The sequence below is a fragment of the Ursus arctos genome, unplaced genomic scaffold (genome assembly GCF_023065955.2).
Source record: "Ursus arctos isolate Adak ecotype North America unplaced genomic scaffold, UrsArc2.0 scaffold_8, whole genome shotgun sequence".
In the NCBI taxonomy this organism is placed as follows: Eukaryota; Metazoa; Chordata; class Mammalia; order Carnivora; family Ursidae; genus Ursus; species Ursus arctos.
Genome location: NW_026623100.1, coordinates 57,139,270 through 57,427,627, shown reverse-complemented (window position 1 = coordinate 57,427,627; position 288,358 = coordinate 57,139,270). Strand labels below are relative to the sequence as shown.

Genomic DNA, 288,358 nt, shown 5'->3' with positions numbered 1-288,358 from the left:
TGAAAGACTCAGATACAGAAAAGGAATGTTGCACTAGGAAGACATGGCAATAGTAAACTCCAAGGGATTATAGTACAGTAAACCAGAGAGTGAGCTAAGTCAACAGGTCCTAGAGGGGTGTCTTAGTGGACGGTTGGGACAAGACAGCCCCATCTCAGAGTTGGAAAATTGATTTCAGGAGCCTGAGAGCTGGATGATAGAAGGAAAATATCTAAGAAAATAGCCTGAGTCACAGAGTAGCTATTATGCTATTAGGAAGTTTGCAAATGCTATGCCCTTGAAATAGAGTTGCCAGGCTTAGCAAATAAAAATTCAGGGTACACAGGCACTCCAATAAATTTGAATTTCAGATCAGCAACAAATAATTTTTTAATATAATTTTGTCCCATGCAATATTTAGGACATATGTACATTAAAAAATTATTTGTAATCTGAAATTCAAATTCTACTGAGCATTCTGTATTTTATCTGGTGACCCCTCCCTCCTTTAAATAACAGATGTTTCTGCCTGAATTATATCTGTAGGCCTGTGTCTACCAGAGCAGCAGTTCTCAAAGGATGGTCCCTGGATCAGGGCACCGGGGAAGTTGTGGAAGTTGTTAGAAATGCAAATCCTCATTCCCAGTGCAGACCTAACCCCTGCCTGGGGCCCAGCAATTATACCAAGGCCTCTGGGAGATTCTGCCACACACTCGAGGTGGAGAACCGTTTCCTAGAGCACCTGAAGGCTGAGGGACTGTAGAGGCTTGAAGGGATCCCAGATACATCGACTGCATTGAAAACCTGAGATTCCCAACCCCCTTGCGAGGTGACTCTGTTCATTTGGTTTGGTTTCTGCCATCTCCTACTTCCCCTGAGCAATTATTAACAAAAACAGTTACAGTGAAGAGTTGGTATGCTTATCTCCAGGGACACTGAAGATGGAAACACCCGCCATTTTTGAAGGGAGAGTCCTATAACAAAGAACAAATGAAGCCTTGGGCTCTGGGGCTTCTAAGAAATGGCCTCCAAGTCCTGGAAAATGAGGCGTGCGGTGTTCTAAGCAAGAAGATCCTTGTGTTTCCTGATAGGAGTGTGATGCTGAGTGTGGAAGATGTGTCCTTCAGCTCACAGTCATGCTTATGGACTCAACATGGCGCAGACCTGGCGCTCTGTGATTCCCACAACGTGCCAGCACGTTACAGTAGCTGGGAGAGAGCCTCTCACGACCATCCCATCCACACCACCCGACGACGCTGCTCCAGGATGCACTTGCTGTTTGCCAGCCTTCCCTTCCCCACCCCCATCATCCCAGAAGTGCATGTGTACTGAAGCGCGAGCACCCCCTCACTTCGGATGTGCAGGATAAAGGGGCTGGTTGTTTCTAGTCCACTCTGACTCATCTTCTCTTTCATTAACCAGAGAAATGCGAGGTAGCCTAGTGATTAAGGGCAAGGGCTCCCAGGTGTCCTCTGCACTTAACATCTGTGCCTGAGTTTTCCTTCCTATAAAATGTAGGTAATGACAACACCTATCTTTGAGTATTGCTATAGGATTGAAGAGTCTATAAATATTAGCTATAATTGCTATTACTACTACCACCACTAGCACTAGAAACCATATTCCCTGGGCTCTGTGTTCAGACTGGAAAGAAGGAAAGAGTGATGTAACATCAGGAAGATGAAATACTGTGGACTGGGTGGTGCTTACCCAAAGTTAGTTTATGATGGAAAGCTTCCCTGGGCTTCCCAAAAACCAACGCAGGAACTTCTTGTAAATACAGATTCTGGTTCTCCAACCTCAAAGGTCTGATTCGGCAAATGCCGAGTGGAGCCCCAGAATCTGGGTGTAGACAAGCATCCCAGGAGTCACTGGTGGTTTCTGAGGTTTAGGAACCACGGTTCTGGAAGACAACATCCCTCAAGGCACAGGTGCCCACAGCCTCAGGGAAGACCTTTCCAAGGTGACATGTCCTTCCGTGCGGTCACTTGCTTCCTTTTCCTTCAAGAAACACCCTGAGAAGTTAATTGATGGAAAATGGCCGATGTTTTATTATAAGACTCTCAGCTCTGTAGGCGTCAGAAGAGGCTCTTTCACTCCGGCAACACGCAGGTGACAACAGTAGCTGTTACATGTGAAGTGTTCACAATGTGCCAGGTGCTATACCAGGCAGTGGTTGTCCATGACCTCTAGCCTTTCCAGGAAAATAGTATCTTTCTCACTTTCCAGGTGAGAAAGCTGGAACACCAAGGAGTTCAGCGCTTGCCCAAGGCCGCACTACTACAAAATGACAGACGGTAGAGCTTAGGCCTTTTTTCTCTACTCCAGTAGCTCCCAAGCAGCGGGGGGGGGAACTCATCTGAACATTTTTCTAAGAATTCAGCTTCCTGGGTCCCAAACACAAAGCTTCTTGTTCAATAGGCCTCGTTGGGTTATAGCAACCTGCATGGTGGAGAAGCAGCCTGTGCCATTCTGATGCAGGTGTTCTTGGCCCACCCTTGGGGAAGCACTACTCAGTACACTCTGTCTCCTCCTGATTTTTTTTAAGACTTGATTTTTTTTGAGTGGTTTTAGGTTCACAACAAAGTTGAGAGGAAGGTACAGAGAGTTTCCGTATATCCCCTATCCCTACCCAAGCACGGCACCAGAGTGGTACATTTGTCACAATCGGTGAACTTCGTTCACACATCATAATCACCCAGAGGCCGTACATCGGGGTTCACCCGTGGTGTCGTGCATTCTGCGGGTGGGACAAGCGTATAAGGACGTGTCTTCAGCATAGCATCACGCAGAGTATTCGCACTGCCCGAAAAATTCTCTGTGCTCCACCACCTTGATTTTGAATCTCCTCACCCCAGTGAATATAAAGAGGTTTAAAATTAGTCCCAAAATTTTCCTAAAGCAATAGTTTGCTGTTGATTTTTAAATGTTTAAATAAAAGTTGTGTGATTAGCACTTGCTCCAAGGAAATGTTAACTCTAGTTATCACCTCAAATGGCAGCAGATAACTAACCAAGGTTCCTTTTGGATTAAGTCTTCAATGGAGACACTACTCTGAAATTAATTGTTTTAAAGGGACTGTTGTGTTGCTTTTTGTTTCCTAGCCATGCTGCCTAGATAAAATATACTTCCTTTTACATTATCTTGAAGTTGGAAATTATATTCAGGTTCATGAATGGAAGACACAGATTTTCTCATTTTTCTTTATTCTTTTTTTTTTTTTAAAGATTTTATTTATTTATTTGACAGAGATAGAGACAGCCAGTGAGAGAGGGAACATAAGCAGGGGGAGTAGGAGAGGAAGAAGCAGGCTTATAGTGGAGGAGCCTGATGTGGGGCTCGATCCCATAACGCCGGGATCACGCCCTGAGCCGAAGGCAGACGCTTAACCGCTGTGCCACCCAGGCGCCCCCATTTTTCTTTATTCTTAACCACAAAAATCCTCTAAGTATCTGCAGTGCAGACAGATAAAAAAAAAATCACTAACATCAATGAGCTAGCATACAATACCGTGGCAGGATTTGTTTGCTTTGGTGCCCGAGGTTCTGGGTCACGCCCCTTCCAAGAATGAAGAGGTAGACCATGCGGAGAGTGGTGGGCAGCAAAGCAAAGTTTACTGAGCGATAACTGAGCGACAGTACAAAGCCCCCAAAGAGGGAGGGCACCTGAGAGGTTGCGAATTTGGCGTTTAGATCTAGGGGTTTTATGGGCTTGTTGGTGGGCTGTTTTAATATGATTAACCGTCCCTGCACCTGTCACCCAATCAGGTTTTTGTCATCTGCCTACCAGGTGGGGAAGGGTGGAGGGCTCCTTCCAGGGTGGGTGTAAACTCCTTTTAAGGGTGGTTTCCTCTTAGGGTGGGGACCCCTTGTCCCTGCCTGCCTTTCTTCCAACTACCCTCCCTGAATAATATTAATAAAGAAAGGTATGCATGGAACCAGAAAAACAGGGACTTTGTTTCACATCACAATTCAGATCTGATCTTGCTATCACTCCTGTGTACATGGTGATAGTGGGCATTTGCTGCAGGGCACTGAACAGTACTTCTCTTCCTTGAAAATGCAGGCCACGTGTCTGACCCACCCCACCCCAGGGAGGCAGAGGAGGTCCCGATCACAAACAGCTGAAAGGCTAAAGAACCTGAGGTATGTAACAGTCAAAGCGGAAGAAGGTCAAAATATCCCCACCCTGAGGTAAGCTCCAAGAGCTGGCCCCTCCTATACGGGACACCCCCCCCCCCCCCCCCCCCCGTGAGTTGTAAAGCACCACAGTGGGTAGGCAGGACAGACTTGGGAAGAGGCAGGACTGGAGTCAAATCTCTTAAGCTTTCTGAGCCTCAGCTTCCTCACCTATGAGTCGGGGGTGGGGAAGTGAGAGGAATTTCTTTCCTCACAGAGTTGTGATAAGACTTAAATGCAATTATTTTTATGCAGCCCTTCACGCAGGGCCTGGCACAATGGCACGTAGAAAATACTAGAAAAAGTTGCCATGTCATTCCTCTAACAATAAATTAGAAACACTGCAAAGGCTGCCAGGCATAGCACAGAGGAAAGGGAAATTGTTAAATAGTGTTCTCCAGAGCCTTTTCACAGCCATGACACTGAGGCCCACATTATCAAGTGCCTGGGTTTAAAATAAATGGATGCACAATCTGATCACAGAGAAATACTAAGGTCATTTACAGAGAAGACAACCTGGTGAGTACACCTTTCATTAATGTTTCGGGCAACAAATTTTACCCAGATACAGATGAGTTCACATCAGGCTCTTCCAAGACGTCAACTGCAGTAAAGTTAAGGAAATCTGTTTATGTTCTTTTTGTAACAAACACCCGCTAATCGGAAGTAAAAGACTCTCTGTGGCCCTGCTTCCCAGGTACAAAGCACTATTTCTCTGATTAATGATCCAGGTCTCTGCAGTAAGTGCTATGCCAACATTCTCTGGTTCTAACGGAGTCAGCTACCTCTGCCCAGGTGTGAAACCGATGCCCTCGTCCTGGGGGGCGTCTGGTAATTAGCAGTGCCGGCAGGTGTTTGCACTTGCTGCCGTTCCTGGTAGTCGAGCAGATGTGTCAGGTCCCTGTTGGGGGGAAGAAAGGGGGTGCAATAAATGATTCACCTTAGCTCTAGCAAGGTCAGCTCCTTAAAGAAAGAAAAAGCAAACTTTCTGCTTCTGCATCTCCTGTCCTTGTTCATTCTCTAAAACCCACAGCTAATTTGGAAGTTGGCTTTGGCACTTTGTCCAGCTCCCATTTGGCAATGCCTCCTCATGTGGGCACTCTCCAAATATCTCCCTTGGAATTTGCTGTGCTCTGGACCTTTAGGACTTCATTTTTTTTGCAGATGAAACCTGCCTGTCTTGAATCTTACCACATTCTCCCAGACTCGACTCCCTGACTTTCCAGGGAATGCTTAGCTAGGCCGATAACTCTGCTGAGGTATGGCGAGTGCCAAGGAAAGGGTCTTATCTCACACTGACTCTCTTCCCACAGAATATATTGAGACGTCTGCTGATAAACTAGCTCACCAGCTGAGGGATGGGGCGAGAGAGCCCAGGTTTGTGGCATTTGCCATTTTGTACAGTGCAGACACTCCAGCATGGCCAGTTTCAAGCCTCTGATATGGCAGACTGGTAAAGAGATGCGTAGAATCTGCTGAGTGAACTCCAGCAGATCCCTGAATGTTACGTGATTCACAATGGTTTCTAAAGAAAATGTCATTACTCCCAGGGAATGAGGATAGCATAGCTGGATTGGGTTGGTTTAAGAAATATTTTAGAGCAAAAGGGTGTCTCATGGAATTCTTCCAATTGCATTGAGGACTTCTGCAAGTTGGCAAAATAAACTTGCATGCTTAATTTCTCTCCCTCCAGAGAGATTCTTTAAAAAAAAAAAAAAGCTGAAAAATTTTTTAAGTGTAAACATACAGCAAGAAACAAGGGGATGAAAGTCATCAGAGGCTAGCTTTGAACAAATTTCTATGAGACAGAAAGCAAACACAGTAGTGACTGATCGATAGCCCAGAGCAGAGGAAGCTGCCCCAGGAACAGTCGTAGAAGGGACAAGGATGAAAGCCTGACCTGCCCCACCCAGGACAGCCCTTGAAAGGCTCAGCACTTTGAAAAGACTAGAATGGGAGTGTGTGAGGGAAGGGGCTGAAAGTTACAAGGAGTAGTGGAGAAGTCAAGTGTTTCCTGTTAGTAGAAATGCTTGGCTCCTGCTAGCTGATGAGTAACTGAGTGAAGACAGCATAGAGGGAATCAGGAGAAGTTTGGACTAAGTGACCCTTAAAGAATTCGAATTCCAACCAAATCAAAGGTCTCAGAGATCCTACCCTGGGGATTCAGATTAATCACAGAGCGTCAGGGTATCTATTTATATACAGCCTTGGGAGTTCTCCCAAATGGATACGTATCTGTCAGTGAGCACCTATGTCAGCGTGCACTTGGGGCAAGAGTAGCTCAACTCTCTGTACTACACGAGCATGGCCCGTATTCAACAGAAGAGACTCTTGGAGCGGGAGATTGGGGCACGTAGGAGCCCACTGAGTGTTCTAGGAAACACGGCTTTAGGTGGCGGAGAATTCTGACTTCAGTAAAAGCCTGTGGCCTTAAAGAACTTGCCTCAGAGTCCATATAAACACCCTGTGGATCCAAGTAAATAAAGTAGTAAACCTACTAAGAGCCAGTTCTCGGCTCCATGGTGCAGAGATACAGAGACAAATCAGGGAAGGCTTGACGTCAGTGTGCTGAGTGGAGAGGAGAGGAGGTGATAAAATCTGTCTCCACATAAATGTGACACCGCAGGGGACACTGGTGCCTTAAGAGGAGAAGAGAGTGGCGTGGCGGTTCATAGGAGAGATGGAATATTCCCCGCCCCGGGGAAGCATGGGGTACTAAGGTAGCCAGATAAAAAACAGGGCATCAAGTTAAACTGGAATTCCAGATAACTATTACTTACTTTTTTTTTTAGCATGAGTATAAATATGACAACTGTTGGGGCTGGGTTTCATAAGGCAGGTAGGGTATGAATTGCCGTGGAGATTGGGCACAATGTTTTCCAAGCAGAATGGAAAATAGTTATTCAATTTTTGAGCTTAAAAATCACCTTCCCCTATCTTTTTGTTTAAAATTGCAATCCATGGGTCCTGGGTGGCTCAGTCAGTTAAGTGTCTGCCTTCAGCTCAGGTCATGATCTCAAGGTCCTGGGATCAACCCCTGTGTCAGGCTCCCTGCTCCGAGGAGAGTCTGCTGCTTCTTCTCCCTCTGCCCCTCCCCCTGCTCATGTGCTCTCTCACAGTCTCTCTTTTCTCTCTCATGTTTGTGCACACTCTCTATCAAATGAAAAAATAAAAATATAAAAAATAAAATTGCAACCACCCATTCCTGCAGGATTTTTCTCCATAGCACCTACCACAATATGACATACCATGTGCTTATTACCATGTGTAATATTCTAGAATATTACAGCAGGAAATATTGTCTGTCTAGCCCCAAGACTGCAACAATGGGTGGCATAAAGTAGGTGCTCAATACATACTTGTTGACTGCATGAAAGACAAATGAACACCTAAATTAATGAGGAAAAGAGGCAGGAGCTGATTCGTTTTCTTTCTCTTGTGACTGACGCTTAACCCTACTCAGTTCCTATTTGTTGAAATGTGAAAACACTAAGACAGTTCCAACCCTAAAGTAGTATTCAAACTAAATGGGGACAGAAAGACATTAGCAAAAGGAACACATGGTCATCAAGAAATACAAACTCAACCAAGAATCACAAATCATGTCCGCAAAACTTCTGTCACTTCAGCCAAGCCAGTGGCCGCTGCCGACATTGAGAGACTCGGGTCAGCGGTGGCAACAGCACGGGAGGGGCGGATTGGGGCGGATTGTCACTGGTCTCGCAGGCAGAGGAGGAGGCAGGGCCGCGGCGCCCGCGGGGCCTCCAGAGCAGCCATCCTTCAGCCCGCTTTCCTCCACAGGCCACATTTCCCCAGGAGGCAAACCCACAGCCCAGCCTCCTGCGGCTTCTCTTCCTCCAAAGCAGTTTCCAGCTCTGCAGAGACACTTCAGAGACAGTGAAAGGACCAAGTGGCAAGGAGAGGGTGCGTTCTGAGAAGAAAGGTACGGGGCATGGGAACCAGGTATCAGAGAACGTATTTTGCATTATACCACCTGAGGTAGTCAGAGATGGCCTGGGGGTTTCTCAGAATCCAATTGTGACAGCGCCCCTCCCCTCCACCTCAGGAGAGGCCGACACAAAAGCAAGACGTCCTACAAATAAAGTCAGGCCTGACTGCTGTCAGTCGTCTCCCCGAATAACAAGCCCTCCGTCAAGGAAGAAGCATGTGTCTGGAGATGCTAATGGCTGGGCAGATTCGAGACAGGAGAATCTCAGGAAGGAAGAGTCAGATGGCCCTTCCACTCAGCAGCCCCTGCATCACTAAGACCATTTATCACTTAGCTAATACAGTGAGTGTATCCTTCATTCTTCCCCAAGGTGAGGTCGCCAAACGGCTAACATACATACATATATACATAAAGTAGGCAGAGCTCTGGGGCTTTCTTATTTTATTTTTTTAAAGATTTTATTTATTTGTCAGAGCGAGAGAGCGAGCATACAAGCAGGGGGAGCTGCAGGCAGTAAGAGAAGCAGGCTCCCTGCTGAGCAAGGAGCCCAAGGTGGGACTCAATCCCAAGACCCTGGGATCGTGACCTGAGCCGAAGACAGGCACTTAACCTACTGAGCCACCCACGCGTCCCTGAGAGCTCTGTTTTTTAGATTGCCGTGCATTTGTGACTTCAGCTTCCTGTTTTTCTACTTTCTACTGACATCTCAAGGCCTTCATTCTCTGTTATTAAATTGTCAGTCACTCTCTTGTACATGCCTGTGACACTTAGACTAACATGGCCAGAAAGCAAAAGAAAAAAGAAAGGAGGAAGGAAGGGAGGAGGGAGGAAGGAAAAAAATAAAAGAAAGCCAAAGCAAAGAAAGGAAGAGAAAAGGGCAAAACCAAAGAGGTAGTTGAGTCCATATTTCTACAGGAACAGTAAACAAGAAGAAAACAAAGCCAAAACCCCACTACGACATCAAGAGCTATCTTCAAGCCTACATACCTCTAAAATAGGGGAAATTTAACTTTGCTGGAATAAGCCTGAACTATTACTTAAAGATAAGTTCACTGGCATATTCCCAGGGCCTAGAAGGGGATCTGGTACATAGTAGGCGCCCAGTAAATATGCACTGACTGGATAAATGCATTAATTGGATTAATTTACATATTTTGACGAAGAAAAGTATCACATGATGGTATTCTTCCTTGAAATGTTTTATGTAAATAGAACTTAAAGTGGAATAGGGAACTTTCCATTTAATTAAATTAAAACATCATGACACTGAGGGTAAGGAAAAAGTCAATCTTTGTCCAAGCCTTTGCTGAGAGTGGAGTGTGACACTCATAGCTTGGGATGGCACCACTGCCTGTGCGCTAACATCACTGGGAAGAGAATAAGATTGGAGCACTGAGTCCCAGCTGACCCTTAATGGTATGTTCCTTCTGGAAGGACTGCTTGTGTGTACTCCATTTCTATGGAGCCTACAGCCCAGATGGTCCTTCCCATTGACCCACCATCTTGGTAGCATGATGCCATTACAATTTGGGGTGGAGATAGACACATTTCTTGTTCTGATACTATAAGCTTAACTAGGCCAATGAAACCTAAGGGTTTTGCATCATTATTTCAGTCCTTACTCTGTCCAGCAACCACTGTCTTAATTACAGAAAGCCATGACAGCATCCATTAGAATCAGGCCATCTGTGGTGTTCCAAATACTTGGTGTTTCTCAGAAAAGAATCGAGTTAGCAGGAGAGTAGGCTGGGATGATGTTGTTGAGTGAGGATGGGCAGGATGTACTGGTTAGATGTTGTCCCTGCCTCCTAGCCAGGGAGTTCAGCTTACAAATCTCAGTGAACTTGTCCCACACAATTCAATTTCTTAGTACGAGGAATGACACTTACAGGAAAAAGACACTGAACACATTTCAGAGTGTTCCCTGCCCTGGCTACATTACCTGCCCTCATGAACCCAGCTGACAGGTAGCATGGTGTCTTCAAGGCTACAGGTGGGAGCAGGTCAGAGCAGCAGCTGTTAGAGTGGAGAGAACAGAGAGGTAGGAAAATGGATTAAGGGCAAAAAAAGGATTCAGAAACCTTGCTTTATAGAATCTGTTGAGATCCTCACTTCCTTTTCCTTTCCCTTTTTCCGTGAAAATAATAATTTTCTTTGAAGAATCAACTCCATGTACTCTGCCTTGTCAGGGTTATAAAGTTAAATAAAACATTGTTCAACAAATATTTCCTGAGCATCTCCTCTGGGCCAGACGTGGTGCTAGGTCGTGAGGACCCAGAAGTGTTTAAGATACAAACCCTGCCCTCCTGGAACTTCCCAGTGAGGATGGCAGTTCACACCCAGAATTTTCGGTCTCCTTGAATTTGACTGTCCTATCAGAACATCCACATGATGACTAAGGCGTGGATTTGCTGTGATTCATGGCATCTCCAACCCAGAATTTCTGTCAGACCAGAAGCTTGAAAGACAATTAGATACAGTGAAATATGTCAGTTGGCCATAGTAACTAAAGATTGTCAACCAAGGAACTAGCAAGGTATAAAAAAAATTCCTGACAGAACTATACCCTAAGCTGCCTCATGCCTCTTGAACCAGGAGTATAGATGACAACGTAGAATCAGAAATAATACACGTCTCATCAGCTCTTAGCCCCATCAACTTAAAAAGGGTCAAATTCTCCCCTACATGTACCTGGGAATGCTCAAAGGTGTCTCTTGGGATCAGGAACCAGTCTGTGAAATATACATTCTGCCACAGTCTCCTTTTCCTCTGCCCTCCATCTGATGTCCACTTTATTGACTGCATCTCCTCTAGCACTGGTACTACTCCTCTCATGAGAATATTCATGTCTGTGACACCTGTATGCCCCCAAAGAGGCGAACCCTTGAGGTGTGAGAATGATCCTGGGAGCAATGGGGTGATTGTCTCTCACCCACTTACATCATACACCATATCTCGCAGAGCCCTCATGGAAACCAGTCCTTCAGCTCCTGCCCCCCTTTCATCGTGGTGCTCCACACAGGAAGCTTTGGGGCCATATTTTCACTCCTCTTCCTCCCACGTACATGAATTTAATGAACTAGATACAGATTCCTGGGTGCCCCCCTCTCTCCAAAGGGATGAACCCAGATGCATCTGAATCCAGTCGCCGTCATAGCTCAGGTTCAAACTGGAGCCCTTGATGAAAGTGAATTCTGGACTTCTGTGGAAAAATCAGTAAATGAAATTTGGTTCATTTATTCTTCAAAGAATATAAAACACATAATAAGTGTTAGAGATACAGGGAACACGCTGATCGTTTAAAAAAAAAAATACATAGTTCCAGTGCTTAGAAAATCATTCAACAAACAAATGTACAATTACTTCTTAAGACAAAGTGTTATGAAGGAAATGACTAGCGACGGAGAGGAGGTTTTCACAGGCCTGCTGACACACACAGCCAGCATCCTGGAGCCAGTGTGAGAGTTTTTGACAGCGCTTTATTGTATATTATGTGTTGCCTAGTGCAAAGCTATTAAGTTGGAACAAAACGTCATCCAGGTAATTCTTACAACTCAATGGGCCCTACAGAAGGTAGCACCCTGTACTTTCTCATTTTAATGATAAGCCACAGACTACTGTCAGGTCATTGAAGAGGATTTGGAACAGCTCTCAAGCTTCTTGACTCAAAAGATTACACTGTGCTCTTTGTGTGTGATCTTTGAGGTGTTAAGCCCTTCCATCTTGGTGCTGTCTGAAAACTTGATAATGCTCATAATTGCCCTATCCAGGTTAGTGATAAAAATATAAAATACTAATCCAGTGTCATCCCCTGACAACGTCAATGCCGGTGGATAGATATTAAGTATTGCTATAGTATTGCTATAACAACCACTTCTTGTTGATGTTAATGCCACAAGGAATGAAATACAACCCATCGAGATCCAAATATGTTGTCTGCTTTGCTTTCTCCCTGGGCACACGCCCCGAAGGAGGCTAAAGCCTTCTGACATGATCAGCGCTTCATGGCATGACTGGGATGACCGTGAACGATCCTCACGTCTTAACTGTATTTGCCAATTAAAGTGTTGATTGAATTACGATCCCACATCACAGACATAACAGTTTTACTGCTGACTTTTTTGTGTCAAACTTTATGTGAATTGAGTTACCCAAAACTGGTTAGGTTACCAGCCCCCCAGCTATCTGAAAGTAGGGGGTTCATCTGAAACCTTTCATACACCGAAATGGCATAAAGCAAAGAACCAATTCCTAATTCCCAATTAGCAATTAATTTATACAGAAAACTTTTGAGCATTCCCAAACCCCAAAATCACCTTTCTTAGGCTTTTTTGACCACTTGGGGGACATCTTGCTAAGGGATGCACGAAATAAATCAAAATAAAGCAGAGCTGCTCACAGACACAATCCGAAGCTGTGAGGCGGGAGGCGAAGTCTCTGAGTGCAGTTCCTGGGAAGGAGCTTGGTGGCGTCACTCCCGCGGCTCGGGGCACCATGCTGTCTCTGCTAGGGCTCCATGCGAAACAAACACTGAAAGCTATTTTTGCTTTTAGTCTTTTTTAGTTAAAGCACAAATCCTCTTTGGAATTTTTTCGGTTAGTGAAAACAGGTACTGTTGTAATAGAGGTTCTTCATGAAAGCAAAGTGGCATAAACGAACTTACAAAAAGCGGGAGCTACCTGTTCACACTGAGCTTTACTGTGGCTTTTGCATTAGGCATTCCGTATTTTCTTGAGACTTTATGTAAATCAATTACTTTAAAAACTAATAACATCCTAACGACTTCAATTACCATTTCAGAGAAGGGTTCCTACTGGGGCTATATTGGCCACAACACATGGAACCTCCACATTTAGAAAGCACCCTGTCTTTCCCAAGGCAGGATCTATATGAAGTTGTTGCCTGCTTTTTAATGTGTTGAGCAAATGGACACATCAATTCACATGCTCTTTAGCCACCAATTGTTAATGCATTTATTGAAATAGATCACAGTAAGTCAGTATTGCATTGGATGCTCTCACTGATCTGGAAAGCCTGAGTGTTGAAGAATTCACAAAGTTCATGCTGCTGTTCTAGGTATTTAATACCACCCCACAGCTTTCTTGTTTAAATACATGTTCTTTCAAGCGATGTTCAGATTATGCAAAAAGATTTTACTGAGCATTTCAATGCAATTATTTTTGAACTGTTAAATATTAATTGACCTTTTAGTTACTGATTAGCGAACTCCACAACCAAATTAAAATTTCTAATAAAGTGTATTGATGGTATATATTTCCATCTGGAAATAACAACTGTTTAACAACAGTTGCACAAAAAAATAAAGAATGCATTTTCAAGGAACACACAGCTGGTATGAAAGTTAAACATATAAGCAAAGATATCTATAAGTCATGCGCATAATGTGATAATTACTAATGAAATACTCATTAATAGTGGGAAGAAAACAAGAAATATAATTGGGGCCTTATCAGATTGTATATTCTCACGATGGCTGCTGTACTCACTCTTCCAATAGCAGACGGAAGAAAAGCCCAAAAAGACAGTCCATACATGTACACCCCTGTATGTGAAGAGCTACATATGGTAAGTTCAAGACAGTAAATGTCATAGTAGGAGAGTTAGAATAAGCACCTTCCATTGCTACTCAACTCCTGCTTCTAGGATTCATTCCAAGAAAATAATGGATTCGCGTGCTAGTAGAAGAACTGGCTCTGAGAATTCCAAACTCCCTCTTCACATGGATTCTTGAAAGAGACAGCACAGGCAGTGATCTTTTTCATGCTAATAATACCTCCTTGCCCACCTCACAAATTCCTTCTCCTCCCTAACATCCCAGCCCAATCACGTCTTCTGTGATAACTTCTGCATCCTCAAGTCACTCCCCCAGCAAAAACAAACATTTATTCACACTTAAGTTCCTGTCGCACCCTGTAAGTACCCTACCTCCCTCAGTGCCCCTATGGAGACTGTATTATAAATCTGTCTCCCCGCTGGCTTAAGAGCCCATTAGGACTATGAATTGTATCCATGTATTTTTAACTTCTATCTGCAGTGTCTAATACAATACTTGGCATGGAGTAGACAAGCATTCAATAAGTATTTGTTGAATTTGTTAAATAACTAAATTAAATTAAAATTGATGAGAGCCTCATTTCTCACCTCTGCCAGAGAGAATTGAATGGAATTGATCTGACACTTTCACTCCTGACTTCCCTGAGTTCCTCTATGCTTCTGTTTTATAATTCTCACTTATTTTTGAGTACTTCCCTTGCTATTACTTTGACCTAATCAAGTATATTTTTTATGAAAGTATGGATGAATGGACTGAAAGGAAAACTATCATGTGGCAAAAAGAGTGCAAACTGTAGCCCAAAAACATGGTTCAAACCCTGGCTCCTGGATATTCACAGGCAGGTCATTTCAGTTCTGTGAGCCCTGATTTTTGATTTGTAAATTCAAGATGAGAATGCCTGCCTCTGTGTGTGATCGTGGGAATCAGCCCGGACCAGACACCTGGTCCACAGTAGGTGCTCCGTCAATTATAGCACTATAATATATGGGAAAGCACTTTGTAAGCTCTGGGCACTATACAGATGTTAGTTACAGCATCAGCCCCCGCCCTGGTACTTCACTGTTACCTGGATTCATCAAAATTGTGATATACAGAAAAGTGTCCAGGAAGAAGCCACAGTAAAGCCTGGTCCCACTGCAGTAGTGGCCAAAGGAGAAAACAGAAAAGGAAGACGATGCATACCTGATTGCCTTTTTTTTTTTTTAAGATTTTATTTATTTATTTGAGAGAGAGAGAGAGTGCTCACCAGTGGGGTGAGGAGCAGGGGGAGAGGCAAGCTCTTTGCTGAGCCCGGAGCCCAGTGCTGGGCTGGATCCTGGCACTCTGGGATCATGATCTGAGCCAAAGGCAGACACTTAATCGACTGAGCCACCCAGGCGCCCTTGCTTTTTGTTATATTCATGTGCTTTGTGGATGACCACAGGCCCCCTGTCCTCACCACCTATGAGGCCTGTGGTGCTTTCGCAGTCCCAAGTGATCCCCTCGTGCGACTCACCCAATGGCCATCACTCCAAGGCAGTGACTTTGGTTGTGGCTTCTGCATATCTTCTTTGGGTCTGTGACGGCCCTGGCGTAGGCCTGTCTTTCCATTCCTTGGTCCTTCAACAACAGTCTAAAAGAGGGCCTCACTTAGGATACGTTGGGATGCAAACAACCAAACCTAACTCCAGTTAGTTTGTCAGGAAAGCAGTCGGGTCTCCAGGAAGAAATGGAACCGGAAGCTGGAAATACTTCAGGAATCCAGAAAATGTATCATCTTTGTTTCTCATCTCCGCTTCTCTCCTGCCTGACTCATTCAGTCCTCATTCTCCGTGATTTGCTTTCCCTGTTTCTCAACTCACGGCTACCAACCTGACCTTCCACCTCTTCCACCTCTCCATTCCCAACCAGGGTTCACTTTTCACGTGTCCCCCAATTCTGGCCACACATAGAAATTAACTGGCTTTTCCTAATTGGGTGTGCATTTTGTTCTCGTCAACACTGGTGAGAAGAGGATGGGTGAACTTCACATTCTGTAAACATGGGAGTCAGCCTGTCCCCTGTAGATGGATGGGCCATTCTCAGGAGTCATCATGATTGCGGAGGTAATCAGGCACACCTGCACAGAAAGTAGTTTATACAGGTAATGTATTTGAGGGTCTAGAGCACAAGCAATTAAGTCATATCAGAATCACTCAAGTCAAGTTATGTAGATTTTATTATCTTTAACTATCACTCCATCCCCCTGACCAATGGCAGCTCAGGTTTTAAACCCTCAATAAGTCGTAAGACAGGCACCATTTGTCTTTATTCTTTCTAGAACAACCTATGCTGCTAAGTCACCTCGTTAGGCCAACTTCTCTGGAAGGAAACCTGTATGGTAGTTAAGACCAGGCCTGCACATGAGTTCTGATTCCATGACCTTGGGTAAACCTCACTGCTTCTTAAGGCTTCAGGGGGCACACTTGTAAGATGGGCATGATGCTGTCTGCCCTGCCTACTCTTGGGATCGTTAGGATAGTGTCTACAAATATATGTCAAAAGCATTTTGAAAACCGTAAAGCATTTTACGAATGTCAGTAAGCACTGGGGCTAAACCTCTGAATCTGGGGTGTCTTTGATCTGAATTTAATTCCTGCCTCTACCACTTGTTAGTGTGTCCCTTTGGGCAAGTTATCATGCTCTTGGAGCCTCCGTTTCTTTATCTGTAAAACTGGCATAAAAAATACTACCTCACAGGTTTATTATAAGTATTGAATGTGATGATATGAATGAAGTGCTTTGTACAGTCATGTCTGGCATTCGAAAATTCGTCATTATTGTAAAATATTCTAAATACCTGTTAATATTAATATTGAGGCTGTAGATTTAACTTTTGCTTTCTATTCAAAACTACCTTAAGTTTTCAGTCATCTCTTTTACTAGAAAATTAGTATGGCCTTTGTTCTGACTCTAGAGTAACCTATTCCTATCTCACAGACCATTTGCTTCTTGGGTAAATTCTTTTTTCTTAATCCACCAGAGACTTGGTCTTTCTGATTTTGTTATCTGTCTTGTCTCCCCTGGGCTATGGGGCTCTGTCTTTGGCTACCAGGTCCTGCTTTCCAGGCCCTTCATTTCGAAATCAGTCATGTTGGCTCTTGCCTGTTGCTTCATTTATCTCCTTGTTCAATTATTCACTTGTTCATTCATTCAGCAAATAAGTATTGTGTGCCTAACACATACCAGACACTGCATTAGGTACTGATGATACAACGTTGGGTGAGAACAGACATCATCTCTGTTTCCACAGTTTGATGGGAAGAGACGTGTGATTGGGTAATCATTTTGTATAATAGCCAATGTGCTTATTACCTACTCTGTTCTTTTTTTCTGTGACCCTTCTTCATTTGGGCAGTTAGACACAAGATGTCTACTACCTCAGGAAAGTATTATCACAGAAGAATTAGAGCTCAAAATAGCCAAATTCTTACTTCAGTTTTAAAAGCTAAAATTGAGGTGCAAGACTTTTTTTTTTTTTTAATTAGCCAATTGATAACCAGGAGGAAGTACAGTATTCTAGCATTCTCTCCCCCAATTCCATCTTACAAGAGAGCGTTATGGGACTAGGAGGGAATGTGGAAGAAAAGAAGAAAAAGGGGTAGGCATCATCATGAAAGAAAGTCAGGGACTTGGGGCTAAGGGGTCAGACCGAGAGGGAGGGTGTACCCTCCAAATTCTGCCCATCTTGCTTGCAAACAAAGCACCATCTGTTGTCAGCACCAGTGAGTCAAATGACATGTGAGTCCTCCCGTTGCACTGGCAGCACAGTGTCTGTGACCATCTAAAAATTTTGATCAGTCCGCTTCCAACCACCTCATGAGGACAACCCCTTTCTTGTACACACACACACACACACATACACATGAGATAACAAGGTGAGGTCCTGAAAATGTAGACACTAATTAAAGTGTGGAAAGGAAGCATATCACGGGCAGTCAGAGTGAGGTTTCCCCTCAGGCTGGAGCAGTGATTAAACACACCCCTGTTACAGACATTATCTTAGCAATCGTGCCAATATACGATTGCAAACTGAGATAGGCACCCAGAAAGAAAGAAACTTTGAGAGTGCTCAGGAAACAGATCTGACCTCCAATGGAGGGAGGGTCAGAAATGGTTCCCCTGAGGAAGCAACATTCAAGCTTAATTTTCAGTGGTAAGTGGCAGTTAATTAAATGAAAAAAGGGGAGAAGAAACAGCATGGCAGTAACCTCGTGTTGGGGGTAGGGGTCCCATGGTGTGTTCTAATAACAGGACGAAGGTCAATGTGGCTGCAGAGGGTACGAGAAAGTGATGCAGGGTGAAGCTGGAAGGATGATCAGACCCATGTAGGAACTGGTAAGAACACTTGTCATTGGGCCAAGACAAATGGGAACTGAAGTAAAGGAATGAAAAGATCACTCTGGCTATAGTGTGAAAAGTGGACGAAGAGGCACCAGAATGAAAGCAAGGAGGAAGTTGCAGAGATCCAATCAGGAGATAATAGGCACAGAGTCATGGGTTTCTTCTGTTCTCCCCACCTTGCTTCTGGTCCTTCAAATGACTTTAGATTTCAGAAAGTTCCTGACCTTGTGAATGACTTCATTCCCAATTTTGATAGATAATTTCATTTTGTAGTGTTTATTATTTTTTAGGATCTTACCCTTCTAAATCTGCCCTATAACACTTTCCCTTAAAAAAAAATCTCAGAACTTCCAGGTTGGTAAGCATGTGAAGGCTGTGGGCGGGTGGTGAGCCCTGCCCCTCCCCTAGAGCTTACCCTATGCATCTCTTCCATGTGGCTCTTCCTGGATTGTATCCTTTTATAATAAGCCAGTAATCTGGCTTCAGAAGGATGTTTAATGCTTTGGGCATTAAAATAGCAAAGCTGTTTTCAGAAACATGAAGTTTTAAGTTGAATTGTGGATTTCGTCAAAGTCCATCCTGAGGGCGTCTGTTATTCCAGATGCAGAGGGTGCTGGGTTGTCAGGAGCTAGCACCAAAAAAGGAACTGTGGAGGGGACAGTTTGATTAATAGCCCTTCTTTTATTTGCCATGGGTAAGGCAACCGGTCCAGAATCAGCTGCCAGTCTGTGACCCACACCACCATGACAGAATAATTTTTTCCTATGTCATCCAAAAGGTCAGAAACATGGCTTACAGGAGAATTCCAAATGGGTAGATATCTACTTAAATAGAGCAAAAGTTAGGTCTTTCTATTCATTACATACACATAGAATAGGGTATCTTGGGATGAAATGAACTTTTAATCCTTGGAAGTACTGAAGCAGACTCCGGACAGCCACATCACACAAAGTTGAGGCAAATCAAGCACCAGACAGAGGCTAAAAGTGGATGATCTTCAAGGTCCATCTAGAACCTTCCCCCCAGTTTATCTATTGCCCCATCAGCAACATTAACACAGGGGAGGGTGCAGTTGGGCGTTATTTTCAGGTCCCAGATGACAGAGAGGAGACCACACTCCTGAAAGAGTCAGACTGGTGTTTCCAAAGCATGGGTATGTAGGTGACTGCATTTCACAAATACGTCCACTTTTTCTTTAACCGTTGGTGTCACAGCTACATAAATCTCAGTCCCTTCTATTAGCATGGATTAACATGTAACTATCCCTGCTGCTGATTTGTATAACAGTTACACTTCAATCAGTCATCAAACTGGTAAGAGAAATTGCTATTTTTCAATACATTTTTCAAACAAAATTTGTCAGGAAAAACCTATGTAGACCTTAATTTCTTTTAAAAGCCTACATTTCACGTTCTTCAGATATGCAAATTTGGTGCTATCTATTTAAACCTGGCATGCCTAGCAATTAAAACATAATATTTGGTGATGAGGAGATTCTGGTTTCAAGTTTCTTTTCCAACACCTGGGCTATTTAGCTCTGAGGAAAAAAAGCAAAGAAGAAATTGGTCATGCTGACATGATCTTATTGCTTAATGCAGCCATTGTATTCTACCTTTTCCTCTTCTCCCCAAACACAAAGGAGCAACAATACTAATTATTGCTCTTTAGATGTGTTAAATCTCCGGTGCTGAGTTCTATCCGTGGAGATGGCTTAGGCAACCTCCCTCGTGAATCGTGAATCGTGAATCGGAAGGTGGCCAATGGTCCTGCCTCCAGCTCCACTCCGCACAGACACACAAGCCCATTTCAGGTCCATTTCATCATCTTCTACCTTTATCACCTTCACTTCCAATCAGTGCTTTAAAGAGAACACATCTTCCTTTCTGACTACATATCACTTGTTTCTCTTTACTTTCCGGTCTCAGCCTCTCTTCCTTCCCCCACAACTCCCACCCCGCATACACACGTGCACCTTTGCACATGCGCGTGCCTATTTCCCTGGGACCTCAGTGCGATATTCCATATCTCTTTCTTCTCACACCCAGATTTTTCTCTCATAATCAAAAAAGAGGAAGTCAGTGGAGAACAACAAATAGTAACAGACCGAAAAGTGTTCAGATAATGACCTGTTTTTTAACTTTAGAATACATTGATGTCTAGAACTTTTGAGTATTTTTCATCTTTGAAAGCCTGTTTTTGAATGTTTTCAAGACTCAGATGACTAGGATATCACTTAAATATAATATGAACATGAACTTTGGAGATAGACACACTTGGGAAGGATATGAGAAAACCAAAAACATCCTGCACTGCTGTGGGCGTGCTCTGTGGTACAGCCATTCCAGAAACAATCTGGCAGTGCCAAAGGAAATTAAGGAACATATTATGTATGGTCCAGCAATACCACTCCCCAGATATGGGATATGTGCTCAGATTCCATAGTGTGACGTTTGCAGAGATATTCACCAAGACGTCGTGTGTGATGGCAGGGAATTACAGGCACCGTGGGTGTCATCACTGGTGAAACACTATGTAAGTAGAGTGGACTCGTATCATGGAATACTAATCAGCAGATAGGACCTGAACCATATACAATGACATGAATATATATCATTAACCTTACCTTGTTGGCCTCCCTAGCATGGCCACCTACTTCATCAAGACTGCAGAGAATCTCAGCTCCAGTCTGCTAATGGAACCTTATATAATGTAATCTAATCAAATCAAAGCATGAGAATGACACCCCATCATCTTGGCCATATTCTATTGATTAGAAGCAAGTCACAGGTCCCATCCACACTTGAGCAGAAGAGATTACACAAAGATATGAATGCCAGGAGCTGTGAATAATTAGAGGGTCACCTTAGGGTCTGTCACCCCACCAGGCAATGTTCTAGACAATGAGAATACATCATTGAGCAAAAGAGAAAAAAAAAAACTGCCTTCATAGGAAGTACAATCTAGTGTTTTATATATATAATTATATTGTATATAAATTATGGTAAGAATTATATATTATTAAATATATATAAAATAAATATATTTTTTCCTCTTTTAAAAACCCATAGGATGGTACATAATCTTTTGCATCTTGCCGTTTCATCTTATAACCTCTCTTGGAAATTTTTCCTTTCAAGTACATACGGAATTAGGTGCTTTATAGCAGGTGCATAATGGTTCGAACATTTTCTTATTCATGGACTCGGAGGTTGTTTCTAGTTTTCCCGTTTAACAATGCTGCAGTAAATGCCCTCATAAGTGTATCACTGAGTTCATGTGTAGGCTTGTCCAAACAGTTTATCTTCTTAAGGTCAAATAAAGGTTTTAATCTGTTCTAGCCTTGGCTCTGCTTCATTCCATGAAGTTCCATGAGAACTTAGGAAATTTACTTAAGACCGTGCACTTCCTTTCCCTACTTTATTACAGAAGGATCATTTAACTGAATTCACATTCACACTGCACAGAATATAGTGCCTAGAGCAAGGCAGACACTTCACATGTTACCCTTCCTTTCTTGTACACTTCAACTGTTTCATGGAATACATCCCTACAGACCTTTCTGTGTCTTCCAAATTAGATGAGAGAAAATGGGTGCTCACAGAAGGGTGACAGAGAGAGAGGGAACTTTGAAACAAGGATAGAGAATGTCCCTCTTCACTCCCTGTCCTCTCTACATTTCCTAGGCCCTAATCCTGCCCAATGTGATTATCTTGATCAAGACCTGTCCCTCCTTCCTTTTTCTTCATTATTTGAAACATACACCCTCAAAGATATATTCTCTGTGTCTTTCACGAGGACATATAGTTAAAACAACTCGAATTTAATATACTTACATCATTTACTATTAATGTGCTCCTAGGGGCACCATATACATCTAAATAGCAGTGTTCTTGCTTACCCAGAATGCCAAACCCAGAGGTGAGATTTCACTGGTGCGACCTTCACTCCAGGTAGGAAGGACCCATTAGTGAAGTGAAGTGGACATTTGAGGCAGGAGAAATGCTTGCAGTCATAGCTTCAAATCATACCATAAACGTGGCCCACTCTCTAAAGCTTGCTCTGCCCAAATGGGTTCAAGGATCTGAGGAGATACTAGATCTGACTCTGTGGGCACCAAAGGAAGACCTCCACAAGGCTCGTAAAACACGTGATTCTTTAGCCTTCGGCGTGGGTTTCTTCATCAAAAAAAAAAACCCAGCTTTTCCGTCTTTTTAAACTCAAGAAAAAGGAAGATTGACACAAAAGGAGGGAACTTAAGAAAGTTTTCTTTCAGATCTAAATAAAAGATACAGAGTTTCCCTGATGAGAAAGGGGGAATTAAACTCATCGTGTATTGAATCTTGTCCCTGTCTCCTAGAGAAAGGTGAACAGCTTTACCAGGGAATCAAGTTTTCTTGCCTTTGTGTGAAGGGATCTGTGCAGAGTGACACCTAGTGGTCTCCAAAACGCCTGTAGTAGCATGAGGAATGAAGAATGGTGTGTGTGTGTGTGTGTGTGTGTGTGTGTGTGTACACGCTGGCGCTTGAGCATTTATAAAGGAGCCTTTTTTCTTCCTGCATATTCATAAGCTGGGAACAAACCGAGTTGTTAATTGGCTTTTAGTCCAATACCATAACTTTCTGGCCACATATCCACTTCTTGTTAAATCGTAGAGAGTATTAGTATCTAATATTCGAACAGTGGATAGATGTCACCAAGTGAGAGAAGAAAGAGAAGAAGGAAGGGGGGGTAAACAGAAGGGGGAATGAACCATGAGAGACTGTGGACTCTGGGAAACAAACTGAGGGCTTCAGAGGGGAGGGGGGTGGGGGAATGGGATAGGCCGGTGGTGGGCAGTAAGGAGGGCACGTATTGCATGGTGCACTGGGTGTTATACGCAACTAATGAATCATGGAACTTTACATCAAAAACTTGGGATGTACTGTATGGTGACTAACATAACATAATAAAAAATTATTATTAAAAACAAAAAAAAGATGTCACCAAGTGATTCTGGTGTGTGAGAAAAATGTCCAAATCTGGAATCTAAAAGGCCGCAGAGAAGCACAGTATCCAACCCGACAGATTTCAAAAGACCAATGGCTTTTGTAATTGGATAATTCTGGGTGCATGCTTCCCACTCTGCCTTTAAAACCTGAGTGTACCTGTCCAGTCGCCCATCCATATTCCTGATTGGACTGGAGAGGCTGGAGGGCTGAAAAGTTTATAATGGAATAAGGAAATTTCAGGTTCTCCTTGTGATCTGTTGTTATCCAGGGACCATTTACAACCCCCCCCATTGTGCCAAGGAAAGGGTTTCTACTTCTTCCTCCTGTCAATAGATTATTGTCAAAATGGGCTCTGGAAAATTTTGTATTTGGCTTCCTATGGCTGGAGTTGACAAGGACCTCTTAAAGGTATCATGCAAAATGAAACTGGAGGAAGCCATCTAGAATTTATCAAACTTAAATCTTCTTATAAATTCCATTTTGAGGGTTAAAAAATTGTCAGACATAATAAATAGGACTCAATTTGGCCACAAACAGACAATGGGAGATGATCCTGGAAAATAATAACTGAAGGAAAGAAGTTGGTGGGAGAATTTAAAGTAGCTCAGATTCTAGTAAAACCTGAGATCACTGGTTTTCCCAACTTCATAAACTAAAGGTTAACTGGCCCTAAACTTTGAAGGTCCCAAGTGATTTTAACCTGAGACCTAGTAGCATTTCATTTATATGTTATAGTTGATTTTTTAAAAGCTCGTGCCAAAGAGGATGCAGAGACTATTCCAAGGGCAAGCAAGCTTTAGGCACATTTCTTTCTCTGCTGTCTACAGTTGTATGTTCTTCGTCACCTTAAAATAAAATCTCTTAAAAACAACAGAGTACCTTTGCGTGGAAGGCTAGGTATGGGTTATATTGCATGAGCTCAATAAAGATTCCCATTTTTAACATAAATATAGAACCTGCATCTTACCATATGGTTAGGGATATGATTGTTAGCAAAATCTTTTTGAAGAAATAACAATTACAAATGACATATCTAATATTCCTTATTTTCTTTATTTTTAATCAATATCTTAATAAGGTTTTATCAATGACCTGGGTACTTGCACTCCTTCACTCCTGTTCTCAAAACAATATATATAAATAAAATAAAATAATAAAGATAAGCATTTTCACATATGTAGATGGCTTCATTTTATTGTCATGCATTTAGTCTTAATAGATGGTTGGTCCTACTTTCTACATCAAACACTTACAGTCAAACAGAAGCCCAGGCAATCATTTATTGAAAGAGGTCCATATCAGCAACATTCATTGACTTAAGGTTGAAAACCCATAGAACAACATAATTCATTCAGCAACTTAGGTGTGTATTTTGTAGGTAAGTCCTAGATTGCCCAAAGTGATACAAACTATTGGTGTTCTATGAATTACTTTATGTTCCATATACAAATATTTCTAGAATGATAGCCATGATTAGGAACTGAAGTTTTAGGGTCTTCAATGTCCTTCTTCAGTGAACTGGAGTGAACCCAAAACTATTTCTTAGGGAGAGTTTTGGCCCAACCCAGGGGTTTTTGTCTCTCCTTATTTTTGTGTGCTGGGCTCCAGGGAAGGTACCAGGGGAGGAATGGTCTTTTATTTGGGTCATGTTCCTTTCTCAGATTCTCCCACTTTCCTCAGAGGGCATAAACCCTATGCCCAGCTCTGCTGAATGGAAGGGTATGCAACTTCCTTTTTAAACAATATGTACAAAAACTTCTGTGTGGTGCTTTTCATATTAAAGATGAGTAATTTGAACTCAAAGTCACTCAATACTTCCCAGTAGTTGAGTTGAAGATAACAATATTACCCTAAAATCTCCAGTAAACTTATGGGCCACTTCTTGAATAAAGAATGTAAGTGAGGAAAAATGAAACTAAGTAAATTTAGAAAATACAAGAAGCATTAATTAAAAATATAAATCAATACAAGAAAAGTTTAGATATATTCTTGGAATTTTTTTAACAGAAAATTCTGAGATACATCTTTGATATTTTGAGGTAAAATCATGAAAGATAAATATATGTGTGAATAGATATCCATGAAAAAATATATATTCATCTGCCATTGACAGCAGAACCCTGATGTGCCTGGAGGATATCAGATCCTGAAAGACAAGTGTTCTCACTTCCTCTAGTGATGTGCACTAGCCTCTTTAGGAATATTATACTCGAGGTTCCAAGATGACTTTGAAAACACACAAGTTCAAACAGTATTATCGCTTTCTGGACATAGAGGTACTACTTCCCTCTTTTAACCACAGATGTTACAGGACAGTTTTCCATGAAGCAGAGAGTATAATTCTGCGTTCCTTATTCTTTGTTCCAACCTGTCTAATTCAAACAGAGAATTGCTTGGTGCTTCTCTGGCAACTTGTTTCACTCTTGCCTAACAGTTTCCTAAATGTTTCTTGAAGAGACACAGAAAGCAGAAAAACAGGCTGTTTGAAGGAACATGTCAGTGACGGGGGAGGGGTGGGGGGGGTGGTGAGTGGACACACACGTGATCTGTGTATGTACGCGTGTTTGGGGAACGTGCATTTCCTGAAGTTCTCTGCCTCTTAAGAAATCCCAAATCGCAAGGCCCCAAAGTATGAACAAAACCTCACAGCACTGAACAGAAATTAGACAATTTAGTAGGAATAGTTGGAGATTTCAATACCTCACTTCTAGATCCACAAGGAAATAGAGCACTTGAATAATGTTATAAACAAACTAGACCCAGTAGACATGACTCCACCCAACAAAAGCAGCATACATTCTTCCCAAGTGCACAGGGAACATTCTCCAGGGTAGACCATAGATTAGGCTAAAATATAAACCTCCATAAATGCAAAACAAGAGAAATGCTACAAAATACATTCTTCAACCGCAATGGAATGACATTAGAAATCGATAATAGAAGGACATTTAGGAAATTAACGAGTATGTGGAAATGAAACAACATACTACTAAATAACCAATGGGACAAAGAGGAAACCACAAGAAAAATTAGAAAACATATTGAGATGAATGAAAATGAAAATACAACATATTAAGATTATGGGAAGCTGTGGGAGTAGTGCTGAGAGGGCTATTTCTATCTGTAAATTTCTATCTGTAAAATTTCTATCTATATTTAAAGAGAAAAAAGATCTCAAACAGTAACTCAACCTCCTATCTTAGGAAATTAGGAAAAGAAGAGCAAACTAAAGCAAGCAGAAGGAAGGAAATAGTGAAGGTTGAAGTGGAAATAAATAAAATAAGTAACAGAAAAACAAAGAGAAAATCAATAAAATTCAAATTTGTTTCCTTGAAAAGATCAATACAGTTGACAAATGTTTAGCTAGCCTGGACCAAGAAAAAAGCAAGAAGACCCAAATTACTAAAATAAAAAATAAAAAGGGAACATTACTATCAATCTTACAGAAACAAAACGGATTATAAGGTAATACAGGTAACAGTTACATGTCAATAAATTTTATAACCTAGATAAAATGGACAAATTCCTAGAAAGACACAAATTATCAAAACTGATTCAAGAACTAGAATATCTGAATAGACCTATAAGTAAAGAGATTGAATCAGTAATAAATCTTTTTAAAGAAATTACAAAAAAAGACCTTCCCACAAAGAAATCTCGAGATGAGATGGCTTCACTGGTGAACTCTACCAAATGTTTTAAGAAGAATGAACACCAATCCTTCACAAACTCTCCTACAAAATAGAAAAGGAGGGAATATTTCCTAACTAATTCTATGAGACCAATATTACTGACTCCAAACAGAGAGACATCACAAGAAAGGAAAGCTGCAGACCAATATGCCTTATAAATATAATTGCAAAAATCCTCAACAAAATCCTGGCAAATTGAATACAGCAACATATAAAAAGTACACCATGACCAAATGAGATTTATCCCAGAAGTGTGAGGCTGGTTCAGTAAAAAATAATCAACCATGTAATCTACCACATTACTAGAATATAGGCTAAAACCCACATGATCATCTCAACAGACACAGAAAAAGCATTTGACAAAATGTATCACCATTTCATGAATAAAAATACTCAAAAAGTTAGGAATAGAAGGGAACTTCTTCAGTCTGATAAAGAGCATCTGTGAAAAACCCACAGTTAACATTACACTTAATTTTAAAAAGACTGAAAGCTTTCCTTCGTCAAGACTAAGAAAAAAGTACCCATTCTCTACACTTCTATTCAACATTCTACTGGAGGTCCTAGCCAGGGCAATTAGGCAAGAAAAGAAAATAATAAGCATCCATACTGGAAAAGAAGAAATAAAATTATCTCTATTTGCAGATATCATGATTTTGTACAAAGAAAATCCTAAGGAATCCGCATAAAAACTATTAGGACTAATAAGCAAGTTCAGCAAGGGTTCAGGATACAGGAGGAAAAAAAACCAGCCAATTCTATTCTTATACACTAGCAACAAATAATCTGAAAATGGAATTAAGAAAACAATTCCATAAGAGTACACTTCTTTGGACAAGCCCTAAGTAACATATGGACTTATCAAATCACTATATTGTACACCTGAAACAGCTAATAACCTATATGTTCACTACAGTGGAATTGAAATTAAAAATTAAATTAAATTAGAATTTTTTAAAAAGGAAAAAAAAATTCCACTTATGATACTATCAAAAACAATAAAATACCTAGGAATAAATTTAGCAAAATAAGTGCAAAATGTATTACTCTAAAAACTACAAAATACTGCTGAAAGAAATTAAAGAATATCTAAATAAATGGAAAGAAACTCCACAATCATGGATTGGAAACCTTAATATTGTTAAGATGCCAATACTCCCCAAATTGATCTACAAATTAAATGAAATGCCTATCAAAATCCCAGCAGACATTTTGCAAAAATTGACAAGCTGATGCTAAAATTTATGTGGAAATGCAAGAGTTCCAAAATAGCCAAAACTATTTGAAAGGGAATATAATCGAAGGATTTGAATCAAATTTCCTGATCTCAAAACTTAGTACAAAGATACGGTAAGCAAGACAGTGTAGTCATAAACATCACTGGAATAGATTTCAGATTCCAGAAATAAACCATATGTTTAGCTTAAGTTAATTTGGGGGAATCATTTGAGAATGGGGAAATCCAGAGACAGAAACTAGATGAGTGGTTGTCAGAGGCTAGAGAGAGCAGGAAATGACGAGCGGCTGCTAATGATTACGGGGTTTCTTTTTAAGTAACGCAAATACTCTGTAATTACGTAGGGGTGATTTTACGAATATCCTAAAATCCACTGAATCGCACACTTTCTAAGCAATGAATGAATGAATAAATAAATACGTGGATATTTCAAATCATTCTCAGACTTCTAGGCAATTGTTCAAGTTTCTCCTATTTTACTGTTATTTCTGAATGTATATATTCTCCGTATATGGACTGTATGATGCTTGAGGACAGGAATTCCATATTATCTACTTTTGTACCAAGCAAAGTACTTGTGCATAGTAGAGATCAATAAACACTTGTGAAATAACAAATTGGTATCCCCAACACTTCAAGGGTCCCAACACTTATATTTCCCCAAGAGCCTTCAAGACAGTTGAAGTGGACTCCAACACGGCCCATCCAGCCTCTCCCTCTCCCCTTCGAGATTTGCAGCAGGTGCTTGCCAAATAATTAGATCCAAGAGCTTGTTTGTGTCAATGTTGATTTTATCCCATTCTCTGAAGAGCTACTTTGCTAGAATGTTTTGCATCACGAGTTCAGTCCTTGATGTCTCTGTTGTGCTAATCTACCAGGTCTCCCAGGACCCTCCTGACCAACAATCCAGGCTTTCCTGTTCCCCTTCCCTCTCAGAGTCCTCTCTCTCTCTCTCTTTCCCGTCTTTCAGCATCTCCTGCTTTCTACATGTGGAGTTCTGTAGCCAAACCACGAACACTTTCTCCATCTTTGTAGTCCCCAACCGGGGCCAGGCTGCCCGTTACCTGAACCTTCTGCTTTGACAACATTCATTTATTCACTCGTTTGTTCAATAAATACATAGCGGGTACCTAGTGTATACCCTCCGCGCTGCCCGACCTGCCGTTGCTCGGATTACATTCTACGTTTATTCAGTTATGTGGGAACAGAGTGTTTGCTCGCGCAACTAAAGAATTTGTGTCGCAAAGGTAAGAATGTTAGAAGATTTTGTGTTTGTATGTGTTAATACCTAGTGATAAACTAGCCGACTCACTGATTAATAATTTCCATATTTGAAGGATCTTGGAAAATGAATCAACTCCTTTTCATCTACTATAGGCACCAGTATTTTAATCAATCCCAATTTCAAATCCATCTTGCAATTTAAGCAAATTGCCATCTGTTGCTTGGGTTGCACGGGCTATATGGCTTCGGTGTTACTGTTACCTTCGCAGCTTAAGTCAGAAAAGAAAAAAAAATGTTGAGCATTAACATCTTGCTTATATATGTATTCACACCGTATGATTGCTGGCAGCTCTCCAGAAAATTTGGCCTAGTTTCTGGAAGCCTTTTCAGTCTGTCATATTAAAAGATGCACCATAATTAAAGCAACTCAAGAATTTGATTATCTTCACCTATTTTTCCCCCTTTTAATAGTGCAACAAAATCCTGCGTTCCTGCTTGCAGAGAGCCCCTGAAAAACTGGAAGGTTTCAGCGGGGGGTTGCGTTCAGTCAGCCTGGGGAGGCCCAGATGCTCCCGATGTGGGGATCAGTGACGGGTTGGACGGGCAGAGCCCCAGCCCCCAGCCGACGGATCCGGTTTCCGAAGAGACAGTGTCTGTGTAGTGCTTGCTCAGGCCCACCTCTTTCTCTCACTTTTCCTTAAACAACCGTTAGTCCCATTTTGTAGCAGCTGCCTGCAGAGAAGAGAAACCAATTTTTTGTTTAAACCAAGTCTCATCTGGTGTTCGTGTACAGCTGCTGGCTCTGCGGGGGTGCCTCTCAGATCGTACGTTTGGTCCATCAGGAATGGGCCCTCCTCTACCCACTCAGACTTCTCCCTGGTCTGGTAGCTAAATGTCTACACCTGCAGGTTCAAGTGGTTTTAAATCCTGAAATCAGTTCAGGTCATTTTACAGCTAGAAGTCCCCTTAGAGCCTCGTTCCTCAAAATTGAGTCCGCGGACCAGTAGTGTTAGCATCGCGTGGGTGCTGGTGGATTAGTAGGCCCTGCCCCAGTCCTGTATGGAGTCGGGATCTCACGGGAGGGACCCAGAAGTAGGTCTTGTAACAAGCCCGATTCTGATGCACACCGAATTTTCAGAAGCTCTGGCATGTTATCCTGTGTCATTCTTAATACTCTTACTTAAAGCCTGTTCACCTCTCTCCTAGGCCCTCTGGCTTGAATTCCTGTTCCATTGCTTGTTGTCTCATGACGCCTCATGCTTCCTTTCCAACCTACCTACAGCAACTCCTGACCTGACTGCAGAGAATGGAATCTAGACCAGAATGCCTCAGGTGTGGTGCCCGTTAGCACAGGTCTCCACACTGTCCCCTGGGCCATCTTTTTCCTGTCCTGTCCTCCAAGAAGCTGCAGTTGTTTTCCTAAGGCACAAGATTGATATTATATTCTGCTTCTCGACTCCTGCAGATTCCAGGTTTCGTCAGGATGAAATCCAAACTCCTTTGCGTGACATCCAAAGCCCTGCACAGGCTGTAACTAATCTATGTCCTCAAGTTCATCACTGTTGCCTCCTCTCAGGCCCAGCCTTATGCTTCTGACAATTCACTTGTCAGCCCCAGTGCCTTTGCACCTGCTGCATCACACCTCTCCCTCTTCTCCAGCAGGCAAATGTCAACTAGTCTTTTAAGACTCGATCCAATCGTTTTTTGCTTTTGTTTTTGTTTTTATAAGGGCCTGCACCCTCTGCCAGGCTGACTCACCTGCACTCTCCACTGAACACTTTGTTCACAACCCTTATTTCACCACTTGTGAGGTGGCATTTGACTTGTCAGTTTATACATCTGTTTCACAAACTGGAAGCTGTTTGCGGGCAGAAACAGTGTCTCATCATAATTTAAATATCCAGACCTTAGTCTACTGATGGACACATTGTATTAACTCAATACTGTCAAAATGTGGTCCGATGAATATTCAGATTCTTAAGAAATGTGCCCCAAAGAATATTGCTGGAGATCAAGTCACTTATCACTGAAATGAAGAAGCTTGCTTTGTAAAGGTTCATGAGGTAAATCCTTCGTAGGTCAGAGATACATTTTCTAAAGAATTGCTTTGTGTCTTCGTCAACTTTGACTGCCATAACAAAATAACATAGATTGGATGGCTTCAACGACAGACTTGTTTTTCTCTCAGTTTCTGGAGGCTGGGAGTCCATGATCAAGATGCCAGCAGATTTTGTTCTTTGTAGGGCCCTTCTCTTGGCTTGCAGACAGCTGCCTTCTCACTGTGTCCTCACATGGCAGAAAGAAAGCATTAGCCTCTCTTCTCCTCTTATAAGGAAGGGGCACCACCCTCATGACCTCACCTAATTACCTCCCAAAGACCCCATCTCCAAACAGTATCACTTCGGTGGCACAGGTCTTCAACATATGAATGAGGCAGAGAGGAGACACAAAAACATGGTATGTGGGTTGTGACTTTGTGGGTATGTGGGATTTTTAATTTAAAAAATCTTTATAAAGCTTAATTTTTAATACATGCAATAAAATCTTGCAGGCTTTTATGAAGAGAAATACAGTCTAAATAATTTAAAATGCTACTCAACTAAAGAAAGTTGTTCAAGGAAAAATTCCATGTTACCTAAAGTATGTCTATAATATTTTCACATGTGATTTCACTCGAGCCAGGCAGCAAGTATATGGTTTCTATCTGACAGATGAAGGATGCGTCCCAGTCTTTGTGACTACCTGCCCTCCAGGACTGTGCAGTGCACAGCCTTTACAACCATTCTTGACGGCCTGGTTGTGCAATAAAGGGTCTGTCCATCATCACAGACTGAACTCTACTAGCTCTTAATTGAGCTTCACCTCCAGAGGTTTAACCCTGGCTCCACATTAGACCAATTAAACAGACTCTCTGGGAGTGGGACCCAAGTATCCATTTTTTTTTAATTTATAGGAGAAGTTTTTGTTGCTACAATGATTCTAGGAGGGTGGTGCTCCTGGCATTTGGTAGGCAGGGCCCAAGAATGATATGCTGCTTACACTTATGGACCAATTTCTTAAAGAATTGTCTTGTATCCCACATCATTTTTTAATATCTTCTTGGATTATTTCATGTTCCTAAAAAGAATTGTTTATAATTATCTCGTCCTGGAAACTAATTCTGTTTTACATATAAACATATGTAAATATATGTAAAAATATAAAAGTATTTTCGCAGTTTTAATATAGATTGAGTTTTTCAGGAATGCAACTAACAATTAAATGGGAGATGTTCTTTTTTAAGTTCAGAACTTCACCTAGAGCTCTTAAGATAATATTGCATGGAAATTAAGAGCATGGATTGTAGAGCCAGTTTATCTGAGTTCACAACCACTTCCTAGCTAAGTGACTTTGGACAAAATACTGAACCCTCCTCTACCTCAGTTTCTTCATCTATAAAACAGAGACAATAACAAAATCTACCTGATAGTATCTTATGAGAAATAAAGGAGTGAATATATGTATATCAGTTAGCTTTTGATGCATAAAAAACTGTCCCAAAACTTAATAGTTTAAAACTACAATATTTGGCTCATTATTCTTTGGGTTGATGATTTGCGCTAGACTCAGCTAAGTGGTTCTTGGGTGGTCTCACCGGGATCATTCATGTTCTAGCAGTCAGTTGGCAGTGGTCTGGGACTGGTTGGTTCCAGATGGCCTCACTCACATGTTGTATATTTGGCTTGGGCGACAGAGCCACGGATCCCCAACATTTAGCAGTGTCACCTGGACTTCTTCATGTGGTGGCCGAGTTCTAAAGGCTAGAAATGTGAGGTCACACACAAGTCCTCAAGCACTTTTTAAGCCTTCCCTTGTGTTGCATTTGCTGATATCTCATTGGCCAAAGCAAGTCATATGGCCAGGTCCAGAAACAAGAGGTAAAGAAATAGACTCTACTTCTTGATGAGAAGAGCTTCTCACAAAATATTGTGGTCATTTTTTAAAATTACAGTTGGCCCTTGAACAGTGTGAGGGTTAGGGGCCTCAATCTCCACCCCAGCCAAGAATCTGCATAGAGGGGCGCCTGGGTGGCTCAGTCAGTTAAGCAGCTGCCTTCGGCTCTGGTCACGATCCCAGGGTCCTGGGATGAGCCTGCATCCAGCTCCCTACTCGGTGGGAAGCCTGCTTCTCCCTCTCCCTTTGCTGCTCCCCTGCTTGTGCTCTCTCTCTCTCTTTCTCTCTGTCAAAGAAAGAGAGTGAGTGAGAGGAGAAAGAAAGAAAGAAAGAAAGAAAGAAAGAAAGAAAGAAAGAAAGAAAGAAAAAGAGAGAGAGAAAGAAAGAGAGAGAAAGAAAGAAAGAAAGAAAGAAAGAAAGAAAGAAAGAAAGAAAGAAAGGCTGAGGGAGGAAGGAAGGAAGAAAGGAAGAAAAGAATCTGCATAGAACTTTGACTCCCCCAAAACTTAACTACTAATAGCCTACCGTTGACCAAAAGCCTTACCAATAATATAGTCAATTAAAATGCATTTTGTATGTTATATGTATGTTATGCTGTATTCTTACAATAAAGCAAGCTACGGAAAAGAAAATGTTATTCAGAAAGCCATAAAAAAGAGAAAATATATTTATAGTACGGTACTGTATTTATAAAAAAAAATCCATGTGTAAGGGAGACTACACAACTAACACCCATGTTGTGCAAGGGTCAACTGTACATGAAAACACAAAAACACCTGGGATAGTGGCCAGCACGTAGTAAGCAGGCTGTAAATACCAGGTAGCAATGTACATGGCAATATTTGCACAGACGCTTTATAAGGCAGCCCCTATTGCACTTACTCTGAGTGAAAATTATAGTAAATTACAAAATTTGAAGTACAGACAGGAAACAGAACCAGAATGAGATGTTCTCGCCCAGTTCTAATTTATGGAAAAAATGGCAATTCTGCACAACTTCCAAACCTAAGTTCACTTACAAGAGGCTGCTCAGATTTCTGCATTTCAGTATGGCTTAGCGGGCAGGATCCTGAGTTCCGGGATCGAGTTGCCTACGTTAGAAATCTAGCCCACTACTCACGGGCTGGGTAACCTCAGACAAATTACCTAGCCGCCGAAGTCTCCATGTCTGCCTCTATAGTATCGGAGAAATGGAAAGTTTTAATTCCTGAGGTCCTCGTGAGAATCAAATGAAGTATAATATGTAAAGTGCTTCTGGCATAGCATCCAATAAATGTTAGCTATTATTTTTCTTAATGTTTTAAGAATCAAAACTCATCTAGTACAGTTCAGAGATTTCCAGCCTTGGAGGCACATTGGAATTTCCTGAGGATCATAAAAATACCGACACCTGTCCCACTCCAGAGATTCTGATATAAATGGTCTGGCGGGAGGCCTTTGCATGGGGGGTTTTGAAAGCTCCCGAGGTGGTTCTAATGTGCGGTGGAGATTTAGGAGCGCAAGTCCATTAAAGAGGACGTTAGAGGTGATGCAGGGCTAACTTTTCGCTTCTTAGATGAGAACACTGAGACCCGAAGAGGTGACAGGAAGTGCTTCACAACCGCCAAGTGGTGGGTGGGAAAACTGGAAACTGGTATCCCAGGGACTCCCACCCATGGCCCTTTCCCTCTTGTGCGGCCACCGCAAGGACAGGTGAGCCCAGGGCCGCCCGTGTGACCCTCCTCACCAAGAACCCGGAGCTGGAACAGGGGACGCTGCCCTGAAATTCAAGCCTCCAGGAATACTTTGTTCTCCCTTGATTTGACAACCTCCCTTCACTTCCAGGTTTGATTCATAGTAAGATTCAGGTTCTGTCTGTGTTTGTTTGAATTAGGCTTTTCTTTCATTTATTCCGTCGTCCCTGGCTCAGAGCCATATTTCAGGGCCCCAAACCGGAGCTTTCCTTCATTTCCCCCCTTTCTTCTTTCCTCCCTCGCTCCCTTCTTTCTTCCTTCCCTCGTTTCATGCCTCCCGGAACTCCACCCTCAGAAGGCCGTTTGTCTCAGATGACGACCTTCCTCCACCCTCGTGAATAACCTTCCGTGTGGGAATCACCTCCTCCTTTTAAATTGTTTCTGGAAATAGGAGTGTTCCTCAGTTCATAATAGTGATTCTGCCGAAGGGCCAGTAATTCTCAGGATCAGAGGGCCAGCCTCGCCGGGAAATGTGGGGGGAATTCTGTGACTGCTCCCTTGGTGAAAGGCTGACCCCTAAGGGCTCAGAGAGATGGACTGCTCGCTGGTGGTGTCAGGAATTTCCCAGGAGCGGGCACCGTATTCAGAAAAAAAAAAAAAATTTTTTTTTTCTCTCCAGCTTTAGCCCTTACAAATATTAGCCCTTTGTCGTTTTTCTCTGAGCTTCTAATTACTGAGATTGAAGGGAACACATTCAATGAGCCAGAGAAAGGTGGGTATAGACCACTGTTCTCAAGAACCTGGCCTTTAAAAAAAAAAAAAGTATTCTTTTTTTTTTTTTAAAGATTTTATTTATTTATTTGACAGAGATAGAGACAGCCAGCGAGAGAGGGAACACAAGCAGGGGGAGTGGGAGAGGAAGAAGCAGGCTCCCAGCGGAGGAGCCTGATGTGGGGCTCCATCCCGTAATGCCGGGATCACACCCTGAGCCGAAGGCAGGCGCTTAACCGCTGTGCCACCCAGGCGCCCCCCCCAAAAAAAGTATTCTTACACAAATAAAATTGGATGCCAAATTGAAAATACAATATGATCTCATTTTCTCATTTATATATATATACATATATATATGATTATATATCCTACTGAATGATGGAATTAAAGGGATATTTTTTATCGTGCTGATCTGTAGCTCCTCATTCTTTTATGATGAATATATATTACTCACGTATCAAAAAAGCAATAAACCCATTACTTTAAAAACAAAACAAATGCTAAATATTGATCTTAGAATAAAACCCTGCAGGCATTCTTGTTTAATATTCATTATCCCCAAACTGTTTTCATATGATACTCGAGATCTTAAGAGAGTTATAAAATTAACTGATTTCTTTCATCGCTTATTGATTTGTGTGTATGGGTGCACACATGCTCAAATCTCTTCTATTTTTGTCCTTTATTCCAACCCCCCACTTATCACTAAATTTAGGCCCATTTGTATCATTTCTCAGGCCTTCACAGCCTTTGTGACATTTCCAATTCCATCTGCAGATTTAATTAACGTGCTGCTTACTCATTCTTCCACATCACTGATAACAAGAGACGTAAAACCGGACCAGGTCCTGACTGCTACACAGTCCCTGATACCTCCCACCACTGGACACATCTTTCTGCTTTACCCAGGTTTTGAGCCAAGCTGATTGAAACTGATTTTGCAAGTAAAATTCACTCAGACATCGCATCCAATGATTTATGAAGTCCACGCAGCCATGTGGTGTTCCATTAATCACAGACACCACAATAATCCATTTGTGTGCAGCAGTCCTCATAAATCGGAATAAAATACATTCCACAAGTGCATCTTTGGCTTTTACGACAGGGTACATGGTATTATTCAGGGCACCATCCGCAGAATGCAATGGTAGCAGACTTGCAGATTCCTGAGCGTGGTCAAGCACGCAAAAATATGCCTTCTTTTATCGATGCATGCCAAAGCTAAAGAAACCCCGGCTTGTTCAGCCACCCAGTGAGAGGATTTCTTTGGGGCTCCGCTATCTCAAATTTTTTATGAAAACTGATGTAAACTGAGTATGTGAGGCACAACAGTTATAGTGGCGAGAGGAGTTTGTCAACCAACAGTCCAGAATTTTATCTTCAAATAAATGTTGAGCGCTCATACATTGTCACCATTTGGAGACTCTTATTTCAATGATGTGATGAAACAGTTTTGTAAATTCTCTTTTGAGATTGATCTGAGTTTCACATGACAAAAGAATGTCGTTAGTGGCAAGCTCCCTTCCTTTGTGAGTGTATTTCTTATCCTGAATACTGTCCAAAATTGTTGCAAACTATGTCTGGTAAAGATTGTGAATAATCCAGTTAGGTATTAGTAACTTTTTTCAAAATATAAAGAGATTTATTTTTGCCTAATAATAAAGAGAACATTGTAAAGTTAAAACTTAACAATATAAGAATACATTGCATGAAATAAGAATGGTATGACAACAAATAAAAAAGAATTGTATGAAGTCCTAACACACAAAAATAATTACCCTTAACATATTAGTGAATAGCTTTCCCAGAATATTTATCCATATTTGTATATTTGTGGGTGGAGAGATATAGAGATAAATAAAATGGGATAAGATGAGATTCTACCATAATTTTTATATTATTGTATTATACTAATTGTTATATTATATTACTAGCTTTTAAAATATCAACATTATAAAAAAACAAAAAATAAAAATAAACACTATACTGTAGGTATCTCTCTAACACAAACATCATCATTTTAATAACTATAATTTTCCATTACATAGATTTATTTAATCAACGCTCTATTAATAGACATTTAGTTTAATGGGCATTTAGTTAGTTATCCATTTTTTAAGCTGTGAACAGGATTGTCATGGACATCCTGTTTGCAAGATATTTATACACTTGACCTTATTCTCTTCTTCTTAGGAAAGGAGTTTTTTAAATAAGAAATATTCTTAGAATCAGAATTATATTCTTAGAATAAACTCTTAAAATTGTGATATCTGGATCAGGGATATGTCCAACTAATATTTTGATGTGTATTGCTAAGCAGACTTACAGAAAAATTCTATCAAGTTATACTACTGTCAGTAATTCATAAGAGTATTTATTGCCCCCATCCTTGCTAATCCTGGATATTGCCAATCATTAAAAGATGTTTGTCAGCCTAGCAGATAAAAAGTATCTTCTCATTATTTTAATAAGCATGTCTTTGACTATATTTCATTGAACATCTTTCCATATGTTTTTTGGTCATTTATATTTCTTCTTTTGGGAGTTACCTTTCCTTATGTATTTCTATTTGGAGGAGGCAATGTTCATCAATTTTATTGATTTATAGAACTATGTTTATACTATGGTAATGCTGTTTTTAATCAAAACCAAGGTATAAGCCTAACAAGTCTAATTGCCTTATAAATTTGTAGTTGGGTCAGAGGTCGGTTCTAAAAATATTTTGAGAAATGGCAACACTCTTAGAAAATGGGCTTATTTTCCCAAGGTGATAATGCTAGTGCTTTGGAAAACAATAACCATCTGTGTATGTGATTCTTGTATGTTTGTTTAAATAAAGCATTATAATTCTTGGCTTGATTAAGAGACTGTGCTCTGGAATCAGGGTGCCTGTCTTTGAATCCTGATTCTTTCATTTAGCACCTGGGTGACCCAGACATGTGACTCAACTATGCTGTGTCTTAGTTTCCTCGTCTATAAAATGAAGATGATAATAGTCCCTACCATATAGAGTTGTTGGGGATTCAGTGAGAGGATGTATATAATGTGTGTAGTATAGAACTGAGAACATTTTAAGTGCTCAATGAATATTAGCTATTATAGTTACAATATTACATGGTTTCATGACCTGCTCAAACCTAAACCACCAGATTCACTATGCGGCAATTTTTAAATGTATATTTAGTTACTCTTTCTGCAGGTAGGCTGCCCTGATGATATGCTTAGCCTTCTCACATTTCATTTTTGCAACTAAAAAATAAAATTAGAGTTCTAGAGTGAGAAACAAATCAGGAACCAAAGGGAACTGTCTCCTTAGTTCTTTGATGGCTTTTAGAATATAACAACAGGAGAATAAAGAAAGATGTTCAAATCCATGCACAGGTCTGACAATTTATTCATCACCGAAGTAGGATTTAGATATGGGAGGAGCAGGTGAGTTGGATGCTGGGGGCAGGAGGGGGAAGACCTGGAAGCTGGGTCTGTCCATAAGGTTTGGATAAACTCATGGTTCTCAACAGGTAAATGGCTACTGCCCTAATCTGCAGGGAAGGACATGGAAGCACCAAACAGCCTGGCCAAGATGTTCTAATCCTGGAGTAAGATAAGCAGACCAGACTCAATGCACAATGAGTTGGTACTGGTTAGAGGATACTACGATGTCATAGTGAGGCATGGGGAAGTCACCAAGACCTGGATCTAAATCCTGACTCAGGCACATGGCTTATGTCCTTGGGATATTAGTATAATTTCTCTGAGCCTCAGTTACTCTTTTTAAAAAATAATCATACCATATGATGAGATCATACCATATGATCATACCATATGATGAGATTGCTATGAGGATTATAAGAGTTAATATATGCAAAGCATTTAGCATATATGTGGTTCCATGCGCTTAGCCAATGGTTACTTGGAAGCAGAGGCTACATTTAAAATGTTTAAGAACTAAACTGCATGGTCGCTGGTTAATCAGAACAAATGCCTGACCGGTGAAGCCAATTAGAAGGAATCCGAGTGAATAGAAAAGTTGACTCAACCAATAAGAAGGGATGCAGCCCCACACATCCTACTGGTGTGTACTGTTTCTGAGAGATAAGAAAGGGGTTTTCATAGTGAATAAATGTTCCGAGTTTGGGGCTTGGAGAAAGGAGTAAATATTCAACAGGACCCAACCTAGCATGCCATATAAACAGTCTAGAGTTAGACGGAGGGGAAAAAACAGAGGGGAGGTCTGTTTTCTAGAGACTACTCTGGGACCAGGTGAAGCGCCTCTGGGTGCTGCAGTAGCAGCTGGGACACAGGAAGACAGGTGGTGCCCATCAAAATTCAAGCGGGAATTGTCCAGACAACAGAGCGCAATCCCAGATGCCATCACTACTATTCAGCCGAGGTTAGGATGCAGACAACCAGGTGTGTAGGCAGAAAGAACAAGATTCCAGCTATAGAGTGAGTCGGAAAGAAAAGACAGAAACTAATACCAAATGTATTAATGCTAAATTGTCGCAATCGAAGGCAAAAGACCCTTTTGTACTGTCTGTTCAGGAGCAGAACGGGAGCAAGAACTAATCCAGAGGTAGACCAACGACTAACCTGCCGATCCTGAGGAGGGCGGAGGAGGGCTGCGAGCCGCACGCGCCCATGTACTATGTGTGAGGCTGCTAAGAGTCAGCAAATGCAAGGTACTCAGCATGGAGGGACCTCACTTTCCTCAGCTCTAAAATGAAGGAATTGAACCTGAACATATCTGAAGCCTCTTCCGACACTTAAAAAATATATATTTTTCTGTCTATAAGAAATCTCTGAGCACAAAGCAGACACCCCTGGGGAGAGTACTAAAGGGGCCTCCAGTCTCAGGGAGTCCCTTCCTCACAAAATGCTGATGCCTAATACATGCTAAATAATACTCTTTATACTTAGGTTGTTCGCCTGAGAAAATATGGTTTTAATGAAAAGCTAAAAGCTTCACTCAGGTTCTGTGTGGCAAAGAACAAAATGGAAAACCAGAAGATAAGTTGAACCCGTGAAACTCAGGAACTCCTCACCTATTTTGGATTTTCAAAATCTACTGTGGCATGTTTGGCTTTATCTCGAAGCTCATTGTCTCACAGCTGTGCCATTTGGTAAGTCTCCCAACTAGCTTTCTTGCTTCCATTCATTGTCCCTCTGTTACTCTGTTGCCATAATTTCAACTTTTTAGTACATGTAAGATGCCATTACCCGTAAGCAACATTATTTTATAGACCACCGAGAAAGAAAATAAACTCCCAATTAAACTATGACATGCCATCCATTGTGGGATGCATCCCACATTCAGAGCTGTTAAAATATTTTAAAAGTCTGTTTCTAAGTCAACAAAATATGTTATCTTTATAAAATATGAACCTGATGAGGTCACTTGTCTCTAAAAGCTCTAAACCTTCCCCTCCAGGATGAAGTCTAAACTCTGCTACAGATTTTAGGCCTCTGTTGTCCAGCCCAACCTTACTGGTCTTGTCTCCTAACGTTTGCTGCCAGACATCCAGTCTCCTCAGACTTCATTTTCTTCCCCCCACAGCAAAAGCACATGTTATCTTCCTTCTTCCAACAACATTTATTAAATGCCTACTGTGTACCAAGGTCTATTCTAGGCACTCTGCTCTTTTCTCTGCTTGGAATCTCTTCCCTTCCCTCTCCCTAAACCCAGTGTCTATTCTTCCTTCAAGATTCAACCCAACTGTCTTCTCATTCATGAAAAAGTTTTGTTTAACTGCATCCAATTTTCTCACGTAGACTTAATTTTGTCAACTTCTATTATACTATATTGAAACTGTTGACTTACCAGTTGCCCATGCTAGACAGTGGGCCCCTCAAGCACAAGGAAAGACATTGATTTTTATAACTAGAGTAGTGATTAGAAATGTAGGATCCCGCTTGCCGGCTTCAAAGGCCCTATCCTGCCTTATAGGGAATCATGCACCCTAAGTGGCGAGACAGACATGAAAAGTACAGTCTTTAGGGGACATACAGACTGTAAGGAGTATAATCACTATGAGGTGAAGCTCTTGGGTTTAATCCTCACACAGGTCAGAAGTATCACACAGTTCTAGAACCATAGACTAGACTGCGTTTCAAAAGCTTTGAAAGTAGCAAAGATTTAGTAAATATCTAAACCTATTACAGGTTTAAAAAATCCCATCATTAAAAATGCTTGAAGAGTTATTAAGTATCTCTTATATGCTCAGAATCCTGTAGGTGCTAATTTCCTAAGTGACTGAAGAAAAACTCTTATTAAAAAACTTATTCGAAATCACATGGACAGTAATAAACACAGGCAGAATTTCATCCCAGGTCAATTTGATTCCCAAGATCATGTCCTTTCCATTAGAGCACTTTATGGCACAATGCCTCATCATCATTGAGGACATTTCTGATTTAGTCAGTAATTTGTCAAGGAAAAAATTGAATAGTTCTCTTCTTTAAACACCTGTGATTGGCATTGCTGGTTGACTCTTCTCCTTGGAAGATCTAAACAAGAAACATGACATGGTCTTTAACAATAATCTGCTGATGATGGAGACACTCTTGGAATCTCTCCTATATGGTTTCATGCCCTATGAGCCCAATCTTCCAGTTTTCTTGCTAATCTACACGGTCACAGCTTGCTGGCAATGAGCACTTGGTCAATGAACGTGGTTTGTTGCATGAACTTTAGTTTGAGCTTGAAAACTTTTGTGAAAAACAACCAGTGTAGCCAATAAGATGATCAAGACACAGTAAGCTATCGGTTAATTAATGAAAAAATATGCATATGATAGCCTTGGAATCCAATATCAAAATATTAGAATATTAAGTTCAAATGATAAATAGAAGGAGGTGCCAATTTAAAGTCCATAATAAATGTATGGATGTCAATGTGATGAGGGCAATACTTGTGGGGGGAATGCTTCGAAGGGCAGCATACATGGGCAATATTGCAGAGAAGTCTTGGAGAGGAAGTCATATATTCTGACAGATACAGAAAAAAAGGAGAAGAATGGGAGTTTGAAGAGTTTCATTGTCTTTCGGGTGCACAGGACCTTGGTAACCCATAATAAAGCCATGGGCAAGGACAGTGTGAGCGTGTGGAAGCTCACTCTCAGGGGAGCAGAATGGAGGTGATCACCCTCTCATTTGGGTAAGTGGAAAGTTTTGATATTACTTATTTTAATTGCCGCTAATCAGTGCTAACAACATGCTGTTAAGATCTTCTAAGAACATCATGATAATAAAAAAAATGTAAATGCTAGAATCGGTAACATAACCATTTCACAACATTCCATGGTCAACAAGTGCTTGTTGATTATAGGTGTGTGTCAAAATGGCATTTGGTCTGAGAACATATAATAATAGCTGGGTCCTGAATAAGCAATTAAGGTTATTTCTGTGTAGGCTAAAATATGTTAGGATGAGCTGACCACTGTAACAAACAAGCCCCAAATCTCAGCGACTTCTCACAGTAAAGATTCATGTCTCCCTAACATCACCATGCACTGAGATTTCAGTGAGGTCTGTGTATGGGAATGTGCCTGTATGTAGGAGGTCAGCTTCAGACAGCCATTGAGGGATCCAGGTTCTATCCATTCAGTGGTTCCAAATTCGTCTTGTGCCCCAGGTCCTCTATGGTATGCTCTGCAGCCAGCCAACAGAGAAAGAATAAAAAAATATGCAGGGTTGTGAAGAGGTTTTAGAGGCCAGCCCAAATAAGATCCCCATCCCCATTTCCATCCACATACCACAGCCCCATCTAACTGCAATAAAGATTCTAAGTGTTGCCTAGTTGTGTGTCCAGAATGAAAAGAAGGAACATAGAAATTGGTAAGCACTACCATTTCCCCCAGAAAACAAGTAATAAATTCTCATTTTAATGATAAAACATCTGTGTGATATATAGGATATGAATATAAAAATACCAGTATTCTGATGTACATTATCATATCAGAATTTACAATTCAAATAAATGATGTCTCTTTGTCAGAAGTTATTTGGAAAAGCTGAATGCTGGTTCCATGGAAACCACCAATGCCTACCATTTTTTTAAATTGAGATATAACTGACATATAACATTTATTAGTTTCAGATGTATAACATAATGATTTGATATTTGTATATATTGTAAAATGAGCACCATTTTTTAAACTCTTTTTTAAAACATAATTTCTCTGGAACATGTGTTGATTCTCTCAAATAGTCCCAACCAATATCCATCCTTTGAGGATGAATTTGCTAGAGATTATAAAAATTAAGTTCGAGCCAAGGCTGGTGAATGAAGAAGGTAATTTACTTGAGTTATAATATGTTGAATCGTATATGACAGTTAAACAATGAAGCTTATTTTCCCGTGGGACTACACAAGGCAACTCCAAAATAAACATTATAAGAGTGATTTGAGCACTTTCACTAAGTGTTTTGAGGCGGTGTGCAGATAAAAGTTTCTGGAAGGCAATCTGGCAGTCTCAAAAATAGGCACACTTTTGACCCACAATTAACAATTTACTAAAGGAAGTCAATGGACAAATGTTTGAAGATTTTGCTAAATGGGAATGCATTGCAGCTTTGTTTATGACAGTGACAATGCAAAACAAACAAAAAACCCTTAAAGGTATATTAGTATGGCATTATTAAATATAATATGGCATACCCATGCAATGTCATACTATTCAGTAGTAATAAAAAGGATGCAGTTTTTATCCTAAAGATCAATATACCATGTATAAGTATAAGTGAAAAAGCATTTATAAACTAGGATGCATATCCCATTTGATATTTTATACTTTAAAGGGGAAAATAAGCCTTCAAGGATGTATAAGATATCATTGATGGTTAATATTTCAATGATGGAATCATAGATGATGTTTCATTTCTTTTCTTTTTTTTAAACTTGCTTTTATTTTCTCATACTTCCCCAACCCCCACGAGCACATGTTGGTAGAGAATATATATTACAAGTTGTAGTGTATAACATGGATTCTGGAGCCATACTGCCTGTCTTTGAACCCCAAATTTTCCTTTCAAATAGGTGTGTCATTGGGCACATTATTTATTTAACCTTTCTGTGTCTCTGTTTCCCAACCTGTAAAATGCAGGTAATTATGTATCAGTTTCAACAGGCTATAGTGAAGACCGGTCATGGTAATATACTCAGGTAATAAGCAAATATACACATAGTAAATACTTCATAAATATTTCTTATTCAATAATTAGGAAAACAATGAAGGTATTTCTAGTCTGAGAAAAGCACTGATCGCTATTTTAACTTTTCATATGCAAATTAACAAAGAAGGCAAGATCTTGTCGTACTTGTTAATTTTAAGTTCGGTCAACAAAAAAGCAATAGGACTGAAAAGAAAAGCAATTTACCATTCCCAGCTTACCGCCTGAGACAGTGAAACACACAGGTTCTGACGGTGTGATAGGACTGGGTTCCAAACTCAATAGCCATCTACAGAGTCCTCAGACCTTGCAAGCCACACAGCCTTCTGTGCCTCAGATTCCTCAACTATAAAGTGGAGACAGCATTTAGGCTTTGAAGGTAATACCAGGCATTGGCCTTATAGGGCTATTCTGTACATTAATTAAAATAACCCTTGTGAAGAGCTTATTAGCAGGCACTCTAAGAAGGTTAGCTATTACTATTATTATCATTATTATTATTGATACACCCTTTGAAATATTATTAATGAACTAACCTTTAAAATAAGACTGGAAGAGGTCCAAGAAAATATCACCAAGGCTACAACCCCAGGGCTAGACAGACTGCTAATGTGGAGCCAATAGAAAGATCTGCAAGAAGTGGGGGGAAAAGGCGAATGTTTGGGCAGGCAGGTGCTATTCAGTAATAGGTACTGAGGTATCACCTAGCAGGGATTCCCGCTCCAGCATAAAACTTGAGGAGACACTCAATGAGAAGGACTCTAAAAATAACAATATAAAAGGAGAACAACCATTTTTATCCATGTTATACCCTGTGTGGTTGGTATTCAAATGTGTCTCCATTTTACACAGGAGAAACCAATCCAGAAAGGATAAATACCCTGTTCAACTGCATGTAAACAGCACGAGAGAGGAGAACCTGTGTTGTGCACGTGCCTTACCAGGCTTCCAATCCCTCAGGAGTAGCTGAGGTACACGGGCAGGGCAGGTAAGACAGGAGCTCCCTTAGTAAAATGAGGTACAACTGGTGCTGACCTAGCCCAAGTACCAGATCCAGAGCCAAGATCCGATGGCTGAACCCCCAAACCAGGGGTTTCTCTGCACTGAAAAGTCCCAAGCCCAAGGTGAGCCCAAGGTGAGCCCAGCTGTGGTTGGTAAGAGCCATGGGGGAAGGAAGGGAAAGGAGCAGTTTTCTTGTCCTGGTTTCTTCATAGATCTTTCTACTATGTATGCAACATCTTTAGAAAACAATGAGACTTTTTCTCTGGTGCAAGTCAGCTCTAAGAGTGTGTTTTTTAGACTCAAAAGGCAACTCCTACATTTTTCCTCTGGTAAAACACAAACATCCCAGAGTGTGACTAGAGGGGAGAGGTTGAACTAGGCACCATAACCAAGGAGGAGGGCTCTAATACCAGTGGTCTGTCTACTGCTCTCTTATTTCCACTTTCTGCCAGGTCCCCAGCTGGGTATTTGATTTTTAGACCTTTTCAACAATTTAGCAAACCCCTCCCATCCAACCCTCCCAACGGCCAATAGAGGGCGGACTGTCTCTTCTTCAGATCTCCATCAGAAGTGAAGTCTAACTCCCTTTCCTTTTAGACCTGTGGGATTTGGTTTTGTGCACTACCCCCCCCCCCCCCGCGGCCCAGTTTGGAAGACTCCTTCATGTTCAGCCACCCTTTCAAAGGCTTATTTTAGAGGCATTTACTAAAACCAAGAGAGAAAGGCTACAGACAAGAAAGTTCATGTATCTTTTTGCCTATAATTCTTCCCTCTCTTTTTCAACTCAATCAGCCATGCATACATTCTTACAAGTCATGCACCCCCCCCATAAGCTGACAATTTAATGGAGTCCAGACCTATTTAGAGAAAGTTTTATAATATACCATGATAAATGCTATAAGGAGAGGTAGTTACAAAATGTTATATAATAGATCAGGGAATAAGCTCAAGACACTTCCCAGAGTAGGTGGCATTAGACCATATTCCATGTATGACTCTATCTCTTTCATTTGTATATGCCTTCCATGGTCTATGTTATCCCTTCCAGTCTACTTTCTCACTTGACCCCCAATTGTCACCATGTTGGGCCCACGTATCCTTTCTTCTGTATCTTTACTCTGGTCTCTAAAGATGAGGGAATCCTTTTGTGTTTAAGCCTCAATCTCAGCCTTGGCTTCGGGCCACCTAAGAGTCTCTCCTGGATTCCAGGGAAGAAATTGCTATTTCATAACTGAGCTCCTAGTTCACATACTGGTTTCAGGTAAGGTACCAGGCCCTTGCTGGCTTCTTATTTACTACTAGTTACAGGCTTCATGTAACTCTTCTTGTTTTCTGCTTTGCTTCTCAATGATTTCTATGGCACAGGACCCCATATAACTTGAATTTTCTAAGCTGATATATCCATCTTAGTCTTAAGAATCTCTCCAGTCCTTTCTAAGGTGAAGTTGAATTCCCATGAGAAGTCAGCCTTTATCACTTTGTGTGTGTCTACCTTCTACCGGAATCCCAGGAACGATGGATGGTGACCTCCACATTGTCTCTTGCCTATGTTCAATCTCTAGCTTTCCCTAACCCTTAACATATTGCCTTAAAAAAAACAAAAAACAGAAACACAAAAGCAAGACCTTGAGAATGATTGTCCTTCTTCTTTCAATTGACAGTGGCTTTCTCACGCCTGCATTTTTTTTCCATCACCTGACCTTGGCTTTTCCTGTTGAGTCCTACAATGTTATCTGCAACATTTTAATAATGTCTTTATACTTGCATTTGAACAGAAATATAGATAACCTCTGTGTAAGAGTGGCAAAGGCCTTTTAACACAGCCCAACGATGACAGTTTGTTGGCAAATCCCACAGCACAGTGCTGGTGCCTCGTTGGGGTACAAGCAACAATCATGTTTAACAGTGTGGTGTGTTTTTATCTTTCTTGAATTCTGCTAATAGAAAATCGAGCATATTTCAAATGGTTTCACTAATAGTTATAATTGTAGAACTTCAGGGTATGAGGTCTTTCAGAGGGCATCTAACCTGACCTACACAACTACAGGAATTGTCTCTACAACCTCTTTGGAAACTAGTCATCCCAACAGCTCTTTAGACCCTTCTAGAAAATAGGATGCTCATTCCCGGTTTCTACTATTGAACATCTTCTCTATCACCTGCTGATAATCAGTAATAGTTAATAAGTCTCTTCCCCTCCTCAGGACAAAGAAATATGATTGGAGAAATGCTTAGTTTTCTGATGCCAATGACTGGGGAATCTTCCACTGGTTAATTCTGGCTTTTTGGTTCAGAATTCGAGTGGTTAAATCCAAAATATTTATGATAAGTATAAATTTGTTCCGAAAACAGAGGATTTCAAAGCCATCTTTGTTTCTCCTTTCTCCTTACACTGCTGTGCTATTAACTTTTGGTTCGTTAGTCACGATTTTCAGGATCCACTTGGCTGCCACCTCTCCGGAGCCAGACTATTCTGGATCGGAAGGTCTTCTGCCCATTCCCATCTCACACCGGCCACAGGACTTGATTGCCGCCCCTCCCCCCCCCCCCCCCCACGGATGCAAGTCACTTTTTGTTAATTCACTAATTGTATTGACCTTGGTACATACCCTGTGAATAGTGGGTCATTACAGAGCCTGTCATTTCCAGGTTTCCTGACAGTCACAGAGGAGAAACAATCTCCACACAACGCATTTTGCATCCCTTCAGTTACTTCTTCGCCAGGGTTTTCACAAATAATACTTGCCACACATCTTCTTTATTAATACATTTACAATAAATAAGTAAACGGGAAAAAAAAAAAAACAAACCCCACCACTTCTGTCCAGGAGCTTGGGAAAGAACAGGGCAATGTCAGATGATATTAATGATGCATGAGATACACGGGTCCAATCATGTCAAGACTTGTAGTAATCCCAGTATTTGGCCTTCCTCAAGGGAGAGAAATTCAGCTCTGCTACTTTCCATTCACCCCCTCCCATAACGTAACACCTCGGCACAGAAGGCAGAGCGACCAAACACACAGGATGTGGACGGTTAAAATTCAACTCGAGCTCCAGCAGCCCTCAACCGTCCTCCCCACCCCCTGCGGAATATTTACCTAGACCATTTAAAGCACTTAATTAATTCACCAGCAGCTTCGCTGGAGGCGTCTCGAGCTTCCCGAGACTCCATTACATAATATCTTTCACAAAGTCTAGCCCCAGCTCGAGTGGAAGATGGATTCTCATCCATTTGCGGAGGTTTCCGCGCATCTGCTTCCCTTTCGATCCGGCGGGTGCCCCAGCCAAGGCTGCAGCAACCCCCTCGGCCCCGAGCTTCGGCGATCCCCGCCACTCTCCGAACTCAAAGCCGGCCCAGGCGGCGCAGCCGGCTCGTCCTCGCGGCGCCCAGGCCAGCCACGGGGAGCCTGCGGGCGCTCGGGACGCCGCGCCTCTCGCTGCCCGCCGTGTGCGCCCCGAGCCCGAGCCGCAGCGCGCCCGCGGACTCCCGGCGAGCGAGGCGCGTGAAGGCTCGGCCGCAGGGCCGACTCCGCGCGCTGGGCTCCAGCCGGAGGAGCCGGAGGGGGAGGAGCAAGAGGAGGAGGAGGAGGCGTGTGAGGGAGGAAGGGCCCGGCCGCCCGCGAGGGAGGGCGGGGGAGGGGGAGGGGGAGGGGGCCGGCCGGGCCGGGAGGGGTGGGGGGGCAGCCAATGAGCGGCGCTCGGCGCGGGGGGGGGGGGGGGCGAGGTCTGGGGGATGAGGTAGGATGGGGGAGGGCGCAGCCCGAGCGGCGGAGGCTCGAGCCATAAACAAGCGCCCGGAGGAGCCGCGCAGGAGTGAGGCGAGCGGGGCGCGCGGAGCGGACGCCGCGGATCTTCTGCTGCGCCACCGCGCCCACTCGGCGGCTCGGGAGGCGGGGACCGGCCCGGAGGCTGCGCCGCCGCCACCACCGCCGCGGGGTCGGCCGACGCGGAGGAGGAGAGGGAGGAGGCGCCGCCAGCCGGAGCTGGAGCCCAGCGCAGCCGCCGCTGCCGCCGCCAGAAGTTTGGGTTGAACCGGAGCTGCCGGGAGGAAACTTTTTTTCTTTTTTCCCCCCTCCCTCCCGGGAGGAGGAGGAGGAGGGGAAGCCACCGCTGGCGCCAACGCTAGTGGGCTCGGGGTCGGCGCGGCCCGCAGGGGGGGGCGGGGGCCTCGCCCCGCGAGGGGAGGCGCGCCCCGGGGGCCCCGAGGGGGGCGGCGAGGACCGCGGGCTGCGGGTGCGGCGGCGGCGGCGCGTGTGCCCCGCTCAGGGGAGGACGCCCGCCCCGCTCCCGGCCCGGCTGCGAGGAGGAGGCGGCGGCGGCGCAGGAGGATGTACTTGGTGGCGGGGGGCAGGGGGCTGGCCGGCTGCGGGCACCTCCTGGTCTGGCTGCTGGGGCTGCTGCTGCTGCTGGCGCGCTCCGGCACCCGGGCGCTGGTCTGCCTGCCCTGCGACGAGTCCAAGTGCGAAGAGCCCAGAAGCTGCCCCGGGAGCATCGTGCAGGGCGTCTGCGGCTGCTGCTACATGTGCGCCCGCCAGAGGAACGAGAGCTGCGGCGGCGCCTACGGGCTCCATGGAGCCTGCGACCGGGGGCTGCGCTGTGTCATCCGCCCCCCGCTCAATGGCGACTCCATCACCGAGTACGAAGTGGGCGTATGCGAAGGTACGGCCGCCCGCCGCGGGCCCCCTCCCACCTGGCTGCGCTGAACAAAGTTTGGCCGAGACTTTCCCGAGGAGAGAGGGCTCCGCGGGAGGAGGGGGCCACCGTCCTCGGGAGAGGGCCCCGCTCCCCTGGTTCCCGCTCGCCCGCTTCCCCGGACGCTGGGCGGGCCTCGGGCCAGGGTGGATTTCGTGGGTGGGGGCGGGTGGGGGTGGCCGCGCAGAGACCCGCACAAGTGTGGCCGTTCGGGCTGGGACTGGGGGGGGGGGCGCCCCGAGGTGGGCACTGCGGAGGCTGTCGCGAGCCCCTCGGGGAGTCCGGCCGTGCCGCCCTCCCCGCACTAGCGCAGTGTGCTACCGAGTGCTGCACACCGTTCTCGGAAGTCCCTTTTTCTGTTGGCAAGAAGACGTGTCTTCAGCTCATACTCCCTGTGTGACTCTTTTATTATTTTTTCCTTGCGCTCTTCCTTCACCTCCTTCCTCCTCCTTCGCATGTAAATCAGTTTCAGCTCCGGAATATGTCAGCCCAGGGGAAGTTACATACGGCGGTTACTCATTTATTTGCCTATTGAAAACAGTCAAAGCCTTTCTCTTCTGAATGGGGGCGGAGGGGGGTGGGGGGGTGTCGCACCTAGGAGTGAAAAGTTGTTGCTGACTATTCGTGGCTGCTTTTTAAGATCAGATATCCGCGTGTTTCCTATCGTGTTGCCGGTTCCTTCTGCTTGTTTGACAGCGAGGGCTGTTCTGTTTTCTCCACGAGGCATTGTGCACCTCGGTGTAGAGACTGACGGAGGGAGAAGGCGATTAGAGTAGTGAGCCTCCCCTCGTTGGGTGGACCCCTGTGAGCGGGTGTCCGCCCTGAGCCCTGCCTGCCTCGGCCTCCGGGTGCTTGGTCTGGTTGGGGGACTAGAGAGAGGCAGTGAGTTCTTTTTATTTGGCTACTGGGCAGGACTCGGTGAGCACCAGTTAAAAGCGGGATCCCTGCTCGGGCTGACGTCGGGGTGATGATGCTGTTCCGGGGCATCCTGGTGCAGAGCGGCTGCCTTACTTCTGGAGGGGCGGCGAGGAGGAGGGGCCGGCGCCCTCTGACCTGGTCCCTTCCTTTCTACTCACAGCCAGACCCAGGACACCAGGGAAGGGTTTATTCTGAGGCATCCTTCTGTGTGCATGTGTTTATCGTGCCGAGGTACTGAAAAAGAAGGTGGCGGTCTTAAGGATAAAATGGGTCTATTAAAAGACTTAATTCTGTGATTGTCTTTAAATACACATACATTTATTTATACCTGTAGTTTTTAAGAGTTTGGACAGTTCTGGAAAATCAAGGAGGCTTTTCTGGTTTGGAAGCTAGTGGGCAGTATGGAGCGAAGGGAGCTCTTCGCAGAGGGAAGGGGCCGCGCGCTGCTGCGCCCTTAGGACATTGGATGAGAAGAGTTTATTTTCTGCCTGAAACACAAAAGCCTCCCAACTGGTGTTAAGTCCCATGTTAAAGCATGTGTTTTTATTTCTCACATCAGGAAAAAGTGGCCGGGAGGTTAACTTCTGATACAGTTTTATGTGTTTGATTTGGGGAATTCTGAATGAGTTGGACTGAAAGATGCGTCTTCGAGCCCTGCCACTTGGAGTGTATAATTTACTTAAGCCAGCCTCCCACAAATCGAAAAAGAACAAGCGACATGAAACAAGGCTAACTGCAGTGGAAACTGGTATACTCTGAGAAGGACTTAACCCTTGTTTTGTTTCTTCTCGATGTGTTTCTGGTGAAGGAAAGGCGGAGCTGGGGAGCAGGCACCGTAATCGAGTGTCTTGGCAGCCGTCTTCCGGTATCACGGTATAGAGTTATTTTGGCAGTTTGTCGGTGAGCTTTTCATTCCTCTGAAATGATGTGATCCCTCTTAGTTTGATTTCTTCTGGTAACACCCCATGCACTTGGTATTAGCCTCGAAGATGCTTGGAAGTACTTGTTTCCATGATTATATCGCAATTAACGTTCTCTAGCAACACTTCTCATTTAGCAGGACTGTTTTCAGTTGCCAAAACTGGGCGCTCAGCATTTTTTTTTTTTTAATCTCGTCTTTTTAGAATTCTAAAAGCAGCAGTCAAGTTGTATTCTAAATCCATTAAACCAAAGGACGAAGAACAGGGCTACGTGGCATGATACAGTGTTTGGATTTACACAGATGCTGTCAGTCGTCTGTCTGAAATTTCAAGTATTTTCACTTTACTACAACATTTATGGAAAACATAGGATAAATAACCTTTTCTTCTTTTTACAAAATTAGAGGAGTCTTTAAAAAATGTCCGTTAATTATCTAGAAGGTGCTGACTCTTTTTTGTTAATTTGTAAGAAACTTCTCAATGGCTAGTCTTTCCCTCAGTTTCCATTTTTATTCAGAAATTCACACACTGAAGCACGATTATTATAACTGACGTGAATAGGAACTGATGGATTTTATTCATGTTGAAGTCTCTTTCGTTGCAATTTTTGCACTAAAATGACCCCTACTGGTTGTATCTGTTAATGAAAACTGTTTTGAAAACTTACTTAATTGGCTACGCTGAGAAATCATATGCACATTATAGAAATATTATCATGACTAATCTACCGGCTTTCGAGGACATAAATTAAATACCATTTACATTGTTCCGTTTGCCAAATTGCACTAGTTTTTATTTGTGTTACTCTCCATTCTGGCTTTGTGGTGAAAAAAAATCATGTTTTTTAACTGTGGTTCACATAATGAGTTAGATAAATCAGAAGCAAAAATGGACCCCTTCCAACCTGTGGCTCACTGTTTTAAGTTTTTAAGGCATGTCAGCCCTTAGAGGCTCTCAGTAAATGTGCATTGAGCAAATGGATGAACAGCCTTCTCCATAGGAAGAATTGTGAAGAAAAAATATTTTCTGAAAGATTAAGTAATGTGAGGAGTTGTGCCCTGTGAGTCATGTGACATGTACACTTGGTCTTTTCAGCATTGTTTAGATTGTTATCAGCCAAATCATTCCTTTAAAAAAAAAAGTTTTTGGTTTAAATGCATTTTAAAAATCGACCACAGAGCCAAGTACCTCAAGTTTTTTCTGCTCTCTCGCAGTCTAAAAAGTGCTTTCTGGCCCCCAGGAGGGCACAAGTCTCTTTACTGTTTCCACTCATTAGGTGAGTGCCTGTTGCCCTTTCTGACTTCCAAAGCGGCCTGTTCCATGGCTGGGCTGCCTGCCTCCAGGTAAATCGCCTAGAAGCCAGAGAAACGAGTTTGAATTCTGAACTCCTGAGGAAGAAGATTGGATGGGAGATCAAAGACAGAGTTTTGAAAAATTACCCAAGTGGGATTTTCTAGGAAGAATGTTCTGATTGTACCATGAGGATTCTATATTGAGATGGGGGTGAGGACCATTTTCCCTCTTATGTGGAATTGTACATTATGCTTCTGTTGTGAGGGGTTGGGGCAAGGTGGGGGGAGCACGAGCAGCCTTCTCTCTATGTAGTAAAAGGGCACATGATGGCTTGAGTTTGGCAGTTTGTGAGGACAGAGTGATTGGGACCTGGCAGACATTACTGAGAGGCTCTGCCCCGAGAAAGCTGTTATATTAGAGACAGGTGATTGTTGTGATAGGTAAGTACCAACTCTTTTCCCCCCAGTGCATATTTACTCGGGAGCTTCATCTTTGTGGAACTTTCCATGGTTTTTTTTTTTTTTTTTTTTTTAACCATGGCATCTACCAAACTATCTCCTTCAAAACACAGTCCTTTTATTTCTCCCAGGTATTTTAACGTTTCCTTCCACCTAGTTTTCATGGGGGTAATGAGGAGGAGAACCATACTATGGTTATGTGGTGGGTGCTTACAGTTTCTTTTCAAAACCCTGGGAGACAGTGAGGGATGGAGATCATGGCTCCTTGGAAAAGAATGGAGGATCCGAGGTCAGGCTGCAGGTGGCAGGTTTGTTTCCCAAACCAGACCATCTGGCTAATGCACAGGCCTCACAGATCTCCTCTTGTTGCTCTGAAATGGAGGACTTGCAATCAAGAGTCCATGGATTTAAATTTTACTAATTAAAAAGATGAGGGGGAGGGGCAAAGTTAATACTCTTATTATATTGGCATTTGAAAACTGGAAACACCCAGGACTCCTTGTTTTTGCGGAATGTGTTTTGCTTTCCCTCTCAAAAGTCTTCAGGCGGAGCGAGCTCTTAGAGAAAGCCAGCAGAGGGCCTATAAAATCACGGTGCTAGGGTATGGGAAGAGAAACCAATGCAAGTAAACAAGGAAATAATTAGTTCCTCCCAGAAGTAAATATTGACAAAATATGGAGAGACTATTCACTGTACATATACAAATGACAGGAGTGGTGACCTTCACTTTGACTCTCCAGCTGACAGAATCCTGTTATTCAGGAATCCAGTCACATAAAACACTTGGCAAATGAAGTGCATAGTACCAGAGGCAAAAATAGCACATCTAGAGAGATTTGCTGCCATTAATTCATGCTTAACAGTGACCAGGAGAATCCCCATGCAAGGATGTTGGCAATGCAGTTGTGAACAGGTTGCTTCATGAAGAAAACTGTCTGAAGAATCCTATGGGCATCACATCCAGCGATAGGAGGTATTTAGTGAAATGGAGCAGGTTTCTGTGTTCCGTGTGGCTTGGTGAGATGCGATGACTTGGATAAACAAGGGAACGGCTTGGGGGTGCTGGGGACAGGCATTATGAAGTTGGGAGGAGTAAGTAGATGACTCTAAAAAGATAAGGGAGTGGGAGAACCAAAGAATGACAAATGGGAGAAAGGAAAAATATTGAATTCATCTTAGGGCAACTGTGTCGTCCTTTGAAGAATAATCCAAAACGCATTCCAGATGTTAATTGTGAAATTCTTGAAAAAATGTGGGTGTGTTTAACATCTTTCAGGCGACGTCAGTAACGTGGTGGGATGGTGGTGCTGCTTTAGCGTGTGGACACTGCCAGGTGAGCCAGGGTAAGACGGTTGGAAGGTCAGGTGTCTTTGGTGGCACATGCACTGTCAGGATTTTGAAGACACCCCAGTACAGCTCAGTTAATTATTTGAAGAGGAAACTGGATTAGCCAAACACGTATGAGTAACAGACGGAAAGCCTTCCTTCTCAGAGACTGAATTCTCCAAAGCTGAATTTTCAGAGATCTGACTTGTCTTTGCATAGAAATCAATCACCCATTCGTCGATTTCCTACTCTGTACCAGGCCTTCTGCTGAGCCAGAGGGCAGCTGGGGAACACCCCTCTCAAATGTGTTCCCTACCCTGTACACTCTTTTCCTTCCTTCCTTTCTTTTTTTTCTTTAAAGATTTTATTTATTTGACAGAGAGCCAGAGACCACAAGGGGGGAATGGCAGAGGGAGAGGGGGAAGCAGGCTCCCTGCAGACCCCAGGATCATGACGCAAGCCAAAGGCAGACACTTAACCCGCTGAGCCACCCAGGTGGCCCTCCTCTACACTCTTCTCATCTCAATAAAGAATAAGGCAGCAAGACCTTAAAAAGTCTGCATAATAATACAAGTTCAAGCCAAGTAGAAATGATTTTGCAAGTGTGTATGTGATTAGTTGGCAAGTGAAGTAGGTGGTTAAAATTTGTTCTAGGAATCGCAGGATCTGAGATGATCTTTTCAGGCTCTGACGGCAAAGCTGAAAAGGGGAATTTGAATTCAAACTAGGTTCAGAAGTATGAATAGGAGCTCTTTTTTGCGGAGGGATGGGGATCCTACCCTTTCTTAGAGCCTGTGCAACATACACCAGTGTTTCCCAACATCTGAGAATGAGGCTGCATTCTTAATGCTTTACTAGCTGTGGTTCAGAATGGCAAGTTTCCTTTCCAGAGTGATTTTCTCCGTGTTCTAGCTTGTTCCACTAGGCAGATGAGCGTGGGCAGTGAGCTGAGAGGTGTCCCTTTATATCAAGCATCTTCCCATCTCACCCACTCTCTGCTGCTTGTCTTGGCCAGTTAGCCCGGTCAAATTACGAAAAACCTCTGTGCTTCAACAAGACCTCGGTCTTTTGGTCAGAGGAGTGGTGAATAGACTTAAATTTAAGAAAGCTCTGAAAGTTAACATTTCTAAGTGTTCATGTTGGGCCCACATGAAAAAAAAATATTAAAAGATCCTTTTTTCTTTTACAAAGTGAACAGATTTCAATTCCTTACCTCCCTTCCCCAGCCCCAAGTAATAATTTCCCATGCAGAAGACTTACACCTTGATCAAACTGTGCCATGGTTAAACTTGGCTTCTGAGGTCAGATCTGCCCATCTACGTCTGTGCATCTCAGTTTTCCGTCTGTGTGGTGGGGTTAATAATAGGGTTGCTGGAAGGGCTCAGTGAGTGAATTGCTATGAGGCACTTGGAAGAGGTACTGGCAGGTGATAACACTTAATAACAACAAAGGTACTAACCAGTATAAGTAAAACAACTTGATACGGGTGCGTTCTGCTGTTCCACTTAATCCTCCCTACCTGAGTCATGATCATCAGTACTTACAGAGTTTGGACTCTTAGAAAAGGAACAAATTATCAAGCCCAGGTCCCTTCCTGTCTTCTACCCCAACATCATAAGTGCATTGAATAAACTTATTTAAGGGCCTCAAGCTATTTGCTGCCTTTCTTCAGATGCCCATTTGTTAAACTTTGTCTAAATAATTTGTATATTTTGGGTAAAAATAGGGAGGAAGCTGAAATTTTTTGTGTTACATCGTATGAGTTATAAATGTAACCATTTATCTGTGGGCTGATATTTCATTTGGCGAAGAGAAGGACACCTAACCTCACTGTCATCAGCACTATACATGTTTCTTCACCTTATGTTCTGGGGGAAGAGTTTGCCCTTAGCTCCTGGAGTGTTCACACTGCTGGTCACCACAGGATGTGACCCGACCTGAGCGAAGGAAGAGCTTGGGTTGCTGCAGCTCGCCTGGTTTGGGGCCCCAGTCCCACCTGCTGCTGCAGTTGGTACAAACTAGCCAGAACTAGAGGTCAGACATTTAGCCAGTCCTCTCCTTCCTACCTGTTTTCCCTGCCGTCCTTCCGCCCACACATATTTACTGAGCAGCTGCTGTGGGTCTGGTCTTTGTGCTGTACTGTACCGATGCTGCCTCCCGAAGCCTCAGTTTCCCCATTGGTAAATAGTAATAGGTAGCATGCGTGTTTGTTGTGAGGATTCAATGAGATAAAACTGTGCTTCTGGAATTTTAACGTGCGCACAGATCACCTGGGGATCTCGTTCAGCATGGAGGTCCTGATTCAGCAGGTCTGGGTGGGGCCTGAGATTCTGCGTTTCTAATAAACTCCCTGGTGATGCCGAAGCGGCTGATCCTGGGAGCAAGAACCCAGTCCGTGTAAAGCGTATAGAACAGAGCATGGCCCATGAGGCCTGATAACGTTACCTGCTATTATCGTTATTTTTCAGCCAAAATAAGATAGGGACCCCGCTTTCACAGAGGCCACGGGCTAATGGCAGATAGCTGAGGCAATTCTATCCAAGACAGCTACCTGCAACTGTGAAGCCCTGTGATAAGCATCTCAGGAGCAGCAGAGAGGGGATCTAAGTACCGGGAAGGATTTAGTGGGGGGTGCGGCACCCAGCGAGGCCTGCGGGTGCGCTCTCTTCCTTCCCGCTTCCCACTCCTCTGTGCAGGGTGTTTTAGGGAAAAAGAAGGTAGGTCTTGATACTAGACAAACCTGTGTTCAGATCTCAGCTCTTATTTTTTTAACTGTGAACAACCAGCTTGCATTGTTTTGGCCTTCAGTTTCCCATCTGTAAAAAGGGAATACTCATGGCTTTCTGTGAAGTAGATGTTGTAGTGAGGATTGGAGAGAATACATACATATAATTACATAGATAACGTGTGTGTTGGTGTGCGTAGAGTGTAATTCCTGGTACCAAATAGATTTTTTTTAAAAATGTTAATTCGCATTTTCATTCTGTCTTCTTCCTTTTTCATTTTCTTCTTTGTTAGCTTTATATAGAAGTTTAAAAAAAAATGCACTTTGTGACATACAGCTCCTTCACGGTCACATCCCATCCTGCTGTAGTTCCTGGCCTCTTTGCTGTTTCAGCAGAATGTGGACATTTGCTTGATTTTGTGGTTTGAGTTCTTAGTACCAGAGAGCTATTTCAAACTAAGACTTTTTAAAAGGTGACATATCTTAATATTGATGGTCTGTGGTTTAATGGAAGTGAATTAAATTTCCTTTTATTGTTAGACATTTTCTGTGGGTTTCAGGGCATCCCTGGAGACATGGGAGACCCCAGGAGTGTCACCAGGGCAAGGCTGGAATCAGTGCAGTTGTGGAAGTAAGGAAGGAAGGAGGGAAGGAGAGAAGGAGCTGCCCTCACAGCCGAGTCAAAGACAAGGGGCAGGTTAAGAGTGAGCAGGAGATGGTGTGCGGCCCAGAGGACATCTGCACTGCTTTTCTTGATCCCATGAGTGCCAGCCATCCTTCCTGTGGACTAATACTGTGGCTTTCCCGTGGACTTGTCTTGTGGTTTCTCTGCAGCATCTTTGTGCTACAATGGAACTCTGGGAAAGAACCCCTACAATTAAAATACCTGAGTTCTTGTCTCTAGTTCCTACTGCAGGTGCGGCCCCCGCTTTAGGAAGACAGAACTGCTGCACTGTCTTCATGCCTGCAAATGTGTTTCATTTTTATCCAGTGAATATGGGCTGGGGACTCACAAGGCAAATGCTTTATACCGGCTCTTAGGGAACAAGGAGAAAGAACTTGATGAAGATACAATCCTTGCAGTCAATAGTTTACAACTCTTTTTTATTTCCTTCTTGACAACCAAACCTTATTATCACACAGTAGAAATTGAATTTTCTTCCAGAAACACTTTTAGTACCTATCATTGTAGTGCCTCTATCTTTCATCAAGAGTGCTGGTATTCAAACATGTAACCTACAAGCAAGGTGAGATAAACTTTGAAATTTCAAGGTTTTGTTTTGAAATTTCAAGGTTTTGTTTAAGTATGTGCTTGTCACATCAAAAAATAACACCCTAATTTGAAACCACCTGGGAACATTTGTCTTATGAACATTTAAGAACAAAAATTAAGTGTTAATTATATTTTAAGGTGTTATTTTACATTTCAAGTTCCTGAGAAGACAATTTGAAGAGTCTGCTCTTTGGAAATTTTAGGGAAGTCCTTGGTCCTTAACAATGAGCCACTCTGGCTATAGCAAGGTTAAAAAAAAAAAAAAAAGAAAAGATAAAGGCTGTAACTAGAGACTGTGCCTGTCTTATTTAGCATTTCAAAACAAAAACCATAAACAAACATCTCAGATTCAAAACAGAAAGGAATTTCTGGCAGGACAGAATGAAACCTGAGCCTGCAAAGTCCTGGGTCTACAAGAGGTAAGGTATTTAGCTTCTTATCCAAAGGCCACAAGTGAAACGGTTCACAGCTGTGATAAAACAAAAGACATCTCAACATTGGAGAGCTGTGGTACTTCTTTCTTAAGACTCCAGAAGACCTGCCAAAATAAGGTAAAACTACCTTAAGGAAGTTTGCCCTGAGCTAGACTTTTCATCTTAAGCATTAGTCAGACCACTTCAGACCCATCACATGTGAGGAACCACACATGTGGGATGTGTGTGCTGGGTACCCTCAGTGTGTGTTTATAATTCTGGAGAGACAGAACATTCCATTATCTGGTCGAATGTAGATCTGGAAAACCTTCACATGGTTTCCCCTTTTTCCTCACTTTCCATAGTTGGCACCTTTGCTTTTTTTTTTTTTTTTTAAGATCTTATTTATTTATTCGACAGAGATAGAGACAGCCAGCGAGAGAGGGAACACAAGCAGGGGGAGTGGGAGAGGAAGAAGCAGGCTCATAGCAGAAGAGCCTGATGTGGGGCTCGATCCCAGAACGCCGGGATCACGCCCTGAGCCGAAGGCAGACGCTTAACCGCTGTGCCACCCAGGCGCCCCGGCACCTTTGCTTTTTTGAAGACCCGGACATTTACATTCTGCATGAAGAAAAAGGGATAAACAGATAGTTGTGTCTCTGAAAACCAAAGTAGAAAGATGTTTAAACGGTTTGAGGGAGATTGAGTACGCTGTGTGTCTTTCAGAACTACTGAGTTCTTCTATTTCAGACAGATCGTAGGGAAATTTATTACCACTGTCTGTGACGTCAAAATGAAAGGCCAAATAAATTTCCATGTTTTAATCAAAAGAATGAATGCGTTCATATATATATACCAGTTTGTGGCAGGAAGGTTTTAAGACTGCTCAGAAAGATAAATAACACAACGTTCTTGCATGTGAGAATATACATGGTACAGGAGACAAAGTAGCCGTGCTTTCGGGTCTGCTTTCATCCCTCAGTAGCTCAGTAACTCAGATAAAACCTCAGCTCCCCTTGACATTGCCTTAATTTGTCTAAAGGGAATTAGTAGTTGCCTGCCTGAAGGCACGGGAACTGAACCGATGATATCTGAAGTCCCTTGTGGTCATAAGATCTGTGTTTTTATGACCTAGAAGTGGGGCACAAGAGTCAAATATTACCTTGTGTTTGCAGAGCCAGGGAAGGGAGAAGTGGTCGTGTCTACAGGACTCTTTGCCAAGTGCTGTCGACGGAAGGGCCTGCAGGAAAAGATCAAGCATTCTCACATAGTTCTGTTTACTGCAAGGCCGTGGAGAGGGCAAAACACAGTTATCGGGAAGTTATTGACGTCTTTAAATGCTGGCAATCTGTAAGCCATGGTGACTGTTGGCCCAGCCTGGGTTCGGGGTAGAATTTATGCCTCTCTCTTGTGAATGTGCTGGCCTGCTGCCTTCACTCTTTCTCCATTTTCCTCCCTTACTTCATTAATTACGATGACTGTGAGGTAGGTAGGTGACAGATACACAAGGGGAGACGCTTGAGCAAAGACAGGCCGAAACTTGCCTACATTCACATGCTCATTTCTGCCTCTGACACTAGGAGAGAGTTGAGTAATTGCTGTTCTTCCTAATACTGCAGGCAGCAGCCAAATTCCCGGCATTCTTTTACCTTTGCTGCTGTTTTCACTTGCCAGGGAGTTTCCTTAAGGAGCAGGCTGGATTTAAAGAAACAGAGCAGTCCTTGCACGGAGGGGGGGGGGGCGGCGGTAGTGGCCCTTGCGCGCCTCGCACGGGGAGGATGAGATGGGGAGTCTCTGCAAAGGGACGCCCCGCACGCCGCGCCAGCCCCCCCCTCCCCATTACCTCTGCGTGCCTGTGAGACCGCGAGTCTGCCCCGACTGTATTTCAAGAACAGGCCAGCTGAGAAGCCTGGGAAGTTGTCTCTTGGGGTCTAGAAACCTCACCCATCCTTTGCATATTGTCCAGGCGGTGTGGACCTGTGGCTCTGAAACTTGACGTAACATGAATTATTCCAAAGAATGGACCGCTCAGCCCAGCCTACAGTGTACGCCAGCAATCAACTCGCTTTGCCTTGTGGATATTACATTTTTGCCAAGAGCAGCCTTCCAGAATGAGGTGCTAGTTAATTCCAGTCGGGCATTTATTCGTTAATAAGTCTGCTGAATGCTAAATACTCCATTTGGGAGTATGCGACTGGAGAAAACTCAGCAGCTAATTATTATGTAGATCTCTTCTGTGATTCTCACTTTCAGTTCAATTACCTAAGCCACCAATCCTTAGCAATGTGAACTTATTTAATTTTCAGTTTTCTGTGATATTTTGCTTTTTGCTCCCAAAGAGGTTTTTTTTTTTCCCCTCCAGTCTGCAACAAAACTGCTATGAGATTACTAATAACTGGATAGACATTTTATGTTGCTGAACAGAAAACCTTTCTGGGTTGTGGAGTACTGTGGCTTGCTCTGTTTTCTTTTCTTTTCTGTTCTTTTCTTTTTTTTTTTTCTTGGATGACATCCGAAGTTAAATCCTATTCCGGATCTTATCCCATCTGTCCTTCCAGGGTAGATTTCTGGATAGCTAGTAATGGTGCGGTGTCTGAAGTAGCCATTGAGGGTGGCTGGTGTTCATTTACTAACCGGAGCTTTTGATGAAAAGCTAGGTTCTATTCTGCTCTTCTTTGGTATATCAGTAGCTCTTTATTTGGTTTTCTTCCTGCTTGGTTGGTGCATATTAGCTTGAGAACTTAAGAACTTAAGAACTTTTCAACTGTGGGGGCAGTAAGTGACAGTCTGAATGCCTAGGGCCTTCTTTCTAGAACACTTCTCTCTTAGCGGTGGCCAGGGTGTTCAGAGTGTGTTTGCCGCCATCAGAGTCTGTGCTAGAAGGTCCGTTTGGTACCTCTCATGCCCATCGCTTGGTGCTGTGCTTTAGCTCTCCTTCCCCGGAGAATCGCTGCCATGGGCCAGGGTGAGCGGTGTCTCAAGCACCCTGAAAGGCATGCTCTCCAGCAGTCTGTCCGTTTGCCTCCACATTCTTCCCAGCATGGTTGTATGCAGCTCTCCAGCTATTGGTAACCCAACTAGTAAGAGAGGTTGGTGCCAAGCATCAAATCCTCTCTGAGGACCTCTTCCAAAAACGGTATCTGCACTAACAGGACGGCAGAGAAGAGTTCTGTGGAAATGTTTGGAGGGGAAGCGTTCGCCAGTACATGAAATTCACTCGATTCTGTGGAATATGATAATATGGGGCAGCAATTGATAAAAGTTCAAGGAACAAGGTTCTTTACAGGGTTGTGGTGGACTTGCTGGCCTAAAAAGGTGTGCTTGGGATGGTAAAATATATCTGTAGCATCAGCAGCTGGGCCCCTGGTACACTTAACAGATGTGACTTTGAGAGATAAGAAGCTGTGATAATTTCTTCTTTCAAGATGTAGGTAACTTCGTACCTTTGGATATAGAGCGAGTGTGTGTGTGTGCTGTGCCGAGAGCACGATACAAGTGTTGTGTCTGTGCTGAAAACGGCTTGCATAGTTGAAGCAAATTAAGTATACTATCTACTCTGTAGATCAGCAAAGTGAAAATGACTTAACCAAGATTGTGCATTGTTTCATTACACTTGAAAAAAACAATTCTAATTAAAGCGCTTTGGCTTTTAAACTGTCTAGTTAATTGGGGTATCTATACGTGGGCAAGTGGAGCTCAGGAAAATTACTGACTTCTTGCTGAATGGAACAAAAGATTTATTATCTGAAGGGCGATGCGGGATGATTTATAGTAGGTTATCAGTAAACATAGTTTTTGGCCTTACACAGGAATTTTAGATGTGATAGCAGAAAGGGAAAGCAGAAATTTAGGGTGAGAAATGGAATACCTCTATAGGGAAATAAGCAAATAAAAGAAGCCAGAGGTGTTTTTGGTTGGAAGGAGATGAAATTATTTTCAAAGGCTGTGTTGGGAAAAGGTGAGTGAGCTTTCAGCAACCAAGTTTATTGACTATCTATTCAGGAAATTGTATTTAATGCTTTGGAAAAAGAAAGGAAAAAGACTTTGCCAATAGAGTTCTGGAAAACTTGAGGGAGAAAAAGTATTTACATGCTTTATAACATAAAACATGTCCAAAAGAAATATATAGTTACAGCTACATTTGGCTCTGAGAACAGTCATGTATTATATTTTTTAAACTGCGTGTGAATGTGTAAGCATGTGCCCTGGAGTCAGAAATGCTTGGCTGATACCCTTTCTTGAGAGAATGGAAAAGTAGAAGGTATTAGGAGCTACAAAGAGAGAGAAAACATAAAGGATGACTAGTAGTAAAAGAGGAATAGTGAATTGTTTTTTCTTTGGAGGGGATATATTTCACGTGCGTAATGATTCCAACTTTACTTTTTTTTTTTTAATGATCTCAGTATAATAAGCATTTACCTTCCCATAGAGCTTTAGTAATTTGCATGTCATTACTAAAAGCCCACAGGTAAGGGAAAATTAGACTCCTAAATTTAATACCTGACTGGTCTCAGGGTGTAGGCTTTCTAACTTTGTTTCAAGTTTATGTTGGGCAAAGACCCTTTGAGAATGCAGAAAAATTAGGAGATCTGTTCGACACATGCTTCCTACTATCTGTCGCAACTAGGGGTTTGGGGGCAAAGCCAGCAACTGGAAAATGGGTGTGGTGTCCGCTTTCAGATTCCCCCAAATTATCTTTACATCCTTCAGAATGCGTTCTTATCCTTCAAACCCTGCCATTTTATGCTGCTTCCTTTGTGAGGACTTCCTGCCCTGCCCAGGAAAACGCAATGCCATCCCCCCACCCCCCAGTGCCCATAAATAGCACTTTCTCCTGCCCCTGTTATAACGTTTTTCACACTGTGTCAGAGTTCACATTTCTGTGTCTCTGCCTCGTTGTGATCCATTCGAGTGCCAGGATTGTGTGTTATTCTAGCGCTTGGCACACAGGAAGAACTCAATGAGCATTTGTTGACTAAATCTAGACTCAAGGTCATCCAAGATATTATACAAAAACGTTTCCATCTGAACTGTTTGGTTTGCGTTGTGGAAAGGGAAACAAATGAAAGCTGTTGAGAGAACCCCAGTGAGAAGTCTCATCACTGCAGAAGGAAGCTTAGAACTGGTTAACCAGGTCCTCTCTCCTGTTGCACTCGTTCCCCCCCCCCCCCCCCCGCCAAGTCATCCTTAGAATTAAGTTTTTAAATTTTGCTGTGGTAGGTTAGTTTCAGCTGTATTTATTTTGGCAAATATTTAAAGGTAATTTTTATTTGTGAGGACTTTTCCTTCTTTGCCAGTTTGCCGTAAAGGTGTCACCTGTCATTCACCAGCCTTTCATCAGCCTGTAAGAATTTTCCTTGTGGGCAGCAGCTTGTAACCTCTTTACCACCAGGGATCTGGGACACTAAGCAGTTGAAATGCTACAGTATACCATACTGTATGTTGTAAACTATAACTGATAAACAATTATGACTTATTATAGAGACACACTTCAGATAAGTGACCGTATGAATAATTCATGATAATAAACGTCTGTATTTCCTGCAAATCCAGGATTGTGTCTGAAGCATGTATGTAGACTGATCAGGAGGGAGTTTAAGTGAACAAACATGCATAGAACCTTCTGTGAGTGTCACGCCAGTGAGTGACATAACCTATTTACCGCTGCAGGTGATCTCCAAATGCCCTCGGGAATTTAACTGTGCACCTTCTTGGGGGAGGAACTCAGAAGCCCACGACATGAGGGTGCAAGTGTGTGACTGTGAATAATAAAAATGCCTCACAAGGGTTTGAACAGGAAGTCCATAGGAATGCAATATAAGGAATTTAAAAAAGCAAAATTCCATTTGGATTTACTCCAAACCCTATGACTTCAGGGACTGAGGAATTCTTGATGACTCGTGGCTGGAGTCCCAACTTGTTATTAAGACGGGTGGAATTGTTTTTCCTTTAGCACCGTCATGAACTCTTTGTTTGTTTGTTTACTTTCCTGAAAGTCTTAAAGTGGTTTACAAATTAAGACACTAAGACATTAGACACTTAAGGACACAACAGTAAATTACAACCTTTGGGTGATACATTTGGTATTAAACTTCTCAACTGCTAAAAAAAAAAAAAAAAAAAAAAAAAAAAGATTTGGCCGAGATAAAGGATACAGAGTCGTAGACACATACGCAGAATTATCCTGGTGTAAGTCAGGCATCTGTCACCTTCTGTGACTTTAATGAGTGTGCCCAGAGAGCCCCGTTTCCTTGGTGCGGTTTTAATTTTGATGTCTCTGGTATAGCATGTGCCTTTGACTTTCCCGTGTTTAAGATGCTCATCTCACACGTGGTTGTAATTGTTGATAATGTTGGTGACATGGCTGGCGGCTTTGCAGTAACCCACTTTAGAGCACCAGTTGTCCTAAAAGCTTTGGGAAGGGGGAGGAGGGCAAGCTAGAACTGATCGCTAAGTAAGGTTATGGGAGTAGAGCTCTAGTTTTCCATGATGCTTCGTTGGTGAGGAAAGGTTGAAGATTTTAAGCAAGGTAATTTTTTTGAGCGTCCGCTAAAGATTTTCCCATAACTCTTTAAAAACACATTTTTTACTTTTAGGTAGTTTCATTACTGTTAAAGATTTAAAAGTCAGCTTCCAGACATTGTTAAATTGTTCTCCTTTGAGTGTTGGCCTTCTAAGATTTGATCAGCAGAGAGAGTATTTAACTTGATGGTGGATCCTGCCCAAATTAGGGGTGAGTGTATCGCAAAACCTGTGGCTCTTTTGTTAATTTGAGGTAGAAGGTGAAGGACCCAGAACTGTTTTTGCTGCCAGAAGAGCATATTGACTCTCAGTCCTTAATAAAATAAACGAATGGAGGCAGAGAACGGGGAAACACACCTGAAGGAGGGAGGGCCCCTCTTGTTGTAAGCCAAAGTAAACAGTTCGGTAACTGAAAAGCAGGCTATCAGGAAGGTGAGAAGCAGAGAAGTAGGTGTCAAGTGCAACCAGTAAGTACCATTTTCAGCTACAGAGATAGCCAAGGTGCCCCGAGTCCCAGAAAAGAACCTCTCAGAGGTATTTAGGGGAAATCAGTTTCCTCAACTGGCCTTTCATGGGCCTTAGCTGGACCCAGGGACAGGGCTGGGGGAGAAAAGGTCACCTTTCTGCTGGAGAAAGCAAATAGATGCTCTCCAAGCGGTAGAGATGCAGTCGCCAGTGACCGAGGGAAAGCCTTGCAGGGGAGCCCGGGGACTGGCGGGGAGATTTTAGAGTTAATGGAAACAGAGGCGTTTTCTTCTGTCTTTTGTTACAGTGGGAAACTGTGTCATTACAACGGACCCCTGCACACACATTGCAAATGATGTGTGCGTGTACTTACATCCACGTGTGCAACACGTTCACGCCCACGTGGAATTCCTTACAGGATGACAGTCTTGCCCTGATGGTCTCTTTGTGTCCGTTTTTCTACCACAATAGCATTTACTTCTAGGGGGAGCTGTTAGACTCTGTTGATTCCAACAGAAAAAAAAAAATTCTGTCTGTGGCCATCCTTAATTAATTTATATAAATAAAGACATGTAGATTGTCTCCTGAGAGGCTTACATAAAACTCTGGGCATCTCATTCCTGCATTGCTGCTTCTGTGGTTAGTAAGGTGCTTCGTTAGGTTTAGACTTGCTGATGTCCTGCTCCTGCCACGCTTCGAGAAAAGGAGACGATCAAAAAAGATTGATACAGAAATTTCTTAGAACTTTTTGCACTCAAAGATTCTTGGAGGTTAGTTGCATGGGTCTTACCTTGTTTAAAAAGAGAAAGGGTCTTGCCTTGTTTAAAAAAAGAGCAAGCCCAAGTCTCTTGAATGATCACGCAGAAAGTGACCATCCTGTAGTTTTATTTCTTGAACATCTTACTTCCCTTAACGAGCTGTATGTGCTGGGGTCAGATATTGGGTCCACTGCCTTATAAAGACGATAAAACTTCATTAGGCAGTTTGGGAAATAGAGAAGAGAAACAGTGATCTATAATGCTTTTGTTCTGAACCCAAAAACTGTTTCATGGTACTGTGTATTTATATACCATGTCTAGTCTTCCTCCATGTACGTATCTTTTTTAAATCACACATCTGTATATTGCTTCTTTCCATTAAAATTATATCAAATGAATTTTCCTATGTTGCTACAGTCTCCATTACTATAATGTAAGCTTACTAACCAAGATGTGCTGACTGTATCTTTCTACTTCATTTTCCTAACCTCTTTCCTTTCAGGACTATATAAAAGGCAAAAAAAGCGGGGGGGGGGGGGAGTCATTTCAGGTGAATTTAAGGCAAAATTCTATGTAGTCTTAATTTGTTTCCATGAGTGCCTAGGCTCTCTAAGCAGATGACAGTTGTCATCTCTCCTTCACTGAGGATTTGTCCACTTGCTACCTGTGCCTTTGGCCCTTTGTGTCTAGGGCTGTGGCATGAAGATGGTGGCCCTTAGCTGTTTTGTCATATGTCCTTGCTACCACCGGAACCATGTTGACTCTGAGGACATGGAAGCTTTTTTTAACTTTTTCCTCTGTTAAGTAATGATTTGTTGGCTTTGTGCAAATAGCCAGCCCACTGGGTAGGGACATTTTTATTCTATTGCTTTTTTTGTAGTGCATTATTGGATTGCAAATATTTATTTAGAGTGAAAGATGGATATAATTAACTACATCCTAAATAGATACTAGATACTAACTTCACAATGAATTTGCAACCTTTTTGCTTTGCATGCATGAGACAGACATATAGGCTCTTGTTAACAAGGATTTCATCTGAGAATTTAAAAGTTTTCCATCAGTTTATAAATGAAAACTGGAGGCCTTGAAGTTACCCATGAGGTACATGTATAAAATTTGGAAAAGCTCAGGTCACTGTTGGAATTAAGTTTGTTGAAATTCTACCAGGGAAACAGACTTTTTTCCCCTTATATTATTATTGGCTGATATATTAATAAATAGTTTTTTTACAACTGAGATACTGGTTTCCTATTCAAAAGGTACAGATAGCATCTGTTGCAATATTTCAGATTTATTTCTGTAGTCCTTGTTTAAAAATTTCTCACTCAAAACCAATTGTACAAACAGGATGCAAAACCAAATTGCCAGGCTTCAGATATATTTTCTGTAAACTTGAAGTGCTTTTTTGGATTATCAAAAGGAAGACAAAAATTTTGATTACCTCTTTAAATTAAATGACTGTTTCTGAATTATAAATCTTTAAAAATTTATAATTCATGTGTATGATCTCTACCAGTCAGCATTTCCAGTCCAGAAAATACTGGGTATTACCTGGCTGCTCCTTGGTTGGAGAGGGGACCCGTGTACACTCCACTAAACCACAGCATATGGTGAAGTGATGCACGTGCACAGCTGGATTTTAACACTTTTTGGATCAACATATTTATTTAAAATAAGCACACTTTGTACTGAAAAAGTAATTTGAAGGTGAAATCACATTAAATTTAATCGTTTAACCTTGGATATTTGTGGAATTTTAGGAAATATTGTGGGACAGTAGCATTCATTAAAGTCAAGTGTATAAAATCTTTAAAAAACTTGTTAAAATCTTTTGAAAAATTAAAGCACAAAGGTTGATAGATATTTATATTCAACAGTACTGAAGCAAATACGAGACACCCACCACCGTCACCAAACGGTGTGTACTGACCTTAGGTCTTTAGGGTGAATAAAAAGGTGTGGGCAAGCTGACCGCTTTTAGGGAAAAGGTTTGTCAGGGGGAGGAGCGTGGGATTCTCCTAAGGTTTGGCCTTACATAAGACCTGTAGTTTCTCTTGTAACAAAGTTATAAGAATTTATTTAAGGCTTTTCATCAATAGATTATCTCCAGTACTAAACAGTTAATCATTAATCAGCTGATCTTTATTATCAACCAAAACCACTTGAGTTTTCGTTACAAATGCTTCTTAACAGTGTGATTATAAATGTTTACATCAGTGGATAATGAAATCGATTTGTATGTTCCTTGTCATATGGTCGAAGGTAAAGCTTCTGGCTTTTGGAGAACATTTCAGATTTCAGCAGTTGGTGAGGGCTTGTACGGTGGCCCTGAGCTGCGTGGTTTTTTGTGTTTTGTTTTGTTTTGTTTTGTTTTTTGCTTACAGAGACCCGGCCCTTGGCCAGCTTTGATGAGGGGGAGGAGGAGAGGTTCAAGTTTGAGAGCCCTGGGTCTATTTCTGGCTGTTGAGATGTGAGGCAGTGGGAGAAGGCGTAAATACGGTGTGCGGGAGGTCGCAGACTCAGGTTTGTGCCGGGGGTAAAGGCTCCTGGCTCAGTTCTGAGCTGCTTTCACACTGCACCTCTCAGAGTTGGGGCTTGCGAGGGGCGCCGCTCAACATCCGGATGGCATGGGGCGGGTGTCTTGGAAGTCTCTCCTAGCCATAGTCCAGCCATAGCCACTCTGTGCCTTTTCTTTCTGAATTTGTATTCCGATAACTCACTTCCTGACCTGCCGTGAGACTTGATTTTTAAAAACAAAACCCCATGCGATGCATCCTGGAGAAAGGCCGTTATGGAAATATGAAATGCATGTAGCATTTGGGGCTGGAGTTGTGGGAGGTCGGGGTTGGTGGCTCGGTGCATCGCCAGCTCTGGTGCCCCGAGAGAGAGACAGGCAGACACACCCCGCCCTGGAGCCCCTAAGCCCCCCAGTCTTTTTCTCTTTGTGGGTTGGGCACTGATTTCCCCTGTGCAGGTTCTGAATCCCTTTCTCTTGTACCCACCCTTGTGGAGGAAGTCCCACGTGCAGCCCCTGCCCTCACTCAACCCCCAGCTCTGCATGTGGGTACCCTCTGCTGTTAGCCGTTTGGGGACACTGTCCAGCCAGCCCGACCCCTGCTGTCCTCGTCGGTGCCTCTGGCCTCACTCCTAGCACGGGTGCTGCCTCCTCAGCCCTGTTGCTTCCCGGAGAAGCAGTCACCGTAGTCTTGGGACTTTCACCCACCCAGATGCTAGCTTGTGCTCCTTCCATTGCCAGGGAGCGTTGAGGATGCAGTCTCAGGAAAACCTGCCCAGAGGAAATGACTTCCTCTGGAGAGACGCAGATGCTGGTAAGTTCCTTAAGGAGAAACCGCATTCGTCAGTGAGAGGCAGTATTGTGTACAAGCGGGGGTTCAGAGCTCTGAGGTCAGTTCATAGTCCATCATAGTCTGAGACCAGACACTTGCCTGGTGCCTCACCCTGCCGAGCTGCTTGACTTGTGTGCATGGTTTCCATCTGTAAAATGGGAATAATAATAGGATCTACTTCATTTAGGTTGTTAGGAGGCGTAACTAAGTTAACCATTTGTGTACAGCATTGGAATAGTAACTTGGGTGGAGTAAGCCCGTGGGAAATGTTAGCTGTCATTGTATCGTTGTGTATCTCAGCTTTGAACACTGTGGCCTATACATAGCAGGTGCTCATTAAATATTTTGTTGATTAAATGTAATATTTGAAAGGTGGAAAGAAAATGATTTCCCCCTCTGTTACCATAAAATAAAAGTGATATTTGGTTGCAATAAGACATTGTCCACATGAAGATACTTACCCCCTGGTTGGCGGTAGGGTAGGAGGACGTTCCAGATTAAATGGCAGTAACAGTGTGCCATGATTTGTGAATCAGACCTAACACACCCAGTCTGTCAGAAGTTTGATTAATGTTTACTGGCTCCCGAGATAATTTTGAAAGGACAAAACAGCTTAATAGTGATTTATCTCCAGTAAGCATTGTTATTGGAACATTTCAAATTCCAACATATTTGATGGCTATATTAGAACAGGCTCTGCCCTTTATGAGTTTACTCTGTTCTAACTTATGTTTGTTTTTCAGGTGGGAGATGGGTAGAAAGATGCTCTTTAATTGAACAGGTTCCTGCTTCTTTGTAGACAACTCAGTGCCTAGCATGGTGCTACCAAAAAGTAGTTGCTCAGTAGATAATATTTTAAGTTAATTAGTAAATTGATGGTCCATTTTTCTTCACATTACATCACACCAGTGAACTTCCCCCAGGCAGGTGCCCTAAGGTGATGGTCTCTTGCTGTTGGGTGTTAGAGTCTTGAATTTGAGGGCTGCTCTCAGAGTTACTGCTCATCTACTATAAGAAGAACAAATGGTCCCCAAGGGGTCCAGATGGATGGTGCAGGAAGGAGCGCCCCCACTCGTCTCTGAGGAGGTGTCTGGGCCACACTCAGGAAGAAGATCACAGCTCAAACAGGAAGAGGTAAGTCCTTGTTTTCTAAGTTAAGAAAGTTTGGAAGTTTATGCTGATACTATTTCATGTGGCAAGGACTAAAGAAGATAAATCCTTGTGTTCTCTTGGTAGGGACTGTGATCCTAAGGGTAAGAGTTTTTGACTTAGGAGACTTACAGTTTGGAAAAGTTGGTTTTGAAAGAGTGATCGTGTCCACAACGGTGACAAGAACATGAACCTGAAGTCCTTTTCAGTGGTTTCTAAGTGCTGCTTTTTCATTCTAAAAATATTTATTGATTCAAAAAATGATTTGTGTGACAGGATTGCAGCAATCATTAGAATCCTTTTTCTTTATGGAAAAAGTGGAAGAACTTTAAACTAATATACATACATACTCATTCAAAGAAAACCATTTGCCCTGCCTTTTCAAATGACATTTTTGTTGTCTGGTGTCATTTTAATAATGTTTTTCTTTTCTTTTTTCTTTTTTAGGTCTTGGTGTATTCCAGATTTTTTTTTCTTTCAACCATTAAGGTTCTCCCTTGTTACCCAACTTTAAAAAAAATAAATTTATTTCCATGCAAATGAGTGCTGTGTGTTTCTTCCATGGTGAGATTATTTCACAGGGGATTTGAAGGATTCATCATTTTATAAAAAGAAGAGTGTAGAACTGCCTTTCCACTTTCTCACATGTCTCTCAGCCAGATTGAAGTGGCCCATTGCAAACCTGACCTTCGTCACAGAAGAGCTGTCATAGGGCTGTCTTTATGGGCCACCTGCTCACATGCAGAAATCAGCCGCGACAAAGGAGCGGTCTGTTGACAGCAGTGGGGTAACTGGTGGTGGGAACATGCATGTTTTACCGAACAGGACACTGGACCGCTTTCTTATGAAGGGTAGTGTGTACTTGGTTGGGGCGGGGGGGGGTGGGGGGGTGGGGGGGGGGGGCGCGGAGTCCAAACTGCAGTTAGTTCTTGGTGATTGACCACACGGAAGGCGTATTCTCTCACTAGTGTTTGGGTCTTAGCAAGTAAAAGGAGTGTTCTTTGTTGAATCCTGGTCTGCCAGGAAGGAGGTGGTAATTGATCAGGGTTTCTGTTTTGTTTGTTTGTTTTCAGTAAAAGGGATTACTTAGAATGAGATGACTCTACATCAGGATACCTTTTCGTAGATCCTTTTTATCTTTTATACAGAATTAATCTTCGCTGTTGTCAGCCTTTACTCTTAGGGACTTATCAAAAACAATTGTTGGTTTTAGAAAAAGGGGGAAAGATAGATATTTAGTTGAAGTACAGGTGGCAGATGTGACCACTCGAGGGTGTTGTTCTCTCTGTGGAGCATCTTAGAGAAGTAGAACCTGGCTGACGGATGCTTCGTATGACTTTGTCTAACACATGAATGGCAGCCCTAAGTGGTTTCCTTTTCATTTATCCCCTCTCCCCAGGCTCCCAAGCAGCATTTCTCCCTTCCTTCCCTCTGACATTCTATTCCCGTCAGTCGTCAGGTGGTCGATGAGCAAGCTGACCCCTGTCCTGAGTATGGTGGGATGCCAGTCCAGCCATGGGCCCTCACTGCCCATCCTCCAGGGGAGGACTGTCACCTTGACTGTCTTGGGAGGTTGAAGGAGGTCCTGAACCCAGGCTGAGGTTGACCTGTTTACCTGCTTACACAGGGACCAGTTGGGCTCCAACCTGTCAGTCCTCCCCAGCTTTCCCTTTTCGGTTCCAGCAGACAAGAACTTCTGGGTTTGAGGAGTTTGACGGTGGGCTGTGTGTGGTGGTGCTTCTGGCGGCCTCTGTGGGTCCAGGTGTTAAGTCCCATCATGCTGCAGTCCTCAGCTCCAGAGGGTGACCTTGAAGAGACATAGGTCCTGGAGCCTGATTTCCTGAGCCCTGGGGCCCTGCAAGCAGGACAAGTTGGGAGGCCCTGGAGAGGCCAGAGCCTGAGGGCTTTAGCCCAGCCCTCTACAAAGTTAAAACCCGAAGGACACAGAGATCACAAGAGAGTCTGGGAGACACTGAGTCAGAGGCAAAGGAATCTGATTTTGCAAGAGGACAGTTTTGCTCTGGGAGGTGAAAGAGGCTTGTGGCATCCTATTTGCTAGTCAGAATGACCTCAGGCCTTGAGAATGACTGAGGTCAGAGAACTGTTGCTACACCAGGAATCAGAGAATTATGGAGTTGGAAGGGTCCTCAGAAAAGCATCTCTAGGCCAGCCCCCTCATTTTACAGATTGAAGAATTGAGGCCTGTAAGAGTCCGTTGTGCTCTCTTATGCTTTTTACGGTTTCTAGTATGCCTGCGGTGACAGCCTCTTCTTCCAAACCTGAGGAGATTGAGTGGCTGCTGCTTGCCTGCTCTGGAGGGACCTCTTGGGGCCCCTCTTGGCCCTCACTGCCCCATGACCTTGGTCCCTGAATAGTGGGCGCAGCAGGCCGAATCCTCTTGTGCTGAACTTTTCCCTCCCTGCCTGTCTTCTTGCCCCACCCTCACCCCCCATGAAGGAATCCACTGGAATGTAGCACTCTGACCCCTGGCATTGAGTGTCCTGGATGGACCTGGCCTGGGAAACAGGAAGAACTTAGGGGAGGGAGGGGGGGAGAGTGCCTCATGGCCTTGGGGTGGGACGGAGGGAAAGGAAGTCAGGGACGTGTGACCTCCCCAGGTAGGCCTAGCCGACTCTCACAACATGGGAGACCAGGCAGGCGGGGGCGTTGGGCTGGCCGTCTGAACAGGCAGGTTTCCTCAGGCCAGGCCCACTGGGGGGGGAGGCTCTGGCAGCGCTGGGCCCCAGGAGGTGAGCTGCCAGGGGAATTGGGGTGAAGAGGAAAGGACTTGAGGGGAAGATGGGAGGAGCAGAGGAGCAGACCAGAATGCAGAGGAAACCATTGTAACAGGAGGTGATGAAGGTGAAGGTGGTGGATGGAGAGAAGGGTGTCCAGTCACCATACAGACCGGATGCGCTTCTCACTTCAGAAACCAAATGTTAGGAGATGGGATAGACTCCCTTAAAGAAGCTTCTACCCTACTTTGAGACTCTGGGCTTTTAACACGCTTACCCTTGGCAGGGCAGGCTTACTAGAGAGGCTGGCTGCACATCCAGATGTGAGGCTCTTGACACTTCGCTGTCGCTTTCTGTCTTCTGTCAGGGCACCCTGCCCTTGACCACGCTCAGACTCTTGCCAGCCAGTTACCTCCCTTGAGGAGATTTTTAAAACCCTGAGGCTCAGCCTCAGTCTCCACCAGCTCTTTGCCCCTTTCCAGGATAAGGGAACATTGCTTCTTCCTCAGCTCCTTCCCAGTTAAAGCCTGCTGCAGAACTCGGGTGGGAGCGCGGGATGGGAGCCCCTGTGCAGCCGTGAGCAGATCACACCATTGCCATGCTGCCTGTGAGGTTCGTCAGGATGGCAAGCCACCTTTTTCTTGAGTGTTTAAAATTAAATTTTGTGCTTGTAGGAAAGGAACAGGAGCTACAGGTGGCAGAGTGTTTCTGAAACACCTTTTTAAGAGGAGAGAAATCGCAGCTGCACCCATCCCTGAAGGGATTGGGTTTCCTCTGCTTCTGGAATCTCTCCATGCTGAGTCTGTTGACTCTTCCCGTGCCCAGGGTTGTCTTGAACGTTAATTAGCGTTCCGTGGTCCTGCCACATCCTGTCTGAAGTGAGGGTGCTAATCTCCTTTCCTCTTTTCTCACACGACATGGTACAGAGCCCTAGGAAGGGTGGTCCTGCTACTAAGTAGAAGTGTCATGGTTATTTGACTCATTCATTGGGCCTGTAAACCACAGTATGTGACACCCCTTCCTGCACCCAGATAATTCCAGAAGCCACCAGGTGAGGTGCAGTGGGATGCTGCAGGCAGGTAGGCAGGTCAGTGTTTCCCTCCCAGAGGTGCGCGTCTTAACAGTCTGCCTCGAGAGCCTACTGGTCTTCCATAAATTGGCATGTTTAAAACAACGGAACTATTAAAGGATACGTTAAGAGCTTATATGTAAGTTTAAAGCTTGCTTATCTCTGTATGTTCTGATCCTTTGAAAAGTGGTGATTCTTCCTGTTAGTTAAATAGGGTATGGATTTCATCACTGTGTCTTTTGGGAATTGTCTGCATTTGGTATTTCCTTTTATTTTCTAAAAACCGTTAGCTTTTGAAACGTATATTGAAGTTAATAGACAATAATTTTTAACCTTTCAGGTAGGAGTTAAGGTAGATGTATTTCCACAGACGGTTCCTGACTTAACACCGTAAAGACGAAATAGAACGACAGTGCAGAATCATGAGCCACCTGCCTTACTGCAAATGGGAATACATGTTGCCGTAAGCGTGTAGAGAAAGGACTGGGTGATTCACATGGGTTTTATTTATGTTTCCTTTTGGAAGCAAATAATTCTGTGTGTGTTTATGCATGCATGTGTTTTACTTTAAAATGCAGAAATATATCTACTTTTTTCTTTAACTTTGACACTGCCGTGTTTTAAAAGACCCAAAAGGTACTTGCTTCCTAAGTCCCTGGTAGGCATGAATTATTGTACAGTTTGTTTATTTTTTTTTGCACCTCAAACATTCCAGAAAGATATTAAATATAAATATGTTACCAAAAAATGCATAAGTACTGACAAACTTAAGCAAACAGGAATCTTAGATACCCACAGAACGTCTTTACAGCTGCTGCTCTCTTCTTTCACATGGTATTATTGGTAGAGAATGTCCCCTCATGTTGGTCACCTCCAGTTTACCGTTCCTTTCTCCATTCAGCAAGCAGGGTGCCATCCACTCATCTCCGCAGGAAGTGACTGTAGAAATGAGCGAGGCGCGGTTTCGGCCCCCGGAAGCTCGGAATCTAGCTGTCGGCAAACAGCTGCAGTGCCTTGGGATAAGTGAAGGGTTGTAGGTGGGAGAAAATGAAGTAAACCGAGGAGAAGGCATTAGTTGGGCACAGTAGGATCAGAGCGGATTTCCAGGTGAATGGGGAAAGAAAGATGGTGCCTTCTCAGAGGAAGTGGAATCAGCAGAGGCCCATCGAAGTGGAAGTCCACAGTGTACCGAGAGAGTTGACAGATTCAGTAAATATTTGTGGAGGACCTACTGTGTGGTAAGCCCTGTTCCAGGTGTGGGAGATCCAGATGTGAACAAGACAGACAAACCCCTACCAGCCTGGAGCTTTCTGATCTAGGGAGACGGACATGAGCAAAATTAGTCATAAGACTTACACCATGCCAGAAGAAGACAGGTGCTGTGCAGAGAAATCAGGCAGAGAAAGAGCACAGGACCGCGTGAGGCGTTTGGTTTGCGGTTTTAAGTAGAGCGGTCGCGGAAAGTCTCGCCGAGAAATGGAGTGTGATCAGAGACCTGCGGGAGTGGGGGGATGGGGGGGGTGAGCCCTGCACAGAGCAGGGGTTGGGCCTTTCAGGTTGGAAGGGACATGAGTGCCCGGGCCCCAAGGCTTCCTTGGACCGGGAGGGGAGGAGGTGCTGCCCGCACGGTGGGAAGTGACGTGGAGGTTAGCTGGGGTCCGGCACAGGCCTGGTTTATCAGTGGGAGGGATCGGACTTGAGTCTCTGGGCAGGTGGGAGCCAGTAAAGATTTTTGGATAGTGTTGGGCGCCTGGGTGGCTCAGCCGGTGAAGCGTCTGCCTTTGGCTTAGGTCATGATCCTGGGGTCCTGGGATGGAGCCCTGTGTCGGCTCCCTTCTCCCTCTGCCCCTCCGCCGGCTCGTTCCTTCTCTTTCTCTCTCAAATAAATACATAAAATCTCAACAAAAAAAAAAAATTTTTTTTTTCAGATAGTGTTAGTAGTCATTACTGTTGTCATCACTGAGATTCCTAAACCCAAGTATCCAGTCGGTTAGGCCTACGTAGGGGTCCAGTAACTACCCCGAGGAAACTCCAGTTTTATGAGAAATGTGCAAATATCTTTTCAAACGCATTCTTAGAGTTTCTTCATCTTTCTGTGGTCTTGTTATATTTACTTCGTATGGTCTGTTTTACACGAATCTTGGGGATTAAATCATGGCTCTGTAAATCATCGTTAACTCCCAAGATACTAACGCTCATTTCCTGACCTATCCTAAGGGAAGAGTCCTGCTTTTCATTGTCCCCTCCTCTACGTTTGCTTTTAGGTAGAGAGCTCTAGGATGGATTTCAAGGACTTGGTGCCTTCAGAAATCGGCGTATCAGACAGGCCCTGTGGTGCGTGAGCTTTCTTATGAGCCACAGTTGTCTCTCTGATTTTCATTCCTAATTTATAGCCCTACTTCCCACACACATATTGTAGCAATGTGGATTCTAATGATGTTCTAAAAAGAAAAGATCTAGACATACACATCAGACTTTCAGTTATGATGAAACCGGGTAACAGTAGGAAATGGTAAACCATACACGCAAAACAGTGTTCATTGAATATTGCTGGCAAATTGTGCTTCGTTGCCAGGACCAGGCAGCAGGAGATTCTTGGCATGTGTAGGAATAAAAATAAGATCAAATATAGAGATACACTTGCTTCGTGAAAGAACTTAAAGGTTTGGGCTTTAAGGCACAGTAGTTAAGGGTGATATTTCTTTGATGAACTGTACTAGAGTTAGTGGTAAGGATGAGAAGTAAAAAGCATTGGAATTAATCTTGATCATTCTTTCGCTTACCTTCCATTTGGCTTACTTTCAAGAATTCATATAAATTATTAAGGTGAAGTTCACAGCAGTGCTAGGTTGATTTACAGAAACATTCCTTACAAAGTGATTGCTAACCGGTTTCACAGTTATTATCCTGAAAAGATTCCTTAATGCTCCTTACAGATCATTACACCTTTTAAAAATCACTCGCACCTCAGGAGTATTGCCATATATGAGGGCATCATTGCTTTAACAAAGAAACCCTTGTTTCCAGGATGATGGTGTAGTTGAGATCATATTTATGTCGTGGGGGTTTCTGTTCTGACGTTTCTAAGGGTCCGCGACAACTCCGCTCCTGTCGGCTTAGAGGCTGTCATCGTGAGGCCTCTGCCTGCCCCTTGGGTAATGATGCCAGCCCTTGGTCTCTGGGCCGTATTCACTGGAGATGGGCTTTACCAGAGTGACATGGGACACCTAGGAGTGTTCCCTTATTCCTTTTCCCTGATGCTCGGGTCCTCCGAACTCACTGGAACTTGAAATTTTGCCCAGCCCTTTGACCACCTCACTTCCTTATTCCTTTATTTCCCTCGTCCCTGCTTGATGATAGTCTGTGCGGAATTCAGGCCTAGGTTGCTAAGCACCTGTCCTCAGCTAACTGTGTTCATCTGGGAATGCTTAATGTAAAAATGTGGTTCCATAAATGTTAGTTTTTATCAGAAGATTCATCTCTGGGGGATGGGGGGAGTGAAATGTGCTTCGTTACAAACTGTGCTAACTGTTCGGTTAGTATAATGAAAAATGTATATCCTTCAAAGTGCTTATTTTCAGAATGCCATGTTCGTTTTCTTGCTCTTGTTTGAAATTCTGGTCACAGTTCTTCTTTTCATTCTAGTGGTTCACACTTTTGGATGAGTGCAATCAAGAAAAAAGGCATTCCCATATCTCGTCTTTTGTTTTGCTCTCGGTCATTTGACTAACAGATTTTAGGGTAGAGCATACATTAATATTTATAAAATGGGACCGTGCATTATTCATATCTGCAAGTACCTTTCTGGCAAGAAGCATTAATTTGTGTCACATTATCTCATTATGGTCGTGATAGACGGAAGTAGTAGAAAGGGAGATAATAGAGTTTATTATTTAAGTTATTTATTTACCTAACATAGTTGAGGTATATTTATTCACTCAACGTGTCATAAATATTTATTGATATGTGGAAGTTTTGGTTAGTATAATATTGAGGTTAAAAGAAAATTTGAGGTAGTATTAATATTTTACAAGTGGGAAGACTGGCATCCAAAGATGTTTCTTTCTTCCCCTACCGCCAAACGGGCTTTCCAAGGAAAGTTTGGCACTGAAAGAGGTCGCTCTTGTCCTCTAGCCCATTCCTGTTCATTCCCTCTGTAGATACTTATTTTGTTCAGTTCCTATTTGCCAAGTCCTAAAGTCACAATGAAAAAAAGAAAAGAGAAAAACTAGATCTTTACCTTCAAAGAACCCACTTTCTGGTGGAGGAGATTAGATGAGCAATTTCATGATACCGCCGTAAGTGAAATTATTTTGATAGGTACACAATAGAAGTCCCACAGGGGGGAAAACGCTTACTTCAGTCCCTATGCAGTGGATGATACCTGGAGAAAGCATTAATAACTGAATAGAAACTATCAAAGCAAGTGAGGAGAAGCAGCTTTCTAGGCGGAGAGAACAGTCTGTGCACAGCCAGGGAGTCAGGAAACAGCCTGGGTCATTTAGGGAGCACAGGGACACGTAGTCCTTAAGTATTGTGAGCATTGTGGAGTAAGAGGGGACGAATGGAAGAGGTGAGGTTGAAGAAGTGGGCTGGGATCAAATCTAAACAGGCTTGGTCTTCCATGCCCAAGAGTTGGCTGGCCAAGTGTTGGACTTTATTTTGGAGACCTGGCTTCCCAACTCCATATCCTTAAGAAGTTCAACAGGGCTATTCTTAGAACATCCCCACTGCGTTTTTCTATACTAACGCACCTCTGTAGGAGAACAGGTCACTCGGAACCTAGAGATGGCCGATCCCTGGGCTTAATCCCCAGATGGCTTTTAGACTATCTAGGTGAAGAAAGGAAATGGGACACGATTAGGCGCTTCTCCAAGATGTTTTTTTTTTCCTCGACCAGGAGTATTCATTTTTGAGCAGCAGTACATTTGATAGCTGAAACCAATATTCTTTTTTTTTTTTTTTAAGATTTTATTTATTTGACAGAGAGAGAGACAGCCAGCGAGAGAGGGAACACAAGCAGGGGGAGTGGGAGAGGAAGAAGCAGGCTCATAGCGGAGGAGCCTGATGTGGGGCTCGATCCCATAACGCCGGGATCACGCCCTGAGCCAAAGGCAGATGCTTAACCGCTGTGCCAACCAGGCGCCCCTGGAACCAGTATTCTTTGAAGCTGGTGAAACATGGAGTTACGTGTGTTCATAGACACTCAAGCTCAGAGAAGACCATGGTGTTCAATAATGATGTGAATGGAGGGCCAGCTCAGCACTGCCCAGACATGGTCCAGGGGAGAAGGCCTGAGGTTTTCCTTAAAAAACATTGGGATTGAGGCTCAAAGCAGGGGAAATGTAAGGGAGTTGAGTTTCACATCATAGGGTGCAAAATAATCATAGCTTAGCAAACGTTTCCATGAGCCATCAGCTACCTTCATTATTTTAAAAAATTTCCAAAATGTAACCATTTAATGTCCGACTTTGAGTAACTTCCTGGTAAAACCACCATAGAGAAACTGATTTTTAAAATATACGTCTAGGGGCAACTGGGTGGCGCAGTCGGTTGAGCGTCTGTCTTCGGCTCAGGTCATGATCCCAGGGTCCTGGGGTTGAGCCCCTCCTCGGGCTGTCTGCTCAGCAGGAAGTCTGCTTCTCCTTCTTCCTCTGCCCCTCACCTCTGCTTGTGCTCTCTCTCTCATGTGCTGTCTCTCAAATGAGTAAATAAAAAATCTTAAAAAAATATGTGAATATATATTTATACATCCCAGTACCTGGATGAGTTGACATGCTATACAGGACTGTTAATAAGCCATTAAGCCATTTATGAGATGCGTTAATAATCTTTCTGAAGAGCTGGTTTTTAATTTTGTTAACTGCCTCTGTTGTTTTTATCTCTGTTACATTGATTTCCCTCATACAGAATTTCCCTATTACATTGATTTCCCTCATACATTGATTTCCCTCATACATCTTTCTTGTTTCTTTGGACATGTTCTGTTGCTCTTTTTCTAATTTCTTCAGCTGAATACTCTGCTCTTTTTTTCTTTTTTTTTTTTTTTTACCTCATTTCCTGTGAAATGTCCCTTTAAACGCTGCCTTCCCTGTTTCCCAGCAATGTTGACATAGTATTTCCATTGTTCTTCATTTTTAAGTATTTGTTTAATTTACCTGTAATCCCCTCCCATTAAAAAAAAAAACAAACTTTTTATCCCAGAAATTTCTAAATCCATATAGATGTAGAGACGATTGTATAGTGACACAAAACTTCAACAGTTGTAAATAAATTCGTGGCCAATCCTGTTTTAATATATTGAGACCTCAGCTAGCAAATCTTCTAGGACCAAGGTGTTAGAAAGGTCCTGCAAGGTGATCTTTGTTACAGTAAAAGCACCCTTGGCTTGCCTTCCTATGCATAGCGACTGTTTTCCATTCCTCAGACTGGTCTGATAAATGAGAAACTATTTTAAATTGTGACTGCTACAAGCCTGTGACTCTCTGACGCTACTCCCAGTACATTGTCGGCATTGGGCAATTTCATCCAAGGCGGCAGAATCGAGGAGACGTGAGCATGAAGGCTAAAGGGACCTCGTGAATTGTCCATCCCGCCCCTTCTTTAGTAATGAGAGCTACATGCCTTATTCAAGGTTGCTCTGCAAACTAATGACAGAACTAGGGTTGTGGTCTCCTGGGTCAGGCACTCTCCAGGAGGAGAACAGCTGTCTGGGCCGTCTGTTTTTCTCTACACAATTTAAGACAGATAGTTCCTAATTTAGGCAGAATTGCGAAATAGGAGAACTGAGTTCTCTAGTCCCAGGCTCTGCTCTCCTCTTCTTGTTTCATGAATTCCTTGCTTTTAGAGATACTTCTTGCCTTCTCTTAAGCTCCTCTCTATTCCTATTAGCTTCCTGCTCTCAAAAAGGAAATTATTATTTTATTCATACACTTGTTATGGTTTTGGTTAGAATGGCCGAAAATTGTACTGTAAACTCCTGCTTCCTTGCATCTGGAATCCCTAGCACCTTGCTCAGTTCTTGATGTATCACAGACACCACTATCTGAGGAACAGGGTAGGAAGGAAGGAAGGATGGTTGGTTGGTTGGTTGGCTGGATGAATTTGCATTCTGTAGTTCATCTCTGGACCTCTTCTGTTAGACGTATTGCTAAGGTGTCTGACAAAAATTGTAACAGTGAAACATACACTTACCATAAATGGATTTAGTAAATTGAATCAGTCCTGTTTGTTTTTCAGTGAATTCCCCACTTGGACATAATATGAATCAGTGGTCATGTTTGTTTGCTCTATATTTAGAGATTTGCATCAGTTTAAGAAGTTAGTCTTCAAAAAATATTTGTGAGCATATTTTAGCATTTCCATTGTTTCCGATCCAGGGTTTGTCCACTCTGGTATACAGTTACATATGCTTAACATAGTTTCACTTTGTGGAAATGCCTGTAAAACAGATTTTTGTAACATGAATCATTTCTACTGATAACCATAATTTTGCCCTTCCTGCTTTGCACTGATTACAGCACCAGGAAGAGAGGGAGAGGGAAGCATTGGCTTTTGGAACATCCGCCTTAAGCTTGAAGCAGAGAGAATGAAAGCTCACCGCATTCGATTCCTCCTTGAGCAGAATGAATGCCTGATAACAGCCAGCCAGGAGCTGGGGGAGTTAAGAGTAGCAATTTTACATTACACTGGAGTTTCTAGGCTGGCATGGAAAGAGATGCCAGTATTAGCTATTTGCATCTTGCTGTAGCCACAGGGATATGTGAACAGCTGGAGAATTAATTTGATATATATTCCCAGAAGCTTCTCCTCTGCCAACAGAATTCCATTACTGTGAGCTTCTGAGTGTGTATTGTGAATTTGTTTCTTGCCTTTTAATATCTGCTATAGCATATTTCTGGTAAGTGGATTGCCACATAATGGGGTGCAGCTATATCTTGGTTTGGAGTAAACTCCATTAACCTAAGCTGATACAGGGTAGAAAAGGTAAGCCTTTGAGCATACCAAGGCCTGTGCCTCCAGGAAGTCAGAGATTTTCGATGAGCACACGGTAATGTGTCCAGTAAGTGCAGTCACACCTGAAACGTTTTATTCCATATTAGTGGCATTTAAGACACCAGCACGCAGATGGAAAGAGATTTTGAAGGGCAGAGCGGTGGACTCCAGAATCGGTCAGGCCAGAGTTGCAGTGGCTGGTTCCTGGAGCTGCTGCTTCCCACATCTGGAGTCGGATGCCTCCGTGCATCTTCTGAGACCCTTCTTCCGCCACATCCTCTTCTCTGGTACTCTCTTTCCTACCTTCGGGATTGAAACTCCTAACTAGCCCTCGCATTTAAAATCTTTTATGTCACAGGCGGAAGGAAGGGATTTCAGGCATCACTGAGAACGCTGGAAGATGCCTTGTGCAGGGTGAGACTGAATGTGGCTATTGGAAGAACAGGTGTTTTTGCTTTGGTACCATATGTGAGCTCTTAAAACAAAAACCAACATTCTGCAAAATCATTTACTACACTAAAAATGAGAGAGGTGTTGGGAAAGATAGGGCTGGGGGTAGGTCACTCAAAACCTACAGAACCGTATACGGAGAGGGTAGATCTAGACAATAAGAATCCAAATAAAAACACTGACACAGGTAAGCCGCCCATAGCGTTTGCACCTGGAGCCTGGACAGCCCGTCCTTTGCAGCCTCACCCCCAGGCTCCTGCTGCTTCTTTCAGGGCATGGCGCCTTGAAGACATTGACTTATAATGGAGACCAGGTTCATCAGAATTAAACCGAACATCCAAGGGTAGTTTCTTCATCATGATGTTTAAATACAGGGAGAAACACCTCTAGTTTTTTTTCATTTGCATTTGCAACCCCCCTGGGTAGTTTAATGTCATGAAAAGTTCAGCCACCGGAGCAGTCATTTCTCTCACTAGAGGAAGGAATTTATTTTTTATTATTTTTTATTTTTTTTAAAGATTTTATTTATTTATTTGACAGAGATAGAGACAGCCAGCAAGGGAGGGAACACAAGCAGGGGGAGTGGGAGAGGAAGAAGCAGGCTCATAGCGAAGGAGCCTGATGTGGGGCTCGATCCCACAACGCCGGGATCACGCCCTGAGCCCAAGGCAGATGCTTAACCGCTGTGCCACCCAGGCGCCCCTAGAGGAAGGAATTTAAACAAGATTATCAGCCTTTTCTTAAGGTGTTCGTTATTGCTGAGACTTTTCCTTTCGTGGTGAGAAAACTTGATCTTTGCGTAACATTAAGGTGCAGAGAAAAATCATGTATGAATCAACACAACGTTCGCATTTTATTGACTTCATTTTCCTTTTTCCCCAATTACGTATCGGCTAAATCCCCCTGAAGACACGTGTCTGTTTATGGTTTGGGGTAACCGTTAGGAGAAGAGGTACTCCGTAACCTTTGTCATTTCTCAGACCCGGATCCCATGCTGCCTTGGCCCGGGTGTATCGGCGAGACATGCTCTTTAGAACAGCGGCCCCGGGGGGATCCCAAGACCTTTTCAGGTAGTGCACGACGAGGGCCAAACTATTTCAGGGCCGTAGGAAAATGTTACTTTTATTCTGTGTGTCAGCCTTTGCTCTGCTGCCGCAAAGGCCGCGGTGGTCAAACTGCTGGCGTCCCCGCGTGAAGAGAGCTGGTGCGCCAGCGGCGCCCGTCATGGCGTCTGTCTCCTGCCCCTCGTACCGCCGCCTTACCACAGCTCGCGTGACCGCGCTGGGGGGTGGAGCGGGAAGTGGGTGAGAAGTAGTTGCTTCATCCCGAAGAACCGCGGGTGTCTCAGAGGAAAGCATCGCGTCTCGGGGTGTCTTCTAAGCACCCGAGTGGAGATGTCAGGCCAGTAGTTCTATAGGACCGTGTCTTCCCTGAGGTGCTTACCATACTTGGACGTACTCGAACATACGTGAATTTTAGTTCGTACATGGGATTATTAGATTTCTCTCATCTTACATTGAGAGAAAATAATTCAACGCCCCGATTTGGTGTCTTGCAGAAGTTACAAACTTAAAAATACACTTGCAGAGGTATCTCAGTTGTCTTTTCCGACTGGAGACTACGTCTTGTCTGGGAAGTACCAGGAAAAAGACTGCTTGAAATAAATATTTAGAGGGCGGTACTCCTGTTTTTAACTCCCTCCTCCCTCCCCACCCCGACCAGTCCCTAGGAGAAATCAGGAATCAGAGAATCAGAGGCTTCATCCTTGCGTTGTATATGGATTTACTTAAGAGAGATTTAAAAACATCAAATTTGCCAACCACTGTCCGCAGAACTGTCAGGCTCAGATTTGATTTCTGTAATCAAACCTCACTAAATTTTTGCTTTGAGTCCCTGTTGGTTGGCTGTTAAATTATTTTAAAGTATAATGTTCTGTAATAGAAAAACATAAACGCATTTGTCTCTGAAGCATGTGGTACTTGATCCTATAAAGCAATGGTTGCTAAGGGAACTATTTGCCAAGAAGAAAAACAAAGTATTGATTAAAGCAGGGGCATAGGATTAAAAAGATATCCTCTCAAAAAAGGAAATAAAGGTATAGAAGACACTTTGGGGTTCAGAGTCCACCGATTCCTAACTGGACATGGTGGCCATGCCATGTTTTGAGGGAACAGTCAGGCTTACCTGTGCATCTTCCCCTGCAGGCTGTTGCTGCTGCCAACAGGCCTCTACTGGGAACAAAGCAGGAATCAGTAAGGAGTTGGGGAGAGCATCAACGGCAGTTGCCTTTTAATTCGGATTCCACATTCAAAGAAAATGGTCTTCCCAGAAAACACATGGACAGCAGCATTGACCATACCAGTGATGAAATACATGGCTAGATATCTAGTGTAGGACTATTTTATATATATATCTATATCTAGATATCTAGATATCTATATATATATATAAAATATATATCTATATATATATTTTATATATATATCTATATAGATATCTAGATATAGTTATGTATAGATGTATATAGATATATTATAGTACTGTACATACAGTTAATGAACACTGTACTGTATATTATAGTATATTATAGTACTGTACATACAGTTAATGAACACTGTACTAAGTTCTAGGGTTAAGGGGGTTCAAAGTATGATAAGACCCGGGTCCTACACAGAAAGCTCTACCCAGTGGGGATGTTTGACTTACATAAAGCCAATACCACAGGGGACCAGAGGTCTGTGTACCTGCCTGAAGGAGCATGGAAAATGGGGCTGCTCGTAGTGGAGAAAACTTCCCAAAAGAGGTAACATTAAAACTGGGTCTTGATGGGTGAATAGGAGTTACCGTGGGAAGAAGGGAAGGGAGGTGTTCTAGGCAGATGATACTCCGTGAGCAGAGGTGGGGAAGTGGTTATTAAGGGTTTGTAGTGAGACTCCCAGGGTGCTTGGAGTATTAGGATGTGTGAGGGGCTGGTGAAAGATGAGTCTGTACAAGTACAAGCCATATCATGAAGAACCTTTTATTCTACAAGAAGAAGTTTGGGCTTTTTCTTGTTGGCAGGAGAGAACCACTGAGCAGTTTTATTTTTGAGGACGATGATTCTGATGACAGCATGGGGAAAGGGGTAGTGGAGGAGCAAGAGGATAGTGGCAGGGAGACTGGGGAGAGGATGTTGCAGTCCATCAGGAGAATGAGGTCTTGAGGGAGTTCCAATTCTAATGGAGGGAAAGGAGGTTTACTGTGGAAATACATCAGGAATCAGAATTCCCCTCAATTTGGTGATGGAGTAACTGTACATATTTATAAAAATAGTAATAAAGATTTCTTCTCAGACTATGATGGGGAAAAGGAGAAATAGATAAAGGAGAAACAGAAGAGACTAATTTTCCAGTGGTTCAAATGGTACTTGATTTCTTACAAGTTTTTAAGTTCCTAGGGTTGATTTAACTTTGAGTTACGGATTTGAATATAAAGTCACAAAAATTCCTTCGTGACAAATTTCACTGAACTGGGCTAGGAGAGGGGTACTAATAGCTTGTTCAACAAATAAATGTAGAGACGGGAAATCATTTATGTGTCCCATATATTATATATTATAACGGAAGACTAAATTATCAGCTACTTTCCCATGTTGAGTTTTTCATTATGTTCTTTTCTGGTTTTCCTTTCAGGATAATTTAGTAATTTCACTGTTATCTTGAAGGTAGGAATGTACCTTTGTGTGTTTACGTGTTATTTCTAAAAACCAAATACAGGCTAAACAGGAAGACATCTTAAAACAGATGAATTGTGTTTTTGCTTAAACTCGTAAAGTCGTTCTACTAAGAGCTGAGACTTTGATCAAGTAAGTGAGCCTGAAATCAGAACAGAGAGGTTTTCAAAGAATTGCCACGAAGCTCTTTAGAATATAAAGACCACTTGACAAGAAAATTATTTATTTCAGCGAGAGAGAACAGTCTTTTGCAGTAAGTTAGTGATGTCACCAGAAGTAAAATTTAGCTGTAAAAAAATTACAGCCATCTGTTTACACCGTCTTCTATGAAAACACATTCTCAAGATGGCTTGATACCTGCCTTTGTTTGAGCAACACGTTTAATCTTAAATTCAAGCACTTAAAAAAATTCTCTCCAGATATGGTTATCAGAAACATTTAGTATTTACCAGGTAGTACCTAGTTAAGGTACAATAAAGTATCTGTTAAAGATAATGTTAAGAGGGGGGGAAAACTCACAAAGTGGCCAGGAGATTCATAGAGAAAGAGTCCGATTTCCTGTGAGAGGTGTTTCAGCTGCGAGGAATGGCGTTAAGGATGGAGTCGGCCTATGGTTTTGTGTCATGCTTGTTTCATGTTTCTTTGGTCTGAGCTGGAGCCTACGAGCGTAGTTTTGAAATCTTTGTTTCTTACAGTCTACTCCTATCATTCCATGACCAGCACAGTGATTTGGTCTCAGCTTCACAGTAGGACTTCCGCAGCCTCTCAGGAAGCCGAAGCTCTCAGTTTTGTTGTCCTCTCTGGCTTTGGTTTTGGGCGGGGGTGGGGGGGCGGTGGGGGGGTGGGGGACATTAGCATCTGAACTGAAGTGTATAGGAGGAATCTCTGCCGCCGCCATATCCATTCTTCCTTCTTCCCAGGTGTCTGAGGTTTTAGGTTTATTAGCTGTCTTGATGTATTAAATTGCCAGCTGTTTTAAACCCAAAGCTCACCTCTACCAGATGGACTGAAAACAAACAAAAAACAACAACAACAAAAAAATCTGTGGGTATTTTTGAATCATTTTGTAGGTTGACAGAAGTGTCTCCTGTAATTTTATTGAAAGTAGGAAAATCCAGGAATCTTGTTTAAAATAACACGAGAGAAGTGGTGGTTCTTGATCACGCACATTTGTATGTGTGCTTTTTAATGTCTACATGTATGACTCTATTTCCCTTTTCTCACTTATTTGGAGGTTGGATTTCATTCATTTGTCAAATTGCAGCCAAAACCACCTTTCGTAAATCAAGGTGTCAATATCGGGTGTTAATCTTGACTTCTTTGCACATTTTTGCTTTCAAACAGGCCTTGGAATGAAGCTGCAAGCGAATAGTCTGTGGTTGTTCGTTGTTTTACAGATGAGAACTGGGACGATGACCAGCTGCTTGGTTTTGAACCCTGCAATGAAAACCTTGTCTCTGGCTGCAATATAATCAATGGGAAATGCGAATGTGACACCATTCGCACCTGCAACAATCCCTTTGAGTTTCCAAGGAAGGATATGTGCCTTTCAGCTTTGAAGAGGATTGAAGGTAAGTACTGTTCTCACAGTTGTCAGGCTGAGCGCTGTGTGGTATTTGAGCCTGAAGAGGCAAATACTGTGGTATTTGGTACCTTTTACAATCCCAGACAAAACGCGTACAGTTGACCGAGTACTCATGTGATAGTGTGTGTGCACACCATGTGCGTCTGTGTTTCCTGGAGGCCGCGAAACTGGTGATGCTGTGGTCTCATGGGCAGGGTAGTTTGTGCCAGCTCGCCGAGGTCACCTCTGCATACTGGATGATTTCACAAGTGGTGTGCTTGAGATCGGCATCTGTCGTCACCAGGTCCGTTCCACTTGATTTACCGTGGCGTGGTGCTCCACGAGGAGAGTGCTAACTAGAAACGCAGCTCATCTGGCAAGGAAGTGTGTCTCTTTAGCAGAGATGGGAGAATTGCACAGTGATGGTTGAAGGCTTACCTGGGTTTTGCCCCATGGCAAAACCGCATAGGTGTGGATGGGTCATTGGGTGCTTCGCCTGGGGAATGAAGTCAGACATTACATTAAAATAACAAAATTGTGCTAATATGTTCCGAAACTTTTGTACATTCCTGCATAAAACCCAGACAAAAGATGGGAGCCGTGGAAGTGTGATTCCTAGCTGCAGTAATCGCGAGCGGCATGCCCAGAGCTTGGTACCGTGGCTCGCAACCAGGATAAGCAAAGGATAAGGCCCCAGACCAGCATGAAACTCTCTCCTAGCTCCATGTTTCTCTTGGGGAACAAAAAGAGCCGAGCCAGACATTCTTAAGTATACCTGTTATCTCTAAAATGACGTCATTCTAAGATGGAGAGATTGGTAATAAGGTTTGGAATACCAAGGATTGTGAGATCTCATAAGGGCAGTATAGCAAGACTGAATTGTATTAAGTTTCCAGGTCATATTAAATGGTAATAAAGAATAAGAAATTTATAATAGCCTCTAAAATAGCTTTTTTTCTTCGTATTTACCAAGGCTGCTAAATCATTAAAAGAGATTGTAGTAGGAAACAATAGAAATAAAATTCTAGAACTACAGCGAGTCTTAGGTAACATTTAGTCTGGCCCTTCAATTGGAAAATTGGAAAACTGAGCTCCATGCAACTGCTCAGGAACAAGTCCAGGACTAACCGTGTAAAGTGTTCTTCCAGCTGCATCATGACATTGGACAACATGTCACCTAACTCATTTTTATCATCTTGTGGCTCTTTGCTCACCCCTGTCCCCACCTCATTGCTTGCCAAAAGAGAGTATTTTGCCAATTTTAGCATATAAACTTGCAGGGATATTGATGGAGTGGTCAAATATCTACTTAAATTAATCTAGTTACTCATACATATTGAAAATCACATGATGTAAAATACAGTAATTTTAGATGATTTTTGTCACTCTTAGGTTTCACAGAACTGTGCTGGGTGGGTTTTTTGGTTTTTTGTTTTTTGGTTTCGTTTTTGTTTTTTCCCCCAAAAGTTTCTTTTCTTTTCTTTTTTTTTTTTAAGATTTTATTTATTTATTTTGACAGAGAGAAACAGCCAGTGAAAGAGGGAACACAAGCAGGGGGAGTGGGAGAGGAAGAAGCAGGCTCCTAGCGGAGGAGCCTGATGTGGGGCTCGATCCCAGAACACAGGGATCACTCCCTGAGCCAAAGGCAGACGCCTAAGGACTGCGCCACCCAGGCGCCCCTCCCCCAAAAGTTTCTAATGTATCACTGTTGCTGCCACCCTCTTTGTTCAGGCCAGCTTCCAAGCCGTTTAACCCCTGTTCCCCGGCACGCTCTCCTCGCCACCATCTCAAAGGTCTGCCGCGTGGCAGGTTGTGAATCTAAGTGGTCACAAGAAGTTTAGTTCAAAATTCAGTGTCTTTTCACATAAAAGTGGGACAGTTGCATTTTTAATTAGTTAGGTGTGTATTTGTGATCTTTACAATGTCGAGATTAATGGCATGGATTTTTAAAGTGATTCTAAGTGGGCTGTTTACAAGGTCTAGCACTTCCAATTTTGAGAGCATTCCCTCAGGAATGATTACCGTAGCTGATTAAATTTCTTTACTTTTTTTTTTTTTAAAACGGATTCTGTCAGATGACCTCTATCTAATCCAAAAGTAGAACTGGTTGAGCTCATTTAATGTATCTTCTACAAAGAGTACTTTGTTTTTTCAAAATAAAGCACCCTGCGATATTCAAGATCTTGTAAGAAGTCCGTATTGGGGGATTTCCCTCCTCTGAGAAACAAGTTTGAAGGAGAAAGCCCTGCCTATATTCAAGTGTATATTGCCTGTGAGAGAATTAGTGATGATACAGTACTGTGTACGCTGGAGTTGTTAATAGCAATGAAGCCTTAGAATGCTTCTAGGAATTTAAGGCCAGAAAAGCGTGACCTGGACTTGTAGGGTAAGGTGTCATGGAAGAGGCAGAGTCTGAACAATTTGGAATTTGCATGGTGATGGGTTCTAAGAAGGAGAGCAATGTGGACAAAAGAATGAGACATAGAGGCAGGATTTACATGGTGTACCTAAGACGTGATGGGGGGGTGGTCTAAAAGAGCAAGGTTTTATGTTGATAGGTTAGAGGAAATCTTAAGGTGGGAGCAGCCTGGGGCTGAATGACAGTGTCTTTGCATCTCAGAGGGAGCTTAAGCCTGGTAATAGGAACTAGCAGGAACTATTGCAGGTTTATGAGCAGAGAGAATCAGAGGCCAGCGAAGCCCTGGATGGGCAGATGGGGACTGTGGAGGGATGCAGAGGGGGTTCGCAGGGGGGATGCTGCAGTCTGGAGGCTCCCTGGAGAGCTGTTCCAGTACTTCTCCTGCGGTGCCTCTAGAGACTGGACTGGGGGCTAGCAGGGAAACAGCAAGGAAGAGGAGGATACACACCATTTTGCTGAAAGAACCCAAAGTATCTGCTAACAGATAGTGTAACAGGGACGAAAATGCACAAAGATGATTCTAGGGTTCCCCACCTGAATAGCACAAGAATGATAGTACAAGTCACGGTGGTGGGGGCACTTTTGAGATGTTTGTGCTGATGTGAAACTGCAGAGTGGGGTGTTTGTTTTAGGGACATAGAGGGTCAAGAGGGGCTTTAAAAATACGAGGGAGATTACAGTATGTTTGAATGATGACTAGAATGATTTAGTAAAAAGCAAGAAAGCACTTAACATAAGAAAGGGCATGATTGCAGGAGCCAAGTGTTCAAGAGAGGAGCAAAGTTGTTCCTTTTTCTCAAACACGATAAAGCAAGGTTGTCAGCTGCCACCGAGGTGGGAGAAGAGGTGTGAGATACTGAGGAGGAGGAGGAGGAGGATGTAAACCAGACATCTCAGAGGGGGGACGAGCGCATTAACCAGGGCAGGGGCTTCCGCGCGTCCACGAGCGCGGACAGCTCACTGGGGGCTCGCAGTTACATGGTTGCTGGGCCACCAGCGACACAGTCGTGTGCTTCCTCCAGCTCCAGGGCACACGCAGCGTAGGCGGAGAGCTGGGTCTGACCAGGGTTAGGATTTTTCCTGGTAACATCTGATAGGAAGAGAAGGGCAGAGATCGAGGGTCACGCAGGAGTCTTCCCAGTGCTAGTGCGTGACCTGTGCCAGGGAGGACACAGCTCCACGCAGCACGTCCACCGTCCCATGTCGTGTGCTTCATGTGAACGAGGTTTCAGTTTTTAAAGGGGAAAGGGAAGAGTGATCTGAAAGTAGCAGTGAGAACAGAGGGGACGCCGCCCCACCCTCAGGTTTACGGAGTGTGGGGAAGGAAGCCGTCCCTCCACAAGAGGACTTCGAGGGACAGAGGAGCCTGGGGGTACCCAGGTTTCCGTGAAAACATGGAGGTGAGGGGAGAATGATGGCAGAAGGGATTGTGGTGATGATAGACTGTGAGTTCTAGAAGGCACAGGAGAAGGATTTGGGAGGGAGGGTTGTGCAGGGCATGGGTGATTTTGCAGGGCCAGTGAGGATAAGAGTCCAGTAACGATGAGTGACCCAGTAGCTTAGACTTGGTTCTTGGTGTTCTCTTGTGGGAAGGTGACTAGTTCATTCTAGTTAAAGCCCTCTTTGTAGGTCCATTCTTCAGGCAGTTTCTAGTGTTTAGGTGTACAGGGTCGGGGGTGGGGCAGAAGGACTAGTATTCTTGCCAGAGTGTAATGAGAAAGCACGTGTCTCCATTTCTGTGCTTTGGGAGTAAATTCTGAGCATGAGTTCTAAACATAACCACAGCAATATTTAAAAAAATGTGTGGAAGACATTGCAGGGCATTTCATTATCGTATTTATAGATTTATGAAGAATACTGGTGATTTCTGGGTATTAAGCAAGTTCCTGTTGAAAAGAGAAGGAGTTGGTCCTGGATTTTACCAAATGTTTTCTTTCCTAAAATACATGAACACATCACACCATAAGATCAGTTGGTCACAAATGCAGAGGCAACAGGACAGTGGGTAACAGCCACCCATGGCGCTGTGTGGAACGGCTTGTCAGAATCCTCTATACTTCTCTGTAGAGGTGGAAGTCTGATAAAGGGAATGGCCTGCAGGTCACCCCACCTTGATCTTGACAAAGCTTATAATTTTATGCTCCACTCCTTGATTTGGTATATGTTCATCCTTGATTTGGAATATGTTGTGCTGAGCTTCACAAAAGTTAAATTGATGGACCATCAGAGGAGGGGACGAAAGTAGCAAGAACAATACGAGTCCCTGCAGCTGCCTGGTTCTCTGGAGGAGCCGCTCCAAGCTTAATAACTATAGTCAGAGTGGCCACCGCAGATTTCCACGATACAGTGGATGACGCGGACCTTCAAGTGTGCATATGACTCCATGTTGGGGTCAGTGGCTTTTATTTTCTAAAAAATTATTACAGTTCAGAGTGGTCATACACTCAAAAAGTAGTCAGAAATATGAAACCAAGTTCAGGAAGGATGAAAAACACCCTGGCAAACATTCAAATGTTCATTCATCCAAAAAATATTTATTGAGTGCCAAATATGTACCGGGCAGAGATCTGGTGGCTAGGGATACAGCTGTCACGGAGCTGACATTCAAAAAGAGAGGGGTGACATGGAAATAAAAAAAAGGAACAGAAAATATTGTATAATGCGGTGGGAGTTACAAAAAACAATAATTAGGATGATATGAGAATTAACTGAGATTAGCGAGAAAATCGCTTTTAGATACAGAGGTCAGGGAAGTTTTCCATAAAGGGGCAACATTTACATTAAAATCTGAATGTAAGAGAGCATCAAATTTAGGATGATCTGACAGGAGAGAATTCCGTTCAGAGGGAACCACAAATGTGGAAAGTTCTAAGCCAGCTCGGTGTGTTGGAGGAATAGCAAGAAAAAGCAAGAAGGTCCATGAGACTGGAATGTCATGGGGGAGGAAGAGAAGGACGGGGATTAGTTCACATAATGCCTTGTAAGTTACGGTGAGGTGAATGGATTTTATCTTGAGGACATAGGAGAGCTATTAAAGGGTTTTGAACAGGGTATAGTGTAAGTTGGTTTGTGTGGCTTCAACAGTGCATCTGGTGGAGCAGAGACTTGTGGGAAGCCGCAAGATGCAAGAACGGGAACAGAGTCGCAGGTAGGGATTCTTTTGGTAGTTCAGGGAAGAGGTAATGGTGGTTCAGGCTTCACAGCTGGAGATGAAGGGATGGGTGGATTTGAGAAATAATTTGGAACTAGATTTGTTGATGGATTGCACATTGGGAGTGAGGGAAAGAGGAATCAAGGAGTACTCTTAGATTTTGGGTTTTAAGCAAAGCGGTGCCCTTTCCAAGGAGCAGGAGTAGATTTAAGGAAGATTCAAGAGTTTTGTTTTGGATAAATTAAATTTGACACCCAAGTAGAGCTATTTGTTACTTAAGTCATTTTTTATGTAATTAACTCAGTAAGTAGCATTTAAGCTCCATCGTAAGTATACTGAGGACTACAAAGATATATATTCCTGAGAGGAAGTCAGCCCTTTCCGCAAGGAGGTATAACTTTGTTGGGAGATTCTAGAGAAAAATAAAATCAACCCAGTCCACATGGAGGAGACTAGCTGAGGGAATATCTGTGTGGGATCCATCAAGTGTGTTCCGAAATACACTTTTTAGGCATTGCTGTATCACACATCATGTGGATTACTGGAATAGTATAGATTATGTGAAATTCACTCATGTTTGGAGACATACAGTGAACATTTTGCAAAAGGAGAAATTTCTCCTTTAGTTTAGCTAAAAGCACTTAGAGTCAATGTTAAATGATTTATAATTTAGGGCTGCATTTAATTACTTTTTTCTCTACAAGATATTTTAGAGAAAAGATAATCTGAAACGGGCATGTGATACTTTACATCATTGTCTTATATCGAGTAGACAAATAAGAACGGCTCAACATTAATAAGATGGATGAATCAAGCAAGGCTTTGTGGAGGAATGGGGAACCGAGTTCAACTCTGAGAAGTATGTTGGGTGGCTCAACAGAAGGGGCAGGAGAGAGTAAGAGCAGCCTTGGAGACAGAAAAGAGGATGGATAGAAGGGTGCAGATAGGAAATTACAGTGGTCGAGGCAGTGGGCTGTAGTGGCTGATTGACTTTGGAGCATGAGGAAAGTGATGACGGCCAGATTTGGGGAGGGGAGGGTGATTGTCAAGATAGATGCTCAGAGGGCACGAAGGGCAGGCTGTTGCGTGGTGTTACTTATTAGAATGTGGACCACAAGGAGAGCAGCTGTGTGGGAGGTTGGATGAGGTAGATATTGCGTGTGTTTTGTTGTGTTTGAGGTGTCTGTGGACATCAAGGGGAAGACAGGACTTAAGAGTCTGGAACTCAGAGATCTGGGCTGCAGATAAGATTCTGAGTCATCTTCCCAGGGAGAGTGTGGTGCTGTTAATGAGTATGTGAGGAGTATGAGTGTTTTTAGGAAGCTTAATGTGACAGTAATGTGCATCCCGGAGAACATTTGTGGCTGGCCGCGTTAGCGCTCCGCGAGGGCAGTGGTGGCGGTGCGGGAAGTGTTCCCCCAGCACAGGGAGAGAAAGCCTAGGGACCATCACTGGCGGCGAGCCCGAAGTTAGCCTTAAATGTCGCTGCCCCTGAGAGTGGGAGGTATAAAATGGAGTACATCATTTTAATGATTTATTATTGATGGATTGACCGATTTGTACGCCCTTATTCAAAAAAGCCTTTAAAAGTGTTTGAGAGCACAGACCCATACCTGAGAATAGGAGCGGGTCAGACCCATACCTGAGACTAGAGCCATTCGGGGTAGGACGCGAAGGCCAGTAAACAGTTGGATGGGAAGGTAAAGAATCGGCATTATAGCTGTACACTCTTTCGGTCCAGAAGAATCCTTTCAGCATTGTCTATAACCTTCTGAGGCTGCACCTTTCACTTCAGAGCTGTTTTCTTTCTTCATTCATCTTCATTCTTTATTCATTTATTTATTCAAAAAGGACCTATCGAGGGGCGCCTGGGTGGCACAGCGGTTAAGCGTCTGCCTTCGGCTCAGGGCGTGATCCCGGTGTTATGGGATCGAGCCCCACATCAGGCTCTTCCGCTATGAGCCTGCTTCTTCCTCTCCCACTCCCCCTGCTTGTGTTCCCTCTCTCGCTGGCTGTCTCTCTCTCTGTCAAATAAATAAATAAAATCTTTAAAAAAAAATAAAAAATAAAAAAAAAAGGACCTATTGAGCACATGCTGTCACTACAACTCAGAGTCTATCAGTTTGACTTTGTTTTGCATTTAACTGAGGGGCCATTTTCTAAATGACCGTAAAAGTGCAAGATGCATAGATAGAATCACATTTTAGATATGCTTTGGGAGCTTGCTTTTGATTTTTTAAAGAAATTTTGTAAGTGTCTTAAATGATATTTTTAAGCATTTATCTGTTCTGTTAATGTACATTGCATGGAATATATATGCTTAGGCAGAAATTAAAGGTTAGAGAAAAGATGAGAGAAGGGCATCTGGGTGGCTCAGTTGATTAAGCATCTGCCTTCAGCTCAGGTCATGATCCCAGGCTTCTGGGATTAAGCCCCACATGGGGCTCCCTGCTCAGCGGGGAGCCTGCTTCTCCCTCTCCCTCTGCCTGCCACTCCCCCTGCTTGTGCTCCCTCTCTCTCTCTCTCTCTCTCTGTCAAGTAAATAAATAAAAAATCTTTAAAAAGAAAAAAAGAAAGAAGATGAGAGAATTTATGTAGCTAGTTAGATACCTGTATTTTTTTCATCTGCTTAAAAGGAAGATTGAGTTTGCATTATATGGCTGTATGTTCCGATGCTACACTAAGTTTGACACAGACAAATGACTTCTGTTTTATAGAATTTTTCCTTTCAGTTTTTAAAAGCCTAAATAACAGTGGCTTCAGAGCCTTAATTTTAATTAATTATTCTGCGCTCTTAATTTACTCTTTCAGTCGTACCTGAGGAAATGTTAATATAATATGGCCTTGTTATTCCATTTTTAAGTGCTTTTTTTTTCCCAAACAGTGTAAGTGCTACATTTTAGTCTTGCTTATCTTTTTCTCAGTCTGTAGCCCACAGTACAACTTGTGCTGTGTGTGGCCTCATCAGATAGACTGCCTTGTGATGCCATCTGTAATATTAGTAGACAAAAATTTAATTAGTATGTAGAAAGAAATCGGATACTGAATGCTTTTATCCACACAACTTTTTTCACAAACATTTTGTGCTGGGAGTAGGGACAACACTCACACACCCACAAAAAAAGCACCCAAGGAAATGTGATCAAGTGGAGATGGGCGGATTCTTTAACATCCGTTCTGTCTTTGGGATAGTGCAACAGAATCCCCTCTTGACCCTCTAGGCACTGGAACTGTGCGGGAGGGAGACACTTTTAGCCGTAGCCGGACGTCTGCTGCCATCCCGTAGTATCAGTACAGGGATGATGGGGGCACCCAGCTCTGCCCCGACCCAAGTTCCCACACAGGGCTCACGGTCCATGGGGGAGGCCTGGGCATCACGCGCACAGGGAGCTCCCTCGATCCCTTAGGCTTGAGAGAGCTTAATGGACACACTGAGATTTTGATTGACAGGGACTGGATTGGGGCTGGTGGGTCTGCGTTTCCAGTGAGCCCCCAGGAGAGGCTGCGGGGCTCGTTCGTCACCACACTGAGCCGCAGTCATAGAGGGCTGGGGCGAATCTACCTCCCTGGGAGAGAACATCTTACCTTTAAGTGATCATGGGACTTACTGTTGATTTCTACTACTTTCATTGCTTTTAAATAGAAAGCGTCTGTTATAAAGCCTGTTTTCAAAGAGTAATACATAGTAATGGTTTTATCATATAATTTTTTATCCAAGTCAATATTAAAAGAAACTAAAACCCAATTGAGGTGTTTCATAGTACACACGTCGGATCACATGATGAGAAACTAAACAAATCCCAAGACTTGGGTGCTGAGGAAGTTGCTTTTAGTAGAGGTGATCCTTTCTAGAAGTTTACCTATTTGATCTTTGCTGAACACTAGAAAAATATCTCAGACCTTAGGTTTGTGGATTTTTTTTAAAATTGTGTCGATCGACATGGTATTAAATGTCATTATCCCCAAATCTTTCCTATAATATTGACTGTAGTAAAAATGATCCAGTGTAATCATTAATTCACAGGATCAGAGGTACTGAAAGTCAAATCATACGTTTCCCCAAAATATGACTGCTATAAAGTGCATTTATAAGGTCCTTAGAGCTCATCAGTACTGTAATTATTTGGTTGAAGGGAGGATAGAAATGGGGTGAGAATAGAACATTTCAGGGGAAGAACCTTTGGGAAGTACTTGGCCTTTATATAATCCTTGATAATGGAATATATGTACTTAACTACCAGAATAATAACAATAAACAAAAAGATAATCTCTCAAGCTCTGACTCTTCCTTCTTCAGAAGCCAAGCGTGCTACGTTGCAGGGGCTGCTCCTTCTCTACTCCAGGACTTCCACCAATTCAGAATTTTTAAGTTAGTCACGCGCTTCATTAAAATTACTCATTGCAGATTGTTTTTCTTAGGGTAGTTGTATCTGAAACCAATATTACGCTTGTGAATGGATTGCTTTAGCTCATATAAATAGTTTTTAAAAAATTATTTTCAAGGAGTTCCATTTGCAATGCTTAACAAGTATGGAGACACTAACCCTTCCCTGACCAATTAGAAAAAGCCATTTAACCTTACCTTCCAGGTGGCTGAGGGTCCTCATTACCATCAAGGTCCCCCTGATTGTGATTTTTCCTTTAGCTGTCCAAGTGTCATTAAAGATGCATGCTTAATGAAGACAGTAGGCTTTCATGCAACATTAAATCTCTGTCGCTGCCCCCCTCTCTTTGTAAAAACAATCAGAAATCGGTAATGGGATCAATCTTTTCTTTGTAGGAGCACATATTTTAAAGTGACTTTTTTTTTTTTTTTAAAGATTTTATTTATTTATCGACAGAGATAGAGACAGCCAGCGAGAGAGGGAACACAAGCAGGGGGAGTGGGAGAGGAAGAAGCAGGCTCATAGCGGAGGAGCCTGATGTGGGGCTCGATCCCAGAACGCCAGGATCACGCCCTGAGCCGAAGGCAGACGCTTAACCGCTGTGCCACCCAGGCGCCCCTAAAGTGACTTTGAAATCTAAATCTATGTATTTCATTTTAGATTCCAGCAACGTCATAGGGAAGGAAAGCATAGACACCGTTATTTATTTTCATAAGTAGTAGACTTTTTTATTTAGGTTGACAACTAAATCAGTATTTTAGAATTTTATGTTGTAGGTACAAATTGTTGTTTTGATGTCTTGATAACTGGTACGGGAAAAAAAAGAGGGGGGGCTACCAAAAGGCGGAAACCAGTTTCAAATATCTGGGAAATCAAAACAGGAAACTCAAGGAACTTGGCATGAGACCAGCTGGAGGGGAGCACTTGCTTGAATAATTATACCTGCATTTTAACTGTTGGAAGTCATAAAGTGACCTTCTGGTTGTTGTGATTTCTTGTGCCCAGCAAAAAAAAAAACCCTGTCATGATTAAATATTTTATATCCTGGTGTGTAGGAGGGGAGTGTGTGTGTCTGTCTGTCTGTGTATGTCTGTGCAGAGGAGTGTTTTATTCAACCACATTGGGGTTCCAGGAAATGGTGTAAACAAATCTTCAATCTGACCCTTAGAATGATACTTTCTATGCAGTTACATGTAAATAATAGTGTTCTGTGCCACTTGTTAATGTCCCCCCTTCCTTCTTTGCTTTAACTCATTCTCTGTGCTCTCAAGACATCTCTTCCGTCCAAATTGTTTGTAGTCCAGACGTCTGTCTGTCCTCTTCCTATGTATACATGCTCCCAGGTTGGTACAGGAGTACCAGAAGTTGTAGGTGAGTGATATTTGCCACAAGTGTATGCTTGTTTAAAGATTAAATACCATCTACTGAGTATATATTTTTTAAAGCACGCTTATTGTTAAAAGGACAAAAAAGAACCTGATGCTTTCAGTCAGAGAAATGGTATTCTTTGGGGGCCAAGCAGAGGACTTTCCTATTTCATCTATCAGAGACGCTAAAGAAATGTTGGTCTGAGGCTCGCCTTTAGCAGGTGAACGTTTCAGCTTCTGGGTAACCCTGAGCAGGCCCTTGCGTTTCTGTGGTTTCTGACTTGGCTGTAGGTGACCTTCCAGTTATTCCCAGGGCTTGGCGTGTGCTCTGTCGTGAAGAGCTGCTGAGTTGCTGCTTTGCCCAGCTGTGTCCTGCTAAATCCTGGCCCCCACAAGGGTGTTTCCTGACATGAGCAAATGATTTGGAATCCTGACCTTCTGAGCTGCTTCAAAGGGAGCCTGACTACTCCCCATAGAAGAGTTGGACTTGTACCTTCTCTGTCCTCCTGCCCCAGGCCAGCTGTCTCCATCAACCATCCATCCAGAGGGTGTGGGCCTTCAGGAATTGTCATTCCCAAACTCAGGCCATTAAAACCTCATTAGTTAGTGTAATTAGTATTCCAAAACCATAATCTGGGATCTTGGACAACTCAGGCAAAGTTGGTGGTTTTAATTTGCAGTCCATCAAAAAGTAATCATTTCAGATGTCCTTATAATTGTATCCATATAGGTAAGAATTCTCTGGTAAATACTGTGCTTTTACCCTTTTTCCAGCCTTGCCAGTATTACATAGTTTCTACTACCTTGATTAAGAGACCCTAATGGGGAAAAAAAAAGACTTTTTTGAATAAAGAGGGTTTTTAATTTTTAAAACAACAAAGAAATCTATTGCAGTCACACATAAAGATAGACTTTGAGTCAAAGCCACAATTTCTTCCACTTCTTAGTGAAGGTTAATGGAGCCAACCTAAAGTGAAAATGGTGAAGACTGCCAATTTGCCTTTTTTCCTCGGTGACCACCCCATTCTGTTCTTTCAGTTTTTTCCCCACCTCAGAAGCCCGGCTACCTCTTTCTCTCTTTACCACCAGCTCCTGTAATCTAGGCAAAATGTTGAATACTCTGTGATTACACTCTAGAATGTTACCTCAGCTAGCTCATGCATTTTAATCCTTTCTAATTGTGAAATTCCTATGAAAGGCCTTCAGTCCAGACGTAGGAAAGCTCTTTAGGATGGAGCAGGGATCCCGGAAGTCAGTCCTGCCCCTTCCCGAGAGCTTGTCCCCACACCTGGGGCGCACAGGCCTGGGGCCAGCCCAGCTGCATGGCTGCATTTGAGGGGATATGGAAAGGATCTTGCCCTGAGAAGATGGCTGTAGTACCTCAGTGGCCATTCCCAGTCTGAATAGGGTTGTGCATGGGAGGCCTTCTAGAAGATACTGAGAAGCAAAACAATAAATCAGAGCTCACTTTAATTTGTTTAAAAGCTATTTTATGACTCATAGGCATATTATGTTTACTCTTACAACTGGTGGGTGCTTCTGTCTTCTTTGTGAAATATATAGCTTTCTCAAGAAAGATATTTAAGAGCACTAGAATTCAATATTTGGGGCTTTTTAAAGAAATATTCTAATAAAAATAAAATGTGACTCATTCTCTAGTTCGTACCAACCACTGCATTTATATGTTCTCCGTGCCTTTTGGCTTTCTCATTGCTAATCACAGCAGAACCTTCTGAATGCTTTCTGACTACACATGCTGTTCTGAGCATTTGAATAATTTTGAAACCAATGAGACCATTCTTTTAATGGTGCATGCTCTCTAAGATAAAAAGAATGGATTCACCTTGGCCGTTCATATCTCTGAAGGTGGGGATATTCTCTGATTGGGTGCCTTCCTGCTTTTGATTTGCAGTCTCTGTTGCTAAATGTTTTTTGTGTCGGGAGGAAGTAACAGCTATAAGTAGTGCCTGGAAGAGGGAAGGAATTACCATGTGATGAATTAATACTTGTATGAATTTGTAAGAGACTGGAATGTCCCTTTAAATCGTGGATGTGTTTTTTGTTCCCGGCTGACAACTTCCTAGTTTTCCTACACTTCATTATTCTCTTCTGTCGCTGGAATTTTTTTTTTTTTTTTTTGATTTCCCGAAAAGCAAGTAAAGTGCTTTCTCCTTATCAGTAGCCTTTCTTTTCCTGTTCCAATAACAAAAGAACAATACAAGAATTTAATACTGTTAAAAAATTGATGCCTCTTCTTCTTAATATAGCCATATATTTGTAGATAAAATCCAAGTTTTATAGACAGAAAAGCTATGTGTCGGTAAAATGAGCTCATATTTTATCGTGTTCTTCTCAAGTTGTTTTTTTCTCCCTTTTACCCGGTTTGGAAAATGAATTTTTTTCCCCCCTCTTCAAAATCTGTTCCCATGTTCTGTCATTGAGATTAAAGGCCCTGGAAGTTAGAAGGATAGGTAAGACCACTGATTGTTCCCTTAACAGAAGGTGGGGGTGTATCTGGAATACATTCTGATCTTGTTTATCTATTTATAGTATATAAAAGATTATTATTTACTCTTCCTGTAGCTTTGACAAGAAAAAAGTCCAGTCTGCCTCACAGAGCTTTTATAAATATCAGGGGTGTGTTTTTGGAACATGAAGGGGTGCCTCTTTTAGTGTTTTGATGCAGTTTGAGTTCATGGTAGAGGTGCATTTAAAGTGGCTTCTGCAAGTATCCTTGGAACTATGTTGAGCAAGGGCACTGGTGACCTGTCCGGTGGTGGTCCTGGTATGGCCTCAGACCACCTTGCTTGCTTACTCTCTAAGGCATGAAACAAAATCTAATAGTCTTGGTTGTGCCTCACCCAGATCTGAGCAATTAGTGAGGTTTTCATACCCTTTAACTACCTTGCCTGTGACGTTTAAAGTGATATTTATCTCTGTGGTAGCAAAAAGAAGATACAGTATTTCTGCATTTATATGTTCTCGGTGCCTTTTGGCATTCTCATTGCTAATCACAGTGGAACCGTCTGAATGCTTTCTGACTGAGAGCCAATTTGTTTCTTTTCTGTCAGGAATTTTTCAAAGGAAATTAGGCTGTGGTGTCACACCTCAATGCGACATGGAACTCCCAAAAATGTTACCTATGTGTTTTTTCATGCCTCCTGACCTGGCTTCATGTCTGCCTAAATTCAGGGCTTATTATAATGTCTTCCTTGGGGGTCCTTTGGATATTTCAATAACTAAGCAACCATCTAATCTGGAGAGTGTAGTCCATGTGGATCTCTAATAGTGTGTGCCCATGTGTGTTAGGAAACATGTTTTTTTTTCTGTAAAAAAAAATCCTGTCACATACATTTGTGTATTTTCTGTACCAAAAGTACATTGTAAACACACATGTTCCATGTACATGTATGACTCTATAGCTAGATGTATTTAAACACATACATGGGGACATGACATTAGTACAGGGAAATAATACGGGATAACTTTTATCCTACCTGATATGTCTGTGTCCGCATTTACCTATAAGTTATTAAATATGACAGTGCTGACAATATTGTTAACATTCTATGATTGAGAGTTTCCTGGAAATTTTACTCTTCTTTGTTGGTAAAAGTTAGTGCTAGAATGTAACCCCCAGCTATATGTTCCCGCAGTGCTTCGTAAGAATTGGTATAATATTACACACTTTGTGAATAGCTTATGGACGATAAGGCAAGAGTCTTCAAATAAATATTATTCCAACTTCTTCCAGTTTCATTTCCTTATCACCATAACAACCACACCCAACTTCGCTCTTAAACTGTGTTGTCTATCTGCTTCCCACATGCTGGTGAAGCTGACCCTGTTGAGTAGCAAGGGAAATATGAGAGATAAAGTTAAAAACTGCCTTCCTTTTGTTGACATTTCTAGAGCAACAAGTCAGAAAGCTTTTCTTCATCTGGGTGGACAAGAGCTGCTACGGGTCACGGTTAGATGGTATGTCCTTTAGTCACCAGGATGACTCCCAACAGAATTATTTAAAACATTCCAGTAAATAACCCAGAATTCTGGTAAACAAAAACGGAGTGATTGTTAACTTAAAAACTGTGTTTCAATTTTCTATATATGGAGAAGGAGAATACTGGGGAAGAAGGTTAGAATCAATGTAGGATGAAGGTGCCCAAATTTCTGAAATGATGCTGTTCTGGACCAACCTAAGTGAAATGGTGGGTTTTTTTGGTTTTGGGTTTGGTTTTTTTCTTTTTTTTTTTCTTTTCTTTTTTTAAGAGTCTCCGTATTTGGTCATTCAGAGCTCTGCAGTGGGAGTTCTTTGCTGTGTATTACTGCTGTCTCGGTTGATAGGAGATCTTTATAGTATCTCTTAGTTGTATCACTCATCAGTTCAAAGGGATTTTTAATTAAAGCACATACTAACTTGATGCTCTATGAGTTCATGTCATCTGCTCTTCAGTCATATTAACCTCTCCATCAAGAGTTTTGCCATCTCTTCAAAGAACTCCTTTGTGATAGGAGTCATACCACCAAATGGGGTGGCCCATTTGACAGACATTTTCTTTTTCTTTTCTTTTTTTTTTAAAAAAGATTTTATTTATTTATTTGATAGAGAGACAGCCAGCGAGAGAGGGAACACAAGCAGGGGGAGTGGGAGAGGAAGAAGCAGGCTCCCAGCGGAGGAGCCTGATGCGGGGCTCGATCCCAGAATGCCGGGATCACGCCCTGAGCAGAAGGCAGACGCTTAACGACTGAGCCACCCAGGCGCCCCTGACAGACATTTTCTGAACATAATGTAACATGATTGCTTTTGCTATATGTGCCATGGGCTGAAGTACTGTTTTCTATGACCAGAAAACACGTTTGAGGGCTTTGTAAATCTTATGTCAAGTACCTCCTTGAAGAGAAGAGAAATAAAACGATGATATCTCACATTATTTACTGTTATCTGTAACATCAAAAATAAATGAATGTCCCCAGAAAAAAAAGAATAGTTCTAAAATGACAACCCAGACATATGGAGGGATTAGGGGGGTAGTAACTGTGCGGTGGGCTTATGAGTGACTTTATTTTCTTACCGGCTTTGTGGGAAGGACTCAGGCTGTCAGGGAAATGAACCAATCTGTAGTAACATAAAGCACTAGAAATTTAAATCCATCCTGTTTGAAAGTGATACCAGGATTTTCCTTGAATGTTGCTGAATAAATGCTGCATGTGAAATGGCGGCTAAATGTAGGTCTCCGGCACGCGTCACCAGAGAGGGGCCACAGAAATACCCACTCCAGGCTTTCAAACATTTAAACCCTTTAATGTTCTTTCGACCTTCAGTTAAAGGACATAGACACAAAACAGAGGAAATGCCTTAAATTCTAGCATCTGGGTTTGTTTCTTTATACTTTTTTGGCACGGTTACAACAGTAGGGCTTTTCTTTCCTTTAATTTTTTTCACAGCACAGTCAACACGGTCTTCTCACATCAGCTGGGAAGGACAGTTGTAAGGCCAAGAGCAATGGGTTTCTGCCCTGTGCTCCGAGGCAGGGCCTCCTTGAATGGCTTGCTGTTTCAGACAAAGCCTCGAACCAGAAAGCCAACCGAGTCCCACACAAGTACAAATGTCATATAGCATTAGATACCTACACTCACGACTTAATGCCCGCGGAGCCCTATTATTTTGAACTTCTTGAGTCTTTAGCGCTATATTCATGTCATTTCATTTGTATGTGTTTTGGGATCTTTACCTGGTTTTTCAGCTGGTTGAAGATGTTTCTTCAAGAGTGTCTTCTGTAGCTGAGCTGAGAACCTAGTTTAATTAAAGTACCTCTAAAGTGTGTGTATTGGGGGCTTTATTTTGGCTCTGTTGCAGCCATATTTGTCACTTATCACCAGTGAGAGCCCACTGAACACTCCGGGCAATAGAGCAGTGACATCTGCAGTCCCCTTAGCTTAAATACTCCTATCAAAACAGTAAGCTGGGGACATTTTCACAATTCCATGTTTTCTCTGCTTTGCATCCAATAAACTTTTCTTGAGATTTTGAATAATACGAACCAACATCCCCTAGGTGTTCTTGTTTCGTAGGAGTTGAGTTTGGGAGCCTCTGTTCTCTCTTGCCGGACAGAGACCTTAGCCTCTCCGTGCAGCAGACCTCAGGCTTTGGCCTCACTGGTACCCGTGGGTCATTTGTGGGGTTCTGACATGAAAAAGTTAGGAAGCATTACTATTATGCACAGATGTTAACAGACTTAAAAGTAACCTTAAAAGTAGTTCCCAAAGCCATCAGACTCACAAAAGCATGTTTTGTCTGCAGTTTATAGATGGAATGTATCTATCCTATAAATTCATGGTGAAGGAGATAATCATCTGCCCTTAGCAAATGTCTGTGTAGTTTCCCCTAATTCCTGCATTCATTCATTCATCATTTAACAGATACTTCCTGAGCACCTGCTCTGTGTCAGATGTGGTGCTACATACAGAGTGAATGAGACAGACAAGGTCCCAGTCCCCTTGAGCTTCCAGTTTTATGGGGAAAATAAATAAAAGCCGTGAGTGAAAGTGTTGAAGTGCAGATGGGTAACAGAATGCCAAGACCAAGGTAGGATGGTCTGAGAAAGTCTCTCTCTGAAGAGATGGTGTTTAAGTTGGACTGAAAGTTAAGGAGGAGCGAGCTGTGCAAGGAGCCTGGGGAAGGACATTCCAGGCAGAATGGACCACATATTCGGCAACCCGGTGTGGGAAGGAGCTTTGTGATTTGGGAGGCAAAGGGTCTTAGTGGGCTGTAGGTGGTGAGTGAGGGTGGGGAGAGCCACCGGAGGGGAGGGGTGTTGGAGAGGTAGGGAGGGACGCAATCCAGGAGTTTGGATTTCATTCTATGTATAATCAGAAGCCACTGGAAGGTTTTAAGCTTCAGACGGAGATGATAGGATGTGCTTGTAAAGAAGATCAGCTTGCGCTGCTCTGTGGGAAATGTCTTCTAGGAGGAGGCTGGAGTGGAGCCAGGGGACTGGTTAGGGCACTGAAGGAGAGCCAGGAGGGGGATGGATATGCAGCCAGACTTGGGGTCTGCCAAGAGGAGTTGGAGAGAAGGGAGGGTATTTCATGTGTCTTTTGGAGGTATATTACAAAGTCTCAACTTGCTTGAATTTGGGGGTCACATGAGGAGGTAGACTCCAAGTTGACCCCAGGCTTCTGCCTTGAACAGCTGGTATCATTTTCTGAGATGGGGAAGACTGAGCAAAAACTGGGTGGAATCAAAATTAGCCTTTGAAATGCATCAAAATATACCGGGGGGTAGAGGTGATTTTGAGTCCTCCTCTTTGTATAGTGATGACATTTGGAAATTAAGTCGTTAAAGTCTTACACTGTCTGGAACACATGAGCAAAATTCCAAAGATTCCAACTTGGTGGCTCTTGGTGGCAGTTAGAGCTTGGTCTTCCGCTGGCTGGTTTCTCTAATCCTTTATCTCTTCCATTTGAGGCTGCGTTTCTCTCTCCGACTTTGGTGAATGCTTCTGTTTCTTCTTTCCCAGGGATGTCAACAAAACCCACACCCCAATCTGCTTAGCTTCCTTTTAAAATTGTTCACAGATTCTTTAAGTTTATGACAACATGTGTCTCCTCTCTTGGGCATGAGTATCCATACCCTAGAATCCCAGGCCACCGGAGGGAATTGCGAGGAGATGCATCATGTCTCGTGTGCACTCCTGAGCTTGTGAGGAAACGCTGTTCTGTTTAAATCATTCTCCCACCTAACCAAAGCCTCTGTGTGAATGTGGTGGGACCTCTGTGGATGTGTGCTTAACACCATATTTTACTCTCCTGCGTGCCTGCAGGAGACAAGACAGGGCTTGGCATCTTGCAGGTAATTAATAAATGCCTCATGATTGGAAAACAAATGATGGATTAAGAGTAAATTATAAGAGATCACTCATGAAATACAAAGAAAAATTGTGCTTTAACATGTAGCCAAGTGTGGATCTGCTGCAGGCTCATAATCAGAGGGGTTCAGAATAGAATGTAATAAGGAGATGATGCTCTAAATAGATTGGTCATCAGAAAGTATCCTTAAGTGTAAAACACATTCAGAATTTGGAAATACGTCAGGTCATGATGATGAATGTTAATTCTCATTGACCTGATAAGGAGAGAAGTATGTCATTATTGGAGATTTCTAGGTGATAGAAACCAGGACAGTAAATCATACTGTAATACTCTCTATCTGTCCTCTGAAAGGAAGAGACATACTAAATTTAGTATTTTTGACCTGTCTTTGATTTTACGTGGGCCTAATTTCATTCAAGCTTACGCCTTTTTGGCTCTAGTCGTATTTCATTTCAGTATTATTGCTGCCCGTTTTTCCAAAAACAAAGACAAAATCATAGTTGCTGTATGCAGTTGGCACAGATCCTCCAGAAACCAAAGAGAGAAATTATTAGCAATATCCAGACCGGTAGCTGACTGGCTCAGATTCTCCCTCCCATGACCATTCCTGATTCATGGGAGAATCTGCTCTGTAGTTGAAAAGCTTCCCGAGCCCGGTCTGTCCTGGCTTCAGCACATGGCCAGCGGCGAGGCGAGAGCCCCTGCCAGGGCTCCGTCTCTGATCCCACCCTCAGCAAGTCAGACGCGGTGGTCAGAGAGCACAGAGGTTGGAAGAGCATCCAAGCTGATTCAGACGTGTCGGCCGGGAACAGAGACAGTGCCCTCCAGCCAGAAGCCCTTCACTCACACCGGACACTGTGTCCCCTTCAGAAGTACGCCGTTCTCCTCTGAAGATGTTACAATTCTTCATCCGTTCTTTTGTTCTTGATTTCTCTCCAGGCCTCTGAGCTCCTGTGTCTATAGTGATTAATTTGTTCTGGAACTTTTCCTGACATTCTTTTCTTCACCCTTCCTCTCGCTCTCCTATCGTCTCCTCCTCCACACCTCTTCTGATTTCTGTTTGCCTTCCAGCATCCCAACACTGTGCTTCTCCCCCTTTACCCTGAAATAGCCTTTGTATGTTGGCCTATTTCCAGCAATATTAACACACCTCTTTTTTTTTTTAACCTAAAATATTTACCAGTGTAACAAACTCAGTGTATTTTATGGCAGCATTTTAGCCTGAAATAACAAAATACTATTGCAACAGACCATATATTTAATTTACCTTTCTCTCTTATTTTCCTTGATTCTGGACTCCATCTATTTTATTTCAGGGGCCTTTATCTGAGTAGAGTTTGGGATCCTTGTGGGGTCTTCAGAGGTACAGAGCTATCTCCACTGCATCTGTAATACCTTAAAACCAGTAATAGGAAGATGCAGAAAAAATTTGTGAACAGTTCAACTCTTACCTAAGGAGATTTTAGTGCAATAAACATTCACATATACAACAATGAATAATGTATAGTCCTAGCTCAGGATATTTCCAGTTTTCTTGGGGAGCCAGGCATGAAAACAATTTACTAAAATAGAAAGTAGAACGAAATAAGTACTTTTATAATGTAGAGATACAAGAAGTCTGTAAGAGTGCTGAAAGAGAAATGATACTCTGCTTGGGAAAATCAGGGATAATGTTCTTCCCAGCGAAGGTGGCATTTTATTTAAACCTTGAAGGATGGACAGGATTTCAGTAGATGGAGAAGAAGGACAAAGGGTCCTTGAGACCAAGGAGGCGGTGGTGGGGGTGGAGAAGAGCCCTGTGTGCAGGGGGAGTGCACAGATGCTGACACAGCTTGGAGAGGTGTGCACACCGCACAGAAGTGAGGACTGACTCCTCTTTGTAAAAGGTTGCGGCCAAAGGAATAGGATAGGTTAAATTGTAGCCTGCAGCTAGTGTAAGATCTAAAGGGAGAGTGTTGTTTACCTGCTACGTGTTAGGGACTTGAGCGTGTTTATAAACCGAAGGGAAAGAACTAGCAGAGAGCAAGAAGTTCAGGGCACAACACAAGCATGCAAGGCCCCAGATAGCACCGTAGACTTTCTTTTGGGTCCTAATTTCTAGACTTTTCATGTGTCAGCTCTTGTTCTGCCACGTCCGGCCTCCCTTTCCCATGCAGCACAGAGATATTGTGAAACGGCTACGCCAAGGAATCAGCCCCCGAAATGAGGTCGAGTTGACCTCACTTAATAGGAAATCACATCGTACAACTGCATTGGTAGAATTCAGAGAACCGAGGTCTGTCTGTATTGAAAGTTGTGTTTCTGTTGGGTTCCCATTTCTTTTGTGACCTTGGGTAAGTCATTCAGCCTCTGGGAGCGTTCGTTGTCTTATCTGTGAAAACAAGATGCTGACCCCGGCCCGGGCCGCTGGGCTGCACTATTTGAAGATGGAGTCACACCCAGGCTCTGTCCTTTCCGTCTCCGCTCCTCCCCACACTTCCCTTCTTCGCTCCTGCTCTAGCTCTTAACCTGACTTATCCTGATGATGGCACTGCAGTAAATATAGTGGATGTTGCTATTTCAACACTAACCTATTTAAAGAAATTTTCTTGTGATTCAGTAAAAAGCTGAGTGGTTTATAGGCTTTCTTGTCCAAGAAGAAGGTATCCTAAAGTTTAAAGTTCAGGTTCTGGCCATCCATACGTTTGTCAACTCTTTGGACGCCATGTTATTTCGTCGAGGGAGGCCCTACTCTGCAACATTAAAAGACATATATGCTCTGTTGGTTTTCATGAACAGCTTCGTCCTTTTGATTTGCATTTCATCTCTCTTTGAAAAATTGAGTTTGATGTCAGGATGAGCACATGGTTCTTGAAGTACTTATGTTAATATTATGGTCTCCTATTTGCATTATTAATAAGAGTAGATTTTATTGCCACTTGAAATGGATTCACTGGCATCCCAGAATAGATAGTTTTGATACTGGTTAAGGCTGCACCCGGGCCATTCGCATTCCACATTCCTTGTAATGTGCCAAGTGCTTGGTGCACATACCTTATTTATCATGTGGAAGAGACGGAATGCACTGATTTGCAGGAGGTCTTTGCCAGGGGAGCCAGCTTCTCTAACATTGCTTCCCATATTCCTGAAGCTGGTGTTAGAATCTGAGCGTACAGTTTCATTTTCTTTTCTTTGGAGCCAGTTATTGAAAGCTGAGACACGCATGAGGCAACAAATCGAAGAAGGGCTTTTGGTGATACCCTGACACGGGTGCTCTGTGCAGCACATCTGAAATGCCCACAGCGCAGTCCTGTGCAGTGGTCCTGGTCACTGGTGAGGCCGAGAGATGATGACAGCTCATAAATAATCTTAATTTATACCAGAGTGGTGGCATTAGAGCCCAATGAGGTGATTGATTTCTTCATTCTCCTGACCTACAACATTAAAATCCCGTTTGGTTCTCTGCTTATTTTAAAAACATCACTTAACTTCTGACTCTTATTTCCTCTTAGTCTTATTGTTTCCTGTCTTTGTGTTTGCTTGAGGCTTCTCTCACACACAGCCTGATTCTCTCTCCAACTTCCTGTCCTCTTTCTTCTTCTCCTGTCTCGTCTTTCAGATGTTCCCTGCTTAAAATGTTCTCTTGCCCATCAGCAAACTCTATTAGTTTAATTCATGTGCTTCAAAACAGATCTCTCACTCCTGAAATTGGGAATTATGTAGAAAAATAAGAATGTAATAATAACTCACATTTATAGCATGCTTGCATGTTCCAGATGTCACCAGGCACTTTATATGGGTTATTTTATTTAGTAAGTCCCGAGAACCTCATGAAGTTAGTTGCCCAGGGTCACACAGCCAGGGAGAGCCAAGATTGGAACCCAGTCGGTTGCGTGTTCTTAGCCAACTCTGTTACTTCACTGCCTCAGCTGTTCAGTCCATTGAGGTTTAATGATCACCAGTGAGGTCATGACATCATGCTAAACACACAGACACTAGAACTATAGTAGAGACCCCTTCCTTCCTCTTGCAGCAAAGGACCCTACGTGTCACGTGAGAGGCATGTGTGGGTATTTCCGTATGTATGACAGTGTCTAACTCTTTCCGAAAGTCAGGGAAGTCTTCACCTTTGTTTAGCTGAGGTTTGAAGGGTAATTAAGAGTTTGCCAGCTAGGAGGAAAGAGAAGGCATAGAAACATAGGAGAGGATGGGACGTTGAGGGAGTGGTGAATCTCATTGTAACTGAAGTAAGCCTGGATCCTACAATAGTGGAGAAGGGGGCAGGGGGTGGCAGTGAGGCACAGGATTGGTCATGCCCAGATGCCGAGGGCTTCAAGTGCCATGGCAAAGAGTTTGGACTTTCTTCTTCAGTCATTAGGAAGCTGGTTTTCCTTCTTGAATGCCTCCTGCTGGTGTTGTCTCATTCTGCGGAAGCCACTAGAGATCCTAGGAGCTCCATGGTGTAGCTGAGATCAGCGCAGAGGACAGTTTATTGCTGTGGCACTGCAAAGTCTAGTGTTTGTCTGCAATTTTTGGATTCTTGGTCCTCCACAACTTACTGTGAAATTAAATCCAAATCTATAAAGAGAATCCTAATTTCAGTGCTTATGTTCTTAACTTATAAGATTAATACAGAGATATTTTCCAAAGAACTTCTTATGTGAGATTAAATGTATGGCTTTTGTACAGTTAGAGTTTGTTTCTCCTAATTAAATTTACTTTTTTTTTTTGAGAAATTGCACATTTAAGTGATGTTATGAAGAAGCATTTGGATATTGTTGAAGAGCTGTAATCATTGTGGTTTAAAATGTTTATTTGCTTCTGTTCATTACTGTTTAAAATTAACCTTCAAAAAGCAAGGAGCATCTTTCTTAATGGCTTTTTTTTTTCCAAAAACAATTTATATTAGCCATTTTTGTGGTGTTAACAAGATGATTAGATATGGACCCAATAATTTTTTTCATTTTAAGCCCGTTTTCCTACTTTCAGAAAATAATCAGTAAGTTATGAACATTTCATTCAGTTTGCAAATATATTGCCCTAACTTACAGAAAAGGAATTACCAAACTGGCAAAAATCATAGACTAGAATATAGTAAGGTATACCTCACATTGCGATTCTTAGGTGGGGGCTATTTAAAACAACATCAAGTGAATTTTAGTATCTAGAAGATGTTCTTTCAGCCATTACCCTGGCAGTCCAGGTGCTTGTCCTGGTGAAGATGCCCTTAAACAGAGAGTGGGTGTTTTTCACGTTCCTTTCTTCCTCCCTTCCTCCCTTCATTCCTCTGTCCTTCCTTTTTTTTTTTTTTTTTTTTTTTTTTTGGCTTTTAATTGCCTTCAGCGTTTGTAGCAGTTTTCTTTTGAATGCCTTTGGTAATGGCAAACTTTGATTTTTTGAAATTGGATTTTATTTTGGGAAATAGCCAGAAGGCATATGGAGTCAGAGCTGATTAATACAATAGGTGAACACTTTGGGGAATTCTGTTTTTGCTAAAATATAAGCTAGCACAATTAGGCACCGAGGCTGATTTTATTGTGTATCTCATGAACTGCTTTTAAGGCAAACGTCAAAAGGGACATTACAGAAACACGTTGAGAAATGGTAGGATTGGAATAACCATATAACTTCCTGAGATGACTTTCTGTGCAGAACAACATGATTTGAATGTACTAAGTCCTGTTATTTTGTTTCTTGGGGGCTTTATCCCTTTAATTTGCTGTCATGTTTTATACATGAAATATTGTTAATATTTTTTAATTCAAAAAGAACTTTAGGATACATTAGCAGCTCTGTTTTTAATTCAAACATTAGTTTGTATATTACTGTAGATGTGAAGATACACCTGTTAATAGGGGTTCCAGTAAATAGAAGGTGTCAGGGTAAACTTTTCTCCTATGCGTAAATGAATGGCTGTCAATGCCATTTAAAATTCTAAATATCTACAAGATTTTTGGATTCTGGTAACTGTACAATCTGAGAAGCTTTGCTCTCAGTAACTGCCAGAGTCTAGTCTATTCGCTACTTATCCCTCCTCTGACTCACACTTAAGTAGTAATTTACTCATGAGGAAAGGGGTAAGCTCTGTTCTTGGGGCCATTATGATCCTAAAGGTTTGATTTGTTAGTGACATTACCAATGATGTGACACCTGAGGCAAAATATTTTAAATAAGGCGGTCTAAGTCAGCTTCATGAATTATCTACTGCTTCTCTCTTGGTTCCTCCCCCCAAAATTAATGATGCCGTTTTACTCTTGTGATTTTCTCCCTGTAACTCCCTGAGTGCTCTGTTTGATACTTCGGATGTGGTTGTTCTCACCAGGATCTGCCCTGTTACTGCTGTGAGTCGGTGATGGGTCTGGGGCTAAAATTTGTTCTCTGGATGCTTGCCCATTGTCTTTCTTTGTCCTATTTTCTCAGCCTCCTGATTCAATATGTCCACCCCTAGGACTGGTTACAGATATATTGCAATGCATTATTATCCAATCTAAGCCTTTTTAAAAATTTTCTTACAAATGAGCATTTAAGCATATAAATAATATATATTACAGAAACAATATTTAGAGCACTGGATAAGAAAGGAATTGCTTTCATGCTAGGGTGTTTTAAAACTTTGACGATGGGATCTCTTAATTGTCTAAATCAGAGATTTTTGCGTACTTCAGAATTCATTTCATTTCGGTACACTATAACCCTTTAAAAATTACAAGTAAATTGAGGTGGTTTGTTTTCAAACCATTCAAACCAAAAATTTCATTGTACTTCATAAGGTAACTGGTGTCATACTGGGGTCCTGAGCCAGAGTCCGTTAGGACTCGTTGAACGACATGCCCACAGAAGGCTTTTGATAGAGCATGTTTTTAACTCTTTAAAATAATGACCTTGCTGATCTGGAGACCTTTGAAAAGTCCATAAAGTTAATTACACCATGAGACACACCCTCTGCTCAGCCGCTTAAGCACTGTATCAATATTACAGGGTTCTTTTGTTAACAAAATCAATGTGGTTGAAGTGCAATATTATAGTAATACGCACTTCGTTGTGCAGGCTTTTCTAAAGTAAGATGGTAGTAATAACTACATGGTTATTAAAAAGTTCAGGACCTTTTGCTGTTGTCGTAGAGTTAAAATAGGGAGGCTTTGGGAACTTGGTACATTTTTGCATACTTTAGGTATGTCAGGTATACCTGACAATTGTGCTAAATTATTTGGTGCATTGCCCTTGTATCATTTGATTCTTTGACTTTACATTGTTGATTTGGTTCTGTGACTTATATAAAAAGATCTCAGAACATTTTGTAAGCATTTTAAGGTCAGCAGTTAATAAGAGATAACAACAGTTGCTTACTTATGTGCTAGATGTTAGTGTCAGCATGTGTGACATGTATTACTTAAACTTCTCAACAAACCAGTGAGGTGGAGACTTTTATTATCCTCCTTTTACAGATGAGGAAACTGAGCTAGGAGAGGTTATCCAGGGTCATACACTAGTAGTAAGTGGTAGAACTTAGGTAAGTGGGTAGGTAAGTAGATAGATAGACAGGTAGACAGGAAAAAGCAGAGATGTTGAGATTAGTAAGGGGATATTAGTGAGAGATACAATAGTTCACTGGCTGCCTGCTATGGTCTAGGCATTTTGTTGGGCAGTGAGGAAACAAAGAAACACAAGACTCTAGTCCAGCCCTCATGGAAACCGCATTTGATCATGGAATGCCAAAATATAAGTAATTAATGATACACTGTGAACATTTTATAAAATTGATACATGTATGAAGTCTGTAAAAATTGACTAGAGGAAGGAATCAGACTTGTGAAGGAGACCAAGGTGAAGGGATATTTCACAGGGGAGGTGACTTGTTTAAACACAACTAGAATGCTCTTAGAGGACAAAGACCATGTGTTTCCAACTTTGTGTCTCTAGATTCCTAGCAAAGCCCTGGGTGGTAATGAGTGCTCAGTAAATGTTGGACAGATAAATGGTGGCCATCTGGCCAGTGAGGTAGATGTGGGGAAAGAGCCTTGGAGGAGATGCCCTGCTCCCCCCACCCCTTACCCCATTGAAAGCATGGGGGCAAGAAGGCACACGGTGTGCTCTTCAGAGGTAGGAGTGTGGGTGTGTCATTGGGAGGTGGCATGTTTGGGATTGTGACTGTCAATCTTTCACTAGGACCACATCCCCTAATGGGAATAGTCCCTACTCCCAACTTCCTCAGGACACCTGCTTTGAATCCTACCGTTATTTCAAGGCCTTTCTCCATGAAGCTTTCCCAGCAACTGTCCTGTGCAGGTACTCTTCTCCTTTCTCCAGAGTCCCAGCACTCTTGGTCTCTGACACTCGTTTGCCACTTAATAACCTATTAGGTCTTAGGGCACCTCTTTAATTACTATCTGTTATTTAAATTTTCCTGTATTGTTCTCCAATTCTTATTCGTGGAAAGAACCTCAGAAATCATCTGCTAACCTTCCCATTGATAAGAGGAACTGGAAGCTCAAAGAGTTGAAAAGAATTGTGCAGATCAGAGAAGCAGTTAGACTGAGGCTTCCCCCAGAGCCTGCTCCGTGTTATCTGGGTGCTCTGCTTTCTCCTAAACTCGCTAGTAAGTTTGTGGAGGTGGGGAACCGTGTTTCACACTGAGTGTGGACCACGTGGCTGCCTAGAAATGTTTGTCAATGAAAGAATGAAAACTACTTTGGCTCTCTGACTAATGTAAAAATACTGTGGTTCCGAACTCATAAAATAGCATCTAGGGGATGAAAGTAAGACCTCAGCCATTAGATATGTTTGTTCAGAAATAATATCAAAAAAGCAACTCCTGGATGGTTTTCCTGTTCATTTCACCGGGGTTACTGTTAAAGATGGCTGTTGGATTCATTACTCTATTTAAAACTCACTTGAACAGCTCAGTCAGCTTTATATATTCCTGACAGTTTAAACTTAGGTTGTTTATTTTTAAGCTGTGATTAGAAGTTAGTCGAAGTTAATTTCCAATATAAAAAAATCATTTTCTCAATTTAATAATTGTAGCTTCACAGTGACATAATTAAGGATGGAGATTAGATCCCGCAGTGCCCTTGGAATTGCTAAGCGAGAAATCCTTTGACTCAAAAAGAGGCTTACTGGTGACAAACTCTGCTGTCCCCAACGTTCTCATTGGACATTCAGCTGAGCTGGAGCCTTCTAAATGCATTCTTAAGTGGGCAGTGAGCGGAAGAGTTAGGTATGAGGTTGGTGCTAAGTAGGAACAGCCATGACTTATGCAGGATTCATTACAGAGAAACGAACACAGTAGACCCTTGCGATTCATTGATTTAACATTCACAAATTCAATTATTCACAAAACAATGACCCAGAAGATCCGTGACATGTAGTCATTTGTCGTTTGAATCAGGTGTGCCGTGAAGTACGCGTGCAGGAGCGAATTGCGTGGCTGGTAAAAAACCAAGCTGCCCGCTGGTTTTTAGCTCATTACCACGTATGCAGGAAGTCGTGAACTGGTCAAAACTTTTTTCTTTCTCAAAGAAAACCAGGAAGAAGAGGAGTAAAGAAGTCCTAGAAAGTAATGGTTCCTTACCAGAAAATAGAAATCTGGGACAAATTAAAAAGCTGGTGAGCTGTGTATTTGGCAGTAGATTGAATCTCTGAAATGCCTGGTACAAAAACAAGGAAGAGCAGTTCCTAGAAATGCCTCCGTAAGTGCATTGGCCGGTGTAATACTGCACTTTCTGGAGCAGCTGTAATCAGTGCCACCGTGCACCGATTAGTGTGTGCAAAGACCTCGAGAATTCTCTCTTCTGGAAATCCTGAGCCTACTGTATTTCCACTTTTTTTTTTTTTTTTTTTGGAGGCCCAGTAATGACATGTTGACTGAATAGCCTTAAATTACACCATTAATCTTGCAGGTCACTTGAGATGTCTCAAATCTCCTGTTGCTTAGGGCTTAAAATCAGGTAGAATTCCTAGCATATATCCATAGCCACTTGTATCAAACACTGTTTTTTACTTTTTTCTTTTTCTTCTTTTTTTAAGATTTTATTTATCTGAGAGCGAGAGCGAGCGAGAGAGAGAGAGCAAGCACGAGTGGGGGAGGAGTAGAGGGAGAGGGAGAAGCATATTCCCCTCTGAGCAGGGAGCCCAATGCGGGGCCTGATCCTGGGACTCTGGGATCATGACCCAAGCCAAAGGCAGATGCTTAACCGACTGAGCCACCCAGGCGCTCACTCTTCCTTCCTTTCATTGTTTCTTTGTTTCTTCCTTTCTCTCTTTCTTTCTTTTTCTCTTCTTCTCTTCCTTTCTTTCTTTTGTTTCTTTTTAGAAAGGGAGGGAGGAGGAACAGGAGAGGAAGAGAGAAAAAAATCTTAAGCAGGCTCCACGCCCAGCACAGGGCAACACAGGGCTCAGTCTCACAACCCTAAGATCATGACCTGAGCTGAAATCAAGAGTTGGATGCTGAACTAGCTGAGCCACCCAGGTGCCCCAGGAGTCTGGGTTTTTTTGTTTTTGTTTTTTTGTTTCTTTTTTTTTTTTTTTAAGATTTTATTTATTTATTTGAGTGAGAGAGAGAGTGTGTGTGTGTGAGAGAGAGAGAGAGAGAGAGAGAGAGAGACCATGAGCAGGGGGAGGAGAGGAGAGGGAGAAGCAGACTCCCTGCCTCAGGGAGCCTGATGCGGGACTCGATCCCAGGACTCCAGAATCATGACCTGAGCCGAAGGCAGATGCTTAACCAACTGAGCCACCCAGGCGCCCCTTGTTTTTGTTTCTTAACAACACCAACAAAATACCTGAGAATAGAGATTCACATATAACCGACCAGTAAGCTCCCGAATCGCTGGAAGAAACCTGTGGAATTACTGCTCCCCCCTGTTTATACCTGACCTCCTTCGAGGCTCCCTTTCCCCCTTCCAAGGCAAGTTTTTATACTCTCAGTTGTAACATGGGCAAAGGATAGTATTAACAAAAACCCTAAGTTCTAAAAAGTGGCTTTTCTGAACATAGTTAGGACTTCCCAACAGGAAAATAGTAAGAAAAGGAAGAGGAGAAAATGGAGAAGGGTTATGGCAGGCAGGCATTCTCCTCATTGGCTGCACAAGGGACCCACAGTTCCTTGGAAAAACTGGGCCAGCAGAAGCCTGCACTCACTCAGTATGGGAACAGTCTGAATATCACAGGTCACACGAATCAGTAGGATTTCAGCCATCACCGGGTGCAGATATCCAGATAAGTCATGTCCACCTCAAAACCAAGGAGAAGAGCAGAGAAGCACTGTTAAATGTGTGAGGAGGCCATGGCAGCATGAAGGGGTTTTACAGACAGAGGGCTTTCCGGAACTTAATTCTGAGTTAGCCTACACCAAGTCGAGATTCTGCAAGCAGATATTCAGCTTTTACGTAACGCTTTCTACCATCTTGAATGCGGAGAGACACTGTCTGGTGTTTATTACCAGCTTCTCTGGTCTTAGAGTTTCTACTTTTGTATGGCTCGCCTTCATTTTCTGAATGGATTGGGGGAAATTGCCAGAGGTCTAAACTTCCTGGGGATCGGGTTGTTACAGAGGAACCCTGTTTTTGTATGAGGCCCTGTGGTGTTCCTCATGGGAGCTGTCTCCTTCCGGGTCCCCAGTCCCACGTCCCTTGGTGTGCACACAGATTCCATCTTGGTGAGCCTGCCATCCCTCCCATTCCCAGTGTATTTGTTATCTGTGTGGCCAAGTAGCCTATCAGCACCTAAGTGGTGGACAGCACCACAGCTACCCTCTGACCTTTTCTTATGCACTCCACTTAGAAAGGGTTACTTTTGGTTTGGGTTGGTTTGTATATTTAACCGATTTCATAATAAAGGAGCTTTGTAGTCAAAATTTTAAGCTAGATTCTAAGCAATTTTGAGCATTGCAGAAAAGATGAATAACTGTCAGGGGAAGATGCAGACTACAGAACAAAGGACGAGAACGTTAGTATGACTGTGTGTCTTGGTGGAACCAGTGTAAAATTCCCCAGGAGACCTGGCTTCTGGCCCTGCCTCACCATTCATTAGCCAAATGACCCTTGGGCAACTCATTTGGCTTGGCTAGACCACCATTTTTTCCACTTACATGTAAGAATTTCTGGCTAAGAAAAATTTTCTTTGACAGGTACGCATTCTGTAGATAGAACCATTCCCACATTTTTATGCAAGGACAAGCATAATAATTCCTCTACTTTCTTATAACTACATCTTCAAATCTTCAGTCCACCTTTACTTCATACTTTAATTGTAGGAAGGATTAGATTGATTTGTTGAAATTAGAACATTTCTAAAGAAGCCTAGGCTTTCTGCTTAAAGTTTACGTGCATAGAAAATCTAGACTCACTGATGACTAAGAGTTCTCTATATACAGCCTTGCTTAATTATTAAAATATACAACTTATTACAATGTCTCTTACGTGGTATTTTATTATTACATATTTATGGAGTTGATGAGTAAGTAAGAATCTTCCAGGTACTTTTAACACAAATAAGTAATACTGGCAGGTATTCCTTACACCTACCTGTGTTGCTTATTTGAGTGTTTCTCAAGTGATTCTTCAGAATGCTTGATTTACTTTTATTCTTTGAAGGGAAGTATACTTCCCTATTTACACAATTTATTTTCTTAGAAAAATTATTGTAGAGGTTTCTAGTCCCTGTGTCCATATAACCATTCTCATTTTCTTTGATAGATACAAAATTTTGGGTTACAGATATGGCCACCCAGAATAAAGACTACATTTCCCAGACTCCCTTTCAAGTAGACATGGCCATGTGACTAAGTCCAGGCCATGTGGAGGGAGCAGAAGCCATAATGCACCTTTTCACCTTATACCGCTTAGAGTTGTGTCCTTCCCTTTCCATTTTCCTTTCTTTCCCCTGGTTGGAAGACTAGATGGACAAGGGCTACAAGTAGGTATTGAGGAGCAAAAAAATGAGAGGAACTTAGATCCCTAGGAACTTCATGGGGTCTTGTCCCCATAAGACATGTAAAGTTAAATTTCACGAGACTCTTATTCCAAATTATCACAAATTCCCGATTATTGGAGTGGGAATTTGTGAGAGTTGATTCATCATATACTACTTTGTTCCCTTTAATTCATTCTGGTTAGACTTATTTATGGAGTCGTCATGTCCTTTGCCGTACTTGAAAATATTTGGAACAATGCTGTACCCTTGAAGCGTGGGAGTGGCTGCACTAAGCACTGTGTTCAGTGGCAACAGCCCTAACTTCTCCGTGTCATCTAACATAGAGATCTGAACTATGTGCCTGCTTTCTCCTGGAGCGCCTCTCTGAATTTTATGTCAGATCTGAGATGGTAGTTCCATGTGGGCTGCTATTTAATGTAGAAGATGATGGGGGGAGGCCCCTGGGTGGTTCAGTCGGTGAAGTTTCCAACTCTTGATTTCGGCTCAGGTTGTGATCTCAGGGTCATGAGGTGAAGCCCCGCATGGAGCCCCCATTGAGCTGGGCATGGAGCCTGCTTAAGATCCTCTCTCTCTCCCTCTCCCCTCCCCACTCCCACTTGCACATGCACAAGCGAGCACTCTCTCTGGGAAAAAAAAATATAGAAGAGGATGAGATTGCCTGTGACCTCTGTTGTTCGGAACCAAGAATGTCACTGTCCTTTTTTTATACCTAGAGCCAGCTGCAGTACCCGTCTACAGAGAGAGAGAGAGCAGCAGCTGTGCTTGGGGGGAGGAGGAGTGGGGGTAGAGCTTATAAGAGACGAAAAATTTTCAAATAGACATGGTGTAAAGCAGCCGTTCTCAAATCGTGGTACCTGGCCAGCGGCATCGGTAACCTGTGAATTTGTGAGCAATGTACGTTCTCAGGCTTCAGCTGAGACCAACTAACTCAGCAACTCTGGAGGCAAGGTTCACAGTCCATGCTTTAAAAAGCTGTCTAGCACACTCAAGTGAGAACCAGTGTTCAAAAGAATGTCCGAAAGCCCGAGAGTGGCAGTTACAATGGCCATATCCTGATGGGAGTGCAGAGTCTAGAAAAACTGTGGCTAGAGGAAAACAACAAAGTAGGGAATGAGGTGAGGAAGCACACTCTTCAGAGAGAGGAGTAAGAATAAGCGGGGTCCGCATTCATGCTCCTGAGAGGAGTCTAAATCCTGTACTCCCGTGTTTGGTCCCTGGAGCCCCTCTGGCCTCTGCTTCTTGGTTCAGACCTTGCATGAGCCAGAGGTGGAGAATTGCCTTCATGTTGCTCCATGCAGAAACTGTGGTTCTTAAATCGCCGGTATTGTTGAGTGAAAAGGCGCCATAAACCCATGCTGACTATGATGCATAAGGGGGGCTCTTCAGCCACCTACCTGTCAACTGGGCAGGCTGAACCTCCCCTTGCCCTGGAAGAGAGTTTTGAGCCAGGAGCCAAGCCCTTTCATGGCTTTGAAGAAAAAAAATAGAATTGCCATGTAAGGGCTACCAAGAATATAAGTGCCTCTTTAATAAATTATTTTTTGAAATGCCTTTTCCATTTTGGTAGTTGAAGTTTGGAAAATGTTTGGAGTACTATAATTATCATTTCTGGGAAAAAATACACATTGCACTATTTTTGTTTTTGCTGCAGGTCAAGCTGTCGTTCGGGATGGAAAGTAAACACGTCCCTTTGCTCAGCTGCAGCTCACGTATTTGTAGTCTCCGCGCGCCCTCTTGGCGGCTGTGGTAGATGAGGGCTTACGCCGTGGGTACACAAAGAATACAAAGACGGCATAGAAACGTGGGGCCCTTTCAGGGGCTTGGCCCAGCACAGGCTGATTAGGAAGCCGGTGCTGGAGCCGAAGGAATGGTCAGCAGGGTGGGGAGGCCTTCGGAGAAAGAGTTGTGGGAAGGGAATGAGGCTGTTCTGAGAGGCGCTGACCAACAGTCAGTCTGCAAGAATGAAGCACTTTCTCGCCAGGGAGGGCCTTTAATGATGTGGGTATAAATGTGGGACGTGGCGTGGGGGCTCTGTGTGTTTGTTTTGGGGAGGCAGTCATGACCAGTATATTCCCTCTTGTCAATTTGATAACTTGGTGAGCCAGGCCCATCAGCACATCTTGAATGCACAGATAGCTGGGGAACAGTCTCCGGGGAGAACTACCAGTACAACGCAGCTTCCTTCCTTCTCCCCAGACAGAGCAGAGACTGTTCTCTCAAAAAAGGGCCTTTTTTTTTTTTTTTTTTTAAAGAAATTAATAAAGTAATGGAAACCGACAGAGAACCAAGACTTGAGGAAAACTTTTCGGTGTGCTAAGAGGACTGTGTGGAGCGTGCTAAGGATGTGTGCATGTGGGGGTATAGATGGGTGTGTGTGTGTGTGTGCGCACGTGTGTCTCAGAATCAGCTTCACCTTTATCAAAAAGAGCACACACGTGATGATCACATGCATGTCCCAGGCACTGTGTGGGGCATTAGGTTTAAAAAAAACTTGAGGAGAAGTGAGCCAACACTGGGACCTAGGGTAGTGTGTGTGTGTGTGTGTGTGTGTGTGTGTATGCATGTGCACACACACATCATGTGTGTACATTTAGAAGTACTTTTTATATTTATATAACATATATATCATGTACATGTAATATAAAACAATGTGCATATTCTTTGAATCTCCACAACAGTCTTGGAGAATAAGTAGTATGCCCCACTGAACATGTAAGTATACGGAGTATTCTGAGGTCAGTCGCTGACTCAAAGCCTGGACTTTTTGTGATGATGATGATGGTGATGATGATGGTGATGATGGTGATAAGAGCGATCCTCTTTGGACACTTAGACGTGCCAGGCAGGGGACTATTTGCAATATTTATTATTTCACTTAACTCTTACAACAACCCTGAGGAAAATTCGACACAGACAGGTGTCGGGAAACTTGTCCAAGATCACACAGCTAGTTGTGGAAGAGCCAAGATTTGAACATAGTTTTTTTTCTGGCTCTCAAATCTTGGTAGGTAAGTCAGTAGGTAGACTGATTCCCATGTCAGAAAGGTAAAAAGTATCTAAAAAGTAACCTCTGTTCAATGGCAAGCAAGTGGTACAAACAACTATTTTATCTTAAGTGAAATAAAGAAGGGAGGAAGGGAAAGAGGAAATCAACGGCCAAAATAATTTTTTCAAAAATCTGTGTGTATTTTTATAGCCACATGGGTTATGTTTTTTTTGTTGTTGTTCTCAGAATGTGCAAACCCTCATGAGAACTACCAATCGAGCAGTTAAATAGCCTGCTGTTCTTTATTTGCGGCTGTGGTTGTCGGCAGAGACAAACAGCAGCAGTATTCTGCAGCACTGTGTTCCCTTCCTTTATTCAGGCTGCTCTGGGCCCGCCTTATTCTTGATGTATCATTTTTTAGAAAGAATGAGAGCATGTGTGAGTTGGGGGGGGGGGGGTAGAGGGAGAGGGAGAATCTTAGGCAGGTTCCACACCCAGCATGGGGCTTGAAGCAGAGCTCCATCTCACTACCCTGAGATCATGACCCCAGCCAAAATCAAGAGTCAGATGCTTAACCGACTGAGCCACCCAGGCGCCCCTCTTGATTACAGCGTTTTGTTCATTGAAGTATAGTCATTTTCAGGAACTTCTGAAGACCTCCAATCAGCACATTGCCACCTCTCCAATCCATATGCCACCTCTGGGGCTCAGGAACTTAATGACAGTATTACCGACAATACCCTTGTTTCTTAGTCTCGTAAGATCGCATTTTTCTACTATACTACTAAAATTCTTCGTTGTTAACAAATCCACAAATCCTAGAGTTTTAAAAGAAAAGAACTGGCTCCGCCTTTAACTCAACAGTTGTGGGTCCTCCTTGAAGGAGCAGGGTCCCGGAGTCCCTGGTTGCGTAGGAAGGGCTCGCAGAACTCCCGGCTGGGGGCCGTCCACAGAGGACACCCACAGTACCAATCATCCATTTCACAGATGACAAACGCCACACCCTTCCTTCTCTCACCTTTAAAATCTGATGTTTTATTTTTCCAAATCGGTATCACGATTACACAATAGAAGAGCCTACTTTGTAGCTTCCCTTCCTCAGTGGAGGAAAACTTGAAGTATAGAAAGCTGCTGACCCAAAGTCAGAAGCACTCTGCGAGAAATAGAGGCTTTGTTTGTATTCTGTAATGGAGTTTGCCTTGCATTTAAACACCACCCTGGGGAGTTCTTCATTTCTAATGTTTATGCTGCTGTGACATTTTCAAACTGTTAGGAAGATTCCTCTTAAGATGTTGCTGAACCAACTACACAAATTTAGTTCATTTAAGTTTTTCTCATTAGTCATTTGCCCATTCTCTGATAATTTTCTTTTTTTTTTTCCTGTGGGCTTGTGTTTATGGCGAAAAGGGGACAAGGTATTCAGAGAAGTTTATTAGGCAAAATTAGTCTTTTTGAAAGCCGTCTGCTTGGCTTGGCTTGTACATTTATCCAAATCATCCTGAGGCCTTATTTTATTGCCAGATTTTTAAAAATAAATTCATTGTTACATTTTGAAAACGTGTTACTGCGTATGAATATATAAATTTAATTATATGAATGGCAGATCCCTCTGGAAGTAAATTGAATACATGTTCCTGGTGTGAATTAACAGATGATGAAATAAAATGTCTCTGGACTCAGAATTCTAATAACCTTTGGTAAACGGTGATTTAAAACTCAGTAGAACGTACACAGGCCATGTTTGGGATCTGGCTCTTTACTCCCTACCCTCTGGGCTATTTTCACTCTTCCCAGGGAGCTCTGATCTTTTCCAAGAAGACTTCAGAGAACCCTTTGATTCCGATTCCCTAAGAATTAAAGCAGCCTCGAATCCCCTGGGAATGTGGAATATTGGTGGGGAGAGGTGCCTAGAGCAGTGGATCAACTTTAGAAACGTTGGGGGACTTTACAAAATCCTGATACCAGTGGCCCACTTCCAGTAATTCTGGTTGAACTGGTCTGGGTTGTAGTCTTGAGCTTCTGGATGGTTAAAGCTCCCCAGAGATTCTCGTGTGCTGCCAGGGTTGAGAATCACTAATCCAGCGCTGTGGTTCTCAGACAGCAGTGTGTATGAGAATCGCGTGGAGGGTTTGTTCAGGTAGATTGCTGGGCCCCTCTCCCAGAGTTTCTAATTCTGTAGGTATGCTGTGGGGCCTTAGAATTTGCATTTCTAGCACATTCTCAGGAGAGGCCGATGTGCCTGTCCATGGCCCACTGTTTGAGAACCACTACTCAAGACAGCTGAATCACCTGGAAATCTTGCTAAAATGCAGTTTCTGATTCATTAAGTCTGGCCCAAGGGCCTAAGTCTGTACAGCCCCAGCAAGCTCCCAAGTGGTGCTGATGCTGCTGGTCCAGGGGCCACCCTTTGAAGAGCAAAGCTCTCATCTAAAGCATGATTTTCAACTCAATTCAGTAAGATCCTGTTTAGAAAAGATGTGTCGTCTGGGAGATTCCAGAAGGTACCATGGGGCTCAGCATTGAGTTTGGGCCATTTGGTGGCGGGCAGAAATCTGGAGAGCTCGGTGCTTCTTGGCATGTAGCCAGCTGCCATTTGACAGGATGTTTGAGCATGCCCTTGGCAAGGCTCTATTGTCAATAGGGAACTTCATTGTAAAGATTCCCAGTGTGCTTGGAGGAGTAACACAGTAATTCTCAGCTCTAATCACACAGTAGAATCACCCAGGGAGCTATTAAAATAAATATTTGAATTCCCAGGCCCCGCCCCTAAAAATTCTGATTTAATTGATTTAAGGTGGCATCTAGACAGTGGTGTTCTTAAAAGCTTGGTAAGTGATGCTAATGTACAGCCAGCTTGAGAACCACGAAAGTATCTCTTGTGGCTGTTTTTAAGAGATCATTTAATTTTTTTATTTATATTTGGCTAATTTATATTCTGTGATGCAAACTTTATTAGGTGGTGAAAACAATTTAATTTGGCACTTTTAAGAAACTGCCAAGAAAAGGGCATATGTAGATTCCCTCACTGTGAAATCCTAAATTCAGAGTAAAAGAGAGTGCTGGGAAAGTACAGCTGGTGTTTCTGAACAAGCTGAAATATGAAATCTTTCTGGGACTGTATCAACAAGCCTAATTTTTTCCCCTCGGGGTTATGATTGTGTGGAACAAGTCTTCACCGCGCAGCTTTGCCAAAAAAGGTTATGATAAAATCATGGAATGTGAATGGAGAGAATTCACAGTGTAACTTTAAAGGAGTCAGTCTCTAAATTTAAAAATGTAGGGATGACATATGTCTTACATTTGTAATAGAAGTTTTCAGAACAAAATAATGCTGGCTACAAAGAAAACCCCACCTTTTATCGGGTGATGGCTGCAAGGCCCAGGAGCAAATGAGTTTGGGAGGACTATACCGAAGACCCCAAACCTCTCTGTCTTTGCAAATTAATCTTGAATTTCTATATGTGAGCAAAAGTGTAGCCGTTGACTACATATACAAGTACCAGGAAAGCTGATGAGGAAAGGTGAAGTTCCTTTTGCTTTTGGCATTGTGGACCAGGGAGAAGATTGAAGGCTTGGGAGGCTCTGCCACCTGCTTTGTGACCCTATTAGCCAAGCTTCTTAACCTCTCTGTGCCTGGCTCCTTATCTGCCAGGTAGACATGAAGGTGTTCTGTCTGTTCACACGGGAGTACGAAAGGAGGGTGAGAAATGGGAGGCCTGATGCCTCCCCCACGGAAGGTGCCCAGTAATAAAGGTCACTTTCGTTTCTCTAGCCCAGTCCTGAGAATTGAATCCTTACTAAGAAACATCTGTCGGAATACTTTTCTTCTAAGTCTTTATTGGTATTTTCTACCTGTGAATTACACCAGTTTAGATTTCTTCTTAATAATGGTGAGGTGTATTTTCTCTTTGGAGGGTTCTTGCCTTAGCCCCTTGATTCTTGCTGGTCCCTGCATCCAAGACAGTCCTGCCCTGCTATTTGCGTGCCTTCTCCTTCCTCTGGTTCAGGTCTCTGTGCGAGTGCCAGCCTCAGTGAGACCGGTCCTCGCCCCCCGGTACACCCGCGTTGCTGATTCTGCTTCGGGACATTTATCACCACCTGGCAGCACACTGTGTAGCTCTTTGTATATTGTCTTGCTCCAGAATTGTGAATCTAGGAGGGTGAGGACTTGGTTTAATTTCCTGCTCTAAGCTCTGTGCCCGAGAACGGCTGGCACATGGAAGTCCTTCAGTAAATATTTGTCAGAGGAATGAGTGAGAGAGGGATTAGAGAAGATCTCTCAGGCTGTACCTCAGCTGGTACCTCGAGGAGATTTGCCACCAACGACCACCACGTGGCTCCTGCCGTCCCCTCGCTGATGCCGGGGCTACTGCAAGATTTCAGGTTATGAGGGAGGGAGATGATCAGAGTGAGACGTAGGGAAAACAGTGGTCCCAGACTCCTCTCCTCTTTCCTCTGTGCTCAGCCTACTCAATTCTGTGATACCAAGTCTGATCCAAACTTGGCGTCCCTTGAAATAGCTCTGTGGTTGAAACTCCCAAGGAGTGTGTCAGAATGACCATTTGTGTGTATGAGAATCAGGACAGACTTCAGGAAAAGGACGGACGGAGCACTCAGCAGTGTTGACTTTGTTGTTAGTTACCTGTCTAAATTTCAGTCGTCTGTTTTATGCTGCCTGTTTTCCATTAACAAGTGTGCAGCATTTTAAGTGACATTTTAAGAGATTTTGAAAGAGGAAGAAGACTTCGGTGTCAGATGTGTGGAATTCTGCAAAAATCAGATAGGGTGAGAATCTGGCAATATAATGTTTCTCTTCTTTTTTTTTCTCTCTCCTCCCATCTAGTAGTTTTTGTTTCAGCTTTGGTTTTATTTAAATCTGTTTAAGCAGAAAATCTTGAATGCGATTGCTACTTGTAGATCATGACTGTACTTTCCCTGTTGACCTATGGACCTGGAGAAGATCTACAACTGGCCAGCATGTGGTCACACAGGTTAAAGTGACTAAGATTGATATACACTTTGGTGTAAAATCATTCTGATATGGGGTGACCCTGTCAATATTTTAAGGGCTAACCTCTGGAAGATAATTAATATGGTGAAAGAAGCTATTTTCTCTCCGTGACCTCTGTTACAAGTGATACTTTCACTTTAATCTTGCTGTATCTGGGGCAGTTTTTGTTCTTTTTTTTTTTTAAGATGCCAGTTGCAAAGCGTTGCCAAGGCAACTAGACTGAAAAGCTTGTTAATTAACTTAACTATTATATATAGATTTGTTAGACACCATAGGGAAAGAGTCACAAGAGGCTTCTTTTCAAATGGATGAAATTTAAAATTCAGAGGTAATATCGGAAAAGCCTCCTAAATGAGGGAAAATACATGTGTGACTATAGTGTTGACCTTATTTTCTTCATGGAAGAGCTATGGAATGGAGGCATAGATGAGAAAATGAAATCTACAGGATGAATTAATTTAGAAATGGGGCTGAGAAAAGAAGTATCAGAAAGACACTTCGGGATGCTATGGTAACCAAGTTGGGTGTAAGCCACAGGTGACAAGTGGTTGGGGAAGACGCTGGTGAGTAGGGGTTGTGGATAACCCATCGAGATGTGAATAGAGGGTCGAAAGAAGAGAAAAGCCAAGAATGTTAACAATTACAAAAATAAAAAGAAAGATACGAATCTTAGAAATCTAGATTCTTCGAAAGCATCATTTTACAACTTGCCAAGTCAGTATACTAGGCTTGAATCTTATGCCTGCTAGTAATGGAGTTAAGAACACAATCTTAAAAATTTAAAGTAAAAACTGTTAGAAACACAAGAAGTTACTGGTTCATAGTGGGTGATTTTAATAGATCCTTCTTGGAAATTAAGTGGAAAAGGGGAGATGTAAGTGATCTGAATGTCATAATTAAGTTTGATTGAATAGATTTGCAAGTTTACATCCAATAAACAGAGAATACATGTTCTTTTCAAATACCCATATATTTTAAAGTTGACCTTAGACCACATGTATACACACTTGTGCCAAAACACACACATACACAAACACAAATTCAAGAAATTAACAGAAGTAGAAAATCGTACAGCCTGCATTCTCTGCGACAAGACAATAAAACCATAAAAACTAAATTAAAAACCATAATAAAACCATAAAAATTAAAATCAAGAGGAAAGCCAAAATACTTATGCAGAAATGTAATAGCATTCTTCTATAAAGTCTTCAGTTAAAGAGGGAATCAAAGTTGAATTATAGATTATTTAGATATGAGTAACATTGAGAGTAATGCATATCAAAAAATCAGAATATAACCAAAGCAATATTTGGCCCAAGGTATTAAAATCACAATTAAAATTATTTTCATTTCTTAGAAAATAGAGGAAATAGAAGCGAACTAAGCACTAGAATAAAATCAGTGAAATAATCTGGAAAATGAAGAAGGAAGAGATTCAAAAACCAACAGAACTGATGAGCACATCAACTACAAAAAAAGAATGCTTGGTCATAAAACCTGAAATGAATTTGAAAATCTAGATAAATTAGATCTAGATAAATTAAACACTCAGCAGTGTCCGTACAGTTGATTCTAAAAGAGGTAGAATGCCTGAAATCTAATAATCGAAGAACTCTGTCCCCTTCTTCCTTTAAAAAAAAAAATAGTTCTGATAGTTTCACAATTGGGCTATATGAAAACATCAAATAATGTATAATTCCTATGTTATTTAAACTTTTATAGCAGAGTAAGGTAGAATGATAAACAGCTCATTGAACAATTTGGTGTAACTTGGGAACTAAGACTGGATGAGGGCAGTGCACACACACACATACCCCAAGAGCTTCAGGTGAGTATTATTCAAGCTTATAAATTTAAAAATCTTAATGTTAAGAAGTCAAATCCAGCTGGATCTTTAGAAAAAGGCTTTAGTGTAAGAAAACAAGGATAATTTTAAATCTACTAATTGATTATATAATAAATTAAAGGGAAAGCCAATATGATCATCTTGAGAAAAGTTGAAAAATCGCTTAATAAGATTTAACCCTCATTTTTAACATTCCTAAATCCCTTCAGACAGTGGTTCAGACCGTGTCTATATACCTTATCCCATTTGTATTACAAAGGTAGTTCTTAAGTAAATAAATCTCTCTAAGTTTGAATTGGGAAACACATCAGTAGGTGACACCATTGAGACCGTGAAATGTAAAGAGTGGAATAACTAGGAAGAGCCAATATGTTGGGTTATAATGAAAGTGTGTCTGTTGAACCATGTATTTTAAAAGTCTGATGATACATACCAAATATTTTGCAGGATGACAACGTAATAATGGAATGTGATACAGAATAAGTTAATTGCAGCACGTTGACAAGAGTAGGCATTAAGTGCTATTTGCAGTCAAAGTCACGGAGCTCTTATTATGAGACCGTGTGTGTTAGCCAGAGAAGCCGTTCACTGAATGTATGTCATAGACTCCATCTCCGTCTATCCTGTGCAGTCGAGATTCACTTTCTCCTCCTCAGCGCTTTGATTTGTTCTGTCCACACTGATGGGGATCCAAGAGTGGGGTTCCCCTTGAATTCTCTTCTCAAGGCAGTTGCTTGGGGTTACCTTAGGAAAACAGGATATATGCATTCTCCATGTATCCTACTGCAGCCATGCTGGCCTCCTTTCTCTTCCTGGGACACACAGGACTGCATCAGCTCTTCCCTCTGCTGGGACACTCTTCTCCCAGATAGCTCCATGGCCCACCCTCTCCCTCCTTCAAGTCTTTGTTCAAACAGTGGCTTCTCAGTGATGCCTGTTCTGACCAAATTGCAACTGTCCCCCACTTCCTTGCCCTCAGATTCCCCCTTGCTCCGTTCCATTTTTTCCCCATGGCACTGACACCCTCTGCTACTGCACAGTTTGCTCATTTATGATTGTTCTTTATTCTGTATTTCTCTCCACTGTGCTCTGAACCATGTGAGGGCGGGAATCTATGCTTGTCCTCTTTATGGTGCATCCCAAGGTGCTAGAACAGCAGGTGCTTAATACTTATTTTTTAATGAATTTACTAGAACTGTGAGTATGAAGGCTTTCCTACAGTACTTTGATTAGCCAGGAAGTAGACAAGGAACATGGTCAGTGAAATGAACAATACAGCAATCAAGGTAGGAATGACCTGAGGAACCCTTGGTTTTGGAAATAGGTCAACCTTTGTAATAGGAAGAGCTGTCTGAACTGGAAGTGAGGAGGCCTGGATTCTTGTTTTCCTTTTACCACTGACGACAGGCAGATCACTTGAACTCTTGGGCTTCAGGTTCTGGATCTATAAAACAGACTATAGTTTTTTGTTTAGAAGACTAAACTGGGCGATCTGGACCTGACCCTGCTTTTGTGATTCTGTATGGGTTTTACTGTAGGAAAGACAGAGCTAATGTTAATGTACCCCAAAACCACATGGCATCATTTTCACCCAGTATTTTCTGAACTTCCCTCTACGACCACCCCCCCACCCCCCCAGAGATCATGGGACTATGATGATGTGCTTTGGGTCTGTTTCAGCCTTTTCCTCAAGGACATGATGTTGGTGTAGGTTTCTTTAAAGCTTAAACCAAGAGACTCCGCTATGGACTGGGGCTCCAGAAGCTAGGGCTTTGCTCGATACATTTTTCTTATCTTTTAAAATGGAGGTGCAGCAGTGGTCAGTGCATAATACCCGCGAAAGGAGAGCGGGGCATTTGATGGATCTCTGCTAGAGAGAGTCAGCGCCAGATGGCGTTTAGGGAAATTACAGCTCGTTCTCCATCTTGCTGAGTTTTCACATCATAGAATCCTATGATCTGAATAAGTTCGTCTCTTCAAAATTCAGGGCTCGGAGATGGAGTTCTTTCATGGTGATTATCACGTTCCTTGTCCCCGGTCCCTGAAGTAGCCAGGATTTATTCCTGGGTCTGTTTCAGGGCTTTAAACATACACTGTTTTCAGAGAAAAGCCCTTAAACTCCTTTTAAATTCAAAGGTCTTCTGGTCAGTCACTGATAAAGTCCAGTTCCCAGATTCTGCACATCATGCAGGAACCTTCCCGAGCCGCTCTTGATTTTGGTCCGTGCGCCGGACAGCGATTACTCAGCCCAGGTGAGCGGGGAGGTGGAGAAGGCCACGGCAGCCGCACGCCGCCTGTGTCGTGAGCGGATCTCGGGAGGTTTTCACGGTCGGCTAAGCTGAGTGTGGCGGTTTCCACCAGAGTTCTTTCTCTCCTCTTCTCTTTGGTCCATGACTAGATCCTCAGGACTGCCTGTGCTTCCAACGCCAGGGCCCCACGCTGCCCCCAGCAGGCATGTGCTAAATTCTTTCTCTCCCATTTAGAAGAGAAGCCAGATTGCTCCAAGGCCCGCTGTGAAGTCCAGTTCTCTCCACGTTGTCCTGAAGATTCCGTTCTGATCGAGGGCTATGCTCCCCCCGGGGAGTGCTGCCCCTTACCCAGCCGCTGCGTGTGCGACCCTGCGGGCTGCCTGCGCAAAGTCTGCCAGCCGGGATACCTGAACATACTAGTGTCCAAAGCCTCAGGGAAGCCGGGAGAGTGTTGTGACCTCTATGAGTGCAAACCAGGTACGCGCGGGCCTCGCCTCAGCAGCCTCACTGCTTTGCGTCACAGGGTCGTCGCAGGGTCGCCGGCCCCCCCGGGGAAGATGGGCACACCTGCCACTTTGGGTCATGGCAGCCTGACTTCTGGCCAGAGTGATAATCCGCGGGTACAGAAGTGCCTGCAGATAGGGACCGTCTTTGTTTCTTCTCTTTTCCTTTTCCTTCAAAGTATGCTTGATGGGGGAAGTGGGGTTAAAATTTATGGTCCTCTAGCTCCGTGCTTCATTCCCCCAGAGAAGATCAGAGACCTCACTTGTCGACATACCCTTCACCTTATTACACTTAGAAACAATCACCATATGTAAATAGCAAGTTATTTTTAGACAAGTAGATGCATCAAAACGCCCGATGTGTTGTCACGAAATTCTCCACCCCGGTCTTTCTGCCTGCCAGCTCCCCACCGTCCCTCTGCTGACTTGATAGCATGTGCCAAGACTTCTTAGACTATTTACTCACCTTCTTTGCTACATTTCATTTGTTCTCCTATCCCAGCTATTTCTTGCTTTATATTATTTCTAACATCCTTGTTCTTGTGGCATTTCTAACATGGTCTGTGAACAGGTCTAGATGATAGTGATTTTCCTCTTTGCAGGTTTCTAACTGTTGATAAGAGTTGGTTTTTGTTTTTGTTTTTTTTCCTAACTGCCAGATAAATGCCTCAAGCAGAACAATCCCTTGTCCATCTCTTGCTGTGTCCCACCAGAAGCGCCTCAGCTGAGTGGCTCTCTCCAGCCACGTAACCGCCATTGGTTTCACTCTCCCCCTACGTCTTCATCTTCTCTTAGGTGTCTTGTATCCTGCCTTCCTGGCACAGATAAAGGACATATTGCCGTTCTCTACTGTTGGCTGAAATAAAAATGTCATTGCTAGGAGAGGGTTCTGGGACGCAAGGAACCTGCAGCCCTTTGCGAAGGGCCAGTGTTTCGTGTTGGGACTCAAAATGCAAGTAAATGTAACAGTAAATGGTGCTTCTGTTTGCCCCTCTCAGTTTTCAGTGTGGACTGCAGCACCGTGGAGTGCCCCTCCGTTCAGCAGGCCGTGTGCCCTCTGGACAGCTACGAGACTCAAGTCAGACTCACGGCGGACGGTTGCTGCACCCTGCCAACAAGGTTGGTTTGTCATCGGTTTATCGACTTTTCTCCTTGGTCTTGTGTGTTAGCACAGTTTCAGGCATGCAGTTTGTTTCCCCTAAGTATCAGGGAAACCCAAAATTCTGTTTCTAGGGAGAAATTGGAACTGTTACTATGACTTGGTATTTACGTGTATCGCTCCTTGGAGCAAAGCCAGCTGTCATCAGGTTAAGTCACTAAGCCTTCCAGATTCTTCATTATTGGGGTGCCTGTGCACTTTCGCAGGCTGGGAACTCTACAGGCAAGTATGCCCCTCAGTATGCAGTCAGGGAGGCAGCAAGGGATGGATCGCAGTGAGCAAGTCATTTGATCCTCCGCAGGGAATCTTAAAGGTACTTCACCATTGTGTCCAATGGGATGAAACACTGCTTCACGGAACTGCTCCCCATCGATGCTTACCGTTTGCAATCACACATCTACCCAGACCTGTCACTTGCTGAGGCAAAGAGGAGTCTGAATTCTTTTGATGCCTTCTAGGAACAAACACAGCTCTCTTTGGCTTGATGGGGAAAAAAGTTGCTATCATTTTAGTCGTAGTAGCAGGACATCCACCTAGCCCTACAGGACCAGGCTCACTCCAGAGCATGAGGTCTCCAGGTCTCGTCCTTGACAGTCTTCAGAGCACCACCGTGGAGCTGGCCCTTTGTGCTTGGCTTTGCGGAAGACTATGCTTGGAAACATGAGTTTATATTCTGTTTCTCCTGCTGAGATGCCTTCCCCCTTCCTGCCGGGACCTCTCCTCCATCTTTCCCAGGCCACTAAGGCATCGTTTTGACTAAGTCAGTTCATTTCTTTCTACTCTGCTCTACATTTAATATCCATGGTTGAAAGGGTGCCTTCTTTGGCTCCCTTTCTAACCTCTGTCTGTCTCAGTCCCAGTCCAGTGGCAGGCACTTCCCATCTGTGTTTATTGTAGGAGTAGTTGTTATTTTAGAAAGGGCGTGGTAAGAGAGGGATACACGTGGTCTGCAGGTAAGTGCCAGGTACAGAGTAGACATCCAGAGTGTGTTCTGATAATCACTCTTCTTTTCTTCTAATACATTAGGTTTTCCCTACCCTTTGTCCTGACAGAAGCTCTCGGAGTCTCTCAGATATATTTTACACCACTTGTCCTATCCTTTAGGTAGTATCATAAAGTAGATACAAAGATTTTGGGGAAGGTAACCTACCAACAGTGGTATAGCCCCTTCTTAGGACATTACAATGTGATAATGTATCCACAGATGCTTGGAAAGGGGGAAGCACTGTGCAAACATAAGGTATTACCAATCATTAATGGAGGACGAGGGAGCGCTGGAAACAGTAACAGATGTCCCTTCAAGGTCTTCATGAAAAGGAAGGTGGCACATTACATTACAGAACCTAATTAATCAAAACCAAGCCAGTCGTTAATTAACAAGTCCTTTCGTGAGGAAAAGGGACAGTTCTCAAGGCGCTGTTGTAAATGTTAACACAGCAGCATCTGCCTGTAGGGAGCACAGTAGGCGATTTTTCAGTCCCTCCAGGGGGTCGAAGTGGGTAAAAGCTACTGGAAGACATATTTAATCTCAGTTTAAGGAAAAAATTTTCTCACAACTAATGATGTACAGTGATGAATTGGGCTGCTTCCTGAGCTCCCCGGAGCGGGAGAGCTTTCTTTCCGTCTGGATGGCCACCTGCCAGGAATGCTTAGAAGAAATGTTCCATTGGAAAGGAGGTTCAACTTTGATGTGTTCCGTTGTATCTCCGAGCTTCTGTGAGTCTTGTAGACATAAACCTTAGGATGGCTCTTACCGTGTTAACATAATTTTGACTTTGGCATTCAGGACTGAAGAATGGTCAGTCAGCTAAAGGTGCCTCTAATGAAGAAACTGGAAACAGAGAAGGAAGTCATTCAAACTCCCACTGTAAATTATTTACAGGGAAGGGATAAGTTCTCATAGCCTTTTAGTTTCCTGTATTTTAGATAGTCAGTGACCCCTGCACACTTGCTGCCCCTTCTCCACATCCATCCTGTGTTCCCACCTGGATGAGGCCCCTCCCTGCACTCGCTCACGCAGGCTCATGCTCGTTCACACTCACGCAGCCTCACCCTTATGCAGGCTCACGCTCGTGCAGGCTCACGTTCATTCACACTCACACGGGCTCACGCTTGTTCATGCTCACACAGGCTCACACTCCTTCACACTCACACAGGCTCATGCTTGCTCACACAGGCTCACGCTCGTTCATGCTCACGCTTATTCACGCTCACACGGGCTCACGCTCATTCATGCTCACACAGGCTCAGTTGACTTTCCCGAGTGCCTTCCCCTCCTACAACTTCTGCTCCCCTTTCGGGACTGCATTTCCTTCTTTTTGAAGTGTTTTCAGTCTTCAGCCCTGACGATGACTTAGGTGCCCTCCTCTGCTGCTTGTAAACAAATTCCCATGTATCTCTTTAAGCACTTTTTATAACAAATTGAAATCATTGATTTTTGTGTGTATGTGTGTCGATATTTCCTACTCTGTGATTTTTCAAGAGAAGGGAATATTTTATAGCCTTTAGTGCCTAGAGTAGGAATTGCTGTAATGTGTCAAACTACATTTGTTGATGAATGAATAAATGAAAGAATGAATGAGCAGGCCTACTCTAAGCCATGTTGATTTATTTGTTGAAGAAGGGAAAAAAATGAATATTTTTAATCTCCTGTTATCGTCCTACTGTTGGGTGGTAATACTGTTTCTTGTCTCACTTTAAAAGCCTTGTGCTTTTTCCCCAACCTCCTTCTTTATGGCCCACTTCTCAGTACTAAAGAAACTCTCTGTTCCAAGCACCAAGGTCACCTCTCAAAGCCTTTATCTCTCCCTTCCACCTTCTCTAATATTGTTCACCCTGCAGGACTCCAATTAAATTCCACTTCATCCAAAAGGTCTTCATGCTTCAACCAACACTCATCCTACTCCCTAGGAACTCCTAACATATTCTTTTCTGTCTTCCCAATTAATCACATATTTCCTAGCATTGTTATGTAACTGTTACATGCATAGTCTTGTCTCACCAACTACAGGACATTTCTAGAGGTCAGGAATTGTGTCTTCTTTCTTTTCCTCTGTATATGCGTGAACACTGAATGAATCGGTAAACGCAGAATGTGCTCAGACTGTGGCTAAACCTAGTTTCGCATAGTAGGTGGGTTCCCACTTACTAAGGAGGATGATAGGTCCGACTTTGGCAAGAGGCTAAAAACCCAAACAATCCATGTGAAAATGGAAATAAAAACAGGAGAGCCCAATATGGAGGAATCACAGTATTTTAAGAGAAAAAAAAACTGCATAACTTTATTCTTTGGTGTGATTTATGTCTTTAAGAGCACAAAGTTTAGGTAGAAAGAAGAGCATTTTAGAATACCTAAAATTCTGTTACAATTGATATTTGTGCATTTTTATAAAGCGCATTATTAACGTAGCGCTATTTCAGATCAAAAACCAGTAATGTGGAGAATTCAGGGGGACAGCCCTCTACAGTTAGGGTGAAGGTTAAATATCAGTAGAGCTTTACCTTAACCCCTTTTTTGCAAGGATTTGTTGAACTTCCAGAGACAAGGAAAGTTGTGGACTTTCTCTTCCTCACCTTAGAGAACAAATTCCTCTCTTTCATTCCCAGTGAGACTGTTTTACCCGTTCAAGCCCCTAACTGCCCTATTTCTGTGTGAGTCCTTGCACAGCTTGTGAATTTTCTTTTGAGTCGTCTGTTTTCAGTTATTCGTTCATTTGTCAAGCATAAACTGAGCTCTTACCGGCGACAGACACCGCCCTCTGGAAGTCCTTACTGTGCATGGATCTCTCTTTCCTCTTCTATTCCTGACAAACCCTGGTTTTCCCACCTTACCTCCGCCCTTTCTACGTACAGCTTATCCCTTCTTTGCTGCATCTCTGCTTTTCCTTAACGGCCCAGCCTTCATTTTCCCCTCTTTTGCTGTCTTTTCCTGAACTTCATCCTATTTTGACATCATTCTTTCATGTGATATAATTACCTCTTAACCATTTTTAATTCTTCTTTCCTCAGCTAGGTTTTAGGTTTCCAAGCACCCTGCCAATTCTTTTCATCCTTCTCTCTTCTTTTGGCCCTGGAATAGGATGTGAGTTCATCACACCTTTCAGGAGACAGTGAAAAGGAGTGAGAGTTAGTGGCTGGGGGCCTGAACGCCATATGACGGCAGAAAGGAAAACCAGGACTATCCATGGGGCTCATGACACTGTGGTCTTTGGAAGGCTCTGTGTGCATGTGTGCATACAAATGCCTCCGTGCAAAAGGAAACTTAGAGGAAGTTGCGTCGGGTACGTTGATTCAAATGGTATCTTTGCAGGGAGGGACAAAGTATTTAACATGAAGGTAGCAGTAACGAAGACAGCTTAGCTGTATAATGTGCCCTGCTGTTTACAAAGCTTTTCCACTCTTGTTCTCATTTTATCATCATTCTGATTCCATGAGGAATTTATAGATATGAAAACAGAGGCTGAGAGAGCAAGTGACTTTTGCAAAATCGTAAGTGTTCTTTGGTACAGGGATCAGAGCAGGGGTCCAAGTCTTCAACCCAGCTTCTTTAATCCAAAGCCTTGTCCTCTCCACTGCAGTTGTTTGTTTGGGTTTTTGGGGGGTTTTTTTTGTTGTTGTTTTTGTTTTTGTTTTTTTTGATAATCCGTGTTCTGCTGTTGTTTTAAGCTCAGGATATATCATTGATGATGAATTTATATTTCACCAACGTATGTATTTATTTCAGCATCATACATATGAACACAAAATGCATGGCTGGTCAGTTATTCATTGTTCTGTAACAAACCATCCCCAAAAGTAGTAGCTCAAAACAACAGATGTTTGTTATTTTTCGTGGCTCTGTGTGTGAACTGGGCGGTGCTTCCATCGTCCACTGGCAGGTTGTCTGGGGCTCGATGGTCGAAGGTGGTGTCACTCCCATGTCTGTGAACTCAACTGGAATGGCTGGAAGGGCCTGTCACCCCCCGTGGGGTCTTTCGTCCTGGGCTTCTCCCGTGATGGCAGAAGCGGGAGAGGAAGTAGCAAAGCCTTAACAGACAGGACTTGGAAGTCACACAGCCTCCCTTCCGCCACATTCTGTTGTTCTGAGCAAGTTGTAGGGTGAGCCCTGATTCAGAGAGTTGGCAGTAGATTCCACCTCTTGATGGGAGAAACTGCAACGAATTTGTGGCCATTTTTAACCCACCGTAACATACATTTGACCAAATAGGTGCCCTTTAGGTTTCATTATCTGAATCTAGAAATTTGCTGGAGTGCTTGCTGCAACTATGGGATTCTTTTCCAAAGACTAATGTCCTTCTGAGCCTGGGGCTCTGCGTCCTCAGGTGTAATTCAGGTAACCTGTAGCCGGGCTGCTTTCCCGTCAGCAGCGACCTTTCTGCTGCTCCCTTGGCCTGCCAGTGGGAGTGGGCAGTTCACTGGGGGTAGACGCGTGATGTAGGAGCCTCTGAGCACCACTTCAGCTGGGGCATCATGTAGCTGACCATTATTTTTAACTCCTCCCCTTAAAGTTGTGACTACCTAGTTAAACTTGGTTTCACAGCAAACGTCACTTTTGGATGCCACAAGATGTGCCTGGTGAAACCAGGTCCGTTTTAAAAACAAACACCAAACGTTCAGAGGTGTTGGGTAGAAATTCTCCTCTGTAAGGGTTGGTTATTTAATAGCTGCCTGAGAGAAATGGACCCACCACCTGTAGCCGGAGGATAGATCCAGCGTGGGACGGAGGTCTGTGTATCCCATGTTCCCCTTGTCAGCCAGTCCAGACCTCCACGCAGTTGGGCTGTTTCTCAAGAGGATGGCTCCTAATCACATTTTTTTTCCTCTCTCCTTGCTATATCCAGGGTTATGTGCCTAATTTTAGAGGCTTCCCATTGCTTTTATTTTTCATGTCTTTTTAGATACAGGCTGATAGGGCAGACATCAACTAGTTAAAAACCTAGACCATAATACCTCTACCTTATTTCCTCTCACTGGAAGTCAAATGAGTTTTTCAGTACCCTTCTGCCTTTTGATTTGTTATTTAACGGCTTCCATATTTTTATTAAGAAGATGAATGTAATATGTTACTGACATTCACCCCTTTGAAATTTATTTTAATGAGATTTGCCCCAAACTTTTGAAATTTATTTTAATGAGATTTGTCCCAAACTTTTTGTTCTGAAACCATTCTGTGATCAGTTTGTGTATGTAAATATGCATTCCTTAAAAGTTATTGAGAAAAATCCAATCTGGTTATTTTGAGGTGGAAATCAATGAAGTCATTGTTTATGATGTTCAGACTTAAAATAGGGTTTTTCCTGGGTTGTACACAGTGCAGCCAGCCAGGTTCCCAAGCTCCCTCTTGGCTCCAGCCTCTTTCTGACTAACAGGTCTGATTCTCTTCCAGAACCTATATCCGGAACATTTATATCTCTTGCTTTCTGAGACACTACACTGAAAAACCTGTTTTATTTTTAAATCAAGATTTAGAAGGATTTTTGACTTTTTTTTTCTTATCTGAAGTCATTTAAAAGTTTTAGATGATCTGTTAGCTAAAATGTTGATTAATATGTGACTTCGATCTTTACCAAAAAGTTCAATAGACTGTCTTGAGCATATTACATTCCAGGTACGGTTCCACTGGAAATGTAGACAAGCCTGAATCATAGTGTTCCTGCCTCAGGTGGCAGGTTCTATGGCTCTCCTGTTTCAGAAATGGAGCTTGGTGAGCTGGGAGGGGGGTTCTGCTTGGTGAGTGGCAGAGCCAGGGTGTGTGAGCACAGACCACTAGGCCCACTGTCCCCTGCGGTCCCCACCCACCTGTCCCCACCACTTAGGAAACCTCACAGGCCACGTGCTATCTTTCCCTTTGTTACTGTCGTCTGTGAGCAAACATGCATGTGAGGAAACGGTCCAGCAGCAAAGGAATACTCCTCCACACGTCACTAGTGCCATGCAGAGAGAGTACACACCTGCAGGTTGGGTGCTGGAATGCAGGCCCACTTCTGCATGAATTTGGACAAGGCTCTCCTATCATCTGGGTCTGTTTTCTTCTCTCGGAGAGAGAAAGGGGAAGAGGGATTTGATGATCTCAGAAGTAACTTCTACCTTTAAATTCTTTGACTTTCCCAAGCCCTTGAGAGGGGAAAGAACCCAAGCCCCTGGTGCTAGGAAACTCCTGGGTGAGAAAGAAGGAACGTTTTAGAAAATTTCAGGACTCACAAGATAATGGGAGAGATATATGGTTGGCATAGTAATAGGAAAGGAAGAAAGTCTAAACAAAGTCATAAAAGAATTATGTTTGCTTTTTTTTTTACATTTTCTTAAAAAAAAAAAAAACCTTAGGAAAGGCAAAATGAAATAAACAAACTTACAAGACTAGTGATTTATTTTTTTTTTTTTTAAAGATTTTATTTATTTATGTGACAGAGAGACAGCCAGCGAGAGAGGGAACACAGCAGAGGGAGTGGGAGAGGAAGAAGCAGGCTCATAGCGGAGGAGCCTGATGTGGGACTCGATCCCGGTACGCCAGGATCACGCCCTGAGCCGAAGGCAGACGCTTTAACGACTGCGCTACCCAGGCGCCCCAAGACTAGTGATTTAAATCAGGATGATGAGACTGGTTGAATTGTGAAAGCCGGGTGATAATCCAGTAAAGTAGATGACCTGCTGGTCAGTGGCTAATGGAATATTGCTAGTTACCTTTTTTTTTTTTTTCCACATCTGTAAATAGATAGTCCCTTATACAGCAAGATTGGAGAATATCTGGTCAAAGGCTGAGTCCGTAAGAAAGGGGTTTACTCCGTTAAATTGCTTTCTAGTAGAATGTGGACATCTCTGCCTGTCAGCCTGCCTTGCTGGGTATCATGGGGGAGGATGTGATGTGTCTCGCATCCTCCTAGCCCCACACGCTCACGGCATGAACCACAGCCTGTGCGTGGCTGCTCACTGGCTCCCGGACCACGTTTGTACTTGTTTCTCCCCAGCTGTTGCTATTTGGCTGTCCCTGAGGTTTTATCTTTGTTCTCCCTGTCACTCTTTATTCAGCTCCTCCATAGTCTTACTGCATTTTTCTGTATTTTACTGTAACTTGTCTACACACACAGACACCCACACCCGGCGTTATATGGGTGGAAAAGCATTAGATTCTCTATTCCTGACTTTATGAGTGGACCATTTCTTTCTGTGACTCTTAAAATAAAAAAAAAACGATCTACTGAATTAAATTCCCCTGTTCTTTGTTTGATCCTCAGTTTTATTTCTCTAAGACATTGACCTTAGAAGACAATTTCCCACTCATACTTTGTCATAACAGCTTGAAACACTGCAATTCCAGGAAGGGAAATAAGATAAAAGGAAGGATGCCAACCCCATTGTGTCTGAAGGATACAGCAGATACACAGCTTATGACCAGAACAAAAGGCATAAATGTCCCTTACTTTCACTGTAACATCTAGATGTTTGTATCCCTCTGCTTCAAGTCGAGAATCTAGGACGCTTAGTTCCCATTCCTCAATCTTCGTTCCTCTGTGCTCTCAAGAAAAATCCGTCTCGTTGGTGCTACATTGTATTATGATAATAGACTTTTAGTGGATTGCTATCACCCTGTTTCTTCTGAAGAGATGCAGATCGTTAGAGAGGGGGCTTTCTTTCTGGGGTTCCAGAATTCATAGCCTGGTATTGACTATACCAGACGAGGCTATCAGAATGGAGTCTTTGGCAGGTTGTCCCTTCCCTTCAGAAGCACTTGAGTTCAATAAAAATCAATTTAACCACAAAGCTACAGTGAGTAAAAACAAGGTGCAGCTTTGAAAATGTCAGCTGTCAAAGATTCATTGAAGGCCTCATGGAAGAAGGAGAACACTGGGCTTGGTTTGGTGTGGGGCATGGTGATGAACAGGATACGGCCCAGGCTTGAAGGAACCCAACACCTTACAGACATCAGCTCTGCCAGTTTCAAAAAAGGTCCAGACTTTTGGAAGGTAATAAGAAGGGAATACACAGAGAGTGATCTGCCTTCAAGAAAAGAATCGATTAACAGACTGGCTTTCTACCACATAATGGAACTGAATTTAAGAAAAAGCTGTAAAGTAATTTGCCAGCTGTAGCTCCAAACTCAGAAATCAAGGGCATCAAAAAGCACACATACAGAAAAGCTGATTATAATTTTTCATATCCCTCCCTCTTTGCCTGTAGTTTTAAATCTTGGGATCATACAATTCCCGTGTCACTGGGCACACAGTGGATTTTCTTACGCATCTGTCCGCTTCTGAGTAATTGTTCTGTAGTGACAGTGTTAGGAGTCCTTTAGCTTCCTGTTTGCTAGTGGCTGATCTTTCCAAAGCTCCTCAGCCAACTATCTCCAGAGCCTCAGTCCATCATTATGCTAGTCAAAGCATCCAGGATGGTGTTGGGAGGTGGGAGTGGTGGGTGGGAAGATTATACAAGAGCCAGGAACACAGAGGGCAAGACTCTCAACACAAGACACAGCCCCACCAGACACATGTGTCAAAGCCGGAAACTTCCTGAGGGTGGCTTGGAACCGATAGGTCCCTTCTCAGAGCTCAGAGAGCTCTCTAGCTCTTCTCTGAGACAGTGTTAAGTTCTTTAGATCATCAAATGGTATTTATTATAGATGCATATGCTTTTAACTTTGTGCTAGGTAATTAAGTTGCTTGTATCACGCCTGTTCAAGCTAGCCAGTGGAGAATGTGCCCGAATAGGCATTTTCAAAAGGACTTCATCAAATTAAGAGCCTTGTAATTAATTATCATATCCATCTGTTCCCAAGACATTGTCTCAAAGAAGACGGCACTTATTATAACTTTTTTTTTTTTTTTTTTTGGTAAGATTAGTCTGTTAGGACAGATTTCTCTAATTCAGTTCACTTTTTTGGATGTTCTCATGAATTTGGATAATTTATCCAGCTGCTTTTTGGGAATATATAAAATTAAATTATACAATATGTAAAATATGCATTAGCATAGCACAGATCTGAGACATTCCTGACTCTTGACATGCTATCATGGTAGCGTTCTCTCTGTTTTTAAACACATCCAGAAAAAAATTTGGAAATATATTTGAAGTCCTTCTTTCTCAACTAAGAAAAGAACATCTATTCCGTTGCCCTCTGCCACAGTAATTCTTGGCCCAAAAGAGCAAGTCAACTCATAACTAAAAAAGCCAGAGTCTATATTAAACTCCGATGTTTTTAAAACAAAATAATTTTAGGAATTCCATGTTGTTATTGGACTTATCCCCAGACTGAAGAAAATATGCTTTCCTAGAAGTAAAGCCTTGTCCATGGAGATGAACTATCTCCCTGGTAGAGAGTTTAATTTGTCGATAATTCACTTCAGATGTGTAAGCCCTGTTCTTCCCATACTAGTGCTTTACGCCTGTTGTGTTTTGCCACGAAAATGACCAGAATCCAGTCTTCTTTTGTATTTGTTTAAGTCCTGAAAAACAAAGATGAAGGCTCTTTTTGAGTGGCTTACAATTTGGCCTGGCCATCACCAGACACTGAATACCTGGCCCTCTGACTCTCACTGAAAGAAAGAAACTCAACTGAAGTCCATAAGACTCAGAAAGCAGACTCCACTGCACGGGTAATATTGAACCTCGGAGGACTTTCCCCACCTACCTCATTTGATATTATCATCATCATGATGCAGGCAAATAGAACAGCTCCAGACAGTTTTGCAAAAATGTTTTGTGAAGTTAATCACGTAACTAATAAGCAAGTCTAAAATGTTAGAAATCCTCCTTCCTCTGGAAATGCCCAAAGCAACCGCGATTTCATGGATTGTATTTTACTGTTCATCTGCACCTGTGCATTGGATGTAAGTGACAAGGCTCCTCGTTGTGTGGACACAGTTTGCAGAGACTTCAGGGTTCTATTTGCCCAGTAGACATTCAACTGCTTAACTGCAGGAAGGGGAAGGCAAAGACAGCTTGTTTCTATTGAACACTTAATCTGTGAATGTATCACACAGACAAGTGCATCTTAAATTGCCCTTTCCTGACTTTGCCTTTTTTTTTTTTTTTTGGAAAGAAGTTTTATGTCATGGCTCTTATGATATGATCAGGTACTTTGATTACCATAGCTAGGTCATGAATTCCTGAAGCCTCTTAATGACACTTCTTGGGGCATTAGATTGTGTACTTTTGGGGGCAAGGATGTACCTTAATATGTCTCTCTCTCATTAGTGCTGAGCACAGGTAAATAAATACTCAATAATTGCTTTTAATTAAGTTTATAGATAGTGGATCTGTGTCAAGGCCTAGCATCAAAACCCCTTCATGTCTTTGGTCTGTTCAGGAATGACTATTGGAGTGTTTATCAAGTGCTGGACATTGTGCTACCTGGTGGGAATAAGATGTAGACACTGATTGAAGGAGCTAGCTTCCAGTCTAAAGGGAAGGCAAACACATATAAATTGTTACAGTTTAAAGTGCTACATGCCTTAGCAGAAGTGTGCAAAAAAAAAAAAAAAAAAAAAAAACAGCTCATAGAGCAAAGAGATACTAATTCTGACTTGAAAAACTGTTGGATTTGACTTTTGAGCTGAGTCTTTAAGAATGAGTCAGAGTTCACCAGCTGGAGAAAGAGGAAAGGGCATTCGAGGCTGTTGTGGTCATTGATTTTTAAACTTTTCATGTGACTTCCAGCTTAAAACAGTATCACTAATCCCATCTATCTTTATGATTCAAGAAAAATGGAATTCATGACAATGTTGATTTTTTTTTTCTCCCCCTCAGAGAACTACCCCTTTTCAGGACTACATCATTTGTGTCAGATGGTTTATTACTTTCCTATTGTTTTCAATTAAAGATGCTTCACAGTATGGTACGCGAGGCCCCTTCTTCCCCGGCCCTGGGCTACCTCACTAGTCACGTCCCCCGTAGGTCCCCCTACAATATATTAGTACCCCAGTCCCCACCCCAACATGTAACACGCTCCTGGTGGGCCGAGCCATTTCCTGCAACCTAAATACACTATATTCTTTCTTGCCTCTGCAAATTTGAGTAAATTCTTCCTCCTCCAGGAACGTCCTTACCTTCACCCCCACCCCCATGCCCGAGCCACTCACAGCCTCTCTTCACACACACATACACACAACACCAGGCATTTATCTTTGAGCTTTCGTCAGAGAAGGCGTCATGGAGGAAGTGACTCTCAGAGGGAATGGAGGACTGTTAGGCCCAGGAGGGACTTCAGTGCTGATGGTGAACAGCTCCTGCCCCGACTGGGCTTTCCTCCCGCAGTCACCAACAGCTGGGGTCTCCGCACAGAGAGGGAGGTAGTTGGTTGATATCACAGTTTACACTTGGCCATTTGGCAGGCTTGGGGCTGAATTTGACCCCAAGACATGTTTTCTTTCCTTCACCTTTTTTTCCCCCCTTCATCCTTAATTATTCACATTTTAAAATTGGGATGCTTCACGTAAAAATATGGCTTCTTTTGAGCAACGGGAAGGTGTAGCAACATTGACTATACATTTCATCATGGAATGAACAGTGAACAGACCTTCTTGAGTTGTCTACACAATAGCCCACTACTCTTTCAGGATTCTTGCCTGACTTCCTGACGACATTCAGTTTGGCCTCTCTGGGTTTAGGGAACTTGGGGTTGGTGTCGAGAGACCAGATGTGGATGGAGGCTAAAGGCGCAAGAAGTTTAAAGACATCATGAAGATAAGGGCTCAGGTGAAACGATGGGTTCGGGCCTGTATTGCTAAGGAGTTACGGTCAGGATGAGGCCCAGGCTGAGGAGAAGAGGGAACAGTCTCTGGGGAGCAGCAGTCTCGGGGCGGCCGAGAGTCAAGTGGTGGGAGCATGGGCATGGGAGGACCGGGAGCATGAACCGTTGTGGTCAGTGAGTAAGGTGTTTGGCTTCAGAGATTTTTGAGCGCTGTGGCCTCAGGAACAAGGGGCTGAAGTGCAAGACGCAGATTCCAAAAGATCAGGCGAGGTCAGGGTGTTGAAAGTGCTGCGTCCACATAGACATAGAGCCTTCCAGATTCTTATATAAAATAGCTAACAGGTGGTGAGTGCTTCTCTGTGCCAGGTACTGTGCTAGGTGCTTTTCATATATCAGTTTATTTAGTTCACAGAACAGTTTCAAGAGAAAAGAGTACTTCAGTCATCCCTATCTTCCATATGGCACAGGTGAGGCTTGAGGAAGGTCATGGAGCTCCTTAGTGGCCAGAACTCAAACCTGAGGTTGTCCTCATATCCAAGTGCATTCTCAGATGCCCCCCCCCACCCACCCCTTAGGAAATGGAGGGGAGACAGAGCCACAGAGAGGGAGGGCTTGCAGGAGGGAGGAAAGTGAGCATGGAGGATGTGGTCAACTAGGAGGGAGTTGACCCCCTTCCAGCCCAGGTGAATAAGTAAGAAAGCTGGAAGGAAATACCATCTGGGGGCAAGCAGGGTAAATCGGTCAAAACCGATTTGAGAGGCACGCTTTGCGGTGATGTTCAGATGTTGAGTTTGTCTGCAAGGGAAAGGTTGGGGAAGGCAGAGAGGTTGGAAGGGAAGAACGAGTCCCCAAGAAGCCGAGCAGCGCTCTGTGAGGATGCACATTCCCTGGAGGACAGGGAACCAGCGGATCTTGCACTTGGCACTGATGACAGGGATGAGAGGTCTGGGAACTGACAGGCCACATGGGTCTAAGTGGACACGTGCTTCAAGACGCACGCCGTGTCAGCAGCAGCTCAGGCCCTGGGTGGCTCCAGGGGCTCTGAGGTGTGTTAGCCACCCGGGCTTTCGGGTTCTCAAGTAGGTTAGTCCTGACATCTCTGGTGAGTGTTCTTCATGTGCTCCGGAGAGGAAATGGGAAAATTCACACCCCACTGTGTTCTCACGTGTGATTGTGTATCCCACTCCTTCCTAAACTCCCTACACTGAGAGTCAGAACCCTGGGTATCCCCAGCCCCACCCGCTGAGTGCATCCTGCTTGTACTCACTCAGAGAGTTGGGAAACAATTGCTAGTTCATACATAAGCTGACTCCACGTTCCACAGCATCCGGTCCTGATGCAGTCAGTGACTCCAGCTCTGAGATGGGAGTGCCTTATGTTGCTCTGTTAAAACTTCCTCTCCACATCCAAACCCAGTCCTTCTTCCCGGAGCATGCCGCGCTGGTTTCCCTTCTTTCTTCCCGTTCTTGCTCACTGGTTCTCTGTGCATCTTCCACTCCTGCCCCTTTACTCTCTGAGCCCATCCTGCCGACCACGAGAGCAGATGCCAGCATCTTTCCCCCGGACCTGAGGACGTGAAGGCAGAGAGCCTTCCGTCCCGGGACTTGGTCACTGTCAGACTGTTTGGCTACACGGAGTGTGGTTCAGGAGGCCTGCCAGGTCCCAGCTCTCCTGTTTCAATAGGGGCCCAGGCCCCGAGGAGTCTTTCCAGCTGGGCTCGTACTCTGGCTCCTCAGCTGCCAGGACTGAATCCCTCTGGAACTTTCCCGACTCTCTTCTTTAATCATCACATTGAGGTGGTGACGTGTGTGAAGTGGCATTGCCTCCTCAACCCACCGGCTTACTGTCGAGCATGGTTCTAGAACATGACTATAAATCTTAGAGGAACCATGTGAGCTTATAAATTCCATTTTCCTACCATTTCTACCACTTTTCTTTCAACTTAGCTCTGTCAGATAAGATTCCTGAACCACATGCCAGCCTTGAGGAGGGAGCTGTAATCATCTGTCTCTTGAGAACGCCAGAAGAGAAGGGCTACAATGACTACTTTATTAAGGTCTTACAATGGACTTTGTCATTATGACTGATACTAGAAATGGAAGGGAATATTTTACCTCATTGCCCTCAATTTATATCTTCTCCGTAGTGGAGCATATCCATTGATTGCTCCCCACAGAAAAGAAACAGAACGTAACAATAACAGCAATGCAGAGTGATTTTACTATTGTCTCTGAAAGGGCAAGTGGGGAAGAATTTGCAGTATCTGGTTGTGAAATCGAGGGGGGACAGCTGCTGGAAGGAAGCGTGTGATCCCCAGAGCTGGGCCAGGTGCTGGTGCAGCTCACTAACGCACGTGTGTAACTGCCCAGGCGGTGGAAGTGCAAGGACATCGTGCAAGAATTAGCTCGAGAAAGGGTGACTAAGGATTTGTTACTGAGTGAGTAGCAAACCTCTTACGGTGAGACATGAGAAAAATTGTGATCCTAAAGACTTCCTGAGGAAGGCGTGCAGTTCTCCCTAAGGATAGTTAGACCCTCGAGAGGGAAACCCGTTTATTTTGGGATGTTTTATTTACAGTATCTCTCTCTCTTTTTTTTTTTTTAACTTATGTATTCCTGGAAAGAGGTAAAAAATTTAATCAGTACAAAAATTATGCATCAAATTTAATTAAACTTGAAGCTACTTTTTATAGTACTGTGTTTTATGTGTCATTATAATTTCCATCCCTGACAGTTATTTCTTTAATACGCTGAATGGAATCCTAGTAGTACAAGTGCTTTTTGCCCTTTTATTTCCACACTTCTCCTTGTTTCCTAACTAAAGGGAGAGCTCCCTGCCGCCTGTAAAGAGTAGTTTTTATATTTACAGACGGCGATTCTCCCCTTTCGAAGGGCTCGGCATCCAGTCAGGTGTGGGGTCCATGCAGGTTTGGGAGGGACGGTTTGCAGAGGGCCTCATGGAGTTGTTTTCCCTTCAGGATGTGGGCCGGGATATGGGTCTGCTGGGGGAAGAGGAGGCCTCCGTGGTTTGTTGCTTCCACATTTCCTCCTCTGCAGGAGTTTATTGTAGGGGAAGGTTAGAATAACATTTGGTCTCCGCTCTGCATGGCGCCCAGGGCGCCCCCCGCAGGGCACTCCTGTGCCTCGCTGAATGGCAGTGGGAGTGGCGAGGAGGACTCCTCTCCGGCGGCCTCTTCTAACCCCCTGTGGTTTTGTCTCCTTTACGGTGTCTCTAGTCCTTCTAGCGATGCACACTATTGACTCTTCAGCTAAGTTTTGAGGCCATAACTTCAGTTATGAGGACAGGCCTAGGAGTCTGGAGACGCCAGCATCGGGCCTGTCGTTTCTTCTGCGTTGCTTAGTCTTCAGTAGGAGGGAGAGAGAGAGAGAGTTGCAGATGTGTGTGCATACTTACCCCTCCTCCTCAAAAGAAGAAAGTCCAGAAAGCTTCAGAGAGAAGGCCCACCTTGAGCGGGGCCTGAGGGTGAGGGCTGGCAAGGGGAAGGGGGTTGTGGGGGGGGAGGAAGAGGAGCCGGGAGCGTGGGAGTGCAGGTGGGTGATGTGCTCCATGGACGTGGGGACGTGGGGGCGCCAGGAGGAGCCAGGGGAAGGCACGAGCCAGGATCGGACTGTGGCAGTGACGGGGATGTGAATGGCAGGAACGGAAGCGTGGGATTTTAGAGTGAGAAGAAAGCTCATTCTGGTCCAACCATCTCATTTTATGGGCGAGAAACCTGCATCCCGGTGTGGCTTGCCAGTGGTGACGCGTGTCCTGGTGGACGACAGCATGGCCACTCTTGTGCCTTTCTTCACTCCACGTGTCTCTCACTCCCATGCAACCGTATTGGGGCAGGAAGAAGGTTTTGTAGATGACCGAGAGCAAGTGCCACGAACCCTCATTCTTACATGATAGAACTAGCTGAACTTGACTTTTTCTACTGGCAAGCGCGAATGAAGCCAAGACAGCTGAGGGCCTGCACCTCTGAGAGCAAGTTGCTCAGAAAGCGGGTCCCAGGTCCCTTCCGTGGAATCTCCCGGAGGGCTCGGGAGGCGGGCAGATTCCGAGCCCTGCTCCCCACTTGCAGAAAGACACTCGGGAGCGTGGCACCCTGGAACCTGTGTTCTAGACAAATTCCATGGTCTTTCCCTGCACACACTAATTTTGAAAAGCGCTGTACTTATCAGCTCTCGGTCTGAATACACGTATACACGTAAAAACAACGCGTGGTTTAATCTCTGACTTATTAACCGTGAATTAAGTGTTTATTCCAGATTGTTGTTTTGAGGGCGTCATCATTTTTTTTTTTTTTCCATTTACAAAACAAATAAGACATGCCCCGCACTAGGGGAATTCACAGGAGGGGCAGTAAGGTTTTGATTTCATGAGCATGTTCAGTCCCAGGACTTCGGTACCCATGTGTACTGTTGAAGGTCGGAGGAGAGAAAATTAATCCTGGTTGCCTTTTTTTGTTTGTTTTTCGCTGTTTCAAGTTTTTATGTAGGTTCTGGTTAGTTTACATATAGTGTAATCCTGGTTGCTTTTTGATCAGAGAAGGCCTTGTAGGGTGGGTGGTCTTGAGGTTGCGTGGAATTCACCAGGGGCAAAAGAGTTGAGGCGCATGTGAGCACGTCTGAGCTGTGGCACTGGGGGGGTGCTGGTTGGGTGAGTGGATTCGGTGAAGGGCAGGGTGCCCTTGTAGCTTAGGTGCAGCAGATGGTGGGACCAGTAGCACATGGAAGCTAAAAAAGATAAGTAGAGGCTCGACTTGCAAGCACTCTGTGAGCTGCGCTAGGACTCTGGCCTGCCTGGGACTGTCCGCGTTGTGCAGGAAGCAAAGGACAGGAAGGGAAAGCACGGTATATATATTGCCTTTCAGCCCTCGCAACCAGCCAGCCTGGGCCTCCTAAGGAGGGGAGTGCCCTCTAGGGGCTCAGCTGATTTCTGAGAGCTGTTCATCATTGTTACCCAGCGCTCAGATGCCCACCAAGCTGACTCCATTACCTACTCGAGAGGAAAAAGACAGCTTCAGCAACGCACCTGGCTGCAGCTGTGATTACATTATGCAAAAATTTATTAATGTGGTGCCTTGATTGATCATTATCTTAATACTGAGGATACCATTAGAAGCTTGATTTTTTTCTGGCAAATTGCACATACAGGTTGCTTCTTGTTTGAAGTGAAAAAGCCCTTAGCCCATGTATTGTATGATTCTGATTCTGTGAACTGTCCAGAATAGGCAGATGCACAGAGACTCGTGGTTGCAGGGTCTGGGGGAGGGAATGGGAGTACAGGGCTTCTTTTTGAGGTGATGAAAATGTTCTAAAATTAGGTAGTATGGTTGCACAACCCTGTAAATAAAAAACCACTGAATTGCACTTTAAAGGGATGAATTTTATGGTATGCTAATTATATCCTAATAAAGGTGTTAGGTTTTTTACTTAATTTAAAAAAAAAAAGCCTTTAGCGTTTCTGCTCTAGGTATCCCGCAAATAGCTCTGCCTGAAGTAGCCTTTTTGAGTTCATGGTATAGTAATCTCGGTGTGTTGTTTCTCACTTTCTCTTCTGTATTTTTGTTTTGTTTTGTTTAGTTACTGTTATCCTTCTTTGATTTGTTTCCAGTTCTGTTGAATTTAAGATGTATTAACGACTAACATAGTAGATGCAAGGAGAGCTTGTGGTAAGATTCGCACTCACATCACCACAAAACACAGTGAGAGGAACCTTAAGAATGGGATCTGGCGGCTCCGAGAGAAGCCGTCATGTGAGGTTGGCCCAGGGGGACAGATGGCATCTAGACAGACAGCTGGATAAGGAGTGTTCAGGAGGGAGCAGGGGTGAGCGGTGCAAAGGCAGCAGGGTGAGGGCTTATGTGGAGAACAGAGGACTGACTGGAGCAGAAGGAAAATGAAGAGAAAAACCACAGAGTAGAATTGGGGGGAAAAGACTTGAATGCTAGGCTGAGCAGTTGCTCAGTTGAATGAGGGGCAGCTGAAGATGGGGCAGCTGAAGACTTCTGATGTTGAAAGTACAGAAACTGGGCCGTGGGACGGGTGCGGCATGGGTGGGAAGGAGGGACCCCAGGGAGAGAGGAGGCCAGGTGAGAACATGGAAATTATGGGGGGGGCGGTTTAGAAGTGAGGGTAAGTGTTGACATCAATGTCACGAGCATCTCTTCTTGTATGTCAGTTTTCCTCTGCCTTTGAGCCACACGTTTTCTCCATTTTCTTGCTTGCTCTTTATCCAGGCACTGGGGTAAAGGGTAGGAGGAAGACTGGGGAGAAGGGACAGAGAAGGAATAAAAATGAAGAGAAAAGGTAGTGAGGACAAAAGAACAGTTTGCATGCTTCGGTTGTTTTGTAATTCAGCATTTCCTCTGCATGATCCACCAGGAGAGAATCTAGTCTCTTCTAGTGGAAAGTATGCGGGGCAGGTCGGTTGTGAAGGCTGTGTGCCTCACGGTTCCCATCTGTAAAATCTACCCCCATCTGTAAAATCCCATCTACCTCTAGTGTAGGTAAGCCAGGGAATCTACAATAATCTTATTGAAGAATTTTTTAAAACTACATGGGATTCACATAATTTGTAGACATAATAAATTTCCATGGTGGGTAAGTCCCGGTGAGTCCCCCATTTGTGAGAGAGAGGGTGTCAACGCATCTGTCAAAACATAATCCATGTGAGTCATATTATGTGGAACTACAGGAAATTGCTCTTTGACTATTTTTGACCTACAAGAAAATGACAGTTTTCCTAAAGTTTCAACCTAATAGGTAATTGCTTGATAGAATCTGATGTGAGTCCAGGTTTTCACCCTTTCTGGTTTCTTAGTAAGTTCCTTCTTTATTAAGGTGCTAATGGGCTTTAACAGCTGCTCACCCTCGGTTCAGGGGGAAGCTGCGAGAAGTCAAAAGATAGCAAGAAGTGAGGAAGGCTTGCCAAGGGGCTAGTCCAGAAGGGGGAAGGGAGCTGGGAGCAGACCAGCCAGCAAAAACAGGGACACCTGACTCCTCGGAACTTGAACGTGTGGTCATTCTGGGTTTAGAAGCAAACATTCTGCATCAAGGGTTTTCCTTTGCTAAGTGGGTTACTAGGCAGTTGTGCGCAGTTTCAGACCTTCTGTGACGTACTTCAGACAACCTTTGTGAATCTCTACAAAAGCAAGAGAGAGATCCAAATGTTGGGAAACAGGTCAGATGTAAAAGAAAAAAGAAGCCATAGGGCAGACTCCGTCTCAGTTTTCAGCTTGGTGGGATTTCTGACTGCCTCGCAGAGAGCCTGGCATATAAGGGCCCGTACGTGTCCAGGAAAGGTCACTGAAGGGCTGAAGGATATCTGAAGAGGTATTTTTTGGTTCATTGTATACTTTCTGGTGTTTGAATTAAGATGATTCCCTGGAACAGGGAGGAAGGTGGATCCCAGAAGATGTGGAAGAAAATGTTAGTCAGCTTTTCTTGTAGGATGCTTTCGTTGTAATCACACGCAGGTATCAGGATCAGGGCATGGCCTCTCAATCCCCTAGCGCCATTAGTCTGTAGAGACCAAAGAGTTGAAGTTGTACAGAGGATCAAGAATGAACATAAATAATATATCATTACTGTACCATCACATGGATGGGATTATCTGCTTAAAACGGCGGTGACAAGGCACATACTATGGGAAAATCTTTGCAGGAACAAAAAGCCCAGTTCATCTTTACCCAGCCCTAGAGAAGGCGGTTGTCCTTCGGGAATACAGATCTGCCCACACAGAACAGGCAAACGTTTATCTTAAACCATAGGAAGAAGCACCATTGCAGCAAAACCTTAATTATCTAACCCCTCTTCTCCCAGGTGCCCAGTATAACCGTCGCCCCACTTGGAAGAAGGCTGAAAGGGCCCACCTCTCGAGGGGTTGTTCATACCTTTCCAGTGGCTTTCGTGGTCTTTGGTGTAAATTTTAATTTAAATTTGTTTCCTTTTTAGTTCCATGGTTAACTATAAATGTAACTAGACCTCTGGGCCTGATTATCGAGGTATTTGTGGAGTACACGCATATTTTAATTTGTTAAACATCCAAAGAACAATAGGAGAACAAAACAATCACTTAAGTAAGAGGGGGGTGAGAAACAAAACCAAAATTAATGAGCGTGTTACTAGTTCTTCCCTGCTGGGAACGTTACCCTCCCCTGATCTTGACCCTCACTGTACCCAAATACCCACATGTTTCCTGCGAGGATGTCTCTTTTTAGGATGCCTTCCTTTCACCCCCGTCAACCTGGGAACTCCCTTAGTCATCTTCTCCGCCCTCTGATCCCCACTTCCAGCCCGCCCCAGGGCTGGAGTCTAGTTGCACCTCCCTTTTATTTCATTTATATCCTGACACCCTGCTGCCCTGAGCTTCTCATTTCCTGCTTAGTTCCTTGTAACACATTGTCAGCAGGCAGTTGACAACATTTTGTTCTCCTTGTATGGATACCCACCACTCTTACTTTTCTCTGTCTAGGCTGGTTTCCCAGCAGAGCTGAAGTTAAGGAAGGCTGAGAGCCGGCAGGGTGAGCTTGCAGTTCAAGGAACACCTCATTTGTGCGTGTAGAGATAAATGGACGTGTGGTAGCTTAGAAGATGGCCCAAATTAAGACCTTCAGCTTTCATGTAGCTGTCACAAAGTCCACTTACCGAAGCTTATGCCGTTTATAAAGAGCTCCTCAGTCTTCGTTCAGAGTCTGTTTCTTTTGTGATACACAATTATAAATTAATGTGGCTAGAGATGAGGGTCCTCCCAGACACAATCACACTGACCAAAAGGGACTCAAAAGCTACTCACTTAATAGCTGAAAGAAGGGTCAGGAAAATCTCTGGAAAACACCAAAAACGTCAACAGCAACAAAGCAGCATCACAGTGCCATGGACACGGAGCACCCCTTCCGTGTGAGCCTGCGCAAGCATCCCTGAGTTGTGGATAAGGCCATAATGCATGCACATAAACACGGCCCCGCATCATCAAGAAAATGCAGGTTATGCTGGTCTGGTTCAGTAAGAAATGACATAATGCATTTAGGAATATTACTGTGAAAATGTTTTAAAGTTAAAAATACGGGTGCATATTAAGGAGATGAGCCTCAGTTATTGGGAATGCAAATGATGTTAGCACCCGCTCCCCATTTCCCCGTGACCCCAGATACACAGGACAGTGTCCTATAGACGGGCTTGTGCCACAGCCACCGCCACCTTGTGGGCTCCCGACTTCTATGTTGTTGTTTATTCATGGGGTTTTCCTTCCCTTTTCTTTGGTTTCAGATGCGAGTGTCTCTCTGGCTTATGTGGTTTCCCCGTGTGTGAGGTGGGATCCACTCCTCGCATAGTCTCTCGTGGAGATGGAACACCTGGAAAGTGCTGTGATGTCTTTGAATGTGTTAATGGTACGTGGGGTTTCTCTTGTTCTCAGAGAGTGTACATTCGCGCAGGAGGAGGGGAGGGTTCCGTCTGGCCGCTTCTGCCTTCCGTAAGGCAGGGCATATTCTCGGGGGCTCAGAGCAACTCCCTCAGAAAGAAGGTTTGCTTGAGATCCCACAGTGCAGCACAGGCAGTGAGGAAAGGGGATCCTCGTTCCATCCATCAGCAAGAGAATTTTGGAGGTGGACGCAGAGATTCCATGTAGCTGTCATATGCTGCTGTGTTTCAGTAGTGCGGAAATGTTAGGATTTCACGAAGAGGATCATGGAGCCTGTAATCCTCCTGCCAGTGCTGTCAGGAGCCAGTCTGTGGAGCTAACGGCACATCGAAGCGACCACAACCTGAGACAGGAGAGGCAGTACCAGTGCAGTAGTCGCCGACTCAGAGAGCCCGTCTTTGACCAGTGTTGGGTCATCCGGATTGGCCTGCTTTTGGCTTGAGCCTTGTGGCCTAGAAAAAGCATTCTGCAGTCACAAGATGCCCTCAAATAGAATCCGCCTGCCTCTCCCTTTCACCTTTCACGAGAGGGCGTGGTGTTTGGTGACGTGGGGCTGATTGAATTTAGATGCTAGGAGGGAGAAGAACCTAAGACCTGTCCCTCCCTTGGAGTTTCCAGAAGGAAAACAAAGAATAAAAGTCAAGCAAGTGAAATGTCAATAATTCTAGCCCTGTTTAGTCAATACCTAGACACAGGGAAGATGAAGTCGCATTTGGACAGATCCAACAAGATCACACGTGCAGGAACCCCCATGGTAACTGCTGCCTCTAAGACATCAGAGTCCAGAAGAATTTCTGCCCTCTCTCAAGCCTGCCCTTTTCCCCAGGAAAATTAACGCTGACTCCTGTCTCGTTGCGTCCTGTAGTTTTGAGTCCAGCGGCCGCCTGTCGTTTGGTTTGTTTTGCTTGGAGGAAGCACTTGCGGTACGGCTTTGCGGTTGAGAGAACGTAATTTGTTCCTCTCCTTACTGGCTGTGTCACTTTGGGCACCTCTTGGTCTTCCTGGGCCTCAGTTTCCACATCTGTGCAAGGGAGTGAATAACTGTCACTTAAGTGAGGTTTTATAACTGAAGCACTTGCAGGGGTGCCTCTTTGTTTTGGGGACCCACCTCCTGTTCACATCCACAGACACTGTTCTGGATATTCCAAGGGGATAGAGAAGTTGAGATGAGCTTTCCTGACTCAGACCTCATGAATACAGGACCCAAGCGCAGAAGAGCTCCGTGTGCAGAAATCTGTTCTCAGTGCTTCTCCTCACCTGTAGTCGTGCGTGTTAAACACCAGCAAGTGGCCAAACTTGTTCTCTGGTACCGCTGCACAGGTGTATTTGTAGGTGACATTTTGTGAGTGTTTAGCTCCTACCATTTGAGACGAATAGTCTCTGCTTCCCCTGGGCTCCCAGCAGCTCAGATGTGCTTCCTTCCGGGACCCCTCACTCTGCAAGTGCTCTCCTGTCTGTGCCTCATTCTCAAATCTGCACCTCCTCCAGACGGCAGAGAGTCTGTCCTTGGGTCTGTGGGTTTTCGCATGTGGTCCGCCTCATGGAAGGCCCCCAGGTTTCTTTGGGGGAGTGGGTGAGCAGATTCATGTCATCTTCGTTCCCTCGAGAGGTAGCTGTTAAATACCAGCCAATGGAGGGTTACTCTGTGGGAATCCTCCATCTTTACTGCCCTCCCTGAACACAAATCTTGAAAGTCACTTGTGCCCTGGAAATACCACCGCTAGTAATACAGTTTGCTGTTGTGTCCTCTGGGTGAGGAAAAGGAGTGCCTTTCTTCTTTGCTTGCATCTCGGTTGTAGAAATTCATTGTCATGCCTTTCTTATCAGCACATTAATTTCCCATCTCACGCCCGTGTGCTGTGATTCAGACAGCTAAGGACTGCACCCTACCTCAGGGGCCTTGGATGAGTCTTTGGGGCCTGCTCCCGTTTATAGCCTCACTTTTTATAGAGCTCCGGGTCCAGGAATAGGACTTGCCATCTGCCATGGGAGAGTGCAGAGATCACAGAGCGCACGCACTGTTTCTGGGGATGCCTCTCTCTTGCCACCACAAACTTGGGTCCTCTTTGCTTGATTTACTGTCCTGCTGTAGTGTCTCTACTATTTTAGTCCTAGAATTGTAGATGAGACTGGAAACTTTAATGCTGTGAAGATTGATAATCAAGGAATAACAATAATGTTTAAAGACATTCTGTCTCCAAGTCTATATTTTACTTCTTTTGAGTTATACATACATACACACACATATCTGTGTGTATGTGTGCATACACGTGTGTGTGTGTGTGTGTGCGTGCGTGCGTATTTGCTCCCCTGCCCCGCCCCCCACCGCCCAGTGCCCTGGGAAAATCTTACCATTATCATAAGGTCATCATTAGAGGATATTACATATCAAAAACTCATTGTCATCACTTAGAAAGGCAGAGGTCTATATATTTATGTTTATAAAGCTTTGCTTATCCACAAGAGATGTCAAGTAACTTTATAGCAAAAACAAATAACATAATGCTGAAATAGTAATGAGAAAAGAGGGAATCATAAAGTGGTATGTAAAAGTTGAAAGTGAAAACCAAAAAGAAAGCACCCACAGGTATGTAGGCCGTAAGTGTCTGTGTGTACTTGCCAGGGCTGAGTGTTAGGCTCCCAACCTCCTGGCCATTAAAGCGAAAAAGGAGATAAAGTCAGATACGCATTCTCATTTTTAGAGGAAAGAAACCTACTGGAGGGGGCAGCTCTCTTCTCACCTGGAAATTTGAAAAGCTCTAGATGGTGCAGTAGGTCTGTCGTGAGTTACTCTTATGCCACCAATGCAGACACAGGTTTCCTCTCACCAGAAAGCAAAAACAAAATATTAAAATGGAACTCCGTGAAAGTAGTTCTCAGAGATCAGTGTGACACACAGCTGGAACCTAGATGACTGTAGCATTGTCTCTTGGATTTTGAGAACTCCCAGAAGTGTAGGAATAGCTCTAGAAACCCCCCGTTCAGGAGACAGTGGCTTGAATGTTAACATAACTAACCCCACGTGTAGAAGTGGAGATAGCATGCCAGCACTCTGTTTCTAAGCTGCCTTTGAGGTGGTGTGTGTGTGTGTGTGTGTGTGTGTTTAAAACAAGCATTAAAATGGAAAACACAAGATTAAACATGTTCACAGAGAATTTGAGAACTCCTGAGTTTTGAAAACATTAGCATGGATGAATAGATTATTCTCCATAAATATTATTCTCTTTTCGGCTTGGTTAGGTTTGGTTTTGGTGGTGGGACTGGAGCATTGCAGACCAGATCGAGGCAGTTTGTGACTGCATTCTCTGATGAGAGCCACAAGTAGGACCTATGAGGTGTTGGTTGAAGGACAGGGCTGTTTAGAAACCATAGGAACAGGTAGTATGATTGAGCTCCTTTCACGGAAACTTTGAAGTCATCAAGGTCATCACCTGGAGATGTATGACCTCCACCGCAGTGGTGGAACAGTCTGGAGTCCTCTTCAGTTCTGTATCTGCTCAGGCCCACAAACAAAAGTTTTACTGTCCGTCAGCTGGAACTGAGTGATGGCCTCTACTTTTAGATGGGCACATGTTCTCCATTTTGCTGTAATGCACCCTGTTGTCTTACGAGAGCCCACCCCTCTCATTCCTGGAGGAGTTTAGATTTGAAATCTCAAGCATAGAATACGGAAGTGATCATTTGGTTGCTTTAGATACGTGATCCGTTGTGTATGTATATGTACAAACATCTGAGAGCATCTCGGTTTGCATGTCATAGCCAATAACTGACTCTTCCAGCATCAGACACTAACATGTGAAATTCACCAGTCATGGGAGAGCCGTACCCAAGATGGGCTTGCTCTGTGTGTAAAATTTTGGTCCAGAAAACTCAGACCTGCAGTTTTTTAATACGGAAATTAGTGCAGAAACATCTGCTGAGAACCCTTTGTATAGCAGTAATGCCCAGTGATGTTTCTAGAGACATAATATATACTTCTACAGTAGCAAAGAGAATACTGCACTTTGAAAGAAATATTCCTCCTTATGCACTTACTGAGCACCCGTTGTGTTCCTGGGGCCTTATCAAGCTGATCTTACTTAAGAGTGATACCACCTTTTGCAGTTCTTTATAAGGGTTGTTCCCTTTCCCTTACCCTGAAATAGATCTGTTGGGTACACTCTGGCGTGCACACCTCTTCGCCCCCACGGACAAGGGCTTTTTCCTCTTCAGGTATTTGGAATCACATGTACCCTGTCTTTGTGACCCATCTGTCTGCTGTTGACATATGGAGAACTTTTCAGATGTTTCCCATCTGACACACAGTTGTCTCTCTTTTGGCTTATGCTGTCTACCCACTGGGCTTCCTACACAGCTCACCCACAGTGAAATGAGACCAGAGGCAAGATATTGACCTTTTCCTTCTGAGAGATTGAAAAGAAAAAGCAACAGAAGTGTATCTGTTTAGATTTTTCTTCCACTTTCACATTTGATATAAAGTTCTATATTTTAGTCTTTTCCTTCACTAAAATAATATACCTATCACCATCTGCCAATCAGTGTAATTTGGCAGGTAGTAAAACCATCTATACTATAAGGTTCTTTTCAGGAATTCTGGAATATGTTAAACAGGGTAGAGAAGATTCCAGAACTTAAAAATATAAAATTTAATTGGGCAGACACAAACATACACAAAAATCACTAAAAAGACACTTTTATGCATCTCTGTATTGAGAAGTACAAATTACAGAGTAAATTACTTCTTTGTAATATTTTTCGTTTCCACAGCCGCTTAAATTGTCCTCTTAGAGAGGTCTTGGTCATCTCCACACTGTTCTGGGATTCACATCTCTGTTCCCTGCAGGCAAGGAAGTAATTGGTCATTGTTCGTGAAAGACCACTGCTGTCCTTCTTATCATGTATTTTCCTGAAGAACCTCTATAAATTTCTCTCAACATCAAATAGGGATTTCATTATGTTTGGGGTTTTAAAAAATTATTATCCTAAAGAACTGATTATGTTCTCTAGGCTGGGTGTTTGGGGACTCCTCATCTCTCTACATTCCACCCCCTTGCTCTCCGTGTATTAGCTACTGAAACCTAACTGCCAAGTCCTTCACCCACTCCGTCCCCTCCCGCTTAAGCTTCTGCCCACCCCAGCCTAGAGACAGGTGCATCTAGAACAGCATTATTCATAACCAGACTCTTCCCTCCTCAACTCTTCAAATCTCGCATTGAGATTTGTAGCTTCCCACAGATGGTAGATGGGGCTGATTAATGTAACCAAGTAATTAATATTGATGGGTTTATACATTTTTTCCCTCACTTTGAGCAGGTGCTCTGCATTCCGTTATAGTACACTGCTTTACCTCACTGCACAGCGTGCAGGTTTGGTTTGTAAGAGCGCTCCGTCTTCCATGCCTTGAAACTTGTGGTCTGACTGCCGCTCTCCTTCTAGCCTCAGCTCAGATTAGTGTGTTGACTGAAAGTACGTAGAAGAATGCTGAGCTGTAATAAGATGATACTTTGTAACCCAGCCTTAGTTTTCTGAAACAAGAAGTACTGTATACAGCTGCAGTAGGGAAGGAGTTCAAACACTCACCTTTGCCGCCTGTGGAAACAGGGATGCACAGCTTGCCGCCAGCCAGTTATGTGACTTTAGGCAAGTCACCTAATCTCTTTTAAGGTTCATTTTCCTAATCAAAGAAATGGATAGCTCTGTCTTCTCCACTGGACTGTTACAAAGTCAAATGAGAAAGTCATTGTCCTTAAGTACAAATCAAGTGCAAATATATTCAAATTAAAATGCAGTGAATGTCTCTTTAAAAATGGTCAACATGCAAGGTGTGACGTATTAAATGATACTGGGAGAGAGAAGCCCATGAGAGATACATGTGTCATAATCCAGTTTTTCCCACCTTAGTAAACAGCATCAGCGCAGGTATGAGTAAACATACCTCAACTTGGGAGTATCTTTATGTTGCCAGCTTTATTGAAACACATCATGCAATTCACCAAGTTAAGTTGTATAATTCAGCGTTTTGTTTTGTTTTTGTTTTACAAAGATTTTATTTATTTATTTAACAGAGAGATAGCCAGCGAGAGAGGGAACACAGGCAGGGGGAGTGGGAGAGGAAGAAGCAGGCTCCCAGCGGAGGAGCCTGATGCAGGGCTCAATCCCAGGACTCCGGGATCACGCCCTGAGCTGAAGGCAGATGCTTAACGACTGAGCCACCCAGGTGCCCCAATTCAGCAGCTTTTAGTAAATTCACAGGGTTGTGTAATCATCACAGTCAATTTTAGAATGCTCGTGAATAACCGCAGAAGTTCCCAACTCTTTAGCGGTCGCTCAGCATTTGCCCCCAAAGCCCCCAGTCTTAGGCAACAACTAATCTAATTTTTGTCTCTGTAGAAGTGCCTGTTATGGGCATTTCATGTAAACAGACTCATACAGTATCCTGGGTTTTTTGATTGGCTTCCTTTAATTAGCATAATCTTTTCAAGGTTCATTAATGTTGTCGCATATATCAGAACTTCCTCCCTGTTTATGGCCAAGAAGTATTTCGTTGTATGGATATACCACATTTCGTCCATCCTTAACATCAGTTCATAGACATTCAGGTTGTTTCCTAAACGTGTAATGGTGTTTTGTTAAAGTCCAAGTGCTATTAAAATTATAGATTTTTAAGCTGGATAGAAAAAAGAATTTAAGAAAGAACCCTGGAAGAACACAAAAATATCACCTCCAAAAAGACCTAAATAAATTTTTTGAGGCCGAACAAAACTTAATGTGGAGGCAAGATCATTTATTTAAGGCGGCGAATTCTTTAACAAAACAAATGTAATCTCTTTAAAGCACATATCAGATATGTGAGTTTCATGGTCGAAGGGTTACCATTGGAGGAGGGGTTAGGCAGTGTGGGTTTTGTTAAGGAGAATTTCAATTCCTTGGGGCAAAGAGGAGAGCTAGTGACTTTTTAAATTTTACTTTATTTTGCATTGTCCTATTGCTTCTGTTTCCAAAAAGAATTATATTGAGTTTAGTACATTTCTATCAGATTTTAACCTTCTGCTCTCAGAATTTTCTTGAGGCTGTGGGAAAGACAAAAGGACACCACTCAGAAATGACTTCGAATGTGTCTTTGTTTGCTTTAACTCCTTTCAGAAACAAAGCCAGCCTGTGTATTCAACAACGTGGAATATAACGACGGGGACATGTTTCGAATGGACAACTGTCGGTTCTGTCGATGCCAAGGGGGTGTTTCCATCTGCTTCACTGCCCAGTGCGGAGAGCTGAACTGCGAGAGGTACTATGTGCCCGAAGGAGAGTGCTGCCCCGTGTGTGAAGGTAAGCAGAGGTGCTAATTAAAGACTGGTAAGCACACACATGGCTCAGAGTTTTAATGTCAATATCCACCCAAAGCAGTCTCATCCAAAAATTGAGGAATATTGAAGAAGTTCCCTTTTTAGGACATTCGTGGTCCATCTTTTAGGACTTCGATAATGCCAGGTAGGCTGTGTGGAAATCTCTCCTCAGGGGGAGTTATGCCCTGCATGTGGGAAGTGAGCACCTGTTTACACAGGTCAACCTGAGCTTTCCCAGAAGTGCTGTCAGTTTTACTCCCCTGTGGTTCCAGCAGTTCTCAGTAAGTTCTGGGGAAGTTCTCTTCACCCTGATATCAGAGTTCACCCCCTGCTGTCCTCAGATTGTTTGGCTGGAACAAGCCAGCCCTAATCACCAACCATCTCAGCCAGTCAGCTCCCATACCCCTCCAGGGAGGATTAGGACTCGACTGCCCTCCCCACCCTTTGAAAACATGTGTTGGCAAGAGTGGGCTGTGTGGCATGGTGGGGACACCAGGTGAAGGCCCAGCCAAGTGTCAGGTATGGCCCTGGGTCGAAGGTTCTCAGGGGCCTGCTTTCTCTCTATCCCCTCACCCCTCCAGGAACTAATAGCTTTATGTTCCTCTAACAGGCTTTATCCTCCCGTCTCTGATATTCATAAATAATAAACATTTCAGAATAATAATTCTGGATATCCATTCACTACAACCCACCTATTTTAAGGCTTAGGAAACTGAAGTTCAGAAAAGTAGAAGCATTTCTCTGAGTTTATGCTGAAACTAGGAATGATATCCCCACATCTGACTGTGTCTCTGCTATGACCATATCACACTGGTTCCCCAGAAAGGAGGGTCATTTGATACTTCTTGTCCTGATGACTGGGTTACAGACCTTCAGTCTGGAATCAGACATGTCAGTCTCGTGTCTGACGTTCACCCTGCCTTTATCTGCACGCAGGAAACAGGAGGACAAAATGTCATGCCTTTTTCTCTTTTCCTAAAATCCCGTTCAGTATCTGAACAGTATCAGTATATTTACCACATAATATTGAAGATCTAAAAATGTTTAAAGTATACAAACTACATTCCTAACATTGAACCACTGTTTATAACAGGGAAATTCTTTCCTGTGTTAGCAATTATTTTAGCCAACTTGGGAGAAAGGTGGTTCACTTTTTAGGTGTTGTTGGGGATTAAGTTTTAGAAAATCACATCCAACTTTTAACCTTCCCAAATCATGTGTTCCCTAGCTGGCCCCAGTTTCTAATAGTCTCTGAAAGTATGTAGCAGTTGGTGGTGTAAAAACATAGATAGGAACTTCTGTGTAATGATCATAATGAGTTGTCTGGGCACAGATCCGGTTATGTCTAACTTCCTGGAATTCACATCCAGGCTCAGAGTAGAAATGAAGTATGCAGTGTGTAATATTTTTTATAAAGAAATTTATAAAGTCTTATCTAGCTCAGGTCTTTTGGCTAGTTCCATTTCTGGCAGACTGACTTTCCAAAGCCGTGACTGCATTATTTTAACTTTTGGCATTCTAACTCTTATAATGCCGTTACTTCTTTAGACCAGAGAGGACCAAACTCGTCACTGCCTGGACCTTCCTCCCAGCTCAGCAGCCCTGATTTTTTGAAGCCAGATTTTATGTGTTTCTGAAAAAAGAAAATTGAGTGGTCGATCTGGTGGCTCTCATTATAATGGTAGTTGGGGATTTTGTATGCGGTATTTATGTCCTGGTCAGTCACGTCAGAAAACATTTTTTGTTGTTTACAGTATCCTTGGCTACTTTCAATCCCCAAGCTTGGCTGCTGTTTGGCCACCCAGCTCACGGGAAGAAAAATGGCCTGGGTTCCCGGCCTTCCCTCCAGGGCACAAGCTGTGACCCACAGTATGTCTAAACCAGCCTTGTTGTGACTAAGGCCACAGCAGGTGCCTGCTATACGCCTCCCTGGTGTCCATGTGCTGTCCACGTGGATCTCCAGGCACCAGTTCAGTTATCCAAGAAGCCACAGTGTCCCTCTGAGTTGGATGGAGACATTATTTTTCCACTTTACAGGTGGTGAAATTGAAGTATAATAAACATTAAAACTGGCAACTCAGAAGACCTTGTCAGGAGCCTAAAATGGACATGCGTTTTGTAATTACCAGCCCACAGCTCTGTCCACAGAGCTTTGCGACTTTATGAAGTGGTTAACACCTGCACGTTGGTTTTTATGCCACAGATCCCCTGCCCCGTCCGCAGCATCAGGATGGGTAGCTGACAGCTGCTTCTGCATGTTCCCCTGGAGACACTTTATGCAACCTGAGCTTCTGCTGATCGCAGCTGGAAAAGAACTGCCGGTGACCAGAACCGGGGAAGAATGTCTCCAGGTGTAGGCAGAGATAAGATTTAGAATGCCCTCCATCTTACTCGGAACTCACCTTTTTAATCTAGATCCAGTGTATCCTTTTAATAATCCTGCTGGCTGCTATGCCAATGGGCAGATCCGTGCCCACGGGGACCGGTGGCGGGAAGACGACTGCACGTTCTGCCAGTGCATCAACGGAGAGCCCCACTGCGTGGCGACGGCCTGCGGACAGAGCTGCATGAACCCCGTCAAAGTACCTGGCGAGTGCTGCCCTGTGTGCGAAGGTAAGCCTTGTTGATTCTAATGAGTCCCTGGCGAATGTCTCGTATTGGATAAGCTTCTACCAGTGTGTGCTTGTTTGTTTTTTATTTCCTCGGGCATAATGTCTGCTTCATGCTGTTACCAGTTGCAGATGAATTTATTATATGGCCAAAACTAATCGTTCGGGGCAAATGTTGCAAATTTGCAATGAGAACCGTGTGGTCTTTATTTTTACTAGCCGCCAATATGCTTATCTCAATACTTTACAATATAAGAATATATACATTTCAGTCCCCTTCACTTCAAGCCTAATTAGCATCCAAAGGTCAACGCAGTGAGATAGAATGGGAAATAAGACCCATGACTCCAGCGTGGCATGTTTGATTTATCATGTTTCCGTGAGCCCAGGAGTCCTGATGCTGGAGGAAAAGCCTGCAACCGTCAAAGGCAGTTTGCTCTCCCCAATGCCTTCGCCCTGAGCACCCCTTCTCCTTCCAAAATCCTGAGGCTTTTACTAAGGTCTTGGTTGCCTGCATTCACTGCCTCTCTTCCTGTTTAATGGAGAGGAGCCCAAGGCTTCCTGGATTAGTCTTTCCCAAGCCCTACTGCAGCCTATTTCCCCTGTCCTGGGAAGTTTCTTTGCACACGTAAGTCAGCCTTAATCCTCTGTACCTGTTAATACAGACAAGAGAGTGAATATTTATACTGACAGATCCAACAGAGAGTATCCATCATTACGAAGCACATTTGCACAGTAAAACGAACTGCAGTGGATCGTGTTGAAGACGGATCCTTCTAGAATTTTTTAAAACAGCTATTAAGAAACTGACAGGTCTTTTCAGAAATTCAGTTGGCTGGGGGTGCCTGGGTGGTGCAGGTGGTTGAGCAGCCGACTCCTGGTTTCTCCTCGGGTCTTGATCTCAGGGTCCTGGGATCGAGCCCCACATTTGGCACTCAGCGCAGAGTCTGCTTGAGACTCTCCCTCTCGCTCTGCCCCTCCCCCCTGTGCACGCTCTCTCTCTCTCTCTCAAATAAATAAAATCTTAAGAAATTCAGTTGACTAAATCCTATATCAGGAAGTCTTTTGCTTCTACCTAAATTGTAAGAAACTCAGACTTCAGTGTTTGCCTGACTAGCTTCGTTAACCTCAGAGGGCTTAGAATTCTGAAGAACTTAAAAATCATATAAAAATTTAAGCTGGAGGACTCTAGGTCTATTGACATCACCAATTCCCTCACCATTACTCTTCTCAGAGTGCAGCTGCCACACTTCAAAAGTTTATAGCTTCCAGATGACCAGTTTTGTGGAAATCACCCACCCCTCACACGTACACTCCTCCCATCCCCTGAAGGCAGTGCTTTAGTGCCGGAAAAAGGAGTGGATGGAAATACATATGATGGTATAGGGTCGGCTTTATGAGAAAGGGCACCTTGCCGAAACAGAGGTGGAAATAGCTTTCCCTGAGAATTGGGGACAGTCTGCTGTCAACTTGAAATACTTAAGTTCACATATGTGCATGATAACTTTAAGAGAAATTTAAAGCCTAAGTATATGAACCAGCAAACACTAATCCTTTAACTTCATGAATCTTGAATTATAAATTGAAAATAAGCCTAAAAAGCTTATATAAAAAAAAAATAAGGCCTTCCCTCCGAAAGTAAGTGAAGGGAAGGCAAGCCCTTTGCAGGCATTAGCGTGCCCACCGTTGCAGTGATAGGGCAGGGAGACTGTCAGTGACCAGGAATGTCTGTGTGTGTGAGACGGACGGATAGATCCGTGCGTCGTGTAGATGTTTGGATAGGGAGCGAATGTTAGTGTGATTACTTAGAGTTTGGTCTCACAGCATCTACTTGGGGTTATAATCTAATCTTCCACTGTTGAGAAAGGAGTGATAGTTTTGGTCAACTGTTAATTCCAAAAAATTTATTAAGAATTTCTGATTGTCCAAATGCAGCACTGGACACAAAGATAAATAAGAGACAACTCCTTGTTAAAGTCAGAGAAAATGTTTTAGGCTGTTTTAAATTAAACCAGGAGAAAAGGTGTGCCCGTCTTTAGGTGCTGTGGGGTTAAGTGCTTTGTATCTGTACCTGATGTCATTGAATCCTCTCGATAACACTGTGCAGGCCTCATCAGCCCATTTTAAAGATGAAGAAATTAAGGTTGAGAGAGACAAGGGTAATTTCCTCCCAGGTCAGTGGCAGTTACGTAGCCGTGATGGGATACACGGACGTCTTATTCAGTTCTGTCTGTTGCCTGCACTCCCGCATGTCATCTGTTTGCTCATGCCCCTATTTCCAGTTCCCTTATTCATCTCTCTTCATCTCTGGCTCTTGGCCCTGTGTCGGGGGGAGACCGGAGTGGGGTGGCAGTATGAGGAGCTCAGGGAACCGATGCCTTTGAGACCCATCCCAGACTGTCTTCCCGAGCCTGACGTCTGGACAGTCTCTCACTGTAACTCAGCATCTTGATTTCAAGCTGTGAGCTTCTGCTGGTCTCCGTTCCCCTTCTCTCCTTCATCCAGCCTTCAGCGCAGCCCATTTTCTAGTCCTCAGAGAACTAGATTATCCTGAATTTCTTGGTTTTGCTCTTAAGTAGTGAGTTTCATATAAGATTGTGCTTGCTCTCCAGTAACTCTCATTTTAAGACGTAAGAGGAAGACAGAAAAGATCTTTTGGTATGGGATCAAAAAATAGTGCCCAGCTTAAGAGTGAATCCTAAAAGGTTACTTATTAATAATAATAAACTTATAAAATAATACTAGGCAAATGAATCTTGTTTCTTAGTTTATAGGACCCAAGAAAGTCTCTGAACTATTCGAAAATACTTTTTCAGCAGCATATTTAAGTAGAATTTCAGGTGAACTCAGAAGAGTGAAAAGATTAGATGAAATAAGAAAAAAAGCGAGGTGTTAATGTGTAATAAATAATCAGCCACTGTTATTTGGAGAAAACCAGGAACACTGGTGTTTATGCAGTTTGTACACAGTAAATTCCTCTGCGCACAATTGCATAACAAATGCTGGTCCTCACCCTGTTCGCTACAGTCCCGGGATACATAGTCAGAGCCTGAAATGAGATGAAAGAGCCCACACAAAGATTGTGGTTTGAGATTCTTTCTTAAATAAATTATGTATTAACAAATATGGCATGTTAGGACCTGCAGGGACAGCTGGTCACCTTGTTGTGACCATTATTGTTCCTGGAGCTCTACCTTTCAAGTGACAACACCATGTGTTTGGTGACTCCTGGAGGAATGGGGACTGGAACCTGGGGGCTCTTCAAGACTTGGCTATTACTTGACAGCTAACTTGATTCACAAGTACCTAAGTGCTTTTTAAATTGGCACTTAAGTACTCTCATGAGTGAGTCTTACCGAGTTATTGTCAACACCCAATTCAGGTATACAGATAAGCCATCCAGTTTTGTAAGTCTGTAACTGATTGTATTCTTGGGTTTTGTTCTGCTGGCTTTTCTCCATTTCTTCTTATTCTCCAATCGCATGATTTAAATTTTCTGGCCCTTTTTAAAGAGCTAGGATGGAAGAGAATGGAATAGTATATGAAGTTTGCAATTTAAGTGTCCAGATGGAAGATATGGCCTTATCTCCATAAAAACTGAAAACAGAGGAGCACCTGGGTGATACAGTTGGTTGAACGTCCGGCTCTTGGTTTTGGCTCAGGTCATGATCTCAGGGTCATGGGATCGAGCCCTGTCCGCATCAGGCTCCGTGCTCAGCACAGAGTCTGCTTGAGACTCTCTCTGCCCCCCCCCCACACTCATGCTCTCTCTCCTCTCTCTCTCAAATAAATAACTTAAAAAAAACCCCAAAACCTGAAAACAGAAAAGGAAGGTGGCAGAATGAGGTCTTCCTCGGCATCTAGTACTATTTGTGTCATCTTATTTATAGCCCTTAATGACAGTAGCTAACATTTCTTGCACACTGACTGAGCCAGCCTGAGTGCTTCAAGACCAACAGCTCATTTGATCCTCACAACTTCCCTCTGGTAGCACCATCCTCATTTATCATCACAGAACCCCAAGTTTAGAGGCCATGTAACTTGCCCAAGGTCATACAGCTCAAAAATGGCGGAGCAGTGTGTTCCCAGAGCCTTGGCTCTGGACCCTGCAGGAGGACTGCCCCTGAGACAGACCCTGCACTGCACTCCAGGTTCACCAGCAGCCTGAACGAGACTCCTCCCCCGTGAGCTAGGAACTTATCCTATTCTTTTGGATCCGTAAAACAGCACCTGACATGTAAGTAGGCACTCAGAAGTTATTAATGAATAAATGATGAGAGAGTGAGTTAGGGAGCAAGGGAAAGCCTGGAGTAGGAAATCAGGCAAACTCCTTTTACAGATCTCCGTCTCAGCTGAGTGAGGCGGCGTACCCTGATAAAGGTTTGCTTAACCAGAGTCTCAAATGCTGACCCTGATCAGATGAAGAAAGAATAATGTTAGAATGCTTCTATTTGAAAATGCACTCTGAGAATAGAAAGCAGGGTGTTAGATGGAGTGTGTTTGGCACACGGTGGGCCCAGATGTCTCCAGGAGAGTTGGACCAATTACTTTCAGGTTGACCACGCAGCCTCCTGATGAGCCCTGAGCTCTCGACTCCTTCCCAGGGTGGCCACGGGGTCTTCCAAGACCGGTGTGTAAACTGTGGCTTGTTCTCTCTGCAGTTCAGCCCCTGTATCCAGACTCGCAGAGTTTAAGTGGGGCTTCCGCAGACCCTACAAGGCTAATGCTCGCTGTCAAATTTAATGTACTGCTTTTAAGACCTGCCTTGCGAGTACATAGGTGCTGCTGCCTTGTTTCAGCTAGAATTTTTTTTTAATGTCACAATTCAATATTGAAAATACTTTTTTTCCCCAATAACATCAGATATAAATGCTGCCTATGCTGATTCTTAATGTCAGAGGGACCCTAAGGACACAGTCCTACTTTCTATTAAAAAAAAAAAATCTATTGTATAATTAAAGGTAAGATAAGGTGCTGGGGAGGGAAATTTTGGCTCTAAGGTGTATAGGACATGCCCTGGATGACTCAGTAAGAAAAATGCAAGAAATGTGAACAGGTGTGAAGCCAGCCTGGCTGCCACACCTGATGCAAGAGATAAGAATTTCATTGTCACTTCGAAATCTTGATGTCAAGCCTGATCTACTGTTTCATCTTGGGTTGTGGCTGGATCCCACCCAGGTGGCCACTGGGACCTGCTGGGGGGATTTGTTTGTTTTGATGACCTGGGGGATTTCGGAGCCAACACGGAGAGTATCTCCTATCGAAAATTAGGAACAACATGGGTACTATTTTATAAGGTAATGTTCAATATCACGACTTAGGTTGCCAGTAAATGAATTCCATGCTTGTGGTTGGGCAGATGGCTCGTTTCTTTCTACGAGTTCTGTTTCTCTGAAACAAGAGCCAGTCTATTTCCCATCTCAGACAGGAAATCAAAGAGATATTTGTAGCTTATCAAAGCTAGATAATGGGTATATAAAGGTCTGTCGTATTATTCTATCTACTTAAGTATTTTTTTAAATTTCCTTAATAAGAACTTAAAATGTGTGCTATGCACAGAGTTATTATATGAAACTGAATGGAGTTTCAGACGGGTCTAATAATTCTGCTTGTCTGGAGCACACCAACTCCTGAATAAGATTCTCTGGGCATTGATTCTTCCTAGTTCTCTGGACCTAGGATAGACTGTGACTGAACCAGACAGTCAACCATCTTTCTTCCTGGCACCTGGCTTTCTTGGATCTCTTAGTTGGGTAATTCTGGTCCTACTTGGGACAGTGTTGAAGAGCGTGAGTGAGGCTTTTCTTGACCTGTGTGGCTTGAATAAGCCCCTTCAGCATCAGCTCACGGAGTGGAGAGCATGCTGAGTACCTCTGGAGGGCTGTCAGCTGTCAAACGGGCTGTCCTCCTCCTCAATCCTAATTTTATAGGAACACCCTATTCTTTCCCATAAATGCTGATGATACCATTTGAATCAAGCCACCCTTCAAATTTAATTTCTCTTAGGCTGCCAGAAAAGTCCGTACCAGGCACATATCTGGGTGGGAATTCCTTAAAACAAGAAAAAATGTTTCCAGCCCTGCCCATAATACTTCCTCACTGAACAGTATCTCAAATGATTAAGCTACTGCTTCTGTGGCTAGGAGTCAAACATAGTTTGGCTGACCCAAGAAGCTGTGAAGTCAGAGATGCCGCAAGGTCACATGATATTAACATTCTGGTACATCAAACAGGGATCAAAACTCAGTTTATGGGTGGTATTGTTTCAGTGCCATGGACGGTGCTATTATTAGTAGGCCAAGAATAATAAAATACTCGTAATATCTCAAAGACTGTTAGGCATGCTGTTTCATCCTTTAACTCTAAGTGTCCTGGAAACCCGTTCCATAAATGGGAATTAAAATATGGCATGGTCTGTTTTTTAGCTTGTCCAAATAAGGCCCTGTGTTGGGTAACAAACCCACAGCAGAGGGCTGTGTGTTAACCTAGGTGGGTATGTAACCTAAAGCACCAAAACTTTTTCTTGGATGAATTTCATAATATTTTTATTTTCTCCAGTCATTTAAAATAGCTTTAGATATTTCAAATAACATGAGAATGTTATTGTTGAGATGATTAGAAAAACCTCTGGCTCTGATGTTGCAGTTTTCAGCAGTCCTGGCTATGAAACATTTTCCTGTGAATGTGGCCTGCGAGGGGCAGGTAGCTCTTTATTTCTCCTGCTGTCCACTTCCCATACCTAAAAGGGCATTATTGCTAGGTGTCTCCTAATTTTCCTACGTAGATAATAATTGGGTCTCATAGTTCAGACTTGGGCCTGCTAATTTTCATCTAATCAACAGAGGCAGGAAAACATAGTCTGGAATGCTAACTATGTGAATGAAAAATATTTAGTCATTCTTGAAATGATAGGAATGTTTTTCCAACAAGCTTAAATAAACACAATCTCTACTGAGACTGTGTTAAACTTTTTTTGGATAAGAGACAACTCTTAGGCAACCAAACAGAAGTTAATGAAGGTTATTAAGAAACATGCCCTTCAGAAAAGGCTCATGGACTTTTAAAAGAGGAAGATTCCATTTTCTTTATGGTACAACCATTGACCCAGAAGTCGCAGAATTGGTTTTCTTTTAGCTTTTGTCAGCTTGGTAGAATTTAACATTTTAACTAATAACCCCATTGTCTAGCTTTTCAGAGATTTTCCGCTTTACCTAACCATGACTGTGTTAGACCATCTTATTTTGCAGTCCTCATTTTTGTCTCCTTCCCCGCTGTTGACCTCCATGCTAGGGAATGGATGGGTCTCAACACACCTGTTTTAAAACACCTGATTGTACTTTTCGCAGGAAGCTTGTTTGTTTATACCTATACCAGGTTCGTTGATAAAGTAGCAAAATTAGTTTTAAACATACCAAGATTCACATACCCAAGTGAAGTGTTTTTCCTTTCAAAATAGTTGTATGGGAAAACTGTACAGTTCCTGCAGAAATATGGTCGTTCAAAATATTTTTGGTACTTCTCTGTTGGAACTGGCTCCGGAGCTCACGGCACATCCTCGTGAATGCCCTTAGCTCCGCAGACCCTCGACTTTCAAGGTTTATCAGACTCTAGGAAATAGTCACAGTCATTGACGTCTGAGTCTGGTGAAAAAAGTAGATGATCTAGCTCGGTAAAATCATGCAGAGGAAGCAAAAAGGGACAGTAAAATAAAGGCACTTTGTCTTTTATGACAGAGTAATTTGCTCTGAAAAGCAACTCCAAAGAGAAGTTTCAAATAGAATTTTAACATGAATAGCATTTCAGCACAAGCATATAGCCTCTGAAAGTGAGTGCTTTTAGCAATAACACCTATTTGTAAGTATAACTCCTGGTGTGTTTATTAAAAAAAAAAATCAATTCACTTAGAACATAGTATTTTTATGACTTCTAGGGGCTAGAAGCATTTATTTAAATGGTCATGTATTATAACATTTCTGTGAAGTTACAGGTGCTCCATTCAAACATATTTTCAAATAGATTAGACTAAAATAATTTCCCTATAGAAATTTTAAGAGAGGTAGTGATTCCTACGTGATTTATTTTTAATATCCTAGCTCTCTGACTCCACTAATGGTGGTACCATTTTAAACCATCTCACTGTATGGTGTCAGTTTATCGTATAAGAACAGAATGATGTCCCATTATTTGATACATGAGGGTTAGCTTCAGAGATTGTAACCCAGTGAATTGTTTTAGAAGCCCTCTTTAGAGGTGTTTTCTGTGCTGTGTCTGTCTGATTATTGAAGATAAAATGTCACTCAAGTGTATAAAATGTCTGCTGCAGTATTATTGTTTAAAAAAAAAAAAAAATCCTGCAGGAATGAAAATGTCTCCCGAAGAGGGTTCCTTGGCCTTTTGTGGGTCTTCCATTAGAGGTAGAGGGGGCGGGGAGCTGGATCACACCCACACGTCCTCATCTCGGTCTGAGACTCCCACGTGCTCCCCGTGTCCATCAGCATGCACACTGGGACATCTGTTACCGGGGGACTCAGCACGGCCACATCTTGGTCTAGGGGTCCTCCCGTCAGTTTGATCAAAATTCGGTAGGTAATAAGGGATAATGAACATTGAGTGCTTTTTTGAAATTTGTCAGAAACACGAAGTGATGGTGATGCCTTGGCATTTCACGCGTGTTTTTCTTTTTAATTTGAGTTGAATTAGTAGCAGTTAGACCGTATTTGTACTTACCATTTATATCTACAGAATAGCTGTTTACATATCAAGTGAATTTTACTTTCACACCTGAGAGATGAGCTGGATTTATCACGTTTGTTTGAAACAGAGCCCAGTTCAGGTGGCCAGACCCCTGGAGACCACAGAGTTTAATGCTGGGCACCAATCGAAAATAAGATTCAGGACAAGGCTCTAGCTCTGATTTTGCAACACCACTGTGAAACACAATCAGGAATCCCCAAGAAAGTTCTAAGGCCAACAAGTACTTGGTCTCCGGGGGGCCTTAGAGCCCTCAGCCCTCTAGGTTCGACTTTTCACCTTGGCTGCTGGAGCAGACGGAGAGCGGAGTCTGTGAGCCACGTCCCCCACCAGGCAGGACCTCACAGCATGCACTCTGGGTGCTGACCTCATCCCTGGCTGCAGTGATTTCTTTTCTACTTAAAATTTACCTTGGCCCTCATTTCCTTACTTTGAAAAAGTGTACATGCATGATAAAATTTGAGGCTGCTTTGGACCTGCTTTGGAATCCTGCTAGGTATATTTAATGCTTGTTGGGGTATTCAGAACCTACCATTTGTTCATGCCCGTGCCTTGTACTGTGGTCCTGGCACCATTACTTTGGCCATCAGTCGGAAGACAAGAGATGGTGTTCTTTTTCACCTTAATTAGAAGGCTGTTGCCCTGCACATCAGTTCACTTTCTAAAACAATTCATGGAGTCTCTATTTTATTAAAAATCTTTAAAAAATGCTTAGCAATGATAATAATCCGTTCGGGATGACCATAGGCCTCGCAGATTGAGAGGGATTGGCATATCCAGATCTTTTCAAGATCATGACTCTTTCCTGCTTTCGGGGAACCAGGAGATTTTAGGCCAGATTAATTCAGTAGGGATACTCTACAGTCCTGTGACAGACACTGAGCACATTATTACTTGAGTGAGACGCCCCCAGTATTGTTAAGAAAGTACTGGTTGAACTATCTCTTACTGTTGACATAAGTCTTAATTCGGTCCCACGTCTGAAACTAGGATTTGCTCATCAAAGACAGCTTTTAGAGATGGGTCTTCTGTATCGTCTTGCAACTTGAGAGTGGCAGGACTACTGGCAAAGTTACCAAAATATTCTATATTTTAATGTAATGAGTTTGCCCTCCTCCCCAAAGATCCAGCAAGGCCCCCATCATGAGAGAGGAAGAACGGGGTCAGCCAGGCACACAGAACCATTGTTTCAACTCACACTGGATAAGCTGATTATGAAGAGATTTCTGTTCTCTTCGAGACACCACGGGCACAGTCAAAATGCAGAACAATGATATCAGACTGCCACTCAGCAAATGTGAAAGGCGCCAGTGGCTGGTCACTAACACGCTCCAAAGCTTACCAGACCATATGAAAGGATGTCATGGACCGACCCACATCCCAGATGCTTTTCCTGTTATCACTGGAGATAGAAAAGGATGCTTAGGTTACAATGGACAGGGTTCAGAATGCCAAAGCAGTTGTACCATTTATCAGCTGAACATTGAAGGCCTGCAGAAGGGCACATAATTCATTTGCTCAGCCATCCTCTGAGACCAGTTCAAGCTCCAGGCAGGCAAGATAGTCATGACAACGGTAATTCTAGCAAAAAGTAATATCCACGTAACACCTGGCGTTTGTCGTCCCCTCTCTGTGATCTTATCTGAGCCTCACAGTGATATTGTAAGTTGGAATAGTGGATATTCTCATTTCATAGAAGCCCAAAGAGGTTCAGCATCACATGTGAGATAATGAGGGAATAGGGACTCAAGCTAAATCTCCTAACTCCAAATCCACGTCCTTGGCCTTGCTTCTCTTTAGACCTCCATTGTGAGAAGGGAGAGGGTGAGGAAAGTAAGTTGGTGACTATGAAAGTACTTGACCATCGTGGCTCAGATTCAGAAGCTGTTCTTGCTCCTGGCTCTATTCTCAGTGCTGAGATCCAGTTACCATTATTCTGACCTTTTTGTGGCCTGGCCTTTGATCCTGTGAGTTTTCCTGAGCCTCTGCCTGGCTCAGGAATTTGGACCTTGCTGTTTGACCTCCGGGAAAGCCCGTTGAGGCTGCCCAGGGATACGGGCCCCACCCGAGGGCACGCGCGCCGCTCTCCCCAGCTGTCCCTGTGCTGAGGCTCCCCGTCTGCCCAGCCTCGTCCTCTCCAGGCCCGGGGCCCTGACTGGGGGCGCTCACATCTCCACTGAGGAAAATAAATGGGCTCCAGGTGCTGGGCACTGAGATGACATCATCAGTGTCCTCGATTGCATTCCGGTTTCCACTTGTCCCTTTTCTCCTTCTGCCTCTTGCCGGTCTTTGTTTCCATCGCAAGGTCAATTTGCTGAGCACTAGGCAAAAGTGCCCATTCTTCGTCACCCACTAGTTGTGTTGCTGAATTGAGTGCGTGCCCAGCCCTTTCCAGGACTATTTTAATAACACTTGACTCCTTTGGCACCATCAGTGAATGGAGATAGCCCTAGAAGTAAATTCCCCAGCTCATTGAAATTTGGGGTGTCAGATTTTATGTTAAGAATTTTGAGGGAGACCTGCAGTGCTTTGCATACTTGCCTACCTTCCCAGCCGAAGATACAGGTCATAATTTCACCTGCTTGAGGCAGTTGAGGACCCTCCCTGGGTGCCTCCCGGAGACGCTTGGGTTTGGGGATTTTCGCCTAGTTTGCACTGTATTCTTAGAGTCAGGTTCACAGCAGCCTTCTGATCTAGCTTGCTGCTCGAGAGAGGCTCAGCTGCTGCGTGCCCACCCTGTGTAAGGGGCTGCCACAGCAATGAGAAGCCTAAGGAACTCACTGTCCAGTCCCCCAAAAGGTAGGAAATTAGAGATTCAGCCTGTTAAGGACAATCCTGAATGGGAGCCCTTCTTCATCAAAAAGTGTGCCCTGACCCTCCATGCTCAGGCCTCTTTGTTCTTCTTTATTCATTCGTTTAGCATGACTGTGGGCCAAGTACTAGGCTTGGTGCTGAGGTTATAAACCGCGAATAAGCCATTGTTCCTAATGCAGGGACCTTTCCTCTCTGGTCCTCGGCCATTTTCCAGAGGATTGGGTTGAGGTACCAAAATTCTGACCACCTGACACACCCCAGTTCAAGATAGCTATTAAAATGTATTTGTAAATGTGACCCATTATTTCTGGTTAAAGATTACCAAGATCCATCCTCCAGGAAAATGAACAATAAAAATAATATGCTAATAAAATATAAGACAAGTATAAAAGATCCAAATTATTCTTGGAATCCAATCATTTTGTAAGCTCTCTCAAGCTGAATTCTTGGAAAAAGATATCCTCTATATAAAAAAATTTTAATTTGTCTTTTGTGGTCTTTTAATAACCTCAGAATCCTACTACTGTCTTTTCCTATTAAATATGAGATTGATAAAGGAAGAAAAATATCTCTAACAGCCAAGTTCCTTGGAAAAAGCATACAAAGTTAATAAATAGGTCTAAAGTAAACATATGGTCACTTCTCTATCTGACCATAAAATAATACAGATCTTGGGGACATTTTCACACCATTCATCTTAAAATAAAGAAACTGCTCTGTGATAAGTACTTTAAAAATTACAAGGATGTAGGTGTTGTTATGAGAAATATATACAAAGGAAAAAAGGATCACTAAGTGTGTAGTGGCTGAAAGAATTTGAAAACTCCAGCTGTAGCTTTTTTTCCATGACTTCATGAGACTTTCGTAAATACACATCCATACCCCATGGAAATCCCCACCTTCCAGATCAGGGGACTTTTGTATCCTTAGTCTCTCTCTTCTCATCATCTACATGAATAGTTTCCCCTCTAGCTTCATTTGGGAAAATTTCATCTTTATAGCACTTCTCTTCCCAGGCTGTAATTATGTTGACAATTTGGTGATTTATTGGAATGGTTTTCTGACTAGTTATGGTCACATTGGAAAAGCCACTGTGGTAACAGAATGACATATGAAGATACAGTAAAGCAGATAAGCTATCTCCTTTGGTTCTGTCTTTTCCAACTTTATCTCCAGTTTTATGGCCCCGGCCAGGCACACAGTACCTGGTAGGCTGTAGGCGACCAGATAGATTTAGCCTTAGAAAGTGAGTGAAGCTTTGGAATTTTCCCACTCATTAGCTATTCACGGGCTTAATCAAGTCCAGCCCCCAAATAAATAAATAAATAAATAAATAAATAATTTTTAAAGAAAATCTTAAGAGAATGCCTGAATTAGGACTGAAAAGAGAACATCATTGTTCATCTCTGTCTCTAAGCAGGCTTGTGAATTTACAGACAAGAGCCGTGTAACATTAGGCAAACTGAAGTCCAAAAGGAGGGGTAAATCAGAGACAGATAGGAGTAAACTTCATGTATCTTGTTACTTCTACTTGAAATTTTTTTAACTTATAAAAAAAAGTAAGAATGTATCTGCCTTAAAAAAAAAAAAAAAAACACTACTTTTTCTAGAAATTTGCTTATAATGAGGCTTTTTCCGGAAAGACTTCTCTTAGCGTGTGTGTGCATGCAGGCACACGTGTGCACTCCGGGTGCTGGTAGACATCTGCTGCCCACGGCCGGGCCCTCCAGCCCTGCCACGCACCCCCGGCCGCAGCAAGGTGAGGCTGCACTCCTAGAGATGATCGAAATCTGGAACTTGAGCTAATTACCCCCCTGCTGGAGGTGGTGCTTCAGACAGACCCGGGAGGGATGGCTCTGGATGTCTTCCACAAGTACTTTTCCAGAATCACCCACCCATACTCAGGAGCTACTAATTGGCTGTCAGCCTTCCCAGGGTTGCTAATCAGAGAGAGTGCTTCACACCTTTCTCAATGGAGATAATTAGTATTGTTTGCGGGAGATAAACAGCTCGTAGTAATCAAGGTAATGAGAAAAACTTGGTGTGCATTATTTCAAAACCAGAAGTTCGGTGGAGTGATACAGATTAGAGACCAAGTTAAAAGCATCTATTAACATTTTCACTTAAGCTATAGCCGCTCGAAATGTAAAAACTGGTGATTATATAAATTATTTCAGGGTCAAATTCACATTATTACACACTTTAAAATAACTGAAGATCAAAATATGTTCTTTTTCATTCTGTTGTCCCAGATGTGTTAAGCTATCTGATATGGCGATAGGACTGATAATCAAACTGTAAATCAACATCTTAAGAAGGTTAAATTTGAGTTTCAACTTCTTCCCATTCTTTTTGGAGAATTTTCTATAAAATAACGAAAAGCAAGAAAGTAGTGAGTTTAGATTTGCTTAACACATTTATAGCTCCTGAATAATCAAATATATGTTATTTTATGGTCTAGTGATATGGCCTTGGAGTTAAAATAATGGTTTTATTTTAAGTTGGTACTCCTCATCAAATTAACTGTGACCACACGGCCTGAAAACCTCCATTGAGGAGATACAGTTGCTCCTATGAAATACTTCAATGTAAAATATTGGTGGTTTTCTTCAGAAACTTAGTTTCTGAGGCTCTCTAAGTCTTGAAAAATTTGAATGTTTTCCTGGAAATATTTTTACTGGGAAAGGCTTTTGTTGGGCTTTCTAAGATATGAAAAATAGTTATCCCTAAATTTTAAATAAATGTAAAATAAAAAATTATGTGTTTATGTTATTGCATATTATAACAGGTCTCCTTCCAGCATTTTGTTCTCTAAGGCTTTAGGATAAGAATCGGTGGCTGAACATCTGCACTCCTGACCCAGTCCCAAGGGTTCTTGTAAAAATAGCTCTTCTGGACAGCGTCAGGTGCTCAGAGAATCTTTAAAAATCATGCAGGAAGACAGCAGGCTGAGGAGAGCAGCAGTCCCCACTCAGACGTGGGGTAGGAAACAGCGAGCAAACTGGATGTAGATGTAACAAACACCCATTTTTGTTCTTTATTGCTTCTAGGCTCAGAAAATATTTCTAGAATTCTTCTCCACAAAGAAGCTGTTCCAGGGTTCCCTTTAGAAATAGTTGTAGCCAAAGACAATGAATTCCTGCTGTTTCAAGCCTTCTTCCTTTGGAGGACTTTAAGGTATTTCTTTAATTCCTCAGCTGATTCAATACAAGATGAGATGGAATTTCAGGCTGATCCTGTAAGCAGTACCTCACTGAACTTCCCCTCGCCAAATACCCACCTTTGTGCAAATATTTGCTCGTTCTCCTAAATGAGGAGACCTGAGACCATTTCTCTCCTTTGAAAGGGGCCCACGAACATATCTCTGCCCGGCCAATTTGAAGGGGGACCAGTTTTCTTGGCTCCAAGCAACAGGCATCGTATACCATGATGCATCATTGTCTCCAAAAGTCTTAGCAGGACCTCAGCTGATAATCCCCAAACCTGCCAAGGGCACAGCATCACCATCCTCCTTCTAGAAACACATGTACTGGCCCATCATCTCGGTATCCCTTGTAATATAAAAGCATAGAAATGCAGGGTTTACATGAGAACCTTCTGGTCTTCAGGTCAAGACTCATCAGGATATTCTCCATGTTCAGAACACCGTTGCACAGACCAAGTGTGCGATAGTAACAGTCCCCGACACACACAGTTCAGGGTACTCTAACAAGCAGCTCACACATTTCACACATGTCACCAACACTTCCTCGAGCTTCTTTATGTGTATGGCTTAGAAATAATCATACTATGATACCATGATTCTAGAGTCTTTAAAATTACCTGTTCCCACCCCCAAGAACTTCCTTGGATAGGAACTTTGCAAACAATCTAATTAACTTTTACTCGTTACTCTGTAAGGACCCTAAATGTATCATTGGTTTTAAATGCTCCAATTCAAGATGGTATAAAATGGGTCTCACTTTGGAGTTCATTATTGGGAATAAGAAATTGAATTGCAGTGGTCTTTCTTTCCCCAGACACCGCTCTGCTGTTTGTAAGAGGACCACCTCTGAGAATACATGTGAATGCTTTGGACTGAGAGCAAACTCTCAGATCTGTTTATGATGATATCAGATCTTTCATTAGATAATTTGTAGTTGCATATTCCTGTTGTCATATTGTTCTTATAGAAATCTAACTATATATTATAGAGAGGGCCTCACAGGGTAGGACACTGGGCACTACAATGTTGAGAGAATGATGGAAGGGAATAGAATGTAATGCATGACTTCAGATGAAATGTTAGACAGCTAGTTGTCTACAAATGTGTCTCTTACAGATCAACATTTCCTCCAGTGACCTAGGACAACGGCAGTAAGTACCCCCTCCCAAATCATGTGTCACCACCCTCAAAAGGCTTTTAAAATTTGTTCCATTTTGTACTCGTAAAGGAAAACAATACTTATTTGTTAAATGTCATAAAACGAGACGACAGGTGTTAAAATACTCCCTAAAAACATTTAGATTTCTATCTATATTGACTGTATCACAGTGAGAGTTTTTGTATTCAGCCAACCTGTTGAGGGGAAATTGAATAGTTCTAGAGTAAGTTGACAATTTTCGTGAGTAAATGGTTTTGTTGAGTTTTTCCGTGTTTTAATATTAAATATTGAGGGAGACATAATTTGAAATGTATACATTCAATTTCTTCCATCTAATGTATCATAAGTGAAGGGGAACTATAATTTTAAAGGTACAAAATAATTTTTTGTTTCTTGCTTTCTACCATATTATCTGAGACTCGGAAGACATCCAGGAAGACTTGTTTTATCTGAAATATTTACCAGCATCTAATAAACAGCCCTCCTATGCATTTTCTTTTCATTTGTTGAACTGAGCAAAAGCTATCATCCTGAATGTTGTGGGAAAACAGGTTCAGGATTCTTCTCCTGGAGAGATGTGTGCTTGATGGACGTCTGTGACTGTCTATTGAGCAGAGGAAGCTGTCTGGATAAGTGTGGGACTGTTCACGTCAGTGTTGAGGTTCTGATCCTCGAGCCACCCCATTTCTTTTTCCTTTGACTTTCTAGCCACAGATCAGAGTTCTGATTTCATGTGTTAAACATAAGTATCAAAAATAGCATTTACAGCACTCTCCTCTTAACAAATCCCTAAAATTCACCAAAGGTCAAATTGTACACTACCCTATGATTATTATGCATTTCCAGGATCGGTGTAATCTGCCCAAATGCATTTTTCTGTAATACATTTTCTGAAGGCAAAAGTCGTTCATGAACTTAAATGTCAGTTAAGAATACAAGGTTTGGGTCCACACAGATGTGCTCAAAGCACTTCTTTACCCATAAGCCATTCCCTAAAGCATGGACATAGAATTCAGAATCCAGCCCTGATTTTTGCTCTCATAACTCTAGAACGTAGACCTAACTCCTTTCTCTGTGGGATGGTCTATAGTGTGGTTACTTAAACGTGATATAGGTCCTCAGTTCTGTCTGACGTTTGTGGTTAGAATAATGTTGACAAAACATTGGCTGTCTTGTGGCTGAAGGCTGAAATGGAATCAGTATTCTGGGTGACTGATACAGTAGCAATAAAAGAAAGACCATATAGGTCCGATAACCAAAGATGTTTACAGTAAATTTTAAAAGAATGTCAGAAAGCAGCACAGCTGTATCTTAATTCACGGCATCTTAAAACTAGCCTAAACTTAAACTACTTTTTGATGTTTACAGATACCTGTCAGAAAGGATACTTTCGTGATTGAAGGAAATTAGAAATTTTACAGCAGTGGAAAAGTCACATAAAAATTTCAGGGCGGTGTTCTTCACACTGTGTTGCAATAAAAATAGAGAATGTGCTCCACCCTCTTCACACGTATCTTTCCAGGGAGCGTGCTCATGAGAGCATCTCTCGAGTAAGTCACAGTTGCCTGCTACCTGTGAAGAGCTGAATCATTGGCCTCTTTTAGCAGATGGATAAAAATGTAGAACTCTTCATCTTAGCAGTGGCAGCTAAAACACTTATTTTAGTCTCTCTTCCATGGTAACGGGAAACGAAACTGGAGAAGACAGTGTGAACTAATGGATAGAGTGTTGGACGGGAGGTCAGGAACCTCTGTTCTGTTCTATTCCCAGCCTGCTACTGGGTTGCTATGTAAACTTAGATAAGCCAGTCACCCTCTCTGCACCTCATATTTTCCATTTGTGGAAACATAGGTAGAGACATTCCGTACTTAGCTCTTCACAAAGATACTGTGAGAACCAGCTTACTCTGAAGAAGTTCATAGTATCTTTTGGTTAAAAAGAAGCTACATAAATATGTCCCTGGCCCTGTTCCTTTTGACGACACCCTGCCCACAATCTTACGTTATATAAGTTGTCACTTATCTGCACTGCAAAACAAGGACATGACAGTGGGCTTTGTGCTGCATGGAAACCGAGACTGTGACTCTGGAGCCAGAATGCCTGGGTTGAGTCTTGGGTCCATCACTTACTAACTCTGTGATCTGGGACAAGTGAGCAATCCTAGATTTCCTCATCCATAAAATGGGGAAAATGAGAGCACTTATCTCCCTGGAGTGGGATGAAGCTTGAAGGCATTTATAACAAGCATTGCAAACATATAGACTCATAATGCACTATACGGAAGTGTGTAACTACTTTTATTACCCGGGACAAATCTTCCTTATTAGCGTGGAAGGGAAGGTAAAGCATCACCTTTGGCCTTTGTGTCTTCTAGGCTTTCCTCCCAGAATGGCAGCTCGCTCTTCCTGCTGACTGCTTGTGTCTGACTCTGCCACTCCCATAAGCTCTGGGCCCTGAGGATAAGCTCCTAGTCCCTATTATCCATCATACCATCTGTAATAATTGAAGGAGTGTCACATAAAAAGACAGGAAATCCAGATTTCAGAAGAGTTGCAAAATGGAGAGATAATTGACAGTTGGGAGCTATGTCCTGATTTTTATAGAGAATAAATGCAGAGAACAGCAAGAGGAAATAGAAGCATAGTTAACAATTTACACGTTGTTGATTTAACCTCTCCTGTCTGCTTTCTATAGTGGTGACCATCGGGGAAGTATTATGTGCGGGTACCAAGAAATACATAAATTGCTCAAATGTAAGGAAAAAGAGTTTTTGGATTTTCAAAAATCTAAATAAAAATCTTTCTGTTTCAGGGGTTAAAAACATTAGGAAAGTATAAAAGTTTAGGGTTTGATGAAAATTATTGATTTTTTTTTTGCAACTTACTGTAGTGTGGGATTTCAAAGATTGAATAGCGTCTAAGAGCTAATCATATGTTTCATTGATTTTTTTTTTCTTTTTATTATTAGAACCAACCTACATCACAATTGATCCACCTGCGTGTGGGGAGTTATCAAACTGTACGCTGACAGAGAAAGACTGTGTTTATGGTTTCAGACTTGATCACAATGGTTGTCGAACCTGTCAGTGCAAAAACAGTAAGTATACAGAGGATTGCACTTTTTTTCTGGGCCTAATAGGATACTGTCAAAGCATATTATGGGATTGAATATCTTTTTCATTCCTATTGATGACATTCCCTTAGCAACCTGAAAGAAGAAAAGAAAATTTGTATTTAACACACAAAACACAGTCTTTTGGGGGGAAAAGAGGTGCTCCTTTATTCTGGTTTTCACCTTCATTGTATTCGGATATTCCTTGCTACCCCCTGGGCTTTGGAGTACCCATTTCCCAACCACCCACTCAGATCTCTCCCTAACCCTGTTGCTGGGGTCATCCAGTGACAAGGCGGTCACCCGCACAGAGGCTGTCACATTCCACATGTGGCAGCCATAATTCTTAGAATGTTGATCCCAGCTCTCTTCCATGTAGATTCCGGTCACACCATGCCCTCTGAAACTTTAGATAGAGGACATTGCATTGCTTCCAGGGGGGAAAAAAATGAATTGTCCTTCATGTTTAAAAAGATTTTGAATCCCCCTGATTCAAATAAACATCTTCAGTCATCTCAGCCATTCCACACGTGACATAGTCTTTAGAACTTTCTTGGTCCTTTCCATCTTTGACATACCTGTAAAATGTCACTGTCTTTATGTACACCTGTGGCCCAGAAACAAACAAATCAGGATTTTGTCTGATCCATGCAGTGCTGTTGTGTGACGTAAGTTCGCATTAACGCTTTGAATTACACATTGTTGGGTAATCCTGAGTTGACAAGTAGCTAGAACCACTAGGTGCTTTTTACATCAGCTGCTGGTAGGTGGTTCTTCATTCGTTCTGTATTTAAAGATCTGGCTTTTTTTTTTTTTAATGATACAAATACAGGGCCAGATTACACAAATTATCCTGAGAGTTATAAACCATTTTCCAACTATTTGGAATATTTTTTAATCTTGATCATGTGATAAGCATAACTTGCATGGCCTCATCCAAACTATTGAACTAAAATAAATTGTACAGAACCAAGGACAGATCCCCGTTGCACTGAAGACCTTCCTGCAGAATGACACGGAACCGTAATCCTCACTCCCGCAGTAAAGTCACTCAGCTAACATGTCAGCTCCGTCTCCACGAGGAAGTCTTGAAACACTCCATCTGTATCTTATCTGAAAACACATTGTATTTGCCACACTCTTGCTGGAAACTCTATTTTAAACATAAAATGAAGCTAGTTGGACATGGCTTATTCTTCATGAACCTACTACTGGTGGTCATTGCTTTCCTTTCTAAATGTCACAAATCATATGTTTAACCATTCTTTCCGCAGAATTTTCAGTTGTGAATGCCAAGCTTGGGTTTCTGTAGTTTTGGAATCCTTTGTCCCTTTCGAATTAACATTTGGTGGCCTCCTTTAGTTTCCTGAAATCTCTTTCCATTCTCTGATCTCTCAAACATAGACAATGCTTCTATAATAAGCAGATTCTCCATGAGCCTCTGGTATAAATATCATGGGCTCAGAGGCTTGGAATTACTTAATGTAGATAGATGCTTACTTTCTGATTTATCAGTTATCTTGGGCTTTATGTCCTCTTAACCTTAATTGTCCAAGACTTTCTTTTATAAGAATACTTCTGATGAAGAAAACGGACACAAAAATAGGAGTTGAGTGATTCAGTTTCTTTCAATTACATGTCCCCATCACTCTGCCTGCCTGCTAGAGTTGGTGCATTTGAAACGGAGTTTACAAAACTGTTGTTGGGACTCTGGTGGTTACCATCTTTAAATGTCCTAGAAGCCTCCGCGCATCGGGGCTGTCCTGTTTGGAAAGCTGAGTTCATTAGGGAGCTTGCCTTGGCACCCACGTGTGTTCACTTAACTGGCCAACTTTGGTTTTTTTGACACTGAGATAATTGGTATTGTATTGTGAAGAGTTTATATTTTAGTACTTCGCAACCATCTTGAGCTGCACACCTTTCTGATCATGGGAGCATACCTAAATTTTTTTCTGAACGTTATGAAGTCTAAAAATAGAGATTTCATCGTGCCTGATCTCCCCGCCTACCGCCTTCACCCGGCCTTTGCTGTTGGAACTTTTTCGCCACATGGTTATGCTTATATAAGACCCCTGGCGCTTCACAAGGAGCCCTTTGTAGTTAAGTCCAAAGAAACAATTTTCCTCCAGTTGTCATTGAAGCAAGTAAAAAATGGATCACTGGCTTTTTGCAGAGTGAGGCTATTAGGAAAATTCTGCTCTGCCTGTCTTTGCGGTAGTGTTGCCCTCCGGCTTTGTAATAGGACCGTGCGCACATACTCCCTGCCGAGCACCTCCAGTTCATTAGCATGGCGGAAGAGAGAGGGACCGGAGACTGTTGTATTTGTGTCAATGATTTTTTTTTTTTTAACATATAAATCTTTATTGGCTGTTCATTATGTGAAAATTTTATTTATTTGCAGAGATCTCTGATCTTCCTTCCTTCCCTCCTCCCTCCTTTCTTCTTTTGCCCCCTATAATAGAGCACCTGCCAGAGTTCTAGGTACTGTAGTAGGTATTCATGCCACAAACATGAATACAATACAAGACGTCCCCTAAGGGGGACGTCTGGGTGGCTCAGTCATTAAGTGTCTGCCTTCGGCTCAAGGCGTGATCCTGGCGTTCTGGGATCGAGCCCCACATCAGGCTCTTCCGCTGGGAGCCTGCTTCTTCTTCTCTCACTCCCCCTGCTTGTGTTCCCTCTCTTGCTGGCTGTCTCTCTCTCTGTCAAATGAATTAAAAAAAAAAAAAAAAAAAAAAAAAAGACCTCCCCTAAGAAAAATCTCCTGTAACCAATACACTAGTGAACTATCACCATTTCTTTTTTTTTTTTTTTTAAAGATTTTATTTATTTATTCGGCAGAGATAGAGACAGCCAGCGAGAGAGGGAACACAAGCAGGGGGAGTGGGAGAGGAAGAAGCAGGCTCATAGCGGAGGAGCCTGATGTGGGGCTCGATCCCACAACGCCGGGATCACGCCCTGAGCCAAAGGCAGACGCTTAACCGCTGTGCCACCCAGGCGCCCCAACTATCACCATTTTAAGTCAAATTCTATAACTTACAAGTCTTATTAAAAGGTAGCTTTGGTCCTGTAGAAGAACCCACGCACGTGCTCACACCAGAGGAGGGAAGGAGCTGCCCCGTCTCCTAGGGCTATGCGGGGCACTCAGCAGATGGTTGGTTGAGCAAATGAGCAAGGAAGGAGCCATCAGAATTGGGGATGCCATCGGACATCATTTCTTGTTTAAGATCCCCTCCTGTGGTCTTGCCATTCTGACCATGTGCCCATTTTATCACATGGAGAATCTTGACCTGGGTTAGTCTTTTGCGATCTCACTTGCTGCCACTGGATACCTAAGAACATAATTAAACACCAAGTGGCATTTGTCAGTTTGTCTGTATCATACAGGAGTCTGGTCATAGAGCATTCTGCTCTCACTCCGTCCCGTTAACAATCCTGACACCTCTCTGGAAGCCACACCTGTAAGGAGGTGAGTCAGAGTCAACCAGACTGCCCGGTGCTTAGTTGTCAGACCCTTGTCACTGTACGTGTCTTGCTCTCCTCCCAGGCCCTGGCCCACATTAGCCTGTAGCTAGCTGATCACGGCAAGTGGCTTTACTTCTCTGGGCCTCTGTGTCCTCATCTGTAAAGGGCAAACAATAGTACCTAACTAATGGGTTATTCTGAGGACTAACGAAGTTAATGAATGCAAAGCTAGCTTTACCAGCCGACATATGGTCATTGTTACTCTGTTTACAGAAAATGATAGCTGTTTTATAACACATCCACTTCTGAGTCAGCCCAAGCTGGCTGATACGGAAAGCCCCCAGCTTCCCCTCGTTTGTGCCAGTACGGAGCTGCCTCTGGTTCTTCCGTCTCTGAGGAAGCTCACATGAACAACTTTCCTTTTACCTTTTAATTTTAACCGTCAGATATTCTCGTTCTTTTTCACCTGGTTTTAGAAAAAGGAAACTTCCTTGCACTGAAAGATGCTTAAGTATATTCTCTTTCCCAGTGCAGCTACTTGATAAATACTGATTTTGTCTAAATTTCTCACCTACGTTATTTTTGGGGTTTTTTTTTTTTTTTGCATCCGGCTAAACCCCATTTCACATGCAGTGGCCCTAACCATCCACGCCTCCGTTTTCTGTTAGGGATTAGACCTGGTTTATATGGACCACTGGCATCAAGATTGCTTAAAATAAGACCAGTGCCCAATAAAATTTCTCCCCTGTTCATTGCTTTGTTGTTCATTCATTCATCTTTCATCTAGCATTTGTTGACTGCCTACCATACGCCACGCACTAAGGATACGAAAAAGATAAAAATGGACTTTATCCTCGACTAATAAGAGTCTATAATGATGTTGCAGTATAACCAAGCATATCATACACAACCACTTTCAGATTGAAATCAAAACCCAGTATTAACAACTCCTTCAAAAAATACACGGAAGGTATAGGACAAAATATTCTTTTGTGTGAACATACTGTAGCTTTGCTACTTTAACCTGTAACAAATAACAATCTTAAAACACTGCTCAGCAAAGTAATGCATCAAAGGCATACAGAGAATTTAAATTATCCCTGACTCACTTTCCCATATTTAGAATAAAGAAAAGAAATATGGTAGAAGATGTTTAAGTACGATAGCTACAAAAGTTAAAACTAAAATCATTTAGGTATGCTGCTAGTAACCTAATACTTTGTCGGTGTAAGCTATTAATAACATTACCTTTTAACCAAATAGACACGCTACACTTCACCATATGAACTATATGTAGCAAATGACATCGGTATGAATTAAATGCCATCCGTCTTTTGGTGTCTTATTTTCGACATCTTTAAATCAAGGGGATTTGACTGGATTATTTTTAACTTCTCTTCCAGTTTTAATGTTCCGTAATTCTAGGAAGTAATAATGCTTTTATTTAGAAGATGATGCAGGCATAGAAAATTAATGGTAGCCAGAAGAAAAAAACCTTCTTACTTTTCATGAAATATATATCCACATCAAGCATCTAAAGAAGGTTGCAGCCACAAATACAGGGAGGCAGGCTCCATGCTTTCGTTTCACTATAACTCAGAACTAAAGGAATAACTAAAGCCCAGAGTCAAGATTGGGACAAGCATTCGTAGTGTTGCATTTATTTAATCACCCCAGGACCTTCATGGTGTTCTTAACTGACAGATTAGTGGGAATTGCCAGTGTCCACGAGTGTGGAGGGCTGCAGCAGAGAAGGGACACAGTCCCATTGGGTTTCAAATGCAGTTACGTGGTACTCACGTAGACTGAAGGACCGATAGGTACCGTTGTGTATCGGGAGCAAACAGCACTTTTCTCCAGAGTAAACAGTTTACTACATAGCTGTTACCAGCCGTAATGCACAAGTTCTGTACTTTGCCATTATTTATCACTTTCTCTTCAATGGTAATTCTCCCCTATAGATTAGAAAGCATTTTTAGATCGCGATAAAGTCATAATGCTGAAAAATTATGAACATAAGGCCACCGTTCTTTCATGCTGCCTCCAGTGATGTACTAAAGCTTTTCAGACAAACTTATAAACCCCCACCCACCTATAAATAAGATATTTCTACTTGGTTCTGCTCTTTATGTAAAGGTTTGTTTTAATGATACATTTATAGTAAGAGAAGTCCACAATTGATACATGGATCTAGGACCACCTTATAGCCTTTAATATTCTTTCTTTCTGTGCTGGAAAGTGGTATTTTGAGATGTTTAGGAAGTGCCAGTATTTTCGAAGATCTTAAATACCAGCAGAGTAAGTTTTTCCATCTTGTGATTTTTCTCTTAATATGGCAGCCTTGGCGAGAGTGGAGGAGTAAATAGCAAGAACATCAGTCGATTCATTCACTCAGCAAATGTTTATTGAACATTCACTCCATGCTAAACACCGTGATAGCACCTAGGCTGTATAAATAATAAGGCCTTACCCCAGAGCGCCCCTCTGAGAGGGAAGAGAACCAGTGAGCAGCCCCAAGCCAGGGCAACAGGAGAGCATCCCGCCCTCGGTGGCGTAGCCCATCTCCGGTCTGGGAGTGTTCTGGATTTGCTTAAACATAGCCTTCTGTTGGAAGTTCCCTTCCATGGCAGAGCAGAGGTAGTTACAGACAAATGTAGCTTCTGTCAGTTTGTTTCAACTTTCTTTAAGGGTGAAAACCATTCTAGAATGAAGTCTATGGAAAAACAACATTTTTATAGGGCCAGAAAAAATAAAGGCATGAAGGTGCTCAGATCCAAAGTTTGAAGGAATTGAATCTCCAGGGATGCTGACTTTGGGATGTTGTTGGAGCGTTTTTATCTTCTGTTTCCCAACATAGTCTGCTTGGTGTTGCGACTTAAAGATTCATGGAATAGAGAAATGGGTTCACAACTTCAATTTCGGTGTCAGAAAAAGAAAGGTGGCTGTGAATGTCTTCTTCCTCCTTCATCATCCCTTAATGATGGAAAGAGAGGAAAACTGATGACCTTTCAAGTCCTATAATTACAAATTTTTAAATGAGCCATTTAGAATTTCGCTTTTAAGGATGCAAATTAGTAATCAGTTGCTTCGCAGTATGATACAGACCCACAGGGTTATATTAAATATGTGTAATGAAAGGTTTATGATCAGGACAAAGTAGAAAATTATACCATAAATCACATTTTCCTCTCTAAAAGATAGCAAATTAAATGTTCATGTATTGCCAGCTAAGATTCACAAAAAGATGCTCTCTTAAAATATTTATGTAAAACCTGAACCCATCTCACCTATTAATTGTAGTTCAAGGTTTAATTTTAGATGGTAAGGTATGCGTGTGGAGGGGACACACACGTTCTGTATTTCTTAGTAACGTATGCATTATTTACAATATTTATGCTTTCAGGGTATCCAGATAAAATACAGATTCATTTGTTATTCTGACAAAAATAGTCTCTGCTTCCCATCTTGCCAGCCCATGCAGAGCAGTATTCAGACATGGCTGCACTCTTGTCATTGCTGTGTCAACCTCTTTACATTTGATTGACTTTCAGACTCTGCGTTCAATCCAGACAGGCATCCCAGGTTGCTTCAGCACGCCACCAAGCACGCTTTTCTCACCTGAATGTGTGTATTCCCTACATTACCTACATTTGAAATCTTCTGGAAGACGTTTACGAAGCTGATCTCTCTAGTAGTTCCTTTGCCGGCCACCATAGCTTCTTCCCCTACCCCCTTTTTTTAAATTCTAAAATAATGTTATAACTGACTAACAGAGGACAGCTAAACATCATTCCAAATTCTGCTAACAGAGAAAGTTTGAACATTTCAGATTGCGGATAAACATTAACATAGACGTTTTTGGCACACACACTTTTTAGTCAATTAGACTTATCCAAAGACGTGGATATCTGTCGGTCAGGAAGAAATATCTAAATGAAACACTGACGATTTCCCTTTATATCATGTTGTTAGACTTGTATGTTTTTAAAGAAAGAGTAAGAAATCCTTTACGCTGCATATAATATGCAGTATTATAGGCTCGTGTCTAAAGCCCCTAAGAGAAGACCTTGTGTGAACATTGTGTGAACATTAAGAATGTGTGTTATCGTGAGCATTTAGTAGGAGCAAAATATATAATGAAGTTTGGGGTGTAAGTGATTCTCACATTTTAACAGTAAATGGTAATCAGTAGTTTGAGGAACTCATAAGAATAAATTTCATGAAAAAATAGCACTCTATTTCATCCAAACCTCAAAGAGTAGTTACTAGCCTGCTCTTTAGCACCAGATTGCAGTATACTTCAGAGATCTGTTTTGGGGGCTTTATTTTCCGGATTACTACCAAGATGTGGAGTTATGTTGGGATAACCAAGGAATGGTGACTCTATTAGTCTTAACCATTCCTAGTGCCATAGTATAGTATAGTATAGTAATAGTATAGTGTAGTGTAGTATAGTGATAATATAATATAGTAATAGTATAGTGTAGTATTGTATAGTAATAGAGTATAATGTAGTATGGTAATGGTAGAGTAATAGTAGAGTATAGTGTAGTATAGTAATAGTATAGTGTAGTATAGTAATAGTATAGTGTAGTATAGTATAGTGATAATATAATATAGTAATAGTATAGTGTAGTATTGTATAGTAATAGTAGAGTATAGTGTAGTATAGTAATGGTAGAGTAATAGAGTATAGTGTAGTATAGTTATAGTATAGTATAGTGTAGTATAGCAATAGTAATAGTATAGTATAGTAATAGCATAGTATGGTATAGTGTAGTGTAGTGTAGTATAGTACAGTATGGTATTTACATCTGTGGAAGAGGACCGGAAGACAAGGGGCAGGTATGGAAGTGTCTCTCTGTTCATCAGCCCCTCACGCTCTCTGCCTGTCTCCGCAGGGGAGGAGCTGTGCTCGGGCCTCAAGCGAGGCTGTACTTTGGACTGCCCCTTCGGTTTCCTGACCGATGCCCACAACTGTGAGATCTGTCAGTGTCGCCCACGGCCCAAGAAGTGCAGACCCATCATCTGTGACAAGTACTGTCCGTTTGGGTACCTGTAAGTATTCTCAATTCCGAAGATGTCTTCTTAGTTATCTGTAACTTCATGAAATGTCCTTACGTATTTTGGTTAGCTGTCTCGTGTGTGTGTGAATGGATCAGAGATGCACTGAACCCAGAAAGCTGTGCTTGCTTTGTTAAGTGAATCAGAGAGCAGCAAAAGGAGGGTTTTACTCTTAACTCTTTGATGAAGGTGTGCCGGTGCCTCGTTTATGCCGCTGTCCTTTGAGCCTCTTCTGTGAGACTTCCTCATAGCAAGGGCCTTTGGACACTGCCAGAGGGAATGGATTGTCAGGAGATCCTCATATCGTACGTGCCACAACTTTTCATAACTGTCCCAGTGACTATTTGGTGAGAATTTATTTAGTAATGTGTACTTTAAGATCAGTGGACAGCCACTCATTGGCCGTGTGGAACATGCTTACCACGCATCCCTATCTCACCTTGGTGCTGGTCTGTCGTTTGTAGTATCTTTTTCTTCATGTAGCAGTACCTTTTATGAATTTCCTTAGAGATAAGAACCACGACTTATATTTTCAAAAATTCTTTGTTGAGCCAAACCCCATGAAAATCTAGATTATTCCAGGGGGAAAAGGCACTTCACATTTGTTTAGTGTCTGTACTAACATCTATTTCTGCCTTTGTATTAAGTTGGTTCCCTAAAAAATTACCTTTCATAATCTTGCTTTATCATTTTTTTCCTTAAAGATTTATTTTAGAGACAGAGACAGACACACACATGTGCGTGCAAGCAGGGGGAGGGACAGAGGGCGAGTGGAGTCCTCAAGCCGACTCCCTGCTGAGTGCAGAGCCTGACACGGGGTTCCATCTCACAACCCTGAGATTATGACCTGAGCCAAAATCAAGAGTCAGCCACCTACCCGACGGAGCCACCGAGGCACCTCATCTGCCTTTCCCATTTTTAATATATTTGTGTGGTGCTAGTAATTATAAAGGACTTAGGTTCATCTTTAAGTTACCATTTTTATGGTTTCTGTTAGGAATTCTAGTTTAGCAGGGATAGGGGAATCTTTATTGTCATTTTGGGATAAATTGGGAACGTTCACTTTCCTTAAAACATCCCCAAATTAATAAACCATCATTGTTCTTAATCCTAAAATATGACTATGATACCAGTAAAAGTATAATTATTTCTTAGCTTCACTCCTAACGTATGATAAAGCATTATGATCATAATAGTAACTATAACCACCTGCTGCAGTATTCTGACAGCTCAGATTCAAGGTTCAAGTGCAGCCCTCACCTTGGAGAGAAATCCCTTAGAGGACTGTGGAGCCCATGTCATGTTCCTGTCAGCAAGCACATCCGGGGAGGACCAAGTAGACCACTGTAGACAAATGAGTACTTTATCAGCTAGAACATGTGTTTCAAGGACAGCCTCTGAAGGAGAAATGTTGGCCAGACACCATATGGGAGTGTTGGGACGAAGGCAGCCCTCCGTGCCCCTTAGCCATACCTGCTGAGTGGACTGTTCCTCTCTGTGTGCAGCAAAGGCTTGCAGAGGGGTGGGCGGACAGGTGGATGGATACCTAAATGAAGAACAAACACATCAGGTGAAGCCTTGATAGAGCTTAAAAGTGACATGCTATCTGGCATGAGTATGAATAATTCATTTAATTCGCTCTTCTCCTCATGTTGACATAAATATGTAGACCCCAGCACTCAGTTCTCGGTTCACTAAGCAGATTGTGGTTTAGTTGTCACTTGGGCGGTGGTGCACTGAGGGTTTCCCATAGAGCTGTCTCCTCTCAGAGTCCCTTAATTTAACCAAGATGAAAAAGAGCAAGGACTTCGTGTGTGTGTTTGTTTTTTAGTTGACCACTGTTGCCACTTAGGGCTACTTGGGATGAGACCTGAGGGTAAATAGAGTAACTCCTCCTTGTCTGAGGCCCAGGAAGCCCACTAGGGCTAAGGAGAGGAGATGTGGAGCCTAGGAGAAGACTCGGCCCTGCGGCTGGTGGACGGGACACAGAGTGAGCTCTCTGTAACAGACTGTGACCTTCTCCTTTTAGAGAAAATAAGGAATGTTTGTTAAGAATTTTTTTCCCCAAAAATGTCTTCACTGAAACTACTGTGATGTAGTTCATAAACATGTATTTATTTAACACATCTTTCTGATCACAAAATGTAGGCCGTCTACTTTATTGAAGTGCAGCCTTTTTCCATATCCCGTGTGCTTCCTGACACCCCGTGTATGGAACATTGTTCAGTGGATATTCTTCCCCAGCTGGTGAATCACGAGTGGACCTTGGTAGCGGGGCTCCTCAAAGCTTTTATTCTTAATCAGTCTCGGTCTGGCATTCTTAGGTCTGCGGAGCCTAAGGTTCTCCTTCTGTCTGCTCTAAGTTCAATAAAGCGCTCGTTAACATTGCTACTAGGGGGGCACCTGGGTGGCTCAATTGGTTAAGTATCTGATGTCAGCTCAGGTCATGATCTCCGGGTCCTGGGATGGAGCCCTGGCATCGGGCTCCGCGATCAGCAGGGATTTGCTTGTCCTTCTGCCCCTCCCCCCGCTCGTGCACTTTCTCTCTCTCTCTCTCTCTCTCTCTCTCTCTCTCTCTGTCTCTCAAATAATTTTTTAAAATCTTTTTAAAAAATATTTCTACTAGTGTCTGAAATTTCTCAAAGATCGTGGTCATGTGAGGAAGGCTTACCCTGGCAAAAGAAGGACTTTTTGCCCCAGTGCTGGCCTCCAGCATTGACCAACAATGTATCTTTTACCATTCTCTTCATGGAGTTATGCCTTCATCTTTTTTATATGACGGTACTAGTTTTCCTAATTAAAACAACAGTCATGTCATTGGGGTTCTGACTGTCACGTCCCAGAAGCACATTAGTCCTTGGGCAATTCTAAACCTTGGCCATGAGTGGGTGGTGGTCATGGCCACAGAGGGCTAATGACACATCACTCCACGAATTTTTGAGAACGTAAGTCACATTATTCTGCGGCATATAGTAGCATCACTTCGATGACCCTTGGTCTGAGCTCCTGGACATCATTTGAGACTTTTGGATTTTCTGACCTCTGACAAAATTTTATTTACCCAGGAAGAATAAGCACGGCTGTGACCTCTGTCGCTGCAAGAAATGCCCGGAGCTCCCATGCAGTAAAATCTGCCCCCTGGGTTTCCAGCAGGACAGTCATGGCTGTCTTCTCTGCAAGTGCAGAGGTAAGTGTGAACCCATGACCCTTCTTGCCCCCTCAGAGCAGCCAGGGCTCAGAATCAGAGAACAGGAGGACATCATGTAAATGAAACAATGTCTGTGACCGTTGTCTACTCAGACACAAATGTCGCTCTCTATGGGTCCATCCCTTTTCCTTCCATCTCATTGGAATAAGAGCTCAGAATAGAATTTAAAGCAAGCATATAACGGACAAGCACATTTGACCAAATGAATGACTTCTTAGCTCTACGGATTTACCCATGTTAGGAACGTTAGCCTAAAGCACCTTGACCTTGACCTCTGTAGAGTCTGTCCGGCAGTGGCTTGATACAATTGATGCCGCAGAGAGCCCTTTTCGGAGCCGGTGAGGGTGGGCGTGGCTACGCAGCCTGCTTATCTATTTTCTAGTAACACAGTTTTCTATGAGAATTTAAACTGCTGAATCCGCACATGCCAGCCTCCGTCTGTATGTACGCACGAGTCCTGGGCATACATTCAGTCTGGGACTTCCCAGTTCGAGACATCCCTGAAGCCACGGAGCCTGTGCCCTAACTGCCATTTCTGCCCGTACGCCAGCTCCAGCCTGCCCCTCCCCCCCCCACACCCAGTATGCTTTAGTGGTCAGCATGATCCACAGGTTCAGGAGAAAAAGGGTCCCTCAAGTTGGTTGTGTGTTTTTTCAAAGTTAGGCGCTTATCACCCATAACAGTGTGTTTAAGGGGTCAGAGTAAACAAAAATCTAGTCACTGCTTTAACTGTTCCACTGAACAAAAATCCGTGAGTTAGTTTCAGAAGGCCCAGGATTTCCCCATTGGGTGACTTCTAGAGTGATTCTTCTGCATATGTGAAACGTATGCGTACCATTCGCTATGAAATCAGTGCTTGTTTACTGTATAAAATATGAGGATGTAGAGGGAAAGGGGTAAAAATCAACTATAATCCTGTCAGGAGGAGAGAAACATATTTGCGGGTTTTTTTCGTATTTTTCTTTTTTCAAAATTGAGAGCTTATTAACTTAAATTCTTTCCGTGAGCCTTTCCCGTGTCAGGAACTGTCCTTCGTACCCGTGATTTTTGGTGGCTGGGTAGCATTACCTGTGAGGACACTGCAGGCTGTTTCTTCTGTGCAGTAGCTGCTGCTTTACCAGGCTGCCTTCTGTCTGTCCAGAGGTCCCTGCTTCAGCCGGGCCACCTGTCCTGTCAGGCACATGTCTGTCCATGGATGGCCATCATCATAAAAATGAGGAAAGCTGGCATGATGGGTGCCGGGAATGCTACTGTCACAATGGACGGGAAATGTGTGCTCTGATCACCTGCCCGGTGCCTGCCTGTGGCAACCCCACCATTCATCCGGGACAGTGCTGCCCGTCATGTTCAGGTAAAAGCTGGCTGCCATCTTGTGCGCTCCCTAAGCAAATGACTTCTGCCTTGTAGGGCCTCCTCACATCTGTGACTCTGGGGGACACGCAGGGGACGACCCCTGCAGCACGTTTCAACTCTCCGTGGCTTTTGTCAGCAACGGCCACAAAATCAGCCAGGTGCTATCAGTGATTTGCCAAAGACCAGAGAAAATGCTCAAACCCTAAAACGACTCTCCTCGTTTTTTGATGGTGTACTCAGTGGTACTGGTCTTGGAACTGTATTTTTGTAAAGGTTTGCGGACCTAATGTACTTAAACTCCAGCTCTCCATTTTACAGATAGTGTATTAAGGCTTGAGTGTTTTAGTTAATTGGAAGGGATTGATGCTAACTTTATTCCATAAAAGCGTATTATTTATAAAGGAATATTTGAGAGGGAGAGACTTAACAAAGTCTGTGGCTGTTGCCCCTTTTTAAAGTAATGGCTGTGTGTGGTGCTCTTGCCAAACGGAGATGTTTAGAGTGACCACACATCCCAAACATTTAAAATCCTAATGATGGTAATCAAGAGAAGTTGCTAGAAGAACAGACCAGATTATATAACTCAAGGGGTCTGAACTATGGTTGTCAATAACAGTAATTATTACCATAATAAACCTCATCTAGTACCTTTCATCCAAAGAGCTCAGCATAGTCTTACATTTAGGATTTCTTCCTCTCTGCGGGCCACTTGAGTTAGGGAAAAATGTGCTTAAGCAGTTTTTCATTTGAAAAACAGATGCAGAAATACCAGCTCTCTTACCCAAAGTCAAATGCTATGTCAGAAGGCCGGGGAGAAGTGAAGTCTCCTGATTCTCACATCAGGTCTCTTTTAAAGTTAGAATGGATGTGCTGTCAGATTTCAGAGTCCGAATTACTCCTCCTCTGGTCAGTCTGTCCCACGTCTCTCTGTGGACGAACCCACCTATGCAGTGGGTGCCGTCAGGAACCTGAGACCTGTCTTTCTCCAGCAAGGCAGGCCCAGCCTGAGAGGGGAGGTGGCCTTGCCTGCCGTGGCCGGGCCGTGGGGAGGGACCCTTGAAGACCCTGTTAGCTCTGAGCATCTACACCCTTCGATAACTAAGGTATCAGAGTGACAGGCAGCCCCATACCCCTGTAGGGACCGGTTATCATGTTTGTTTTGTTTTGCCCATAGTTCAGTCCTATGTGTCCCACACTGAAAGTTTCCTTTTTCACATGTTTTGCTAATTAAATATGAAAAACTACTAGTGTCCATTGACACAGAAGATAAGTGAGCAGTTTAATGAAACAGCTCTGCGTTGATTCTTTGGGGAAGGAGAAATCATCTGTTCCCATGAAGACCCCATGCTTTAGTTTTAGGCATGAGTGTATGGAGCGTGGACCGCACCTGGGTCTTTGCTAATCTTGTACTCACCAAAGAAGTCTCAGCCAGACTGGTTCAGATGCAGAGACGTTACTAAGAACAGAGGATGGACTTAAGAACTGGAAGTCAGTGGAACCAAAATGAGTTTTCTCTGTTACAGAGATAGGGGAAATTCTCATATAAACACACATGCATTACTGACGTATTCTTGTGGGTGGTGAATATCTGGATATACACGTATAAACACACACACATACATATATATATGGATATGTAGATAGATTTTTTCCAAAAACCTTTAGTGGATTACCACGTACATTCTTCTCATGAGAGACCCCAGAGCCGTTGCATTCAGGGATTCCTACTTTAAATATTTTCTCCCCTTCATTCAGGGATCAGCTGTTTTCCTTTCTGGGATAGGTGAGCAGCTTCTAAACTCCTGATAGAAGACTCACCAGATGATACTGTTTCTCGGGTGTTTTCCCCCTCTCTCCGTTTGTCTCTCGTCTCTGACTCTCCTGCCACCCGTGGGTTTGCCCTGAGGCACAGGGCACGGCGGAGAGGTGAGCGAGAGAAGACACCCGCAAACACGCACCGCTTTCTTCTGACCACTTCTGAGTCAGCGTGGACAAGGGCAGGAATTGGGGAGCCGCTCTTAGTCCTTTTTGAAAGGAAAAGGCAGTAAGGGAGACTTTCCAAAATTAGTTCATTGCCGCTCTTTTGAACAGTTTTTGTCTCCTCTGTAAACCATCTCGTCCCAGCTCACTTTCCTTCTGATTTCCTTCCTGTCCCCTTTGCTCAGAATCGCAGAGTTTGCTCGTGGCTTATGCACACGAGCCCTGGCTAGTGTCTGTTCCCTGTGATGTGTCCACTTGGTCAAAGTGCCAGTCTCTCTGCGTTCCCTTGAGACGAAGCTGTAGGCACAGTTGCCTTCTGAGCTGAAATCAGCCCACCCTACTGCCCATCATCAAAGTGGTCGTCTCGTGCTGACCACCACTTGCGAAGTCACAGCAGGGGAGCTCCTCAGAGATTCCAGGTGTGAGCACCCCTGCACAGACAGGGGAGCTGTCCTGGGGCTTCAAGCAGGAGCTGGCCGCGGTGTCTCCAGACTGCCCCTTGGCAGGGTCACCACTGTCAACGCCTTCTTGAAATGCTTGTGTTTGGATTACCCGAATGTGGTTAATGTCCTCATACTGCTCGTTTCCCTGGCACAGCTCTGGGGCAACTCACAGCACCTCTGCAGACAGGCTAAACATTCAGTTCCTTCTCTGTCATTATCATCTCACCAAGACACCAACATCGCCTCTCCTCTGGGGAGAGAAATCATAGTTATCGTGGGTCTCTGGGCATTGACCTCTCCTGATGATGACATCGCCAAGCAAATGTTTAGTCTCAGGTGAGGGTTTCCAGACTGTTGATCCTGAAAGAGCATTCCTGCTCAGTTTGCTGGTGGCTGGTCTCGGCTGGGGTGTGGTCCACTCAACAGGATGCATTTCCAGGTATCAACGTCCTCAGTCAGGATCCTAGAGATAATGAAGTGGATGGGGCACCGACCAGTTGGAGGTCGTGTTTAATCTGGAGGCATAGCCATGATCCAGTGGAACACAGTCTTGGGTTCAAATTCCTTGTCTGCCATTAATACTGAGCCCTCTGTTCCTCGTATGTAAAACAGGATCCTAGGACCTACCTCACAAGGTCAGTGTAAGGAATAAATAACATAGAGCACTTAGCATAGAAAGTGGACCACAGTAAGCATTCAGTAAGTGAGAGATTGTTATTCTAGACACTTCCGCACATTCAGAGCTGCCCTAAGAGGCCCTGTTCTCTTCTCAACAGGAAGAGTCCTCTCGAGGTAATTGAATTCCCTTATTGAATTCTGTCATTACTGTTGACAGACTGGAACCACTCGAACTTCCCTTCTTGAAACCAGCTCTTCTTGCCTTCTGTTTCTGTGCACGGACTATTTCCTCACTATTGTCTTGATAAGAGTAGAGGGAGCTCTTCTGCAGCCACTTCTTCTCTGTCCCTTCGAGCAGACAGCACCAGGTACTTCAGGAGTTGGTGAGACTGCAATTGAATAATTTCTTGTGTTTTCATTTTCTGTCATTTCCCAGATGACTTTGTGGTGCAAAAGCCAGAGCTCAGCACCCCCTCCATTTGCCACGCCCCTGGAGGAGAGTACTTTGTGGAAGGAGAAACGTGGAACATCGACTCCTGTACGCAGTGCACCTGCCACAGCGGGCGGGTGCTGTGCGAGACGGAGGTGTGCCCGCCGCTGCTCTGTCAGAATCCCTCGCGCACCCAGGACTCCTGCTGCCCGCAGTGCACAGGTGACCGCGCCGCGCACTGCGCGCCCCGGGCGGGGGAGGCTGCCGCGCAGGCGCTGTGACCCTGTGGGATCCGCAGGGCTCATGCCGAGCCCGGTAGCCGGAAACCCGGTAGCCGGTAGCCGGAAACCCGGACAGGAACCTCTGGAAGCCTGCTTCCTAAATTCATTCCCTTCCGTCAGCCACAGATTTATGTAGTGAAGGTGCCTTGCATCTGGGGTGCCTTTGGCACAAGAAAGATTGTTTTTCTGCCATTCTTTTTTCTTAGCTTTGCATCTCAAGAGACACTCCTGCTGCCCCAAATTATTCCAGATGATTTTGCAACGGTGAAAAGTCGTCTTTGTCTTTCACAAATGTGAAGAGCAGTTATTGATAACTCACGTAAAAAAAATTCTTTGAGATATATAAGGGTGGCAAAGATACTTTTGAGAATGTTAAAACAGGAAATTGCTAAAATATGCATGTTCACCCCCTCCAGCCTGGGGTGATTAATAAATGAAGATCCGAAAGTATTAATTTGACTAGCACCGCACGTGTACAGAGAGTATTGTTTTCTTTTCACGACTCAGGTAATCTGAGGGTAACTTTACCCTGGCTGGTAAATTCATGGTCGTGATACATATACAGCAAAAGTGTGTCAGGATTTTAAACCTAAGTTCCTGGTTTTGTAACTAAAGTAGCACTTGTAATTAACACCGAAATATATTCCTTTTTTCCAGAAGGTTCGTTGTATATACCATCACCGAGTTGACAACATAACTCGTTTTATTTTGTTCTTGCTTAATCTTTGGTCTTATCAATTTAAATTGATAACCATTTACTTTCTCAGTGTATATTCTTCGAGTCTTTCTGCTCAGTAAAACATAGACCTCTGTGTTTCATTACTTATTTTTTATCCCTTCTATTCGTATGCAAACCCTTGTAATGTTTTCCTGTTCAGCTCCTAAGACACCCCTGAGCACCTGGCCCCAAGTTTATTACCTTACGCCTGGGTGGCTCGTCCTTTCTTTATGTGTAACTCAAGAGATAACTTCTGTGCTAGCTTTCGTCTTAAACATTAGGACTTACTGCTTTAGATATCAATATTCCAAAGGTTACTCTTACATCTGTGAATAAGAGAATTTCTGGAATGCTCTTCTTTTAAAATAAGTCACCTGCCCCATAATTGATCTTTCTAAACTTTCCACGAATACTTGTGTTGCATCGATTTTAAAAAGTCTTAAAATGTAAAATATCATTTTCTTCACAGTAAATTCCAACAGTAGCATTGATAAACGGTGTGTTTCACATCTGGAAAAAGCCCATCTGTAATCTTAGGATATTTGCATCCTAACATATTCCAGAAATGAGAAGAGTTGTGTCCCTTGTGGTGATTGTTTCCCCTAGGGTACCCTGTTATCATCCCCTCTGTCCTTCTACTTTCTCTCTCTGGCCTGGTTCAGAGCAAGGTCTGGAAATGGAAGTGGGTTCATGAAGAAAGATCGAGCATCCCTGTGGGTGGTGATAACTTCACCAAAGTAGGGGAAGGGAGAGAATAGAATAATACTTCTTTCTTTTTAAAGATTTATTAAATCTCTTTCATTCTTTATTGTTTAGAGTTGGAAAGAAGCATAGCATAGAAGAGAGAGGGAGATAGAATAGAAATAAAAAGAATGCATGACACCAGTGAAGGAATGGATAAAAACAAAACAAGAGTTAGTAGTTGGAATCGGAAGTAGAAAGAAGGGGTCCCTGCGGCAGGAAGACAACAGGAGGAGAGGCCCAAAGAAGGAAGTTACCATGGGCAAGATTCCCAGATGACCTTTTCAGCCAGGGTTGGGTTAGTGGTCTCTGCATCTCAGCTTCAGCTCCCCCTCCCCCTCCAGCACTGACCACACATTCCCATGTCCCCGGGGCCTTCTGTAGGCCCAGACTCTAGGGTATTCATTTCACCTGTTGTTTCATAGCCCCAACACTACTGTCCTGCTCCCTCTTCTAAATGTTTAGATTTGAGGGTGGACACTGCTTGCAAGGGTGAAGCTATCGTAGCCCAGAGGAACCTGGTGGCAAAATTATCCATGGACGTGGATGACCCCGACAAGGTTACTGGGAAAGTAATCCCATCTCATCATCTTTAACCCATATAGATGTCGTCTGTGGAACTGTCCCTAAAATTAGACCCAGAGCACATTTGGAGCAGTGGAACCAGTGTCTCTTTTCCCCTTGGGACTGCCTTTGGGACTGGCAGTAGGAGATAGGGTTCCATGATTTTGAGGCGAGGGCATGGGCTCAGTCCATTTTGCCAACGTCCCTCTGTTCCTCAGAGAGAGCCCAAAACAAAGCAATTGCCTTGCTTCTCAGGCTCTTGTCAAATCCAGCTTCATGGCTATCGGATGTATTCATGCGGTGGATAGAAGGGCAATGTGACCATTAGAGCTTCCACGTCACAGGGATAACTACCTGTCTATCCCAGTTAGTTCTGTTGTGTGGCTGAAAATAGCAGACTTCATGAAATTGATTATGAAAGGAGCGTATGATTATTCCTTTGAGCGGGTGGCCCCTGAGAAAATGCAGAGGTTTGCCAGGAAGGACATCATGGCTGTTTCTGAGCTCTGGAGTGGTGAAGGGGGTTGGCCGCAGCACGGTGACATTGCTAACCTAGGAGCCTCACTGTCATGTTTTTCCTTGTTACATTCCAGTCAAGTTCCTGCTTGAGGGTACAGCTTTTTATGTAATTTCAGCGGATGCCAAAACCCAAAGGGATCTCAGGGTTTTCTGGTAACACTGCTTTCTGTTTCAAGTCGTAACTATATCTGGGAGCCCTCTGGTCAAAGTCTTTAAATAGCAAAGACACAGATGACCTGCGGATGATTTCTGTGTGGGTACATCCTTATGAGTAGATTTCCAATAATCTTTCAGCCATTAACGCAAATGCCTGAACATCGGGATGGGACATACGGGTGTTTCAGGAGCTGTAATGAAAGTCTGTTTGGATATTGATAGATACTGATTGGTTGGGACTGCACATAGGTGTTTCGGTAGGTGAGGTGAAAGTCTGTTTGGATACTGATTGGATATTGATTGGTTAGGCCTGCACATATGTGTTTCAATAGGTACAGTGAAAGTCTATTTGGGTATTGATTGGTTAGGACGGCACATAGGTACAAGTGAGAGAAAACCCAGCGACAGTTTTTAGACAGAGAGAAGTTTCTTTTCCATACATTACAAGAATTTTGGAGGCAGATGTTTATCAGCATTGATTCGGTGTCTCGGAGATATCAAGGTCCTTCTCCCACACGTATGATCAAGATATTACAGCTGCAGGCAAGACACAGATTCAAGGCAGGAAGAGTGTGGGAGGAGCACCACGTCTGCCCTTCTATTAAGAAAGTAGAAGCTCTCCCAGGAACCCCCTCATTTAGCCACAACCCGGTGATGTGGCCGCCTGGAAAAGCAGGGCACAGGACTGTCTTGTTTGACTTACACCTGCCCTGATCCAAATCCTCATCCACCCACCCAACCCTCCAAAAACCCCAGGATTTTGTGAAGCTACGGAGCGAGAGTAGAGTGAATGTTGTGCGAACTACTTAACAGAATCTCTGACAAGTCTTTTGTGGTCTTTATGGTTTTGCTTTTAAAATGTACGACCCTGCACAAATCAGACTTGCTGTTTTGTTTCTGAGTCATTCTTACAGGAGGCACACAGAGCCCCAGGGACCGAGTGCGCTCTTCCTAAGACGGAGTGAAACTCACTGCGTGGCGAGTTGGGTGGCTGGTGGCATCTCCTGTTCCCTGCTGACCTTATGTTCATTCTTCCAGATGAACCTCCCCCGCCTTCCTCATCCCATAACGAGAGCGTGCCGAGTTACTGCAAAAACGACGAAGGGGACATCTTCCTGGCCGCCGAGTCCTGGAAGCCTGACGTGTGCACCAGCTGCGTGTGCAGGGACAGCGTCATTAGCTGCTACTCGGAGTCGTGCCCGTCCGTGTCCTGTGAGAGACCTGTTTTGAGAAAAGGCCAGTGTTGTCCCTACTGCATAGGTAAGACCAAGAAAAAAAATCCTTTGTTTCTACCGGTGGCCATTGAATCTACATTGACAGCCATTTGCATAAATCGGTTCGTGTTTGTAACCTGCCCCACGGACCCGAAGGAGCAGTATGAGGCAGGAGAGCGATGCAAAAGATGTGTTCCCGCGAGTCAGCCGGTGAGGAATGAGGAGAGGCTCTCTCAGAGTGCCGCGATGTTCCAGCGCAGTCCTCTTCTCTTGGGCTCTTTTGCTGTTTCAGCATTTTCAGTACCCAACGCTCTTTCTCCACCCTGTCACTTACAGGGGCTTTTTGTCCATATTCAGACACATACTAAGGTACACTGAGCGCATGAAGCTTGCTGCTGCCTTGAAATCCAGTAAATACGAAATGCTGAGTAATGTCCCGGTTATTCCTCTTGTCTGCTGGCACTCCACTGATCCCATTTCAGCCCCGCAGTTAGTTGTCCATGTCAAGGGCCTAGGGACACAAAGTGAGGCTGGAGAAACCGACAGAGGCCTCTCCTTCTTGTGACGCATGGGGATGTAGCCTGTCAACAGAAGACGTCCGTATGTTTGCCCCTGCCGTCTCTACTGCAGCCGGTCCTAGGGACATAAGCCAGACACTGCTCTGGAGTCTGGAAGGCGAGGCTCGGACAGCTGGCCGCTCTCATAAAGGCACAGTCCCCGCTCCCAGGGCTCTCTCTCTCTTATTGCTTCTGTGTTGAGTAAAGCTCATGAAGTCAAGAGAAAGACAGTGATGCGTCTCAATCCAGTAGCAACCTATCAGAGCAGCAGGTAAAAAATGCGGCCAGCTATATTGATTGCAGGTATCGTGCACTTACTGTTGGAGTTTTTTGCATGCTTTTTAGATACAAGTCTTTATGCGTATTTGGGGTGATACTTGAGGAAAGGAAGAGATCTTCTGGCCACAGTGCTTTCTAGCAGTTCCTGTAGATGAACTGATGAATGGCACTCAGGTACATGTTGGCCATAACTCAAGCTTATCAAGACAGCTGCTTCGCCTTGACTGCTCGACCTCTGGCCACTAGACGGGAGACCACTTCCCCTGAGTCTTATTCTGCATGTTGGTATAGAAGAGATGCAAAGATGTTCTAAAAACACAGTTTCTGCTCTCAGGAATTTTACAGCGCTTAGATTTTTCTCAATGTAATGGCCAGAGAGTATTTAAATGTATGTTTTCAAGCTGAATTCTTTTGATAGAGTGACCACCTATGGAATTTATTCTTCAAGCCATGATGCTTTGGAGAGAGAAATGGGGGCTATTCATCAGGATGGGACAATAGCTCTAGACCAGGACTGTCCCAAGCAGATCGGGCCATAGAGCTGCCCTACCTCTTGGTGACCAACACCTTGGGTTCTGCTGTGATACCCATAAGCTTCTTAGCTCCTAACTGAAGCCCCAGAAATGTATCAAGGCATACATCCAGCTGGGTGCTGCTTAGCTTTTCAAAGAGCTGCCAGTGTTTATACAAAAAAAGGTCACTGCCTTTGCTGAGACATAAACAAAAGTATCAGCTGGCCACTATTTCAGGCCAGGGGATTGGTGGAGAGGAGGGATGGACAGCCAGGACTACCATGTTTAAATATCAGAACTTCTATGCAGCAGATTATTTTGTTTAGATAAAAAAAGTTCTTGTGTTTTGCTACTTAATCGGTAAATTTGTAACTAGTGAATTATTCATCTAGTAAGTTTGTTTCCATATGATAAATAGTAAATCACTTCTTTTTCAAAACAATTTAACAAATTTAAACTCATGGAAAGAAACCTGCAAGTCCGTATTCTGTGTCTTCCTGTATGTTGTTGTTTTGGGGTTTTTGTTGGTTTGTTTTTTTGGCCTTTCTATTTCCCATTCCAATTCCTTCATGATTTAGACTATACGTTCTTCTTTAGTGTGGAGAGAAAAACACCAATTTGGTCCAAATTTTTTATTTTGATTTGAAGTTAGTTTGCAAGCAGTTTCACTGTTTTGGTTCGTATAAGCTCATACTAGTGTAGCGGAAATTATGTTTTGGTTGCCCCCCGAACACACACACAATGATGCAGGTGTAATTGTATCACATAAATCTAAGGCTTATCTTCAGGGTAACATACTGGGGAGACTTAACGTTTGATGAGTGATGCTGTAGGCTGTTACTCCTCCATCTCAGTGCTTCATACGTGCTGTTTTATTACTGAAAGAGTCGCTGAGCCCCTTCAGTATACATCCTACGTATTTTGCAAGTAGCCTGGTTAGATTGGCTTCATCCTTTCTCCCTCTCATGGCCAAGCATACGAAGTCAAGTTCAGTCCGTGACTGTGACACCAGGATTCCCTATCGGACTCTCCAGTTAGCTCCCTTGGCCTCTGCAGGCTTATTCTCTTATCAGCTTCCCGTCAGCCCGGGCGCCCTGTGAGGGCTCCAAGCCCGGGCAGCGCCCACACACGCTGCAGGCAGTTACTGGCTGTGCCTCAGTGGCAAAGCCTGCGTCACCGTGCAGAGATAACCTAGCAAAGAAACAGGCCATCACTTTGCGTGTCCTGAAGCACCCGGTGATTTCTCCAGGAGGCCCAGGGGACCAGTGCTTGCGTTGTCTCCTGTTTTTTTAGGCTCTTGGTTTGAAACCAGCTCCTCCGTAACCTAGATCGTCTGTTCCCAGGATCATACGTGCCTCACCCCAGCCTGCAGTGCTGACCTCACCATGGCTGCGGGTCCCTGGATGGATATTCTCCCTAATTAGATCTCTCAAATGCAGATTTCTAAAAACCTCAAACCAGCCTTTAATCTGACTTCTTTTTTTAGTGATAAAACCCCTAAACAAAAGTATGCTTCTTTCACCTTGTGAAGTATCCTTTTTTCTTACCGTAAGAGAATGGAAAAGTGGTGATCCTACGAAAAGTGGTGTAATTATGAATATTTGTGTTCCTTTCAGCTAAAGTATCCAGTCACTAATGTGCAGTGATAATGCTTTTCTTTTGATGTGTGAAGGCCTCATATTATGTGTGCTAATTTAATAGAATGTGTAATACAGACATAATTAATAGGATTGATGATTAATTTTGGAAAGTGAACAGCTTTGTCTCATTACTTATAATACCCCTCATTTAGGGATTCATCCTTGTACTAGAAAGAAACTAAGTAGTAATTACCCAATCATTTTAATGGAACACTTTCTGATTCCCTAATTTTTTATATTCCAGTTTTCTATGCAAATACAAATTTAGATGTTATTTTCATAGGCTTTTTGACTGTAATGATGGCGTAAAGGATGGGGAGCAAGAATCAGATGACTTGAGCACGTAAATCAGGTGAAGGTAAAAGGTCTGGTGGGAATTCTAATGTGCGATGGCAGATTGGGTATGTGGTTCCTTGTAAACAGCAGGTGCCTTCAGGGTGACACACTTCACCATGCAAGGTAGCATCACGGCCTTATCACTGACTACATCCTACATGCCTTTCTAGAACCTTCTAGAGCAAAAATGATTTTGGTGAGGTCTTTCTTCCATCGCTCCTAGATGACAGTAAACAATTCAGCCAGCAACCCTTACCTAGTAAGTGCCTATGGGGATGCTGGCCCTGACCACACCCCCCTTGCTCTGATGTCTGTGTGGATGATGCTTCTGCCGAGGACCAGACTCTAGCAGCTTCTCTGAGGGGCGTCCCCATCAGCATCCTGGCAGACCCCTCACCATGTCTAGGGGCTTAGTCATTCCTGGACAAATGTAAAGAAAGAGCATTACACTGATCATAAAGACCTTTCTTAATTTAGCTTGTGGGATCCTCAGGCCCACACTGCTGCTGCATCCTACCTGCTGTTGACGCTGGAAATGGAGATGCTCAGGTGTGCCCGTTGGTCAGGCCAGGCTATTAGAACAGGACTGGTCCTGAGTAAGCAGCTCCTGTGCCGGCCAAGTCCTGTTACTCAGTCTTAGAATATCGTTTTGAAACTTGGGATTTGGCAAGTATTTATTTCTTTGTAGCCGTGTGTTATTTCAGAAAATATTTGAGGTCAGATATTTAAAGTCCTGTTTGTTGGCTGGAAATCTCTGAGCCAGTGCATCTTTCTCACTTAAGAAACTTGTCAAAGGTCAGTTCTTGTTGGATGCTAATCAGTTGTTTGTGTGTGTATATGTGAGATATGAAAGGATAGGTTATGAAACTTACGTAACGTATATGCTATGAAAGTATATATACAAGTTATAAAATATGTGTGATGTGAACAAAATTAAGATACTCTCATTACATGTCTCTAAGTTCGGTATCTTTTAAGTGTCTTTAAGTATCCCCTATCTTCAAGGGTCTGGGAAAATGAGTTCTGTTATGCGTGGCACCTGATCACACATCTCTCTGATGAGGGGTTAGCTTGTTTTTTGTATTTATTATATATATCTTCATATTCGAGTTAGAGCTTTCATGTGGAGTCAGGCTGGCTTGGCGCACTCCATTGGTTGTGATGGTACGGTTCTGTTTCCTCTCTGTTGTGATCTTCAGCTAGAAAATGATTAACAATATATATGTCCTTAATAGGGCAGCACCAACAATTTCTGTCAAGTCAGTCTGTTGTACACCGTTCGTTTTGTTTGGATGTATGTCTGTGATTATGCTAGTTTGTTTAGGTATCTTTTCTTAGAGATCACAAATATAAATAATATCTCTTTGGAACATCTGTTGATCATTGAGTATTTAACTCAGCCCAGGAATCAAACATAGCAAATAGTTCATTCCGCATCTCGAAGACATACAACCCATAGAATTAAAGGTTGTACATTTTTAAGCCATAATGTGATGAGACTGGCATCTCCGTTGCAACATTTTTCACAGCTGTTTCTCCAGTGTGTTTCCTTAAACACTTCTGTGTATTGGGAAGAGAACCTACTTTGGAAGCGAAGGTTATGATCCCCCCTCTGGCACATACTAGCTTTATGTCTCCGTGATAGGATCTAACCCTTGCTCAGTTTCCCCATCTCTGAGATGGGGACAATAATATCGTTCTCTGCCTCGTTAATGCTTCAAAATGAAGTGACATAATGCACACAGTGAATGTGCTTGGTCAGCACAGTGTGCACGCTCGGCTCGGTTCAGTGACAGCTCTTCCAACACGGGGTGCCACCGATCTGGGGAGCGGGCCAAGTGGATTCTGGTATCGCACTTTAAATATAGCACCTGCCTCGCTGCAAGAGAAAGGCCTGGATATAGCGTCCCAAGGAGGGGCTGCTGAAGGACAGGAATATTTCAGGTCATGCCCGCGTGGTGTACCTCGTCCTGCACATCCTTGGCTTACACAGCCCCCCCACTGCTTCAGTCACCGTATCATGACCAGGTGGATGCGGCATGCTTTCTAAGGCCCTGTAGTGCCGCGGGGCTGGGGCAGCGCCCGGCCCACAAACCTCAGCACTTCACTGACCTGTCCTGCCTCTGGACATTGCCATGGGAGAGAGAATGGAGCTCTTTTAGTTTTTGTTTACTTTGAGAGGCTAGGCCCATTTGAGGAGTCTGTGAACTTACAGTGTGTGCTCCACCATGATTCCTACCGACCACGTGACATCTGTCATCGGGGCGCACTGTCATCAGGAAGAGCCCCAGTACGCTTCCTGAACATTCGTCAGGGCTCTGGGTTCCTGCGATCCCAACGCTGCAACCCAGGTGGTCCCAGATAGCGCTGAAGTGGTTTAAGTGGAAGGAAGGGAGGGGGAGGGGGATGCTTGTCTGTGTGCTGTTTAAAGGGTGGAAGACGACAAACACTGTGGTTGTCATGCCCTGGACTAACTTTGGAATAGGTCTCAAGTTGTCCCGACAGAAATAAACGGTGTTTGCTTTCAGCTTGTTTAGGTCTTACCCTGCACTCTGGGAAGCACCTCGTCCTGCTCACTCCATGTGCTGCTTTCTCTTCGCACCTCCGTGTCCTTTCCAGGCTCTAGCTGTGGAAACAGAAATCCCAGTGAGCCTCTGAGTGGCGTCGTCCTTACCTGGGCTCCAGCACACGGTCTGGTGTGAAAGAGGTCTCTTGCACAGAAGGGAGGCCGACGTTGCTGTTTCCAGAGATTCATGAGCACATGCCTTTTATTTCTGTCCAGGAGACCAACCTGGATTTTGAATTCTCTAATGGTTCTCTAATGGTTTTGGTTCTCTACAGGAGGGTGACATTTCTGGTGAGGGCCTGACATCAGTCAGCAGATCCTGGGGGCGGGATCCCCACGCAGGCTGTGATGACAGGAGCCTTCTCTGGGAAGTCCAGTGGTTTCCACGTCAAGGCTTTCTTAACAGGATCCTGTACTCTTCCACCTGGATGGCTTCCTTTATGTCCTAAAGGAAGTACGCTGTTTTCCGTAGTTAGGCCACCTTCATCTTTCGTTGTTACTGCCTGCCTTTTAGACGACATTATGTATTTCCAAAATGGTTTCCGGGTATAATCTCCATGAAGGATTGTCGGCCTTATAAGAGATGGGATGTCAGTTGAAGTTGAAAATGGAATATTTCCCTGAACTTCCATCCATGAAATGCTTCCCTCAGCCCATAACAGACAGTAGTGCACTGATTAAGTCCTATCACTGAGAAATTGTGTCCTCTTTGCGTGCAGTCAGAATCAGCCAGAAGTCCTCATGGTTACCAGTTTGGTGAGATTTCTGTTCATAGAGCTCAGGAAAGTTTATAATTTTTTAAAGTAACTTTATTACCTATTTTTTCCAATATGTTGAAGAAACCTGAAAGGTTCTTTTGGCCTTTACTAAAATACACCTAGACTCCCACCCCAAGAAATAGAAGAAAAGAAAGCACAAATGGACTTCCCAGAAAGGTCTTAAAATGGTGGTCAGATCTGCTTTCAAAGTATTTGAGACATTATATAGACGTAGGGGTTGGCCTACATGGCGGTACTTGTTTCGGTTTTCTTTTTATAAAAATGAATTAAGAGCAGATGTTTTATTTATTAGAAGCTAGAAGTTATAAGGGACTCGGGTTTTGAGTTAATAAATATTTTTTGCATTTTTAGCCAAAAACCTTTAATCGTGTGCTGACAGAATCACTGTGTATTAGACCTGTGCCTCATTGAAATTGTCTATGCCACCTGCATCCAATCTCAGCAAGACTTCAGTTGAGTTCCACGTTTCCATTCTCTCCAGTCAGGAAAGGTCCAGTGGGCCAGCTGTTGAAATCAGTCTTCATCTGTGCCTCCGAGTCTGTGCACCTCTTGGTGACCTGCGAGTTATTTGCTCGGATTCCTTCTTCATCGTGGTTTCTGTGTGTCTCCTGTTTATATAAACAGAAGTAAAGCTGGTTTCTCAAACAGGAGGCACACACATTCGATTTCTTCTCCAGACGTAGAGTTTGTGCCCAACTTTGGGATGCAGAAATGAGGATGAGATCACAGGCCAGGGATTTGAGTATTTTATCCCTTAAAAGAAGATAAAATAGAATAGTAGCATTTTATTCCTTTGTGGCAGTTAGAGATCACTGCACAGCAGTGTTAAATTTTTAAGGGAAAATTTTTAAAGGTACTTTCCCTACACTTCCCAGAGTGAGCCACTTCAGTGGTAATTCTTGGCCGCCTTTTTCACCCCCGTTTCTGAATCCTATCACCCACAGTGTACCTCATACCTTCCCACACCTGCCTCAGTGATTGCTCACTAATGCTTCTGTCAGCCCCTCAACCTCAAAGTTAGGAAACCAAATCGAAGCAGAAGTTGTTGTCAGAGGCTGCAGTTGGCACAGCTTTGCACAACCTTGAGCACATGCGCCTGGCCCTGGAGTCCTGCAGAGCCGGGGAGATCCTCCCATCCAGGAGCGTCTCCGGTGTTCAGGACCGAGCTGTCACAGGGACACGTGGGAAGGACCAGCACCCCTCTTCGCTACCACGGTGGGTTATGTCGCGGTCGGACTTATTCCGAGAACAAGAGCTGCGTTTAGTCTCTTGGCCCCTGGGATCGCAGAGTAGAATACTTTTCGGGACTCTAACTAGCAACTGGAGCTTTGCGAGAAGCAGTGCCGTTTCTAAAGCTGCCCGCCTTCCTCCCAGGAGGCGACTCCCACACCACCGCTCTGACTCCGGGACCACCGCAGCCAGGGTTAGCGCCCGGAGCACCTCTCCAGGAAGGTGGTCTCCTGGCAGCATTTGAGGAGTCCAGCGATGGCATCGGCTCAAGGGCATCTTTGTTTTCAGACCCTTCCTCGGAGGAGTGGGGGGAATGTCTGGAGATGCTTCCTTCTCAGAGGCTAACGTGCACCCCTCATCGCGGTCCGATTCAGAGCAGGGCCTGAGCTCCCACGTCAGTGAGTCCGAAACACTGAGTTGGGTCTTTATAGAGGAAGAGACACTGCAGCTGTGGATTCTAGGGCTTCCCCAGCTGTTAATTCGCTTTACGGTATAATTAGTAAACGAGCTCAAGAGTAAAAGCAAAGTTCAACTTTAACAGCCTCTTAAGGCTTCTTCTCTAGAAGTAAGGTGGCAAAGTTTGAACCGTTGGAAAAGTCAGCTTGAAAGGAGTTCACATTTCAGGGCCTCGCACTTCTGCCTCCCCAGAATCAGGGAAAACGAAAACACAAACACTGAGTTCTTCAAATTCCACCACTGAAAGGCGTGGCGTACTTTAATTCTAGGCCTACATGATGCCATATACCGTTGCTTGTATTTGAGTCCAAAGAAGATAAGACACGCGTCTCTGTGCTCCCTGAGTTAGACGGCCCCACAGAAGGAGCCACCGCGCACGAGGGCTCTGGGCTTCCAACGTGGTGTTGGCCACGGCCACGGCCACAGAAGCAGACCCCCATCCTACAGCAGGGACTTTGTTTCTGAAGGAGGCCAAAAGTCATTTCAAGCCTGGTCTGGTGGATGAGAGAGGCCAGAGCTGAGGAAACCAAATACCAGAGCTGATCTAAACCAAGGAGTGGCCATAAAATGGTAACTATCTTCATTGCATGGGTCAAAATTTGGCTCTGGATACCGCTGCAAAAGGAGAATTCCAAAGCCGTGTGAAGCAAGGGCAGTATCGTTGGGCTACGTTTACAGCCCTCTACAGTGACTGCTTAGGAAGGGATCACATTTGTTCGGATATATAACTCCTGATGTGTTTGTCCTAAAAATAAACCTTATTATATTAGTGTCCTGCCTCATGTTTTTCTTGGAACATTCTCCTCTAATCCTCTTCTTCCGAGAGAAATGTTTAAGAGAGATTTGCCTAAGAAAGACCGTGGGTCCTCAATAACCACTTCATTATCTGTGTTCCTTCATAGGACTGTGCCAGACGTATGATGCGGTCAGTTGAAGGGTAAATTACCTTTGACGACGAAGACCTTAAGCCCCAACAAATGCAAGGGGCAGGAATTCTAAGTGCCCGGTTTTAGAGTTAGTAATCACCGTATTCATTTGTGCGGCACTAGGACGTGGCCGTCCCTGAGGTTACCCGGCCGGGGTACAGGGGCCTAAAGGTGTGCGGGGACTGTGGTCCACACCCACATTGGTTCCCATCCTCGCCTTGCGCCTTCCTAGCCGTGTGTCTGGGGCAAGTCACATACTCTCCCCATGCCTCGGTTTCCTGTGGAATTGGGGTAATACCCGGTCCCATTGGGCTGTGGAGATCGAGTGGAAAGGACTTCTATAAATCACTTTGCCCGGTAGCTGGTACGTAGTAGGCATTCAGCAAGTGGGAACTCCTATTATTAGGCATCAATGAATAAAAATAATGTCATCGTCAGTGTAAACAAACCAGTTGGAGGGATAAATAGCACAGTCAGATGGCACAGCCCACTCCATAGCCAAATATAAACCGCATAGACCACTTTTAGTTGGATGTTCCCGTGTCTCCATTTCTGCGTCCTTCTTCAGCCAGAGTGCTGAAAGCGCTTTTCTGTGTACTTCCAGTCAGACTGTGCTCCTTCCCACAGAAGACTACAGTGACTTTATTACTTAGAACCTCAGATTGTACGGAACGGCCACCGTGTCTCCCTATAGACCAAGTCGTTTCTAAAACTCTCGGACAGCTTTCTCAAATTAACCCAACTGTGCCACGGAAGGCGGTGGCATAACCAGGAACAAAAAGAGTGTGTGAGATCCAGGGGACCCCGAAATCCATCGATCAGCCCAAGTGACTCCATGGTTTCAGGCCTCTGTTTAGATCTTTGCCTTTCAGGTAAAATTTAGTCAAAGGCAGAAATATTTGTATAAAGCCTCATTAAGCAAACTCTAATGAATGAATCTGGGCCGCATAGCAGCCTCCTGGAAAGGATCAGTCAGAGCTTTCCGAAAACCAAGAATCCTCCATTTGTTTCGCATGAAAATTCAGTGGTCTTACATGGGGCTTTGTTTTAAAGCACCTTTGAAGAAACACAGTTGATCATCATGAAACATACTGATACTGTGGTTCAAGCTGGTCAGATGTGAAGATACCGTAGAAAACACGCCCTCTAAGCAGAGGCGGGGAAGCATTTCTCTGTTACTGTCTCTGAAACGGATCTCCTCATGGATTGAAGGCCGCGTCCTCAGGCCTGCTGGTCCTGACGTAATACACCCAGAGCTAACCGTGGCTCACCCCACAGCAGCACGTTGGAACCAGCGGCCCTCCCCTGAAGGTGTTGTGTACTTTCCAAGGAGCCTTGACCACGTGAAGAGGGTTCTGCGTGTTCCTGGAATGGAAGGAAAGGAGCCACTGAGTCGAGCTCAGCGTAGAGAACCTGAGCCTTGCAGTCGGAGGGAGATTACGTGGGATTACGTGGGCTCCGCCATGTTGTGGTTTGGTTACATCAAGTTACTTCCCCTCTGTAAACCTGAGTCTCCCCAAGAGGAGAGTAGACTGCCCTCCTCCTTGGGGTGTCCGCGAGGCCGAATAGGATCGAGCCCCCGAGCACAGAACCTGGGCACCGTGGATGCTCAGCAGATGCTCTTCGGTTCTTCAGTACTTGGCACCTGGATCCCGCTTTCAGAACCACTGGTGTTTCTCTTGTCTCTACCGTTTGTCTCCTCTGACCTCCAGTCTTTCAGAAGGTCAACTAAGGGTGCTGTTCAGCGTCATTCAGTTCTTAGATCTTGTGGCCTCGCTGAGCTCTACACCGTGAGCTTCAACATTGGCTCAGACTTCTGTGCGGACCTTGCGGTCCCTCAGTCCTGCAACCAAGTGCCTTTACAAGGTCTTTTTGGAGGCACTGGTCCCCTTTTCAGTCTCTGGCACCTCCAGGGAGAGACTCGTTCTTTGAGGCAGTGCTACCAACCGGCAATTGATGGGCATCTATCTCGGCTCTACCCACCACCACCCCCAGTTTGTTTTTTCTTTTTTTTACAGTTTTATCGAGAAATAATTGACATATGTCACTGTATTAGTTTAAGGCATGCAGGGCACCTGGGCGGCACAGTCAGTTAAGCATCCAGCTCTTGCTTTCGGCTCAGGTCACGATCTCGGGGTTGTGAGATCAAGTCCCGTGTCGGGCTCTGCAGTCAGCGCAGAATCTGCTTCAGACTCTCTCTCCTTCTCCCTCTGTCCCTCCCCCCCATCTGGGTGCGTGTGCACACGTGCATTCTCTCTCTTTCTCTCAAATCAATAAATGCTTTAAAAAAGTAAGTTTAAGGTGTACAGCATGATGGTTTGAGTTACATGTATTGTGAAGTGAGCACCACCATAGCTGTAGCTAACATCTGTCATCTCATGTGGATGCACTTAAAAGAAATGAGAACTCTTAGAATTGATTCTCTTGACAGCCCTGCTGTCTGTCCCACGGCAGTGTTAGCCGCAGTCATCCTGCCATACATCACATCCCTAGTGCTCGTTCATCTTACAACTAGAGGTTTGTATCTTGTGACCACCGTCCTCCAGTTCCCCCTCCCCCTCCCCCACCTCTGGGAACCACAAGTCTGATCTCTTTTACTGAGTTTGGTGTTTTGTTCGTTTGTTTAGATTCCACATTTCAATGAGGTCGTGTAGTGTTTGGCTTTCCCTATTTCACTTAGCCTAATACCTTCAAAGTCCATCCATCTTGTTGCAAATGGTAGGATTTTTTTCATTTTTATGGCTGAATAATATTCCATTGTGTGTGTGTGTGTGTGTGTGTGTGTGTGTATAACACAACTTCTTTGTCCATTCCATCAGTGGATACTTAGGTTGTTTCCATGTCTTGGCTCTTGTAAATAATGCTGCCATGAACATGGCACCCCCAGTTTTTAAACCTTCCTGATCTCAAGTTGGAATTAACTTAGTTGAAAATGATCTTGAAGGCAAGATGCTTCTGAGATAATCTGTAATGAGCAGAGCTTAAATGGAGTAGAGATAAACCAGTAGAAGTACCTGGAAATTCAGTCCGTGTCAGTCAGCCCACTGCCTGAGGGGAATGGCTTAATTACAACCACTGAAGGCCCCGGACGTGTGACCCATGTGGCTCGCCCTCAGAGCGGCTGCGTGGAGCCTGCACCAGTCCTTTGGGGGCCTCCCAGTAGATTGCATCTCAGTCTTCCTTGTCATCACATAGCTGCTTTGAATTCATAGTCTTCACTGAATTTCGGAAAAGATCTATTTTTGTAACAAAATCAAATAAGGAGCTTCAGTTTCACCCCACATATAGTCAGAGTCCTTGGTTTGACCCATCATCACCTCCAAGTCATTCAGAGTAGTTACTCTCCTATGTCATTTTATAAATATTCTTTTAGAAATGATCTACAGCTGCTGAGTCAGGAGTTACATGAACTCTGTCATGCAGTTGATCTTCAGTGTTTCTTCCGTGGTGTAGTTTCCTTACAGTCTGCTCAGGCTCTTCAGAGCGAGCTGCTAGCGTTCGAAAGCACCACGCCACGTGGCGAGGTGCTTCGGAACCGGGCTCCGATCAAGCTCTTCCCCCTCAGTATCCTCATGTGTGTGTATTCGGGGGTGGGGTGTCAGGAGGATAGTGCATGCTCGTGTGTGTGTGTGTGTGTGTGTGTGATTTCCATTTTATATATTGCTGCCTACTTACCAAAAGTAACTGACACTCATTGCCAAAAAAAAAAAAAAGTGAAGAGAAAAACTCACCAATTCTGACAGTTACCATTAACATTGTCGTTTCTTTCTAGACAGTTAATTTTCCTCTTTACGTGATGGCACTTGTGCTATGCATGATGCCTTTTAATAACTGCCCAGTATCCTCTCACATGATTGCACTGAATCATTTAAACATTCTCTTCCTGTTAGACACAGATTTTTCCCCTAACTTCTTGCTGTTATAAATAATATTGTGATGAACATCCACCAGAAAACACTTACTTTAGGCCTTTCCTGATTATTTCCTTGGGACAGATTCCTAGAATTACTGGCTTAATGGAATATACACTGTGCAGAGGCACGGGAGGGGGACCTCCAGTTTTGCCAGTGGCCCCACACGGTCCACAGCTTTCCTCCCTGAAGCTCCCAGTGACTGAAATTTGACCTCTTTTGCCTTGTTGCGCCCCCGATTGGCTCTGTCCTGGCGGCAGCTTCCCGGTTGTGTTCACGCAGAGAGGCCAAAGAGTTGGAGGATCAATCACTGCACTGCTCATCGATCACTAATCCCCTGGAATATCGGAGGAGTTCCATAAGGCCTGACCAGGTCCCTCACAAACTCCCCGTTTGTTGCGTAAAGCAGTAAGATGACTCCTCTGTTGGAGTCACCTCTGCCCGGCCTCCCGCGCAAGAAGGCTTGTCCCTCTCGCGTCCTCAGCATCGTATCCTGATGGCTGTTCTCAGGAGTCTCTCAAATCTCGCCTCACCTGCCCACCTCCATCCACGCCGCCCTCACCTAGCCCACGTCACATCCCCGTGAACGGTATCCTCAACTTCCTTCCCCATCTAGTCCTCCAGCTTGCCCTTGGCCAGAGCTCTCTTCTTACCATTAAAAGGGCTGAGGCGCCTCCCCTCCTCCACAGGAAGGAATCTCAGTACGTCCGTCCGCTGCTACTGAAGGCCCTGTACCATCTGACCCCAGCTTCACCTCCACACACACACACACACACACACCCTCACTCACTCTATACAGCCTGACACTCTCACTGCCCTTCCGACCTGGCAAGCTTTTGGACACACTGTCTTCTGCTTGGAATGCCCTCCCCCCAGCTTCTTTGTTCTTTGTCTTCTGCTCCTCCCTCAAAGTGAACCTCGAACACCAAGTCCTGAGTGATGCCTTCCCTGGTTTTCTGCGGCAGTTAGTTGCTTGGCCCTCCATGTTAAATTCACAGGGGCAGGGGTTGCTGTGTTGTTCTGTGGAGAGGGGTCCGGTCCCCAGGCCTGTTCCACCACATCTCTGCAGTCCTCTGGGTCAGGGTTGTGGTCATGCCTTCTTTCCCACTGATGGGAAGAGTTTGTAGAATCAACAAATGAATGTCTTTATAATGTTTAACATATCATGGTTATTCTTAATGTCAGTGTAATTTTTCACAGATGATTTTCGCCTCATAAATAAGAGTAGCATTAATTAATTAAATTTCTTAAAATGTGTCTGCCTAGATCCTGAGAAAATACAAACCAGTGCTTGGCCTTGACTCGAACCCCTTTTTATGAAGTCCCCATCCTTCCTTAGTTCATGCTTAGAGTTCGTTCCCTCTTGTCTGAGAGGACTGGCAGAGACGCCTTTGGGAGGAAAAGCACAGCAGAAAGTGCTGGATGAGATGGGCAAGGAGTTTAACCTTCTCTCTTCTAAGGTCCTTGCGCAGTAATCCATTATTCAAATTTTATGCCATCATAGGAGCTGTTACAAGGTTTATGTAAAATATAATCAGTGATATTGCTTTATGAAGAGATGCTTCCTTTCATAAAGAAGTCTCTGCATAATAGACTCTAGATTTGATGGCAAATCTAATGTCCTCAATGAAAAGTTGGCTGGAGGTCAGAGTATTACTTGAATTGGGTTCATTAAATGATTCCACTGAGCCATTTGACATGTGCATTTGAGGTATCTTAATGAAGTTGCCTCCCCTGAGGATTCCAGGCTAGGCAGAAACTTCTGTCATGGGTTTGGTTCGAAAGCCTCCAGTTAAGTTTTTAAGCTGAACCATCAGTGTTCCGGAAGCCTTTCTGTGGAACATTGAGAAAGACAACAAAGTATGTTTTTTCATAGACAATGAGAAAGCATTTCTGTTCACAACTAGAACTTCTGTGATTACTCAGTATCCCTCGTTCAACTCAGGCAGCAGTACTGAGAGAAACTGTGAAGGAATGTTGAGAAACAGACTGTGCATTCTAATCCTTGACCTGCGTATAGAACTCTGCAGGGACCGAGACACAGCTAAGGAAATAACATTTTAGGGTGATAGGACATTCTCAGAGTCATTCATAAGGTGCATACGCTTGAGTAATTGGTAAGAAGAGAACATGGACACCAAAAACAGATGAAAACATTTCCGTGAGCCTCCTCTGGAAGAGCTCAGCGGGCAGCTGTGAGCTGGGTCTCCACAGACAGCAGCTTCTAGCCACCTTGGAGCAGGTGGCTGCAGGTCGGGGTTGCTCAGGGAGCATGGCACCTGATGCCCACGTTTCTCCTCACTGCCACAGGCATCCCAGGCTCCATCCTCCGTGTCTGGGCAATAAACACTGCCTCCATTAGGAATGAAAGAACCCTGAGCCCCTAATATCACTCTTTCCTACGGAACTTTCCTTCCAGATTCCTTTATAATTTTTTAATGATCAGTGACCAGTGGTCCGTAGATGTGCCTTTAGAATCTCAACATAAAATTTCCCTGGGTTAGTAGGAGTCATCCAGTTATTGGCCTGTCCAGGGACAAGGAAGTGCTCACCCGTTTCCCTGTTGGTCTATCCCATCTCTGCTGGGCACTGGGGCCACACTTTGAGCCACCGTTTTTGAGCTCTGGGGAGAAGGACTGGCTGTAAAATATGACCACTCATAAGTAAGTTCGGGTAAACCAGGAGGCAGCATTGAGTACAAAAGAAAGGAACTTTCTAGAAAAAAGTTGGGGGAGGGAGGAAATGAGGATGGCAAGAGAGACTGGAGAAGAAAGGAGAGCAAAGGGTTTTAAGCTATAAATTCTTATACATAAAAATAACTCCTAAAATATATTGTTATCAGGGCACCTGGGTGGCTCTGTTGATTAAGAGTCCAACTCTTGGTTTCAGCCCAGGTCATGATCTCTCGATGTGAGATCAAGCCCCGCTCCACGTCAGGCTCCGCGCTCCGCATAAAATCTGCTTCACAGTCTCTCTCACCCTCCCCTCCTCCCCCCAGTCGTCTCTCAGTGTCTCTAAAGTAAATAAATAAAATCTTAAAAAAATAAATATATGTATGTATTATTGTCAAAAATCGTAGTTTGCTGGGAAAATGGATTGAACTGAAATGAGGTTGTTCCTAAAGTAGAAATGCCTTTGTTGACGAGAGGGAAATGCATCCAGCATCGCTGAAGAATGAAGGTAGTGGTTGTGTCGGTGCTGATGCCCCCTCTGATCCCCCCCCCCCCCCGCCGCTTCCCATGACGTGCCACGGTCATTCCTTACTACTCCCTGAATTATTTACAAAAAGGTGAACTGAAAGTAGGAATTTCACGAAACGTCTCCGTAAATATACTCAGCTGGACTTTTTATCTCCTTCCACGTAAAGCCTCTGAACGTGTCTCTACCTCTTTGTTTTTTTCGTGTAGGGTGCTCACCAGCCACCCAATGTGAGTGACTTTGCATTTTTTGCAGTGATCCAGTGACACTTGCCCACGGGCCCCATTCCCACCCAGCTGGAACGGTCACTGCCCCGTGTTAGTGTGCACGGCCCTTGGTCAGGTTCACGCCACAAGACGAGAGCCCTCAGCCTTCTCCTGAGCCGGGGAAAAGAGCGGTTGGGAACGGGGGACGCACACGTTTCGCCAAATTCTGGAAATCCTGAAACGCGTTGTGTCTGTGCAGTGCCGCTGCCCTTTCCGTCGCAGGGGTCACGAGATAATGTGCTTGGTCCCATCACGCGACTCCAGCCTGTGCTCTTCTTTCCCTAGAAGACACGATTCCGAAGAAGGCGGTGTGCCACTTCAGCGGCAAGGCCTACGCCGACGAGGAGCGCTGGGACATTGACAGCTGCACGCACTGCTACTGCCTGCAGGGCCAGACCCTCTGCTCCACCGTCAGCTGCCCCCCGCTGCCCTGCGTCGAGCCCATCAACATGGAAGGAAGCTGCTGCCCGATGTGTCCAGGTACCTCAGCGGGGCTCCTGGGCTGTGGCGCCAAGCGCGCGTGACCCTGGAGCGGACTCGGATCCTGCACCGCTGCCTCGCGGGGCCCAAGCAGTGCGTGGGCCCAGCCCAGGTTCCCCGTGCAGGGATGGGGGGGGCGGGTTGAGAGGCTGACGTCAGGGCGAGTGCCTGATTGTGGTTCCCCGCCAGCATGGCTCTGGTTCTTCCGATTTGCGTTCTCTAAAGACCGTGGCGGCCGGGGTCAGTGCGGGCTAACTAGCCCGTGACAACGGCCCAAGATCGGACACGGTAGGGAATTGCTTCGCTGCCGTCACGAGGTGAATATACATCAGAACCCAAGTGGAGGAGCTGCGTCAAGACTGCAGCTCTGTTCAGCCTTGTTCAGTCCATCAAGCCCAGCAGCACCCAGGCTGGCCCGGCGGCCCGCTCCCAAGCCCACTGACGTCTCTTCCCACGGAGACCCCAGCCGGCAGCCGTGGAAACCCATGCCCGCGCCTCTCCCCCCATCCACCCTTCTGTCCGCTCCAAGTCTCCAACCTCGGCCCCCCACCGCTGCCGGATCCCCCCCAGGCTTCTCCTTCCTTCCATGTCTATATCTCGTGCCCTAGTCGTCTGCCCCTCGTCCCAGAAACGCAGGGCCTGAGCCCCCGGCCGCACAGCCTGCGGGCAGCGTTCCAGACCCCAGCCCTCCACACGCACACTCCGCCGGCAGTCCGGGCCGCCGAGAGCGTGCGCTCTGTGAGTGAGTCAGGAGCCTTCCCATCTTCCCCTTGGTTTTTGTGTTTCCTTGCTGCGTTACGTTGGAGAATCTCGTTCTGTGCGTTGCGGGAAGCAAGGAGTCCTGGCAGCTGGGCGTCTGTACCGTGCGGTTGTACATGGGACAGGAGTTGCGTTGTCTGCACTCATTCGCCTTTTGTTTAGGTGTTGTACAGACTCGCCTGAGTCGAGCACTTCTGGAAATGTCCATTTCTCCCCTGTAAAGGCTGGGGTGTTCGCCGCCTCGGGAGGCTGAGCTCTTCTCAGGGCCTTCACTTGGGTGCTCTTCCTGCTCTGTCTGCTGGGCCTCGTGTAAGGTGCTGCTGGGGAGTCAGGTTCACTGTGCTGCTTTGTCACTCTGTCTGCACCCGGCAGAAGACGGAATCCTTGACGGTCACGCACAGAGGAACGAGGAAGAACGTGGGTCTCTCCTGGGAGCTGGTTTGTCTGCTCCACGCCACCTGTCTCACGAGTTCCATACCCAGTAAGATGCTTCTGGGGTACAAACGGTGAAAGCGACCTTTTGTATCCAGCGGAGATTCACTTAGGGCCCTCTGTGCTCGGCACTGGGGAGACGGCAGAGAATTCAACAAAGCACCGGTCCACATGGAGCTCCAAGTTCATGGGGAGGGACAGACAGCAAACAAGTAAACGAGTAAGAGACAGCACCCAGGGTGAGGCTGAGGGCTACGGCACAAAGTGTAGCCAGTCGGGGGGCAAAGGAGAAGGGACGGGTGGGTTTGTTTGACACGGCATGAGCTGGAACACCTCACTTTGAACCAGGGACGTTTAGGAGACCCAGGAGAATGGAGGACTCCTGCGGAAGAGGCAGACCCCTCTGGGTAGAGACAGGGCAGAGCCTTGGGGGGGGGGGGGGACACGCTCTGCGTGTTCAGGGACAGCCGGGAAGCCTGTTGGCTGGGCCCCTTGAGCGGGAGGGTCAGGCAAGCAGAGAGGCCACCGGGAGCTGACACCTGTGGTCTCTCGGTGGTGGCAGGATTTTACTGAGTAGGAGAGAAACTTCGGAGGGTCTTAAGCAAAGGAGGGACGCTGTTTACGTCCCCTTTCACGGGAGTCTGCGGTGCTGGGTTGAGCACAGACCGTGGGATGTGGAAGGCCAGTGCAGAAACAGACCAGAGGCTTTCCCAGTGACGCAGGTGAGAGCTGGTCGCGGCCGCGCTGGGGCGGTGGCTCTGCAGGCGGGAGAAGCGGTCGGGCTCGGGTTCTGTTGTGAAGGGAGAATCAGGAGGATTTGAATAGATGTGAGGAGAGAAGAAAGAGAAGCCATGGATGGTTCTCGTGGGTTTGGACTGCAGTACAGATTTACAGCTATGGGGTGAAGTCACTTTGGTTTGAGGCGGTCTTACTGTGACGTCTCCACTGTCCATCTAAGTGGAGAGAGTGAACAGACAGCAAATACGCAGCCCGGACGGAGTTCAGGAGCGACTGGAAATGGATCTGTACGGTAGAAAGCTATCAGCCATAAGTGGTTTTTAAGCCTTGGCATTGAGTGATGAGATCCCCTAGGGAGTGAGCGGGATGGAGAAGGGCCACCAGGACGGAGCCCAGAGACCCTCCAACTTCGGGAGAGCGGGCAGGGGAGGGGGGCCTGGCAGAGGAGACAGAGAAGGAAGCACAGCGACGCGGGAGGAGCCCGAGAGCTGTGACTCAGAAGCCAGGGGGACCTGGGGCGGGGGTGGGGGTGCCATTAAGTCCTCACAGGGGACGTGGAAACTAACCGTTGTCGTTTAGCCTTGTTCTAATCACCCTGCCCAGAGCCATTTGGGCACGTGGTGGAGGCTAAGTCTAAGGAGAGTGGTTTCAAAAGAGAAGGGGATGGTGGCTTGGAGACGGTGGTTATCAGCCCTGTTACACGGTTCACGAGTGAGACTGTCGTCAGGGGGACACGGTTCACGAGTGAGACTGTCGTCAGGGGGAGTGACCTTGCAGCTTCCCCAGGATTCGGGCTAGACCTTGCAGGACGGGGAAATGAGGAGTGTAGATGCCATCCTTTGTATGGGTGGGGAGGCTCATTTTTGAGCAGGTGAAGGACATGGTCACATAGGTGCTTTGGGAGGATTAACAGGTGATGGGCAGGAGGGATTTAAAGCAGGGGGAGACCAGAGACCGGACAGCCGTAACTCACATTGCAGAGGTCCCAGGTTTGTGACAACAAGGCCCCAAATCCAGGTGACAGTGCTAGGAATTGAGGTAAAGCAGCACTGTCCTCGGTTTGTGAGTTTAAGAAAGGAGAGAGTGAATATATAGCATCCTTGTTCATTATGAAAGATTTCTCTGGTGACTTCTCAGTTAGGATTTACTGTCAGATTGAAATTTAATTTCTGTAGCCTCCTTTCTGCATCTGATGTACTATTGATGAATCATTTCTCCATCTTCTCAGAAAACTTTGCAGTCAGTTGAGCTTTGCCACCTTACATGTGATTGTGTCCTTCCAGGAAGGTGGAGTCCCGTCCTGTTCTCTCACTGGCTCACTGTGCGATCTTAGTCCGGGCTCTTCACTGAGGTGCCCGGCTTCCATTTCTCATCGAGATAGCTCCTGCTAGCTCGCGTTGCCCTCTGCACGTATCGACTGCCGTCCTGGCCAGCCTCAGCCTTTACAAAGCACTTTCCCCTTCTGCTGTCTTAGGATAGGACAAAACCTGTGAGCTGGTTAGTACCTGTCCCGTTTTACAGAAGAAACCGAGGCTCGGGGAAGTTAAGTGGATTCTCCGAGGTCACAAAGCTAGTTGGCAGACCTGGGAGTTCTGGTCCTAAGCTGACTACAGGTTCCATTTCCAAAAAAATGGTGCCTCAGCTTGTGAGCCCCAAGCATCCTGCCCCCGTATTCCAGGAAAGGACATTTTAAGGAAGGTGGCTCTTACAACTGGCCAGGTACCTCTGACAGTAAAATCTGTGCCCAGTAAGGGGTCTCGGGTTCCTCTGAAGTTCAGAACATATTTGACCGCAGGAGTAATTCTTCATTGTGATCATGTGCCCGTGATCCACGTGGCCTGGTCAGATGTGGTTTTGTGTCTGCAATGCCAGCAGCTGTCAAGGGCTATGACAGCAAATGCCAGAAGGGCTGTACGTGAGAGTTGGGGTTGGACGCAGGCCTTGGCCGTGGACGCAGGCCTTGGCCGTGGAAGCCCTGGGTCTAGGCATGGAGATACAGTAGCTCCCACACTTCTTTTGTTTATCCAAGTAGTTTTTTGCCGAAAGACGTACCTTTTTGGCAAAACTGCTCAGAGACAGGGTCCCTTGTAAGTTCACATTAAAGGGAATGACCCTCTCACCTTGGGCACCAGGGCTCCAAACTAGGGCTGAGTATTTTGTGATGACGAAGGAGGTGTAGGTCTACTTTGACCCAAGCCGTACTGAGCTTAGTGGGCAGGCCCAGGGCAGGCCGCGAGCTGCTCAGCAGTGAGAGGCCCACGAGGGCAGGGCTGGTCTTGCTCCTGGCTGCCTCCCCAGAACGTGGGCCAGGGAAGCGCCCAGGAAGTGTTTGTGGACGGGGCGATATCGTTCATCACCTGGGAGGCCTCCTCCCCGGCCAGGGCACACCCTTCTCCCTTCCCGTCTGTGGCCCAGCAGAGCCTTCCTAAGCACCTGCGGGAGGAGGACGCCCGGGTCCGGGCTGCTGCGGGGGGTTCCCCTTGCAGTTTACGCATGTGCAGGTAGGAGGCGCCAAGATTTCAAGCCTGCTTCTCTGCTGCTCTCACCCAGAGAAACCCTGAGGTGCAGCGGAACGCTCCCAGCTCTGGGGACCTCCGTGGGGGCTCTGGCTGCTTAGCTGTCGACACTCCCAGGTCTGGTGGACTAGAGCTCACTTTGGCCTTTTCTGCTGAGCTCCCTGACACCAGTCGGGAGGTTGGCCTCTGTTCAGTGCTATGTGCTGGACCCGTGGGAGAGGCGCTCAGAGCTGCTGTGGCATGGAGAGATGTCACCTAAATGTCAAGGTCACTTTTCTTTCCAGACTCTTGCGGGAAATTCCTATCACGTAATCAGGGTTCCTCAGTGGGTGAACTAAACACCATGCCCTGCACACCCATCCCAGAGTCTGCACATTTTATAAGCGCTTCAAGTGATTCAGATAGGACAGAAAAGTTAGAGAGTCGTTGGTTGCAGTCCGGCCCCTGCTTCTATAAATAATACTGTCAGGAAATTCTCTTTTTAATTCTAGAGTTTTCAGGTATCCTTTTGAAACTCTAAGTGTCTAGACCTTGCCACGTCTGAGCAGCCAAACCCAAGCACTCGAAAATTCCCATGTAACTTTTGACTCCCCAAACACTTAACTACTAACAGCCTACTGCTGACCAGGAGCCTTACCGATATCATGAAGAGCCAGTTAACACATCCTTTGTATGTTATACGTGTCGTATACTCTATTCTTACAACAGAGTAAGCTACAGAAAAGAGAATAAGAAAACCATACGGAAAGTACAGTTATGGTACTGTACTGATAAAGTCCACTTACAAGTAGACCCACGCAGTTCCGACCCGTGTTGTTCGAGAGTCCGCTGTATTTAAGTAAGAAAGCAGAAGACTCGGAGACAAAGGCCAAAATAACTTTATTCTTGGGGCACCAGAAGACCCACCGGTCGTGGCATCCCAGAACTGGATTTGAGTCCCAGCTCTGCCAGTTCCTGGATGCGTCATCTTGGACAATTCACTTAACCTCTCCGACTTTCTTCCCTGGCAGGTACTCCGTTAACACACAGCAGAAGCAGAGCAGATGCTCTCTGCTCTGTCATTTCCCCTTCTCTCTACTTCATCTTCTGGTTTACTTCTTGAAAGGCAGGTAACTACGGGATAGACAGCAGTCACTGTGAGCAGAAGATGATTAGTGGGCTCTTAATTTCTTTAACTTGTACTTTATATATTTAATCTGGACGCAGTTGGGCTACTGGTGAATATTTAGTATTACCAATGTTGAGTAACCTTATAAAAATGAGTTTAATAATATGGCAGGATCTGGCCAAAAGGAGCTATATGGTTGATGCAAACTTTTGTGTCACCTTTTGAAAATCGGGGTTCTCAAGAATTATTTCTTTAAAATGTTGTTAGCCAGATGACGAAAGGATATATAAATATATTTGTTAGGAGTCAAAGAAAACTCTGAACTTTTTAAACTGGTCCCTTTTAGAACTTAGCTTTAAAAAGAAAACCCTGATATTTGGGATAAAGAATACTGTTCTTCTTAGATGGTCCTGTTTCGTGTCATAGAATCTTACAGATCAGGGTACCTACACGATCCAGGTAGATAATGGAGCTCGCTTTACTGAAGACCATCTTCTAGTCCACCTGGTCCCAGTGGTAACGAAGCAGACATTTCCTACTTGAGCCAGGCCACACCTCGTGAGGTCTGCCTACAGTCTGTCCCACGTAGGGGAAGTGACTGGAGGGGAATTGGGTAAGAAACGCACAGAGAGCGAAAGATGCTTTTACTTTTTCACTTCCTGTGGCGTATTTTATATAAATCATTAAACATTCGTGGATTGAAGAGAAACCGTTATTAAGGTGTATAGTATTTAGCTGATGGAAAATAAAAGAAATCCTTCCATTTTAGCCAGTCCCTATCAGCTTGCAGAAAACTACTGGGCCAACACCGTTTGACAGGAAAAAGCAGAGCTTCTGACCCTGGTGGAGGAGAAAACTTTCTCTCCCTTTTTTACATGGTTATAAGACCTGTTTCCCGTGCTTGCAAAGGTAGTGACTCTCTAGACGTAAGGATATAAATGCAGAAACGGGATCTTTCGTGCCCCACGACGTATTGTCCTGAGTTGAACGCACCATCCATTTGGATTGAGGAAACAAAAGTCAACAGTAAGTAGCTCCTCCATCATCTCTTAATGAAAAATGTCCCTTTCTTTTAGAAATGTATGTCCCAGAACCAACCAATGTACCCATTGAGAAAACGAATCACCGTGGAGAGAATGACCTGGAGGTTCCCTTGTGGCCTACGCCCGGTGAAAATGACATTCTCCATCTCCCCAGAGGTAAGCGCCGAAGTCGACTGAGATCTCTGTAATCTTACATATGGTCCCATGGTCTACCTTTTTTTTTATTTGCTTTAGCTTCCTTGGTATCTTTTTAAATGGCAGGCCCAAGTCAGTTCAGATAACGACTCCAGGGAAGGCCTGGTTGGCTGTAACATATTTAACCCAGAATGATAAAGTCAGTCTGCAGGTAACTGGATAAAATGCCTCCTTCTGGCCCCACATGCTCAGAGACGTAGTGATGATGGAAAGAAAGATGTTCCTTGTCCTAAGAGCCTGCTATCTGGAATTTCTAAGCCAGCTCTCATATTTGTACATATGTAAACAGAGTCATAATAAATTATTCAGTCCCTGTGGATTCTGGACTAAGCATTTGTACATTAGGTTACCCTCTGCTTTCAGATTGTTTTTATTCCATTAGAGTTCAATTTATTACATGTGCTGATTTTTCCACTCATCAGGTTTATTCTGTGTTTCTTCCTCTCCCACCCCACCCCCCACCGCAGCTCTGTCCTTTTTCAGTTGTGTATAACAGGCACATTATTTGTCTCTCAGTGGTTAAGTGATAAAGCAAGGCAGGTTCCTGTCAATATTACCCTCTCTTTAAAAGTGGACCTCTTGGGGCACCTGGGTGGCTCAGTCGTTGGGCGTCTGCCTCTGGCTCAGGGCGTGATCCCGGCTATGGAATCGAGCCCCGCATCGGGCTCCTGTGCTGGGAGCCTGCTTCTTCCTCTCCCACTCCCCCTGCTTGTGTTCCCTCTCTCGCTGGCTGTCTCTGTCTCTGTCAAATAAATAAATAAAATCTTTAAAAAACATAAAAAATAAAAATAATAAAAGTGGACTTCTTGATCAAGAGTATAAGCCTGCTCTTAGCCATGACTCAACACTGCCTCCTGTCTACTCCAGGGAGAGTCTCAAAATCACTGCTATGCAATTTTTTATCTTTTGGGGAGAAGCAGTGTTCATTGCTTGAGAGATTAATGGTCTGTTGTTACTCTGGATATACTGAAGGTTATGCTTCTTTAAATCAAGCCATATAACCAGAGTGCCTAATTCCTGGACCCAGTGTTTTGGCTACTTGTATAACTGCTGTGACTGAATTGTGCTTTATCATTGCATTTACATTCATTCAGTCAGTCAATATCCGTGCCTCCTCTGTGCCACACGCTGTTCTAGATGCTCGGCTTGGGTCACAAGAACAGCCTATTTACTGCAATGTATTGAGGACCTGTGCGTTACTTAGTATCTCTGTTACAAAGTCCCTGAGGAGGTATTTCCTCATGTGTCAGCAGCAGGAAAATTTATACTTCTCCTAAGCAAGATTATTTTTTAACCTTGAAGACATTGTAATCTTGTTGATGACACTTGTTACCATTTTTGCTTTGGCTGCTAGGAACCCCAAAGCTCAATTTTATGGCCTGCTTTTTGCATCAAAACAGAACTTAAGGACTGAATTTTATAAATAGACTTGAAGCTTCCTTTTCCTTTCACTAAATTTTCCTTAATTTACTTTTCAATTTCCTTGTATGACATACCTTCCTAAAACCAGTTACCATATCATTTGGAATGTGGTAAGGCAAAAATCCATTCCTTTATTCATTGCGTATTTAAGACCCGAATTTATCAATAAGATATTTTGACCTTAGGCATTTGTCTTGATGCTGATATGAGGTTTTTTTCAACTTCTTATAAAGTATTACCATCTACACTGGATAGAATGACTAGGAAGGTCCTTTTCTTCCCATCCTCCCAAACCCCCCCCCACACACACACAGGAAGAAGCATACTAATAAAAATCTGATTTTTAAACCTTAGACAGTCTTAATATCACAAAGCTGTGCTACGACGAGCTGAGTTTCCAGAACGATTTAAGAGCAACTCTTTTTGATTGTGTAATTGCTGTTATCTTTCACTAACCTGGTCTTTGATGCATTTAGACAACCTGACCACAGTGGTTTATTTGAAAGAAAAGTACAGAAACTTCCAGGGAGTGCTCCTGATTAGTAGAGAGTTAACCTTGTGATCTCTGCAATATCCATGGCAAGAATGATGATTTAAAGCAATAGACAGACCTGCATTCATAAAGACAAAATTAAATGTCCCTCGTGCAATATATTAACTAAGGCAGGAAAATGATCTAATAGGCCTAGTGAGTTTTCAACAAGTATATGAAGAAGGAGGCATTTTTGCTTAGAGCTCAGTAAACCAGAGTATCAACCAAAAGACCAAATTCTTGATTCTGGCTTAGTTTTTACTGTTACACTAGTAATTAGTCTTGGCTGTTAGTCTGGTGAGTCCAAGAAGATACTTTGTCCTGGTCTCCTATTTGCTGGTAAGCAGGGAGCTAAAGCTAATGTTTCTGCTTCCGAATCTTAGGGAAGACCACATAGGTTAATGTTAATCAAAATACTTTCAGTAATCTAGTTTTAGTCCGTTTATAAAGTCTACAGCCAATTTGTTTTCTTGGCTAGCAAGAACCAGCTTCATCCTGCCCAGTTATTAACCTTCTCACCCTAATATTTCCTGTCTCACATCCATCCCTAGGAGCTCTGCCCTCTCGTAAGAGCTCTTTGGATCATTACATTTAAATCATGTTTAGCCTGCAAGCATTGAGAAGAAATGAAACCAAGCCGTTGATCCCCATTTGCAGTGTAACTAAAATAATCCTTAAAAATTCTCGTGTAGGTACTAAATACTTCTGTTTCTCTCCTAGACATGGGTCACCTGCAGGTGGATTACAGAGATAACAACAGGCTGCATTCAGGCGAAGATTCTTCACTGGACTCCATTGCCTCGGTCGTGGTTCCCATAATAATCGGCCTCTCCGTTACAATAATAGCATTCCTGTTCATCAATCAGAAGAAACAGTGGATACCGCTGCTTTGCTGGTATCGAACACCAACTAAGGTATTGTTCTGGAAAAGTTTGTCTCTTGAGTGACCGAACTAGGAAGGCTTGCGTGCTTCCATTTCCTGAAGTTGCTTGATGTCGTTTGTATCAGCCAATGACAATGTTGCTCTGGTCTTCATGGCCTCAGGTGCACAACAGGCGAGTTCAGAGGACTTGCCCGGGGCTGGAGCAATCCCTGGACGAATTACCCATCATCCACTGGTTAGTGGATCCTGACCGTCCACACATCCAGTGTCCTGGATTTAAAGTTTTCAGAAAAAGAAATACTTCTGGATAGATTCCAAAGTCATTGTTTATATTAGAAATTAAGACTTGAATTTCTCAGTGATCTATCAGCTTAGAATTGGGAAAGAAATCCTAGAGAGGGGGCACCAGCCCAGTCCAATTGGACTTGTCCAATCAGCCTATTTTAAAAGCTAAGAAAATTCATTTTCATTAAAGGGAAAAGTCATGATTCTTTCCAACCCTAAGTCTACTTTTTACATTTAGTTTTTTCCTTTAAAAAAAAAATCATACAGCCTTAAGAACTGAAAACATCTTGAATAATTATTTTAATCCATCTAGATAACTCTTCCATATAAAATTCCTTCAGATGCTTTTCCAGCCTCTGATTTCTTTCAAGAAATACTCTTTGGGCACTGCCTCTGCTGGGCACCTGCGGGGTCAGGACACGGGGCTGAGCAAGACCCAGTCCCCATAGCACAAAGCTGGGAAAAGAGACCAGCTCATGACGTGCACGGAGCGACTGGCTACGGACGGGGGCTGGCCCTTTTATACAGCAAGCGATTTAAAGTGGTCTGTTGATCTTAAAGTCTGCCTACCTGGTGACTCCCAGTCCTTCAACCCTTGTAAGCGCTAGCCTGCACGTGAAGGATCTGAAAATAGTTCCGTGGGTTCACCAATCTCTCTTCCCAGTTCCTTCATCCACTCCTGTTGACGTAGTTTACGGACAGTTCACTTTTAAACACGGGCAGGATCCCTAACGGAACTACCGCTGGTGCCAGAAGAGGGTGTAGACGCCACGACCGGTCTGCCCGTCACTGTCCCGCGAAGCCATCACCTCACATGAGTCGGGACTAAATGTGTTAGGATACGTAAAATAGCTAATTCTTCGTGGTTTCTCCTCCTCTCATTTAATAGCCTTCTTCCTTGAACAATCAGCTGGTGTCTGCGGACTGCAAGCAAGGAAGCCGAGTCCCAGCGGACAGTGCGCAGAGAATGCTAAGGATTGCCGAGCCGGACGCGAGATTCAGCGGCCTCTACAGCATGCAGAAACAGAACCACCTACAGGCGGATAACTTCTACCAGACAGTGTGAAGACAGGCGACGTGGATGAGGTTTTGAAAGACAGAAGACGACTAAGTCTGCTTTTAAGAGTAAACTCGAATTTGTGCCCTTGCTTAGTGGATCGTTTTGGACTGTGACTGATGTGCAGCGCTGAGAACTTACCGGGCCGGGCTCTGTCTACGGCAGTGTGCAGAACAAGCATTCCCACTTTCCGCAAGATAACTGACCAAGTGTTTTCCTAGAACCAAAGTTTTTAAAGTTGCTAAGATATATTTGCTTGTAATATAGCTGTAGAGATATCTGGGGGCGGGGACAGTGAGTTTGGGGAGATGGGTTGGGAGGGTGGTGGTGGGAAGGCAGATGGGTCAGCTGGGCTCGGGGAGAGAAATCCAGTTAAAATAAAAGCAGCCGAGTGGCCCAGAGGAACTTTTTTCCTGTTGCTCTGAAGACTGCACTGGTTGCTTCGAAGCTCGGGCCCGAGTGAGCGGGGAAACAAAGGCCTTGCGATCCAGCTGCCGCAGCCACCTTACTGCAGACGGCGCACCCGCACCTGTCGCTAGCCACCCCCCGGCTAAAGCCACGAGTTTCTTTCCTGTACAGTCCCACTGCGGTGGGCGGTGAGGAAGCAGGAGAGATGCGCTGCGGCATTTCTCTGACGCGGGTTATTACGGAGATAGTTATACTTTTTGCTGCTTTTGTTTTCTTCCAAGCCAATCAGCCAGTTCCTAGCAGAGTCAGCAGGTGAACGAGACCTAAGTCATTTCTTGATGCGAGCACTGGAGCTCTTCTTACCACAGCGTGGCAGGAAGGAGGGAGAGGGCGAAGGACACCAGGTATGTCCAGGGGCCGCACTTCATTGTCTCTCGTGGCTTTGTTCTCTTGTCGGTTGTTCATAGTTTTTGTTGAAGCTCTAGCTTAAGAAGAAACTTTTTTTAAAAAGGACTGTTTGGGGATTTTTTTTTCCTTATATACTACTTCATTTTAATTGTATATTATTCAAGCACCTTTGTTGAAGCTCAAAAAAAAATATGCCTCCTTAAACTTTAGCAATTATAGGAATATTTATGTATCTTATGCTTCAAAAAAACAAAAGTATTTGTGTGCGTGTGTATATAATATATATATGCATATATATTTATACACATACATTTATGTTTTCCTGTTGAATGTATTTTTATGAGATTTTAACCAGAACAAAGACAAACAGGCATTCCATATCAATGCTTTTGATCACCTACAAATTTTTAAGAACACAAAATTTCATTCTACCTGCAGTTTAATTGGGAAGAAAGATGTGTGTTGAGTGTGAGTGAGTGTGAGTGTGTGTGCACACGCCTTGTGCAGGCAGCATCACACCTGCTATGGAGAAGGTGTTCCTGTATTAAAATCTTCTTCCTCATTTGGATATGCTCTCTGTTGGTTTTCAATTTGCTCACTGGCCAGAAACATCGATGGCAGTTTATCTGCCTCACTAATCAGCTCCTGGATTTTTTTTTTCTTCAAACAACTGTTTGAAACAACTACTGGAATATTGTCCATAATAAGCTGGAAGTTTGTTGTAGTTTGCCTCAAATATAACTGACTGTATACTATAGTGTTAACTTTTCAAACAGCTCTTAGCACTTTTATACTAATTACCCATTTGTGCATTGATTTTTCTTTTTAAAATGCTTGTTGTGAAAGACACAGATACCCAGTATGCTTAATGTGAAAAGAAAATGTGTTCTGTTTTGTAAAGGAACTTTCAAGTATTGTTGTAAATACTTGGACAGAGGTTGCTGAACTTTAAAAAAAATTAATTTATTATTATAATGACCTAATTTATTAATCTGAAGATTAACCATTTTTTTTTGTCTTAGAATATCAAAAGGAAAAGAAAAAGGTGTTCTAGCTGTTTGCATCAAAGAAAAAAAAAGATTTATTATCAAGGGGCAATATTTTTATTTCCAAAATAAATTTGTTAACGATACGATGTTACCAAAATAGATTTACATCAGCCTGATTAGTATAAAATTTTGTCAACAATTAATCCATTCCTGGCATAAAAAATCTATCAAAAAAATTGTAAATGCTTGCTTTTTGTTTTTTCAATCATGGCCATATTATGAAAATACTAACAGGATATAGGACGAGGTGTAAATTTTTTTATTATTTTAAAGATATGATTTATTCTGAGTGCTGTATCTATTACTCTTTTACTTTGGTTCCTGTTGTGCTCTTGTAAAAGAAAAATATAATTTCCTGAAGAATAAAATAGATATATGGCACTTGGAGTGCACTGGGGTTCTACGGTTTGTTTTGTTTTCCTCAGACCACAAAGCCATGAGGGAGTTATTTGCAACTGGATTCTTGGCAACAAATCAGCCCTTTGAGTCTCAATCACAAACAGGACGAACAGTCTTTGTGTGTTAAGGTTGTCAGTCTGATGATGGCCCTCCAGCCCCCCCAAGCAGGTCCAGGGCTGCTCTTGGAGGGCAGGCCTTGCCCTGCAAATCCTTGTAAAAAATCCCATCTCGGGGTAGATGGCGCTTTGATGCTGCTCTCAGGGAGACTCAAAACCTACCTGTTGTCAGTCACAAATCAGAAACCTGCCCGTCCTCTCCTCACTGGTATCAAAGTCCACCATGCGTGCAGGAAGGGCCAAGGTGGGAAACACTGGTAGTTTACCACTGAAGAAGCAAATTTATCAAAGAAAATCAGAAATCTCATTATTAGGGGACTGGGAGTTGGAAGAAAAAAAAAAACTTTTTCATACACTCCAGAAGCATCAGCTTAAGAATAAACTAAACTACAAACAGAAAGCTGTTGAATCTTCCAAAAAAATATCCTCAAGGACTTCTGACTCCCTCGGATGCCTCCTAAAGTGATATTTATTTCCTTAGTATAGGCAAAATTTTTACAAATTTGGATCAATTTAGTTGAAGTTATTAACTCTATTATGTATGTATGCATCTCCATCAATTTGAGGGCAAGGAGCGAGTCTCAGAGAGTCACTATCAAATAATAATAAGGCACCGACAAAACAAGAAACCTAGCTCGAGTGCCACATACCCCCACGTAACCGCGGAGGTGCGAAGCCGGCCTCCAAGTCCGAACGGAGCCGCTGCCTTTGCAGCCCTGGTGGCCCAGTTACCGAGTGGAATGAGGGCTAGGGATGGGCCTTATGTGCTCACAGAAGTTGAAGTGGAAGTTTAAAGCCCCCTGACACGTCTTGTGTAACTCTTCCCACACTCCTGTGGCCTGAGGGAGGATGCTGCCGGAGCTGTGGGGATGTCTCGCAGACCCAGAAAAGAGGACTTCTGTCATTCCACAGCAACCCGGGGCAACCTGGAAGTCTCTCCCCTCCTGACCATCATGAAGCTAATCAGGGGTTCACCAGCTTACACACTGTAGTCATGGACAACGTGTAGAACGGTAAAGGGAAGAGTCTAGCACTGCAAGGGAAGAAAAATCTTAATACAACAAAGACAAAAACAAAAAAACTCTCTCCAACATGTATTACCCTCTTTTCCAACATTTATTAAATGCCAATGACTTGACTGGAACTGGCAGAAAAGTGTTTCAGGACCAGTGCCGGAGGGATGAGTAGCTGCTTCCCCGAGTAGCACTTGGGGAGGACACTCTGGCATGAAGGACACAAAAGGAGTGGGGGCGGGGCGCAGCTGCGCAGACATGGAAGCACCTCACGGGACACAAACTCCTTGTAAAGGACCCTTCTTCGCAAACACGGGAAGCAAAACATAAACACCCAAAGTTCAACAATACAAGGTTCTGAAAGTGAATGGCAACTTAATGGTTAAGGTCCGAACAGTGGTGGAGCCCGCAGCAACCTCCAACATCAGCCCTCTCCCCACTGGGCCTTCCACACATTCTGCTTCCGCTTCTTCCAAGAACAGCCCTCGTTTCCCTTTCAGTCTCCCTGCACAATACTGATTAGGTAAAATTTATCCTGACAGTCCCCTTAAAAAGATCGGCGTCGGTTCTCGCCACCACCAAACAGCTACGATATAAATCTCACTGCTTTAATCTAGTTCAGTGCAGTTCAGCTCTAGAAAGCCATAAAACTCAACGGGCATACTGTCAGCTCAGGAAAAATGTAACTGCGCATGCACAAATGTGACTCCTTCCTCTACAAAGCTGGAGGAGAGAAGAGCTCGGAACTGTTAGTATTTAACACAGAAACGCCTCTAGAATTCAGAACAGTGCCATAATTCTCTTGGTTCATAATACAAAGAATTAGTGAAAGCAGGATCTAGTAATACTGAATCACAAACCCAAGTTCAAGTGTGCTGAGTTTCCAATGGCAGGAAGGGAATGGCAGGCAGCTTTCAGAACAATGCTATACGAAATCTAGCTTGTGGTCCACAGAAGAAAGCCGCTCCTGACGCGACGCTGCCCTATGTAGGACACAGAACTAGAAGAAGAAAAAAACCTTTAAATTGAAATGTAGATTTTGTATATATTTACACAGGGTACATATACATTTTACCTGTCTATAAAAATATACTATTAAATCACGAGAACAACGCACAGATCTACAGCAGCAACTTTTTTTAAAAAGGTTTGAAAGGCTCCACCCAACACTGAAAAGCTCTCTCAAGAAACATTTATTAAAACTGCCCAGAAATGAGATACCAAAAGGCCATGTCTCTTAGGACACACTTAGAAGAACCCGTAACGTTAGCCCTATACCGTCAGGCTTGTAACACAGCCAAGCAGCTCCCCAGGAAGGGAAAGAAGGGTGCAAGTCTGCACACACACACAGCAGCACTGTCTACACTGCCAGCCTTCAGTACAACCTGGAGGCCAGGGGTGGCAGCAGGCCACAGCAGGGCCATTCAGCAGGTGCAAGAAAAAGCCTAAGGAGCCCGTACAGCATCCATCCCACCTTTCTCAGGCCACATGAGGCCACCTCTCTACCTTCTTTCATTTCATACCTTCGCATTAAAATGAACATTTAGCAGCCAAGCCATAGTCTTTGTTGTTACGACAACTATGAGGAAGTCCCATCAAGAAAGCGGAAGGAAAGTTTTCCCTTGAGCAGGACCCCCCACCACCACCACCTGCCCCAGGTAGAGGAATCGCTGACTGGCTGTGGACTTCCAGGATGGGTGGAAGAGAGCATTTCCAGTCACCCCCTGTCTGCATACCCCCATCCGTACCTTCCCACACGACTGAACACCTCTGAGCACCACACAAAGGCCTACTCGCTGCTCGGACCACTGAGTCGCCACCTTGGTCCGAACCCTAGCCTCTTTTCCACCCAGTCCTCATAAAGCCGAGACAAAGCCACACGCACACACGCAAGCAGCTCGAGAGAGAGGCAGCGCCAGTACAGACAGGCCCGGCTCATGGGCTGGAGCGTGGGGCTCAGAATTAGGTAAGTGCTGCTTCCCGAAGGCACGTGGGATTGGGTCAGTTACAGGCCTGGGTTTTCAGAGGAAAAACTCCAACATCATTTGCCCCGAGAGCACTCTGTTCTCTGGGTCATAAAATTCTTCCATGCAGTCACATGATAAAATAGCCAGAGAATGCTTCCGAAGCCCATTCTGTCTCTGGGGCTCGTGGTAGTGCCCTAGGGACCCGCTATAATTAAAAATTAAGACATGTTCTTTATGTTCATCTCATTCCTGTTTCACATCTGTAAGAACAAACCTCAGAACAATCCAGCCTTCATACCAATGCTGGCACAACATAAAAGCAAACAAAGGTGGCCGGTATTAAAAAGGAAAATCCAGAATGTAATAGGAAGAAAAAGTCCTCCATCAGAAGAACACAGCTTATGTAAAAATTCAATTTATTCTTTTCAGACCCCTCCCTCCACCCCTAACCTACTAGTGACCGGCTCCGCTCCAAGTCTCTTACAGGTGGTACTTAATGTGTCACTCACTTTGAGCTCCCAGTACATTCTGAGGTTCCCTCTTTACGAAGCTATGGTTGAAGAAACGTCCCATCTGAGTTACCTAACATCTCAGAAATCCCAACATTCCTATGGTTCAGCCAGCAACTCTGACAGAGGAGAGAGAACCCAAAGGAAAATGTTTCCAGAACAGGATTGCTCTCAATATTGGATCACACCCTATAGGGTGCATTTTGTGATGCTTGGAAAATCCGTCACCTGAATAACTGCTGCCTTATAGAAAATAATTTCATTGAAAAGTATTAGTTTTGCCTATAATTAAATAAGTTCATCAGTTCCCTCTTTATCGTCCAAATTTTGTTCTTTCCTCAGCAAAGTAAGTGACCTCATTAACTTCTCAAATGACCTTCCCTTGCCTCATCACTGTTCCCAACCTGTGATATTGATCTTGCTAAGATTTATGGCTCATTTTTCACTGTCCTAGTTGACGGAAATCCACTTTTTCTCCCTCCCCTCCCTGCCCCTTACTACAGTCCCTTTCATATTCCCTTTGGGACTTTCACTGATTTGACTGTCCCCTCTTTCATCCATCCTCACAATCTGTCCTTCCCTTTCTATTGTCCTCAAGATGGCAGAGACCACCCTCCTCACCCCCTCCCAGTGTCAGTCAACACCTCAGACTCACACAATTGTGGGAATGTCTCCATAGTATTTCCTCCACTGCCTACCTCCATGCTTACAACTGACTTACGCAACTTATTTCCACCAGCTCAAGACCCCAAATAAAAGTTGAACTTTATGTACCGTAATTCGTAACGTGAATAGCATAAGTAAGCCATGCATCTATCCTCACTGCACAAATGACATTGATAAAAGTGTGTTTGGAAGTTACTTTCTAATCTATTAGCAAGATGGTGCATTCATTGACTCATCAAAACTTCCCAACCATCACACAACATCATAAAACTCACCTTTCAGTATATAATCAGTTAACAAGCTTGGAACCTTTTCGCTGTCCTCTTTCATGGCACGAAGAACTGCAAAATAAAGGAGAGAAAGACAAGCAACAATTTCAAATTCAGATCAAAAATCTCGTTTACATTGTTGTCTTAATTAATTATATGGTATAACCCATCCATGCAAATTATTGTTTTTCTGGATACGGAAATACCACCACAAATGCTCAAGAACATACTGTAGTTAAATCCTTATCCAGGTGAGAACATTCCTGTTACCTGAGACTCCTCTCCCTGATTTAAAACTTCCAAACAGTGACCCCAGGAAAGAGGAATCAGGTTATTTACACAGAGCCTCATATTTGTCATAAATACTGGAAAGCAAGGTCCCATCGTGAGCACTTCCGTGGGCCCTGGGGAGCAGGAAAACCTCAGTCTGCAAATCTCACAAGCTGGAGAACGTCTTAGATGAATGACTACTTAGCTACATTCTCCAAGAAGCATGTCTGTCAGCCTTCTTGGAAGCTGTGAAAGACCGAAACAAAGAACACACCCCGCAGAGCAGCGCCCAGCCAGGCTGAGTGCTTCCGTACTACGGAGGAGCCTGGGCGTGCTGGCCTCAGCCCAACGGAAAGCTGATAACTTCATCTCTAAGAAAAGACCAATAGAAAAGTCAGCTCTCAGGGTGGTTAAAACTCTAGGCCACCCAGGTACACATAAACACATGAACAAATGCTACACTTGCACTGTATTCTCCCCAGAGCATCCTGGGGAAAATGCCGCACTCTTTTCCCCCAGACATAGGACAAAACAACATGGTGTAACTGGCACGTCAGTCAACCTGGGCTTAAACCCTGGTTTTCCCACTTCCTAGTTGTGCGACTTTGAGCAAGTTCCTTAAACACCCAGTGCACCAAGTTCCTCATTTGTAAAATGAGAGCCATCATCTGACCAGTCTCAAAGGCTTGCTGTGATTACCAAGTAACTAATTCAAATGTGACGGACTTACAAAATACGTGCTATGTGAGCATGAGCTGTGTGTATGAACACAACTAACATTATTCTCACTGTTACTACTACTGCTGTGCACTTCCAGTGGCTTTTATGAGGAACGCTACATAACCAGAAATGCTACCCCGTCTCCCGGCGCTTCTCCCGTGGCTGACATCTACACAGTGGTGGCACCACAGCCTCCAGTTCTCCCCCAGGTTTTTGGGAGATAACCACTCTACTTTCACAAAGTGAAACTCATACTAACTTGGACATTCATTCATACCCCCTACACACATTCACTTACCCAGAGATTCCAAATGCTGTCCGTCTACAAATACATCATCTAAGAATCAGCCTGAGGACATGGTGATGTGGGAATTATAATGACTTTGGTTTGGCCAAGTATGTTTGTCCTTGATCTGAGAAGCCGAGGTCTTTCAGTAATTCCTGGCTTCCAAGGCAATATTTATGGCCCTTTCTGAGAGGGCTACTCTGTTCGGTATTTCTGCTTCCCGTCAAGTTTTAGATTTATTTTCAGTTCTATATACAATCATATGCCATAAGGTCGCATTATTAAAAAGTACAGTGGACTGGGAATTAAGAGATCCAGCCCTGTAATTAACCATTCCCCTGTGCGATCTTGGACACTCATAACATCGTGAGTTCCTCCAGAAAATCAGAGGACTGGCCACCCAGTGAATCTCTTCATTCTCCCTTTTAGACTTGCTAGCATCACTTGATTTGTCCATATTTTAGTATAAAAGGCTTTGAAAGTATTGTTCACAATAACAACTTCAGGTAGCAGGCAGGCAGCTCCCTTGCGCTCACCCCCTCCACGCCTCCATATCCCTACCTAAACTCCAAAATCGATCTCCTCACCAATATCCATTCCTGTGATTCCTTCTCATTTGGCTCCCTCTTTAATCAGCAGTTATTACAAATATTTACAGTTAGAAAGAACCTAACAGGTCAGCAAATCCAGTCCCTTCCACAAAAACAAAGCTGAGTAACTGACTTACCCCAAATCACACATATGTTAATTTATTTACTACGAGGGAAACATAGCAAATATTTTTATCCTTGTTGTTCATTGTGACCATGAGAAAAGTAAGTAACATCCAAGGATATCACTGTAAATAACAGGGCTAGAACCAGAATTCATGGCTCATTTATGGCCATCATAAGAGACAGTCAATGGAATGTGTATTTAAGTCTAACAAATTATTTTAAAATGCAAGCCTCCTGAAGGTGGAGTATTTTTGTCTGCTTTGTTCACTGAAGTATGTCAATGTCCAGAACGCAGCCTGGCACAGAGTAGGCCTTTTTAATATTTGCTGAATGACCCTTCTTAAAATATTACTATCAATTCAAATTCTACCCATGACTATTACCTTGGATCCGGGGTTCTACATTCCTAAGAAAGGAGAGTGTTTTAGGCCACATTCTAAATCCTTCCTATTGAGTTACTGACAGTCGTATTTATAGACGATCCATGAAGGACCTTATTTATTGAAAAATGATATGTTCTTAAACATCCAAGAGATGATGGAGAATCAAGCTACATTTTTTGCTTCAAAAGTTCAGCTTGTAAATATTTCAAAAGGAAAGAAAAAGCACAAAAAAATACAAATCAGCTCAGGATTTGGTGTCATGTTTGATGTTATAAGCCATCCACGGTTTCATTCACAGTAAATAATGACACCATCCATCATTTACTACCCTAAATTGACAAAAGAAAACAATAACAAAACAGCAACAATCAACCAACCAAATCAGTATTTAGAATCAGCAAAAGTAAATACGGTAAGAGTTTAAGTTCGTCTTTGCTCACTTTTTGTTAATATTTGAAGATCTTCAACAGATGGTGGTCCGTTTTTTTTCTCATAAGGAATGACTGTTGTCAAGTACTGCCAAGTCAAAAAAAAAAAAAAAGTCACTTAAATCTGAATGACCTTATCTGCAAAAATTTGATACAGTTACTAAAGGTCTATTTTATAACATGAAACACGAGGTATCTTACTATCTCAGCAGGAGCTCATTTTTTTGCCCACCTCTATCTGCTTCATTCCAGCCCAATGTTAACATAAATATCCATTTTTTTCACCTTTCAGTTATTGAAAATGTCACAAAAGTAGGTCTGAGGGTGATCTGTTCAATTTGTTATTAAAGTCTTATCTAACATTCTCCTTGTATATTTTCAACATACTTTGGAAATAGTAATTTAACACTAAAAACGTAGTTGCAACAGTTCTGCATAAACCAAATCATACTCAACAGCCAAATAATTCTGTTTCAGACCATTTTTTTCCAGGATGAACAAAATGGTCACGTTGGATAACTTGACAACTTTAAAAAACACATACCAGCTTCTTCCAGAAGCTGACATAGACACACATTCCGATTTTAGAAGGGTATTATTATTATTATTTGAAATTATTTAGGAGGTTTAAAAGCATTAAAGGAAAAGAGAAAAGTGAAAGGAGAGAATGGCCTACTGAATAAAAATTCACATCTGATACTGAGACGAATGGCCTCGTTCACTACCGTAAAGGCTCACAAGTATCAGAGTTATGGCCTATAAATATGTCCCATGAAAGCAGAATCTAAAAATTACTGTCCAGATGTTCCTGTTCTGACCACTCCACCAAAAACGATATAATTCAGTGTGGTCTGCATGTGCGCCTCTGAAGATCTACTGGTTTTCACTCAGAATCTTCTGAGAACCACCCGTTACTTAGTCCTTGCTCTAAATCTCCGCTCTATTCCTCACCCTCCGTGAGTGATTTCATCCTTGGGTGACCTCATAATCAAAAGACAAGGAACTGGCTCCCTAGGTACGGAAAAGTGAATTACTCCATGTTTAAGAAACAATTCCCACCAGCTTTTTGGTGTGGACGTCTCCAAGGTGATACCCAATTGTAGAACCGAATGTTTCTCTGTGAAGAATACACAGGAAGCCAGAAACAAGCCCCCCCCGGGGCTTCACAAATAGCCTGTCAGGCAAGCTGGCCTCTGAGAGCATCAGGAAGCTGCGCCCAGCCAGCACGCTACCGGCTACGCTCTCGGGCTTCCTGTCCCACTGGCGTGTGTGGGTCAGCCTGGAAGCTATTATGCCATCCTGTGAGTCTGAGAGAGGTAGAGGTGCCAGAATTTAAAAAAAAAAAAAAATTTAGACCATCCCTTAATGGACCTGGAAATGTCAATGTGAAGAATTATTTAATATTGATTATTGCCCTTCTTGGGGTAATACAGAAACTATCTATTAGTGAAAATCCTACCCTCAAATGCTTTCTTTTGATAAACTGCCAAAAGCTACATTCTGCACACTTTCTCAGTCTTCACTTAAGAGCTACATTAGAAAGTTTTCTTTGTAAAGTGAAAATTTCAAATTGTGAAAAGTAATTTTAAGCACACTCATTCATGTAGATGTGTTTCCCATGTTCGTGATCCCTCTTAAATTATTACACAAAAATGTTAATATAAAGCAAATTGCTACACATTTGACCGTGTACTTCTATCCAGGTATAATTTTGTATAAATCACGTCACATGCCTCACTTGGCAGACAAGTGAGTTGGCTGACTCCACGATACACCTTAAAAACACCTGAATGTCATTTAAAAGGAGGCAAGATATATATACTCTTACTGACATGTTTGACCTAGAACTCTAGTCAGAAAGACAGCAACATCAGCTTTCTTCCCCCTGCAAAATGACATCTTGCTTCTCAAACTTTTAGAATTCGCGTAGTACATTCTAGTTTAGTTATTATGCTGCATGTGCAACTCCTTCCTATGTCAGTGCAGTTTGTTTAAAGGTAGTGGAAATTGGAGCTCTAAGACAGTATTAAGAGTGCATTTAGTCTACTGTCCAATTGGAAAGATGCTTTTTCCTAAAGGGAATTGTATGCATTATCGAGACTATAAAAATGATGAACTTTCACTTCTCTCTTTTAAGCAATAGTCTTAGTAAATTAGTAACACTGCCAGCTTTCAGGACCTTCACTTACACAGGAAATGAAAAGGCAGAGAATGAGGAAAATAAGGATAACCCAGCACCTGTTTCTCTCCACCTGAATTTCCAAAGGTGTGGCGGAGGCCGTTCTGAATGACATTTGAGATCCCTTCCATGCTGAAGCGCTAAAGGCAGCAATATGCAGCCCGGAAGAAAAGGACAGAGAAAGAAGTTCAAAGACTATTAGTAAGAATGCACCACAGTGATTTATGTGCCCAAGAGACAAGCAGTTAGAAAATGCCACTACTCATTCAGATAAAGCAGTCAAAATCATGCTGGTTTTAACATGTTTTTCCTTCCATTTCCTTGCAAGTCAAATGCAAAAACAACTGCTTTTATGCTACTATATTCCTGAAGACTTTCCTCACCCGGCCGATAAGTAAATTTGCTCCAATGTAAATATCCTAAGTTGTACACATCTTTGTCTTGGGCAAAATTTACTGCGTAACTGTTAAGATACCTTTTGATATTGTTTATCTACATTTTATCAAAAGTCTGTAAACTTAATACTAACAGTATGCATATTTTCAGCCTAAGTTTGCAGATTTCTACCCCAAGTCTGGAGAAACATGAACATCACATTTGGCACATGAGAACACTGTTGCTTGGAGAGCTGAGGACGGCTTCCCACTCGCTCTTCAAGCCACCTGCCATTCATTGCCTCAGTGCAGAAAACTCGAACTGCAAGAGCACATATGCTTCCTGGAGAGCAAAGTGGATCCCATGTGCCAGCAGGCCCCTCACACTTGCTCAGAGACTTTCCCACTCTGTTTCTAGGAAACGATTCTAGCTCCTTTCCCCCAGCAACCTCCAAGACTTCCTAGAACTCACTGTACTATAAAGGGAATATTTTTTCCCTCAACTACTTATCTTGATTTGTAACCAGTCTGCAATGTCATCAGACACAGGGAAAAGAGTCCAGTGGCACCTCTCTGGCTGCTGAGTCAAAGGCCTGAGATGGAGTCTTATGGCATGACTAATTAAGGAGGAAGGCATCCTGGAAAGGGAGTTCAGTCCCAATTCACCAGATGGGTCCTCTCTCTGGATTTTTACAGAGGAAAGCTGAATCAGTAAACATATATGAGGAGTTGATATAACGAATATTTACCAGGCCCCAAGGAACAGAAGAGAAAAACCAAGGCAATGGTCTCTGCTTTCAAGAATGTATGGTTTAGCCCAGTGGTTCTCAAAGTGTGGCCCAGGCACCCCTGCCAGGAGGTCCCTGAAACGCTCTTAGGGTCCATGAGCTTACAATTATTTTCTCAGAGATACCAAGACAAGATTTGCCTTTTTCACTTTCATTCTTTCATGACTTATAGTGAAATATTCCAAATGACAGACCGAATGCAGAAGCAGATTTAAGACTCTAGCTCTCTTGAACTAAGCCAAGTATTAATAAGATTAACAAAAATGCACAGGAATGCCATTGTTTCCCACTAAATTTTTTAAAATAGTTATTTTTCATAAAAATATGCTATTTGTGTAAACATTAATGAATTTCTTACTGGTATTTTTAAATGAATTGGTAAATTTTAAAAATTTTTATTTAATATAGTAATTATCCATCAATATGACCTATGTAAACAAAAGCTCTTTGGGGTCTTCAGTGAATTTCAAGAGTACAAAGAAGTCCTAACAACAAAAATCTGAGAAACACCAAGAAGTTTGGTCTTTGAAGGAGCTAAATGCCTCTTTATCAGTCATGTACTCAAAGGTATTATTGAAAACCTGAGTACCAAATGTTACCATCTTTGCAGAACGTAGACAACCATGCCTTTCCTCCTGAATGGTCCTTCCCCACCGAGTCCTTCCCCGACTGCATGCCATTTTGTTCTGGCAAGAATGAGATGTCTGGTCCGGTCACCTTGATTGAACACACTTCACTTTGCTGACGGCATAACTATATTGCCTTTGATGAAGTAGGCTAGTTTTAAAAGAAAACTACACATAACTGTTTTGTAGACTTTTGTATTTTGTAGCTTTTTCATATGCTATCACACAATTTCTTCACATTTTTAAGCACATTATCAAGAGATGAACTTCTTTGGCTCCAGAGGCTAGAGCCATTTTTTAATTCTATCAAATGTGTTTTCTCTCAAAAGCAACAAAGAGAAAAATACTTCATTCTCTATATACCCTGACTCCATTATCTCTAGGCATGTTGAAGCTAGACATAGACTCAGGAATTGTCAAGCAAGGTGAATAGTTCTAGCCTCCATGCAACAGGAGACTGAGGTATACTTCACATTTGAACGGCACGTTCTAAAAACACTAGCTGTACCCTCCCCAGTTGGGAACCTAATGTCTGTCACTGCAAAAATATAAATAAAAAGACATGCGCATTCTTAAACTCCTAGGTTCCAGAGGTAATTTAGGTTTCCGTACTAAATGTGCAGTTGTGGGCTCTGCTGAGCCACGGCATCTGCTGGTAGCCTGCCGACCTCTGAAAGCTGGCTTTCATGCAACCAGAACGCCAGGCTGGGGGGAAGTAAGCCACAGCAACCTGGAAAACCGCAAAACTAACAGCTCATCCCAGCGAAAGCAGCAAACGAGTTCTCCCTAGAACCCTGCCCTGGGGCTGAGGGCAGCAGAGCCTGGAGCCGGGCGGCCGGTCCCCCAAGCATCCTGAGATGGGAAGCTATGCGGCTGATAAGGTGCTACCACCGCCTCCCGCCCCCCAGGAAAAGGGCAGCACAGCAAAATCTACAGGTTCACAGGAATTACAACAAAACCGGCTGGCTGAGAGGTGTGTGAGAACACTCCTCTCCCGGCGCTCTGGCTGCCATCAATCTCCACCCCCCACGCGCGATCACACGGCAACCATGTCCTCCCCTCGCTGCATTTTCAAACTCTTCCTCCTGCCCGCTCTTTCTCAGGGGCAACTCTAAATTCTCCGACCCTCCATCAGTTTCGTTTCCCCAGAGTTTCCACAAACAGCTCTTCCCAGGTCACTCTGACGCTGAGGTCCAGGCACACTTTCCAGATCCCTGCGAGACACCGGGTGAGGTCTCCACCCGCGCCCCCTCGGCTGGATCCCTACCGGACCCCCGCCCTGAGCTTCCCCCCGGCCCTCTGTTTGCCCCCTCCCTCTGCTCAGCTCTGCTATCCCGATGTCCCCCGGGGGTTCTGTCCCTGTTGTTTTTGCCACGCGAGCTCTCTGAACGGTCCCACCCCACCATTTTTCGCCTCTGCTGCCACGAACGTACAGCGTGCCTTTGCTAAGATCGGGAAGGGGCTGAGACCGGAGCCGGGGGCTGAGGAAGGGCTCGGCACACATTCGCCGGCTCCACTGCAACGGCCCTCCCGAGCGTCACCTGCGTGTTCAATGGCCTCTTGGCCATCTGTACCTGAGTATTGCTAAAACTCATCATACCCAAACCTGAACTCATCTTCCTCTCTCCCACCAGAAATAAAGGGGTTTTTTTTAAATCCTATTCCTCCAGCATTCTATACCTTTCTCATTCATGGATCCATTCTTTCAAAACACAGGAGCCAGATACTCCAGGTATTACGGACTCAGAGCGAGCACTCCAGCCAGAGCCCCCTCCCCTCATGACCTGACATTCCGGCAGAAGGGGCCAGAAAAGTAAAACCAGTGACTGAACTAGCGCCCTGCAGATCACGCGCGCCGGCGGGCAGCTACCGCAGGGCAATTCAACACCGGGATGCGGGGCTTATGTCGGAGGTCAAAGAAAAGCCCTCTGAGGAGGTGACCCGTGAGCGGCAACAGGCAGTAAACACCCTCCCCGATGAGCTACAAAGGACAACGGACAAGAGAGATCCTCTCAGAGAACACCACCAAAAGCAGCCAAGCTGGCCAACCGAGGAGCTCGTGCGGCGGCCGGGGCGCAGGGTCCTGTTAGTCTCCCCCAGCGGGACGTGAAACTAGCTACTGCGTTCCGTTCTCCCCTCCTTCGCAGGTGCAGCTTTTATTGCGACGGCCCCGTTCTTGCTCCATCTTTGTGCGCGGATGTGCTACCATGGCAGGCTTAACCTTGGCATCAGAGGGGCTGCATCCAGAGCGGCCAGGAAAGGCAGGTATCCCCCCAAAGATGCTGGGTTTAAGGCTCGACGCGGTTGCTGTTAACAAGACCTGTGTATGTCCCTTTGGGGAGGGGTACGTGTTCTACGCTTGCCCAAGTCAGGGATCAGTGACCCGACCCTTCCTCCTCTCTTCCCTGCTGCCCAACCAAGAGGTTCCCCCTCCTTCATATCTCTGAAATTCAACCATTTTCCCAATCTTACTGTAACTTCCTGGCTCGTTTCTTATCTGAATGAGTGCCCCAGCCTCTGAGTCAACTTCTCCCTAGTTGCCCTTTTCCAACTAGTTCTTCTTGAAACACTGACGTTATCCTTCCAAAAGACAAACCTGAACAGATAATGATCCACTTAAAACCTCTCTTTGGTTTCCTACAGCCTTTACATAATGACCAAACATGGTCTTTACCATGGCTTCCACTTCGCTACTTCCTCACCCTCTTCTTGAGTGACATTCTCTCTCACCTTCCGCTTTCTCTCTCAACTTGTAGCCATAGTGAACCTACGGGGTCCCAGCTGGGGCTGTCACCTCCAGATGGTGGCTCCCACCATGCCCTCTGCTTGGTATGCCTGTCCCTTCTTCTTCTTGTCCTCCAGATTCAACTCAGCCTTCCCAGACCCCTAAACCAAACTAGGGGTGATAGTAATTTATCCATACCTCCATCACAAGACAGTGCCAGGCACAGAACACACCAAGAACATGGTAGCTGCTTTGAATACAGCAATTATCACCGTATACCTAGGTCTCCCCACCTTGATAGTATTGACACGTGCAGTCACACAGTTCTTTGTTGTGGGAGCAGTCCTGGGCACCGTGGCGTGCTGAACAGCAACACTGGCCTCTACTCAGAATGCTGCTAGCACTGCCCCTGACCTCATCCACTTGTGACAAGGACAAATGTGTTTGGACATTGCCTAAAGTCACACGGGGAGGCAAAGCAGGCCTGACTGAGATCACTGCATAAAGTGCACTGCATGGCTTGCCAGCTGGATCCCCAACCCACACGCAGCACCCCCCCTACTCTGCGTCCTTAACACTCATGCCTGACACATGACTAGAGAGCAATAGATGTCTGTCTCACAGTAGTAAAAGAAAAGATAATCCAGATATTTTTTAAAGTGGGGGTGAGGCACAATTTCAAAAGAAAAACAGCAGAGAAAGAAAAAAGAAAGTTTGGGTTAAGTTTTTTTTGAGAGAGAGAGAGCTGGGCGGGGGTGTGGGGTGGGAGGAACATAGTAGGAGGGAGAGAGAGAATCTCAAGCAGGCTCCACGCCCAGCTCAGAGCGTGATCTCACAACCCTGAGATTATGACCTAAGCCATATCAAGAGGAGGAAACTTAACCAACTGAGCCACCCAGGAGCCCCAGTTTGAGTTAATTTTTAATAAATTCAACTAAGTTCTCACAGTCGTTAAGGGCAGAAATAATGTCAGATACTTCTTTTGTGTGCCAACAAAGCACAAACCCATCCTCAGCACCCAGGTCACTGGCTTCAATTAGAAAATTAAATTAGAAAATTCTGCAGCAATTATTACCCGTACCAGCGAAATACTTTCAGATTTGGGGATGAAACTAGGAATCACGCCTTAGTCAAAAGTATCTGGAATCAGAAAATTTTCCAAGAGTCAACTGGGATAGAAAAATACTGAACTAGAAAGCAGGACTCAGAGTTCTCTCCCAGCCCTGCCAATGACATTGAACAGGAGAGCAGTCACTAAACCCACAGATGCCTATTTCCACACCAGTGAAACAGGTGATTAAATGATATCATTTGTAAAGGTCTCTTATTTGTAAATTGTATGAATCTATGAATCATCTCAACCAAGATGATCCATGGTTTCTTTAAGAAGGCAAATCAAAACACACACACACACACCAGTGCGGGGCTGCGAGGTCACATAAGGTTATAATGCAAGGGCTCTAGAAGGACAGAACTGCACAGCCAAAGGGCACGTTCAGACTTACCTACTCCAGCGGCATTTATAGATGTCTGCCAAGCCACAGTTGAACACTTCTAAGACCAGAGCCCAAGTCTTAGAGCCTGGGGTAACCATATTGGGAGGATATAAATTTTTTCTTGACTTCTTGCAGGAGAGAAATTTTCTTTTTTTTAAAGAGCTAAAAAGCAAAAATAATCTGAAGGCGAACAGAAGATGACATGACAAGATATAAAGTTATTTGTCAAAGAAGTCAACAACGGAGTTCTGAAAAAGTCCACTGAAGAGCCCAGTCTAGGAAGTCAGTGTGAGATTAATAAAGTAAGATAAGTAATCTTGTTGACAAGATTTGTAAAACAATGGAGTGACTACGAAATACAAAACCCCTAGGATAACAAAAGAGTAGCAAGCAGATCAATGACCTAAAAGGAGCAAGGAACAGAAAGACCAGGCAGGAGGACAAGGAAGAAATAGGAAAAGAGCTCCACAGAGCACACAATAGATGGTTTCACAATTGCCCTATAAATTCCAAAAAACAATACACCCTTTTGGAAGGAAAAATGAACTTTAAAAAGATAAAACCTCAGAGACAGATTAAATTTACTCTTTAGAAACGTCACCTCATTTAGAAAAACTGCATTTATAACCTTGAGAGCAGACGTGGTGTGATTAGATGCTTATGGTACTAAACTGGGCCAGAGGGAAGATTTTGTCTATGCTTAAATTTTATTGGGGGGGCAGGGGGAGGAAGAAGAGAAGGAGAGAAGCATTTCTTTGTTGAACATTTCTCACGGTAAAAGTACCACAGACATGTCAAAGCACTTTCAGAAGTCTCGCAGTTAGGAATGCGCAATGAAATACAGGCTATTAAGGATTTCTTGCTTTAATTTAGCTTAATTAAAATAAACAACTGCAATATTAAGTATGTCAGAAAACCTAATCCTTCCTCCATTTAATCCACCATTTCTAAATTTGAAGGATCCAAATGTTCAAATGCAAAGTGAAGAGCTAGTGAAGATTCTGGGCGGCCTAAAATTATTTTGTAATCTATCCGTTTTCCACCATACCTTTCCAAAGGAGGTAACAGCTCTGTCAAATGCCCTTCTCAGAATGGAATTTTTGATATGAGCCCATTTATAAGCAGGAAAATGATTAAGCATTACAGTATTTACTTTATTGTTTCCCTCGCTGCTGACGAAGTGCCGAAGTAACACAGTGAGGACAGGGGGAAGAAGTTGACTCAATCAATCCTGGGCTCCAGTCACATGATTTACAATGAGAATACTCACAGCTACCTCATGACCACTTCCTTCCCTGCCGTGAGTAGGTAGTAAGTCTCAAAATCAGTCATTCTCAGGAATCTTTCCCTATACAAAACCAGGAGCAAAGTATAAACAAGATACAGGAGATTAAAAACAAAAATTATAAAAATCTGAAAGAGGGAAAGGAGCCAAGATCTCCAAGCCCACAGACAAAACACCTGCACAGCTTACCAGGAGAAACGCAGAGCCAAGGGTCCCTTGCACACGCCTGTCTTACGTCCTCGCACCAGTGTGTACAGGTTCTGTGAGCTAAGGCCTCTGCTGGGCTGCTGTCTACCCATTCATGAAACGGCAGGAATATTAATAAAATCTAGAGGATTGCTGTGAGGATTAAATGAAGTAGTCCGTGGAAATCACTTAGCAAAGCAGTCAGCCAATAGACGTATCCAAAAATATTCAGAACATTCCTCTAGAAAGGCTAGAAGAACATTTGGGACATAGCTCCCAAAAAGAAGTAACCACATCTTTCTACTTTTCTCCAGAACAAGTAATGAGGAGTTTTAGTTCTCCTCATATAAATAAAATGGTAACTGAGAAATAATACACGCCTGACTGTAATCTCTAGTCTAAGGAGCTGAAGACGTGAAGACAAGACACTACTGTCTGTGACTACATATATAACTCAGCCAGAAAGCTGAAACTGAAAACAAGTAACACAGGTAATTCAAGGTCTTTCTGAACAAGAAAAAGAAAAAAGCTAGAAAACACTGGGTAAACTGAAAAGCAATAAGAATCAGATACGGCGATGTGATTTGTTAATTCTTTTCTGGAGTCCTAAACGTATCAATCATTCTCTGCACAGAACATTCACCAGTTTAACTAATTTCACAGAAAGCAACGTCCAACACAGGTAAGGGCAAAACTAACCAGGAGGCCAGGAAATTCGGACTATTCCTGCTACTGGACTTTTCTGTTAGCCATATCTGACACCCACTGGCACAGATCTCTAACTAGCCAGGAAATCTTTTAAAAATCCCAAATTCAAAGCTCAGTGTCAGAAAGAAGGCTAGGAAAAGCAATTAAGAAATGCTTTTCATCTATTTCTGATTTGTATCCTAATTTATGCTCTGACTCCATTAATATTCTTTATACTCAAGACGTTCAAAAGAAAGTGAAATTCAAACATAATTATGGTTCCTTATAAATCACATCATTTGCAATAGTTTGAATGACATGATTTTCAAATATTGACTTAAAGAGCAATAGTTTTAATGTTTAAATTCTTAAAATAATCGAAACACAAAACACAATAAAAATAGAACTGAAAGCAATAAATATAAAAAAATTACAAAGCAAAAATATTCAAATAAGTAAGGTGTTACCTAAGATGTAAAATTTGGATCTGCTTATTTTGACACTTCTTCAAATCAAATACTTTTAATGTGAATTATAAAGCAGTTATAAATGCAAATTCTATTGAAAAATAGTTTCTGCAGAAAAAAAGAACCAGATCCAACTAAATTAGAAAATATGAATTATACCAAAGTAGATAAATATCTGAATATGTCTTGAATATTAAACTACTATTTTGGAATTTTGCTCTCAGAACAGAAAGATGTGGTATGAAGATTTTCAAGGTCAGGAGTTAAATGGAATAGTATCAATTTAATTTTTTGTATTTGAAGATCTTTTCAAATTTTTCTGTAATTTAATATTAATGGAGTAATTAAGTGTTGGCAAACATTTTCAAAACTACTAAAATTAGAGTAAAATAATTAACCCTGGTAATTTTTTTGAATTATTTCCTGATACTTATGAATACTCTCAGTATATAATAAAAATACAATTTCCTGGCATATTGTGGCTTTTATGTGAACTTGTATTATATTAACAAACAATTAACAAACCTCTCCAAGGCATAAGAAGTCAAGAACAGACTCCTGATTTTTACTGCTGGGTCATGAAAGCTATTACCAGTCTATCACCAAAAGACAATTTCAGAAAATAAATAGTAGATAACAGTAAACAAAAACTTGTAGTGACATATATTTCTCTAGGCAATACTATCTTTCATAAAATAAATTTGTTCTACATCTAACTAATTCATAATTCATAGGTGTGAATTATTAAAATAAATATTACACATCCAAGTTTCTCTCCACCCTACAATGACCTTCCATTCTAGGCCCTAACACTAATTTTTAGAAATGCCCATTACAATAAAGAAAAATATGAAGAACTGTAAGAGACTACTACAAAAAATTATATGCCAACAAACTGGAAAACCTAGAAGAGGTGGGAAAATTCCTAGAAACATACTATCTTCCAAAACTGAATCGGGAAGAAACAGAAAATCTGAACACACTGATTACTAGTAACAAAACTGAATCGGTAATCAAAAACCCTAAACAAACAAAAGTCCACGGGCGCCTGGGTGGTGCAGTCGTTAAGCATCTGCCTTCAACTCAGGGCGTGATCCCGGTGTTCTGGGATCGAGCCCCACATCAGGCTCCTCCGCTATGAGCCTGCTTCTTCCTCTCCCACTCCCCCTGCTTGTGTTCCCTCTCTCGCTGGCTGTCTCTATCTCTGTCAAATAAATAAATAAAATCTTTAACAACAACAACAACAAAAATCCAAGACCAGATGGATTTACTGGCGAATTGTACCAAATATTAAAAATTGATACTCATTCTCTTCAAACAATTCCAAAAACTAGAAGAGGAGGGAAAGCTTCCAAATTCATTCTATGAGGCCAGCATTATTACTCCAAAACCAAAATCAGACAAAGACTTTACAAAAAAAGAAAACTACAGGCAATATCCCTAATGAGCATATTTGCAAAAATCCTCAACACAATATTAGCAAACCAAATTCAACAATACACTAAAAGAATCATTCACCTCGATTAAGTGAGATTTATTCCATGGATGCAAGGATGGTTCAATACCCACAAATCAATCAACGTGATCAATCACATTAACAAAATGAAAGATAAAAACCATACGATCATCTCAATAGATGCAAGAAAAAGCATTTGAAAAAACTCAACATCTGTTCATGATAAAAACCCTCAATAAAGTGGGTTTAGAAGGAATGTACATCAAGATAATAAAGGCCATATATGACAAACCCACAGCTAACACAACACTCAATGAGGAAAAGCTTTTAGGAACATGACAGGTCCTCTCTCCCCACTTTTATTCAACACAGTACTGGAAATCCTCACCACAGCAATCAGACAAGAAATAAAAGGCGTCCACACAGATAAGAAAAAAGTTAAACTGTCACTATTTGCAGATGACATGTTACTAAAAATAGAAAACTCTAAAGACTCTACAGAATACTAGAACTAATAAATGACTGCAACAACACTGCAGGATACAAAATTAAAATACAGAAACCTGTTGTGTTTCTATACACTAATAACAAAGTAACAGAAAGAGAAATTAAGAACACAACCCAATTTACAGTTGCACCAAAAAGAACAGATTACCTAGGAATAAACTTAACCAAGGAGGTGAAAGACCTGTACTCTGAGAACTTTTATAAAACCCTGATGAAAGAAATTGAAGACAACACAAATGGAAAGATATACACTGCTTGTGGACTGGAAGAACAAATATTGCTAAAATGTCCATACTACCCAAAGCAATCTACAGATTCAACAAAGTCCCTATCAAAATACCAATAGTATTTTTCATAGAACTAGAACAAGTAATCCTAAAATTTGTATGGAATCACAAAAACCCAAATAGTTAAAGCAATCTTGAGAAAGAAGAACAAAGCTGGAGGTATCACAATCCCAGATTTCAAGATACACTACAAAACTGTAGTAATCAAATAATATGGTAGTGGCATAAAAATGGTCATACAGATCAACAGAACAGGATAGAAAGCCCAGAAAAAAACCTAAGCTTATATGGTGAATTACTCTACAACAAAAGAGATAAGATTATACAATGGGGAAAAGACAGTCTCTTCAATAAATGGTGCTGAGAAAACTGGACAGCTACATGCAAAAGGATGAAACTGGACCACTTTCTGATACCATATATAAAAATAAATTCAAAATGGATTAAAGACCTAAATGCGAGGGGCGCCTGGGTGGCTCAGTTGGTTAACCATCTGCCTTCTGCTCAGGTCATGATCTCGGGGTCCTGTGATCAAGCCCCACATCAGGCTCCCTGCTCAGCGGGGAGTCTGTTTCTCCCTCTCCCCGCTCCCTGCTCATGTTCTCTCTCTCTCTCAAATAAATAAAATCTTAAAAAAAAAAAAAAAAGAAAGACCTAAATGTGAGACCTGAAACCATAAAATTCCTTAAAGAAAACAAAGGCAGTAATTTCTCGGACATGAGCCTTAGCACCACCTTTCCATATATGTGGCCTTGAGCAAGGGAAACAAAAGCAAAAACAAACTACTGGAACTACAAACACACACACACACACACACACAAACTTCTGCACAGCAAAAGAAGCCATCAAAACAAAAAGACGGCCCACTGAATGTAAGAAGATATTTGCAAATGATATACCTGATAAGGGGTTAATATCAAAATATGTAACTTATAGAACTCAACACCAAAATAACAAATAATCCAATTAGAAATGGGCAGAGGACCTGAATAAACCTTTTTCCAAAGACAACAAAAGGCCAACAGAAATATGAAAAGATGTACAACATCACTAACCAGCAGGGAAATAACAAATCAAAACCCCAATGAGATATCATCTCATACTTGTCAGAGTGGCTAGTATCAAAAAAACAAGAAGTAACAAATGTTGGTGAGGATGTGAAGAAAAGGAAATCCTCATGCACTGTTAGTGGGAATGTAAATTGATGCAACCACTATGGAAAACAACATGGAGACTCCTCAAAAAAATGAAAAATAGAAATACCATATGATTCACTACTGGATATTTACCCAAGGAAAACAAAAACACCAATTCAAAAAGATATATGCACCCCCTATATTTACTGCAGCATTATTTACAATAGTCAAAATATGCCCATCAATAGATAAAGGGATAAAGATGTGGTAGAATATTATTCAGCCATAAAAAAGAATGGATTCTTAGCATTTGCAACAACATGGATGGACCTACAGGGTATTATGCTAAGTGAATAAGTCATACAAATACCACAGGATTTCACTTATGTGTGGAATCTAAAAAATAAATGAAAAAATAAACACCAGAAACAGACCCATAAATACAGAGAACAAGCTGGTGGTTGCCAGGGGGAGGGAGGTACAAATGGGTGAAGGTGAATGGGAGGTACAGCCTTCCAGTTATGGAATGAATAAGTCACACGATGAAAGGTGCAGCATTGGGAATATAGACAATGTTATTGTAATAGCGTTGTATGGTGACAGATGGCAGCTACACTTGTGATGAGCACAGCATAATGTATAGAGTTGCCAAATCACTACGCTATACACCTGAAACTAATATAACATTGTGTGTCAACTATACTTCAAGAAAAAAAGGAGAAAAGAAAACTGCAGAGAAATGCTATCAAATATAACCAACAAATTACTGTCGAAAATGTGTTAATATTTACATTCCCATATATAGGGCGGACTTTATCCTCTTGAGTACCATTACTTAGAAAAAGTGATGGAGGGGGATCAGCTCCTTTCCTACTTCTCCTCTACCTTCTTTTAACTACTTCTATTACTGTCTATAAATACAGTGTACCCAGAAGACTGCCAGCATTTTTAAGTTTTTCATTTGGCCCCAAATCTAGAGACAACTGGTCTACCTGCTGGCTGTCTTCACTTAGCTACTGGGAATCTGACACATAGAGCACAAAGGTCTATTGCTAGGCAGAGTGCCTTAGGCAAGTGGCTTGGAGATGGACTGGCCAAGGCATCACCACCTATAGGCACAACTCAGGCTACTGGATGGGGCCCTGAAGAAAAGAACAATTCAACACATTCTTAGATAAAACAGGGCTACATTTTATAATAAATTTTAGTCACAATATAGTGATCTTTTATATAAATTCACTTTAAATGGAGTTTGTATCATTTTTTTCTTCAAATTTTTTAATTGTATTAAATTTTAGTCTAAATCAGGAGTTAGCAAACTTTTCCTATAAAAAGCCAGAGAGTCAACAGTTTGCAGTCCACATAGTCTGTCACAACTATTCAGTTCTGTCCTTGTAACACCAAAGCAGCCATAGAACATTTGGAAATGAATGGACATGGCTATGTTCCAATAAAACTTTATTTATAAAACAGGCAGAGGGCGAATTTGGCCCTCAGGCAGTAGTTTGCCTTGTTAATCCTCAGTCTAAATCATCTTAGCAAATGTAAAATTTGAAAATTCCAAATTAAAAAGAAGGGAAGAAAAAAACTAGGTCCATCTTACTTTAAACAAAAGCCTCAAATTCAAGTAGTAGTGTCAAAACAGATCCTTCTAAGCCAGGAGCTGGCACAAATTGGAATAACTTCAGAACAATCTAATAAGAGCTATCTAAATGAAAATAAATTTCTCTTAAAGTCAGCTTTGGTGAAGATTAAATGAAAAACTATTACTGGGGTATTTCTGCATGTCAAAGAGAGACAAAATAGATTTGACTATTCGTCATAATATGAGCTGAGTCATAAATACAGAGCAGTGCACCTGTGAAAGACAGACATATATATAATAAAGAGTATCAGCCATAGTCTAGCTCTCCCCATCTTTAGGCAGTTATCTCCCCAACCCCCAAAAGCAATAGGGAAATATAATTCTTTTTACAACAGAGTTACTGATTCCTAATACCCCAAAAGTTTTCAAAATTAACTTCTTCTGGTTAGACTGAAGCAACTATTTATTTTTGCTGGTGCTTAAGTCCAACACAAGAGACTTACTCTCTCTTGAAAGCTCAAAGTGATTACGGCAAACAGAAAAGACACATGTGACTTTTAATTTGAAAACATTACTGGATCCTAAAGGAGGAAGTATGTCCATTGCATCCCAAAAGTGAGGTATGATGCCAAGCAAGTAAACGCTCATGTCTTTACAACTTCAGATAATTCTAGGTGACAACTACTGCTAAATTAAAACATAACTGGTATACTTTGACTTGTTCTTGTACTCATGTGAACTGCCACTGAAATCCAATAGTCTGTGACTCTATACAACATAAACAGAACACTGGCAACAAGAAAATCCCTGATAGAATAACAACTCAAATAGGACAAATCCAAACCCTGTGGGATTCTATCTCCTTTATAACGAAGTCTCAATTCAACGAACAGGCATTAAGTGATGTGCAATGAACCAAAAACTAGGTAGGATGCTAAACAATGAAACAATGTGAATGAGCTTTTGGAAGGCTGCACTCCTTCCCAGGTGAGATTTAATCCAATGATGACAACAGAGTATGATACTATGAGATCAGAAGTATGTGTACCCTCATAAATAAATACAAAAAACATCTCAAAAGTGACTTAATAGGCAACTCACAAAAGAATACAAAAGAAGTCAACAGATCAAACCATTGTTTACCTTTCAGATCTGTATATATCAAAAGGCTAACAACACCCATTGTTGGTTGGAGGTCTGGGGAAATGGCCGCTCAGTTATGCTATTAGTGGGTTTCATTTGTGTAGAACTATATCAAAAGATGGTTGTTTAAAACCCTCCAAAACTGCATATCCTTTGACTTGGAAATTGCACTGATTTCAGTGAGTAAATAGACTGTTCCACTAACCAAAAGAAAAATATATAATAAATAAATTCCACTTTAGGAAAATGGTAACTTTAGTTTGATAAATTGCAGACAAAAATAACTAGTAGGCAGTTGGATATATAATAACTAGCATTTACTCAGGATATATGCCAGACTTCCATACATTATTTCATTTAATCCTCCCAAAACTCAAAACTCAAAGGGAGATGTACCCAGCAGCAGGAGCGGGACTAAAATAAAGCTCTTAACCCAAAATTCTTAATCGATAGCCTCCTCGGCCTCTGAGGGTTTGGCACCTGACAGAAAGACCCTAGGGACAAATACAGATTTGCAAGTTTATCTTTTTCACATGTTTATTAGCAGAAATTTGTTAGTACCTAATGTTATACTTAAGGATATAAAGATAGAGTGACATTTCCTATCCTTAGAGAAGCATGACAGACAGACATGAAAACAAAAAACTATAATATAGTGTGACAGTGCCAACAGAAATAGTCAAGAGGAATAATACTAACCCCAAAAGAAGGAGTAGTCAATTCTGCATTGGAGGAAAAGTCATCGAGGAAGGTTCTAAGAAAGGAAGACAATGCTTGTCCAGGATTTTGAAGGTCAAATTAAAAAAAAAAAAAAAAATCTCCCAAGTGGACTGGGCAAAACAGGAACAGAGGGCCACTCCAGAAAAGGCACTGGCATATAGAAAAGCACCAAGGCCCAACACAGCATGGGCAGTTCAAAAAGATGCATGCAGGTCACCATAGTGATTAACGGACAGTACCCATCAACCATTCCAAACTCCTCCCCCACCCCTCTCTTTCTCATGATGCTGAACAACAGGACAGAAAAGATATAAAGTTTTCCGCTCTCTCGCGTCTCAGAAGATCTACTCCTCTAACCTCCCCTCCCAACAGAGAACTGGAAAAAGACAGGACAGCCTACCTTGCTCATCAGAAGGAACAGTGACATAGTGCCCACTCTATCAAAAACAGCTCCCCAACAGCATTGCTATCAACCGCCTTACCCAGCCTTTTATTGTCTTGGTGGCATTTATTACTATCAGCAATTACATTGTCTAGTCATTCTTTCTTTGTTCATCGCCTGTCTCCCTCATTAGAATATAAACTCCAAGAGGCCATGGGCCTTGTCTGCTTTACTTGCCACTGTATTTTCAACAGTGCCTGGCACAAGGAAGACACTCTGCAAGTATCTACTGAATGAATGCATATTGCTACTGAATGAATGTATGGATATTACCTTATCCAACATGTAGCAGATTTTAAAAATTAAAACAAATGAAGATAACATTTCACTTGTATAAGATACTCAATACTTTAATATTTAATAGTATTTCCATGCCCCCCAAAACTGTCTACTGCTCTAAATAGCATCCCTAAGCCCCCAATTCTTTTTTCACTACAGAAAATGTTCAAAACAAAATGTCTCCAAAATTAACACCTAAAGAGTTTAACTCTGCTCTGCTCCCACCCAAAGAGAAGAGCTAGCAAATGTGGATAAAGTGTTACACCAATTACAAATGGGTGTTCTGTTTCAATGGAAGATTTAAGGAAAAATGGAGGGAAGCTACTCCATGCTTAAGGAGAGAGAGCCAAGTCCTGCTAATAAAACAAAAATATCCAAAGTAAAAAGAAAAAAGCGACCAGTGTTATTAGAAAACATATAACACATGATAAATGTAAGAAGGTCACCAATTTTTAGACATTTGTATCACTAATGAGAGCTAACTCAGAAAGACAGGCCTTGCCCAAACTGCATGTTACATAAAATGTCTAACAAGGTAATATCTTCTGCAATCTGTCTATCCAATTGGCCGTTTCACTTTAGGGTTCTTCTGAGCTACCTACCACTCTTTTCAGAATCACAGATTTCAGGCTCCTTGTATCACAGATAGAATGGTCTTTTTCCAGCTTATAGACGGAACCAGTACCACAAGCTGAGCAATGCCATTAGTAACCTGATTAAAGGTTTTGTTACTAATAGATCAGGACTCAAGAAGCAACTTCACAGGTCCAAACAATGTGAAAAAATTGCCTATTACGATGAATCTATTCCAAGACTCATAAAGGTTTGAGTAAGATCTAAATGTCTCCTTGCCAAATCCATTTCTCAATATAAACGCCATGTACAATTACACCATGAATCCACTATAACACTTTTTATATGGGAGTTACAAAAAGAAGCCTTTAAACCCCTCTCGGGATAAATTTATTTCCCTCAGCCAAGTGTTAACACTAATAAATGGAGGGTTTACATGTAATTCTTAAAAGCAGACAGATAGAAATTACCAACCATGCTATGACTTTTTAACTAGGCATTTCGTTTAATCACACCTGAATAACGGGGCAATTTAAAAGGTGCAATTTTTTAAAAAAATATGACATACAAATTTTGCTCCAGAAATTTAAAGCAAACTTTCCAGAATTTTATAGTCACACAAATGTTCTGGGTTTGGGGTTTTTTTGCTTTCCAGAGTAGGCACGAGAAGCGACTAACACTTCTTCAATCATTACTGCCATTTCTCAAAAATATTTTATACCACATATCTGAGAGCTTTTTCAAAGTCAGCTTATGAGCTATGTCCTTTCAACAAACAGACAGACATTACACTAAGAAAGTGTCCATTTACTCACAGGCCAAAAGCAGACAATGAATAGGCTAAATGGGGAGATTCTTTTTTGTATGTATCAACTGCTCATTGGTGACCCAGCAACCTAGAACTGCATTCTCTTCCCTGATTCCATCGAAGTCTGGTTAATGAGAACCACTTCTTTGGTAAGTATTCTTTAGAAAAAATAAATCAAGACTTAATCAAAGACAGAACTTGTATTATTACAAACCAGAACAGCTAGTTTGTGGTAATTTGTATTACCATGTTATCAAAATCATGCATGAAAAAGGGACATTCCTTTTAGAAAAATGGATCCCTTTGCCCAATTATACTCCAAAAAAATAAAATCGACATTTCTTCACATACAAATAAAATGAAGGTGGTAATAATTAAGGTCTCAACTGATCACAGAAAAATGAAATGGCTCTAAAATCAATAAAGAAATACATCTTGTATAATTAATGTTTATGATGGAGTTTAATCATATAAAATAGGACCACTTAAGAAAAGAAAAAAAGAAAACTAGAAATTCCATATGAAGAGTCAATGATTCTCATATTCTAAACTTTTTTTTCCAGCAGTCAGAAATATTCTAACCTGCCAAATACTAGGGCAAATGGCTGATGTCACATGACCGCCTCTAACGCCTTCATATTCCAACTTCATTGATAAGTCAGGAGGAAGCTGATTACAAATCAGTCTGTGATTTAGGCTCAGCACAGTTCAGCTACCTTTAAATGCACCCGCTTTTAATTGTGTGTTATACAACTCATACAAGAGAAGCAAAAACAAGAAAATCGTAATACCATTTGTAAGCCCACCAGCCAAACATAAATAACCACTATTAACACTTTGCTGTATTAAAATGGTCACCTTTGAGATACCCTCTTTCTTTATTCCCTCCCCCCCTTCCTTCCACTGACTTCCCTCCTAAACATCTCAGTACTGAATTACCCGGATAACCATTATAGGCTCACCAAGAAAACACCTTTCTGCAAGAGCTGAGCACAGTGTTCTCCTTGACCAGAGGCCCATCTGTGCTCCCACGAGAGGCCTGCGCACTCACACACACACAGGCCCTGCCTGCCCGCCACCGGCCCGGAGCCCTGGGACGACCCGGGGAGCGGCTCCCAGCAAAACACCACTTACTGTGCCGGGCATATGACTTCTCTCATTCTTCCCATTCTGAGAGCTGCCATTCTTGAGTTTCTTTTTCTTCTTGGCTGTTTCTTTGTGCTCTTTCTGTTTGTTTTGCACTTCAATGAGAACAGAAATAAAGCTGTTCTTCACTTCCTTTTCAAACTCCAGTTCGTCTCGCAGGGCCAACTGCTGCACGAGCTCTTCAGAGAATTCCTTGATGGCGGTCTCGATTTCTTCCAGTAGTTCGTTTAATTCAGATACTGAGAGCCTTTTTACTCCTGTGACCAAAACCAAAGCACAGCAGACACTAAGACAAAAAATGTTTCAAGAGAGTGGCACAACGGGGTGTTTTATGCCAAAAGAGCGAAGATCATATTCTAAACAATTAAACTGTTGGAGATCTTCTTGTAATCCTAAAACTTCTGCTGGACAGGTCTGAGCAGAGGTAGGTGGGCAAACTTACTTCTCAAAAGGCTAAGTGTAACAACATTCTTTACTTGTCTAACTCAATCATCCCACGAACAGCACTCCAGTCAAGATGGAAAAAAGCTAGTACAAGGAAAAGAACAAACACAAAAGCCGAGGGAGAGGACAGAAACGACCTGCTGACAAGAAACTGCACGCACTTTGGCAGGGTTCTAGCACACTTCAGAAGACAGAAGTCGATTTGAAAAAATTAAATACTCCCTTGATCACATGTGCCCCGATGTGTGAATTTTTTTGAAGATTGGGAAGATGAAAGGAAAGACTAGTCCCTAAAGCCCACTTTCAGTTTTTTTCTCAGCACTTCTCACATGAGTGGGGCTAGGACATCACTGAAGCCCTCACCCCCAGTACCTCGGAATGTGGCTGTATTTGGAGATGGGGGTCTTTAAAAAGATAATTACGTTAAAATGAGGTTGTGAGGGTGGCCCTAATCCAGTACAAGTGGTGTCCTTATAAAATGACAAGATTAGGACAGACACACACACACAGGGAAGGCCACGTGGGGACAGAGAGAAGACCACCATCTACAAGCCAAGGAGAGAGGCCCCAGAAGAAACCAAACCTGACAGACACCGTGATCTTAAACTTCTAGCCTCCAGCCTCAGGGACAATAAACTCCTGTTGTTAAGCCCCGGGCATGTGGGACTTTGTTACCACAGCCCAAGCCGACTAGTACGGGATTGGAAGGTGAAGAAGCCAAAGTCCCCGAGCAATGATAAAAACACGCTCGAGCATCACTGGAGGACTGAAGAAGTGTGCATGTCACAGCCTGTGGGAGTCGGGGCTTTCTGGAGATGGTCTGAGATACACAGCGAGTACGAGGTGCACGGATTTAAGGAGGGTGCCTTACTCTCTTCATAACTGCTTGTGCTGGACCTCTGAAGAGTCTGGATTTCCTGGGACAGCATCGACAGCCGATCTGACTGGGTGGGCGTTTCATCGTCTTCTGGGTCTGGAGATTCCTGCATCATTTCTTCAATTTCTTCAATAACCTTCCAAGATACACATACCCCTGTTACTCGGAGACACTTGGGAAAATAATCTATCTGCACACGGTGCTCACGTGAGGCCACCAAAGTAGAAATGCACCAAATTCTTCACTAGCCAACAGTGTGTAGGAGGAGCTGGTGTTCTGAATAATCAAAATTTTGACTGTAAGAGTGAACATGGTTTATCAAAAAAAAAAAAATTTACAATATGCTAAGCACAAAATTAAACGGAGTATGATTTAATGTTCATCATGATTCAGGAAGCCCTATCAGATCTTGCAACATCTGAGAAACGGTGCAGAAACACATGTATAATTTACTTCAGATGTGCTAGAACCAGCTTATAGTGATAGTCAAAAGAAAGCAAATGATGGATAATACACCATATGCCACATGCCAGTGCTCAATCTAAAGCATTTCATCAAACTGACATAAAATTTAAAAAAAGGAACAGTATAAAAAATTGATACGTAAAGCAAAAAATTACCTCTACAGCAACAAAATTTTCCTTTAACAGCAGAAAAAGAATTTCATGTATTAACTCAATGGAAGATTAAGAGATACTCAAAAATTACTTGAAATGTAGAAACTTAAAAGAGAAAAAAACAAAACTGCACAAAAGCAGGAAAATTTCAGAAGTATCTGTCTTTCAAACAATGATCTACTGTCGTGTCAACACTGCTCTTATAATAGTATCTTGTCCTGCTCCACATTTAAAAGTTGAGAAGGATATAAAAGTCACAGAGAACTTAAAACCAGAAAAATTACTCAACAGTTAGAAAAAATAGATGTAAGAGTTAAAAAAAAAAAAAAACAACCTATTAGAAAAAATACAGGAGGAATCAGCAAGCTTAAGATGTAATACTTGTACTGAGGAAAAAGAAGAGTAAATCTGAAGGAGGTGAGGATTATGTTAACTAGTAAGAAGATTTTCTCAAATGGGCATTGTGAAAGAGCACAATGAAACACTGGAGAAGACAGCAGAATTTACTTCTCTAAGTCTTAGGAGCAGGAACAGCTTACGCATTCAGGCAGACAGATCACTGAGGAGGCAATGAACTCTCAGGGTCATGTATTTCCCTGGGATATCATGCTCCATCTCCCACAGCCCTGTACCCCATTATCTGGCATTTTAAGCACCGTACTCTCCGAGAGGCCTAGAAAAATCCAGCCACAAATGTGACTAAGGAGCATCAAAATGGCACATTTTTAATGGACTCCTCCCAAACTTGCCATAACATATCTCTTTACTGACCTCATCTTTCCAGCCTAAACATTTAATGTGGTAGCGTCCACAGTCAGAGAAGCCACAGAGCACGTTATTGCAGGAGGAAGTTCTTGCACCGCAGTTTGACAACACGACGCAAGTGGGAAGAGTATTCAGACAATGAGAAAGCTGATTCAAGTGGTTTAAATGAATACAGGGTTGACATTATTAGAGCATTCCACAGGAATAATGCTCACTTCTTTCTGGGTGCACAATATGTACTTCCAATAAGTGCTAATGATTTTTACACAGGCTTTTAGAGAAAGTAGGTATTTTCCGCACAGATATAGCATAGTTTGGCATGTCTTGCTAACTCTAAAAAACATACAAAATTCACAGTATTTTTTAGGAGTTCAGTTGAAGCAATAACCCTCCCTTAGTAACTTGCTGTGCTGTTTTAACAAGGCCTATATTGGGAAAGTGCCTGTATTGAAAAATCTGCCCAACTAACATAATCCTGTCTGCTTCAGATTACATACACCTTCTTTTCTCAGTGGAGGAGTTAACTGATAAGCCTACATAAACAGAAAATGCAGGAAAAATAAGTAAATGCCAACAACCCATCCCCTATTGCCACAGTAAGAAACCGTTTTTCAGCTCGAGGGTCCCTTTTCCTTTCCGGGACGAATGTCTCCTCTGTACCTGATCCGCAGTGAAGAGGGGCTCTTCGTTAACGCAGGAGACGATGATTGAATGCATATCCAGCTGTTCTCTCAGCTCCTCATCGTCTGATGTATCAAAGAGCAAACTGTCACTTACCTAAAAGCAAAATAACCCACTGTTAAAAGCAGGACATTCTGATCACAACAAAGTCACAGTGTCTGGGTAAAGAAGGGCCTTCCCTGGAATGGGAGACATGATCACGATCACTCCGTGCCAGGCAGTGTGTGAAGTGCTTTACACACTCACCTCAAACACAAACGGCGGGAATGGAAAATAAGTATGAAATGGCTGAGCTGCTGCATGCATCCCCTAATGCCCAATACCGACACACACAGAGTGTTACGTATAGTATTTGTTAGGAAGTCACAGGGAATTATAGGAGACAGGGGAGGGAGGTAATGGGTGGGTTAGCAGCAAATGTTGTTTAGTTAACATCTAAGATTGGTATATGTTAAAATTCCACAGATAACATAAAGTTGATTACTTCCAAACTAACTTCTAATATTCAGGGTAAAAGATTTGGAATCTACTCCCTGGCACCGTCCACAAGAGTCATACTTTGCCTTACAGATGAACAGCTCTTCTTCCAAAAATAAAATCTCTGTAGGTTCCAAGAACATCTTTCAACCTAACTGTGCTAGAGGTTTCCATTTGCCTCACTGCCATTTTCCACCCTGCTCTGGGCCTCAGGAGGCTTAACTTTATGGACTAAGTCAAAGGATGCCCTTGACTTCTGGCTTCCAGTTGGGTTAAAAACCACCAGCAGACATTAGCAGGAGACTGGAAGGTGGGAGGGTGAGAGAGGGACATTCATTCTGCTGTCTCCTTCCCTGCCAGACTACCAAAAAGCCGCAGATCCTGTCAAGCAGCCCTCTTCCCCCACAGCTACTCTCTCTAGGTTCTGATAACTTCTTCCTCTCCTTACCCTTCATGCCAGGGGGTGCTAGTACTGCTTGCTGCTGCCAGCCCTGGGTTATCACACCATGCCTACCTAGCTGGTTTACCTTAATCTGCCCACACCGATCATCATGACCAAGAATTTAGTACTAGTCCTAATTGTAAAGCCTTATTTGGAAAATGCAGCAGATGAAAATGGACAAGTGACCATCTACCTATCATCTATCTACCATGACGGGACGATTCAGAGGATGCACAGAACTAAAATTAGAGCCCCGTCATCAGAAAGGAGCACCGCTCACAGAGTTCCTGAAGAATAAATGGGCAGCAAGGAGCTAGGTAAGAAGCAACCGTGCATTTCTCTGAGACAGTACATAATCTAAAGAATAAGATTTTACCTGAAAAAATTATTTTATTTGCCAGTACAGAGGATATACATGAAATTGGAAGACAGAATTGAGGGGATGTAGATCCCTACTGCCTCCCTAGTTTCTCACACAGGAGCATCCAAAGTGTAATGGCAAATACAACCCACCGAGTCAGAAACCTGCCGTGAAGAAGGGCAAGGAACCGCTGGCGTGCTGCTTTCAGAACGTCAGGCTGGGAGAGGAGCCACATCAGGACTCTGAGACCTGTCCTACCACATACTGCAAGTCCAAGTTGTAACTCAGTGATGACACACGTCCTCAGTCTAGTCTTCACTGTGCCATCGGCCTAGCAAAGGCCTGCACATGGCCTTCAGCATATCGTTGTGAACTTTCAGAACACTGTGTGAAAAAAAAGAATCTAAAAGCTTCCAGAGAGAAAAAACCATCACATTAAAAGGATCAAGAATCAAAATGTCTTTTGAACTCTCAACAGCAACAAAAGAAGTGAGGGGGGAAAAAAAAGTCAATGTTATTTCCACGGTGACTAACATAACATAATAAAAAATTAAAATTAAAAAAAAAAAGAAAAGAAATAAATTTCAGCCTAGAATCCTATCTCCAACTAAACTAACAATTAGTTGGGAGCTTAGAATAAACACATTTACAGGCATTCAAGTTCTCGAAGTATTTCACCTCACACGTCCTTTTCTCAGAAAGTTACTGCAGAATACACTCCATTAAAACCAGGAGGAAAACCAGAAAGGAAGCAGACCTGGGATCTAATACAAGAAAGAAGTGGGGGAATTCTTGTAATGATGGTGAAGTACAGATTCCCAGAATGATCACCTGGAGAGTAAACAGCTCAGATGACAACTGTCACTGCACGAGGCATCGAGAAAAGCATGAGAGAAACAGAGGCAGAGACACTGACAGATTCTCTGGTGTATGTCACCTACTAAAATGAGTTTTACGGCTCAGTTAAGGCTGAATTTATGAGCTAATGATAGCTTAAATGAACCACAAAAAGGCAATGATAATTATCCTAAGAAAAAAAACAAAAAAATTACTAGAGGAAATGTACTCACAATGTACCAAAATGGGCAAACTGTGAACATTTAAACAGTCAATATAAATGATGAAGATTAATTTAATTAAGTATTTTTATATAATGATATTGGGAAGACAAGGGAAGGGAAAGTTTTCATGAGGGTTATGGTGTTGGGGGTTGGAGAGAGGACTGACAGAGACCTAACCCTTCATCCTCTGGGTAGAAAGTAAATGGATAAAGTCTAAAGTTGGAAAAAAAAAATTAAGTGAAATGATGAGAGCATGTTACCTGTCAGAAGAAACAGTTCAAGTAGCTGAAAGTGGCTGTGTCTGGTAAGTGGAAAGCAAGGATGGGGTAGGGAAGGCAGAGGCTGCTTTTTCATGTTAAGTCCTATACTAGTTCTAGTACTTTTTAAACCAATGCAGTTACCCTCTTAATAAGGACTGTGAAAGATCAAGAGCTTAGGCTCTCGGTGAGAGAGAATGTTTGACTTCAAGGCTATAGAAGTGGAGATGAAAAGTGCCAAAGTCTAGTTATAAGGGTGTATGGCTGATGCGGAGCAGACCCAGCAATTATCTTCGCAGATCCTTAAATTTCAACACTTTCCAAAATCAATCTTCATTATAATTGGAGGACCATAGATTTATTTTTCTCCTTACAGACAAATCAAAGTTTTCATTTAAAAATGACTCCTAAGGAAGATATTATCTTTTTCCTGCCTCTGCTCATGAAGATAAAAAGGTGCATAAAACAAAGTCCCTGTCCTTGAAAAAACGGTCATGGGAGGAGGAAGGAGTCGGCCCAAGAGATGTTCTAAGGCAGTATGATTTAGAAGCCTTCTACATATAAGCATATTCAAAAATGGTACTGGATTTAGAATAGTTTTTATAGCTATTGCCAAAACACATGAGTGATACCAGTAAACCATTAGAATAAATTTCCATAACAACAGAAATAATGACCCCAGATCATCTTTCCAGGGACTGAGCCAAGTCCATTCCCCACAGAGATGGCGTATGTTAAGGGCTGGAATCCCTTTCGGCTTTGAAAACTAACTTTGGCTGTCATGGGTATCATTATTCACTCTCTCATTTCAGCATCAGTATGTCTTCTCTTTGCCAAGCATTCCCATCACTCCTTCCTGTGCCAGTTTAGATACAGAGCTGGTGGTTCTACTGCCCTGTATGAAACTGAAGCTGCTTGAAATGGAAAAAATGTGCCCATGTAAGAATCTGGAACGTACCAGTTGCCTTACTGTAGAAAGACTCATCAAATTTAGAAGTGTGCTATCTTGAACTTCAATGAAAGAAAAATTAAAAGCGGAAATGTGGCAAATGGTGGTTTTCCTGAATGTTTTTCTCATCCTAATGCAAAAGAAATGTCTTCTCCCTCCGTCAAGAAAAAAATTTCCTATAGATCCTATTTCACAAAGGGAATAACCTAAAGGATGCTTCCAAAGGCAAATTCAACGTAATTCAGTTACGGAAAGAATAGAGCACACAGTAGGCAATACTAAATAAAGGAACTCAGGTTTAAAAAGATGTAATAATATGCTATTTAATAGAATGAAAAGGTCACTTCTTACATAATTCCTTGTTCTTCAGGAACTTAATGTGCGTTACTCCTTCCTGAGGAATAGAGTTCTAATTTCAGTTCTTATTCATCACCTGGATAGTTGTGTCACGAAAGGTAGATGACAGATGGATGGTCACTTGTCCACTTTAATCTGCTGAGTTTTCCAGATAAGGCTTTTATAATTAAGATCAGTTACTAGTATTAAACTCTAAGTCACTACTAATCACTACCCTTGGCTATACCATTACTCTGGCATTGAAAACAACAATCAGAAGGCGGAAAAAGGGAGTGACTTCCCAAGATGCAATCTAAAAACAATACAAGATGTACATTTTAGTCAATGAAACTAAATTACAGTGTCCCATTCATGCTGCTAATGCACTTCAATCTGAAACCATGAAAGGACCTCTTCTAAGCTATTTTTTAAAACGTCAAACAAACAAAATACTCACTGATGGGCTATCACGGATTTAGCACTATGTTAAATAATATAGAAAATACCTATTTTTTTTAACAAAGAACTTTCCGTCATGTTCTTGAACCTTATGGTCTCATTGATGAGATTATTCATTCATTCACTCAACAGACACTTGTCCTAGTACTCACTAGGTGCCATGCACAGTGGTAGTTACTGAAAAGACTAAATAGATTTGCTACCAGCAAATCAAAATCTAATGACAGACCCTGACACATATGATCAATAAGAGAACAAAGTAATGGTTTGAGACATGGACAAAGTGCTGTGGGGACCAGTACCCAGGAGACAACGGGGCTAAATTCTGTGGGACAGATAAGTCCTTGAAGATTTTCACACCCCCACCAGTGTAACCGATTCCCACAGAGAGAGCTGCATTTTCCTTCCACACAGGGATTGAGGCCATGGCTAAATGGCCATCTGTCAGAGAGGCTGTAGATGGGGAATCCCCCCAAGTGAGAGGTTGGATTAAGTGTCCTTTAAAGTCGCTTCCAACTCTAAAATTGTATAATTCCATGTGATCAGCAAAGGCTAAAACAGTAATAGAAAGCTTCAGAGAGGAAGGGAAACTTGAACCAAGCCCAAAATGATAGTCAGGGTCTAAATAAACAGAAGACAGATCATAAGGTATGTCGTTTTATTCCTTTTCCCGAAATGTATGCCAGGTCAGTCAGCAGAATAGCTTAGTGGGGTTGATACCTGGAACATACAGTAAGATTTCTCTATCTACTGGAGTACTGGGTAATGCAGGCAGAACTCTATATTTTACTAGAAAATAATAGGCAGCAGGCTGTCCTGAGTCATATATTTGAGAAAATCGTTTTCATAAAACATTAATAGTACTATTTAAGATACTGACAGCCCCACTGCATTATACTCTCAATTACACAAATAGACTTAATGAAACACAGAGCATGCCAAAAGGTCTGGCACGGGTTTACACTGTTACATGGTAAAAAACTTAAACAGCCCCTGAAACTTACATAACTTGGCTGTTTCTCCTCACCTTTAGATAAACGTAACACTGTGCTTTTCCACTTAAAACAATGACCCTCCCTCACCTACTCCCCCCCAGCTGTCCCACCACCTGTGTCCCACCACCTGTGTTCACATTTCTTACTCAAGACACCTTCACTTTACAATCCCAAGAAATCCCCAGCAGCCTCAAACAGGTAGCCAAGAACTCTAAAGTCTTTTAAGGGTTCTCCAATACTCACAGGAACACACAGGCATCAGAAAACATGTCATGTCCCACAAGTCCTTAAATTCATCAGAAAGTTAACTCGATGTTGCGTTTCCAGTACCCTCAATATATTACCCAGTTTTCTCAGCACACTGAAATGGTGCTAGTTAAGCTCAGATAAAAGGCTGATCACTGGTGTTTGTATCCAGGTGAAGATTTGGCTAAACATACAAAAGTGAGTGTGTGCTTGGGAAGAACTGGAGGAAAGTGCGAGCCAAGCTGGCAGTAGTGGAGCCAAGATAGCAACAGAGGGCCACATCAATGGCTATAAACTTGGAAATAAAAGGCAATCCAATGAATTTGTGTTAACTAGAAAGACTATTTTTGAGGTCTATTATCAGAATCAGTTATTCAGAAACTACTCGCTCAATTCCTAACTTACCCCTTTTTCTGAGAGGTTCAGTGTAAGCAAATGCAAAGTCCTGGTATGGGATGACTTCCAGTCTACAGGCATCACGTTTCCATAATTGTCTGTTAGGGCATTCCAAATCCTTAAAAAGAAGAAAACTACAATCAATGAAAGTTAACATCCCACACGTCTTTTGTAAAACAAATACCAAAACTATAGTGAAAGAAAGAACAAAAAATGTCAAAGCAAAACCATGGAAGGCCTCCTGTTTTCCAGAAAAACACCAACAAAGAAGAGCCCCCTAAAGACGACTAAATGACAGTCAGATCATTGAGCTGACAAGAAGTTCTGAGGAAGATAGGCAGTGGTAGAAAACTCTCTCAAAGTCAACAGCTCGCATTTCCAGAATACTAGGTGCCAGGCACTGACCTAAGCAATTTACATAGATTAACTCATTTAATCCTCAACAACAACATTATGAAGAGCCATCATTATCCCCATTTCACAGAGGGGGAAACTCAAATACGAGGAGCTTCTGTAGTATTTCCAGAGCCACACGGGTGGTACGCATGCTGGGTTTGCACTTCTTTATTGATCATTTCATTGGGTGAATAATCTTTTCTCCAACCCAAAATGTGTTATCCTTCCTGAAGAAAGGATTCAGTCTCGATGTAAGACTGGGGTTTAATATCTATTTTGTAATATAATATGCTAAGGACTGAGATAAAATGAAGGAGGAAAGAAAGGGGAGTTCACAGTAAAACGCACAAGGTTATAGCCAATGCAATCACCCTTCCTTATTGTCAAACAAAATTTCGGGGAAGCAAAAGAGTAAAATGAAAGGGTGCTTGACTAATCAGGAAACACAGACTCTCGTTGCCTTTCTTCTTCAAACAATGAGTCTTTGGCCATGTTCCTTAACCTCTCTAGGTAAGAGCCGCCCTTCTATAATATGAGAGGCTTGAGTAACAGCTCTGTTACTTCCAGCTCTATTACTCTTAAGCATTTCAAATGAGCTGTTTTAGGAAAGTCCCAAGCCACACTGGATAAGGACAGCAAACTCCAACTTCATGACCAAAATTCAGATTTAGTACCAAAGTAATAACAGCATAATAAAACATGACATTATATTAAAAATGACTTCAGAGATATAAATGAGATGAAATTTAATTGGGGTGAGTTAAACACTACATATATAAGCTACTTAATGGGCAGAGATACACAGACATCATAAGGAAAAAAACCTAAAATATATGGCAGATATCTAACCATGCATAAGCCCTTAAATAACTGAGTGGGTTTGTTTTTTTTCCAAACGTGTAAGCCACTAAGAGACAAAAACAAGACCACTGGAGGCATAAAAATAAGAATGCAAGCTTAAAAATAAAGAAGCAATATACTTGATTTAATGAATTTGGGATTTAGTGCTAAAGAGAAGAAGCAATGGGACCATAACTGCCAAAAACATAAAATCCCAAAATGATGTTTGGCTTTGGAATGCACATTAGCCTCAATGAAAATGTGAACCCAAAAAGCTCTAGGAAACTGGCTCGTTTACCCAGCACATGTCCCATATGCATAGTTCACTCCTATTCTCCTCTCTGTTAGAATCACACAACCTTCTTCAATGCCAAATACTCCAATTGGAGGCAACAACTCTGGATTGCTAAACTTGCGGAGTTTCTGATCCAAACCTTCCTGGGTAAAAGGCTTTCAGATACTGAATAACTGACTATATACCTAACCCTGGTTAGGAACTCAAGTAGGATATCCTAGTAGGTGAAGACAGTCCAGGGTTTTAGGGACTGCTTACTTGCTTCTTCTTAAACGAGGACGGACGAAGAAGACAAGTGGAGTGGAATACGTCACCCAGGACAGACTGTGGGTGAATTTGATCTTCCAAGAAAGTGAAGGACAGTCCTCTATCTCCACCAAGGTCAGAACAATTATAGTTTGAAGGACACAGGGCTGACTTAAGTGAAAGATTTCTAGAATTCTCCAGTCAAGACATGAATTGCTTTTATCTTTATCATAAAGTATTACAAGCAATCATAAACAACCAGCAGGAAAGCTTTTTTCCAAGGAGGTCAAAGTCCTGTGATATTGAATCTTACATGCTATACTTCAGAAGTAAAACCATAGCGGATAAGGGCAATCCATATTTAACCAAAACTAAAAGTGGGGCTCAGAGAAGTTAGAAGTTAAATAAAATGCCCTAAGCCAACGCACTGAGTGAAAGAATTCTCAGCTCTCTACTGAGAGGAGCAGGGATGGACTCTATAAGCAATGGAGAGATGTATACAACAGAGAAGGAACAGGGAGCGGTGACCAGCCCCGGCCCCTGAAACCAGAGAAAGAGATTTGTTATGCATTCCCAAATCAAGAATCATGCATTACTACCAATGTATCATCTACTAAAAACCATTATCAGGGGGCGCCTGGGTGGCGTAGTCGTTAAGCATCTGCCTTCGGCTTAGGGAGTGATCCCGGCGTTCTGGGATCGGGCCCCATATCGGGCTTCTCCACCAGGAGCCTGCTTCCTCTCCCACTCCCCCTGCTTGTGTTCCCTCTCTCACTGGCTGTCTCTGTCAAATAAATAAATAAAATCTTTTAATTAATAAATAAATAAATAAATAAATAACATTATCAAGAGTAACAAAATATTTTTTTAAGTTTTCCACCAACCTAGGATTTAAGTAAAGACTAAAACTACTTTCTAGACAGTACAGGCGAAGCAAAAACAGGGAACCTTAACATTTGTGTACAAACCACCAACCTGTTCTGAGAAGTTACTCTTGCCAAACCCAAATGCATCACAACTATCATTTTTTAATCCAGAAATGTCCTGAGTCTCAATGATTCAGAGTATATAAATCTACATATATATAAAACTATCTTCTCTAGGAATAGACTTTCAAAAATGTCATCTTTGGCTACTGGCTGCATACATGTGTATACAAAATCCAGTCATAAATTCTTCCCTCCACACTAGGCAGAACACTGTAGACGGGTGCCAATGAGACAATATGGTCCCCAACATAGCTAGGCCCCAACCACTGCTAAGCCATGTTTACAGGCCCTCATTCCCAAATCCCTCTTCTCAAGCTTCCTACCTTATTCACAGAGGAAAGGAGACCATAAGGCTGGAAGGCCCTTTCTATGCCTGTGGATCCATGTTCACAGTTTTTATGCCACTCCTTGCACTCTCAGCTTCTCTGCAACTCCTTTCCCCAGTATTCTCAGTTCCCTCACTTTCACCACTCCTTTTACTATCTTTTGGGGGTGACACCCTGGTATCTAATTACAACCCTTATTTAGCCAAATTATAACTGGGGATAGTCAAATAAAGTGCCCCCCCCAGGAACTCTGCCTCTCCCTTACCCAGCTCACACAATTATGCATGAATGTCCTATCATTGCGCTTAGATGATTCTGTAATAACTACCTGTTCATACCTGCGTTGTCCCACCACACTAGGAGATCCTTGCTATTAATAACCGCAGACTTTCTTTCGTTTTTTTCCCCTCTGTGGGGATTTGCACACCACTTGGGCTCTCAGATGGAACCAATAAATTCCTGTGGCATAAATGCTGCTTCAGCGTTGGTACTTTGCACGTGCAATATCGGCGAAATGCAATGCTAGACCATTCTTCATCTGCCAGGCAAACTCCCACTCATCCATCAGGATCCAGTTTGCACATTTCTTTCCCTGTGAAGCCTTTCCTGGCTCTCCCACACACCCCCTTTTAAATCTTCAATATTTCGCACGTATGTCCAGGAGAGCATTTGTCACACCCATACAAATTATTTGTTTACAAATCCAGCCCCCATCCTAAGTTGTGCCCTACGTGAGAGGGGTACGTTCAGTCACCTTGGTATTCCCAGCGCGAAGCACTTAGCGCTTAAATAAATGCTAGTTGAATGAATGAGTGGCTACACTTGTGCCCGAGGAGGTGCAATTTCTAACTACCTGCGCTATGGAAGGACGTTCCACTCTGAACTCAACCTAGGTCGGTTTCTAGAGAGCAGGAGGAAGGCAGTGGCCGAGGGTGAGGGAGCGTGGAGCGCAGGGGAGCGGGGGATTTAAATCTCTGAGCGCCCGGAGGCCGAAAGCCCCAGGGAGCGCTGTGGGGGAGCAGAGAGGGCGGGGACTCGCGAGTCGGAGGAGGCGGAAGGAGGGCGGGGGGAGGAGCCTGTGGCCGGAGTCTCGCCGAGGCTGCAGACCGAGGGCCAGAGGGCAGGACGAGGGCAGCGCGAGGGGCAGGGGAGGCTCCCGCCCGCTCCCGGCCGGGCCCGCACTCACTCGTCCCCCTGCAGGAGGCTGCACTCGGTGATGGGCCGCACGGCCGCCCTCGGGGGCTCGGCGCCCGGACCCGAGGGGCGGAAACACAGGCTCAGCTTCTCCTCCAAGCTGCAGGCCAGCGCCGGGAAGCCGTCGCCTCCCCCGCCCGGCCCTGCGCCGGCCTCGGGGCTCGCGTTACAGTTTTCCTGGTCCTGGAGGCTCCGGGCCGGTTCCTGGAACTCATAGAAATCCTGCCAGTCCCCGTCCGCCGCCATCGCCGCCCGGCGCAGTGGCGCGCCCCGCCCCGCCAGAGGCCCCGCCCTGCCTCCGGCTCCGCCCCGCCGCAGGCCCCGCCTCGCCTCGGGCCCCACCTCCTCCGTCCAGCTACCACGTGGATCTGCAGGGGCTGCCCAGCCTTGGGGTCTTCCCTTTTCCTGAGTCTTCTCCCAGGTGATTGCGGTCTCCGTAGAATGAAAAACTTTAATTACGTTGAGTCGCTTTCTATAGTCTCTGTCACTCAGGAATGGCTTCCCTTAGTGGGAAACTGGCCTAAATGTGACTAAAATAAAGGGCTTCTTTAAACTTGCAACCTAGTGTCAGATTATGCCCGCGGGAGAAACCGGCTCCTTTTGTAATTTACAAACCCGAAAAGCAAGCAGAGTCACTTGGAAATGCTTAAGTCCTACCAAAATTCATTCCACAAATATTTTCTATCTGACACATGCAAAGCACTTTCTTTGGGGAACATACAAAGATGAATAATTATGTGAATTAATATTTGCAAAGCACTTGGAACAGTGTTGGGGAGAGTAACTGAAAATATGTAACTGCCAGTGGATCCCTGAGCTTGACCCAGGCACTAGAAGTCTTCTCACCCCCTCCCCTGTCCTTGGAATGGGCGTTCTACTTGCCTTTCCTGCTCCCAGAGGCTGCTTCAAGGACATAGCCTTCAGATGATATGTTGAGAACATTCATGGTATACCCATGAATGAACCGTGTTAAGGCCTCTTAATAAACATTTAAGATTTGGCAGGTGGGTGTGGGGATCCATTTGTTTTGCCGTCACCAAAGGCAAGCCTCCAGTCTATGTAAGTTCCCTTTGCTTATTAAAACTGCCATCTACCAACTTGGAGTGGCCCCCTCTGTCCTAGGTCTTTCCCTGCCCTTCCCCTAAGGAGGCTCATTTCAGATTACATCTGGGAAGCTCCCAAGAGGGTTGCAAACCAACAAACGGGATGAACCTTGAAGACATTATGCTAAGCGAAGCCAGAGACAAAAGGACAGATGCGGTATAATTCCACTTGAATGACAAAGTCAAAATCATAGAGACAGAAAGTAGAATGGAGTTGCTAGGGGCTGGGGGAGGGGAAAATGAGGCGTTACTGTTTCATGCGTACAGCGTTTCCTTTTGGGATGGTAAAAAATTCTGGACTTGGATGATGGTGATAGTTGCACATGAATGTACTTAATGCTGCAGTATACTTAAAATTTGTTAAAATGCTCATTTTTATGCTATCTATACTTAATCACAATTTTTTTCTAAAAAGGCATGGCTTTATTAAATCACTTGTTAGAACTGCCCTGTACAGATGTGCCTTGTTTATTTAACGTCTGATCTCCTTAAAGGTGGATCCAAATCAGACATTTAAAATTAGTTTATGCATTGTCCATGGTAATTATTTAGTAATTGCGAAATTGTTGATCATCTCTTCCAACTTACCGTTTGATTGAAACTGGATTTTATACAATAATGTCAATTAACTTCAAAGTAATCCAAGATTAATAAAATAGACTGTTAATTGGAAGACTTAAGTCAGAGGGACTCATTCTGAGGAGGAGAAATTCAGTGGAGATGGGAAATCTCTCTGGCCCACACAGGAAAAAATGTGAAGAAAAGAGAAAAAGGTGCCAACCTTCAAGAACACAAAGTCCACTTCCTATTGAATTGGGAGGAAAATGAATGAAAAACCAAAAGTAAGAAAGCTCTATTGAGCACAATGACTCACTGTCAGAAGGTGACACCAGGGAAGTCCGACAGGGTGCTTTCAGGAGACCAGGTGGCATCTAGAGGCTCCACCAGTCTATAGAAATGGAGAGACATAAACGATTCAGAGGAGTTTGCAAAGAGAAAGCAGGTGGCTTGGGTCACATTTGGATGAGATAAACTGGTCTGTAAATGACTTTACTTTTTGTCTGATCCCTGGATCACCTGTTACACATTTAATGTTGCTCGTATGCATTGCATTCTATTTTCCAGTATACTTATTAGTATAAATTTCTTATAAGGGTATTGGTCCCAAATTTTCCATAGTCTTAAGAGTGTTAGGACAAGGGAAACAAAGGATCCAGAAATATTCCACAAAATCAACCAGAGTCTCCCAAAATTTGCAAAGATGAGGGTGTCACAAGAATGAGCATTAAAATTAAAGTGCCCTACTTCTTTGGAGTTGTGTTTTCTTAGGTCCTTCTTTCTTATTCTTCTCCCTCCAAGGTTTTGTTTCCAGAGATGTTAAAATTTCTTTTGTCATATATAAATAAAATCTTAAAAAAAAAAAAAGCCCCTCTCCCTGCTTGTGTACTCCCGCGCCCCCCCCCTAAACAAATAAAATCTTTAAAATTTTTTTTGCTATCTTTGGAGAAGAAAAATTTTGTCGTGAGTGGGGTTGTGATGGGTGAGACTAAGAGTGGGGATGCCTGTTCTACACGTAGTATTATAATTTTGGAAGCTGTAAGTAAACAGGATTTTTTTTCTTTGTTTTTTTAGAGTGGTCAAAATATCTTGTCATCAAAAGAGCTGCACCAATATTGCTGCATCAAAATAGCCTCATCAAAATGTTATGGATCTAATATCACCTCACAACTGTCAGAATGGCTAAAATCAAAAACAAGAAACAACGAGTGTTGGCAAAGTTGTGAAGAAAAAGGAGCCCTCTTGCACTGTTGGTGGGAACGCAACTGGGTACAGCCACTGTGGAAAGTAGTGCGGAGGTTCCTCAAAAGATTAAAAATAGAATTACCCTATGATCCAGTCATCACACTACTGGGTATTAACCCCCGATATACAAAAACACTAATTCAAAAGGATGTATGCACCCCTATGTGTATTGCAGTATTATTTACAATAAGCAAATTATGGAAGCAGCCCAAGCGTCCGTTGATAGATGAATGGATAAAGAAGACGTGGTATATATACAATGGAATATTACCCCGTGATAAAAAAGAATGAAATCTCACCATTTGCAACGACATGGATGGAACTAGAGACTATAATGCTAAGTGAAATAGATTCGTCAGAGAAAGACAAATACCATGATTTCACTCACATGTGCAATTTAAAAAACAAATGAACAAAGGAAAAAGAGACAAAACAAGAAGCAGACTCTTAATTACAGAGAACAAACTGATGGTTATCAGAGGGGAGGGGGGTTGGGGGGCGGGTGAAATAGGTGAAGGGGGTCAAAGAGTGCACTTATCATGATGAGCACTGAGTAATGCACAGAATTGTTGAATCACTACATTGTACACCTGAAACTAATGTAACACTGTATGTTAACTACACTGGAATTAAAATTAAAAACAAAAAAAATTTTAATGCTATGGATCTAAATACACCACTTAAGTCAGATAAAGTTTGGATCTACAAAAACAAAACAATGTGGCCTATTAAAGATCATTGTTTGCATAACTTAAGCAAACACACACATAATTGCTCAATTTTCTACTTGACTAGGGTAGACACAGAAGTAAGTGAATTGTTTCTAATCTGATATTAGATGGTTAAGACTAGTTGTCTTGGGAATTCCTTGTTATTTTTTAAAAGAAAGAAATGTTACTTTAATTAAATGTTGTAGAAAGTAATCGTTAACTCTGAAGGACTGATTTGCCCTTTGGAAGACTGAGAGCTCCAACGGACTGAATTAGCATCAGTGCCTAAATGTCAGGAGCTTGGTCATCCCCTCCGGTCTGCCGGCAGGACTCCAGGCGCCGCCACACCAAAGGTCACTGGGTGAGGGTGTGCTGAGGGAGCCAGGACCCTCGGGGTTGCATCTAGGGGCCAGAAAACCTCAGCCTCAGCCTTCTTCTCCTGTTATGGACTGAATAGGGTTCCCTCAACATTCCTATTGTTGACATCCTAACCCCCAGTACCTCAGAATCTGACTATATATAAAGTGTTTAAAGAGGTGATTAAGTTAAAATGAGGCCATTAGGGTACAGCCCTAATCCAATCTGATGGTATCCTTGTAAGAAGAGAAGGAGATCCCTGGGGCATGTCCACACATCAAAAAGACCACGTGAGGACAGAGCAAGAGGGCAGCCATCTGCAAGCCAAGGAGAGAGGCCTCAAAAGACACCAACCCTGCTGACCCTTTGACCTTTGACTTCCAGCCTTCAGAACTGTGAGGAAATAAAGTTCTGTTATTTGAAGTCACCTGGTCTATGGTATTTTGTTATGGCAGTCCTCACAAACTAACATGTCTCCCAAAGTCACCTCAGTGGTTTCTGGGAGTTCCCACAGGGCACCTCACTTGAGCTCAGGACTGACATGATCCCATTCTTTTTTCTGGCTTCCTTGTCAACCTTGAGTATTGGTCTTTCCTAGAACAGTAACAAGATGTTAAATGGGTGACTCACTAATTAAGAACCAAACCAGAACTTTCCCTGTACCCTATCAACCATCTACAGGAGACGAGACTAGAATTATAAAGACGGCTTAGCATCATGGAGACACAGAGCTGCCAGCCAGATTGATGGGGACTGGGGTCCCCAGACTCAAGCCAGACAGAGGGCTTCTCAAGAACCAGAGAGTGGCCAGAGCTTGCACGAAGGGGGACCAGTGTCTTTCCCTCCAGCAAGATGGTTACTGAGATGCAGGACTTAGACTTCAGAACCCTATGGGCCCAGGGTGGGGCACCATGAGCAAGTTCTTAGGAGAACCTGATATATGTCCCCTGGAGCTCTGGGGTATATGTGAATCTAAGAACTAGGGCTTCCTCTTACCTAGAGAATTCTGAAGGGAGGAGGATGGAGGAGCTGCCTGTGATGTCGGGGCCAAGAGAGAAGGCAACAGAGGGGACAGCCCATGGTTTGTTGGGCAAGGGTTATGATTTTACCCTGGGAACCAAGGGGCATGCCAGAAGGAAGCTAGACTCAAGTCATCTTGAAAGGGTCCCACCAAAAAATCTGAGCAGGGTTGAGGAGCCCTAGCAGGAGACCACCTCAGTCTAGGAGGAGGAGGGGACATAGAGCAACAGGGATTTTGATGAAGGTGTGAAAGGGCAAGCGAAAGCCCCTTCTCTGCTGCCTCCCAGGCCGGCCTGTGCAGGGGAGGGGAGGAGTTTTGACGTGAGTCTGACATGGAAGTTGCTATTGACATGGAGTCAGACTTCTCTGTACCTGAAAATCAGACTGTGCTGATTTGTGAACATGACTGAAAAGCTAAGGAATCTGGCCAACATGCCAGTCAGAAGTGGTGATGGGAAACCAGACAGAGTATGTTTGCAGGCTGAGATGGGGCCGGGGCCAGGGGCAGGGGGTGAGGGACGGGGAGGAGATCTTTTCCATGTCATACCTACCCAAGTTCAACCGATTCAATACAGTCGGCTCACCAGCTTTAGCTCCAACCGCCTTAACAGACACCATGCCAGTCCTCCATTCTCCTCTCTCCTGGCTGGTTCCCACTCCCTGCCTTTCCCATTGCACAAAGCCCTCTCATTTTCTTTTAACAACAATGTCCCAATAGATATCAACTCATGCAAATATAAACGCTTAAGGGCTTTGCCACCCCAACACAATCAGACTTGACCTTGACTGAGATCACCTGTCACCCCTATAGCAGTAATTAATCTATATTTAAACCACCAAATAAAGACAATACCAAGGAGAAATAGGTACTAGAAGATGAAAGCACAGCTGAAGGCCCTCTAATGAATAGTTCTCCAAACGTCCAGGCTGCAAGAAGGGTGCAGTGCAGCGGCCTCGATAGGTCACAGATCAAGGGGAAAACCCACCAAGCCTCTGGTCTATAGAAGATCATGAAAGAGGGATAGATGGAGGGTATTAACTACTAGAAATCACAGGGGACCAAAGATGCCAGCTGTATGGAATAAAGGAAATTTGAGAGAAAGTACAGTTCGGGTGAAAGTGACAATGTAACCTTTTGCTGTGAGATGCTTTGATAATGGGTCAGCACGGAAGGCAGACAGCCCTACCTTAAAACTTAGGGCTTTGGTATTTGACCCCTAAGGGCCCTCTCTCCTTTGCTGAATAGCCGGTTTGATGCGAATACACCCTCATTTTTATTTCTCAAATTTTTCCACGTTATTCATTTTTTTCTCCTTTGTTATTCAAGTTCACTTTGTCACAAGCCTCAACCTCCCAGTCCCCCAGACAGGGACGTCTCTGTGCATATTCGTGGAACATACTGATGGAAAGGAGAAAAAAACAGTAGGTCAGAAGATTCTAAGGCCTCTCACTCTTGATAGGATCTCATTACTTTGTTCAATACACTTGCACTAATGGAATAAAAACATCCAAAATTTAAGAGGCAGCGGACACCATCTCCTCTGTCATTAGCACCCAAGAAATACTTGAGGTTACAGAGACCTGAAAATCTCTCCCCACGCTCCTAGTAAAATGCATAGAAAAACAATAGCATAGATTAAGAGAACAAAGGAGAGACTGATAAGCCTCTATTATTATGGGCAGTGTCCTACCTATGAATAATTTATAAAGTGGAAGTTCTATGAATTGCTTTGAAGATTGATTTGTTTCTAAGTTTGTTCTATATCTCAAAGTGATATTAAAATTAAAGTTTCCCATAGGCAAAGGGTGACACAAGCTAAAGACGTTGCTTTTAATACTCCCTGAAGCAGGCATTGATTTGATCTGTGTTTAATAATAAATGTTAAATGACCCTGGAGCAGGGATTCATTTCCAGTGTCTAATAAAATAAACAATATTTAGTTCTTTGAAATTAAATTCTTTAATTGAAGATCTCTTATAAGGACATGTGGCACTTACATCTCCCAAAAATGTCAGAACAGTAAAGAAGGATCACCAAATTACTAGCTTCTTCTACATATTTTATTTGCAAATAATGATGGTTATACATGCATCAAACTGTTTTTGAAAAATAAAACACTTGTAAATGGTTTCATAGAATTATAGTATTTTCATTTATATCCTTGGAACTTTTAATTAGGCTGCAAAGTTCTTTGAATCCAGAAAGTTCTTTCTCATGCTTAATAATTGTGTTATCATATTGCTCATTTTAATAATTTGAAAATACCTGGTTTTAAAATATGGGGTGCCTGGGTGGCTCAGCCGGTTAAGTGTCCGACTCCTGATTTTGGCTCAGGTCATAATCTCAGGGTTGTGACACAGAGCCCCGCGTCAGGCTCTGCCTTGGGCACAGAGCCTGCTTAAGATTCTCTCTCTCCCTCCTCCCTCTGTCCCCGATCCCCTGGCTCTCATTCTCTCTCTTTCTCACTCTCTCTCTCTCTCTAAAAAAAAATAAATAAATAGGGGCACCTGGGTGGCTCAGTCAGTTAAATGTCTTCCTTCAGCTCAGGTCATGATATCAGGGTCCTGGGATTGAGCTCTGCTGAGCAGGGAGTCTGTTTCTCCCTCTCCCTCTACCCCCCACCCCGACACTCACACACTCTGTCTCTCTCTCAAATAAATAAATAATCTTTTATAAATAAAATAAAATAAAATAAAATAAAATAAAAGGTGGGTAAGACATGCACCAGATGCTGTTATATGATTTTTAAATCCATGTATTCATTCACTCAGCTCAACTACTGCCTTCAGATATCATTCTTTACACAAACCCCCTACATACATAACTTATTTTATCCCCATTCCTTCACATTTTTCTATTCCATTTGTCTCCTTCCTTATCTCCAATTAGTTTAATCACTTTCTCATTTCCCATTTATTCCTCCATTCTTTCATTCTCTTCATTTGTCCCCACCGACTTTCTCCCTCCTGCAAATCTTTTTCATGAGACTTGGACTCAAGCCATTTATATATTAAGAACATGTGAATATATTCTCCAGCTACTGCAGTATTTTCCTTGTCATTCAGAAAGACATCTGTAATCCTATCCATGTCATCTTTACTGGCTAACCCAAGCCTACTCCTACCAGATAAGTAAACCACCTGTTACCCCCCTTACTGTTGTCTCATGGTCATATCCAGTGATCAAGCTGGACACTAACAGGAAGGGCAAACTGGGAGGGTGGCCAAGCTGCAGCTAGGCTGGCCACTGGAATTGGATTAGCCTGGGCAGGGGCTGCATCCAAGTTATTAGCAGGGCAACGTGTTCAGAAAACAGGGATGGATTCTGTAAGAACCTAGATCAGGTTCACTGGGCTCTCTGTCCTCCCAACTGAGCAAAGCACACTCATCACTATGAGGGATCCAGGAACAGGCAATATCTAGAGACTCAGGCAGGCAGAAAAAAGGTTAGGTTTGGGGTAGTCTTCTGGCAACCAGCCAGCCTCTCCAGGTCATGACTGATCCAAAAAAATGAAGAAATATTGAACCTTCCTGTAGGATGTGGTGCAGGAATGAATTTACCATGAGGCTAAGGAAACTTAAGCTTCAAGGACCCTCCCTCAACCTGCACAAAACCCTTCCAAGACCCTGGGAGAGGCCTTAACAAAGCAAAGAATGCAGTCAGTTCACACAGTATTAAAGATGACTCACTGCCCCCAAAATTTGCATTGCCCTGAAATCCTAGAACTCATGTAAGAAACTTGAGAGACATTTTTCTAAATTTGACTATAAATCTGACATGTTTCCCTGACAGTATTACTTACAAGTCGTGAACCTGAAACTTCTCTAAACTATCAATAATAAAAAAAAGAATATTTTGATGAACTACGGTAGA

The 288,358-nt window shown here is 43.2% G+C and overlaps 2 protein-coding genes and 1 long non-coding RNA gene across 15 annotated transcripts; 1 reads left to right on the top strand and 2 right to left on the bottom strand.

Annotated features, from left to right (window-relative positions):
* Nucleotides 1-49,959: 49,959 nt before the first annotated feature.
* On the top strand, nucleotides 49,960-237,597 carry CRIM1 (cysteine rich transmembrane BMP regulator 1). 9 transcript variants are annotated; one of them, XM_026478799.4, is made up of 17 exons: nucleotides 49,960-50,392; nucleotides 89,354-89,527; nucleotides 133,950-134,192; nucleotides 135,217-135,337; nucleotides 157,335-157,456; nucleotides 164,632-164,814; nucleotides 167,247-167,444; nucleotides 186,337-186,465; nucleotides 194,847-195,003; nucleotides 198,075-198,196; nucleotides 199,359-199,568; nucleotides 203,048-203,263; nucleotides 207,059-207,280; nucleotides 224,176-224,370; nucleotides 231,000-231,122; nucleotides 233,836-234,029; nucleotides 235,173-237,597. In XM_026478799.4, exons 1-17 carry the CDS (start codon nucleotides 50,062-50,064, stop codon nucleotides 235,347-235,349), a joined length of 3,117 nt encoding a protein of 1,038 aa, XP_026334584.1. In that variant the 5' UTR covers nucleotides 49,960-50,061; the 3' UTR covers nucleotides 235,350-237,597. The 9 variants fall into 9 exon arrangements, with proteins under 9 accessions (XP_026334584.1, XP_048078679.1, XP_048078681.1 ...); XM_048222722.2 differs by having other exon boundaries at nucleotides 49,997-50,392; nucleotides 224,179-224,370; nucleotides 235,194-237,597; XM_026478789.4 differs by having other exon boundaries at nucleotides 49,998-50,392; nucleotides 235,194-237,597.
* On the bottom strand, nucleotides 196,200-207,151 carry LOC123002101 (uncharacterized). The gene is made up of 3 exons (XR_006411648.2): nucleotides 206,993-207,151; nucleotides 196,483-196,555; nucleotides 196,200-196,353 (listed from the first exon to the last, which is right to left on the bottom strand). It is a non-coding gene; the product is annotated as an uncharacterized LOC123002101 (long non-coding RNA).
* On the bottom strand, nucleotides 229,665-281,487 carry FEZ2 (fasciculation and elongation protein zeta 2). Of its 5 annotated transcripts, none has more exons than XM_026478838.4 (9): nucleotides 279,484-279,760; nucleotides 275,215-275,323; nucleotides 269,206-269,322; nucleotides 267,158-267,299; nucleotides 265,831-266,099; nucleotides 247,186-247,266; nucleotides 244,960-245,035; nucleotides 242,151-242,216; nucleotides 229,665-229,928 (listed from the first exon to the last, which is right to left on the bottom strand). In XM_026478838.4, exons 1-9 carry the CDS (start codon nucleotides 279,735-279,737, stop codon nucleotides 229,834-229,836), a joined length of 1,209 nt encoding a protein of 402 aa, XP_026334623.2. In that variant the 5' UTR covers nucleotides 279,738-279,760; the 3' UTR covers nucleotides 229,665-229,833. The 5 variants fall into 5 exon arrangements, with proteins under 5 accessions (XP_026334623.2, XP_044247093.1, XP_026334639.2 ...); XM_044391158.3 differs by lacking the exon at nucleotides 279,484-279,760 and adding an exon at nucleotides 281,469-281,487 and having other exon boundaries at nucleotides 229,666-229,928; XM_026478846.4 differs by lacking the exon at nucleotides 229,665-229,928 and adding an exon at nucleotides 238,818-239,733 and having other exon boundaries at nucleotides 279,484-279,761.
* Between the last annotated feature and the right edge of the window lie 6,871 nt (nucleotides 281,488-288,358).

Excerpts from the sequence above, each read along its gene's own strand:
- CRIM1 (XM_026478799.4), top strand. The coding sequence starts at position 50,062 with ATGTACTTGGTGGCGGGGGGCAGGGGGCTGGCCGGCTGCGGGCACCTC. Across the intron at positions 186,466-194,846 it reads AACCTGTCAGTGCAAAAACA|GGGAGGAGCTGTGCTCGGGC; the intron begins GTAAGTATACAG and ends CTGTCTCCGCAG. Across the intron at positions 198,197-199,358 it reads TCTTCTCTGCAAGTGCAGAG|AGGTCCCTGCTTCAGCCGGG; the intron begins GTAAGTGTGAAC and ends CTGTCTGTCCAG.
- FEZ2 (XM_026478838.4), bottom strand. The coding sequence starts at position 279,737 with ATGGCGGCGGACGGGGACTGGCAGGATTTCTATGAGTTCCAGGAACCG. Across the intron at positions 269,323-275,214 it reads TGAACCTCTCAGAAAAAGGG|GTAAGTGACAGTTTGCTCTT; the intron begins GTAAGTTAGGAA and ends TTTTGCTTTTAG. Across the intron at positions 229,929-242,150 it reads AACTGATTATATACTGAAAG|TTACCTGCCTTTCAAGAAGT; the intron begins GTGAGTTTTATG and ends TCTATCCCGTAG.